Raw genomic sequence first — 288358 nt, forward strand, 5'->3', positions numbered from 1 at the left:
TCATAAATCAGACATATGTAGAATAACATAACGATGTCCAGCAATCGATTTAAATAGTACACTGGGTTTACTTAGACATTTAAAGAGATCTACTCCACTATATGTTTTTTTTTTTCACGTGAATAAATACATAGATCGACTGTTTCACGTATGTACTTTAATGGTCCAGTGGCAGAACTTTTGCCAAGCGTGTCATAGGTTCTGAGATCTAATCCGCACTCATATATTTTTTTCTTTTTCATCAAAAACGATTATGTTTATCAGTGGTTGTATATCAAGCAGGGACAGATTTGTGTGAATTTTGTGTTGTGATTTCACCGGAACGAATAGAGTAGAGTCTCCTCAACGGATTGAAGCGCGCGTCCGAGTGAAGAATGTGCGGCCGCTGCGGCGTGTTCCACAAGAGAACACGGTATCAGCGCCAACGAGCACTTTGATCTCTTGATAAAAAAAAAAAACACATTTCAGCGCTAGATTGCTTCTTATTTAACAAACGAACGAAACGAATACTTTGCTAGTTAACTGGAGATGTTTTATTTATTTGTATATTGGTACATCCGTGCTGCGAGATAGTATCGACCCGGCAAAAAGTGGTGGGAACATGTCCCACCCGCAAATTACGCCTATGATGACGAGACACGAGGAGAAATTGACAAAGAACTGTCCAACACAGCCCACGTAGCTCTCACTACAGATGGATGGACCTCCAGGGCCACTGAAAGTTTTCTCACAGTAACCGCTCACTCACTCACTATATTACTTCGGAATGGGAAATGAGAAGCTGCGTTTTGCAAACACGCCCCATTTATGAAATACATTAATTAATAATCAGATAATTAAGCTATATCATATGCTTAAGTAAATCTTTGGAGTGTTAAAGATTAAAAGAAAAAATAACAACAAAAACCGTACAGAACTGAAAACCGTGACCCTAAAACCGTGATACGAACCCAACCGTGGGTTTTGTGAACCGTGCCACCCCTAATTAATATGGGTTATTTATATCAATTCTATAAGCTGCAAACCCATATGTAGATTGAGATGGAGGGAGAGAGAAAAGGAGGAGAAGGAAAAGAAGGAAATGGCATGAGAGATTTCAATGTCATGCTTGCTTTGGAAGACTAGGATGCAAAGTCCATTTTGGTGCCCTTGTAAGAATCCATTCCAATGTGCTCGTGGAGCACTTCCAGAAACTTTCTTTGATGTAACTGTCCCACTCTTATTTTGCCACACCAGAGTCTTCCAGAACAGGGCTTTTCTGAAATCATTTTCTAGCACTGAAAAATTAACTGCCAATTAACAGTGAGTTGAAGTCAGTTCATTACACTTTAGGTTTAAATCACCCCTTTGGATGCACTTAGTGTCACCAGCTAGGCTGTTACTTCCCTCCAGTACAAACAATGGCCGTTACCTAACAAAAGCGAAGAGCTGCTCCAACAACAAAAGATCCATTAAATCTGCCATGTACTACTACTGTCTCCAATCACTAGACTTCTATGCTCCAGCTTGTAGCGCCAGGCTTCTGTTGCTGCCCACTGGGCATAAAAACAATTATTTTACATAATATGAGGCCTCCATTCAATTTCTGTGTATCAGTTTTTATGCACCACACTTGTTTATGCACGCTGTGGAGTGCGGCTCATGTTCAGTTTATGGGTTCAGATTTGAAGCCCAATGTTTATCATTCTAATTCTATTTTAGTGACGTTATTATGCTATTATTTGCTATTATTTTTGGGGTTAGCGGTTTGTTCCAGAGTCCTGCACGGGCCCTGTTTGGTAAACCTTCACCCGCCCCGAACCCACAGTACTTAACAGAACACCTGACCCATTATCTGACAGCAGCACTAATTTAATCATTTATATGTAACACAAGCAATAAAACCAACATGGCATTCTGAGTTGATGCATTTAAGGTAAATAGACATGTGGCAGCACATGGTGATAATTAACAGAAAAAAAGATGAGAAAGTGCATCCTTCGTGTAAACAAAACTTCGTGTAAACAAAACTTCCTGTATGTGAGCAATATGCCCATGCAGGCTATTTTGAACAAATGTGCAGAAATAGGCCATATACTGATGCTCAGAACTCTCCATAAATTAGAAGATTATGGCCAAATGAGCCTATATTGTCATAATAGGTATTAGATCAGGGATATTTTACCGGATTCACTCTGCATTTAAATGCGGTTGTCTCTCCTGAAACTCTGCAGTGTATAAGCGGACATTGGTCCTCTTAGCAGCATAAAAAATAAAACTTTTATTCAAATTGAGAATAGATTGTAGGCTATACAGAAAGCGGACAAAGAGCGCTCTCTTAATGACTGAAGCTGTCAATCACTTAAGTTGCAGGCAGCGCGCAAACGTTGCTGTGCTCAACGCTAATCCACGTTGAAACATTTTAACATTTGGCGGCCTTCAGACTATAAAGCGCAAACACAAATAAGCAGCTGCCTATCTGTGGTTACCAAATTCAGTCAAAATAGTCTCTTGGCTATTGGACCCGGAGTCCGCCCGTGCCTATTGATTCCCGACTCGCACTCGCAACCTTACATCAAAATTAGCTGTTCACCCGTCCGCGTGCAGGACTTTGGTTTGTTCTATATCATAATCACTCTTGAGAACTGCATAGCAACATTCAAAAGCACGTTACTGTACTCAAATTTTCTTAATTTTCAAATTTGACAGTAATTCCACAATTCCACACTTCTTATTTCAGATATTATTTGTTGAAATTTGAATTCATGGGAAATTCGCATTTGTTAACCCCTGTATTGTTTTACAGCGTTGTTCAACCTCATTCCTGTGGGCCTTCGGGTCGTTGCTATTCAGTCTGTGAAGACGGGCTTGTACATTGCCATGAATGGAGAAGGCCATCTGTACACATCAGTGAGTACACAGTGTTTGTGAAGAATTCAGGTCTTACAGATGGCAGTTTGTTCAAGATTCTGTTGCCCTGTACCAGAATCTCCTTCTAATTAGGTATTCTAGCTGAAACAACTGATTGACTGTACATGGGAGAAGTGATACACAACTGATTCCAATGAAGTTTTTCTGTTAGCATATTTGCTAAGTCATAAATGCTAATCTTTAATAGCCACAAAATACTTAGCACATACAAATAATGGGTAATATTTTCCATTGTAATTAGATGAGTATGTTTCAAGGAAGCTCCCTTGGTTCTGGAACAGGGTTTGGTTGGATAGTTTAACTATGAAATGTCATGTTTTTGTGGCCTTGGACACATAAAAAATCTGCACATACAAAATTGCCCACTCTCACTCTCAGTATCAGTCATTTGCCCTCTCTCAGATGTCGGCATGGCCATTTCATTTACAATGACACATCAGCTCAGGCTCAAAGCTGATTCCCTATTTGCTACTCCTTTATACCTCTAGAGCACAAACTCATATGAAAAAATATTCTCACTGCAGGTAAAAGATGAGTCATTGCGACTACTGCAAAATTTTAGACGGGACATCTTGTAATCTATTATTTAATTCTGTAAAAACAAATATTGCACTAATAAACAGATATGGGACAATATATGTGCAGATAGGTACACAGGTAGCTGACAGAAGTTACATATAAATGTCTTTTACACAGCAGAAATCATTATGGAGCTATAATACATAATAGCTCATAATGTCTCTATTATGGTTTTAGTTTTAAATGCACACCACAGTTATGCACACCCACATAATCATTAGTAGTTTTATCAAGAAGATCTGTTGCTGAAACACTGCTACTGTTACCATTCCTCTCTGGGGGTAATGAATTGGTTGTTGTATTTGTAAGTCAGTGTGGGTAAAAGTGTCTACTGAACTAATCAATCTAAATTTAAATCTAACGTGTCACATCATACAAATAACTTTGCATACTGAAACAGGCAGATGTGAGACATCCCCCCAAAAGTATTTAGACAGTTTTGGACACTTAAGCCACACTTAAAATTAATGGATTTAATTGCATTCAATAACAAAATGTCAAACCAAGTGAGATCTGCAAACGTATGATTCTAGACCTTTTCTCTGAACAAACTTGTTTTTACAATGACCAGATGGTCTAAAGATTTTCATTCATCAATTGTTTCATAATTTGAACGGTTTTGTGATTTTTGTTTTCTTTTTTTGCTTGAAAAGTATCTTTAATATAAATTAAACTTGCTTTGATATATATTTTTTATTGTTGTCATATATTTTTGGTGTTTAAATGTTTTTTTTATTTGGCATTTCAACAGAAGATCATTTGTAACTACACTTTTTGTATGCAAACAAATAAAACTTACATCCTAACAAATATGCATAAAAAAAAACTCCACAAAGTCTCTAATTTGAGGGTACCTAAAGAAATTATTTCTTACACAGCTGTTGAAATTTTCCATTCATATATAAATCCCCTCTTCGTAACCCTAAAATGCGTCTTTAACTGTTTCCAAATACTAATAGAATTATGAATAACAGGGTTGTGATTATAAAGTGAACTAGCTATACCTGTGGGTGATAGAAGTATTGGGTTAATGGAATATGGGAGGCATTCCTCCTGTTCCAGCATCAGCCAGCTCTCCCCTATCATAGTAGAATCTATCCATGAAGTCAGAACCCTCAGGTTTGCTGCCCAATAGTAATAAAGGAAATAAGGTAGGGCGAGCCCACCCTGTATTTTGGGTTTACATAGGTGCTGCTTAGAAATCCTATGGGCTTTATAGTCCCAGATAAAAGGAACCAGAATAGAGTGCAATTTTTTGAAAAAAGATTTGGGCAGAAATACGGGAATGTTCTGCACCATGTACAAAAATTGTGGGATAAATATCATCTTAATTGCATTTACCCTACCGAGAAGAGAAATAGGAAACATTCTCCAGAACTTGATCATGGATTTAAGTTCAAACATCAGTAGTTGAAAATTAGCCGTAACTAAATTGGAAAACTTTTTTGTCACCTCTATTCCTAGATATGTGAATTGTTCTGAAGCAACCTTAAAGGGCAAGTGATGAAGCCAAGAAGAATCTTTGATGGTGACTGGCATCAACACACTTTTGTCCCAATTAATTTTATATCAATGTACCATATAAATTAATCAAATTAAGGATATTTGGAATAAAATTATATAACGCTAATTTATTATCAGTATTTCTGGTTTTATAGGCTTTAATACCAGAATGGACTCTAATGGCGTCCGCTAAGGGCTCAATCGCTAAAGCAAACTATGTAAATTAAAACGAGAGGATATTGTTTTATTTGTGAGAATTCTTGCACACGGACTAGAGTGCAAAAATGTAATCCTTGAAATTAAATTTTCTCCAAGATGAAACTTCTTCAATAGCACAAATAGACAAGGCCATTCAATTTGATTGAATGCCTTCTCCGCATCCAATGACAAAATGGCTAAATCTTGTGCCAGGCCTCTGGAAGAGTACATTATGTTTAAGAGACGCCTAAGATTAGAAGAAGAGTTAAGTTTTGGTATGAAGCCGGTTTGATCTGGGTGCACCAAGTTTCTAATTACTGTGTTTAATCTATGTGCCAAAGTTTTTGCCAGATTTTTTTTTATCTGTATTTAGTAGTGAGATTGGCCTATAAGAACCCAGTTCCTCTGGGTTCCTTGCTTTTTTTGGGACGACAATAATAATTGCCTCATCTAGGGAGGGCGGTAGGGGGTGATCTATAAATGCCTGTTTGTAAACCCTATATACTGTAAATAAGGTGATAGTAGTTTGTTAAACGCTTTATAGAGTTCATCACAAAATCCATCTGGACCAGGAGTTTTACAGCCTTTTAGAGATTTTATAGTATCTGATATTTCTTTAATAGTAATTTCTGCATCTAACTCGTCAACTTGTTCTTGATTTAATTAGGGAAGATTCTGTTGGTCTAGAAACTGAGCCATAACTGTAGGATCTATACTTCCTTTAGACGAGTATAGTGCCTCATAAAATGTCTGGAACCTACTATTTCTATCCCTAGAGGAAGTGAGAATTTCTCCTTTGTCTGAGCTAATTTTGTATATTGTACGTTCAGATATTATTTTACGGAGTTGTCGAGCTAAAAGTTTCTGAGGTTTATCACCGAATTCAAAGTATTTTTGCTTTACATACAGAAAGGATTTAGACATTTTAGAAGAGAGAATTTGATTCAATTTGTATTTAAGTGCACAAATTTCTTTATATTTTTCAATACATGGCTGTTTAGCATTTTCAATATCTAATTCTCACATTTTAATTTCCGATACCTCTAATTCAACCCTACTTCTTTTTTTTTAGATGCTTGATAGGAGATAATACAACCCCTAATGTATGCTTTAAATGTGTCCCATATCACCCCTAGAGACATGTGACAGGGTTTTATCTCCTGTTTTATGTCATTGATAAAGACTTTATTTATAAGTAAATAAGAATTAAGCCTCCAATTTCTTTGTGATTTCTCCATATTACTATTTTAATAGAAAAAGTCACTGGACTATGATCGGAGATAACAATATTATTATTATATATTTAGCCGTACAGACCTGGGGCAAAAGTTTACCATCCAGAATAAAATAATCTATTCGGGTGTAGAAATTATGGACTTGAGAATGAAAAGAGTATTCACTATCCATCGGATAGAGAATTCTTCACACATCAAACATATTAGAATTGCTTATGCATTTAAAAATTTACTGGAATTGGAACTAACTATTTTCTAGGACACAGTTAAAATCTAGGACACAGTTAAAATCGCCCCCAATTGTGGTGTTTGTATCTGAAATATCAGGAATTAGGTCAAACAATTAAAAAAAAAAACACAATTTGGTCCGTATACATTGACTAATGTCAATGGCACAGAAAATACTTCTCCAACAACTATCACATGTCTCCCTTCTTTATCTGAAATAGTCTGATTATTTTTAAATGGAACTCCTTTACGGATAAGGATAGCTGTGCCTCTAGATTTGGCAGAGAAATTTGAATTATATATTTGTCCAATCCACTTGCACCTCAGTCTAACGTGGGCAGTGCGTTTCAAATGAGTCTCTTGCAGGAACATAATATCCGAAGACAGTGATCTTAAATGAGATGGTATTTTCCCCCTCTTAACTGGTTCATTCAGCCATTTAACATTCCAAGTTGAAAAATTATTGTTCAACATCTACTTTACTGCCCCAAACTGTTCGACTGCAAATTTCCATGCTTCATTTGCATCGGTGAAAAGTTTCTCTCCCTTGATGTACGTCACCCGCAGCTTCGCAGGATACAGAGTGCCAAACTTCACACTGGGTTTATCCCGAAGGATCTGTAGTACTCTGGCAAAGGCTGCTCCGTTTGACCAAAGCTGAAGGGTAGTCTCTGAAGATCTGGATTGAGTGACCGTTAAAGGTTAGCTTTCTTTGTGATGACACTTTGCGCATGATGTTTTCCATGACATGGCCATGATGCACTCGAGCGATGAACTGGCGCAGCGGATCACTGTCCTCAGGCCTGGGAGTGAAGAGATCGGTGCGCTCTGTCCAGAACAGGAAGTTCATCTAGTCCAAGCACCTCCATGAGCAGCTTAGCTACAAATTCTCTGGCACCTTGACCGCTTTCCAACGGCCTTCCAGATCGATGCATTTCTCCGTTAGTTCTGACACCTCCTCGGACAGACCTTTAACTTTGGCTTGTAGTTTTGTTAGCGGTCAGTTCAAGGTGTTCGAGAGTTGTACGGTGGTCATTTATGATTAACTGCATTGCATCAAACTTTGCATAAATTTTCCTCTCCAGCATCGCCATATCTCCTTTCAAGCTCTCTGTAATATCAGTTTTAACCTTGCCCAAATCCACTCAGAGTGATTCAATTGCAAGTAGCACCGGGTCGTTACTTGCGGTTGAGCAGGCCTCTTCCAGCAAGCCCGCGGTCTCGGCCAAACATTCTCCCACAGCAGCATCTTTCTTCCCTTGTTTCTTCGACGGCATTTTAAAAAGCAAGTTGCAAATGATACTGAACGTATGCAACACTATAAAGGCTTCGAGATCAATAGCAAACTTTATGTTTTCTTGTTTTAATGAAATTTGAGTCAGCAGAGCTCCAAAAAACACGTCTTACTCCATCCTTAACCCGGAAGTCTCTCTTGTCATATACAGCGGGGAAATAAGTATTGAACACGTCATCATTTTTCTCAGTAAATATATTTCCACAGGTGCTATTGACATGGAATTTTCACCAGATGTTGGTAACAACCCAAGTAAGCCATAAATGCAAAGAAACAAACAAAAATAAGTTCAGAAATTAAGTTATGTGTAATAATGTGAAATGACACAGGGAAAAAGTATTGAACACATGAAGAAAGGGAGGCTCAAAAAGGCATGGAAAGCCAAGACAACTGCTGAAAACTTACAGTAATTAAAAAGCAATCCAGCCCCCTGTCAGTGGAAATTAATAACAGCTGGTTCAGTCCCAAATGATGGCCTACAAAAAGGTCTCATTGCCAAGGTGTCACACAAGACACATCTCATGATGGGTAAAAGCAAAGAGCTGTCTCAAGACCTTCGCAACCTAATTGTTGCAAAACATAATGATGGCATTGGTTATAGGCGCCATTCTAAGCTTCTGAATGGTCCAGTGAGCACTTTTGGGGCCATAATACGGAAGTGGAAAGACAATAATTTCACCATAAATTTGCCTCGACCAGTGCTCCTCGCAAGATTTCTGATAGAGGAGTGACAAGAATAATCAGAAGAGTTGTCCAAGAGCCAAGGATCACTTGTGGAGAGCTTCAAAAAGACCTGCAGATAGCAGGTACTGTTGTCTCAAAGAAAACAGTAAGTAATGTACTCCACCGCCATGGCCTGTATGCACGCTCACCACGCAAGACTCCATTACTGAAAAAAAGCATGTTGAAGCTCATTTAAAGTTTGCTGCACAACATTTGGAAAAGCCAGTGAAATACTGGGGAGAATATAGTGTGGTCACATGAGAGCAAAATTGAACTGTTTGGATGCCATAATACACACCATATTTGGAGGAGAAATGGCAGTGCACATTACCCTAAAAACACCATACAACTTGGTTTTGGCTCTTTGTTCAACCTCAGTGTAAATCCCTCCCCCTAAATGTCTATAAATTTGCAAGGCAACTGTCTTGAGTTAGACTTGGAAGAACACTACAGACGACACACAGCGAAGATCCCAATAAATCACTTCTGCTTATCCCAACGTCTCCTGGTCTTGCTTCGATGAAAGAAAACTTTCCAACACTCTTGGACAACTCTTCTGATTATTCTTTTCATTCCTCTATCAGAAATCTTGCGAGGAGCACTGGTCGAGGCAAATTTATGGTGAAATTATTGTCTTTCCACTTCCGTATTATGGCCCCAAAAGTGCTCACTGGACCATTCAGAAGCTTAGAATGGCGCCTATAACCAATGCCATCATTATGTTTTGCAACAATTAGGTTGCGAAGGTCTTGAGACAGCTCTTTGCTTTTACCCATCATGAGATGTGTCTTGTGTGACACCTTGGCAATGAGACCTTTTTGTAGGCCATCATTTGGGACTGAACCAGCTGTTATTAATTTCCACTGACGGGGGGCTGGATTGCTTTTTAATTACTGTAAGTTTTCAGCAGTTGTCTTGGCTTTCAATGCCTTTTTGCGCCTCCCTTTCTTAATGTGTTCAATACTTTTTCCCTGTGTCATTTCACATTATTACACATAACTTAATTTCTGAACTTATTTTTGTTTGTTTCTATGTATGTATGGCTTACTTGGGTTGTTACCAACATCTGGTGAAAATTCCATGTCAATAGCACCTTTGGAAATATATTTACTGAGAATTATAAATTTATTTCCCCCGCTGTATTTTTAAGAGTGTCTAAAGTGCCTCTGTATATGCCCCATACATGTTTCCAATAATACAGGTATTTTTAGTGCTAGACATTAGTTTTAGAATAATGGTTTTATGGATTAAACATGTTGAAATGCAGAAGCTATTTTTCCCAGGTAACAAAGCTTAAACTTCCAATATTCAGCCACAGCTGACCCCGCATACTTCACTGTGGAGTCCTACACAATGAACATCTTTCTTGCTCCTAATGGGCTTACTAATCAACTCTATGGATGCGCCCACGCTCTCTCTCAGCTTTCTATCACTGCTTCTTTTCTCCTCTCTCTGTTCCTGTTTGAATGATTCAGGTAATGGCAGAGAAAGCTCCTCTCCTTTTCTCCGGTTTGTAGATTCATTTGTCATTATTCCTCTTTCTGTGATAGCGTGCAGTTATTACCTGACCCTCCATCCATTAAAGCAGCACTCAGTAGCTTCGGGATTTCTTCGCTGTATTCTCGCTTTTTGCTCGCAGGTTTCTCTCTAGAGCTCCCCCCACAGCTTCGGAATAGATATTTGACAACACTGTTGTAAAAACTCGTTGGTGATTCTCAGACACCAGAGGCTAGTAGATCAACAACATCAAAGCAGATGGGACATTCTTTAAAACGTCTTCTTCATTCGGGTTCGGACAGCGTGAGGGAGCGCAATAATGACAGCATTTTAGCAGATTCCTTTGGCCGTAAAGCAATTGTTTACATCGCGAGACCTGATATCACGCGAGTCTTCCTGACGCGGCGGCCGGCGGCCCGCCGGCTCAAAGTTGCAAGTGCGTATTTTCCGCTCACGGGCACCAGGGGGGTGCGAAACGACCACCATTCAACCCGAAATAAGTAATATAACCATTCCAATGACTCCGAAGCTGTTCAGTTAAGGTAAAAAAAGTTACTTAGTTCACCTTTAAGGGCCATTTTTATTATTATTTTTTATTAGAAAATACATTTTAATCCTAGCACTACGGCAAACTTGACTTTAACGATTTTCAAAGAGCTTCATACTTTATATACTCAAGAGTTTTTGCTAAATTAAATGAATAAAAATGATGGAATTAATAGTATACCGCATTTTGGCATAAACCGCTAAGCAGGAAAATAGACCAGAATGAGATTTATTACTATTCTAACGAAAGCCACAGACAACTAAAACTGGTCTGCCCTGGCTAAAATGAGTTTTGAAATTATTTTGTGTCCGTTTCTATCATTCCAACATTTTATTGTATTTCAGATTAATGACATTTTATAGTGTACGATCAATCGTTACTCATTTACCTTCATCAGTCAAACACAAATGAAGGCACGCTGACAGCCCACTTTGATTAGTTGTTCTCTATTCTATCTTGGAGTCAGGCTGAAAGAATACAATAGTCCTGTTGAATAGAGCAGAATTCCATTAAGAAGCTCTAGCACTGCATCCTGGTCTTTTGTCTGTCAGGCCTTTTTTTGTACTGTGCAGGAGTACAAGTGACCTGATAGTATCAAAATGTCTTGGAGTCTCGGCACAATGGACTCATGCCTGGGAGAAAAGAAAGACTTCAATAATCTTCCATTTTTCAATCCCTCTCTTTTATTCAAAGAGTTCAAACTCTGTTTTCCTCTCTGCTTCTGATGTTCATAGGCTGATTCATCCTTTGGAATAATAATCAAGCTCCTTTTCTAGGTGGCTGCAGGTGTGACAGTTATGCAGTTATATAAATACAAAACAGAGCATTGGTCTGAAAAGCAAACATACTTGTCTGCTTGAGTGAATGAGAAATGTGTATGTAACTATTAAAACAAATGGCAAAGAACATTAAAAAAATAATCGTATATTCATTCAAGTCACTGTTATATGGCTGACTGATTTGGCCTTTTGTGGCTCTCTGGGTCTTTTCAAAGCCATTTGTTCTTCTCTATGCATTGAAGAGAGACAGGTCTATAGCTTTATCGCCCTGCCACAGTTGTTAGAGCTACCTTTCATGAGTGTTAGATTGACTCTTCACATCAGTAGACTGGCCCCTGTAGACTTACATCCCTTTGGTGCTTGTGTTTGAACTATTGCTACCAGAGGTTGCTTACAAAGCTCTTTTCACTGTATAGAGCCAGTTTTCACTTGTTAAGTATTTGATTTACTTTCTGAACACTTACTGAACAATGCAGCCACAACACATTGCAGTAATGGATAAATCTTTTTATGGATCTTTTTGGCATATTTCTGAGTGATAGAGATTTTATCTCCATGAATTAAAGTAATCACATCTGTCATCTTCTGACGTAATGACAGCATTTCCACTCACTTGATGTTTTTCTACAGTACTTGTAATCTCATTCAATGGGGGTGTACAATTGGGGTTATAAAAACAATCAAATCTTTCCATAATTTCCTGCAATGAGTTGGCTGGTTGCCAGGATTTCTTGTAGGGTAGACATATATGTTGGTTAAAGATAAGCATATTTTTGAACAGTAATCTCATATCTAACCAGAGATTTCACATAACCTATCCAGTCAGAGATAAGCACCATCCTATCCCTGCCCTCCCGCTGATGGTCACCGCCTGACGTTTGGAAGATTATCTGTTCTGGTAAAACAAATAAAATACCTTCCTTCACCTTTTTAGACATATTTATTCCTGTTATAAGGGGCATGCTTCTCCATTGGGCAAGAAACCGCAGCCCAAAAACAACCTGAGGATATAAGCTATAATAGATAAGATATGAGCGAGTTCATCCCATGGCATTTCTCACTGATGGCAGATGGCTCAGTCTGATTATATTCTCAAGTGTTTATTATTCTCACCCTCACGTCTAAATCTTCCTACACATTTTTTTGTTTGTTTGTTTTGTTTGAGCAAGCAACCGGAATCACAGAGCATAACATTTTTTGATGAAACACCTTATTAAATGGAATATGCTAAAATGCTTTAGCTTTTATTATTTGTGTTAAATTGGCATCTTGAATGCAAATCATCATGAGGACCTGTTTTTTTTTTTTTTTTTAATAAGCTTCACCAACCTGTGCTACCTGAATACAGCGACAGCAGAGGGAGGAACCAGGGACTGGTGAGAAGCCATCTTCATGCATTAATGAACAATAAGGTCAAAGCTACAAGCTGGCTTGGAAAATAGAATCAGGGGACAAGTCGTTTATAAATAGGCCATGTTTTTCATTCTGCTTAGCTGAATAATACCACACTTACTTTTATGTCTTTTTCAATTATTGTCATTTGGCCTATATATAGTTATAACTATAGTCAAAACTGTATCTAACCCAAGTACTATGTCCGTTGCACGGACAATTCAATTTTGAATAGCTTAAGCACTTTTGCAACACATAGCCCAAGGGTCACTACTTGACAGAATGTCCATGCTTTTTCATTGATTTTACTGGCATTGGTATAGAGAGCAGGCTCACTCACTTAGAATTCAATGCAGTCATTTAAAGGAGGATGGAGGATTAGGAGGAAGGTGCCGTGTGAAAGCCCAGTCGCAGAGTTAATGGAAGCCCTACCACTGAGATGGAGCTTGGCGTGCTGATAAAGTTTCCCTGTGCCAGCTTGTGTGGCAGAAAGCAGGTATTATTTGGAAATACATAGGCAAAACCAGGTCAGGTGACTAATGGAGGCGAAAGCAATTTCACTGTCAGACTATATCTAAATAGAATACTTTGCTTGCTCCCTGACATTGGCCTTACAGCCATGCCAGTTTGGTCTCTTTTTGTCTGCCCATATCTTCAGGCAAGTTTGGCCATGTTTTCAACATGATTTTTTTGTCATCTGTTTTCAGCCATGTAATGACTTTATGAGCTTTGGAATACAAGCTGTGAACCAAAAAATGGCTTTATGGACTGAAGCATACGGTTATCTGCTTGTGCAATATTTATAACTCTCTGTTTATAACGTACCTTGGTTCTCATTAAGTTTTACTGTGGGCCTGAAACATCCCACTGGAAAAAGTCATAAATGTTCCTTTAAGATGCTTTCCTTTGGTTATGGTTGTCCTATACGTCCTTCTTTATATATTCACCTGTACTGCTCAGTCAAGAATACAGTCAGCATCCTTGTGTTATACACTACCTTTCAAAAGTTTGGGGTTGGTAAGATTTATTATTGTTTTTGAAAGAAGTCTCTTATGCTTACCAAGGCTGCATTTCTTTGATAAAAAATACAGTAAGATAGTAATGTTGTGAATATTGTAATATTAGCCACTACTTTCAGCAGCCATTACTTCAGCAGCCATTACTAATAAAATCCTTCAAAAATCATTCTGATATGCTTATTTGGTGCTCAAGAATTTCTTATTATCAATTTTGGAAACAGTTAGCATAACATTTTTGTTGGAAATGTGATAATTTTTTGGGGGGGAATATTTGATAAGTAGAAAGTTCAAAAGAGCAGCTTTTATTTAAAATAGAAAACTAATATGAATAGAATAATAATCTGAAAGCTGAATAAAAAAGCTTTCCATTGATGTATGGTTTGTTAGGATAGGACAATATTTGGCCGAGATGCAACTATTTGAAAATCTGGAATCTGAGGGTGCAAAAAATCGAAACATTGAGAAAATCGCTTTTAAAGTTGTTCATTTATGTTCACGATTTTGCGGCATCCACTCATAAAAATATATTTTTTTATATATATTTACGGTAGGAAATGTACAAAATATTTTCATGGAACATGATCTTTACTTAATATCCTAATGATTTTGACATAAAAGAAAAATCGATCATTTTGACCCATACAATGTATTGTTGGTTAATGCCACAAATATACCCGTGCGACTTGTGACTGGTTTTGTGATCCAGGGTCACATATTATAAATGTCTTTACAGTCACTTTTGATCAATTCAATTAGACACCATTCACAAATCAGTGAAAGGCCATCATCTACAAAAGACGACCAGTATCACTAGTTATTTGGTGGGTACAACTGGCCTTGTATTTATCGACATGAAGGTGTAGTAAGTTTACTGTCATTTTAACCATAAAGCTTTGGAGTTGTCTTCTCAAAACAGAAGCAGAACAATTTATTCTCCAGTTTTCCTCCTCGGAAGGGCCGTACAACCATGATGATTTACATTGATCCTCAAATGAAAGGGTGGGGAGGTTGTTTCAGGTAAAATGACTTTGTAAAATCTGCCTATGTCTTCATGAAAAAGGATGCTGCAAAAAAAGAGATGACCTACTTTTGGAGCTGTGCATTATGTGTATCTGACAGATAATCTGAGCACAACAGAGTGGAAAGTACGCAGTATCGATTAGAGAGCAGGAGACAGTCTGAAAGGTGGAGGATCTTCTTGATGGCACAGGAGAAAAAAGCTTTTGGTATGTCGGAGGATTTTTATATTGTTACGAGCAGTCAGAGAGCTTCACTTAAGACAATGTCTACTGTAGCCCTTGTGGATTATGCATTCGTACAAAACATTTTCTGTTTTCCTGACTGAGGTTGTTTGAGTCATAGACTGGCTGTTTGAGACTGAAAAATTTAGTCATGATAGATTATGAATAGAATCATTGTATTGGATAGAGCTGTCCATGTAGGAAGAAAGACAGTGTGTTTTAATTTTATGGAATCAAAATCTTTACCAACTGCTAAGTGAAGTGTCTATAATGGAATAAGTGATAATAAGTGATACCTAATGGAATAAGTGATATTTATTTGATCAATAGAGAGGCGAGAGAGGCGCCTTTTTTAAATTTTTCTATTGGCAGTGAGCGTTTTGCGCTCCGGGCACCTCACGCTGTAACTGCATGCTGCGCCTCGTTTTTTTGTAGGATCGTTCTGAGGGCCTGAAGTTGAAAAAAAATCAACTCAGCAAAAAAAGCACCCGATGTTATTGCGTTTTCCCCCCACTGTCCAATCGAATGAATGGAGAGGCGGGCCTTCCGTTGTAGTGCCGAACGTTTACCGTTGCTTTGAACGTCCGGAGAGGGAGGAGAAACTTGTGGTGGCTGTCGCAGGTTACCCCGTGCTGTATGACTTCACGAACCACAACCCACAAGTCAAGTCAAGTCAAGTCACATTTATTTATATAGCGCTTTTTACAATACAGATTGTTTCAAAGCAGCTTTACAGAGATAACAGGAAAATAATGCAAAAAAGTTTGTTTCCAGAAGAAAATAGCGTCACAGTCCAGCTTAAGTAAGTTCAGTGATGTTTCTTTTTTGTTTAAAAAAAAGTTATTAATTTAGTTAATATATATATATATATATGTATGTATATGTATTATACATATTATTGTTGAATATTAAATTAAATGTTAAATTTAATGTCCCCAACTAAGCATGCCAAGCCAATGGCAACAAAGGTGGAAAAAGGCGACAGTGGCAAGTTGCCAAAACTCCATCAGGTGGCAGAATGGAGAAAAAAACCTTGGAAGAACCCAGGCTCAGTCAGGGGCCAGTTCTCCTCTGGCAGTGTATGATTATGATTCAGGCGCACAGTGTTAATGATTATTATTCAGATACCACAATGTTAACAAAAAGTAAATAAAGTTAAAGGGATACTTCAGGATTTAGCATTAAGCTTTGTATTAGTAGAAAACCTGTAGTATTTTGAATTACCGTGCTTTCCACCCTCATATCCCCCTGAGAGGAGAGATTTATGTATTTTTTGTCTGGAAAAAATCCTCCGAGATCGTTCAAAATGTCCGGGATTCAGCTTTTGCTTTCTGCGGTCGCCATTCATTGTTTACATGCACACCTCTTGTTTCAATCTAACTGAATTCATTCCGATTGGTGAATCTGAATGTAGTGTTTACATGAACGCTAAACAAGTGATCGGTTGATGTGCGTTTTAACATTGCTAAGAAAATTCCCGCTCCTCCGTGAGAGATACGAGACCGGCGCGTCTCAGTAATGAAGCCACCGGCCTCGCGCCGTTCTCCCGTGGCCGTCAGCCTCGTCCTGCTCGCCACAGTAAACATGATGAATGGCGACTGTAGAACGCAAAAGCCGAATCCCGGACATTTTGGGCGATCTCGAAATCCCTGGCAAACTCATCACGGAGACTCACTGGTAGCCTAACCTTGTTGTTTTCAACTGCGCTCTCTAACCGGTAGGCGTGGCCTCCTAGGCCAGCGAAGCAAGTGCATTCTGGGAGTTGTTGTCTTTCATCCACATAAGCCAAAAATACATTTTCTGGCTTTTCTCAGTCTAGAAAGCTCCAAATTAAAAAAAAATCTTCACATTTCTTCTACATAAATGACCTATTTTAAATTCACATTCATCTTTCCAGAGGTGAAGTATCCCTTTAATAAAAAGTTAATATGACAATTTACTTGACAGCAAACCAAAGATTCTAGAGCGCTTGCACTATAATCCTTGATCAGACTGACAGGACAGCTGTTTCGGTGGTTGCTTAGCAACATGCAGCGTACTGCTCTTTTCTAAATGAAAAAAAGTCAAAAAAAAAAGGCAGTGCGGTGCGTCTTGCGTTTTCAAACCTAAAAAAAACGCATTCTGTGTGATCGGGCCTTATCCTGTCAGTCTTCTTGCCTTACTCTCGTTACGTAATAAGTTAAATCTGACTCCTGCTGAACTGTGCTGCGAACCTGCAGCTCGTGCTGTATGGAGCAGAGCAGACGGTTTCAGTTTATAATTGTAGCGTCCATTGTCATGCTAAACTAAATGGTTTTTGTTTCTATAAAAAAGCAAAATGACAGTGGGTGCGGTGCGGTGCCATATTGGCCTAGTAATCTGTGTACGGCCAAACACTGTGTAACACAGCACTACCGCAGGAAGCCTAATTTGCAGGTCGCACACGTGTGACTAGTTGTGAAAGGTGCTCGCACTCTCTCACAAACAAAAAAGTTGCAAAATGTGAGCATTTGGTCGCAGTCTGGAGCCCTTCACACTGATAAAAGGACACTCCCTATGACTGAATCATTGGATGAATCAGAAAAATGTACTGTTTTTTTGTTTGTTTTTTGTTTCAAGCATTCTCTTTAATTTTTTCTCCGTGCACACACAAGAGGAGCTCTGTGTTCCCTGTTCATTGGGGGACAGCTGAAGAGCCCGCAGTATTTGCTGGCAAGTGAACACTAGTATAAACCATAACTATTTGCATGCACTCTGTTAGAACTGATTCATTAGTTAAATGGCATTGACTTATAATCAATGTCAATATTGTAATCCGCATCCGTTGTGATTACACTTTCAATTTCCATAAGGTGCCCACTTTGCCCATTAAATGCCATTAACTATTTGGGGCATACCATGCAATGAAAAAATCAAGCTTGAAGAAAAAAAAAATTAAATCAAATATAGAGTCTTAACAAAGCTGATTCAAATGAAAGCTTTATGCATACATTGCTCATTTAGCTATCAAACAATTTGGTCAAAACAATCATTTTTCATCTGGAGCTGCGATATGATAAACATTTATCATCTCATGTTTCTGCTGCTAAGTGTGAGCCCCACATGCACTAGAGCAATGCTGCTCCACTCTGAAAGAAGCAGTGAAAGCAAACTTTATTGTAAATCACAGCATTTAGTGGTTTAGTTATTGTGCAAGATTGTATCGTGCCCTTAATTACATTACTTGCACAGTCTAAATGGATAGCTTAACAATGCCTCAGACTTGCCACATTCAGAACTGTCAGGTCTGTACAACAGTGTTTTTCCCCTAATTTCCTATTTTCTGATTTTGAAGATAAAAATGTAGTTTTCTGCTATTCTTTTTGAATTGTGCATTCTTTTTAGTTCCTACAAAGTTTACTGCATTCTATATCCATTTTTTTTTCTTGTCTGTAACATAAGAGCATTTCCCGATCTAAAATGGAAAAAGAAAAGAAAAGAACAAAAAAAACTTGTCTAGATTACATATTGCTGATGGACTCAGCAGGGGTTTGGGATTATACATACAAATGGTTTAATATAGCCTACTGGTACTTAACACTTTTTCTGAGGAGTTACGTTAAATTTTTTTCACAGAAAATTGCTCTTTGATTATATGCCTCAGAAATAACTTGTGAGTGCAACGCAAACATTTCAGCAGAAACTATTTCTGATTTTTGTTAGCTCACTTGTACTTTATGAGAAAATGACATTGAAGTCGATTTACAGTAGATAATGAAGGTTTCCATGCATTCTTACCTCTACATTTGTAATGGTAATGCTTTAAACAACCTAAAAAGCGAGTCTTTTTAGCTGCTCCACATTGAATGCAGCATTACCTTGATGTATATTCATTAGATTTTGGTATCAGAAGGATCCTGATGTTACTGGGTCCTCCATGAATCTTCTTCACACATGATAAATTGAGTTCACAAGACAAGAGATCCAGTAGTACCCACAGGACAAGCTTCATAGAGTGGCCATTGTCTCTACTTTTACTTTACATATATTGCTCAATAATGCAAGCCAAAGCCATAAAACATGTTCACATGTGAAAATACTTATGACCCTTGAAGAAATAGTTCCTTTAATTTGTCTTTCTAATTGCGGAAAATGTCAAAGCATAGTGCAGCCTGTTGCTTTCCGAACATGAAACATGCAAATGAGCCCACGGAAGGATAAAAGAGGTGCTAGAATGGCAAAATTGACCAGGACATTAAGTGAAAAGATGTAATTAGTTGTGTCTTAGCTGAACAGCCTGATAACACTGATTTGCGTATAGTCGTAGCAACTGTCAGAGTGCACTTGGAGGACCTGTAATTAGCTTAGCATCTTATTTATTTTCAGAGTAGATTTGATGGTGATCGTGGGTGGTGTGTTCTGTGGATTGAATCCCAGCCTTGTCCACCCTCAGTTTTACAGGCGTGCTTTGGATGAATGTTTCATAAAAGCATCACAAACTCTTGCCTTTGCTTTATGCTGTGGTAGATAGCAATGTTAGAGCCATCAAGCTGGCAACTCTACAGACAAACACATTCAGCGATTAACAGAGTTTGAAACTGCAGCTTGCCAAGCTCCAAGCTACTCAAATAGCATCAGCCTTAGGCTACCCTTTTGAAAAAGTTGCTAGCAACACTATAATCTGATAACAAAACTTCATTTTGGGGAATGGTTTTCTTAATTTTATAACTATTATGTTATTATACAATACATTCTGTATATATATGGGGTCAGTAAGATTTTTTTAAGTCGCCTAATACGCTTTCTAGCGTGGGTGGAGAAGAAGAAGATTTTCGCTGGACCACCACAATCAAATGGCAAATGTAATGAAAGCGGAATGAAACTGCGCTACTCATTTGTGCTGCTTCATGGACCGTTTATCAGTTTGGATCAATGTCAGTGCAGCGCGAGCCGATCTTACTGTTCGATCACTGTTACTACACAGCTCTAAGAAATCCAGTAAAGAAAGCATTTAAATTCACCACAGATGTAATAACATCGCTGCGAGATCTAGTGAGAAGCGTTCAAATTTCTCTGTTATTAACGGTAGATCTCTGTTAGATCAAACAATGCTGACGGGGAAACCAGGAGAAACATTTTACCATGAATGAACTAGTTATAGGCTTTAAGTCCACATATCAGAAACATTCACTATGGATTTAATGTAGAAACACTAACTGTAACCATGGAAGTTTGACAGGAATAGTAAAATACTTTCAAGTACGTCACACATCTTATTCCAGCACTTCAAAACTCAAATATTATCATATTTAAATGTTATTTTAATGTGATGACCAAAAGATTGTTTTTCATCCTTCAAAGATTACTCCCATTTATAAAACTAAAAGTTTCAAGATATAGGAAAACTCACACTTATTTAAAAATAAATTACATTAAATAAATTACCATTGTAACCAGTAGGGGGCTGCCATTTCCACTACCAAATATTTTTTTTTAATCATTTTGCTTTTGAATTATTATTTCGACATTATGAATAAAAATGCTGCCCTCAAATGGTAATTTCTTTGTATTTGTTTATAACTATTACAATATTACATTTCATTTTTTTTTTACAAGGAGCTGTTTTTGTTTTATATGCTGCTAAGAAGACACCCCAGAAGATGGGTCAAGTATAGCTCCAACATTGTTCAAAGTAAAAAAAGATCATACTTTATGATGTTAGTTTTAATAAAAAAAAATAAAAAAAAATCATGGAAATTTCTCTGGTATTTCTTTTTGCAGTATCAAAAACGTACCGAACCGAACCGTGAAATTTGTGAACCGTTACACCCCTAATATATAGATATAGATGTAATAGAAATCTTTTGTAACATTATGAATGTCTTTACGGTCACATAGTATTAATTGTTTTTGAAAAAAATAACCCCAAACTTTTGAACGATAGTACAATTTATTAGAAAAATCAGAGCAGTATTCATCATCTGTATATAAGGTAAACATTAAGAGCTTAATTAAAATGACAGACTTTAATGCAAAAATTAACATATAAATATGATAAATAAAGAAAACAAAAATGTTTTATGTTTTCTTAAAAAAATATGAGTGATGTCTAAAAAAAAAAAAAAAAAAGTGAGGGTGTTCTGGGTGGTGATCTGTTGCTATGCAGTTGTGTTAAGATGGTTGCCAGGGTGGTAGTTTACTGGACCACTCTTAAAGGGATACTCCACCGAAAAATGAAAATTCTGTCATCATATACTCACCCTCATGTTGTTTCAAACCTGTATGAATTTCTTTCTTCTACTGAACAGAAAGGAAGATATTTAGAAGAATGTCAGTAACCAAATAGTTTTAGATACCATTGACTTCCATAGTATATTTTCTTCCTACTATGGAAGTCAATGGTATCTAAAACTGCCTGGTTACTGACATTCTTCTAAATATCTTCCTTTCTGTTCAGTAGAAGAAAGAAATTCATACAGTTTTGAAACAACATGAGGGTGAGTATATGATGACAGAATTTTCATTTTTCGGTGGAGTATCCCTTTAAGTTTCTATGGCATTCTGACTTAGGTATTCTGTAAGTCGATGATATTTTTCCAACAGTCTGTTTTATTTATTGCTTGGAAGAACAATAATAGGTATGAGCAATAGTTAAAAAAAACCTTAATATTTAAGGGACTTCAGTGAACACTTTTCAGGGATGATGACTGGTAAATTGTTTAGCCAACTGAACCAATTGGCTGAAATGAATCCCATTTCCCAGCAGTACTTGAGAAAGGGAGGACATTCTAGTGAAGTGTGTTTGATTTTTCCATCAGCTTGCTTGGTTGTAAGGCTGTCATACAATCTCACTATACAGACCTTGAATAATCACCTCTCTAGAGATGTCCCCGTCATGGTTTCCTTCATCTTTTTATCTCACTCTTTTCCACCGTTCACACTTGTCTACAGAACAAAGTGCAGCCTATTTTTCATTACGCAGTGTTTTTGGGCTGCTTGTGAAAGTGTAATGAGCACCATTGCAAGCTCAATAGCTGTTTCCATGCCAGCCCCTCGGGCCACAAGAGTACAGACAGCTTCCCACAGATCTGTTCTATAAGTCTGTCGTTGCACCAGGCAGTCACAGAGATGAAACTGTGCTCAGAAAATGTAAAGAACACAGCACTCCTTCACCCCTTGCAGCAAACGGTACACTCACACAGACCCTAGAGCTCTAGAGTGTCTTTTATTTCCTCTCAAAATGAAAGCATTTCGTATAAAGCGTTATACAGAAATCAATAGGGAAAGCTAGTACCGAAAGGCTTCGAATCATTCAGATTAATTTTACATCACAAACCACACAAGAAAGCCATGGCAGAAAATGTACCAATATTGACTTCTGTTGCTTGATTTCATAACTACATGTTGTCATTTTTTTTTTATGTTGTGAATTCATGTTAGTAATTTTTGTTATTGTTGCAGAAAACTAAATCAAGGGGGTTTAAAAGCCATGAAGTGAAAGAACTTTCTGAGATGCAATGACACAATATTCATCTGTTCCATTCCAAGCTGTCTGTAGGAATATTCCGGCTATCATACTGTCATACTATCATAGTGTCGATTAACATAGAAAATAATTTGAATCCTCTCTCACTGGTCAAAAATTTCATTTACAATAATGCACTTGCAATGAAAGTCACAGGTCAAGACAAACATTTAATTATTCCTTACAAAATGTTGTTGTGTTTGAGCTGCAAAGCTCTTTAAATTGTCTAAACGTGCTAGGCCAGGTCTCAATTTTCGGCGTGGGTTTGCGGGTATTGCACATAATTCGAATCATTCCCACAGGTCTCCCACTTATAATGCGGGAAATTCCCGCAATCATTGATTCACTTTAGCATGTAGGTTGTATTAGTAAATTAATCCACACAGATTATAAAATCAAATCAGTCTTTTAAAAACTAGATGCAATTTCACAAACATCGTGAGTGATTCAACAGTGCTGCCGCGTCTTCTATCTCTCTGTCTCTCAAAATGGGTTGCACAAGTCAAGCGCGTTGCATGCGGCAATATTAGACTCTCGCGTTTCGGGAGTCGGGACATGACGGAATATTCACTTGCACAATCGGGCCAGCAGTGCATCGTGACTGACGAAATCTTGTATTCTAATGTTTATTTAAGGTTACAGACTTTCATTGTAAGCGCATTGTCGAAAATAATTTTGTTGACAGCATGCTGTAGATTTGTAACTTGTACCTATTATGCCGCTTTATACAATATGTAATATAAGTCTTAGCTGTCCCCAGAATGTGTATGTGAAGTTTCAGCTCAAAATACCCTACAAATCATTTATTAAACTATGCTGTAAATGCCCTTTTTGACTGTAAGCAAAAACATGCTGTTTTCGTGTATCTCTTTAAATTCAAATGAGCTGACAACATGCTCTCTGCCGGCTTTCCAAAAGAGGGCGGAGCCTGTACAGCTTGTGCTTCGGATACTACGGCAACAACAAATCTGGTGAATCAATATCAGACAGTCCTTCCTGTCGACCCAGGATGAGGTATAGGATTGTGAAAGCTTTGAGGGTGTTGATGGACTCGATCTACTCCATCTGTGTTTTGATCATCGTTCTGAATCTGATCTGGATGTAGTCTTTGACAAAAACATGTTTTTCTCAGCTTTTTGCCCAAAATGTTGCTTTTTTTTTATTAAACTTACTGACATTATGGTGTTGATAAAAAATAATGCATTAAGTTAGAATAAAGCTAGAAATAAGCTTGTTTTGATTAAAAGAAGAGGGTCTGTACTTTCCTTCGATATTGCATGGTCAGATATTCTGATGCTGGGGGCCATGAAAATTTAGTGTGGCTGGCAACTTAAAAAACAAAACAAAATGCTGGTGTGGAAAGAGTTACGTATTCCGGCCATAATTTGAGACTAATGCTTGTATGTGAACTTTGACAGGGGTAGGTCATAAATAACAAACACACACTAAAGAAAAAGAAATCGTGTAAACAACAGCTGCTGTTGTATCAGGGTGAGGTACACAGAGGATGAAATGGCACGGCAGTTACAGTGTTTCCCACAGATTAGAAAGCAATTTGTGGTGGTGGCGGGGGGTGTGTGTGTGTGTAGGTGGTGGGGGGGGGGTGGTGTTGTTCCATGGCAGGAGGGGGGATTGGGGGTTGGGGAGGTTCCTTCGTTAATAATTCGTTACTCACACCTTCACAAAATCCAAACATTAAGTGTAAGAGTAAAAAAATTACATAATATTATTTATAGTAAGTTTATTTGATTCACAGCTTATTTAGAGTTTTGACCTCGACAACCTAACTGCATTTACCGTGAACAGTCTATACTAAAAGATTGTTTTGGTAATTGTTCTACACATTGTCATATAGATAACCTGAAAATACAGTAGTTTATTAAGGTTTATCTTGCGAACCACTCTTACTAAAAAAATGGGGTAAGCACACTTACATTCTCATTTTAAGAGGTGTTAAAAATTATTTGTTTAGATTAATGTATTAGGCTAACTAACATGAACCACGAACAATACATTTGTTACTGTATTTATTAATCTTAGTTGAACAAACAATGAACAGCTGTATTTTTATTATGTTACTTCACACAGTGCATTAGGCTAACTAATGTTAACAAATACAACTTGATTTAAATAATGTAGGCTACTAGTAAATACTGAAATTAACATTAATAAAGATTAATAAACGCTGTAGAAGTGGTTTATTAATAGTTAATGTTAACTGATCTAGTTAACTATAATAAAGGGAACCTTATTGTAAAGTGTTACCGATTTGTTATACACCGATTCATACGTGTCGTGAGTTCAGTGTTGGACAGATCAGTTGCTTTAACCATTCATTAAATGGAATCGGTTCAAAGGAGTCATTAGTTCGCTAATCGGACGTGTCATTAGTGGACTTGTGCGCGTTGTGTGATTATCCCGGCAGTTAGGACATTGCACAAGATTTGTCAACACAGAAAACATTTCATCATAGGATAGGTTTTGTTTAGTTTATTGAAAGTGTTTTTTATGTCAGCTGAATGGGCAGAACGCTTTTCAGAGAAGATAAGGCAACGTAAAAAAAGTTTTTTTTTTTAGTTTTTTTTTTAGCACAATTCACACCCAGCGGTAATTCAGGAAAAAATCTCAGAATGCTCCACGTGAAAATTTGGTCTTCCGATCTTTTACCATCGTGTCAATTCTCAATTGATTTTGATTAATATGCGCGAGGGAGCGAGAGAGAGCAAAACAGTTTGAAGACACACGCGCGCGACCGGCTCTCTCTCTCTGCTCGTTCTTTCAGTAATATGCACCCTGTCGCAAGCGCAGCAGTCATCTACATCACTCACCAATCAAATAAGGCTTTGGCGAGACAAAAAATCGCTTGTGAGAGAGACGCGTGAGTGACAGAGAGACGGAGGGAGAGCAGGGAAAGGAAATTAAGCTGAATGAATACGCTGCGTGTTTTAAATAGTGTAAAAAACATTTTTTTATAGCGAAACGCAATATGTGGCGGCCGGTGTTGATTCTGTGGCGCACCGCCACGAATTAATCTATGTGTGGGAAACACTGAGTTAGTGATTTTAAAAGACAAGGTCACGTTTTCATTGGAGAGCCCATATAAAAGTAGATGACAGCTTAATCTCACTACATTTTAAGAGGTTATTATTAGCTAATGTAAAATATCCACTCCACTTCATCAGAAGCACTAATACATGATCACAGATACCAGACAAATGTCTAGCATTTCATAAGCATGTGTACATCTTTTGCCATAAATGTGTATTATGTCCTGCATGCTTGCATTTATACTTTATTAATTTATCTAGAGTGACTTACGAATGCTACAATATGCTAACTTAGCTGCGGAAACAAAATTTCTTAAAATCAAAACCAGTTGGCCTTTTTAATCTGTTATGGTCTATATATGTCACAGCTATAACGGTGGATTGGAGTGTCTGAATGTGTTTCTTAGCTCTCAGCACAAGCCGTGGCATTTCTGCATGCACCCGCTATGAGATGAAAAGCGAGATACGGCGTCTCCAGTTGTTTCTCAGAAGATATCTCTGAGGCCCAGATGGTTTTGTTCAGTAACGCTCCGCACAGCACAGACTCTCAACCCACACGCTACCTTTAACAGCGCGCCTCATCCCCGCTGCCAGGCGGAGAGATATTTTCAACCATTCGGGATCCCTCCACAGTCTTGTTTAATAAACATACACGAACACCCACTCTCTTTCCCACATACACGTCTGCTCTGACAGCTCTGGCAGCTTCACTCTTCTGAGCTTTAGATGGTTTGTGTGTGCGCGATGGGGGGTGGCAGCTCTCAGTTCTCTATAAACAAATATAGACCCCCAACATAATCACTTCTCTCTTCTACCACACAGTACATTTGGACTGTGCTGCATGCCTGGCTTATATCTGCTCAAATTTGGCTCCACGGGATCTGCAAAACTATTGAACAGATGAGTGTAGGGATGAAAGAACGCAGGCATGGTTTGCAAACCATGTTCGAGAGCAGAGATCCAACCTTAGTCCTCCCTTTTGAAGTACTCCTCCATCAACTTGTATTCGTGAGCAGGATCTGTTTGAATTACGTTTGGAGTATTGACATATCTATAGCCTTTTCAATACAATGCATGCCAAAACATTGTGTTGACAACATTACTGTAATTTTGTGGCAGTGTTATTTGGCAGAATGCACTGAGATTTTTTTCTCAGTTTAATGGGTGTCCTATTAAATGATCACATCATAATAAACTCTGCAAACAAGCGCACATGCAAACGTGTGTCAGTAAACAAAATCCAAATGCTCTGCCGGTAGTCGTAACTCCTGCATGACAGCCAGGGTTGTTGACCGTAGATCTCAATTACTTTTTTATAATGTGTAATGATGCTGCTGTTGTGCGAAGTGAGCCCCTCCTTTAGCAGACGTCTCCCATTTCATTTAATGGGTTACATCATTAATCGAAGCACCTGAAACATCTAGGGATGCAGCTAGTGAGGAGCACAGGGGCAATTTAAACCTTTCCAATTGGCTAAGAAGTTCCCAATCCTCACTGTTCTGATTGGACACTTGTTTATAATGCAGTAGTGACTAAATCCATCAATCAAACATTAGTAGCAAATGTTTCACTTTGATTTGTCTAATATATATATTTTTTTTAGCGTAAACCCCAATGCTGCTAATCTCATAGCTTCCTGTGAGGGCACTATGTCTGATTAATTTAAACAGTGGCATTGAATTTCCTTAATGTAGGCTATGGGTTAGTTTAGGATTAAATTATATTCCAGAGATGATACTGATGCATTATTGCTTAGGAGGTCATGGAATAAAGCCCTATTTAAGATTAATTCATGCTTATAATTACTTGGATTCACATAAGTATAACCTGTCTTTAATCAAAGGACAAAGCATGTCACTGTATGTAAGCTGCATTTTACAGAGATCTCTTAATGGAAAGCCCCATACAAACACAAGGACATTGTGTATTTATACATATGTTTGCTTTCCATTTAATTTTACTGCTATAGGAGAAGCAGCTGTGATTTTAAAGATATCTAATTTTTCTTTCTTTGGGGATACTAATTATTACTCATTTACTCATCATTACCTCATGTTGTTTTAAACCTGTTTGACTGAGGCTACTCTGTGGATCACAAAAGAGTAAAAATATTTAAGATATTTTTCAAAATATCTTTGTTTGGGTTCCACCAGAAAAAAAAAAAAAAAAAAAGATATGAGGGTAAGTAAATGAAGTCAAAATGTTCATTTTTGGGTGAACTATCCCTTTAGTTTTCGCCTTGTCACAATTTTAATGTGAAGACTGAACAGCAAAAGAATATCTATTATCTTTGTACCTGTAGCATGACTTCAGTAAATTTACATTTAAATTTACAAGTTTTCCTCAGGGATTCAGAGATGTCACCCCGATGGGGCTTCTTTAGAGAATGTTATTCCCATGCTTGTGGAGATGGATGGTTTAAATATGCCCCATGGTGCAGTTCATATTCCTCTGTGTAGAGGGTTTGACAGATTTCTGTGAGCAATGCTCTGGACCAGTGAAAGGCAAAGTCTGCCTCCCTGGGTGTGTGTAAGAGCCCAATTTGAAACAACAAAGAGAAACGATATATCCTATTGGAGTCTCTAACTGAAGATCAGCTATATCACTCAGATTCCATCTGTGTTATCTGGGGATAACAAAAGGTTTCAACAGATTTGTTATATTGTGGAATAAAGCTTGATCTTTTCCTTGATCAAGATGTGCTATTTGTCTCCTCATTAGGAATATGTGGAATTAAAGTGTTTCTTTATTTACTTAGCATTAAAGTGGGAGACCTTCATATCCTTCCTGTGAATGAAATGTAGATCTTCAAAGAGTACGGCCCTGCAAATGTCATCCTAGATTTTCATCTGTGATAAAGTACATATCTCCAACCAGACTGCACTTACCAAATCCGCCAAACAGGCATATCAAGGGATTAGAGGAAACAGCAAATACTTCAATGAATATTCTGGCTAGCAGTTCAAAACAGATATTGGAAGGAAGAGAGGAAATAATAATTTCCACTTTTCTCACACATACACACACAGACAAATTCTCCCACACTGACACAAGCTGTGAATGTGAGGTGGAAGGTGACTCACTATGCTCGCTGGCAGACAGGAATTCCTGCTGGAGGAAAATCCTGTCTACGAGGGAGACACATGTATGCATACATAAGTTTAAACCAACCCTGCTCTACCGATATTTTTAGCTGGAAGCTGTAGCCCACCAGAGTTTTTCGGAGGACTCTTAAAAGCGTGAAATGAACTTTCCCCTGTTTACTGCCTTTGACATCACAGCTCATGCTCTGGCAGCATAGTCACTTGATGGGCTGTGTGTCCAAGCCAAACAACTGCCTGAAATGCTAACAGACAGATATCTCCAGGTATTACAGATCTTCTTGAGTCACATATTTATTATATATTAGGCATGTTACACTCTTATTGTGGCCACCACTTTAAAATTGAGTCTAGGGCTGTCACTAATTATTCTGGTTATCAAGTAATTGGTCGAATCTGATATGTTTTGTGGTAATAAAAATAGACCTAAGCAAACAATAGCCTTTAAAATGACTTAAAATACATACAGTATATAATAATGAGGCAATAATTTTTGGTTCAAATAAAGTATCAAAAGCAAGTAATGGTTTTATAGAATAACACTATAATATATATATATATATATATATATAATTAATCACACATTTTTCTATGATTAATGACGATTAATCGCGATTAAAACATTTTTTATTCAGGATTTTTATATTTTTATATTGTCATCTTTTTATCACTGATGCTAATACTGATGGATCTATGATTTTTTCTTTTTATGTTAATTATAGACATTCAACATTACAGTATAATTGAAAGCCATCAATTCCAACATTTATTAGGCTTTTAAAGAAATAGGCCAACTTTTAATTTAAGTGAACTTAAAACAATCGTTATATAAACCCATTATAATAAATGTCATATTTACCATTTTACAGGTAGGGAATATACAGAAATTGAGTAAAGTTATCACTGCAAAAAAATAAAATAAATAAATTAAATATAGATTAATCATTATTAAAGCTACTATTTCTCAATTTCTGTTACATTTGTTCATTGATTAACATTAATGACAGACATCACAGCAACTGTTTTTTTAGGCTGCTGTCACTTTAAGATCTGATCTAAGAGCTGATGCGCAACTCATTTTCTCACAATTGTTTAAGTTCATTTAAAAGTTATTTAACTAATTTAGACTGCTCTTATGAGAATACTCAACAAAACAGGCATTTTAGCTTTATTATGTGTGTTATTGTTTGTTCAAGCGCGAAAAAGAACTTGATTCTGGCGCGCTGTCTGTCCGCACGATACTGGCGCTCATCTTTCTGTGCGTCGTGTATGACATATCTGATGAAAAGGCACACATTGCATTCTCAGATGAACGTTATAAGCAACCCAAGATCGCAGCATATGTAGAGATGGAGTTTGAGATGCACTCCATGCATGTAAATGAGTGAAACAGTTCATGTGGAGCAGCATTTACTGTGAGCAGAGCTGCTGAGACGCACGTAAATATAATTAAAGAGCTTATCGTATATATTAAACCCGCAAGCCGTATATTTATTTAGATGAATTGCAGCCTTTGTGAAATTACAATAGCTCTACTATATGCATATGCTATAGTATGTTTTTTAAATGGTTTTAATACAGTATATTGTGCAGCCTTAGGAAACGGTCTAATAATGTGGTTCTCATCCGTGGAATGCACCACATCTGGTAATTTGCCAGTTAATCGACACGGGTAAATTGTAGTCGAGGATTTTTTTAAATCGAGTACTCAAATTTAATAGAGGAATCGTGACAGCCCCATCTGAGTCATTAGACTCTTTCACACATTAAACCCGGTAAATTATCGTAAAATTACCAGATGGACTTTTTCGGTAAATACACAAATGTGCAGTTTGTACAAGCAACATCGTTCTGTCATTTTACTGGTAAGATAGCATTCACACCCAAAATACCGGTGAACTCAGTGATGTCAATCATCGGAAATTACCTTTTAAATGCTTATTTAATTTTTTAATAATCTTCTTTAATAAGCATTAAAATGCTTTTCATTTTCTTCATCCACCTAGATGAGGAGAGGCGCTTTAGTTTCACTATCTGTCTAATTTAAGGGGATGATCAGACACAGAACATGTTTTTGCTCTTAATAGAGACGTAATAGTTACTATAGTACGCAAAAGTAACTGCAGAGCTACCGCGCTTATGCCGCGAAAATTGCCAGAACTGATTTACCGGGATTTTTTAATGATTTCTAAATGGTAATTTACCGGTAATTTAATAGTAAAGACTAGGGATGTGCGCAACCGACTAGTCTAACCCTCCCCCCATGTATATGTGATCCATTTGAAATAGACTACTTAATCTATGAACTCTTAAATCCCATACTGAATGCCATTAAAAATAGATCAGATACATGCGATGTGCTTGCCTTCCATTATGATCATTGTATATTAAACTTAAGTGTTCTCTTAAGCAGAATCAAGAGGCAGCACAGGACCAATAAGTTCAAACCTAATAGCCTTTTATAAACAGATTTCCTCAAATAAAAGTAAGTCCACATAAGTCAGCACATTAAGGTATTGTTCATTACCATGGCAACCACTTGCATGTCTCGGTTCGAATGCGATTCTCGTGTATGAAAAGTATCTGTACACATGACGGGCTGCAAAATCACAAGAAAAGCTTGATATGTACTGACAACTATACTTTATATAATATTTAGTATGTTGACATAACAACTGTTCAAGTGTCAAGTAAATTTCATTCATAATGCTGCTCCTTTAATACGATATAAAATTTCATACCATATTATCCCTCATAACCCGGTAGTATAGCAAGCCAAAAGCAAGCTTAATTGTTATCTACCTATAGTTTGACATGACATGACGACATGTTTTCTGCACCAGATATGCACTTTTCAAAATAATATATTAATTTTAAAATGTTACATTAACATGATGGTAATTTACATGTTTTCTTTGTAACAATATAAAGCAAAACATTAAATGTGCAAAAAAAAAGTAACTTGTATTTCCAAGTGGAGTAGCAGCAGAAGCAGGCCTATCGTTTAATCGACTTGTCGACTAGTCTCACACCTCCCTATTAAAGACTGTGTGTGTGAAAGGGGCTATTGAGAGTTTACAGGCAAACACTTTAATATGCATCCATGACAATAACAACAAAGCCCAAGATCAGTCATATTGGTTGTTTAGGAATAATACTGTATTTTTTATGTTTTATGGAGAACATGTGAGTGGCTGGCTGTGCAAACCTTGCTGCCACAATATTTTCAATGATTTTCAATATTTAATGCTGGGGTATTTTAAGTGATTGTTATGCAAATACTATGGTGTTCTTAATAGGTTGTTACTAGGTTGTTTTAGCAGGTTTCTATGTTGTTGCTAGACTGTTCTAGAAGGTTGCTATGTGGTTGCTGAGAGGCTGCTAACTGACCAAATCAAAGATTTCCACCCCCAAGTTGATAAAACTCAGGTCACCCTCCTTCAATGTGAGTCTATGGATTTGTTTGTGCCTGTTTCCTTAGGATCACTTAGGAGAGTATAGTATGCGTCTCGACATCAAGCTGCAGAATTTGAAGTATTATTTATGTGCATGGAATAAGTTATGCAGGAAAAGTTGCAGACTGCATAATATTTAGGGTTTTCTCAAGATGACAAAATGCCGTTGTTTACCGCACAGATATTTGATGCATTTTTCGAATCAATCCCATGATGCAGCTGAAAGCCTAAAGGCAAAATCCATGTTTCTTTCTTAGGGCATTGGACTGTGTGTCATCTACATCTCTGTCAGGCTGACAGCTAGGGAATTGTGCGCCGTGTGACTCCGCCACAGCCCCGAGTACTGCCTTCTTGCAGTCTGTCAGCTTGTTAGAGAGACCTCACATCTCCTGGCTAGTCAATAATGACTGCTGGATTACTCCTTTAAGACCAGACTGGCCTCAATTTAAAGATCAACAGCTCTTTGGTGGCAAGTGCTGGCTCGCAGGAAGTTTATCCGTTGAGATCTCCCTCAAGGTCGAGCACTGTGTGGAGTTCCTAGACTGACTTGCGGCTGGGTCATTCACAGGAAACTGTGCCATTTATGCTACAACATTTCAGGATTTGTTTTTTTCAATTGAGTCATTTGAAAAGGTTACTGTCGAACTTTAGGGAAATAATATTTTCCCACCTCAGAACTGACCGTAACCGCCATGGACATTGAGGGACCACCACAGGGCAATGTGTTTCCCCAAATAACAAAAGTAGTTTTATTTATTTATTTATTAACAGTCTGTAGTTTTGTACAATTATGCTACCATTCAAAAGTTTGAGGTCGGTAAGGTTTTTTACAAATGTTTTTGGAAGAAGTCTCTTAAGCTCACCAAGGCTGCATGTATTTCACATTTAGTTATCAAAAACAGCAAAAATAGCAATATTGTGAAATATTATTACAATTTACAATAATTGTGTTCTATTTTAATAGATTTTAAGATATATATACAGTATATATATTGGAACAATGTACAGTAAATGTCTTTACTGTCACTTTTGATCAATTGAATGCCCCATAGGCCAATATAAGTAAATAAAATGAAATAATGATAAAGACTCTAAAAGAAACATGTCTCTGTTTCAATAATTATTTTTAAATGGGGGAAAGCATTTTTGAAAAAAAGAGGTGTATATATATAAATGTAGAACATATACATTTAAAAGTATAATTTTGATAAAAGTTCTATATAATCTAGGGCCCTATGAAATCCATTTTATTTTTTCTGGATTCTGTTTTTTTTTTTTTGTATGTTTGGGTCCCTATGAAATACATTTTAATATTTTTCCTCAAAATCCGTTCTATTTTGACCAAATTCTGTGTTTTCAAGATTTCTGGATTTCAATTTAAATCATTCATGTCCTCATATAGTGAGACGGCAGAGGCTGAAAACACCACGAGCGTTATACTTGCTTCAATGTGTGTGTGTGTGCTAAATGAATTACACGTGCCTCAGTGTGTGTGTGGTAAATGAAACCGCGTCTGCGGTGCAGAACATGCAGGATTTATATTTAAATAGTATTTTTTAGGGTTTAATATTCACAGACACTAGTCTATATCGTGATTTGATTGAAGTGTACTGACCTTTTTATTTATTCATCAAAAATTTGACAAATTCTGTGAAACTCCACGTTATACAGTAAATTCCATTTTTATGACTAGATTCTGCAATTCTGTCCTTGTTTTCCACATCACGGAAATCATAGGGCCCTATATAGTCCTTTTAATTACAATGGTGATAAATGGGGACATGCAAATTGGCTGATATTCTAATGAAAAGCAAACATTAAAAATAAAATTGTTCATATGTGTAAATAGTGTAAATAATGTGAATAAGTTCAGTATCCTGTTAAATATTTCAGTAGTAAATCACAGGGACACGTGGTATTCAAATGGCACTGTTTTTAGAGAATGACCCTGCTACAGTAAGGGCGTCCTCTCCAGCCCTCGGATCCAGCCTGTGCCAGTGTGAACTGGACCACAACCAGCCATTCAGTTCAGTCTTGAGAGCTTTATGCATGATGCATCACTCAGACAAGAGTGGCATAAATACTGCAGACACTGAGATATCCTCAACTGAGAAATAATTTGTTTGTTTTTACCTATACTTTAGTTGATTTTGGATTTTTGATCCTCTCATCTGGTATGCATTTAGGATTTAGGATCTACATTACAGAATTTGCTGTAGGGGTTCACTTTTTTTTTTTTTTTTTACCCAGTTTCTGAGTAAACACTCAGGAGATGAAGCAGAGACACTTAAAAGTGCACTCAAAATCTAGGGACATTGCCTTTCATAGAGCTGGTGTTAAAAATATACCACACAGCCGAAAGGTCACTCTCTTCAGGGAGGATGAACTGAGAGTTTTAAGTGCTTGCGGTTAGACTGCTCTTCAAAAGGCAATGGGCTCTTAGCTATTCATCATGGGAAAAAATCACTCCATAATCAACAAGGAGATGAATGACAGTGAGATGGGATTAATAGTAGCACTTTAAAAAAAAAGTGTTTGAATTGGTAATCTATGGCATGTTCAGCAGTGCAAGTCACTGGATATCCAGATTGGCTTCCACAGGCTTGATATTATGCCAAAGAGCTGGCAAAAGTAGAATAATATGCAAAAATGAATATTATTAAGGCAGAAATTAATGGTGTGAATGCAGATGTCAGCCACTGTAGAGAGTGAACCGTAACTGGGTTTTAGACAGATTACATGTGCACAAAACCGCCATTAAGCATCACGCGGCCCTATCCTATCATTCCTCATATCAAGATGCACACGTTGCCAAGAGGCTCATCAGAGCCTGCCGATACAATACATATTTATGTACCATTCATATTTAACAGCATCCTTTCTATAGTGTTTGGCTGGTTGAGGAAATTCAGTGAAGCTCACATTATATGATTCTCTTTTGATGATTTAACATGAAGAGAGATGTAAGGGGAGCTCAGTCTCTTCAATATTCATTTTCAATAGACTTAATTCAAACATTAACCTTAAACAATTTCAAATTTTTCTCCGTTAAGTTAGAAATCTTTGGCAGCCCAGCACGTTTTTTGCAAGTCTCACTCGCTTTCTCGTGCTCTGTCTCCCCTGGTATATTTGTTATTTTTTTGTATAGTTCAGCCCAGACTCCCTTAACCTTTCTTTTCTCTCACTTCTATATTTTCACTTCTTCGCTCTCCCTCTCTTTCCCCCATCCCCCCGTCTCTGTCTGCTCTCAGAGAGGGATGAGGTTGATTATCTGTGTCTAAAGTAAACTGCCCTTTCTGGCACCAGCCAAGGTCAATTACGGCCACACATTCAAAGCAGAATGAACGTAAGTGGTGAAACACAGGTGCAGTAGATGGGCTGTTTCTTCCAAGCAGCTTTTCTTCCCCTATCCATTATTCTCTCTTCCAAGATCTCTTCCATATCTCTTCAACTTACATTTTTCTGTCATTTCATTGGTTTGGAATATTAAAATAGTAAATACACTGTCCAGCCAAAAGAAATAAATAATAATAATCGCTGATTGGATTTAAATAGGCAAATGCTTAAAAGTCTATGACTGGATCATTATTGCTGTGATTATTATGTTTCTAGCATGTTATATGTTTGGCAACAGTTTTTTTAGCCCTAATTGATGGAGTGTTTGTTAAACAACCATGTAGGAAGCCATATTCCAGGATGACAATGTCAAGAAGAATCATTTTCGCACATGAATTGGCACCTCTGAGTCCAGACCTTAAATTCATTGAAAGTCTTTGGGATGTGCTGGAGTACACTTTACACAGTGCTTGACTCTTGCATTATCAATACAAGATCTTGACCAAAAATCGATGCACCTCTTGCACCAATTGATGGAAATAACATCACATGTATTTCCATGATGTGTCTTCCTACATTTAGCATTTAGGGTTGAAAGAACTGTCGCCAAACATATAACATGCTAGAAACATAAAAATCACAGCAATAATGATCCAATTATAGATTCTTAAGCATTTGCCTATTTAAATACAAACAGTGACTTTTTTTTTTTTTTTTTTTTTTTTGGCAGTGTACAAGAAGCATTTGTACATTTGTAGGAGATTGGTTGTTCTATGGTAGCCTGGTGAAATACCAAAGGAGATATATTTAAGTTACAGTCTTTAATTACTTGATAGTAATTAAGTTCTCAACATGCTTCTACTGAGATCACCAACTCTTCCATGATGCATTGTTTCACACAGTTACTCTTGAAACACGAACAAAAGACTTCATGTATATGCATATTCGAACACTAAAAATACTGATGTCTCCCTTCAAAAAAATAAAAAGGAAAGAAGGGGGAAAAAAACCTTAATTGCTAGGCAGGAGCCTTTCAAGCGTTACCATGGTTACGCGATAGAAAGGTATGTGCTGTTTTAATAGCAGGCTGTGAAATGGAAGAGCTGTCAAGAAAAGAGCATCAGGCAGAAGGCGGTTAAAAGCATGGATTGCCTATTCCTCATACTGTTTGCTGCCAGAGATCAAAGTTAGACCGTGTGGCACATATCACCTGTCTAATTTGTTGGCTAGGATGCAAAATTAGATAAAGCTTTCATTGTATAGCCCGCCAGCTCTCTTTGTTCCGACCCATGGGAGACATTTGCAGTCAGCAATCAAGTTTAGCAAGCAAGGGAGGCTCAGCTTGCTCAAAAATGTGTTCTAAATAAATACAACACTAAAACGGTACAATTGACTGTTGCTTTAATCAATTTTGTGTATAAATCGGCCTTGTTTGTCTCTGGCTAAAATGCAACAGAAATATACTGTAAATGCAGCCTTCCATATAAGATAGCCAGTCGTTATTAGTGCGAACTTTTTAAACCAATTAGCTGTCAGTATCCCTTTAGTGTGTCTATAGTCTGCTTGTGGTTAAAACAACAGGTGGAGAGAGACAAAAGCAAGAAATAAATAAAGAACAGATTTTGAGAGACTTCAAAATTCTATGAACTCAAGTCCGCATTATTAAAGGATGTCAAAACAACTGAGTTTTGCATATTAATTATTAGAATAGTTTTTTAACTATCATTAACTAAACTGGACTCATTTGTGGTTTGTTGTTGTGTTTAATTTTGTGCAAGCAGTCTGTGTGTACCTCTCTCTATCTCTTATTTATTCATACTTATTTTAAATTCATTATTAAGTTCAGTCAGTTTAGTGTAGCTTTTATCATACCCAATACTTCTAAGAGTGACATCAAAGAATGACAGGCTTTGTTTTAAGACAAGTCTGTGAATCAGAGACTTTGTAGATTCTCTACATCGCAATAATCAATTTCAAAAGGAAAGTTGCAAAGTTGCTAAGATGAAACAAAATTTGAAAGACATCTTCTAAACAGTGTAATCATCATTACAAATATATACTTACATTTGACATTTTTAGTTTATGAGCATCATTAAGAAGTGTCTAATTATATTCTGGTCTTGATGATTCTTCTCTATCTAATAAAAATGTACTTTACATCACCATTTGCATTGTTTCTTTTTGGCAATAGGAGCATGCTTAGTTTTGGCAAAATAAATGAAACATTTATAGTTGAATGCATTCGATGTTTATTTTAAGAAACTGTGAATAATTGTCAGTTATATTTATTTATTTAATAATAAAAAATTGTGATATATTGACATTCTATGAGAAAAAGAAAACCTTTAAGACTTTGAAGACATGTTGCTCCATTTGAGAAGTTATGTTAAAGGGAGTAAGGCTAAATTGGCAAATTAGTTTGCTGTTGTTGTCAGATGTGGTTAGCATTTTGTAGTTAACTAATTTAACCTTACAGTAAACTTTTATATGATTGTCTTTGGTCATTTCTGTTGAATGAAGCACATTGCACACACTTTTTAAGCCTTACTTGTGCGTTCTGAATTAAAGGCACACTCGACTAAGCTCTTTTGTGTTATAAAAGTGGCTTATAAAATGACTCATCAATTGAACTTTCACCTTTCAATATGCCTGAAAGCACATGTCTTTGGCAAGGGTTGATCACCAGTTGGTAGGATCTGGTTTGTGTTAAAGCCCTTGGTTAGCATGCAGTCAATGAAGTCAGCTGTTAGTGTTTAATCAAGGGTGCAAGAGAGCCCTCCAAAACACATCCGAGTTCAACTCCCTTACATAATGCAATTTCATCCCATTTGTTCTTCAATTGCATCTGACTAATATGTCACTTAGTTCCTGTCTCCACTTCTTTTCTAACCAAGAAAGGTAGTTGAGAAGAAACAATTTAGCACAGAAATAACAGGCAGGAATGATATCTGTGGAAATGCCTTTCTTTTAGCTGAAAAAACAAAACACACACAACACACACACAAAAACCCCAATAGTTTTCAAAAATGTAGCTGTCACATTAGGGTGGCTGCAATGAGTGCACAACATTGGAGAATAAACAGTAAGTCTTTATTTCACAATCTAATAATGAACACACAGGAGAATCACAGAAAAACACAACCACTTCCAACATCAACTGTACCGGAGAAGGAACAAACAGAACTCAGGGTTTAAATAGACAGGGAGAGATAATTAAAATAACTAGGAACAGGTGTGGGATTAATTAACAACCAAGGAAACTAACTAGGGACACAGAACACAGTGAAAACGAAACCAAAACAGAACATACGCGTTACAGTAGCACTGTGTATAATATTTTTAAGACCAATTCTATTGATGGCTATTAATATCTTTTAAAAAGAGACTAGGAGAAAGTAGTTTTAACTTTCATCATAATGTATTTTAGGGATTTCTATTTGTGATTAACTGACCTTTTAAAATATGAGATGTATAATCTCATATTCATCAGTGTTATTTTCACAAGGAAGTATTTAGGAAGTGTTTTACTGTAAAATCTTTATTTGCCTTTTAGAAGATATGCATATTTATGCATTTAGATCTTTCTTTCTTATTCAGATGTGAGGTCTTTAATGTGCAGTTTAATGATGAGTGTTAACGGAACTTGTAGGTTTACAAATGATAGTTTTGGTGCTATTTACCAATAGAGAGAAGTGCTCCTTGGATTATTGAAGTGGTGAAGATATTGAATCGACATAGCAAGCCTGGAAGCTTTTAATCAATGCAATAATTTGCAGGGTAATGCAACATACACACAGTGTTTACAGATGGCACCAAATAATGGATCATATGGAGGAGATGAATGACTTTCACTGGCTAAATAAAGTCATTTTGAAGACGACCATACTACATACATACATACAATATTTTAAAATCATTAGATTAGTCAGGATGATATATGAGTCAAAATCTGTTAAGTGTTCATTAAATGTAACAAATAATTAAAAAAAGTTTTCAGCAGCATTTTGATCCTATTTCGATAATTGCCGTAATCTTTTAAACAACTTAGAAGATAGTGATCAAACTACATTTTATGAAAAATCACTCGTCAAGTTTATAATATATATTACATCAGCATATGAGAGTCAAATTGGACAACTACAGGGACTCATCTCAAGATCAATCATTTAACAGTTCATCTATTGCCAAAATTAAGCAAAAATGATCAGTCAAGAACAGACAATTATTGAAAATATTCAAATCAAGAATGTCAGATTCAGAATGCATAGTTTGTGCATAGAAAATGTCCGTCAAAATCAACACATGATAAATTCTACCGTGTATTGTGCACGTTATTTTCTGACAGATATCGATGTTGTGATTTTCAAACGATGTGGATTCAAAAACAGATGGATTGTATGGTAATAATTATTTATTTCTTAGCCGGCAAGTATTCAGTGAAGTGAGTGATGCCCATGAGTGTGTTATGTCGATGTTTTTATTTCTAATATTCCAACCGACAGGCAAACAAATTTTTGACGGATGTTGCAATGTGCATGAGGAGTGAATTATGTTACATTTTTGAGTAATTATAAAAAGTGCTAGAGAAAGCATTCAAAATGCTTTTTGTGTAGTTCATTATGCATATTTTACGGAATTAAGTTTATTTCGTGGCCTAAATAAATGACGTTACTCAGGTGATGTAACACTAAAGATGTTACATTCAGTTGTTGCAAATCGTTGACTTGTGAAAATCTTTTTCTTTTCTTTTTTAAGGAGAGAGAGAGAGAGAGAGAGAGAGAGAGAGAGAGAGAGAGAGAGAGAGAGAGAGAGAGAGAGAGAACGTGTTCCTTTAAACTTCTCGTTTTGAGAAATTATTTTTAGATTCAATATTTACAGATAATGTTTACTGCTTCTGCTAGATTCACAGTCTGGCGTCCTAAAGTTTTCAAATGAACTACAAAATAAAATTTCGTGGAGCCAAATGAAGTGTGAGAGGACAGTATGCTCTTTAGCCATTACAAGCCATTAGAACAGTATGCCCATAATTTACTTTGTACTTTTTGTCAAATGCTCTGAGGGCTGGAATCAGTTGTAGTGAAAAGATGGTGAAGAAGAGTTTGGAATGCCATTGCTAAAGTGTAGATTGTGCAATTGGTATGGATATTTGAACAAAATAATAGACTTAGCCTGGCAGAGCATGGCACCTGGAGTGAAGGTGGAAGTAGAGATTAATTTGTCATGAGCGAATATCACATTTTGTCTTGGGGCCAATTATTTTGTCTGTATGCTCGTTCAGGTATCAGCAGACAGACCTGCAGTGTCTGCCTACAAATTAGGCCTCAGGCATATCACCATGCATACAGAGAGAGTAATAGGAAAATGTACAGGAATTTTAATGTTATTCTGGGAAGTCTGTGTTCTGATAACAAGTTTGCTATTTCTATTCTGTTGATTACAAAAAACAAAACTCCACAAACTGATTAATTGTCTGTTCAATTGTCTGTATTAACATATTCATAGATGTTATTCAGAGTGGCCGGCATATTTAATCAATGAATGGAAACAAGGATGTGAGGGACAGAAGTACAATCTGTTCTATATGTCGTATAGCTGTTGTGATTTCAATCTCTGCCCAAATAAATATGGAACTTAATGTGTCTTAAATCTGAATGTTAGAAAATAGGAATTTTTGATGGAAGTGCAGGGGGTTGCGAGATGTGATAGAAACGGCAATGCTAAAATATATATATATATATATATAATATTTTTTTATTTATTAAATATTACCAAGTCAAACTGATAAAAAAAACACTATTCAAATTATAAATGATTATTTGTGATATCAACTTGTGAGGATTTGTGTATTGGTGCGTCAGGTTCATGGGGTTCAGCAGACAAAAGACAAAATTATCTTTTCTAAATCCCACACAAAATTTCCCACAGCTCTCGTGTGACTCCGTTCTTTTTCATCTCTCTTTCTTGCAGGAACTGTTTACGCCGGAATGCAAGTTTAAAGAGTCTGTGTTTGAAAACTACTATGTGATCTACTCATCCATGCTGTATAGGCAGCAGGAGTCGGGGAGAGCATGGTTCCTTGGCTTGAATAAAGATGGCCAGGCCATGAAGGGGAACCGGGTGAAGAAAACTAAACCAGCTGCTCACTTCCTGCCCAAGCCATTAGAAGGTAAAGCATGCTCTGAAAACCTCAAGAGAACGGTTAACATCCAGGTCACTGTGACACTAGCAGAATGGTAATGAAGAGCATGAGTCCCTGAGAGATATGCTTTTGCCTGATGCCTTTTTACAGTTTTTTTCTCAACTGGTTTTTACACATTTCTTCAAACTAAGGTCAAGGTTTTCAAAACAAGGAACACAGGCATCTGAACACCTTTCCAAAAACATTTTCATTGCGTTAATACAAATGACAACATGTATCATTTTTAGCAAAAAAAAAAAAAACCCACTCACAAAATCTCAGGTTCAAGCTTTCAGAACATTTAATACAAGCAACTACAGAGATGGAGGAGGTAGAGAACAATAAGACAGAATAGAAAGAAAAGATAAAGATGAGAGAGTGAGTGAGTGGAGGAGGAAGACAGATGATGGAAGAGAAATAGGAATTCATGTAGGATGAGGAGAGGACAGGACATCGAAAGAGTTGAGGAAAGAGCAAGAGGAGACAAAGTAAGAAGAGGCGAGAAGAGAAGGAAGGGGACAGTCTCAATTGAAATGAGAGCCAGTCTAACTGACAGTGAATCAAGGATTATTGATAGAGGCCAGACTGAGTTTAGGCTAATGTGAGCAGTTCAAGAAAACCAAGGGAAGACCCAACATCACCATCTGTGCCGTGCTCTCGTGGGGCCGTATAAGATGTGCCAGGTGTGAATTGAACATCTACACCATTCTTTCCTTAAATACAAAGTTTGAATTGATGTGGAGGAAATTCTCACAAATGAGAGGCTTGATTATATATTTAGTGGCAGCAAACATTTTTGTACATTTGGTTTGCAACTATGTGCCATATATAGAAAAGCATACAGAAATATTTAAAAACTACATGAAAAGAAATAACTTGCTTATGATTAACATAACCTGAATATGAGGTGCAGTCAATAGAAAACACAACTGTTATGATATCATTTGCTTTTGTTAAATGTGTTACCTGAAAATAATGCAGCACTCACTATAAAGTGAATTAATGAATTAAATAGAACTATTTGTTTTGAAAGCACTGACTTATAAATAAGTTAAGAAACACTGTAATCAGCAAAAGAGGTCTTATCAGTGATGTTAGCTGTGTTCTGAGAACACAACACAAATATCACAACACAACACACAACAGGATATCCAGACTGCTCTTTTACATTAAAGTGAATCATAAAAAGACAAAAAATATTACAATAAAACTAGCATAAAAATGTGTTATATTGCAAGTATTCTAAAATCATATGCTAACTGTGAAATGAACACATTTTTGTTTGTAGAGCTAAAATCTTAAAATGTGTGTTAGAAAAGCATCTGTACAGAGCAAGCACAGGTCACAGGAACTGACGAATTTCATTTAGGGTATGAGGATCATGAGGATGTAAAATGAACATTTTATCTTGATAATAAGCTCTTCACCAAGGGTTCGACCAGAAACATTGGCTTTATATTTCCATTATTTAATTACGTAATGATTTATGACTCAATAAACATTATTTCAACGCACTACATATCCAAGACCCACCTTCATACCATAATGATGGACAACCTGTCCTTCCCAATATTCCTTACAGCTCCTTTATGGCCACATTGTAAAATGTGTCTGGTTAGCGTGAGATTGATGCTTTATGTACGGTTTGAGGTGTAATTTGCAATGATGTGTGACCCGTTCCTGTCTGTGCGATGCTTTATTGCCGTGTACAGATGCTCACATTTTAAACCAGTCTCTCATCCTGTTGTGTGTTCATTATATTTTCCGCTAACACCTAAACACCAGCCAGCAACCCGTAGTGTAGCGGCACTGCTAAGAATACAGTAAGTTTAAACTGACATGAAGCAGTGAACCCAGGCAAATGCATCCCAAGAGATCAGGCCATCTTCTGATGACAGCTTGCCCGCAATTTGACAAACTCACACATGTCCTGTCAGAGTTGCTCTAATGAATGTCGTCTTTTTAGCCAAGTTTCAGGTTTCGAAATGAAAATGAGTTGGGAGAAAGTTTCCTACATATAATTATTCACAGATTTCAGTCATATTCCTGGCCGGCCTCAAAACTCCTTTCCAATAAGAGAGACAGATGTGGTTACCTGACTGACTCTTTCCTTCTGTAATGTCTTTTGCAGTCGCTATGTACCGAGAACCATCATTGCATGACGTGGGGGAGACAGTGCCCAAACCTGCCGTGCCTCCCAGTAAAAGCACAGAGCCGGCCGTCATGAACGGAGGCAAACCTGTCAGCAAGGAAACCAAGCCCACCACATAGCCAGATCCCAGCTCGACCATGCTCAACCCCCGAGAGCCGTGCTCCTTTTGTCAGACTCTCCATGTTTGTGGATCAGATCCAGGCATCCTCTGCTCTCTCCTCACCATTCCCTCCATTCGCCCTTCACTCCTCTGACTGTTCCGATTTAATTCGACGATGGACTGGCTCCGGAAGAGTGGTCAGCTGTGCACTAGGAGGATGCAACTGGATAAACCAGCTAAACTTTCACCATGGAATGCCCTAACTGATAATGGAATGCCTTTTGACATACAATAAAGCCGATGTTTTTTCTGTAATCGAGACAATCCACGAGAATGAAATTGTGTACCGCAGGCGCTTGAGTGGCGGTTCTTTTGCCTGCTAACAGTCGCCCGTTATAACCCTTTTCTTGAACCCTGTCGCAGCAGAGACCGTACATTTCAGATCTATTTTCTATATACGCAGTAACACCAGCCACACTCTGGGGTACTACTGTAAAGATATACATATATGGATTGCAGTCCACAACTTTTGTGTTTTTTTTTTTTTTAAATCAAGTATGCTCCTGTGTCTTTCTTTCTAGGTGTCCCCCACTCAAAGCTCGAATTACCAAATCTTTCCCTTTTGTGGGTTACTTACGAAATTTGTTGTCGGGGCAGTGTGCGATGCGTTCTGGCGTGCACGATGATGGATTTCCGTAAACCCATCCTTAAAAGTCCTTTCACGACTTCAGTAGTCAAGAGACGTTGATCAAGTGGACGGAGCCTCCTAAACAGAATCAAACTCATTATCCAAGGTTCAGCGCTCGTGTCTTCTCATTCTCGTAATGTCTAGAAAGGGACACACGTATACTTCGACAGCAAATGCCAGCGAGGGCATTAGTCACGCCCGCTGCAGTCAAACACAAGAGCTGGAGAAGGTGTATAGAGTACATATCACTATCTAGTATGGTGCAGACAGGTTTCAACTCCAGTAACTAGGTGAATTTACACTTTTCTTTGCTCTTAATTTAGAGCGTGGGCTCTAGGAATATCTATAGGCCTTGTAGGCCTCTGGTCAAGGCCCCTCTTTGACATGCTGACTTCTCTGAACTATGGGCTAGTTCTGGCGAGCACATTACATGTGACGAGAGCGGCAGCCGTAGAAAAATACAGTCTACTTCAGACTTGTGCGGTAAAACGGCTCAATGTAAGTAAGCACCATTACTACTGGCTGCACACCCATTTTGTTCAGCAAAGGCATGGGCAAGGTTAGTATTACATTCTGTTCTTGCAACGCTGACGCAGTGCAAGAAATGGCTTCTATAACGATGTTTTCACTGTATACAAATAAAACAAAAATCTTAAAAAAAGAGAGAAGTAAATAAGTAAATAAATAGATTTTTAACTACCAGATATTATGATTCTGAAATGAGAGGGGTTTTTCCTAGCTCAGCATGCAGAGTCCAGTACTGCTCATCATGTGCCTGTGATGACCTCTAACCCAGCATGCAAAAACATGTACCCAGTCTGTGCTGGGTTAAAGGTGCCTCATGCCCCAGACACACGCACACACACACACACACACACACACACACCCACACACACACACACACACACACACACACACACACAGATTCAGTAGCAACTTAATCCACAAACACATAAAAGTTGATTGTTACCAAAGTCCGAAAACACGAGAATCCAGCCGAACAATTTCAATTACTCAGAGGACGGTGGTCCTCTTCAGTTTTTGTCCTCACTGTGACTAGAGTTCATCACAAAGAACAATCGTCTCTACTTTTTAATCGTCTCGATTCAAATTTGAAGAGATTCCAAATGATGTCCTTTACTTCAATTGTTCATTTAGCACAAGACCGGGGTACCTATTACTAATCACCTGCATGCGTTTTCTTAAGGACCAAAGTATGGGACAGCTAGAAATGTCTAAAGCTAGTTTGAGGTGTAGGGCTACACTGAATGGGCATGATTATATAAGGCTCTCTCATACTCTGGATTGAGACTATTGCACTTTGCGTTTGAAATCGTCATCTACTCACATCTACTTAGGATTTTAACGACTAGTCAATTATCAGCCAAGTTGACAAAGCCTGTCTTGCTTTAACAGTTTTCATAGTTTGAATGATGAATACCGTTTAGAATGTTATGAAGTAGACCGAGGCTATGCTGCTAAATACAAATATATTCTACACTTCATTTGAAGACCTATATTTTCATTTATTGGGATTTTGAGCTAGTTTCATATTAGGAGATGTTCAAGCACATTAGTTAGACTAAATAGATATTTGTCTGTACAAAGCCGAATTTAATGCTAGAAAGAGATGCAGTACTATACAGGAAAAGTAGCTTCATATTTGAAATCAGTTCGAGGCTGGTGTCCCACTTCCACACCAAACAAATCACTCACTCCAATGAGCTCTACATGCTGGGCTACAGCTGCCCTGCAGACCAGTGAACTGGTTTTACGAAGGTTAAATTTATTTTTGTAAGTGACTGGTGAGTACGTGTGCATTTTGTTAGTACGTTCGTTTGTTTCTTCCTCTTTCAGAAGTCCGTGTTTGTTTCGTTCCATTCAGGTCGTGCGTGACGTCGTTTATCGTAATGAGGAGCAATCGCTGAACAATTGATCATTTCTGTGTTTTCTCCGTATTTCTGATTTTCAGTGGTGAAGGAAGGTCTCCATTGTCTGTTGATTGGTTTTGAACATTGAGTTGACAGTTACTTCATCTGTTGCATGGGAAGAGGGTGGCATATATGAACTGCATGTCGTAGGCTATGTGTATCATGGACTGTTGGTATGTTCTGCTAATTTTACATACATATATGCAAAGAGTTTGTCTGCACTGTACAGTTTGTGTTTGTTGTATACACAGATACAACATATTGAATAAAATATTTATATAAAGGTACTGAAATCTCTCCAACCAATTCAATGTGATATTTCTGCAATACAAATATTATTGAACTTATTTTATCATCCTTATCCTTGTTTTCATTTTTCATTTATGGTAATAATGTCGGCATTGTTTACCTTCAACACGGGCACAATTTCTTTCAACATTTTCATTAAGTGAAAGAACAGTATGAAATGTTACAGTCATACAGGCCCCAAATATCACAGCTAATAAAACAAATCATAAAATATCATCATAATAGGAAATAATATGATTTATACAAGAGTAAAATTATTAATAGCTTACATATGCAGATTGCAAAAAAGAGCTTTTTCATTCTCATGACATCTCAGAGCAGGTTACATTTATTAGCATCAGGCTGTTTATAACTTTTGTCACATGAAACTTGCTGTAAATATAAGAGGGTCAAATCTTTTCACACAAGCAGCGCTCTGAAAAACAGCAACCTGAAAAAGAATAAAATGCTCTTATTTATCTGTTTGCCATTTCCATGGATTTTCTCCTTTTACTTGTGCTTATGTGTCAGTCAATAGTCTATGTAAGCATTATTATACACAATTTTCACATATATGGAAAACTATAGAGGATTATAGAAGTCCCACAGCTGTTTTATATGCTTATAATGGATTTGAAACCACATCGCTTTAAGAAAATGAAGGCTGATATATTGCACAGATTTCTAAAATCAATTTTCCCTTGTTTGCTGTTGATGTAGCCACTCTTTTCTTGACTGACAACAGAAAGTGTCCTTAAGTGTCCACCAGGGGTTAATACTCTTCTCCAACCCAGATTTCACAGGCGTTTCCTGTCCAGCCATCCCAGCAGTCACAATTTCCGCAGTTGCACACGCCGTTCCCTGGAACAGAAGTTGAGAGAAGAGACAGAACTGAGAAACCCAGATCACCACTCTCCAAGTCTCGACATGCTTTCTCTCTTCACACCCCCTTGGCGGAATGTGCAAAGGGAAACCAAGTTTTGGAGCCAATATCTCTGGGGTCCCATCTATTCAGTTCAAACTCAGTCCATGTGGCGGCACTGGTATGATTACATAGTGTTATTAGTCCTTTTTATTCAGCGTTTGTAAGTGAACATTGTAATCTGGTGTACACAAAAATCATTATCTGTGTGGAAGCTTACTGAGATAATTCAAGAGTGTAATTTGTATATTATACTCACATTAAGTGTATAACTCAAACTCCATATTGATCTATACCGGCGAGTGTCTAATATTTTCTACTGCTACTTAAAAAGTGTCTTGGGAATTCACATAATTTGCAGTACATATAGCTGCATAGGTCGGGTCAATGAAATCGCCTGCTACTTGTAAATCAGCTGAAGCGAGGTTTACATATGCCGTTAGAAAAGCTCTATGTGACAGCAGCTTTCTTTCAGAAGAAAGCTTGAGAGCCATTTATTGTATCAATACCAAAACAGTTGGAATTCGCATCTGCTGTGCATGAAATTAAGCCCTGGCTTTCCCTAATACATTGAATTTTCCACAGCGCTCATCAATTGTGGGTGTAATGAGAATATCTTACTGAAGAAGCCATGAAGATTATTATTTAGAAACTGGCAGGCACATTTTTGCATGATTATAATTATAAAGGCTGAGTGCATTACTGTTACCCAAGGTAAGGGAAAGAATTGGCTGATTGTTTGCATTTGCATTTCATCTAAAGAGAAAAGAAGGCTTATCCCTGAGCAACATGAGAAAATAGTTTTAATAATACTTATGAATATGGAAATTATGACATATGCCCTAATCGGTAATATGCTAATCAGTGACATTTAACAGACACATTTACGCATTCCTTTTGTCAATTGTTTTTCATCTCGTTTTGTAATGAATTTCGCATCTCTGCGGGAGGAACTGTATAATTGGTTGAATGACACGACAACTGATAACTAAGTCATTAGACCAGTAAGTAAAAAGTTTCTATACAGAGGTGTCCAAGCATCCTATTGCGCTATTGCGATAACAAATATTTATTGTGCTTTTTTATTACCACTGACTGGCCAAACTCTTCAGGGCTTTAAAAGGAAAACCTTGGCTCACTTCGGAGCATCTTTCCCATTGAAAAGCAGGACGAGAACAACACAGCAGGAGCCCACTGATTGGACGGCTCAGCCTAAGAGTCGCACAGTGCTGTCTAATCAAACAGCAGCCACATCAGAGAACCTCAATAACCGTCACAAAGAGATCTGTCAGCGTACGAGTGGGTGTTTGGAGGAGCGGTGCTGCATTTGAACACATACCTGTGCAAACCAGACCGTCATGTTTGTCGCACTCCCTGTCGTCGCACTCGCAGAATTCCCCTGAAATGTACCACTCCTGTGGTGAGCAGATACAGCGACCACAGTGACAAGAGCCTGCAAGAACAAATTAGCCTTCAGTCACACAACCATTGGAGATCCATTAGTCTTCCCTTATTCTCCTGTGCTATTTCACGTGATTATAAAACACTTAAAGCTGTGATACGGTTCCTAATTGGAATTTAAATAGGGTAAATTGTTTTTCTAAATGTGTGAAATAGCTGTTGTTTGCAAGGTCCAATTTCATGTTCCTACTGAGTCAGTAACAGACCAATATACAAGCTAGGCCAGTCGATAGGCTGATATTTGGCCATTTGGAAATAATCTGCATTGGTCGATAATACAGCTGCACCATTAATACAATTCAAGCAAATGCCGATAATCCAATAGTTAGGACAATTACAGATTATAAATTTGATTTGTGAAAAAAATAAATAAATAAATAAACTATATTTAAAATAAATGTATTAAATTTGCGGATGTGGAATTTTACTGTGCATGAAAAAAACTAATATTTAAAGAAATTTTCTCTGATATCTTTACATGTGCACAGCGACTTAATCTGATTTTTTAAATCTTACAATGGGGAAACTATTTAAATTTCTAAAATCAGATCATTAAAAAAAGAATAGAAAAAAAGCAATATTACTGGATAACAGCTGATAACCTTGTCTGATTGGCTGATTAACAGGCCAAGTGTTATCTCCCTCTCTGAGTGAATATTGTGTAAAATAAGTGCTAATTTAATTTCGTTATTTGTGTGGGCATTGCATTTGCTGTCTTCAATTTGTACTGACCACCCTTGGGTTGTGTTTCCCCAATGCATCATAAGCCTGAGTATTGTTAGACGTATGATGCTTTGGGGAGACCCTGGTCTCTAGATGTTAGTCAACATGACTGCACAAAACAAGTCTTATAAACTGGGATTCTCATATTATTACACATAGGAACCAAGATTACAAGAAATTAAGCAAGCCATAACCCAATGTGGCTTTTAACCACTATGCCACAGCTCTTATGAAGATGCAATCTCATTCCCTCTCTATCAACTAAATGTGACACAAACCCTCCCCAAATAACAATTGATAGTTGTGTGTGCTATCCACCTCATTAGAAAAGCATATGCGGGGAATCAATTTAATTGTTCAGTTTGTTTCCCAACAAACAAATGAGGGAACCCACTTTAATTTTTTAAATATTTTTTAAGGTGGCGCTCGAAGCATCGTCCCTCCTACCTTTTCCAGAGCACATGATGCCGTCGGCTGTCTCGCACAGGCTCTTGCTTTGCTCGTCCGTCATGTCACAGCTGCGGGGGAACTGGCAGTGCTTCCCAAACCATCCATCACTGCAGATACAGCGGCCACACGAGCAGAAGCCGTGGCCTGGGGGAGACACACAGCGCACATGTACGTGCGCGTGCACACACAATCACTTTCTCTCCTTACCAAAGAAAACCGCCATTTGTATCTGCCAAAACAAAGCAACGGTCTGATTGATCCAGGCAAATATAATTGGTTCAAACTGACAGGGATTCGTTTCCAGACTGGCTAATGGTGTTGCGTTAGCTGTACGGCTCTTATCACTTATGGACCCCGTGGGATAAAACATTCTTTAGCCTCTCGGATCGCTTCGGATGAGGTTGAGGTTTGGTTTCATCATTTGTAACGAGCTGTCTAAATTGTACTCAGTCAAATCCTTTGTTTCAGCTGGCGTGAAAAAAAATACTATTATCTATAGCCTAGATCTTGATTTAAGCTTGATACATAGACTTAGACTTTGATTAGAGCAGGGGTTTTCAACCTTGTAGATTCCATGGATCCCCTAAATATGATAATGATCATCCAATATTATATGAAAAATATTAAGCGTAGCGTCAGTTCTGGCAGGTCACGTTAGTCAAGTTAGTCTGGCTGTCTTGCATCCACAATAAACAAACTACAGTTAGTCCAAAATGCAGCGGCTAGATTTCTTTCCAGGTCAAGAAAATATGATCAAATAACCCCGATAATATCATCTCTAAACCGGTTGCCTATAAGTTCCATATCGATTATAAAATATTGCTACTTACTTATAAGGCCCTAAATGGTTCAGCTCATGTGTATTTAATTGATCTTCTATCCTCTACTCGCTACAATCCAACATGCTCTTTAAGGTCATAAAACTCAGAACTTTTGGTAATACCTATCTAAGTCCGCCAAAGGAGAGAAAGCGTTTTCACATTTGACTTCTAAGCTCTGGAATAGCCTTCCTGATAATGTTGGCTCAGACACACTCTCCCAGTTTAAACCTAGATTAAAGACATCTCTTTAGCCAAGCATTCACATTATACATCTCACAACCTTGTACTCCAGCTATATCAGATCAGATGCACATGATTTTGCTTGAGAAGTTATGAACAGATTGCTACTCTCCATTTAATCTCCATTTGCTTTTCTATTTCTACCCCAGGATGCCCATTTTCTAAATATTATGAAATCATTGCTTTAACATGCTCATTGTTTTTGCTTAAATTACTACATAATGTTGGCTAATTGCATGATCTGTATAGTTTAGAACTGTACATTTCTGCAATATGGACATTACTTTGACACAGTCACAAGATAGCAGATTACTCTTAATTGTAATGTAGAAACATGCATTTTCTGTAAAGCTGCTTTGAAAGGATATAGAAAGAGTTGGTCACCAACTTCCAAGGGGGTACCAGGGCACCATCTCACCTCCCTGGGTGCAACAAAGTGCGATTTTAACCGTTGTTGACAAGTTTCACACAGCATTAGTGGTAGAGATTTTCATCGATTCTTTCCACAGGTTACATTGTTATGCCTGGTGGTGGCGACAAGTGACTGTCTTTAAGAATGAGTCATTCAACCATTTATTCAACCGATTCGTTCAAAACACTGAATTGTCCAGGAACGAATCGAGTGAGCCATTGACTAAGTCACTGAAGATTTGTTCAAAACCACAGATTAATTTTGGAACTCCACTAAAGTCTGTTGCTCCACTTTGGATGTTCATTGGCTGAGAAAAATAGACAGTATGTAAGTACAATATTGTGTATATAATGTAAGTTACTCAATATAACTTTGTGTTTATTGAACTGTAAAACAGTATGCAGTCATGTTTGTATCAGCATTAAGAACAAAGGCACTCATGATAGTGTTAAAGGGATAGTTCACTTTGAAATTAAATTTTGGTATCTTTTAGCTTACCTCAAGGGCATCCAAGATGTAGGTGTCTTTTTTTCCGCAGTAGTTTCAATTTTGATATTTTTAGGTCAAACCGTTCTTGTCTGTCAGTCATTTAATGCAGGTCTGTGGTCACTGTCTCAAAGAGCATGCACAGAGTCCAAATTAAAACAATTCCCCATCGTCCAAATTAAACAATTCCCCATCGTAAGTACACATTGATGGCCTAAGACACGAAACGAGCGGTTTGTGTGAGAAAACGAACAGTATTTATATTGTTTTTACCTCTTATACACAGCCACGTCCAAGTGATCTGAGGGCGCGCGCGCATCCTGGTGTGTGACGTGTACGCAGACTGGTGTATAGATATATACACTAGATGTCGCCTTGTCTACGGCAGTTCATTGGAACGAATGTCTTTAAGGCGACATCTAGTCAATGTGTACTTACGATGGGGAATTGTTTAATTTGGACGATGAGGAATTGTTTTAATTTGGACTCTGTGCATGCTCTTTGAGACAGTGACCATAGACCTGCATTATACGACTGACAGACAAGAACGGTTTGACCTAAAAATATCAAAATTGAAACTACTGCGGAAAAAAAGACACCTACATCTTGGATGCCCTTGAGGTAAGCTAAAACATACCAACATTTAATTTCAAAGTGAACTATCCCTTTAAAATCCAAAAAACTGTAGCTTATACACAGGTGACGATAGCTAAACAAGCCTGCATGCTTTAGTACTCCAACCACTTTATGGTAGTAAGTCGTCAACATGTTTATAGCTATTTAACTATTAACACACATATCCCCGAGCTTCTCAGTGATAAATTGAACTTGAGAGGCCGTTCATGTCCAATTTTTAAAGGGAAAGTTGCTTGAAATGGGTTGAAAATCTGTAGTGTTTACATACTTACGTTTAGCTATGAACAGGTTGATAATAAAAAGTGGTTGGAGTCATAATTTATAAAGTTTATAAAGTTGTCATTTTAATTGTCCTCATCACTTATGGACCGGGTTATTTGGCATTTACAAGAGCGTCACTTCGGGAGATTTGTGCATGGGCGTTATTTGACGTAGGCTGTAAAGAAACCAAATGTTCACTGAAGCTGAACTGTGTTTTTTCCCTTAATCTTTAAAGAGCAGTTGGTGACTCACTGTGCTACACTGAGCTAAAGAAAAACTCCTAAACCCATTGACTTACTTACTTTCTGGAACAGTGCTTGGTAAAGAAAAAAAACAAGGGATTCCCCTAGCCTAGACTACATTTGGCAAGGCAGAAATGTGTTATTAAAACCAAACAAAAGAATGTGCCTAAAAATGAAAAGACAGACAATATTGAACATTCTCTTCAGTGCTCAGTATGTTTACTGAATGTCTGACGCATATTATGCTACCCTCACATGCTATTGTATTGATCGTAAATACGAATTTCCTAGTTAAAAATTGATACCCAAGATCCCGAGTTGGGTGTGCCATAAACTTTAAACATGGCAGAGGGGAGAACGATTGCTGCTGTGACTGGTATTCTTTTAAATTTTTTCCCCAATAGCTAATGCATTGTCTTGTCGTTAAAGAAATGCATATTTACATATATGAATATTCATTTAAAGCGTATTGTAAGTTTTATACACAGTGAAAAAAGACAGAAATTATCACAGTGAATTTATAAATGGTTGTCAATGAATGGGACGCTATATCATTTAGGCTTTAACAAGATTTTCCCAATAAATAGACAAGAATAAGCCTGGTGTCCTCCATGATACTTGTTCTTTCCAACAACAATGCACTTGAACGCGACAAGCTCGTAATTATGACTTAAGGTTTAGGTTAGGTTTTAAGTAGTTAAGTAGGAAATTTCCGATAACATGTGAAGGCAGCATTAGTCATGATGATATGAACAAGCTCTGCTGTATTTAATACATTTTAAAAATGCTATTCTTTATAAATGTGTGTGTGTGTGTGTGTGTGTGTGTGTGTGTGTGTTTCATTTTGTGCAAGGTGATTTTAACCAAACTGGAACACCAAATCAAAATAGGAAGGAAAGTACCCAATTTAAAAGTTTATTTTCTACAGTTGGGAGGAAATATTTTTGTTGCGGAGGATGTGCAAAGTGGGCCAAATCACAACAGAGATTCATTTGTGAAATATGCTTGTACTTTCACACTGAGTTCTTATAAAATACTTATTTAGGAGGTTATGAAATGGCAAATTGATTAAATAAACAGAACAGGCACTGTAGTGACTATTTAGAATAAATGGATTGAGTGGCAGTGTATTCCGACTGTACCTTATAATAACTGCAAGAAAATATTTTTGTGTGTGGCTCTTTTGTCTTCCTCTCTCTAACTCGTTTATTTTGTGGGTGTATGGTATACAGGCTTGAAGTTTGATGCACTCTTGGTAGAGCTACATGCTTGACTGCTTCAATCAGCCAGCCTACGAGAGCATTTAATTGCTTTGGTGAGTGGCACCCCAGTCCTTTCAATTAAAGCGCACCTGCGATTCCCCATTATCCCGCCTGTAAATGCAATTCGAGTGTGGGCATGTTTAAATTCACGGTGCTTCTCACACCTATCTTTGGAAGGATATTTTCCAAAGAATGTAGCCTAGTCCTAAACTCTGAGGCAAGTGCCTCATAAAATTATATAAATCCAATCTGAAATATTGATGATCCTGCATTTCAGTAAAACACTTTCATGTTAATACAGCTGGAATGGCTTGTCAAGAGCTAAAGATCCCATGATAGGCAAGGCGTATCTGAAGGCTGCCCTTCATTTGAACACCAATTCAGTCCTGCAGGACCATCTATGCAATTAGCTGAGATGAACGTTTCATCAGTGTGTGTGACGGCTGTCTCTCTGAGCTGAGAGCTGGAGGGACGGCGTGTTTCCACGCTTCACTTCTGTTAGCACTCTCATCTGTCTGACTGTGACTCGGGCAGTCACAGTCCCGAGCCCTATACATATTTAAACATCTCCTAGGGCTGGCCCACACAAGGGCAGCCGTGTGGCGGCTGGTCGCTTAGTGACAACACAGTAAGCATTCAGAAAGAAGCAGCATTAAATTTGTATCCCCACCAAAAGAGGAGTAATGTCGTTCTTAAAGGCCCCTTGAAATCAAAATGTTGCTTTTTTAGCTTTTAGTATGTATATGTTAGCTTTAAGTTTATGAAAAAGCTTGTGTGTTCCAAAACAATGACAAAATTCACATTTAGGAGATTCAAACTTATAGTCTCTTACTTCCGCTAAAATGGATCACGGATTTTTATGACATCACCGTGGACTTCAGCTTCTCATCACATCTTCTGTCCAATCAAATGCTCTCTAGAATCTGAAGCGTCCCGCCCTCTGTACTATAAATACCACCTGGCCAAAGCAACCGGCGCTGACACGTCACGGAGCAATATAGGTTAGAGATGTATGTTCGGTCACTCAAATGCTAGAGTTTTATTCCATTTTCCAACTGTACGTTGGTTAAGAATGAAATGGCTTGAATTTATTCACACCTCTACTATTGAATCCAACGTATCATCTGCGCTCGGATTCGCTTCCATGGTGCTGTCAAGTACGACTTGCAGTCTGTGAGGTCAGCTAAACGCTATTGGCTATTTGAAAAGGGGGAGGAGCCATTCAATATGCCCCGCCTTAGCTTCGTGTTTCAGTGGAAATGACATCAAAACAGCATACAAAGCTGCGCGTTCCAAGGCACTTCAGTGGGCCTTTAATATACAGACGTGTACCATGGTTGAAATTGCTGTGCTCATCTATCATCACATTTTCACAGGGGGGTTTCTCAAATGGCACTGCTATCCACGACTTTCCCGAACTCTGACCTTTCCCGTGATCGCTATGGCAACGTAGAACAAGCCGGTATCGAACTTCCGGTTTACGTTAGCCTGAAGATACCGCTATCAGAGAGCCTCAACAAACCCAAACAATTGACCCCTTCAATGTTTGTAAACATCGAACGCCTAGGTTGGGTGCGCGCGCAGCATGGGGTCAGAAAAATGGTGCGGCTAATAGACCGGCATATTGTGTAAAGGGTATGCACTGTCTTTGCCATCACAGGAACGGGAACAGAACCATAATAAACTTGTTTTAGCTAATGGCGATTGTCTGCCTGATTAGAGTCCTGGACGGGTGACGGTTTTGCTCAAACCTTGTGAAAAATATCCAACTGTGTCGGGTCGGACACGGGGGAAATACGGGTCTAAACCAGTAGCGTAGCCAGGAATCACAATGTGGGTGGGCCCAGAGAAAATCAGGTGGGCACAGCCTAAAATGCATCTGTTATCAAAATAGGCCAACACAACTACACCTGCTTGAATACACCACAGTTTAATCAGAGCACAAGCATGTAAGTCATCATAAGCAGTGTTAATAAAGAACAGAACGATAAGAACAGCATTTCCACTGCGCGCGGCCAGGCCACACCACACACACACGCGCATCTGACAGATGCGAAACAACATCATCAAATCAGCAGCAGGACAGTAGTGGACAGTGTGTAAAAACCAAAAACAATGCTTGGTCATAGTCTGGCTCAGCGGCCACATAAACCACGTTATATAAACAACATTGACTAGGCAACTACATAAACGTAGATTGGCTTACTTTTGATGACTAGCTTATAACAGGAGACGACGGGGCTGGGGGTCGCACACAGTTTTAAATTCGAACACATTATTCTCTGAGTGTACACACACCGGCGGTGTCTGTCCGCTGCGCCCAGCAACGGCTCAGGACCTTGTTCAAAATCTTGCCGCGTCACAGAGCGCTATTTACATAGTTTTATATTAAATTTACATTTATTTGTCTCAAATCGTAGTTAATGAATCTGACTTCACCCTGGGCTGCAATATACGTTTAGTTTTATATTCATGTACAGAAATCAGCTGCTTGAATTAAATTTGCTGACATTTTCGGATTTTCAGGTGAGAGTTGTCCTAGACGCGGCGCTGCGCGTCCAGTGTGCGACCCCCTTAAGAGTTGAACACTGCAATGATTTCGTTATAGTCCAACGATTCATTCAATTCTCCTGAACATCTGCATTATCTTCCTCCTGTGGTGGCTGGTGGCCGTGGTCTTTTTGACACAAACTTGTTGCTCTGTTTCATTTTAGTTTAACATAACGTTCCTTAGCTAAACTTCAGTGTCCCTCTGTGAAATGTGCTCGTCGTTGTGAAGGGGGGATGGGCTGTTCGCAATCATCCGAGTCTGCGCGCTACGCGGGCATTTCGTCATCACCATGACAACCAAACAAGAATCAAGAAACATTAAGATTTATTTTTATAGGTCAAAATTGTTATAATCGCAACATAATTTCCTAGGCTACCTTGTGAGGCCACTGAGTGACTAGATGGGCCTGACTGACCCGTAGCTACGCGAGTGGTCTAAACACGGGTTTAAAACAATCACATGCAAACGTAAAAATATATTCATATTTTTAGGAACACGTCTACAAAAATATGCCTGTATTTCAAGTTGATAAAATAATTTAAAATCCACATCAGTTTATTTGCCCACGCGCCACGCCCTCCCAGGATCTTTCACTTTTAAAAATGCTTCATAACCGCGCGCGCGCGACCTGCTTGCAGTTGTCGAGATGGATGCTGAGGAGTTAAAGAGAAGAATATAGTGGAGATTGTAAAGTTGTCGACATCAAAAATCAAGTCCAGTGTATGGGAGAAATTTGGAGTTATCTGAAGAAAATATTGTGAACGGCTTATTTGCTACATGCATTTTCGTGTTGGATAGCCGCAAATGTGGAACTTCATCGCCGAGGAACCACGCAGATAACTGTGGTAACAAACCAAGCAGCTCTGTCGAACAGTACTTTTTCAAATTTAACACTGTTAAGTATGTGTATTTTTTTATATAATAAACGGGCAGACAGGGACAATGCTACAATCTAGATGCTCGTGTTTGTAGTGTCATTGTGTTATATGACAGTTATTGTGACAGCAATATAGTTAAGCCCTGGTAAGTAAACAAATGTTTTCTGTAAACTGTAGACTGGTTTAATAGTTAGGTGAAGTTCGATATCTGGCATTAATTGTGAACTGTGTCATGCTACTTAGCAGATAGCAGTATCTATCTGAACCATAAGACTGTAAAAAAAAAAAAATAGATCTGAACAGATGTCGTCTATTTATTTTTTTTTTTTTTTAACGGATTAGATCCTGCAGGAATCCTGAAAAACTTGACTCCACAACTGGTGTGATTTTCACAGTCCACGACGCAACAAGTAGGCATTTTTTCTCGAAGAGAAATTCTCTGGTTAACACACAATTCAATGGGATTGAATGAACTTTCTGACCCCGACATGCGCACTGCGAACTTAGAATTTTCCTGTGACGTCAACCGTGAAGGGGTCTGCTTGGATAATGAGGAGTAGAGCTTAGATAGGGCCCAAAAAATCAAGCCCGACCCTACCTGAGCCCGTTGTGTCCGAGCCCGGCCCGACACATTAACTGTAATTATGAGCCCGAGCCCAATTTAGACCCAATCATTTTTAATACGTGGACCGTTATAACCAGGGGCGGCGCCAGATAATTTTTTAACGTGTGCTGAGGGGGTGCTATTATATATAAATACTTTTAATAAATGAGCAAAAATTGGCCACTTAATATTTAATATTCAATTATTTTAATGATCACAATTAAAGTATTAATGTTATTAAATTGAACAAGCACAACATTCGGCATTCAATCAAATATTATTAAAGATTTATTATTATTAATAATGTTATTTCAACACAATATCTCGTTATTTTGACATCATATGTGTGCCGAGTGTGCGTGCAATAAGCAAGATGTGCATTTGTAAATCCAGTGAAACGCGTGCATTGATTTTATTAATAAACTAGTGTTTTGTGTCAGTGTCTGCTGCAAAGATGAAGATGATCATGGTGTTCACTTTTCATAATCAACATAGATGGAAAAAAATTGCATTATAATATTTGAACAAATATGAAACTAAATGCTCTTATTTAATGGCTACAACAAATATAGGCCAACATACTCTCTATTTGTACAAATTGCTGCACATTCAAGTTAATTCTCGAATTAATTTTCAAATTATTGAAAACAATAAACATACCACTTAAACATATACAGTTGTACTGCAGTTTTTTCTAAGTAGCGTTACAAGAAACACCCTTTCTGCGTAGAGGGTCCGTTTATGTTGGAAACAACTCCCATTCATAAAATCCTTCAGTTTTCGCGTGTTGATTGTGCACCTGACAACGGTACACGTTGAGCCACAAGGAGCCATTGCTTAATCTGTCAGCATTACTACTTGTCAGTAATCAGTTTCACCCGTTTGTACCGCGACGCGAGTATCCCTTGTGTGCAAGCTTCATTAAGCGTTACGCTAAACCGGAACTGAGATACTATGAAGATAAAATGATGCCATAAAGTATTGCATGCGCAGGATAAGATTTGTGAAAGTGTACATAAGATTGCAAGCGTAAATTAAATTTGCATGCGCAAGAGAAGATTTGTAAAGGTGTAAATCGCCTTTCAAGTGTAAGAAAAAAATATTTGCAGCATTTCACTGTTATTCGTAAGTGTAATTCATATATTGTGAAGCTGCAGCTTCATGCTAACGCAAAATAAATATGATCTGTATTCCTCTGACTTCCATTTTTCCGCCCTTACACTTTTGGCACGGTTTTTACGCTCAAATACGGCCAAAAGTATTGCAGGCCCGTGAACAGCAATTTGCGACCGAAAACAACAGAGTTAGGAACTGCAAAACAGATTCACTGCATAAAATCAAACTTTGTGTAAAAACTAAACTGTTGCAAATGTCTAAATGTGTGCATAGGGCAACAAAGTTACCGAAATAACCCGATTTGTACAGTTACGTCTTTCTTTTACCTGCGCTTCCAGTTTTGGCACGATTCTCTCACTCATTGAGTTTTGCAAGCGCGAAGAGGAGGGCGGGACCACCTTCATCATTTAGCCAATCAGATGAGCTTCTCGCTGACTCTAGGTTTACTCGTATCTGATTGGTTCAATAAACACGCCAGTCACCAGAACACATCTTTATCTTCATTTGGCTCAGAAACCTTCTGGTTGCCGAAATGGTACTTTTAATGCACACATACATGTTAAATAAATAGATAAACAAATAAATAAACAAATAAGTCATGATTGCTTAATAAGCTGTGCACCATTAGGATGACTATATGAGTCCATACTGAATTTCGAGCTGGTGTGTTAAGAAAAAAAATGTATCTGAACTACTGCATGCATAATTTCACCTGTCTACTGATTGGGAGGATTCCACTATTATCATGTTACAATTATATTTTTTTCGTGTATTTAAGAGCATCTCTAAATTATGCACCATTTATCACCTGCAATGCCATCGTGTAACCACTAGATGGCTGTATAGCCCTATATATGAACATATCAAGATGCTGTATATTCCCTGTTGCTGGGTTTTTATTCAGACATAATTAGTTACTTTTTGTCAAAGTTGAGTTTATGTTGATTTAGTATCAGTTTTTCATTACAGTCAAATCTGGACACAGAGAAAGCATTTTGTTATTTATACTAGCTACATATACTAGCTTGATCAGTCACACGAAAGTAATCACTAAATCAGAATCAATATTGACAGTGCTACCAAGACAATATTTCAAAATATGTAATTGAGTGTTAAATGCCACGAACAGACATGATGTGAAAAACACTGCATCAGAATTGTATTATTACATAAAGAATGGGTATTAAATGTTTTGATTGTAAAGTTTAACATCTGCTCAGTGGTGTAACAGATTATATAATATATCAAATTTCAATCCAGTAATGTTAACACCAGCTTGAAATTCAGTATGAATGTTAGTCAGCTTTAATCAGCCTAATGGTGCACAGCTTATTAAGCAATCATGACTTATTTGTTTATTTATTTGTTTATCTATTTATTTAACATGTATGTGTGCATTAAAAGTACCATTTCGGCAACCAGAAGGTTTCTGAGCCAAATGAAGATAAAGATGTGTTCTGGTGACTGGCGTGTTTATTGAACCAATCAGATACGAGTAAACCTAGAGTCAGCGAGAAGCTCATCTGATTGGCTAAATGATGAAGGCGGTCCCGCCCTCCTCTTCGCGCTTGCAAAACTCAATGAGTGAGAGAATCGTGCCAAAACTGGAAGCGCAGGTAAATGAAAGACGTAACTGTACAAATCGGGTTATTTCGGTAACTTTGTTGCCCTATGCACACATTTAGACATTTGCAACAGTTTATTTTTTACACAAAGTTTGATTTTATGCAGTGAATCTGTTTTGCAGTTCCTAACTCTGTTGTTTTCGGTCGCAAATTGCTGTTCACGGGCCTGCAATACTTTTGGCCGTATTTGAGCGTAAAAACCGTGCCAAAAGTGTAAGCGCGGAAAAATGGAAGTCAGAGGAATACAGATCATATTTATTTTGGGTTAGCATGAAGCTGCAGCTTCACAATATATGAATTACACTTACGAATAACAGTGAAATGCTGCAAATATTTTTTTCTTACACTTGAAAGGCGATTTACACCTTTACAAATCTTCTCTTGCGCATGTAAATTTAATTTACGCTTGCAATCTTATGTACACTTTCACAAATCTTACCCTGCGCATGCAATACTTTATGGCATCATTTTACCTTCATAGATACCGGCAACAGGAAGTATCGAGTGTCATGGCGACGCCCATTAAGACTCGCAGGAAAGTTGTGGATAGAATACATAACAGTTTGACAGATAAACATTTATATTGGTGGCAGATATATATTATTTGCTGATAACTGGGAATATAGTAATGTGTAACTATGTCACCTTAACCAGTCCTTTGTAACAGCACATGAAAAATTAAAAACAGATGTGCACAGATAAAAGATTTATAATAAATACTGCAATATTCCATAAAAAACAAGAATTGTCAATTTTGATTTTATGGTGACTTAAACACATGTCTTTTTTTCATACAGCAGAAGTCAACAGTAACCAAAACCTTTTTTTTTTTTTTTGGTTTAACCAACTTTTATTTGGTTAAACAATTTTTCAAAATATGTTCTTTTATGTTCCACAGAAAAAACTTTTACAGGTTTGGACAGAGATGAGCCTGAGTAAATGATAGCAGATTTTTCATTTTTGGGAGAACTATCCCTTTAAGTGTACAAATACGTTGTAGTAGTTTTTTTATAATAAATTAATAAAAAAGTATTTTGTGTCAGGTATTAGCACTGTATATGGCTGAAATCCCGAAAGTAAGTATAGAGAAGAAATTGAAAGCAATAGTTTTTTTAATAAGTGAAAGTCGTGGCAACATATCTCAGCTATGTGGCCTCAGGGACAATGTTGTCTGGACAAGCACTTATGAAACAGTCGTATACATGCACAAAAACAGACGTGCTCACTGCTCAGGTATGACCGGACAACCCCAGCAGGAGGGTATGATCTTATTTAATATTGCTTTCTAGCCAATAATGTAATTACTAGAATCTGTAAAGTCTGTTTCTATGTCAGCAAATTCTAAGAATACACAAGTCTGTCAATAATTTCCAGTGTCAATATTCCCGTGGTGTCTTCATCTTAAAGTACAGTACATACTGTGATCTACATGATTCAAGCTGCCGTTCAAAAGCAAATAGTCTTAGAAAATGTCAATTAAAATGAAATGACTAAATTGGTGAGCATTTGGCCTCGGCAAAAACTTTCCCCAAGTCAACGCTCTGTGCCTAGATGCCTTCAAACAAGAGTGAAAACTTCTCAGAGAAGTAGGATTAAATTAAAATTTTTAAATAATCTAGGCAGGTTTGTAGAAGGGATATATTCTCAGAGGAGTGCATCTTCATTTAAATGAAAAAAAAAAACAATAATTAACTGTTAATAATTAACAGTTTTAGTTAACAGTAAAAAGCAATAAATGGGTCAAAGTGAAAGTTTGAGGATGGTTAACAACTCAAGCTCACATCCAAATTCAATTATAGCCTACTGAAAACATGTGACTTGAGTTTTTTATTTTATTTGTTTAACTCTGTTAAATAAAAGGTGCACCTCTGTACCTGTATTGAACCAATCTACAATGTGTATGTTCTGAGAGTGGCCATGAAAGGCAGGATAGATGCTGATTCTCTATTAATTACCTACTTGCCCTTGGCAGAACCATATGTATAACATGATTATTATAAATATCCCTAAAGTCAGATGGTGTAAGTGTATGTTACATTCCATCATAATGCATAAAAATATAGACCTAATATGTCAATGCCCTCGGTCGATTGAATGATGTGTTGATCAGTCAGCTGAGTCTTTATAGGTTAATGTTTAAACCCACAAGCTTGTACATGATTATGATTATAGAAAAACACATACGTTGTGGTGAGACGAGTTTTGCTGGAAGCCCCAGTGATGGATTGCATTACTATGGTCAATTCCCATTCAGTTTTTCATAAGATTTTCATAGACCAGCACCATAGAGATATCAAACAATGGCACCATTATGCTTATCTGTCCTGCTGGGTGTGTTTGTGTGTGTTACCTCCACAGATCTCTCCGTTCAGGTCCTCACACTGCCTGTTGTCACACTCACAGTTCTTGCCATAAACGCGTTTATCTCCGGGTGGGTGGCAAGTGCACTGGCCACACAAACACTGCCCTGAAACACACAAATACTCTGTGACTGGCCAGAAAGCAAAAAATGAGAATGAAACTCAATCCAATCTAACATATGTGGCTATTTTTGCCATTTTATCATCAAGATATTGTATGAAGGTAGTTAAAAACTCCATTTCACCTTGAATTTGGCTTATCAAGGTCAACTGAAAAGCTCATTGCATTGAAAAGCACAGAGTGCCTCAGTCTATGCTTATCATAGAGCACATTAGTCTGCTAAAGTGGCACTGTCGTTGTTTGACATTGACAGCCGTTACAACTCCAGCTCCGTGCAGGCGAGGAGAACAACAAAGCAACGCCCTGTCTGACAACCTCTCAGCCTGCCATGCAGATAAAAGCTGCGTACTGCCGTTGCCACGGTAACTGGTGATGTCAAAACACTTTTCCTTTATCGATTAGCATGAGTGACGTCATTCCCTTAAGCTTGCATGCTAAGCTGCAAGAGAGTGTTCAGAGCATGTAAATAAAAACATTTAATGACTAACCACCTGTCTTTTCAGTCTTATTCCTTTCATTTTCACTTGTCTAATAGCGTTTTCCATCACTAGTACCAAATTATGTAGAACTGTCTGCAACAAGTGGAGCTCAACGAGTTAAAATGTACAAATTATCATACAAACTAACCTAAATTGATTCTGCACATTCAATACCTTTATACAGAAAATATGAAACACATGATGCACTAAACAGAGAAAGCGTATATATTTTCCATATGCTTTCACAGTGGCTGGCAGCATTATGTGTGCGTAAATGGAGAAAGCAGCACTGGCAGCTTCAGTGTGATTAATGGCTCCCTCACTGATCATGTACTGAGCTTTGGTCCGAATCGAAACATTTAATTCCTTCACAATATTTGAGAGACAGCCATCCGGCAAGTTCAATTCTCTAGAGAGCCGTGCCTTTGCAGATGCCAAGACAAAAGCCCCGTTGCTCTAAATTGTTAAACATCATAATGGTTCAGCATCATCAATTTCCAATAATTCGACCCCTAATTCATCTCTAAGAGTTACATTATTAAAAATTTATGACCATGGTGCTTAAATCCTGGGATGATCTTTTAGAGTAAACGCTGTACAGGGAGCAGCACCAGCTGTTCTGTGTTAGACTGGGACTTCTATCATATTATCTCTGTTAAAGGGTTAGTTCACCCAAAAACAAACAAAAATAATGACTTTATTCCACTTTTCATTTCCTTCTCTCTGGGCCTCGAGTCTTTTCACGTAGTGTTTTTGCGTAGCGCGTCTGTGTTTCACGTCACCACGTATCACACACATGACCAGCGTCGCCCAATAGTGAGCCTACGTGGTGACGTGCAACACAGACGCGCTACGCAAAAACACTACGTGAAAACACTCGAGGCCCAGAGAGAAGGAAATGAAAAGTGGAATAAAGTCGTTATTTTTATTTGTTTTTGTGCACAAAAAGTATTCTCGTCGCTTTATAAACTTAAGATTGAGCCACTGGAGTCACTTGGACTATATTAACGATGTCTTTAATACATTTTCTGGGCCAGCAAGTTATAGTGTCCATAAGCCTGTGGAGGAGTGATCCAGCACTCAGATTTCATCAAAAATATCTTAATTTGTGTTCCGAAGATGAACGAAAGTCTTACGGGGTTGGAACAACATGAGGGTGAGTAATTATTGACACAATTTTCATTTTTGGGTGAACTAACCCTTTAAGCAGTTTTCAGTAGATATTGGTTATGTCACAATTTACAGACTTATTTTGCATCTAAAAGGCCAACTTCTACAAATGCATATGCAATTAGGTCAGCAGCAAAAATAACCTTGTCCACACCTTTTCAGCACCAATTTTTCACTGCATGTCTTCAGTAAATCCTGACAGTAGTTTTTTTAACGCCAAAAGAGGGTTTGCGCTGGCGCTAATCTGGCCCTAAAACTCAGGGACTCAAGGTTTTGTGCGTGATATTATAAGCCAAAAAATATTCATATACTTAAAAATAAAGGTTCCAAAAGGTGTCTTTTTTCTTCTTTTTTCCCCCCAAAAAACCTTTCAAGAAACAGTTCTTAAAATAAAATAAAAATTCTTAGTGTGAAGAACTTTTAAATAAACTTTTTAAAAAACTCTTTTCCATTATAAAGAAACTTTTGTGCAATGAAAATGTTCCATGGATGTTTACGGTTCTTCATGGAACCATAAATGCCAATAAATAACCTTTATTTTTATGAGTGTACTTACGAAATCCACCTTTGGAATGCTTATTTTCAATGTAGGACACACTAATTCTAATCACCTATAATTTTTATGACAAATGAGAATTGGGACACAGCCATTTTGAAGTTATTCTCTGCATATCTGGAAAGAATGTTGATGATGAATGCCAAGACTCTATCACTCTTGTGCCACAAACTTGACAAGGACAATCAGGCTTGTAAAGACACCAGTGTTTAGCTGCACAGACCACTGCCAGCTCTGACATTAAATGACAAGCGTGCTGGAGTCGTGCTGAGTGTATCCTGATGTGTCCTGTGAAGCATGAACCTGCCAAACACAGGTTCATGCAAATGAGACTCCGAGGGTGCTAAAGGGGGTGAAGAGGTTTTTCACTGTCTGATTTTTAAAGTGCAATTAAGAAATGTCAAAAGCCACATAGAACCAGAGGTGGACCTTTTCACAGTAGGTTTTTAGATGCAAATGCATGTAGGTTTGTAGATATGAATATAAAATGAAAGTCTGCTGAAGATGAAAGTACACTGAAGTAAGAATAAAAATATAATATAATATAATATAATATAATATAATATAAACCGATTCTTTCAAAAACACTATTCATTCAGGTGTGAAAGAGTTTTTTGGTCTTTATGAGCGAGTCAATAAATAATTTACGCAAACAATTCATTCAATTCATGATTAACTGATTTGCATACCAGATCCTTTGCTGTGATATGCATATCAGATCCTTTGTTGGCTCCATTTGGAACTATTTTTGTTTAGAAAATAAAGTAAAATACTCTACAGTCACTACATACAGCTTTCCGCATTTTAAGAGGCATTAATATTTTATGTGTTCCTAATGCACCACTTCTCATCATTTGCTGATTCTGAATATAGAGCAATCTGGGGAGAAGTACTAGCTTTACCACTTTTTCTTTTGCAATATTTCACTTCTGTCAGACAATTTTGAAACATAGCATTTGGAAGCCTTTCAATCAGAACAGGGAATGAAAGGTCAGGGAGGACAGTGTGAGTTGTGTTAAGATGTGACATTTAAAGGCATCTCGAGTCCACTTTTCAGGTGCTGCCCACTAGCAGCCATAAGGACCACCACAATGACACAGCACTCTGCATGCAACACATTCATAAACCAATAATTATAATTCACTTATATAATATATTTGTTTTGTTTTGAAAATGTCATTTCTATAGCATAAGGTATTTTTGTCATGTATTTATATGTATTTTGTCATGTATTTTTCATGTATTTTTTACTTGACTTGAAAGTTCAACCCACAATTCAACAGCATGCATATAAATATAAATAAGCATATCTATACTAATTGGACACATTCAGAAAGTACATTCTTTCTCAATGCAGAGCACCACTTGGTCCTTGTGCACCAGAGAAGGCCACCATTATTAAACTCAGAAGAAGTGATTGCAATCAGCCCTAATTCTGCTGATTTGCTTTAAAGATCGCTCATCACACCAAGCAGTTCCTACAACACACTGGATATCAGTCAACATCTGCGTGGCAAATTAGGCCTCTTTTCCCTCTCCTGTAAGATGGCTGGGAATGTTGAATGATTGCTGCTGTGCATGTTTAATCAAGATGCATTCTTTGCATACAGGCTCTGCACGGTAATCTATAGAGTGCATTAGTGAGCTAATGAATAGTGTAAAAACCAACACTTATTAACTTCCGTGCTACCAAAAAAAAGAAAAAAAAGAAGAAAGTGCAATCACTCATTTGTTGCTTCTCAAATGGCGGGATATACAACCATACAGTAAACATCTTTCAGATATCATTGAAATGCCAAATGTTAGACCTAAAGATCATATACAATGGCACTTCTGACAAATTCACAAAAGAATCAACTTCTCTACAGTTGAAATTGGTTTTCCAGCCTCAGCAGAAACACTCTCAGAACAGGTGTTTCCTGGAGGATATTCCAGGCTTAAGAGAACGTGAAATCTTCCCAATTTTCACCGCCTAAACTGGCTCTTTGTTTCCTCTCAAAACCATTTACAAGCTTTTCTACTGAATCCTGCTTTCTCTGTGTCCATTTGCTACAAGTCACTGGCAGTGATGATGACCATCATTCTTAACAAGGAAAAACTAAATGTGGCAAGCACAAGCCTGATTTAAAACATCAAGATATATATTTTTAGTCGGAGACTTCATGAATCCCAAGCAAACTGCCATGTGGCATGGGAATCCCTCATATGGGGCTTCTCCATGTCACTGTGTAAATGTTAAATTGATTCAGCCAGGATGACAGCCCTTCTTAATTGTGGGAATGGAATTCAGAACAGAGGAAACCTTGATTATTACCTGCTGTCAGGATAATGGATGCAGCAAGCAGACCTATAGCTCCAATCATGGGTGAAATTCTATGTAAACAGATGTATAAATCATCATTTGCTGGCCATGTCTCAAAGCAATTGCTCACTGTATGAAGGGACAGTGAATCTATGGATTATTGATGCTGAATTAATAAAGTAAAGTCACAGAACGGCAGTGCCACTTCAACATAAAGGCAGGACTGGGGCTGGTCTTTGGCATTAAAATCTCAGACTGAAAATGGTCCAGAAGTATACACAGTTTTAAGATTTTGAACCAAAAACCTGAGCTGTAAATGCCATGTAAATAAAAGACCATGGAGCTGCAGGAAAATAATGGCATTGCAGTGCTGATTGGCTGGTGTCACAGTTCCAAGCTCTTCATTAGCAACAATCTTGAGCTGTGTGGAAGAAAAAAAAATCCATTTCATACTTTTAAAAGCCCTTTAAAAAAAGAATCAGGCACTGGTCTATATAAAGAAATATTAATGATTTATACACTTTATTTTTATGTACACTCACCTAAAGGATTATTAGGAACACCATACTAATACTGTGTTTGACCCCCTTTCGCCTTCAGAACTGCCTTAATTCTACGTGGCATTGATTCAACAAGGTGCTGAAAGCATTCTTTAGAAATGTTGGCCCATATTGATAGGATAGCATCTTGCAGTTGATGGAGATTTCTGGGATGCATATCCAGGGCACGAAGCTCCCGTTCCACCACATCCCAAAGATGCTCTATTGGGTTGAGATCTGGTGAATGTGGGGGCCATTTTAGTACAGTGAACTCATTGTCATGTTCAAGAAACCAATTTGAAATGATTCGAGCTTTGTGACATGGTGCATTATCCTGCTGGTGGTCATAAAGGGATGGACATGGTCAGAAACAATGCTCAGGTAGGCCGTGGCATTTAAACGATGCCCAATTGGCACTAAGGGGCCTAAAGTGTGCCAAGAAAACATCCCCCACACCATTACACCACCACCACCAGCCTGCACAGTGGTAACAAGGCATGATGGATCCATGTTCTCATTCTGTTTACGCCAAATTCTGACTCTACCATCTGAATGTCTCAACAGAAATCGAGACTCATCAGACCAGGCAACATTTTTCCAGTCTTCAACTGTCCAATTTTGGTGAGCTCGTGCAAATTGTAGCCTCTTTTTCCTATTTGTAGTGGAGATGAGTGGTACTTCTGCTGTTGTAGCCCATCCGCCTCAAGGTTGTGCGTGTTGTGGCTTCACAAATGCTTTGCTGCATACCTCGGTTGTAAAGAGTGGTTATTTCAGTCAAAGTTGCTCTTCTATCAGCTTGAATCAGTCGGCCCATTCTCTTCTGACCTCTAGCATCAACAAGGCATTTTCGCCCACAGGACTGCCGCATACTGGATGTTCTTCCCTTTTCACACCATTCTTTGTAAACCCTAGAAATGGTTGTGCGTGAAAATCCCAGTAACTGAGCAGATTGTGAAATACTTAGACCGGCCCGTCTGGCACCAACAACCATGCCACGCTCAAAATTGCTTAAATCACCTTTCTTTCCCATTCTGACATTCAGTTTGGAGTTCAGGAGATTGTCTTGACCAGGACCACACCCCTAAATGCATTGAAGCAACTGCCATGTGATTGGTTGATTAGATAATTGCATTAATGAGAAATTGAACAGGTGTTCCTAATAATCCTTTAGGTGAGTGTATAATATAATACAAAAACTTGATTATTAATAATTAAATCAAGAATAATTATTTATATAATATATAAACTAGCATTTAATCCTGTAAAGCCTGACATATGAAATAATATTTAGATTTTTTATATGTGTTTTTGTTGAGAAACATATTTTATATATCAGGCTCGTTTTTGGCTATGATATAGTGACCATATGAATGATATAGTGACAGTATGGAGCTCATACTCGAAATATGCAATTTGGTTCAGTTGCTGATATTTAAAAGGCCAAAAAGTACGATGAAATTCTGATCGCATATAATGTAAATCAATGTGATCTCTATAAAATTATAACAGACTACTTATAAAAAATGCATATAAATATCAGTTGTCACTCTATAACTCCCAATAATACATCTTAGTAAGATGATGTTTGAATTATTAGTTTTTATAAACAAAGCTCTGTAGTTTTAATTGCGTGGGGTAAAACACATACAGTAATGCAATACAATTATTATTGAGAGATGTACAAATAAATGTTCCTCAAAAGCTGCAGTATCATATTTGAAAAAATGTGATTTAAGGATAAACAAGCAAACCTAAGTTGCTTCAGTCCAGTAAGTGTTTATCTAGTTTTACAAAACAATATAACAATTTTACAGTAAAAAGAACCACAACCTGAAGTTTTTGGAATTACACTAACATGCATTTTACTTACCACAAAAGCAAAAACCATAAATCAGACAACAGAAGGCATGTAGTATATTGTGTACCGTACAACAATTTTTTTCAAAAAAATTTTTCATATTGATAATTTTTAGAAGAAACCTTTTAGAAATGTAGAAATGTGGGCATCACATATAATACAGCAGGCTTTATAGGGTTAATCAGAATAGCCTACATAGTGGTATACCTTATAAAATTGACTTCAGTCAGTGCTGCAATAAATTAAATAAATAACTGGCTTCCTTCCAGGAAATCTTTCATTTTTATTTTCCTGCCAATTAATTATTGCGCTTGTGCACAATTTAACCCACCATTTGGTTGAAGCAGATTTTAGATGTTTTAAAGGTACAGCTGAAAGAATTCAAGCTAGGCTAATTAATTTTAGTGACATTGTTACAATTTAATCATTTCTTTTTTATTAGAGAGACAGAACTCACATCATACTCTCTATGTTCCTCTAAAGAACAGAACAATACAATGCTTCTGGTTCACTTAAAGACTTGTTTCTAAGTTTCACCGCAAGACTTGCTGCCAGATTCAGTGTTATTTCAGGTGCTTCAGAGAGAGAACATGCCGAGCTAAAGCCTTGAGGGATGAAGCACAAAAGCTACTATGTATCTGATTCTTTCAGACTGCATTTTTAACATTTGTATTTCTTAGGTACGCTGGATGTAATCATCATTGACATTGTCTAAAACAAGTCTAGCTTTCAGTATTTACTGTAGCACTATAAAACAAACAGCTTGTGTACTGAATTATGTGTACTCTTTCTCAACACAGCCATGACAGCAAAAGCCATTTAATTTTTTACTTTTAAAATGAGTCAAGTTATATTATCTGCTCTATGTCGCTAGAGTATAAAAAAAGAGCACAGGGGTGGAAGTCCTTTAAAAAACAAGTGCACAGAACGCAGGCTCCATTAAAGTTAAATTATCACCTCACTCAGTGAAACAGGACTATTATTATCGCCCTTCACTTTCTTATGCAGGGGGAACTATGGAAATAGCATTGTCTCAGAACAATCACACTAGTTCTGATTCATCTACTCTGACTTATTCTTTCTTTCTAAAAAGACTCATGCAAAGACAGTTTGTACAGACCAGCACTACCACCTAAAGCAAACTATAAGTTCACAATACCCATTACAAAAAGTACCATTGTAACCACATGAATTACATATTACATTACATATGAGACTGTAATTCAGATGATTGTGGCAATTTATTTTAAAAATATATATTAAATGTGTTAGAATTGTAAGGTGCCTGCCAAATGCCACTGTTACTACAAATCATGTTACTACTATAAAACCATATTAAATTAATATGGGGTCTCCAACAGTGGCAGAATCTTTTTATTATAACCCCAATTATTGTAACTGTATATAAAAAATGTTTTTTTTTCAGGTAAACTAACATTGCATTTCATGTGGTAACATCGAAATATGCTGGTCAAAAATGTATATTTAATGTGACTGAATGAACCTGACTACAGTACATTAGGCTACACTAACAAAAGTCATTTTAAGGATCAGATCCAGTACAAATAACTTTTTTTAAAGTGTGGTTTACCATAGCCAAATGTTTTGAAATGTAATAATCTGAAATAAATCAAACAATTTATCCAAAGAAGTAAAAATCAATGACTCACACAGCTCTATCAAAATCCATTGTTTGTCAGAAATCATCCTGCATCTGTTTTGAGTATTTGTATTATTTCTGAGATTAGCATTAAGATGTTTGGTTTCTTATAATCATTGCTGAAACACAGTTTCCAATTAAACTGCAGGCCTTGAAGAATGACGCATACAGCCACAACATTATGTATGTAACAACACGTTTAATTCAAAACAGTCTATTAAGACTGGCATGCTAATTGACGGTATTGCTAATTTTAGCATTGATCTTTCCGCTCAAGCTTTGCATCATGCCATGTCAGAGTGACTAATCAGGAGAGCCGAAAATTACACACTTCACCTTTAAAGGGTTACTTCAGGATTTAGCATTAAGCTTTGTATTAGTAGAAAACCTGTAGTATTTTCGAATTACCATGCTTTCCCCCCTCATATCCCCCTGAGAGGAGAGATTTATGTATTTTTTGTCTGGAAAAAATCCTCCGATGACGCAAAATTCGTCATTTTGCGTCATCGGAGGATTTTCTGTCCAGAGGCTAAAGACTACAGCCAGTAGATGGCGTTGTTCCGCATGTTTTCAACCCGCCCATACAGGGTGGGATCTCACTCACAGAATGTACACAGTATCAGCCGTCTTTCTTTGGAAGCTAAGCTAGCATGCTCTTGTTCTGTGGAGAAAGCTGAATAATAGGAGAAAGCTGAGTAAGTAGGGGTTACCATCTTCCTTTTCCCGGACTTGTCCGGCGGGCGAGACTGTTAAAAATGTCCGGGATTCGGCTTTTGCGTTCTGCGGTCGCCATTCATTGTTTACATGCACACCTCTCGTTTCAATCTAACTGAATTAATTCCGATCGGTGAATCTGACTGTAGTGTTTACATGAACGCTAAACATGTGATCGGTTGATGTGCGTTTTAACATTGCTAAGAAAATTCCCGCTCCTCCGTGAGAGATGCGAGACCCGGCGCGTCTCAGTAATGAAGCCACCGGCCTCGCGCCGCTCTCCCGCGGCCGTCAGCCTCGTCCTGCTCGCCACAGTAAACATGATGAATGGCGACTGTAGAACGCAAAAGCCGAATCCCGGACATTTTGGGTCTCTAAATCCCTGGCAAACTCATCACTTACATAGGCTAGCCTTGTTGTTTTCAACTGTGCTCTCTATCCGGTAGGCGTGGCCTTCTAAGGCAGCGAAGCAAGTGCATTCTGGGAGTTGTTGTCTTTCATCCACATAAGCCAAAAATACATTTTCTGGCTTTTCTCAGTCTAGAAAGCTCCAAATTCAAAAATTTCTCCACATTTCTTCTACTTAAATGACCTATTTTAAATACACATTCATCTTCCCAGAGGTGAAGTATCCCTTTAAGAGTCCTCCGGCCTACCATGCGGCCAACAAATTTAACACCTCGGATCTGTGAAACGCTGCTGACAGAACCCACTTTGGCACAGATGAATAGACACTAGACTTAATTACCTCTGCCAAAGCAAGGCAGGCCGGAGGTTCCCCGACACTTCTTCTGACTGGCTTCCACAGACAGCGAACAGGAGAGAGGATGATCACATTTCTTTCCAGCCCAGTCTTCCTTGCAGTCACACCTGCCACAGTTACACTGGCCGTGACCTTCAAACAGACACATAGCAGGATTTAGAGTCCTTTAATGGATGAACGATCGACTGAAGCTCTACCTGAAGCTGTCCTAGATACAGGCAAAGATTATACATCGGTGGTGTATGTGTGTCGGTTTATGGATTTGAAGTTAAAGGGCACAGCTCACAGGTCTGGCTGACCATGAATGTAAAAATGAATTGTGTACACACCCCTCTGAGGCCAACATAAGATTGAAGCGACCCTCGCATATGGCCGCAGAGTCATTCCTCAAGCATTAAAACAGATGTTTCTGAACTGCATCTGTTGTTCTTCAACTCAGGATAATCCATGTGGCCTGTGTTTATGCAAGATCACAGATAGGTGGAGTGAACGGATATCAAACAGTTCCACCCTGTCCTCTTTTTCAGCAACGTCAGTATTTTCACTGCCGGATTTTGGAATGTGAACCATTTCCTTTTGAGGGGGTTTGATGAAGCCAAAACTGAACATTTCAACCACTTTTCTTTGGAAACACACTGCCAGAGTGACATGTGGGTTACACATTTAATATATACAACACAAATGTGATAAGAACGGGAAGTTTGACAGAAATGTTTCAACTAGTGCTTCACCTGAACAGAAATCATCCGAGTATCTGTCGTACACGGCATGGCAACTTCTCTCGTCACACTCGCAGGTGTCTCCATGGATGTCACCCCAGTCTCCTGAGGGATCCACGTCATAACAGGTGCACTCACCACAGACACATGTGCCTACAAAGACAGGGTGAAATTAAAAGTACATTCTATTATATTCACATAGTCAACCATTGACAGTCATTCATGCAGTCAAACATTGACAATCATATTTACTAACAGGTGTGACTCTTGACATGTTCATATAACCGTTTATAGGAGCTCAAAAATCTCAAACAATTAAATATAAAAATCTATCACAACTAATGCAACATTTATTTCACTTTTTTAAAACTTTTTTTCTTTTTCAAATCTTTCAAACAAGCTTTTCTCAAGTCAACATTTCCAATTAAAAATTATACTTACTAAATATACTACTGTTCAAAAGTTTGGTGAGATTTTGTTTTTGAAAGAAATCTGTTATGCTCACCAAGGCTGAATTTATTTAATCAAAAATACAGTAAAAACAGTAATCTTGTGAAATATTATTATCATTTAAAATAACTATTCTATTTGAATATATTTTAAAATGTAATTTATTCATGTGATGGCAAAGCTGAATTTTCAGCAGCCAATACTCCAGTCTTCAGTGTCTCATGATCCTTCATTCTAATAATCTAGTCTTATTTTGATCAATGTTGAAAACAGTTGTGCTGTTTAATATTTTTCAGAATTGTTTGATGAATAGAAAGTTCAAAAGAACAGCATGTCTTTGCTGTCACTTTTGATAAATTTAATATGGACTTGATAATTGATTGTAACAGGTATTCTGAGATTGTGTTCTGTTTGGCTGGGTTTTGTATTATGTTTAAGGCTATGTTTACACGGAAACGATCTTAAGAGAAAACGCAAAAGTGGCGTTGCGTTATCACTTTTTATTCTGCATTTAGACGAGCGTTATGGGAGGGACATCTGCGTGCATATGGTGACGCAAAAGTGTGTGAAATTCGATGTAGTATGCACTCCAGGCGGCAATGTGAAGCACTGCCACACAACAACACCAAGTCCGCACGCCTGCGTACAACCAGAGAATGTCTAATAGGAAGAGAATTGGCACTCTCTGGTTACTTCCGGTTTCTGGACTGGCTACAGTAACACGTCTCTGTCCATGCGGGGGCGCTCGCAGGCGAGTGCAGAATGAATGGAGGTCTATGGCGCTATACGCATTAAAATCCACTTTTCTCAGGATATAATTTTTTGTCTAGTAATGTTGTATTCGAAAGGAGATGCAAAGAAATTACACATTGATGGGTGTTAGATTTTTTAGAGTCACTTATTTGCTTTAAAAAGTCTTTTAAAGTGTCAATGACGTCATACACATCGTACGACCAGAGATACTGCTTTACGGCAATCCTTCAGTCACTTTGGTGCTTTCGCGCTCTGCACTTTCTTTTCTCTCGAGGCATCGACAACACAGCTGACACAGGTAAACACACGTGCTAGACGAGTTTTTGTTTTGTTTGTTTCTGGTCCCGCTTCGGATGCCACAATGCCATCAAGCGGTATCTCTGGTCGTAATCAGTCCTTCACTGACCAGTCAGTGTTCATTAGCAGAATGCTAGCGTGTTATGGGCAACAACAACTCAACCTATAAGAAATCGAAAGAACATAAGTACTCGTTCATTCAACTTTCGACCTATAACCCAGGGGCGTCACTAGGCCCTTTTTAGGGGGGCTTCAGCCCCCCTAAACTTCTGCCCAGCCCCCCTAAAAAATATTTGATTAATACATTTTTGATCGCTTCAGTCCCCTTTAAAAAAACTCATTTGAAACGGCGGCAAACTGCTTCAAGTTCCGGCTCCTCCCCTTATCTGAGTTAGTGATGGGTCGTTCGCGAATGAGCCGGATCTAAGAGCCGGCTCTTGTAGGTGAACGACGGGAGCCGGCTCGCATATCTGAAGAGCCGACTCTTTTTAAAAAAATATAGCCTATTGAAATTAAATCATTATGTAGGCTAATAATGAAATAATGAATAATTTGAATTGCATTTAAAATAATTGACTAATTCAAAAACCAACAAAATATAATTATATAGGCCTAAAGGCACACACACATTTGTTTCGACTGTCTGATCAGCCTCGCATTCTATTCCTGTCAATCATACACGCGATGTCAACCAATTAAACTGCATGAGGGAGGGCCGAGCAAACTCACACACACACACACACACACACACACACACACACTAGAGATGCGAATAAACCGCGGATCGGAAGGACGACGTGACGAAAAATAATATTTTAATTAAATTCGGGCGGGTGGCGGTTGAACCAAATGAAAAAAGTTTGCCACTATGCAAATCTGCAAGCTAGAGCCCAGCTGTCAGTACTATTGGAGGAGGCCTAAACGTCTCTTAGATGAGACCGCCTGGGTTATTTTGTTATTTTGTTTCGATATTATATTTTAAAACAGCCAATCATAGCCTACCACTATGGAATATGCATTTAAAAGAGAGACAGATTATGGTCTGAAATGACTCAGAAATGACATCGGGCAATTGCAGTGCAAGATGTTCAGAAGAACGCAAGAGCTAAACTTCTACAAGCTCAATAATATCCACATTAAAAAGTAAAAAAAGAAGGTAAGAAAAATAGTCAGTCATAACTTTGCCAATTAATTAGATGTGCAAGGCAAGCAGGCCAGTTTTTGGGTTGTTATGGACAATTAAAAATGTGAATATTCACGTTGCACAGTTGTGTGGTGGACTTTCAGCGAGTTAAAACATATTTTTTAAAGAGCCGTTTGTGAGTCAAAAAGAGCCGGCTCTTTTCAGTGAGCCGAGTCAAACGAGCCGGCTCACGAAAAAGAGCCGAAATGCCCATCACTAATCTGAGTCTGCTTGGATTTAGCGCATTTTCAATCTGCAGGGGCGCCGAGCAGAGCGAACATCAGAGAGTACGAGGTGTGTCGTGAGTGCATTTATTGATAGATTGCTATGATATTACATCTGCATCGGTGCAGTTCTTTGTCATAAATGCATTGCAGTTTACATAATGTAATGTTACTGGAGCATTGGGAGCAACACGGGACGGTTTCTCATCCAATACCATACGTTTCGCTGCGTAGGCTACACCTTCAGCCCTTATCAGTGTGATAGTTGTTTTTTATTCCTACAAAAATGGAGCGATTAACACCCATGAAAACATACTTTAGAAAACGATCATGATTTATTTTAATTTTCTTTTTAAACTTTAAAACATATTATTTTGTATTTCGGCATTACATTATGCTGCCATGCACAGAAATGATTAAAGACACACATCATTGTCTGAAAGCACTAGATGGCCCAGAGAGAGAAACATCATGTGGAGTTATTTTGTTTTGTATTAATAAATATAGTTTTGTATTAAGTAATAATGAATCAGGAGAATTGTACCATGATACATATATTAGAGTAAGAGTAGAGTAAAGGGATTTGTGATTTTCTTTTAAGTACTTTATTTATAGAAGTGGAAAATTGATAATTCATGTTGCTATTTAGAACAGAATATAGAACAGATTAATCATATTGCCAATAGACAGTTACATTAATACATGTTTAGCTGGTTAGTTAAATGATTTGAAATTAAATAGATTTTCACGGGGTGACTTGATGAATACCGTATTGTTGATTTATAAAGGCTAAAAAGCTTAAAAAATAAAATAATTTATATTTCATTGTAGATGGACTTAGCTTTCCTGGTAGCTTTGTCTGAGAAAATGATTCATAAATCAACCTATCAGTTGACCCTATGTTTACTTTCTTCACTGACAGACAAAAATTAAAAGCCTATATCAGTCAAAGCTCAGCTTTAGGAGAGGAAAAGATAAAAACAAAGAGAAAAAGAGTGTGATGCTGATGAGGAGAGAAAAATAAACAGCTGCCCGCACATGGTTTTAAAGCTATTGTCATCCAATTTTTTTGGCCTTCAAAACATCTTAAAATGCACATATGTAGATCAGAGAAATCAAAATTTTCTCGGGGGAGCATGCCACCGAACCCCCCTAAATACCTCACATTCGGGACCTCAGCGATTTTAAAACCCTGCCATATGCATGTTACTGGATGAATGAATGAGACTAGTTAATAATGAGCATTAGACCATAAACAAATTATTATTATTTTTTTTTACATCATACCCTCATTGGGGGCTGAGCCCCCCTAAAATGAAAATCCTAGAATCGCCCCTGCTATAACCCATGTTGAACTTGCAAAACCTACAATCAAATCTGAGATTTCTCAACGCCAATCGGGTGAAAGAGACAAATTTAGCCGTCTAGCCCCACAGGCCCGGCGTCAAGGGGGGGCTTGGGGGGGCTTAGCCCCCCCTAAGATGATCTCAAGCCCCCCTTGCGGTGATCTGAATGATGATTATGTGACTGAGCGTTCGTGCAGGGTTCGCCTAAACACTTTATGAATAAGATAACAATAAACGAGAACTGCCTGAACTGTTCTTTACTTTAGGCTATTAAACGTCTTTTCACACACATGTGAGAGGAAAATCCGAAGACCGTGACACCCCAAGTACGCAATTCATGACCTTAATTGCCTATCTACTAGCCCCGAGGTTAAAATGCATTGCACACATAGAACGAGCGCCAGCACATCCAGAATTAATGTGCATATACACAATCAAACATAAGGTCTGTTACAATTATTAGGCTACTTTTATTATCAAATCAATATTAGGCTACAATTAATTAGCCCCGCAATAATCTCATAGCGCATCACTGCATAACCGACGCGCAGCGATGAAGATGTTATATTAGTCCTCATTTAAAAAACAATGTGTTTAACATGAAATAATTCTCATTTTTTTCACCATGGGCCACAAGAGAAATATTAAGAAAATAAATTAAGGTTAGGCCTATACGTTATCAGCACATGTTAAGTAGATTCAGCTCTCATCGGTCAGTTTTTAGTTTCACTTTCTATAGTGAAAAATTTAATGGGATTTGATAGTACTTCTCCACCGACATAACTCACCTTCGCTCAAAGTGCTCGCCTTAAAACGCAAATATGTCAAATGTTGCGACGTGACGTTTTTCTTTTTCAACAATTGCGCAGAATGATGGACAACAATCACATTTCGCCACGATATCCCCACGAAATATTTCCAATCACATTTCGCGCACGTCTTATTACTTATGACTTTTGGTTTTTACCAGTGGGGCAGTGTTCCGGAAAACATTGAAACTTCCCCGGGCGCCACCATTGATTAGCGGACCCCCACATGCTGTTAGCATTCCATTGACTCCCATTCATTTTGGCATCACTTTGACAGTGAATAACTTTACATCTGAGGCGTTTAAAGACTCCATTTGTCCATTATTTATTTCTAAAAAAAACCACGAAAATGTATAAAAGGGTCCATTACCTTGTATATTACGTTATGGCCCCGTAGATGCAGTTTTTGTAAAAATAGGCTAACGATTGCGTCATAACCACGTGACTCTTTTTCGCACAGTAGAGAAAATACCGTATGGACAGGAGGAGAAGCTTGCGGGCAATCGGGGGGACGTGGAGGTTTCCCTATGTTTCAGGCCCTGTTTACACGAGAACGCTTGCGGGTGAAAACGTAAAAAAAAAAAAATTCAGATGTGCCTTTCGTGTAGACGGCGTTTTTGGGGCTTAAAAACGCAAAAAAGTGAAACCACCCTCCAGAGTGGAAATCAGTTAGTTTCCTTGTTTACTAATTGTTTAAGTTGTATCAGCTGTCTCAGTTCTTTGATTGGTTCGTCTGTCTATTTAAGCCTCGTTTATTCTGTTCATTGTGTGATCTCGCCTTTACGTGACAGTTGTTCTGATCGCGTTCTCTTCAATTCCTGTGTTCCTAAGAAGTGTTGTTTTGTGTTTGTTTAAAGTTTCACGGCATGCGATTAGATCCAGCTCTTTATTTATTTTTTACGCAACCAATACTGACATTAATAGTATTACTTTCTTTCAAAGAAAAAATAACTTTTGAACTATATTTCTGTCACGGTCGGTGGCTGTAATGAAGCAAACGGCGAAGGAGATAATTTATATAATAATAACAACAACCACGAACACTCTCATACACATGCGTATTACGTATTTTGTGTATAGTGTTTCTTTGCCATCTAATGGCCTGGCAGCAGAATACAGCGTTGTTAGTCGTTTCCGCGGATACGTGTGAATGGGGATCGTTTTGACAATGGTGTCGTCTATACGCGGAACTCTGAAAAAAGGGAAAACGTCTCCGTTTTAAGCATATCGTTGTCGTGTAAATGTACCCTAAACCAGAAAACCAAGACATGAAAAAGAGGTCTGTGCCAGGTAAGGCCGTTTAGTTGGAATATGAGTTCAAACTGTTTTGTCTGTGTTAGAGGGATTAGAGCTCAGTGAAACAGTTAGCTGCACAGCACTATAATTGAAGTGATGTTGAAAAGGAAAGCCAAATTTCTCCTGGGGGCCAAATCCTCCAGAGCCCAGCTGACAATAAAGGGACCATGCATGGCAAGGATTGATGAGGATGCTTACTCCAAGTTCCAGCTAATCTATTGCTGGGGCGACAGTCATGGCAACAGAGCTGCGGGAAACACCTCAACTCTGATGAATCCTAGCCAGACCAGTTGCAGCACAACTGGAAATCCTGTTTTCTCTTATCTGTGTGGAGAAAGCACCATGGGAACCAAGCCAGCTGGCGTCCTGAGAGCAGGAGGCTAGACCACTGTTGCTGCCATCATTCGCATTCTTCTCATGAATATAGACCTTACTTTCATTGCGCTTGATTTGCTTTATGCAACCTTCGGTGAATGCTTAAATGAATGGCATGAGCTTTATTATTAGTCATGCATGTAAAAGTATGTTGCTTACTGTAAGACCCTACAATGAAATAAAGCAAATACAATGATAGTAGCCCACTCTTCCATAACCTTATCACTAACTTGGTTGGGCTTGTTTACATTTGGCTAAGAGTCAGTGGGAGTCCATTAAGAGAAGGCAGAAACTATAAAAAAAAAATCAGGGAAACATACAATATCGGTTATCAGCCAATATTAGATAGTTTTAAATCCGTAATTAAATTGACCATATTGGTCAATATAGGATATGCACTATCGTTCTGGGTCAGTCCTTTTTTTTTAATGAAAGAAATTGATTCAGCAAGAACACATTAAATTGATCAAAAGTGACGGTAAAGACATTTATAATGTTACAAAAGATTTCTGTTTGAAATAAATGCTATTCATTTGAACTGTAGCCTATATGCATCAAAGAAAAAAAAATGATTACCATTTTCACAAAAATATTAAGCAACTACAGAATGTATCTACAGCTAGGTTTCTGGAGGATCATGTGGCACAGAAGACTGGAGTAATGGCTGCTAAAAAATTATAAAAATGATAATCCATAAAAAAACAAAAACAAAACTGTTGTAATAATTTTTCACAATACTACTGTTTTTCCTATATTTTCGATCAAATAAATGCAGCCTTGGTGAGCATAAGATATTTTTTCCTTATAAAATCTTACCGACCCCACTCTTTTGAATGGTAGGCCTTTTTCTCTCTCTAGAATTTAGTGAATATAACAACTCTTCACATGCTGGTCTGCCTGCATCTGCCATTTGACCCCTTGAACTGATTTAAAATTCTGCAGAACTGTGGTTAACAAGGGAAACCTTTTTAGGCCTCTTTTTGGCATCATATACTTGCCAGAATCACATTTAAGTTTTTGCACATGTTGTCCTAAATAGGGTAATTCATGAGTCTGATTTTAAAAGTATAGCTTGCGATAGCAAAAGCATTTTGCTTCATTTATACTTTTTTTTTTTACTGATTTTTTACTGAAGGTTATTAAATGTAGCATATAACTTTGCATGGGTGTATTTCAAAGTGAAGGGCAAGCTATTTCATGCATTGAGAGGTTGAATGACTAAAAGAAGCTGTCATTTCACACAATAGCAGCGATCCACTGAGACCTGCCATTCACAGGGCAGAACGTATAATTGAAGGGTATAAACAGAATATAAAATAGGGAAAATGAGGATGGATAGCTTAAAAGTGGAATAAAATAATGGATATCTTTCACCATGTGCACTGGAACAAACAAGTGCACCTTTTTTGGAGCAAAAGTATCCTAATTCCTGTTAGAGACGAGGGCTTTTCCTTCAAACAGAACACAATACTGCTGATGAAAATACACATGTGGTCAAATTTATGGATAAGAAAGCCAATGGCATTAAGAGATTGTATTTGTTCTATTGGAAAGTGTAACTGCTGCTAAAATGCTGTTGTTTTTAGAAACAAATGCTGTGTGCCCACCTTTTGATGCAGAAAACCAGCGTGGTTGCTTATGATGAGTGGATACGGTTTGTGGGCAGATTACTTGACCACAGACAGTGGTTCAGATGTGAGGTTGAGTTTATACTGTGTACCACTTCACCCTTTTGCTGTAATCAATTTCAGAGAAGCTCCCTGGAGGTTCACCGGCAATATGAGAGCCAAAGCTTTTTTGGCAGCCTGATGTATCTTAATGGAGAATACATTGTCCCACTCTCATTTGTGCTTATCGGGTGAAATTACTTATGCTGTATACAGCAGATATGGGACAATTAGGCATATTTTGTTACAAATTCTGTGTGGAAACCAATCAAACAAAATTATAATTTGATTTAGATGCCCCAGCAGTAGCATTAAGGATAACCTTAATTCATTTATTATTAGTAAAAGGGTGATGGGAAACATTGGTTATGTCCGAGTAAGGTAAATGCTTGCACAAAGACAGACCTCTGTTGCTGCAGATCTTGCCATCTGGAGATGTGCATCTCCGCTTACTCTCCCATGGGCTGATGTCACACTGGAATTCACATTTATCTCCATGCCAACCAGCCGAGCAGTAACAGTTTCCACAGTAACACTTTCCATGGCCTGCAACCACGAACAGGGAGAGGGAAGAGAGAAATTCCGTTTCAGAGTTTTTAGATTTTTCATTAAAACCATGCTATTGATCATCTTCAATTTAACTACAACATACTTCTGTAAGTTACAGGAAAAGGACACAAGTCTTGCTTTTAGAGAAATCTAACTAATATTTTAACTTTAACTTTAATTTTAATATTTTAAATATTTTCATTTTCCATTAGACCATTAGCGACTAATCGGGATTACCTTAAAAAAGAATCACGGCAACGGTGATATATATGTGTTTGAAATTGGGTCAAATCATTTTGAAACACCCTTTTATAAATACATTATTTTTTACAGACTAGCCATCTAATGTGCATGAATGTTCCTAATGCCACCATTTTGAGTGTTTCAGCAAAAATGAGTAAGGAAAACAAAGCAGGTGCCACTTGATTTAATACAGTGTTATCTAATACAATAAAATGAATACAAATGTGTCCAAATGTTTTTTTTGGGACTGGTCACACTGTGGTCATACCTCCACACACTTCTCCAGAGTCTTCATCCAAACACTCGCTGTCATCACACTCGCAGTAGCGTCCGCTGATCAGGCCCTTCCCATCGCGATTATGGCACATGCAGCTGCCGCATTTACAGGTGCCTGTCCGCCAGAAGATACATCGATGTCAAAATCCACAGATTTCATGCTGTCACTCATCAACCACACGTCTACACATGAAGACACTCACAGACTCACACAACAACACCCGACCTAAGGCTATAAACACCATAGAATTGCATGCTATTCAGAATTAAACTGAGAATTCTGTACGGTTATTTTTAATTATTCTTTTTCTTATTTTTCAGTACCCATAAACACGTTATCATAAACACAGCATAGCTATATAAAATTCAATAATAATAATAATTATTATTATTATTTCAATAATACATTTTATGTTGATCAGTTGAGAAAAATACAAATTCTATGTATCTCGGAATAAATAAACGTATTACATTTTGAAAATCAATCCTGATGCACAGCACTTTCATGTACACACGCCCTGACATGGTGACAAATATCTGCAAACCAGCTGGGTCCCCAGTTAACAACATACAGACACATCAACAAAAGTTAATGTTCAGGTCAGTGTAAGGGTTAAGTACAGGGTTTGGGGCAAGGTGTGAAATACAAGCAGGCTGTTATTTTCTAGGCCACCCAGAAAGAATGTTTGGACAACTGCACGCCATATATCTTCACCTTTAGTTCTATTATCTGTATGCCCTCATGCAATACAAAATATCAAATATCTTACCTGCATTGGAGCAAACTACACCCTGGGCATTGCGGCAGAGGTCTTTACTGGTTTTGCTGGAGAGGGAACATTGCTCCTCGTACTGACAGGATTCCCCAAACCAGCTTTCATCACAGAAACACTTCCCACATTTGCATATCCCGTGATCTGTAGTGGACACATATGCAGATTACAATTATTGATTGTTTTGAGTAACATACAGTCATGATACAAAACCACAGAGTAAAAGTAAATGGGTTGATAACAAATGATATTATGTCGGAGGAGCCAAAGAGCTCCCTATAAGATTGATTTTGTGATTAGTAACACATTTGTAAGGTGTTTGGAGAGAGGTGAAGGGCAGGGTGATGTGCAAGACATTAACACTTTCCACGCATGCATGCTTAGGAAACCCTGAGAGAGGAGGACAGGAGTTGTGTGTTTCACATATGTGTGCTTTTCACAGCTAAATAGGTGTTGAAGATTTCTTATGGTCTTCTTCCACACTAATATAAAATTGCACAGCCATATACACTAGAGGTCTGCTACCTGAACAGTGTAAAAGTATTTAATTTTAACAACTCATTAAAATAAAAAATTGCTCAGGTCAGGTCAGGGTCTCGCTAGAACAGGTCAAGCTCAGGCTTTAATGCCTGTGAAGACCTCTACTATACACTTTTTTACACTATTTCCTGAATGATGCGGTAGCTATTTAATTGCATATTGTTTAAGCAAAACGTTTCCCCATTTGTTTTGTTGCTGACTTCAACGACTGTGTTCAAATTCTATTGTATTTTGGCACAACTTCATGTGTGATATGGTAGAAGCTAGCCAAATGAGATAGATGCCAAGTTTGCCAATATGAATAGGCTGCTTGACATCCTCTTGAAACTATGAAAACATCTGAAATTAAAATACAAAATGAAAGGCCAAAAATCTTAAAGGAAAGCTTAGGTCAGGGCTATTCAATTCCATTCCTAGAGGGCCATGTTGCCTTTGGCTTGCTCAGTTGGGGATATTTAATTTAATTTTATCAATCAATAAATTCCACAAGAAACAAACCTTGTTGTATTATTTTAATTTAATACTGTGAAGCTGCTTTGGTACAATCTGTATTTTGAAAAGCGCTATACAAATATACTTGACTTGACTTGACTTGCGGAGTTTAGTTCCAAGCCTAATCACACCTGCAAGTAATGCTGAAGACGATGACTACTTCCGAAATCGCATACTGTCCTGAGTAATTACTTATTTTGAATAAGTATTACTTCACAATCACTAAAAGAGTATGTTCTATATAGTATAAATGTAATCGGGACATACTACATTCGCCATGTTGTCATTATCATGTGACCTACCAGCGTCAGTTCCATTGTTTCACTGACATTCACAAATCCTCTCCCGCAGCCTCATGGGATAGTAAATTGTCCATCGTATACACACTAAAGAATTTCGCCGGAAGTAGTAGGTCGTATGGTAATTTCTGCCTTTTATGAGTACAGTAAATTCAGACATAATTCTTATGTCACATACTGTATTGTTTTTTGCCTACTAGGCCTATATAGTAGGGAATTGTGCGCTTTTGGATGCAGCCCTTGATTAGCTGGTTCTGATGTGTTAAATTAGGTTTGGAACTTAACTCTCTGAGTTGTGGCCCTCCAGCAATGGAATTGAATATAGACCTGGCTTAGGTTAGTCATGACGTTCTGCAGGTGCTGTGCAACCACAATATACACATCAGTATACTTAACTTAAATTATTCTCACACCATCGATTTCTTGTTGGACAGAAATGGATTTAATACCATGTAATCAAAGTCTGTCCTGCAGTCTCAAAGCTCAAAGCACTCATTTCTACAGCATTTTGCATTCCACACATTACAAATACTGAAATGGCATTTTTTCATTCATTTTTCACCACTCTCTTTCTCGTCTCTTCTTTCAATCTTCCTCTTCAATCTGCATGCAAGAGTACCAGGGTGATACATGAAAAAAAATCTATATCAGACCATTGTTATGATCATTATTCTTGACTCCATGGATGAAAGTGCATTTGTGCACAAAAAAGGCAGACACAACATGCTATAAATACATCCTGTTATTGTAAATTCAGCTCCTTTAGCCACATCCTGAAGTGTCATTCTCAATCACTCCCTGCACTAATCCATCATGTAAATTTGATGTCGTCTTCAAGGGCCATCCATCAGTCTTTAACAATAGCCTTGTTCTGCTCCTGTACTCATTACCAGAGAGTCTTGGTTGCTTGTCACAAACATTCAGTGTTTTGTAGCCAATCTGGGAAGGAAAGGCAAGATTTATGCTAATACCAAATGGAGGATACATCTATCTTGTGCCCTATAGTTTAAAAGCAAATTGGTATTGGAAATGTTAAGCTATGAACCGAACAATGCTCATAAAAATAATATGCGGTGAAAGTGAAACGGTTAGAGTGCTGATACTGGGGGAATATCGCACGGCTTTCAGCAAATCAGACTGGAGAACCAGAAAGAACTGTTGTTTGTATGTATAAATAAATAAATATATACACATATATACATACATACACATATACATTATTTGTATGTGGTCTTTTAAAAAGGCATTCCTACTGAATCAGGTTGTTAGCAGTGGGGCAACAATATTTTGTACAGTGTGAGCAGACTGTACAAATGTTATTAGAATAACATGTTTGCACTTTAAAAAGCGTCTTCTTCCTCTGAACTTTTTCAGAGGATCCAGCTTTGACATTTAATGTATTTTCAAATAACTTGTTTTGAACATTGAGAACACCAATGAATGACATTAAGTAAAGGGACAAATGTTAAACCTAGCAATAATGTTTAACCTGGGGAAAGAAATAAAAAATAATATGGATATGGTGCCCTTTTATGGGGATACTTTTTAATGTTTTCCCCCCATAATTTGAGAATCACCTAGCAACTGAATATAAAATAAAATAAAAACATTATTAACCACCTCAAGCTGACTAACTTAGCTAAGGCTCTCTAAGTTCCACCCAGAGAGGTCATTTGAACAATCACCTAAACCAGCTTGTTGTAAACCAGCAGTACAGATGATTCTAAAAACATGAACAAAGTAAAAGTACAATTTTATTCTTTCAATTCCATTTAATATGTTCTTAAAGGGGTACTTCACTGCTGGTAAAATGGGCTTTCAATAAAACTTGGCTGCCTTATAGTAGAAAAGGGTTTTTTTTTTTTTTAACCAGTGCTACCTGACTAGAGAAAACAGAGAAAAAAGGCTATGGTCTTCCCGTGATGTTATACTTAGAGCGGTTCACGTCCTCAGACTCAAATTTATGAGTTTCTATGCCAACACTATCAACATAGAAATGAATCTGCAGCAGTCAGGTGATACAAGTCAGCGATCTTTAAGTTGTTTATGTTCATCATTATTGCAATGTTATGTGCTTTGAGACATGATGTAATTTGACACTGTCTCTCGTGACGCTTTGCAGACTCTGCTCTGGCTGTGCGAGTTCATGTGTTTTGGAGGAGGTGTGGCTTTGTAGAGCGCTCTGAAGGGAGGGATCTATGCTTTTAAAGCTAGCTTGCTATTGCTAGTCTCTCCGTAACTGCCTACCCTACCTTTAATTACCCTCTGTCAATCAAACTGTCTGTGGCAAGTGATACAACAATATGGAAGTATAATCTGTAGTTTTCACAAAAGCCCTGAAGTTGTCAAATATACGTGAATTTCTTGGTCCAGATAACACCGGTAATCAGTATACATTGTTCCACATTAAAATGACTAGTCATGTTTGTTTTGAAAGACGTTTGATGCCAGAGTTTAATCCGATATGCAGACATAAATACTTTGACATTAACTACCACCCACCCATATGTGGGAGGAAAAGTTTGGTCCTTGCTGTCCACTGTGTCCCTGCTTCTGTGCCACCAGGGGGATAATTTACCCCCTCCCATCTGATGGGCCAAGACGGTCATGTAGCCACCCTGTATGACTCAGTCAAAACAGCTGTGAACAGTATTAATAGATGGTGTGTCCTCATCAGATAAATTGTAGACGGTGAGCAGATTAATGAGTCATCAGATCCATGAAATCAGTGCCTGATAGTGCCTTCAAAGACAGCAATTACCCCTATGATTGGACAGTGAGTATAATAGCTTGTTCCAATTAGTACACAAAAATTAAAGACACTAAATCATCCAAGCGAACATAAATGAAAGCATTATATTCTATACATTCTAGAACAAAGGTTGCTCCTCTGTTTTGCTCTGTTTTTATTTTCATTTCAGTCAATGCTTGCCTCCTTAAATCGCTAAAGATAAGGAAACTAACAAACGGATGGCTCACAACAATAAAATGTTGAACCTAAATGCAGCTCTTTTAAACAATACAATCAGCACCATTTGGACGTACCATGAAATTAATCTAACAAGTTTAACACAAGTGCAAAGACAGGGAAATGTCAAAAGAAAATTCAGTTAACAGTTAATGCATTAACTAACATGAAATAACAATAAACAGTATATTGCAGCATTTATTTGTTTTAGTTAATACAAATGTTCATGTTCATGTTATTTCACATTAACTAACATATACAGCGTTTGATCTTACAAATGTATTAGTAAATGCTGCATTAACATTAGCTATAATTATATATGTTGTAGAAGTATTGTTCATTGTTAGTTCATGTTAACTAATGTTAAAGTCCGCGTGAACCGGAAGTTGCAAACGACTTTTCTCCAGTGTTGTGACGTATTTCCCAATGAAAAGGAATATTGAACAGAGGGCAGGGTTTTACTCTAGCGCTCCTCCTCTCCATCTCTCACTCATAGCAGACTAACGGTCTGAGGGGAGTGGTTAAGCGTTTCCCAAACCAAGCCGTCAAACCTACATCATCAGCCATTCCAGACCGGAAGTAACTTTTCAGACTTTGATTAAAGATTACGACAGCAAACAATTTTTTTCTGTGTATTAACTTGCACGGATTAATTTTTCACCACAAGACTAGTAATATGCGCTGACAAAGTAAATAGGGTCAATTTTGATTTCAGTTGGACTTTAACAAATTAATCCTTATTGTAAAATTTTACCGAAAATTTATTAAGGAACAACCACAAAAACTGACAAGATTTTTTATGCATTTCAAAAGGCGCAGTCCCCAGCAGACTCTTTGTTAATCAGTGTGCTATGAAGTTTGCACATGTTTTTTTATCCACACAAACCTTTAGTAAACCATGGCCTTTATGTGGTAGCTTGATCTTGAAGATTTTTTTTCCACTTAGCCTGTTAAACAGCGGCTTTGTATAAAACAAGACAGTGAGGTAATTATTTCCCCTAGTTGTTCTCCTGCTTTGCGTTGTAGAGCGTGAAATGATTATGTGCTAGGCTGGTTTGGGTGTGAGGGAGACATCTGTCCTGGCTAATAATGCTGCATACCTACAGCAGACCCGCAGCGATGAAGACAGGCCAAATCATCTAAAGAATGAGGGTCACTGTGTGTAATAAGTTTATAGACAATCTATGATTTATGGCACTTGTCAGAGCTGCAGTCTAGCATTTCAAGCTGTAGTGCTCATATGGGAGATGTGTGTTCATGTCCGGCCCATGCCATGTTCATCTTTTGCCTATTTCCTCTCACCTGACATTTGATTGTGTGTTACTAATTGGATGAAAGACCATAGAGGAAATTAAAGTGTCATTTTGGCCTCATCATTCATATTTGCAGTGAAATGACACAGTGGACACAATTTCCTCTTCCACTGTATACTCAAGCACACTGACCTGGAAGGCATGTGACCTTTTCGTAATTTGAAGTATAGACCTGCTGCCAGAGCTAGAACCCACACCATATGTTGACAGAAGCTGGATAGAATGCATATGTTAGTTCACTTAAACCATAAACGCTGCTGTCATGCTCATCATATATGTAGCAAACTATCATCACATTTCACTTAAGCATTTGAAAACCATTATTGGTAACTCATAGGGCCCTATTTTAACAATCTGAAATGCAAGTATCAAACGTGAAATGCAAGTAACTTTGTAGGCGGATCTCGACGCAAATCTAAAATGGGTTGGTCTGAAGTAGCTACATTACTCATAGGTGTGGTTTGGGCTTAACGTGCAATAAACCAATCAGAGCGTCATCTCACATTCCCTTTAAAAGCAGGCGCACTTGTTCCATGGCGGATTGCTATTATAATGGCGGATTTGCCAGGCGCACGCCAGGAGCGGTTCACAGCAGAGGAGACCGACGTTATCGCCAGGGCTGTAAAATACACTTTGTCATGTCCTTAAATACCTATGTGTCTAGCCACTATTGGTCAAACAGGTTTGATCCATCATTACTACAATTAGCCTGAATAATTTGGGTAAATGTGTAAGCTAGATTTATGCCTATTATTTCACATCTTCATGGACACATGGACAATGATTTCCCTCGTGTGGTAATATTTTTCCTTGTAATTATGTATGGTTGGCAAAAATAAGAACTGCTGCGTCTGTGTAGATGAGAGAACCAAAGTGTATGCGCGTTGTGCGCACGCTACATTATGGCCAAGCATGCGCCCTTAAAATAGCATCTGAGTAACGCGCCACTGACTTTAGACTAGGTTTTTCCTGGTCTGTGGCAGAATTGTTTTCTGAAACTGCAAAATAGTACCAGGGAACGTCTGCACTGGAACATGCCTCCTCTTTTTGCTGAAACACCCCAGAGAGCGCAAGTTCATTCCCTAATTTACCGACGTGCGTCTGTGGAGGGAAAAGTCCGCAGTGCGTCGGGTGCAAAATAGGAATGATACATGCGCCGGTGTACAAAGTCAATTGCGCTGGGTGCAAGATAGGGCCCTTAATGTGTACTATATATATCGTAGTGTGCAAAAGTCTTGCCAATAGGAAATATCAGTTTTAGATTTCAAAACAATCCAAATATTGTAATAATCCAGTGATATTTGTGTATGAACAAGCAGCCCAGATCAAGTCAGTATGGAATAGACATTGAGACTGTTCTAAGCGTCTTGGAGAAGCTGCCACAGTTTTTCTAGAGATTTAAACTGTCTCAGTTGCTTCTGTCGCTTCATATAATCCCAGACTGAATCGATGAAGTTAAGATCAGATCTCTGTTGTAGTAGGACTCCTTGTTCATAAAACAATCTCACTGGATTTTTACAATATTTGTAAAAAATGGAAACCTAAACCTGATATTTCATCAGCAATTATAATTTTAAAGTAACTTTCCAAAGCAAACGCTTCAGACCAGAAGAAGCATCCAGGTTATATAATATTCCTTCTTTTGAACACTCATTTCCCCATCAGGGTGTTCTAATGAAGAACAGAAGTCAAACAACAAAAAGATTGTGGATTGTGGAAAAGCTCTTGGACAGAGTTCCACTGGGACCTGAAAACATGAAATCTCACTCTTCTGACACGCTCACTCAAGCACATCAAAAAAAGGAACTCGAGGGTATCATAAATCACAGGCATCTCAACTGATGTGTGTATATATATATATGGAGAGGAAGGGTCTCTGGATGGCAACACTTGTTTGCTAAAAGGGGCCAAAAATTAAGGTCGTACCAAGTAGCAGTCACAAGTGCCTGTATATAGTATGTAGTATATAGTAACAGAGAAGTGAGGGCGGTGGTTTCGGAGGAGGACGAGGAACAGGAATGGGGCGAAAACAGTCAGGGGCAGGAAAAACAGTCCATGGGGAAGTGGAAGGAGGGAGGAGCCAGGAGCAGAGGGAGCCAGGCCACAGCCAGCGAGATGTTCCAAGGCTGAGTCACAGGAGGGGCGAGCCATGGTGGAGACCTCGGATGAGGGACCAGGGATGCGATCTCCTGCAATAGAGCAGGCCGTGGTGAAAACCCAGACAGAGTCGAGGAGACACAGAGTCAGGGTGACATTGCAGGTGTGAAGAACCAAGGTGGAGCTGATGGCTCATGGGACCGAGACGGTGGCTGGGATCCGGAATACCGCTGTGGAGCCGCTGCAACAGAGGTGTAGCCGGAAGCCAGGAATCCCTTGGTGGCACCAGGGTGACGCCTTACCAAGGTGGATATAAGGGGACGAGGGAGTCCGGCAGAACTGTTGGGATGACGGGCCACAGTGGATATGTGGGAGCATGGAGCCAAGGTGAAGCTGATGGGTCGGAGAACCGAGGTGGAGTTCGGTGCTCATGGTTGGAGGCGGATCCTCATGCCTAAGCAGAGCTGGGTACTGGAAAAGCCGAGTTTGGTAGAGGAGGTGGGAGAGGGAGGCTGGGAGAGATCTCTGTAGATTTTGAGCTGGGCGGAACCTGCGGGGACGCAGTGAAATGTGAGCTGGGCGGAACCAGCGGGGATACTGGAAACGCTGAATACAGGAAACTTTGAGCTGGGCAAACCAGCAGGGATACAGGAAACTCTGAGCTGGGCGGGACCAGTGGGAAAACAGGAACCTCTGAGCTGGGCAGAACCAGTGGGGAAACAGGAGACTCAGGGCTGGGTGGAACCAGCGGGAAAGGGAGAATCATGGGCATAATCCCCAAAACTCGCTTGGGGGCGGGCACCTTGTTGCCAGCTTGCGCACCTAGTCAGACATGTCCTTGGGCTCAGGCTCCAGGTGGGTTACATTACATTTACATTTGGCAGACGCTTTTATCCAAAGCGACTTACACCGCATTTCAAGGTACACATTTTAAATCCTTATCAGTTCTTGCTTTCCCTGGGAATCAAACCCATGACCTTGGCGTTGACCAAGCCCAAGCACCAACGCTCTACTGTTTGAGCTACAGGACGAGGGAGATCTGGGTTACGACTCAGATGGTTCCTCTGCCTCGTTGTACTCAGAAGAAAGCAGGTTTTAATATAATATTTCAACTCAGGAGAAAATACAACCAACTAAAGAAATTGCAGAACAAACAACAGAATGAACCGAAGGCTTATACATACAGAAATAATTAACATAGAAACAGGACAGGTTTGATGAACTAATTAACTACATTAATGCCGAGATCAGACTGCACGATTTTAGCCCCGATTTTGGCTCGCCGACAGGTTTTGAGAAATCACAGACAAATGCCCGAAATCACAGGCAAATCAGTGCTCGTTCATGCGAGTGACAATCACGCAGTGTGAATGAGAAAAGACGCGATCTGAGAGAATCACCGACGAGTTGCCGACGCCCGTGAGATATTTGGCATGCTAAATATCTGGACCTGTAGGCGATTCAAAATCCTGCTGTGTGAAAAGTGTTCTGACTGAAAACTACATCGGCGATGACCGACAGCCAATGAGAGAGCAAGATACAGAGCAGCAGGGAGTTCGGGCAGTAGTTATAGGCCACAATATCAGTATTTTAATAGATATATTTACAATTATATCAAACAGAAACAAAGCACAAACATTTGCTTGACCAGCAGCAACAGCAGCACATTGCAAAATTATTAATTTACCCCCAACTCTCTTTGCAGAACACACAGTCCTTGCTCCCCTTGTCTTCCCAGCCATTTCCTCATGCATAATATGTTTTTCTTTTTCTCCTTTCCGCTGCAAATCAGTGCACAGACAATTTGGATTGCAAGCTTCTTGCAGGCTATCATTTTTAATAACAATTTCAGTCTCGCGCGAGAACTGCGGTCTTACTCACGCGGGATTTTGCGCTATTTCCTTATCACTTCTCGCATGTGTTTGGTTGCGAAACGTAGTTTGCGGACCAGACAGAAGTTGTCGGCGATTCTTCCTCCTGAAAGTCATGCAGTGTGAAACCTCCTGTCGCTGATGCATCGTGCAGTGTGAACACACCAGCAACTGAATGTTACCCCAGATAGTCACGCAGTGTGAAAAGAACAGTGACCGGACTACTTTGAAAATCGTGCAGTCTGAACTCGGCTTAAAGGTAGGGTAGGCAATTTTTGGAGAGACTAGCAATAGCGAGTTAGCTTTAAAAGCATAAGATCCCACCCTCCTTTCATAGCGCTCTCCAAAGCCACGCCTCCTCCAAAACACATGAGCACGTACAGCAGGGAGCAAACAAAAGTGTCATGAGAGACGCCGTTAAACTACCTCATGTCTCAAAGCACATAACACTACAATAATAATGAACAAAAAACAACTTAAAGAGCACTGATCTGTACCATCTGACTGCTGCAGATTAATTTCCGCTTTGATAGTGTTGCCATTGTGAGTTACAAACCACTCAGAGTATAACATCACGGGTTTCCATATCTTCCAAATTACAGTAGTTATGGTTTGGATCAGGAGGAATTGTAAAGCTGAGGTCTGTCTAACTCTGCATAGCATGAAACACGCTGATGACGTGTGATGTCTGTGTGAGCAGGGTGCGCGGAGGCAGTGGTGGATAAAGTACCTGAAAGCCACACTTGGACTTTGGTAGAAATTAAAGTCACTGTTTAGAATATTACTTGAGTCAAATTTATGTATGTGATATTTATTGTACTTAAGTATGAAAAGTATTTTTTAAATATTAAATACATACATTGACAGGCAGGTAGGACATCGTATCATTGCATTCAGACCGAATTCAATGATTGGATAAATATTTTATAGTCCTACGCCTTCCACAGACAATATATATATACACAGTACATATAACAGAAGCATGACCCTGACAGTAGTAGAAAACTAATAATTTCTACAGATGGAAAAAAGCTACAGAGGGAAAAGTTGAGCCACCACTGTGCCAAATCTTTCACGTGGCTCCTTGAAAACCCAATTAACTTGTTTTGGGAGAGGGAAACATGAGTAAGAAAAGTGGAAAGGAACTGCCACGTTGAGATCTGTCCCCATAAACTAGAAGAAAAAAGCAAAACCAAGTCACATAAAAAGGGAATAAAACTGTAATTGTGCTCCATTTTTCCCAGTCTGTATAAACAATTAAAATCCCATGGCAATTCTTGTACATTTGGATTTCCGTAGTATTTGCTGACAACAAATGAAAAGGAAATATTCACATATGTTAGACATGTAGCCTGTTGAAACACCAGAGATGCGAGTGAACAAAAAAAATTGAATCACACACAGATGGTGACCAGCTGTCAGGTAAAACATTTTGTAGTTATATGCACCCCAATTTTTACTGAGTCCTGGTTTGCAGTCCTATTGCTGGGTCAAGCCGTGTTGTCGTGTATCTGCTTGTCAGTGAACAAAAACAGGTGTTTCAAAGGAAAATGATTTATGGAGTCTCCCTGAACAAATACAAATCTCCAGAGACCAAGACAGGTTTTTCTTCTTAAGTCAGAAATTTCTCATTAAATGCTCCACTTATCATGCAGATCTTGTAATAAGAAATTAAATTATTAAAAAAGGAAAGAAAGAAAAAAAGGAAGGCTGACAATAAGAAATTCTGCTTACTGTCAGGGAATACTATGAGTTTTTCAAAAGAACTGGTTATGGTTATAAAACTGGAGCACGTAAACAAGACCTTAAATGCCCTGTGTGCTAATTGAAATGACGAGACAAAGTTTCAAAATAATATACAAATAATCCTGCTCAGCTTGCACATCTATCCTTGTGTAATGGTCAAAATGACTGAACAGGAGTCAAAAGGAAAGCACAGCCTTTCTCACTATATTTGTGGTTTAAATTCCACCTGATGCTGTTCTAAAACTTCAATTACAGTGAAGTGAAGGGATGTGAACAATGGCACAACATCAGAATCCTTTTACAGATCTAGAATATCCCAAACTGCCAAGAACAAGCTCTGAAAACCAGCTTATAGTTAAAGAGATGTGGGGTATTTTGACAGAGATGCACAGTAAATAGCCTTGATGTTAGTAAGAAAAAACTGTTGGTCCATATTTGACCTCCATTTTCAGAATACATAGCCTTGAGAGAAACCCTATTATCAGCTATATGGCCCAAAGCTAATGAGCTCTTCACTGGCTCGCAACATGCCCTCACAAATATAATTTTCTTTCTTTCCAGCTTCACATATGTCCATTAGTGGTCCTCAACATCTCATGTCTACAGATCAAAACAGAATGTGGAACCGAAATAGATTAGTGTTTTTGTTCAAAGTCTGTCGGGTGGATTACCGTTTTCAAGAGTATAAAAATCAGTGCAGAAAATCAACACACTAAAGCTATAGAGAGCAACTGCAGAAAAGTAAATAAAAAGTCCATTCATGTTATTCATGGAAAATTAGATTGTAATGTAAAAAACATTTCAAGAGAGACATATGATTATCTCTGAGGTTATTAAGTGATGATATATGATTAGAAGTCAAAGCGAGTTCAACTTCCTTTACAACAATGTGTTGATTTTCGAATTACTCAGAAAAACTACACTACCCATAAAACTAATATTATATAATATTTCAAATTAAAAATATATAAATACATATAAAAACAATTATTTATAATTTTGACTCATCCGTTTTATTTAAAAAATGGTTTAAAGTGTGACATGTAAGTTTTATTTGATAAAAGTTTAATTAAATTAAAGTTTCTGTCAATACCTGTATTATTTGAACTGCTTTAGTTCATGGCTTTGACCTCTTTATTAAAAAAATTATATTGAAGTCAATGGAGTAAATTAATGAGGATGATATTTCCAGCACCAAGGCAGTTTGAAAAGTGGACACAATTGTGTCCTTATAATTATATAAGATGTATAAGATGTTTCAAAGCCATCAGCAGGTCATGGAGCTGTCAGTTGAGGGTTTGGATGTCAGGTTATTCAAGAGTCTTTGCTAATGGATTTCTGTGGGCTTACAACAATTTTTGCACACACTCACCATCCAGTGGAAACTACTGAAATGACATTTGACACAGTAAAGGAAGTGTCTGTGAAAATTATCCTTTGAAGTAGTGTCTGAAAAATATATAAAAATAAAAAAGAGGGTTGCTACAGAACAACATGGCACCTAAAAAGGCTCCTTTGAAACTGCCTGTGTTTGTCTGAATAGAAGCACTGTGAAATTCAAATGAGACCTTGAAGCTAATGACACAATATTGGATGGAACATCAAAGGCCTTCACAAGCTGGATGTGTGTCTTGCACACGTCTACAAAGCCTATTTTTTTATTTATTATTATTTAAACACGACACCAGATATTGAAACCTGTTCACAAGTAACTAGTAACTGAAGCACTTAGTGGGAATGGTGTTTTGAGAGAGTCTGAGACATCTCTTACCTCCACAGGTCTTCCCATCATATGTCGGACAGACCCAGTCATGGCATTCACATCGCGGTCCATAGAATGTTCCAGGTTCCGTGACCTGGCATATGCAAATCCCGCAATCGCACTCGCCTCTTCCGCTACAGATCAACCCGTCGGAGGTCCGACAGCGCCTCAGTGATGATTCAGAGGAGATCTTACACTCTCCACCCACCTGCCTGCAAGACACAAGAGCTTTCAGTCACACCTGTGACCTTTGCCTTCAACATCAAACCTCTGTTCTTCCCATGTAGGTGAACATATGCCAGATGTTGGATGGGTGGGTGGTGGTGGTTTGCAATCCTCCTTTTTACCAGTAATGACAACCAGACTCCCTCTCGCTTTCTGAAGGAAAAAACCTTTCTGAGGATAGGTAGTGCAATGTATCAGATTTTGACAGATTTCCTGTCTGTATCTTCTTATAAGCTTGCAAGCTAATATTTAAAGATTACAAATAGCCCTAGGAGATAAATAATACAATAACTATAAAGGTTATGTGGAAATTACTGCTTTAATGCTAGTGGAGCCATAAGTCATAAGATATGATTCTGCTAGAGGATTCAGTCTACATTCAGAGAACAACAAACTCATGTCTAGACACTGTGAATGCAAATGTTTCTGCTAGAAGATCTGAATTTGTAAGCAATAAAAAATAATAAAAATAAAAAACTTACTAATAAAAAATAAAAAGGTGACTCATGTTTCTGTACAATTGAGGACACCAATATAATATAATATAATATAATATAATATAATATAATATAATATAATATAATATAATATAATATAATATAATATAATATAATATAATATAATATAATATAATATAATCAAAGAGTCCACAGTCGGTAAAGGGTCTCAAGAATTTCATTACAAACCTACTGAAAACAAACGGCAGACTGTATTCCACTGTTTATTATTTTCCAACCCAAGTTTCCCTGTGAAAAATATTTCATTTGGTTGTGTTCTTACATAGCCTACCTCTCCTGCTTCTCGTCTCTGGAGTTGGCCTTTCTCACATTACAGGGTAATAAAAATACTTTTTTTTTTTTTTTTTAAAGCAAACACTATTCAGGGGCTTGGTATAATATGGCTGCACTTACATGGAACAAGTCTGTCAGCCACAACAGCACATTCACTCTCTGATTCCAGAATCTGTCTCTGATTAAGTGCAATGCAGCGAGAGCATACAGTAAACATGCAATGTGGTACAGAACTGATAGTATTGTGGTGAATGTGCACCTGCTATGTTTAAACCACTTAAGTAATTTGCAAAATTACAATCACGCAATTGTGGACTTTTACCAAAACCATAGGAAAAGATCAAAAAGGTGCATATGTTGCTGATTTTAAGGAAATACTTCATGCTCTATTAGGTGAAAGCTGGCTTGAAGGAGAACCAAGTAAAACAAATAATCATTGCTGGCACCTTCTTATAGCTGAGAATCAAAAAAGAAAGAAAAGTAAATAGCTTAAGATATACAACTACAAGCCATGGACTAGTTCTGTAGCTGTGACTACACAACAGAAACTTTTCCGTCTGTAAAAATCTAGTCTGTCAGCAAACTGTGGTTGCACAGTGGAAAAGTCAAACTGATTGGAAAAACAACACAGCTAAACTCACCTTAGTGACTGCTGTAAACTTCCTTGAACGGCAGAGAGCAAAATTAGAAGCAAAGAAACAAAGACGGAGTTCACCAAAGTCTCTGCATGCATGTTTAGATCCCCACCAGAAACCTGAAGTGAAGTGCCTTCAGGAATTTCCACTTTCCAAAACAGAGGGAGAACGGGCTGGCCAAATCTAGCTTGAACGCTTCAGAGGCCAACAGCGCTCTCCATATGAATGCCTTTGATTAGTTGTGACTCTGGGTGCAAAGGCAGGAGAAAGAGATAAAATGGCAAAAAAGAAAACTTGGTCACCATAATTCAAAACATTCATACAGATTATTCAGAATTTTACTTTCCATATCCCTGCAATGCTGCCCTTTTCTCCAATACCTCATAACTGAAATGTTATCTTTAGTTGCTTGCATGTATTGTAAAAGCTGATTTGCTATAACCTCAATTATATAGATGCAGAGCGGGATATGAAATGGAGAAAGATGGTCATTAAATTAAGAATCTCTTTCAAGTCTATTTTAATGAGTTGGGTTCTCTTTCACTATAATGATTTAAATTATTCTATCTATTTATATAATGCCTATTTAACAACAAACCTGTTGTGCTTAAAATATACTGTAGTTGTATGTCTGCAATCCACTTTCCATACATGAATAATTACATTAAATAAATGTAAATATGAAACAAAATACAAATATATAGTAGCTACAGACACCAAGAAAGCAATATGGCCCACACTGTATAACACATATTGTCTTCAAGCATAATTTGAAGAATCAAGGGACAGTAGGTTATTAAGATTACTACTGAACTTATGATTATGCTATATATTATTTATAAAATATTTTTTTATCGATTTCATAAAGAACATTAGAGCAAAGATAAGTACACAGGTTCATTTTAGATTACACAGGTTCATATAAAATACAAATATATAGTAGCTACAGACACCAAGAAAGCAATATGGCCCACACTGTATAACACATATTGTCTTCAAGCATAATTTGAAGAATCAAGGGACAGTAGGTTATTAAGATTACTACTGAACTTATGATTATGCTATATATTATTTATAAAATATTTTTTTATCGATTTCATAAAGAACATTAGAGCAAAGATAAGTACACAGGTTCATTTTAATTGACAAAATGACTGAAAAAATACAAAAATTAAAACGCTGTCATTAATTACTCACCCTCATCTTTTTCCAATTCCGCAAGACTTCTGTTCATCTTCGGAACACAAATGAAGATCTTTTTGATACAATTTGAGAGCTTTCTGTCCCTCCATTGACAGCTATGCAACTACCACTTTGACACTTCAAAGAGTTTATAAAGAGATTGTACAACTAGCCTAATCCATATGAATTGAGCGGTTAAGTGCAAATTTTCTGAAGAGACTCGATCGCTACATATGATAAACCGATTTAATTTAGGCTTTTATTCACATATAAACATTGATCAATGAATATAAACAGAAGCTCAAACGAGAATGAACCTCATTGGTTCTTGCACTTCAAGCGAACATGCTTGAGCTTCCTTATAAAATGGATAGTTCCTGTCCTTGATTCTGATTGGTTGAGCCGCGTTCGAAGCCGATGTTGTAAATTACTCAACAAACATACACATAGGACCGCATTACATTAGTATTATTGCGCAACTGCTGCTTGTGATTCTTTGTTGCTGCATGTGTTGATTGGCAACCTCTTTGGAAATACATTGCTTGGCGGAGGAATACATGTGTTATAACGTTATATTTTTTGTTGGTAGTCTTTATTTTATAAATAAAATAAATATTAAATTAAATATTAAATATTAAATATTTTTATGGAGTAACCGTTTTATAAAAGCAATAAGCCCCTTGAAGGCTCCGCGTCGTGCCTTACAACGCCCCTTAGCTGCTCTAAATTCACTGTAAAACACGGCTTCGCGGGGATTATTGCTTTAATTTACCACAACTGATGTGCGAGTTGATGAATATTATGTGAATGAATGCCTAAACCCAATCTGTTCATCATATTAAAGGGGTCATGAACTGGATTGTTTTATTATTTTATAATGTTGCCTGGGGTGCCCTTATAATGTTAGTATGATTTTTATATCAAAAATTGTCATAATTTATAAATAAAAGCCATTTTTCCAAGCCTGATTTCAGCCTCAGGTTTGAACGCTCCGTTTTAAGGGGCGTGTCTGCTGTGAGACTGCAGTGCAAACGCCGACTGCTGTGATTGGCTGACATGCTTGCATATGAAATAGCTAGTATTACATGAACTCTCTCGAAAACTTTTACTACGTTTTTACTATTACAGCTATCGAGATTAACAAATCGTGAAAAGAATCGTTTAAAGCATTATATGTAAATCTATTCCATCACATGAAAGGTTGCAGCATGATGAGCACTGAGCGGATGACAGACAGTCTGTTGATCGCGTGAATAAAGATCTTATCATTGCAATGCAATTTTTGCACTCTCACAAATGCTTACACCAAATCACAATGCAAACACGATGTGAATACACAGTAAGAGCTTCGTTGTGTAGTGTAACAGTGTCATTATTTCATCACGAGTCTGGTAAGTGTCCAGATAAGCCCTCGCGGCTCGCGCTGTGCTGTTTGATTGACAGCTTGGGCGATTGGAAAGGGATCGTTCTTTGATCGCTTTCTGTATATAATTTAATAACAGTTTAAAAAAGATTATTTTCATAATACTACGAGAAATTATGTGAAGTTGATCGTTTAGTCACTGATGCATTAATAGTATTGAACGATTTTAAGAGAAAGATATCTGAACTTGAATAATTACACATCAGAAATCACTGATCGCAGATCAGGCATTAGAATACACATGGTTTACTTACATGTTGCTGGCAGATCCGTCGGGAAATTGTGATTGACTGATTTAATAAAGTTTAACCATGCTGGAGTCCGAAGGAAGCTTATGCAGACTGTCTTCTTCCACAAACAGGCACGCACAATATTTAGTAAACAGCATGTTTATTGCTTGGAAGTAGCTCGATCCGGTTTAGCAATCATCATGTCATCCTATGTTATTTAGCATGTTTGGGTGAATCGGTGGGCGGGGCTAAACAGGCCGTGTTGAAGTAGGCGTTGATCTTCTTTTGTGGAGGCGGTGTTTTATCCTCTTTGACGTCATAGATCCCCACTTTGAAAAAGGAGTCGTTTGCTGAGCCTGATGTCTATAAAAGCTTTTATTGGACTAACAAGGTAGTTTTCAGTTCTGAAACTTACAGGATATTATTATAGTATGATGATCTCTTATATGTCAAAAGCTCAAGGAAAATTTGATTTCTCAGTTCATCACCCCTTTAAGCAACCGAGTCTCTTTAGAAAATTTGCACTAAACCGCTCAATTCATATGGAACTTTTTGAAGAGTCAAATTCAACAATCAAAAAGTTTGTGTTCTGAAGATGAACGAAAGTCTTACATGTTTGGAACGACATGAGGGTGAGTAATTAATGAAAGAATTTCCCTTTTTGGGTGAACTATACCGTTTAGCCTACAGCTAAATACAATTTATCATGCCTCGGCTGAGTGCTCCCTCGATCTCGGTTGGAAGACACGAAACGATCAACATTCTACAACCGAATCTCCTTCCACAAATTAGAAAATCACAAAGATAGCCTGCGTGCTTTCACGTGTTCACATCCTGTTGATTTAGCGAACAACGTTCTCTTTCCTTGACAGCAACAGTTTAATGAGCATACACAAAACAAACATTCCGCCCGCCCCTGTAGAGTGCAGTTCAGATTATACATCTACAATCTGATGTTACATCGACCAAAAACAGCTTTGGCATCTATGTTTAAATCAAGGTAACTTAAACGGGCTAAACAGTCGTAGGCTAATCCATGTTTACAGCTGTGGGAGACCACATTGTCAGTCATCATCGCCATTTCAGGACTCACGCGGAAAAAGGATAATTTAGTGGATTTATTAATTAACAGATTTAATTGAGGTTACAAAATGTTACGCTGTCTGTGCGGGCATAGTTTCAGTATGGGTAAATTCAAAGCCTTTTAGATGTAGCTATGTTGAATGCGGAACTAATTCGTGGCTTTTAAATAACATTTAAAGAATCAAATAATTATTGAGACGCATTAGCTAATTTGCTAAAAGTATACAGAAATATCAAACACTTGTTTTTGCCATCATTTCGAAAAAATCTGAAAATCTTATAAAAGTCTAAATTTAATACACGTGACAACGTGCCAAGATAGAAATGTCACAATCTGCCCGTCACATTTATGAAAAATAACCATAAATAAGTCAAATAGTAGTTTAAGCAGGGGCGCAACTGCACATTTGCTAAGAGGTATGCAAGATCATTGCCCCCACTAATTACAGCTGCATTAGAGCAGTGAGTGATTTTCCCTTTGTCTTAGTTGTTTGATTAAAATTTTGCTGTCACTTTGAGGCCTCATGCACGAATTGACCAAATCCGATTTCTCAGCTTTTCATAAATCTGCATATTTGTGATAATTACCCCAGGGCGTTATTTACCTTTTATAAAGGCCGCTTTTTTAAACTTATTAAATATGCATCATCTTTTCATGTCAAATTCTTACAATTGATCAATAAATTCAGTTATAATAAGACATCAATTTAAATAATTTACAATTTGCAATAAATAGCCTAATGTTATGAGATTAATGTTTTAAATGTTTGAATTGACAAGTAAGAAAAATATGCAATGAGACTTTTAAACACGAACTGTCTTAATAAGCGAGTCATTGAGTCGTTCATTCAAACGATTCGTTCAAAATGCTGAATCATTTCAGTAACAGAACAGTGATGTGTTGCTTTCCTTTAGAACTATTTTCGTCGGTGAAGTAAAACAAAAAGAGTCAATAATGTGTCTACAAAGTAAGTAGTAGGCTAAACGTAATAACTAGGCTACTTGTTTATTGAGCTAAAATTAATGCAACATTTGGAATCATAATATTCAGCAAAGCAGCCCTTGGTCGTATGCTGTAGCCTATCTTTATATATATAAAGTGTGGCTTATATATATATATATATATATATATATATATATATATATATATATATATATATATATATATATATATATATATATATAATGTGTGTGTGTGTGTGTGTGTGTGTGTGTGTGTGTGTGTGTGTGTGTGTGTGTGTGTGTGTGTGTTTCTTATGTGAGTTTTGTGTGATTTATCCTCGGAAGTCTCTCACAAAGAGACAGTAGCGCGAGCTTCAACAGCGCCACCTTACCAGAAATATACACTATCCGTTTACAATCGCTGTTTACACTGAATGTAGCTAATAAAATCAGAATCATTCTCCCGTTTCGATGCCTCCTTCAAGTGATATTTTTAATCACTTATGTTGTAAGCTATTGCATTCTCTTTCATTTGCCCCTTCAAAAAACACGTGTCCTGGACAAGCATTCCCTTGTGAAAAAGAAGTGTGCTTAATTGTATTGAAAGCGTACTTTTTGTGTGCTTAAAATAATCAAAGTATACTTTTTGAAAAGTGCACTTGCAGATAATATAATAAAATTAAAATTAAAGACCACTTAAGTGTACTTAAAGGGAATACACTTTAATGACAATATTTATTAACACACTTAAGTGCACTTTTTACAAATGCACTTTGTAATAATATCTAATTAAGTTTAACTTAAAGTAAGTACACTTTCATCACAATATTTATAAACACACTTAAGTGCATTTAAAAAAATGCACTTTGTAATAATGTCTAATTAAGCTTAACTTGAAGAAAGTACACTTTCATCACAATATTTATAAACACACTTAAGTACAATTTTTACAAATGCACTTTGTAATAATATCTAATTAAGTCTAATTTAAAGTAAGTACACTTTCATCACAATATTTCTTAACACACTTAAATACACTTTTTAAAAATGCACTTTGTAATAATGTCTAATTAAGTTTTACTTAAAGAAAGTACACTTTTATCATAATATTTATAAACACACTTAAGTGCACTTTTTACGAATGCACTTTGTAATAATATCTAAATAAGTTTAACTTAAAGTAAGTACTCTTTCATCACAATATTTATAAACACACTTAAGTGCATTTTTAAAAATGCACTTTGTAATAATGTCTAATTAAGCTTAACTTAAAGAAAGTACACTTTCATCACAATATTTATAAACACACTTAAGTGCACTTTTTACAAATGCACTTTGTAATAATATCTAATTAAGTTTAATGTAAAGTAAGTACACTTTCATCACAATATTTATTAACACACTTAAGTACACTTTTTAAAAATGCACTTTGTAATAATGTCTAATTAAGCTTAACTTAAAGAAAGAACACTTTCATGACAATATTTATAAACACACTTAAGTGCATATTTAAAAAAAATGCACTTTGCAATGTCTACTAAGTTTTGCTTAAACATACATTTTAAATAATTATGATTTATAGTGTTTTAAATTTATTAAAGTTAAAGTTATAAGTTATTAAAGGGAATTTATTTTGATGTATTGACTAATATATAAAATAACAGTTTTAATGGAAAACATGGAAAATAATTGATTTTAATTCCAACTCAAGTGTGTTGTCCAAAATTAATTGGTTAATGTATTTTAAATGTGTTTTGTCTATAATATATACTGTGTGCATTATGCAGTTGAAATGTATTTTTCCAATACATCTGCTTATACAGTATAATCCAGTACAACTTATTGTTGACATTTTTATCACCAGCCCTTGCTCTATGAACTCAACTAGTGTCAGCTTTCCACATTATATTTGAAAATAAAATGTAATATATGAGAGGAGTCTAATAGTAATGTGTTGTAGCTACTTTACATCTGTGAACATAATACAAGTTTTCAATATCATTATGTTGTTCTAAGTCAATTAAACACACATTTAAAATTGTATTAATTGCGAGCAAAAGTTAAACAAATGTAAACAAAATGAATTTGCATTTAAATTCAGTTAAAATACATTTAATTTTAATCACACTAGACTACATTGAAAAAAAAGATTGACTTTTAGTTAGGTTAATGAGTAAAGTTTTGTGAACTTACAGAGTTAAACAACACAATGAGTTAGAACAACTTTAACTTAAACAGAAAAGCTGAAATAACATTTAACCATGCATGGTTTATGAATATGTTGTTTAATGCGCATGCGCGAAAAATACTACGTCATTATGACGCTCTACTTCACTAGAGTTTGAAAAATGCGCTATGTTTTGCGATCCGTTTGCGATGCGTGATGATACTGAAGCTAGCCAGACAAGAGAACAAAAGGAGCACCACGTTTGGATGTTTGTTTGCAGATGAGACGTTATGCTGATGCTTTCTTTGGTTAATTTTTTTTTCACCGTAACATGTCAGTTGCTGAGTGCATTTTAATCGCAGATATTATAAACTCAATAGACTCGGGAGGTGAATTAATCATGTTTTCAATAATTTATATATGATTGCATTCTAATAATGTCTTACATTGTAATGTGAGGAAGGCGTGTGTGGTCGTGTTCGAGGAATTTGGTTGCTGATTTTTTTTTAAACCAAACCGACTTTTTTAATTATTTTAAACAAGCTACTAAACATTTGCTGAATGCTGATCCAATATTGTAACACTCGAAGATGTTTATATACATTTAATACAAATAATCAATCTTATAACCACCATAAATATTTAATACATTAACGTTACCCACCTCTAGAAAAAATGCTTGTAATGTGTTCAATTTCATTTTGTATTTAAAGAGTTGTTCAATTACTATTTGTTTTGGAATATGTAATATTTTTGTGTTTACCTGGATTTAAACATTCATTTTGCAGGTTCAGTTCATATTTGTTATTGGAGATACAGTACAAGCGGTGTGGAATCACAGACCTGTATTGATGAGGTGATGTTACAAGATTTATCATGACAGCACATCCTGATCAAGCTAAAACACTACTTTCAAGTCACTAACTAACGTTATCCCTATAGCTTTTAAATGCTTTGAATCTTTTGCATGTGCAAGTAATAAATTCCCACCTGTGCATTTACACCTGCCCTATAATCATCATATATTTTATAGGTAACAAACCAAAGGAAGAAGGCTTGCAGCATTGCTGTGTCAACTGTGGTAAACAGGAACAGGAACATCCTTCATGAAGATAGCTATGTGGGGCAAGCTTAAAATGTAAGAATACCTTTCTTAATTTGCATTGGTCCTGGGTTTGCATGGGTCATATACTGTATGTTTGTGTAATTGATAAAGTTATGCTTAATTCGCTGTAAAGTAGCAATAAAAAGGTTCTCTATTTTTAATCACTTTAAGCCCAGTGTCATTAAAGATGGTGTAGTCAGTGGAATCCTGGTGTTTGTGGGAAATAGAAGGAACCTTGCCCAGCTTTCTACTACGATGTGGCCCTGATGACTGAGGTAATCAATCACATCACACAATTTATCAACAGTTAACAGTCAAAAGTTTACATACACCTTGCAGAATAAACTGCTTCATCAGGGTAGTACTAAATAAAGATAAAACGTACATTTTTGTGATCCCTATTATTGATAAAATTGTTAACATTTTGCAGATACGGCAAGGTGTATTTCAACTTTGAAGTGCAGCTGTATATCTATCTATTTCATTTAAATGAGCCAAATATAATAATGGACTGGATCTGTATTATAAACAAATTTTTTGTTTTTTTCCTCAAGGCATTTTTTCTGACTTTCCTGCATCTTTGAAACATTTCCATTCACATATACTCTGGAGAGCATCTGGGACATTGACATAAACAGCACTTTCCAACAACTTAAAAAATTGGGTGACAAATCATTTTGATTTTTGTGCTTTTGGAGTTCTTCAGTGTTTTTTTTTTTTTTTTAGTGTTTTTTTTTTTAGACAAACTTAGATTCACTGTAATGCAAGCATTTGGTCCTGTTTAATGTTGGTGCTGGTAAAGGTTTAAAGGGATACTCCACTTTAAAATGAAAATTCTGTCATCATATACTCACCCTCATGTTGTTTCAAACCTGTATGAATTTCTTTCTTCTGCTGAACATCCCTTTAAGAGCTAAATAACAAGGTTCTGTAACTTTTAATTAGGTCTCATTTGTTAATATTAGTTTATTTTATAGCCAACATGATATAACCAAGACTAATATTATCTTACTTAGACTAATAAATGCTTAAAGTATTATTCATTCTTAGTTCATGTTAACTGAAGTAGGTAACTAGTATATTTTTGTAAAGCATTACCCAAAGGTCTCTTTCCAAAACTGTTTGTGTTTATGCATAGTGTTTCTTGGGGTTTTCTTGTGCATCAACAGAAAGGTTTTTATGTACTTCTTTTAGAGATTATTTTGTCAGTAAATTTAGAGGGTTTTACATTTAGTTTTGTTGATTGTAACATTGCATTTAATTCACACTTAAGTGTATTGTTAACTGACATTAAAGTATATTTTAAATCACATTAATTGCGTGTCATTATATTGTGTAGTGCACTTTAACTATATTTTGAAGATATTAGAAGCAATTATGAAAGTAGATATAAAGTTGTATTAAAGTACCAATTAAGTTGTTCCAAAAAATTACTCTTAATGGCAACTTATTGCATTTTATTTCAACTTAATATGTGATATATTTGAAATTAATTGCAATTAATGTGCATTCAGTGTGTCGAAAACATTGCATTTAATTCACACTTAAGTGTATTGTTAACTGACATTAAAGTATATTTTAAATCACATTAATTGCGTGTCATTATATTGTGTAGTGCACTTTAAGTATATTTTAAAAACACTAGAAGCAATTATGAAAGTAGATATAAAGTTGTAATAAAGTACCAATTAAGTTGTTCCAAAAAATCACTCTTAATGGCAACTTATTACATTTTATTTCAACTTAATATATGATATATTTGAAATTAATTACACTTAATGTGCATTAAGTGCGCCGAAAAGATGGCATTTAATTCACACTTAAGTGTATATATTTAAAGTATATTATTTATGTAATAAGTACACTTTATAAAAGTACACTTAAGTGCACTTTTTTTTCACAAGGGTTAGACTTGTCTTGTCAAGACTTGATTCAAATAATAATAGGTTAAGCTATATCATTTCCCCTTTTTTGGGGAAAAAAAGTGGGCTTCCCATTCCCAAATCTATCCATTTTTGGTCATGGTCACAGACAGATTAAAGTAGGGTGATCGGTTGATATTGATATAGTTTAAAAAATATCATTTAAAATGTTAAACAAAATTTTAAATAAAAACCTTTCTTTTCATAATTAATAAAGTTTTTTTAAAACAAATAATATTTTTATTTTTTAAAAATAAAGTTTTTATTAACAGAGGTTTTCAAAGAATGGGGCACAATGGCACCTCCATCCCGTCCGGCGCCCCATATGAACTGCATACCCCATTTTTGTGCCACTGATTTCAACCCATGACTCCAGTCATTTCAAATGATGATAAATGTGAATTAATATTTGGCCTATTTGTAATATTATTTGTTGTTTTGCTATTATTATCCTTATTGATTTTGTTTGTTGTTTAGCAAAAAAAGTATTTGGGTAATTGGTCTTTTTACTCAAACACTTTCCATTCAGCCTAGTAGATAGTCCTTGTGACAATTATCCCCGGGGTTATCTACATAATTATTATTATTTATTATTTCCAATGATAATTTTATGATAGGTTGTTGTATTGAATTTTAATCAATATTTGTTCTTCCTGTTATTTAGTATTCAAAACTACTGTCTATTCAATAACGTTTAACAGTGACTAAAAATTCGATTTCAAATTCTTTTTTCTTTTTTTTCAATTCACCAGCATTTCATCTGCATTCAACATTAATAATAAAAAAAAAGCCAAACTTTTTTTTATATCAATACTTATATTATACATGTCAAGGCCTGCGGGATCTCATCCTGCGAGCTGTGCTGTAGTGGGTCACGCGCGTCTGATGCGCATCTGTCGCGCGGCTGCTGTGACTGTGAAGCTCGAGCTCAGTACGAGACATGGACTATACATCGCATTAACGGCCAAACTTCAATAACCAGTAAGTCAAAGAGCGTTTTTCTGTCGTTTCGGCGTGTGACTTCGATTAGAGTGTCGCATAAGAGATGTATTTTGTTTTATTCGGCTTGTATGCATGTCTAACGTTACCAGGAAGTGTGTGGACCGACTGCGCAGCCAAAAGGCCTTTGTTAAAAAAACAGCACTGCCAAAGATTAAAAACCTTTTTTGGATACGCTTATGACAAATTTAGACAATAGTTCAAGCAATGTCCTAATCGACATGCCTTTATATTTTGTGTAATTCGTGTGGTTTTGCTTAAGAGCTTATTTAGCTAGAGCTATAGCGGCAGCAGCCCTGCTCTCATCTGTTGCTATGGTAACCGTGTGGCAGCAGGAGGAATCTCCCTGCATAATAGCTGATGTCACTGTGTTCTGGTGTGCCACAAGTATAGACCTCATTCAGAGCAGGGCCATGACAGTTATGAAAGCGAGGCTGTGAGGGATAGACTTAGTGTTTTCAATGGCGTCCGCTTTAAAAAGCTGCATGAAGCTCCTAGATCACATCCAATTTTCCACAGCTCCACATGTTGTCTTAAGTTTTTTGTCTACTGAAATTTCTTGGAAAGATATTTTGCATTGTTTCGTCTGCAGAACAATCCAAAAACACATTAAATAACAAAACAACCCACTGAAGAGATGTATGTCCATTCACAGCCTCGCTTTCACTCCCGTTAAAAATCAATGATAGCGCTACCATGAATAAGGTATATACTGGCATGATCTCGAGTCAGTCTGATTTGCATGTTTTGTGCATGTGATAAATCTTTGAAGACAGGTGGCTTTTGGCACTGGCCTGTAAAAATGGAGGTCTTGCATTAAATAGGCCTATCTCTGTGGGTCAAACAGATGCTGGGTGTTTAATAATCATACAGTGTTATTTGGATCAACCTAAGATTAATGATTCGGATTCTGTGGATTTTTGAAAATGTCTGGGTGACTGTTTGTAAAAACACAGGGCTGAGAGGCTAAACATGGAGAGAGACAGATAGAGAAAGATAAATACTTTTTTGAATCAATTTTAGGGAGTCCCCACCAGGAATTATGTTGCACCAGTGTCATAAATAACATTTGCCCCCTGGGAATGTTTTTGAAATTACAAAAGTAACTTTAAACAATAAGATATCTCAACACAAAACAGATGCTTTGCTAGAAAGAATTAATTAAAAAAAAATGTCACGCTCTCTACATTTCATTGTATTCTGAACTGTCACAGTATTGTTGGATGTAATTGCTGTTACAGAGTTGGTTGGGAGTGTGTAATTTCATGATCAGTGTTTTAACCCTTTGATGCGCACACTATGGATACCCCTTCTAATGCACAACATGGGTCTAAAAAGACCCGTATTCATTTCCTATGTTATTTCATGCATGGCTTGGCATTTTTTTTTGTTTCACCTTTTGAAATCACTTTATTTGAGCATTTACTATTTCATGATCTATTAATTTCATGATTTATGAATATAATTTTTATTTTATTTTATGATCACAAATTCATATTTTAATATTTTTTTATAAGTTTTGTGTTAAAACATCGTTTACACATATGGGTCTAAAATGACCCATCTATGCAAGCGTGATAAAACAAAAGAATAAAGAAAACTTTTTGTTAAAATAACCAATGTCACAGTTGTTTAGATCAACACATTTACTGTAACACTTGAAATATGTTTATTGGCCACTTTGTCACACATAACACGCATATATGCCTAACCGATAACACTGAAATTGAACTGTAGTGTAGTGCAACTGTAGGGGGATCTCCTCAACCACCACCAATGTGCAGTATCCACCTGGATGATGCGACAGCAGCCATAGTGCACCAGAACGCCACCACACACCGGCTTATGTGACCGATAGCATTGATTTATGACCACAAATAAAAATGAATAACGGTACAAGGTTTCTGCCCAACAGCGACAATATATACTTTTATATATAACTTTCTATTGCAAATTTTATTTTATTGACCTAGCTAACATTAGATAAAATAGAATGTCGACGCAAGCTAGCTAATGGTATTGGACATGTTTCTCTTTCACACTAGTAATGGTTTTCAAGGTCAAGGTAACCTTAGCCTACAAGGCTATATCTATATTTTTCTGTAACAAAAAAGTGTTTTAAATAAAACTTACATGCATGAAAAATACAAAAGCAGCCGTGTTGAATTGTGAAATGTGTGGCAGATGAATAGTTTTCTGCAGTAAATATATTTATACATATCAAAGGTTCCTATACGGGTCATTTTTGACCCATGTGTGTAAAATGGATGTAGAAATACAAAAATCGTGTTTGTTTATAAAGTAAGAAAGGAAAAATAAACATAATGATTTTTGAAAATCAAAAACAAGATATTTAATGAACACCTGGATTAATAAATTATAAAATACATTTATTTCAAAGATTCAGCAAAGAAACATGAATACGGGTCTTTTTAGACCCATGTTGCGCATTAGAGGGGTAGTGACACAAAAACCATTTTTATTCGAAAAGTAAGAAAGGAAAAATTTAAATATTGATTTGTAATGATCTAAAACAAGTTAATTGAGGAATACCTGGAATACTGAATGATTAAATAAATTTCTTGCAAAGATATAGAAAATGAAAACTCAGTCGGGTCTTTTTAGACCCATGTTGTGCATCAAAGGGTTAAGAGCTTAATATATATTTTTTCTTTCTCTCCATGAAAAAAAAAAAAGCATATTAGCTTCAAATACAGACAGTTACAGTATTATTTTGGTTATTAGGCCTATTGCTGTACACATTAATAAAATGGATACATTTGATGCATATTGCTGTTTTTGCATACAGTCATAGCCAGAATTATTGGCACCCTTGGTAAATAAATATGATCACAGATGGCTGTAAAAATAAATCTGCATTGTTTATCCTTAAAATGTCTATACCTTTCATATCTAACTAAATATCTAACCTTTCACTGAAGTAAAATAATTTAAAGTGGGGTGAAAATCTTTTTATGATTTTTTTTTCTCCAATACACGTTGGCCACAATTATTGGCTCCTTTTTATAAAATACTTTTTGCAACCTTATTTTGCCAAGATAACAGCTCAGAGTCTTCTCCTATAATGCCCGATGAGTTTGGAGAACACCTGTCAAGAGATCGGAAACCATTCCTCCATACAGAAGTTCTCCTTTAGATTCCCAGGTCCATGTTGGTGCGTCTTCTCTTCAGTTCACTCCACTCATTTTCTACAGGGTTCTGGTCAGGGGGCTGGGATGGTCATGGCAGAAGCTTCATTTTGTGCTCATTGACACATTTTTGTGGTTATTTTGATTTTTGTTTTGGATCACTGATGGAATATCTGACCACGCGGCCCATTATAAGATTTCTAGCAGAGGCCGTCAGGTTTAGACTTTTTTTTTTATTCTTTGGTATTTGATAGGGATGTGTGCATCGACTAATTTGACAATCGGAAGTTTTGTAACTGACTAGTCTAAAAGTAAGAAACCCTCTAAAAACTTGTATGATCTATTTGAGCAAATAATATATGAATCAAACAGTCAAATCCCATAATAAATTCCCCTAAACACCACAGACTTGGCAAATAAAGCTCATTCTGATTCTAATTCTGAAGCTCAGTTATTTTTGTCAGAGTTGAAGTGATTATGCGATGGGCATTTGCTTGCTTTGGCTATCACACCTACGTGCATGTCCTGAATATGGTTAATGCATGGCTCTAGTGGAATTATGCCAGTTAGAAATGGCACAGCTTACTTAAAACTTTTCTGTTTTATTTCTAATTCAAAATACCCGCATCTCGTTTGTCTTTTGAGCGGTTGTTTCTGTGCACTCCGTGACTGACATGAAGAAAACACATCTGAGGTCAAATAAAAAGATATGGCCCTACCTCTTAGGGTAACTAAACCCTAAAACAACTTCTTTTTAGTTAATGATCTGTACGACTGGGGCTTTATTCATGCTGTTCATTGATTCAAGTAATTTTTTTGACATTTGGGTTTAAAGTGTTTTAATTCTACAATATATGGTGTAAAAACGTTTGAGTGCTGCCCTCTTCAGGTTGAACGGTGGCTACTGCAGTTGAATTTTCCTATTGGAAGTTGTGGTACTCTCTGACGTCAGAGGGTACCAGCTAACCATGCCCTTGCCTACAGAGAGACACGTCTCAGATGCACTCCCTCCGTCCGCTGTGCTCTGCCCACTTTTCCAGCATTTTTCAAACATTGCCAGTGGGTGGAGTCAGGCTCTGACCAGGGGTTTATGCCGCGTTCCAGGCAACCTGTAACCCGTGTTTTTCCAACTCGTAACTGGGAGTACATCGATCTAGTACGAGTTCACGGGTGGGAAGTTACGGGTTTTACTGCCGTTCCAGTGCACTTTCACGGGTATAAGGTTGGAAAAACACGGGTTACAGGTTGCCTGGAACGATGTACTCCCAGTTACGAGTTGGAAAAACACGGGTTACAGGTTGCCTGGAACGCGGCATTAGTTACCCTTTAAGGTATTATTTTCCCAAGTGTTTTATTTTAATGTGCTATTTAAAATGCTTTTAAATGTCTCAAAGTTCAAGGCACAGGGAAGAAGGGGGAATTGGTGGATGGTAAACCGAAGTTTTAAAATAAATAAAACAAAAGTAAACGGCTGGTGCTTAGTGTTGTCAAAAGTACCGACTTCGGTACCAAGTCAGTATTGAAATTTTAAAAATGTGACGATACCAGGATTTCCCTCTAGCATTTTGAGAGCTGTTGAACGGATTCTTAAACACCTCTGATTGGCCATTGTGTTCACACGCTTAACATATATAGACCTTATGCACCAGAGAAACAAGGGCGCCGCCATCTTTGGAAAATTGTCTTTTAACTTCCGTTTTGCGGTCGCTCTGTATATTTATATGGCATTTCTGTCCAGGAGTAATTAGCTTTTTAAGTGGATTTACTTAATGTAAAGTTAACGAAAGTTATCATGAGGACTGTAATGTTTAAAGCAGATGACTTAACAAATGTAAATCGACCGGGAAGATTTTAAAACGAGCCGTTCATTAATAAACACGCAAAACGCTGTGAAAATACAGACCGGAAGTCAAAAGACAATGAGCGCAGCGCTGAAAAGGGGCGGAGCTACATAAGGTCTATATGTCTGTGATTAATTTGCTTTCAAACGCTCCCGTGTGTATCTGTGTAAGCGCTCGGTGAAGACAACATGTTTTTGAAGCGTTGATCATTGTAGTCAATCAATCACAGACATATATTTTGAACGCGTGAACACAATGGCCAATCAGATATGTTGAGCTTGTGAACACAGTTACCAATCATAGGTGTTTAAGAAATTCCTTCAAAAGTGCTCAAAATGCTAGAGGGAAATGAAAGGCAAGATTTTTGAATGAAAGATCAAAAGGATAAACAATGCAGATTTATTTTTCAGCCATCTTTGATCATATTTATCAAGGGTGCCAACAATTCTGGCCAAGATTTGTTATTTTAATGGTGATAGCTGTTTTGCATAATTTTAATGGTGAAAAATGTGTTAATATTATTCATTCATTTGGAGTTGCTTCATTCCTATACATAACTTGGATCAATCATAGTATGAAGTGGGAACTGGATAATAAATCTAGAGCAGTATATAGTTGCATATCTGACTATATTCTGTAGAAAATTTTTAAAAACAAAAAAAGCCTTTGGGGGAATTATAGTTATCCTTTCTCATTGCTTTTACAATCTAATCTAAAACACAAAACATTTATGTAACAATCCAGCCTAAAAAAAACGGCACCAGCCACCATTAAAATGTTTAGTGATTGCATCCTGCCTTTAGGCAAATAGTCCTTTCTGGAGAAGTGAGAGTAATTGTAGTCTTCTGCAACTTACTCCTACATTAATGCACTTACACCCTATAATTTAGTTTTCACTTGTCTTCAAACCTCTATCTATCAACATATGCTAACTGTAGCAATTACTTCTCAAATTGCTTGTGACTGCGTGGAAGCTGTTCTTAGCAGACCACTATGTTCTTGACATAAATGTAAGAACTTTTAAGTTTCAACTTTCCTTTGTAGACTTCACATTTTTTATCAGACGCACACTTTTTGTGCATCTTGCCATTGATCCAAATTGACATTCGAACGACCTTGACCATGTATTTTGTGTTACATCTGACTTCATCATGTTAGCCTATACGATTTTTTACGCACAAAACCTGCCTGACCTTACTGGGCATGTCAGTTGCTTGGAGTTGTTTGTTGCTTTTGTGTTGATATCACATGTAAAGGTCAAGCTTTCAGCTGTAATGTGATGCAGCATGAGCATTCATTGACTGGGCACCTTTATAAATAAGAAAAAAAGGCTAATGATGTTTTTGCAGGACAGGCCTCAACTCCACCGATCAGCTGTCTATCGTACTGAATTCAATTCCTCTCTATGCCGGGGATGAATGCACCAATGAGGAGCCTGACCGTGAGTAACCTGGTCCCACAATCCCATCCGTCCATAACTCCGCCACTCAGTGTTGCATATATTCCTTGTCTGATGTGGTGGACATTATTTGTCGATATAATTGTACCCATTTGGTACACCATATGCCATGTTGACTAACTGTTGTGTGTTATTTACAGGGTATGCCTGATCGCATGTTATGTGCAGTGCTGGAGCAATTTCAGCTTTACTTTTCCCGTTGGTATGTGCGCTTTGTTTCAGTGAGTGTGTGATATCCATGTTTTATTATTGGCCTCGGTAAGAATAGCTCTAGTGCCAATATTATGCAGTCTCATTATCGGTCGCCTGTCGTTTGTGTTACTCTGAAGATCCAGTGTGATCTTTGCAGAAGGTAAGTCAGCATTTCTTTGTAAAGTCAACAGTCTGTGTTTTATGTACATCATGTGCTTGATTGTGTTTAACGGTGACTGTGCAACACTACGATACATACTGTCTAGTATCATACTGAGCTGTGTCCTCATGTCCTACTGTACAGTCACAATGAATACATTGCTCAAATCTGTTTGCATGCCACTGTAGTTACTTTGCTTAGGACTTTTGATATGACACTTCCTCTCTGTGCTTTTTATACCACATAATTATAGTAATAAGCATTTAGCCTATTGCTAAATTGCAAAAACTGTTACTAAATTTTGCTAAACTAAATAGATTGACATTTTCCAATATTTCATTTTATAATATAATTGCTTAGAACACATATACAATCGAGTTAGCATCCAATAAAGAATAAATCTCATGGCTACAAACAGAATTTGAGCTTTGCCTGATGTGTCGTTTAAGTTAGCATTTGTGGTCGATGTGCTTTTGTCTTTCAGATCCACTCTCTCTATAGCACAGCGAGCCCAAGCATGCTGAAGAGGAAGCAGAGCTCGCGGGTCGAGGCCCAGCCCATGACTGACTTTGGGCCAGATGAAACTCTGACAGACAGTGCTGACATTCTTTGGATCAACAAACCAGTATGTGAAGAAATCTCTGATATCTGATCAATAATGTTTGACCCACATACCCCCAAAAAGAGATACCTGATAAGCTCAAACTTTTTCCCAACTAGGTGCAATGTCATACGCAATTTCCTGTGAATGTGTAAGATTTCCGATTCATTAGCCGCTATAGATAGATAACTAGAAGAAAAAGATTTTACAGTAAATGGTAAATCTGTTTGCACCACAAACCAAAGTGTTTATGACAAATGAAAAATACGTGACAAATACCAGTTTTCAATATCAAGCAGCATAACATGCTTTTTTGTACAGCTAAGATAGCTGTAAGTGGCTGAACACAAAAGGAGATTCAGAATAATGTTCATGCTGCTCTTTTTTTTACACTGTAATAAAAGTGACCAAGGACTTTCAAACTTCAAAAAGGACAAATAAAGATTTAGCCTATCTTGTGTGCTACAGTATATTCCAAGTCTTCTAAAACCATTCAATAGCTTTTTGTGAGGAGCAGCTTGAAATTTAACTTGCTATTCATTGAAAATCCTCTACTGTACAACAGAGACCAATATTTTCAGTGAATAATTGTTTGACATAAGAAAACCTATCAACTTAACAAATTATAGTGCACAAATCCTTTTTTGTTTTTTGTCACTTTGGATGGTGAATAGTGAATTTTCCTTTTCAGGTAAACTATTTCTTTAAACTAATTCCTTTTGCTTAGTGTATAGTGGACAGACACAGCCCCTGTCAGGACAGGGTGCAAAACTGAAACCCTGAGTATGTGCCACATTCTAAAACAGATTGTGTTCTTTGTCTTCAGTGGGTTCATTCTCTCCTGCGGGCTTGCGCTATAATCAGTGTCATTTCGGTCTGTATGAATACACCTAAGACCTTTGAGCACTACCCGCCCCTGCAGTATGTCACCTTCACCCTGGACACACTACTGATGTTCCTCTACACTGCAGAGATGATCGCCAAAATGCATATCAGGGGCATTATCAAGGTAACACAATCAATCAGCATTGTCATGATTTATAGCGGAAATAGAATGAGGAAAATGTCCTTTGGAAGTGAATAAAAAAGGCAGGTGGCTGAATAACGTGTGGTCAGTTTAATTGGTGAATCAGGAATAACAACCCCATAGAGAGATATTGAATAGTGAGTCATTTACCTTCTGAACCAGCCACAAGATGCGTTCATGATTTTCTTTATCTTTCCTCTGGCATGGAAAGCAGGAAGGTTTATGTAGAAGATAGAGTAATTAATTTGTTTGTTTTTTAGCCCTGAGATCGTATGAGGACAGGGTGATTAACCTTGCAGCAATTATATGCTAAGTTAACACATGCATTTTAATTTTATTGAAGGAGAGGAACTCACATCATTATAATACAGTGACCTCAACTCAGTTAATTAGGCCAGTATATTTGTTTTGTATTTTAATCTTTGGAGTGATTATGATCTGTGAAAATCAGACTTGTGTTTTTCTTTATCACTGTTAGCAGGTATATTTTTGGTCATTAGGTATATTCTGTACTCGGACACAGCATTATGAAATAGTTACTAATGCAGTAGTCTAGTCATTGATTTAATGTAAATAATTAATTATCTGTTGTGAATTAGGCCATTTTCGTTTTATTAAGTAACTCATTATTAAGCATTAACTATTTCAAATTCACTCTCTCCTAGTGGCCATCAATAAAGTCAGTCAGACCTTCACACGAATTTTAAGCCATCCATTAAATAAATCATGTTTGTGGCCTACTAATACAGTGTGAGATCTGAGCACTGGAGCTAATCAGAGGCTCTGAAATCCCAGGGGATTTCTGGGCAGATGTCTTGGGAGAACAAGTGTTTCATCCACTGAAGTATCTGTCTCTCAATCAAAGAAAAGCCACTGCAGAGTCAAGGCAGTCTGCACTCAAACAAACAAACCTGAGCACGTCACACCTCTGATGTAATTTCCTGTGCACCAGCTCCATGTGTGAATAGGTAGTTGACATGATAAACCCTGTGGTGTCACATGCTGTGTGACATGCTGCACTCTACTTGAAACAAACCCTTTCTGGCCTCATTTTTATTGAAAGACTATATGGAATATTATGTACTTTAAAAAAATATGTATTGTATGCTACTGGGGTCAGTAAGATTTTTAAAATGTTTTCTAAAGAAGTTTTTAATGCTCACCTCTGCTGCATTTATTTTATCAAATATACAGTTAACCTAATACTGTGAAAATAAACTCTTTTACTTTTTTATATATTTTAAAATGTAATTTATTCCTGTGAATTTTCAGCAGCTATTACTCCAGTCATCAGTCATACGATCCTTCAAAAATAATTCTAATAAGATAACTTACTTCTCAAGAAACAATTCTAATTAATACCAATTTTGAAAAGTTTTTTCTGCTTAATATTTTTTATATTAATTCACATTATTAATTAACATTTATGTATGCATTTATCTATTCATGTCTGTCTTTACTGTTATTTCTTCAACCAGAAATGTTCAGTCTCAACAGGACTATTTAAAATAAACTAGTCAACGCTTAAAAATAAATGCTTAAAAGAAAACCAGTTACATGAACGAAAATATACAGTTAACTATTTATATAGTTATTTTTATAGGCATGTTATGCTTCTACCTGAATATTTACTCTACAACTACAGTAGAGACATAGTTTGATTGTTCTCATTAACAATATATTTTTTGTGCCATGTTTACTTTTTCTAGGTACTTGTTAGGCAATGTCTGGCAGGATTAATACTCTGCTCACATTGCAGAATTTGGCTGGCTCTGTTGTTAACAGCTGCCACAATCTTTCATTAGACCGGTAGACCAGCTGCCACTCACCTGTGGACTTTCATTTACAGCCTGTGTCTTATCACCTGCCTCTGTTTCCAGGGAGAGAACTCCTATGTTAAAGACCGCTGGTGCATGTTTGATGGCTTCATGGTGGTCTTCCTCTGGGTCTCTCTTGTGCTTCAGGTATTAAAATTGTGTTTAGTGTTATTTCCAAATTGAATTGTTTCTTTCAAGTTAAAAAGGAGTGAGCTTCATAGGTAACTCCACTCATCCGCTTGTTCATCTGAATGGTCTCAAGGTGTTTGAAATAGCAGAGATAGTGGACCAAATGTCACCCTGGGGAATGTTACGAATACCGAGGGCCCTCATTATGATCCGAGCCTTCCGAATCTACTTCCGATTTGAACTGCCGCGCACCCGGATAACCAACATTCTCAAGTAAGAGCCCCACAAGTGCAAAAAATGTGAGAAATGTAATCTTGTTAACATATCCACCACTTAAAATTCACTTCCTTTCAGGCGGTCGGGGGAACAGATCTGGAGTGTGACCATATTTTTGCTGTTTTTCCTGCTCCTGTATGGAATCCTGGGGGTTCAGATGTTTGGCACCTTCAATTTTCACTGTGTCATCAATGGTACTCAGAGAGAGTAAGAAAGTTTCATCATCATTATTCTCTCAACTGTTCTCTTTAAATCCAATAAAATAATTTAACCTAATAGCCCAAGAAATCAAGAACTTCTCTTTGTATGGTGAGTTTTATCATACTCCTTGTGGTTTATTATCCCTGGGATGAATCAAGGGGATTTAACATAATGCTGAAGTTTTTCCTGGCATCAGAGCAAGATAAGAAGTATGCGTCTGTTGCTGTAGACCTCCCACACACATCTGTTCTTTGGAATACAAATCCCATTAGCAGCTGTAAATGGAATTAATAACAGATCATAACTTTCATCATGTGATGTCACAGCCTCATAAACACTCAAGTACGAACAGCCACATTTTATGATATGTTTGTCTGAATTTCTCATTCATATCTAATCACATGGAGGCGCTTGAAAAGCCAACAGAAATTCTGGTCTAAAAATGAACAGTAAATCTTGCTGGAACACTCGCACGCATCCCAACTTGAGGGCGTGACGAAAGCAGGGTTGAGTGCAGTCTTAATGCAGCGCGTGTATGGAGCTGTGGAGGTGGTTCTCTTTTAAAACCCAGGCCTATTTAAAATTCCGTTGCAGATGTGTGGCGTGTCAGAGCCGGCACTAAAACAAAGAACCTAAACCATCAGCAACAGAAGAGTGTGCTGAGCTCTAATCACAATAATTAATGTTTCCTTTGTTGCCTGGGCATCATGCACATGCTCGCCTCTTTTTGGCTGCCTGGCATCAATCCGTCTATATGTGCATGAGAGAAAAGAGCTCTTATATTGTGAGATATCTCACTGCACTGACATTCAACATATTATTATTCAAAAGGTGTTAGTCATAGGTTAAAAAATATTGTCTGCCATGTAATATATGTAGACAGGCAGTATTTTTATGCGTCATGGAAGTGTATTTCAGAAAAACTCAGTGTTGATCATCGTGCAGAACTACAATACTTGTCCTTGGCTAGTCGCTATCTGAATTACACATGGATTTAATTGGATAAATGTGCTAGGGAGTTTGCCAGACTTGTGTCTATTGGGGATATTTTTAGATTTGATGTCACAACGTTTTATATTTTGGGTGCTTAAAATATGAATGAGCACAGGCCTTGCGACCTTGCCAGTCATAAACTATCACCTTGTTTAGAAAATGTCCCACACATTTCTCTCAATTACAGGTATCAATTTAAGACAGGTGATCAATATGATGCAATCTCTGTTTCCGTCTGTATTTTCTAGCATTTTATATCCATTTAAGTGTACAATACTTAAATTAAATGGATAATTTTATGATGTTATCAGTATCTTTTGACTAGTGTTTGTTATCAGTTTCTTCAAAGGAATGATCTCTTTGGCGGATTATTTATCACTGAATAATTAAAGCTATTTTGATTCGCCGCTGTGCCTCTGATTGGCCTTTGTGATACTGCAATCAATGATCCCTGCTCATTTCAGAGTCTTTAATAAACAATTTGAAAGTATGTCTGGCAAGGCAATTTAAAGCATTAATTTTCATTAGAGACATCAAGTGCCTCCTGAAGTAACACCTGTGGTCCAATCTAAAGCTGTCTGCATATGCATGTGTGTTAGAATAGGTATCTTTTATCATCTTTCGGGGACATTAAGGTCGTAAGTTGTATTTAGAGCGCTAAATACAGTTTAGTTATGCAATAGAGCAGATACAGTCTATACGCTAAGCAACATCTAAACATGAAAATCTGAGAGAATGAAAGTAGCAGGTGTGTGTGTGTGTGTGTGTGTGTGTGTGTGTGTATGTGTAAAGAAAAACAGGAAAACACAGATTGTGTGATTTACACAACAAAATTGTGTTTTCCTTCTTGATTGCTTTTGATTAATGTAATTGTCTAATATATGCAATATAATAGATTCAATTATGTAGGTTGAATGTAGTAAGTACTCGAAAATGATTTTTGCTGTTGACATTACTGAAACTTGACTCCTAGCATGCTTTTCATGGGACTTACTGTAATGTGAAGAGTAAAAATGACATTATTTTATATGTTTTTGAGCAAGATGAGAAAAGGAAAAAACGTGATAGTGTTTAATGTTCAATAATGTTGGTATTTAGAACCATTTCAATTACACTGGGTTACCATTGTGGTCAAGTGCTTTTGCTTAGCCTGATGATGAATACATATGAAGACAGATGTGTATATAATGTATGCATTTATTCTCCTTTAAAACTCCTATCTTGTGTACAGGGCAATTAGAGTCACACCTGTTAGTAAATATGGTTGTCAGTCCCAAATGCTGACTTTATTGCCAAAGAGCACCAGGATAACACTGCTAGTCTGTGAAAACACCAGATGGCCTGTTACAATATAGTGGTTGATTTGATAAGATATAACATTTGATAATAATTCTTTGAAAACTCACTCTGGTCTTTTTCCAGTAATGTGACATGGAACAGCCTTGCGATTCCTGATACACACTGCTCTCCAAACGGGGAGGGTTATCAGTGTCCAGCGGGGTTTGAGTGCATGGATCTGGAAGAATTGGGACTTAGCAGACAGGAACTCGGATATAGTGGCTTCAATGAGCTTGGTGAGTCATTTCATCCACTCTGTTCTCTGAAGAATATATGAGTAGTGTTTGCCAATGCAAAAATTCAGCTCACATCTTCTTTCAAACATAAAACCCCTAACCTAACTAACTGTAGTAATTACTGTAGTAATAATTTATATCAGTTAATAATAGTTACCAAGCATATAATAATATGACATAGAATGTGCATTAATGTAAAATAGTTCTGAACACAGCTCATCCAATCAGAACTATCTGCCAAATATTTCACTTTTTTTTTGGTATGTCTCCAATTTGCTCTTGGTCAATTTGTCCTGCTGTTGCTAAAAATATTAATTATATTATGAATATTATTTTTCTTTTACTTCAATAAAACATTGACTCTTGCCTTTTTTACCAGGAAATATAAGCCTGATTGGTCTAGTTTTAATTGTCTGTGGAAAATTATTCCATCTCTGCCCTTTGTAATTATGTACAGTGGTTATGAACAATTATGTCTTTTTTAAAAAAGTGTGATTAATTGGAGCATTTTTAGCTGAAGCGTTTTGAGTTGATCTATGCATTATGTGCAAGCAAACATTTACAGATAAATGCCCTCTCTCTCTCTGCATTTTGGAAATGTAATTTTTTCAGCAAAGATTATATTTCAAAGCATTGTGAAGGCAGCATCACAAATAGACCAGTTTATTTAAGCACCTTGATCTGTACGGAGCAGCATGCCATATTTTTATCGCTTTCATTTGAGATAAATCCACTAGAAAGGTGCACAGAGCAGTGCCACTAATCTCCAAATAGCCATGAAGGGAGGCTTTTCCCTAGAAAAACAGTTGTGTCTTTGAACCGTTGACTTACAGAACATAGAGATCTGCGAAAGGGCCCTTCTCAGTCTTCTTTATAGAGTTCAGTACACCGATAAGTCATGTGTAAGTCAACCAGAACCGCTCCTGCATCAGTGATCTGTCGTCCATTCATCCGTGTTCACAGTGCGGATTGCAGCCTCAACAACAATGGCTTATTTTGGCTTCCAAGATTCAGGGAGGCAGAAACATAAAGTATGATTGGAAAAAGGTCCCATATCAGGGTTAATATATGTTTTTTGCAGATCCAGTTGGACTGCCAACGTTTTCACTGACCCCACCACAATGTTTTTAAAAAAACACTTTTATCATAGATCCCTTTTTTAGATCAAGTTAGTGAAGTTATAATTGTATTCATTATTTTAATGTATTTGTTTTATTTAAATTAAATCTCTATTTTTTTTTTTTTTTTTTTTTTTTAAACTTTAATAAGAGAGTTGTAGGAACACAGTCAAGGCTTTTGGAATAATATTGTCTTTTTTTAGTCTTGATACCCCTTGGTCTTTAGTCTTGATACCCCTTCTTGGGCCATCCAGTAAGAAATGCGAAAAGGGTTTCCTTTGCTAGGCATCTCTGGAGACAATGATTTATCCCTAAGTGATTTTTAATGGAAGTCTTTAGTTTGCCAAGTGCATTTCCCTCTAATTCATCCAGGGAAAGACTCTGTTGCTGTTTATACTAAAGCATGTACTTTATCTAATGCGAATTACATATTGATTTAACACAGTTTTTTGAAAAAGCCAAGTGAAATAGTGTATTTCATCAACATGGTCCCTGTAAAGGATATGTGTATGGTTGGTGATGAAGCTAACCTTTACAGGGCCCTGCCAGTGTCCTTGGCCCATTCTGCCCTTGGACCTGGTGGGAAATGGCAGGAAGCAGAACTGAGTGGCTTGCTTCCTGCTGGCCTTTGGCAGCCATATCGCAGCACGGCATCATGGGTCACTGTGAGTGCAGAGATAACATCATTGAGGGCTTGGAACTAGAGAGCTCATCATACACCATCTTTATGAAATAAGTCATTTGTTTATCATGTATTTTAATATTACTTATATACTATTGAAGTATTTATTTATATTTTGAATCTTTTTTTTTTTGGTGTATATTTTCTGTTTTCTTTTAAATTTCATGCTGCGTCCCAGTTAACCTACTTATACTATGCCCTTAAAGTATGATTTGTTTTTGTGAAGAAAAAGTACATACTTTGCGTTTTGAGCAGGAGATTAGGCAAGCTTTGGGACATACTACTTTGTCATAATTGTGTCTTTTACAGACCGCTTTGCCGCTTAGTTACGTGCATGTCACTGTCACCATTTAAACTGCCTTGTCAATCATCTTGTCACATTTAAAATCTTCTACATTCAATTTATTTTACTTTCCTATCGTATCATAGAGAAATGGGTCTTTCATGGGTTTTTCATGCGGATACTCTCCTTATGTCTTTGAAATTTGCATAATGATGCATTGCAAAAATAATGACCAAACGTATCTTTATAAAAGTTCACAATGCTGTTTTTAATCTGTGTTTGTAGTTCTAATCGCATGCTCGTCCAACGCACAATGGGTTGTGAGCAATATTAGCTGTTAGAGTGTGCATGGATCTGCACTTTGAATTCTAACTGGAAATAGTAGACCATCCAGGCATATTTGGATTACTCATTTCAACATACTATGATTTGGGACACACCAATACTAATTATGAATACTAGCCTATTTAGGATGAATAGCATGCGAATTGGGACCCAGTCCCAATGGTTTTAGTAACAAACTAAACTCTTTAGTTTGTTTAAGTCATTTTGTTATGTGCTTGTTTTATTTGCATTTTTTTTTTAAAGTTGTCAAGGCCAAAACCATTACATTCTATTTTGAATTTTGATTGGCAAAGAATAGATCTTTGATCAGAAACATTTACTCTACAGTACTTCTGGTGAAGGAGGTAATTCCTTGAAAGCACTGTCTGCTTTGGCATTCCCAGAAAAAATGCTTTGTGCCATGATGGTGCCATAATGACGTTAATCCCCATTAATTTTTTTATTGTATGGAAAATGCAATGAAATACTCTGCTATACAGCTCCATTTGTGTAAAACAGGGTGTGGAACAGTGTGAGGGTGGCTAAATAACAGAATTAATACTGAAAATAACAAGACTATTCATATAAGTTCCTTGAGGATTTGTCCTCTTTCCTTTCATCTTTTATGTAATCACACTTGTATGATCAAAAAGACATAAAATACATAATCATAAGCAAAAAGACATAATAGCCATGAATGCAATCCGTCCTTGAGTATGTAGTTCTTCATAGCCTAGCACTAGTTCCTTTGATGTACTGATACTTTTAAACTCCGGCACAACATGGAACCAAAGAGTACTTCAGAAGTGCGGATAACCATCTCATTCAGCTGTTTGGAGACAGAAACACATAGCTGGGTAATAGGAAGCACCTGACAAGGTTCACTAATGCCAAGGCTGTGTTTATGTCTGAATTTTTGTCTCAGTGCCCAGTCAGACCACTCTGGGGGCACAGGAACATCTCAAACATGAGCTTCTCCCCCTCCTCTGTCCTCTCTTGTCCCCGTCATGACCCTTCTTGTCATCTCCTCTTGCAGGCACCAGTATTTTCACAGTATATGAGGCTGCGTCTCAGGAGGGATGGGTCTTCATCATGTATCGAGCCATCGACAGCTTCCCACGCTGGCGCTCATATTTCTACTTCATCACGCTCATCTTCTTCCTCGCCTGGCTGGTCAAGGTGGAAAAAGCCTTTTCTTCTCACACCAGTGATCTGCAAAAACATAGTGATAACCGGCACATGGGTCCTCCTTCATTTCTAGTCATAGAAAAGTCAGGGTTATTCGGGATCTCTGTTATGCTTTCTCTTATGCATTTAATTGATCAGAAATACAGTAAAAACAGTAATAATATAATACATATTATTATAATATTAAAATAACTTTTCTACTTTGATATATTTTAAAATGTAATTTATTTCTGTGATGGCATTGCTGAATTTTCTGCATCATTTGATATATCATTTCTATATAATTGATCTCATCAATTATGGACATTCATTCACATTGTTTGCTTGTTTTCCCAGAATGTGTTCATCGCTGTGATTATAGAAACTTTTGCTGAGATCAGAGTGCAGTTTCAGCAAATGTGGGGATCCCGGAGCAGCACCACGTCAACAGCTACTACACAGGTAAATGCAAACACACTTACACACATCTGCACAGAAAGCAAGCAAGCTTTGGTGTGTGATTAATTTTCCACATTTGTTAATCTCTTTGATCATCCCTCTTTTCAAAATATATATGGGCAGATGTAATTAAACCAACCAAAGCAAAAATATCAAAATCAGCATGTATGATTATTAAGCACAGACTGATGCACACCAACACAGACATCTGAAGGAATTCTTCCCATAATTCCCTGGAGGCTGTGAGTCTGGCTTCCCTGGCGTTCAGCAGGCAGGACACACCCAACAGCAAGCTGTTTTTTAAATAAATTTGGCTGCTTGTCAAGTGGGGGCCCCAAACGGCACAGAGAGATCTGATTGGGCGGCTGGCAGACTCAAGGTTGAGTCATAGAGGAACGTGGCTGAATGCGCAACAGGCCAAAAGAAAGGAAAAGACAGAAAATGTGTCATTCAGCTTGGATTTGATGTTACTGATTGAGATGATCAATTAACCCTAAATGCTCTTGCTTTCCTGCCTGCAAAGCTCTCCTGTGGGGAAACCTGTCCTGTTGATTTTATACAACCATCACCTACCTAATGTTTAGTGAGAAATTCACACTAACCAAGCTAATGGTGCAAATGCACAGAAAATCTGGAGCGGGGGTGTGGTGTGAAAAGTTGTGTGTGTAATTGTGTGAACTGAGGCATAGTGTATCCCTGACTGCGCCAGTCACAGTGCCAGAGCCAGTCCTGGAGCAAAGCCTTGGAGGTTGGCATGAGTGGAGCTGGCAGCTTTTTTTTTTGGCAGCACAGGAGTGACCTGACCACCGTTATTCAAGTCTTATGGTTGTAGAAGTGCACTCTGGAAAAATAACGCCTATAGCACACAACATTTATTCCAGCACTGCTTTAGTGGGGTAAATCTCATGAGGAAATGTCTGATGCATATGTCATCTCAAAATGAAACAAACAAAAATAACAAATCATGAAGAAAACCAAGAACTCTTGAAATTCTCATTACTATAATCCAAAACAAATTTTATTCTTGTTACTGGAATACATGAATGAGAATGGTCATGTCTTATACAACCCTAAATCCATAAAAGTTGGGACATTTTGTAATATCCAATAAAATCAAGAATCTGTGATTTGTTAATTCTCTTGAACCTTTATATAACTGACAAAAGTACAAAGAAAAGATTTTCACTGGTTTTCACTGACCAAGTGTATTTTGTAAAGGCAAATTTTGACTTTGATGACTGCAACACAGGCACGGCGCCAGGATTCCAGTTTTGGATGGGCCAGACCAATTGTGGGTGGGCCTTAAATTAAAAACCTTATCCAATCACTGTTTAACCTAATAAAAATTATTGACTAATATACTGTTATATTATCTGTGAGTATACATAATATAGATTTTAATAGCTTGATGCTCTTTGAATATTTTGTTGCATTGTAAAAAGCTTCGGTGCATAAGACGGAACTATTCGCGATCGCTCTCCATGGTTCTGACCAAAGAAGAGCGCTTTGGAATCTCCATTACGCATCATACCTGGCTTTGTCTCTTAGTGCGCTACGAAGACTCTTAAGGTATAACTTAACTAAAGGTATACTACCACTAAAGGTATACCATTGCTAGGCGTCTTCAGGGCTATCATCCACTCGCGAGGCAGAGGCGCTGGCGCCCTCCGAGCAACGGCGCTGGTCGCCGAGAAAGATATGACATGGAGTGGGTAAGACATGATTTTATGGAAGCTTATTTCCGCAACAAAATAATAATAACAAAAAAGATAATTGCGACTTTTTATCTCACAATTGCGAGTTTACATCTCGCAATTCTGACTTTATTTCTCAGAATTGCGATACAGTCAGAATTGCGTGAAATAAAGTCGCAATTACGTCTTATAAAGTCAGAATTCTGACTTTTTTTCTCGCAATTGCAACTTTATATCACGCAATTCTGACTTTATAATACGCAATTGGGAGATATAAAGTCAGAATTGCATGATGTAAAGTCGCAATTGCGTGTTATAAAGTCAGAATTGTGAGATATAAACTATTCTGAGGTAAAAAAAAAAAAGTCCGTCTTTTTTTTCAACTGGACTTTATATCTCACAATTGTGAGTTTATATCTCACAATTCTGAGAAAAGATGTCAGAATTGCGAGATATAAACTCGCAATAAAGTGTTATAAAGTCAGAATTGCGTGATAAGTCAGAATTCTGACTTTATATCTCGCAATTCTGAGAAATAAAGTCAGAATTGCGTGATATAAACTCGCAATTGTGAGATAAAAAGTCGCAATTATCTTTTAAAATGTTTTATTCAGTGGCGGAAAACAAGCTTCCATATGATTTTGACCACTTCATTGAGTGTTTTTTTTGTAGAAAGACTCTTTTTAAAAGGTTTTCGTTTTTTTATAAATTGTATCTTAATTTTGATCAATGTTTTATCAACCAATTACCTGTATTTAATAAATGAGAAGGAAATATATAGCAGACAATGTAATAAGGCACCAACACGATCACTTGCATTGCACGTTAACTGGAGGGCGCCGAAACTCAGCTTGTGCCTCACAGATTTTAGAAATATAGGCTATTATAGAAATATATATATTATATCTATTATAGAAAGCTTGAAATGTCTACTTTTAAACGAAAATATTCAAAACCAAAAGAAATAGGCTACTCTCTGATTATGTAATCCATATCTCCATCCATCTCTGGCGTTCATGGCGAGTCCGCATCGTCAACTTCATCTTTGCAGCGACACAGAAAACACCAGTTTATTAATAAACAATTAAATGTCTCCTTGCTATTTTAGACACATTCATAATCATTACTTTTACCGGTTCTTTGTGGCAAGCTTTATGTGTGCGGTCGTGCGCTTGAGTGCGGCTATATTACGTAAACGCTCATATCCTGTTTAAGTAATTAAAATAATATACGATTTGTCCACGAATGGCTTTATATGAAAAACTACTAGTCGACTAGAAAAAAAAATTAGTCGGAGGCAGCCCATATTTCGCATATTTTCAAGCCAGGCAGCAGGCAATTCTGGGTTGAGCAAGCGACCCTGCAGAATGAGCGAGCGGTGCGGAATATTCAGAAATGCGCTCTGATCGAAACAAACCCGAACCACTGTCTGCTGAACTTGCGCAGAAACATCAAAATAGATAACAGCTTTTTAAAATTGTTTTTAAAACTAAACATTTAGACTATTTTAGCACAAATGATGAGCTTATTGCTATTTTTTTTATAATTCTTGACAAACTTAGAATATTAAGTTTTTTTCTTTTTGAAGAAAAGTTTTGGGTGGGCCTGTTAAAAAGTGGGTGGGCCTAGGCCCGTCAGGCCCACCCATAACGCCGTGCCTGCTGCAACACACTCCAAAAATGTTGGAACAGAGGCATGTTTACCACTGTGTCACATCACTTTTCCTTTTAATTACACTTTTTAAATGTTTGGGAATTTAGGATTCTAATTGTGGAATTTTTGTCCAATCTTGCTTGATAAGCTGCTCAACAGTCTGTGGTCATCGTTGTCTGATTCTCCTTTTCATGATGTGCCATACATTTTCAATAAGAGACACATCCCTTCACATAATAAGACACAAGCACTTCAATAAGACACAAGCACATCCCTTCTATGATGTACAGTGTCTAGAAACCACTCTGTTTTAGCATGTGCAAAATGAAGCCTGGCCATTGCCTCGCTCCCCAGGAAAGATGTCATCTTGATGGCAGTAAATGTCTCTGTACAATACCAATATATGCCTCCACATCAGTGGTACCTTCACACACATGCAAGTGCACTGATGCACCCCATACCATGGCAGATGTTTGCTTTTATACCTGCGTAACAGACAAGTGGCAATTTCTTTATGCAGCAGCAGACTGTTAAGTTCTTTTCCAAAGAAACTGAGCCCATATGGCTGTATTTAAGAGTAGCATGACGGTTTCTCATGCAATGCCTTCTGAGGGCTCAAAGGTCACGCATATTCAACAGAGGTTTCCTGCCTTGCCTTACATGTGCTGAGATTCCCTGAATTTTTCACAACATTATGTATGGTAGAAGGTGAAAGACTTGCATTTAGAAATGTGATTTTTGAATTGTTTGACAATTCTCTCATGATATTTGGCACAAAGTGATGAACCATGACCCATCTTTGCTTGCAAAGACTGAGATGCTCCTTTTACACTCAATCACAATACCCTCATCTATGACCAATTCACCACTTATGTTTTTAAAGAGTTTAACTTGGATATTCTATTAGCTTTTCACTTTTATTTGGCCTCTGTCCGAACTTTTTTGGAGTGTGTTGCAGCCATCAAAATCGATTTTTTTTTTTTTTACAAAATACACGAAAGTTGGTCAGTGAAAAAACTTTGAAAATCTTTTCTTTGTACTTTTGTCAGTTAAATAAAGGTTAAAAAGAATTATCAAATCAAAGACTCTTGATTTATTGCATTTTACAAAATGTCCCAACTTTTCTGGATTTGGGTTTGTTTTTTTCAGATATTTAAATATATATTTTAATAATAATAATATATATTTATTGTTTTTGTTAAAAAATAGAAGCTTTATATACACTACTGTTCAAAAGTTGAGTTCAGCTTGTTTTTTGAAAAAAGTCTCAAGTAAAAACAGCAATATTGTGAAAAATGTTTTGCTGCTTAATATTTTTGTGGAAACCATGATAAACTTTTATTTTAGGACTATTTTATGAATATAAAGTTTGTATATAAAGTAAAGGTCTTCACTGTCATTTTTTTTTTATCAATTTAATGCATCCATGCTGAAAAAAAATCTTTCTGACCCTAAACTTTTGAATGGTAGTGAACTGTACATGTTCTTGACAGATTTCACAAGACTCTACTATACCAAAGAATAGCATACTACCATGAAATAAATGATTAAGAAATGAGAAAAGAATGGCCACAGGTTTAAAAATGGAATACAGTTTTGTTGCAATCTGCAGTAAAGCCTTCCTAAAGCAATAAGGCAAATCTCATTCTGAGGAACACAAGGTTGAATTGTCTTCAGTAAAATATAGTTTTGTAAGTCCATTTCCATTTACAAAACTTTGAATTGATTCCTTATCTTTAATGTCTGCAGCGAAAACAGTATAATGTAGTCTTTTGCTCTTGGTCTAGGTAAGGCTATTTTGGGTGTCTAAAACTTCACAGGTAGAAATAGCTTAGGAATGTGTGAGAATCTTGGTTGGCTATTTCCTGTCATGAAATATTGGGCAAGAAACATCAGCTTTCTTATACTGTTTTGAAAGTTAATTCACGTTGTCTTTTTTATCCATTTGTAATAAGAAAGCAGATTCACACAATCAATTTTATTTACATTGGTACTGTGATTGTAACGTTTGTATACAATTTTGGACATGCGTTTATTAAAGCAGGTCACAATGTTATTGTGACCTCATAAAAATGCAAATTAGAATGATAACCCAGGGTTTATAAATGTAAAGTGTGAAAACGCTAACCCCTGACTAACCAGAATTAAAAAAATGACCCTGAGTTAACAAATTTAAGTGTTGTGACCTTGAAAACAAATAGCCTTTCTATTTTAATTACGCTGAAATGTCTTATTGAAGAAAAATCTCTTAGGGTACACAAAACCTTGGTTTATTGAGTGTTAGACAATACGACTCGGAATGATGCCTTTAATCTGAAAGAAATAAAAAAGAATAAGGTTCTCCTGAGGCCTGATGATACTCTTTTGGCAAGATTTGCACCATCCCTTTTGTGACTGTCTTATAAAAAGTAATATAATTCAATAAGGTCCCTTAAGAAGATTACCACATGAATTGCAAAGTTATAATTACAAGACTGTGAGGGGAAACTTTTTAAATATCTATTTATGTAGTAACCTTTTTAATCTGTCAGAGCTGAAGGGGCATTGTGAGCTTAATGACTGCCATTTCTCGTGGGTTTAATTGGTTATCTATTCTTCTGAACTGATAAAAGACAGACATAAGTGGAACAGCAGCAGTGCACATTAGGAACAGCCATAGGCAGATTTTCACTTTTGTGCTTAGGATGGGAATGCAAACAGTTGGAGGGGGCACAAAGTGTCTGAAGCTCAATATATATTCGTAAAATGTACGGCAACATTTAATGTGGCACATAGACGAGCATCTAATCCCACACCTTTTGTGTTATGGAAATTAATAATATCACATGATGTAGTTTGTTGAACAGTGGTGGGCTATTAGTTTTCTAAACAATCCATTTTATTTAGATTTTCACTAGGCAGATGATAAAAAGGCTTCAAGTACAGAGCCGTCTGATAGTTCTGGGCTGTGTACATATGGATATGAGTAGCCTCTGTTGTTTGCCAGATTCAAGGTGCCTGCTGTAGCATCGCCTCCCTACTCTAGTCCTTGCTGTCTCCGCCGCTGTCTCCTCGTATCTGTCATAGTGAAGTCATGGTGCATTTAGATTCTGAAATGTGAATAGATGCTCGCTGGATCATGAAGTCAATTTCTTGTGACCTTGCCTGTGTTTATAAAATGGTTATGATGTTGGTGAAGAATTATAATATAATTGCCAATTGTTTTTGAGATTGCCAGTTGTCTTTGTAGCCAACTTTTTTTCTTATTTTCCCCCCAATTTATTTGCTACATTTGTGTTATGTCACAAGGTAAAGATCCGCACACCGGAGAGCTCCCATTCACAAAATTTATTAAAAAATTAGATTGAGGAAGGGCCGTAAAGGCCCGAAACGTCACATTTTTAATAAATTTTGTGAATGGGAGCTCTCCGGTGTGCGGAACTTTACTTTGTGACTTTGCATTCTATATGAGATTCAGCACCCGTACTTGACTGGGATGTGCGTGATTATACTTATCCTTATGCTACATTTGTGTTATCAAAAATGCATTTTCATGGCATTTAAAATTATTTTTTATTTATTTAACTTTGCATGTTAACTGACAAACTGCCAGTCATTTACACTTGTTAACAATTGGCTCTCCCTTTCTTCTTCATTCTTTCCCCCTCTCTCCATCTCTCCTCCTGGTGGCAGATGTTTCACGAGGACGCGTCTGGAGGATGGCAGCTCGTGGCGGTGGACGTGAATAAACCACATGGCCGGGCGCCTGCTTGCCTCCAGGTACCAGACATGCGATTTAATGGCACTGACGCCCCCGACCGTCAGCACACCCTCAGTATTGCCTGACTGCCACATTTAATGCCACACTGCTGTGTGGGAGTGCAAGAAATGTGCTGCAGGCGGCATGAACGCAATAGCCACATTTAGATTTCGCTCAAACTAGCTGGTATGAATTTGACAGAGAATGAATAGACCGTGGAATGAACCCAGCAAAGTTTGCCTTCCCCCCTTTTGTGAGCCCAATTTAGCACATGCACAATATATACATCAGTATGCTTTCTACATAACTCACCTACCCACACACTCAGGTAATATACTTAATATCTTTGCATAAGCCCAAGATTTTTACACTTTCATCCTATTTAACTTTAAATCAGTGAATATTAGTTTTGACGTCAAAATGAAATCAATACTGACCACATTTACCTTCAATTTACCATGTTCATTCTGCTTGATTTATCAGTACATGTTTTTTAAAAGAAAAATGGCATATTATTGTAGTACTGTACTGCAGAGAAATTATGAATTGGGTTTGAATGGTTATAGAATAGATTCGGCTTTTGATGGTTGATAATACGATAATAACAGAAAAAACAGCATTTGGAGAGAGTCTAATGGCACTTACCTTTAAAAAACAGTCCTGACTTTTACATCTGCTTACACAGAGGGACAGAGATCATCAGTTAAAATAGGCCCTCAGCAGAGTCGCATAGAATTTAATATCCAAAAATACATTTTAATGCATCACACTATTTGGGTTAAGATTCGACAGTCTAATCCTGGTGAAAAGCTTTTCAGTTGTTCCCATGGTAGAGAGCATTTTAGTGCAAAAAATATTCAGTGCAAAAAAAAAAAAAAAGAAAGAAACAAGACCAAAGACTGGCATTTAATGACATTTCTGGGGCCAGGTTTCCATGATGCGATCCCATCAGGTAAAGGAAGGCTTTTGTATTTCCTCAGAGAGGGGCAAAGTTTACAGGGGGTAGGATGGGGTGAACGAAAGAGAGAGAACTCAGCAAATACTGTAGGTGGAGGTGTAGTTCATCATAGACTTCAATCACAATTGCTTTCTGTTCAGTATTGTGAACTGTTATTGAAGTGTCGTGCCACAAATGGCAGACAAATTAACACTAACCTTGACAGAAATTAAAGGAAAAGTTCCTGAGTGAACCTCACAAAAAAATGTCTGTCATGTTTCACTCCAAAATAAAACAAAAAAGAGAGAAAGAAAATTATTTTTCATAAACAAAATGAAGCAAAATTTTTGGACCATTACCTTACTATTTTCATGATGTTGCAAATTAGCTCTAAAGAAATATTAATAATCAATCATAACTTGTTATAATTGATTATGAATATTTGGATCAGTTAATAGAATTAATTTAATGTAGTAAAATTAATATTACAATTAATCCACCTGTTCATCCCATGAACACTTAGTGTTAATTGTTTATTAATTCAAGAAATGTTCATTTCCGGGTGAGGGAAATGTCTTTCTTACTGTACAGTAGGGCTGGGTATTGACACAAATTTCACAATTCGATTCGATTTTGATTCACAAGCTTGCAATTCGATTACGATTCGATTCAGTATTGATTATTTTGGATATCAGGTACAATACATTGCAAATTTTCTCAAGGAAAACAAATCTCTTAACTATTATTGTAAACTATGGGAGTCAGTTGTAGCCTATAGGCTTCATTAGCCTACTATAATATTGAAGGTAAAAATGAACTGATTTGTATACACACACTTAAAATACACTTTTATTTATTTTTATAATAATAAAGTTGTATGAAATTATATACAAATTTAAATTGTGGCTGTCATAAAAAACTTTCCAGATTTATTCAAACATGCATTAAATATTGAAGAACATTAAAAATGATAATGAATATGTAATAGGGTGCATATATTTAACAAAATGCTCCTCTCTAGAGTTCATTTTTCTAGCTGACTAACGAGTTGGATATGGTTTTTCTGAGGTAAATGTGACATTACATGACATTGTTTACTAATGTCTTTCCACAGTTGAAACACTGATTGAGCGATTCCATGTGACATGATACGGACTTCGATAAGTTGTACTCTATCTTTTAACACACTTTCAGATGCTCATTCATGTTTATTTTGTGCTGTAACTGGTATTATTAAGGCGGAAGAGAAGGTCATGTGTGCTCCGCGCTGCTGCTTCTCTTAAGCTGAGCTGCGCCAGAGCGATCTCACGCCACAGCGCCAAAACGGTAATTATGTTTTTGAATTTCGTAAGAAAATTGACGTAATTTGAAATCTGAGACTTTGTTTCATATCAATAATAACAAAGCACAAAGATTATTGTGATTTATTGGATGGGATGCGCGCAACAATGTTCCATTCATTCATCAACTGAAAACAGGATGACTAATCGATTCTTGGGATTTAAGAATCGATATCGTTTCGTAAAAATGAGAATCGATTAAAATCGAGAAATCGATATTTTTTTACCCAGCCCTACTGTACAGCACTACTAAGAGCCTGTAGTCAAAATCTAAATCGTAAAATAAACTTTGTTGCAAGCAGAGAATCAGAACCAAGTACGTGTTGTGCTCAAGTTTTATTAACTAAATCACAAACAAAACTAAACTAAACACACACACATACATACATGCATAGGTAAAATGGTGAGTGACAGAATGAAATCGGAAGCAGGAAATGGAACAAAGGATAAGATCCATTTAACCCTCTGGGGTCTGAGGTGTTTTCTGGCCCTGAAAGTGTTCTGACATGCTCTGACATTTGTGCTTATTTCTGTTACTTGTGACATTTTCATGGCCAAAGTCTGATTACACTGTATTTAGCACAATCTCTGCTACAATAATGTCAGCAGCATGTATGTAAAAGTTTGTAGTTTTGAGATAATGACATTTATGCGTGGTTTGTGAAAATTGAAAAATTGTCACTGAAATAAGGCCATGAAACCCATACTGATTATTTCTTCACAAGACTTTTGAAAATTGTATCACGTAACCTAGAATATTTGCTCCAAAACTATGTGAAAATCACCCTGACTGCTCATTCAAATAAGACAATATATTGATTTAAAATTCGTAAGACTTGTTTTGTGTAAGAAAGCTTTATGCGAGTAGGCGTAAACACATCATTAATATGTATGGCTATTCACACCTGAGAAAGACAAAGACCTCCCCTAATCGCCCTATTAGGAGCTATCAGGCCCTGTCATTCTGAGCAACCTTGCACAAAGAATGAGGAGATTTAAATAAGAATGGATTTTTGATTGTTTGGATTTATTTACAACACAACATAATCCAACGATACAAAACAAATGACAAAAAATCACATTATTGAAAACAATGATCCAAAGACGGAGACCTTTCTGCCATTCCTAAAAACATTGTACATACCTTTCATTTCCAAGGTGTTTGATTTTCACTTTACCATGTTCATGTACAGAGACTCATGTGAATGTTGAAGACAGCAGGACTCAGTTGCATCTGGGTCCTGTAAAAAAAAAAAAAAAAAAAAAAAAAAAAAAAAAAAAAAAAAATTGAACATACTGATATCAAGAGAAACTATAGGGCTGCACGATTTTGGGAATAGATTTTAGATTTTTCTGGTTAAAATTTATTTTCAAAATTCACAGAATACACACACACACACACACACACACACACACACACACACACACACACACACACACACACACACACACACACACACACACAAATGTTTCCAACAATAATGAACACCAGGTTTGTTGTGCCTTGTAGGCATAGGCTACGCGCAGTGCTGCATAAAATAATAATAACAATAAATTAAGTCTTCCAAAAGATTTCAGTAACAACTACGCTAGAGAAAAATATATTGATTACGATATAAAAACATGAAGCCTATTGTTTGGTGCGTTTTGCTTTTCAAACGCACAGCGCGCTCCAAAATATGAAACATTCAAACACAGAGCGCACTCCAAAATATGATACATTCAAACGCAGAGCGCGCTCCAAAATATGAAACATTCAAACGCAGAGCGCGCTCCAAAATATGAAACAATCAAATGCAGAGCGCGCTCCAAAATATGATACATTATGGTTACCATATTATACATATCTACGTTTGAGCAGATATCCACAAACACAGTAACGGTTCAACTGCAATTTGAAGTTTATGCAACAATAACATTAACTAATAATTAAGAATTTCTTACCTTACATCTTTCTTGTCTTCAAATCGCGTTCTTCTTCTTCTGAGGTAAATCCAATGTAAGCTCACGGTGTGTCTTCCAAACTCGACGAAAAGCAGAGACTTTGGTGAAGTTTGGTGCTTTGTTTTTGAGGTAACGAGCGCGTTCGTGTGAGGCATGGACGATTTGCATGTCAATCTCTTTTTGCGCGTGTGGGCGTGGTCAAATTAAAAATAATGAGCAAGCGCTTGAGAAACTGGACATCTTGTTGGTTTTATACAAATTACTTAAACAGAGAATATTTGTTTTCAGTTTGAATCCGATGATTTAAAAGTACACACTTAAATGTTTATAAAGGTATATGGCTCATAAAGGTGTGACAAGTATTCGCTGAGTTTTGTTTCCGTTTATAGACGTGCTCAAGAAAAAAAGTTCAGCGAGACGGAGAGGCAGAAAACACACCCTGTTTATTTTCTTTATTTTACAAAAGCACAATGTTTTGATTTGATTGTAAGTGGACACATACAAAAGTAGAAATATCACAGATTCTTTTTTTATATTTTTTTTTTCTGTATGACCATAAATGACGGAGTAATTTAAGTTTATTGTGCTACAATGTGAAGAAAATCCAGCAAAACACGCAGGCGCGTTTGCCGACCCCAGAGGGTTAACTATGAAAAGAAACATCAGCTTATCATTTTCAGTGCACCTCATTAAATGTATACTTTCATGGCCTTTGCAGTGAAACATATCGTGAAGTTCCTGAAGAAGGATTTTGATGGTCCCATGAGTCTCAATCGAATTCTTCGGCGTTGACTGAAGAATTGGTGAATTCTGTTCTGGTTGAGAGAGTCCTCTCTCTCCTGAATGAGCGCACAGCTGGTCGTGGGTAAAGGCCTGCTGCCCTGGGGCCTAGTGTGGCCACGCAGGACAGTTATGTGAAAGTACCGAGAAGGCCAAGAGAGGGAGGGGCTTGTGTAGAGGCCATTTAAAGTCTGAGAAAGGTCCCACCTCTCAGGATAGACTCAACCAATAAGAAAGGGGGAATTTTCAAGCGGGAAATTCCGCTGTTGGGAGGATTTATGGCTCTGTCTCAAGTGTGGTTAGACATAGGCCTTGCTGTTTGTGTCCATTTATACACAGATAGATATAACAAACACACACTGTGTTCTATGAGAAGGTGATGTACACTAAAGTGTGAGTCATTAAATGAGGATTAATTAGATAGGAGACACGATACAGTTGGGGTTACATTGACCATTGGTTCTATCATAAAATGCATAGTATCAAAGATAATAGTATCAAAAGACACTACACAAGACAGTAAATCATTCACAGTGTCTTATCAGTTTGTCCATAAATTAATCTTGTAAAGTTTGTTTTAAGCTTTCCTATGGCCTCTGCTTTTTCCACGTGACCACATTTTTAACAGCAATAAAACCAACTTATCTGATCGTAGTCATGGTAACCAAGACCCTTTTTGCCCTTGTTGGGGGGATGGGACCATAGATTCCAGAGTGAGTTTTAAAGATTATTTGTTACATATAACAAATAATTGTGTCTAATTTGTCTCAGTTGTTACAATGAGAAGTGTGTCCCTTCTAATTGTAATATAATTATATAAGGGGGATTATATATCTCTATTCTAAATATATAAAATAATAAGTCTAATAAAATAAATTATGCATTGCCAGCATCTAAAATGAAGTGGATTTCAACACAAAATAGTTTTTATAAAAATGAATGGGAAACAGTACAGTAATACACTTTGAAAACAAAAAGCTAATAAAAATAATAAAATCTGCAGCAGATACATTTTCAGCTGTCATTATGTGCAATCAGTCTTGATGTCATAACTCAGCATAGACTAACATTTGTATGTTTCTGTTGTGGGCAGACACAAGCTTCTTCTTTCTAATATATATTAAAACTGGAAGCAGTGGCTATTCTGTATTTGGTTGTGTTTTATTATATGGTTAAGGTTAATGAGGTCTGCTTGATCTCTTCTCCAAAGGCCAGATTGATGTTAATTAGGCCTTTGCATTCCCCTATATGTTATAATTGCACTACAGCTATTCTAATGGATTTTTTAAGCAAGTTTCTCAAGTAAAAGATTTTTTGTCTAGAGTTTTGCAAAAACTTTTTATTAGTTTCAATTCAGACTCTAGATATAAATCTCTCAAAAATAATGTTTCATTCACAGTTTAAATCCTGACCTTTACAATAGTGGATTTGCAATTTTACTTTAATAGCATAAAAATCAGTTGAGTCTGCTTATTACTTTACAGATTTTATATATTTTTTTGTTTCAGACTGTGACTTCTTAGTAGGACCATTTTCTGTTGTACTTTGAGATCAAGGGCCCTATCTTGCACCCAGCGCAATTGACTTTGTACACCAACGCATGTATCATTCCTATTTTGCACCCGACACACAGCGGACTTTTCCCTCTACAGACGCACGTCGGTAAATTAGGGAATGAACTTGTGCTCCCGGGGGCGGTTCAGCGAAAAGAGGAGGCCTGTTCTGGCGCAAACGTTGGTGCAATTTTGCATTTCCAGAAAACAATTCCGCCACAGACCAGGAAAAACCTAGTCTAAAGTCAGTGGAGCATTATTCAGATGCTATTTTAAGGGCGCATGCTTGGCCATAATGTAGCGTGTGGACAACGTGCATACACTTTGCTTCTCTAATCTACACAGATGCAGCAGTTGCCATTTTTGCAAACCATACATAATTACAAGGAAAAATATTACCACACGAGGGAAATCATTGTGGTGTTCATGAAGATGTGAAAAAATAGGAATAAATCTAGCTTACACATACGCCTGTTTAACCAAAGCTAATTTTGGTGAGTTTCTCCCATCCCCATACAATGTCACTTCTCTTTTACGGCCCTGACGAGAACGTTGGTCTCCTCGGCTGTGAACCACTCCTGGTGTGCGCCTGGCAAATCTGGCGAATCTGGAACAAGCGCGCCTGCTTTTAAAGGGAATGTGAGATGACGCTCTGATTGGTTTATTTCACGTTACACCCAAACCACACCTATGAGTAATGTAGCTACTTCAGACCAACCCATTTTAGATTTGCGCAAGAGTCATTTATCCCGCCGGCATAATAGCTACAGCACTCGAGATCTGCCCACTAAGTTACTTGCGTTTCGCGTTTGATACTTGCGTTTCAGATTGTTAAAATAGGGCCCCAAATGTATTGGGACTATGTTTATGAGATAATGTGTTGTTGCATGTTGCTTGTGACGTTCATTACTGGTTAAGACAAAAACAAAAATTAACACAAAAATAATGTATCTCTTAACATTGTACCATGTTGTGCCTGTTCAAAACAGTGTAAATTTGCCTCTTTTATGCTATACAGTTGGTATTTGTTAATGATTAATGTGTGAGATGTTATTTATGAGTAAGACTTGTGTAATTATATTGTACTGAGTAATACTATTTACCTACATGTACTTACTATAGGCTTACTATAGGTTAGGATTAGGGTTTGGTTTAGGGTTAGTTGCATGAAATTATGCATAGTTTATAGTTATTACTATAGTAACTACATGTAACAAGGACACTAAAATAAAAATATAGTGTTACCCAGAATTTTATTTTTGGGTGAATTGTCCTTTTAATGTGACAGCAAAATGTAGTTGGCCATTAACATCTTGGACTAAACTTAGATAAAGCTCAACACAGTTGGTTAGTCATTTAGAATTACAATACAGTTCAATGAAGAGCAGTTCCCTGATCGTTCAGTATCTTTCCCGCTCAGCCTCTCTGTGTTGTAAACCCTGGACGTCATGATTAATAACCCTGTTAAACTGATGGTGCTGCCCATAGAGGGAACACCTTGGCCCCACTCCCAAACCAAGGTTATTTATATAAAGGAAACCCTCCATTACTCCAACTCTGACCTTACAACACTTTCTCCCAAGGGACCTATTTCTCCCAGCCATCAGTGTGCCTAATCAACAACCGCAAACAAGATACTCACGACCCAGCCCGTCTGCATTCCTAACCTGGTCTTGAATGGTGGCTGGAGAATTCTAGAGGACAGTCAGCTTTAATTAACCAGCAGGTCCCAGACAGAGCATGAATCACCTCACTGCAATAATAACTTTGATAAGCAGTGGGATTTGAACACTTCAGGTCTCCCATCAGCTATTTTTGTTCCTGTTTTCTAATTAAACAATGGAGCGAATGTGGCGGGGTATGCCTATGGAGTTCACAAAAAGTGCATTTATAGCACTCAGTTTGCTGATGACTTAAATTTGGTGTGTTAGAAGTACAGTACTATAAGATGCTTCATTGGTCTTTGCTGATGCTTGTTAGAACTCTCAAACAGTCAGTGTGCAGTTGTCCTGAAAAAAAATAAGTTTTTTTTTAAAGAATAACCTACTACTTTATCTACTTCATCTTTCTGTTCTTCGTTCTCCTCCATTTAATTGGAATAACATAAAATCTGGACTTTTTGCATTAAATTCATTTAAGCTTAAATGGATAGTATACCTCAAAAATTAAATTTTCTCATAATTTACTCAACATTGCATAGTTCAGAACCTGCATAGTTCAGAACCTGCATGTTGTCCCCCTCTGTGAAACATATAAGGAGATGTTTAGCAGAATGTTAATACTGCTTATTTTCATTCCATGAAAATGTATGTAAAAGAGCAATATGAAAGTGGTGCAAATGAAATTCTGAAGACAAACACAAGTTGTTTATTTTTCATGCAATGACAACAAATACTGAACTAGCGTTCAAACTTCAAAAAGGAAAAAAAAGGAAAAAGTGTAAAAAAAGATTTTTTTTCTTTTTTTTTAAATTAAACAAAACGTCTCAGGTTACGACTGTAACCTATGTTCCCTGAGAACAGGGAACGAGACACTACGTCAGAATGACGCTATGGGGAACGCCTCAGGCGTGACAGGTGTCTGAAATCAATATCAAATCACGGCAATCACATTGACCGGCGACAGCCCGTGAATCATTAACGTGAATGATTAACATGCGACCTGCAAGTATAAAAGGGCGCCTTGCAAACATGACAACATCCTATCGTCTGAAGGGACTGTTGCAGGCAGGCCCCGAGGCATGGCAGGAAGACGTAGTGTCTCGTTCCCTGTTCTCAGGGAACATAGGTTACAGTCGTAACCTGAGACGTTCCCTTTCGAAAGGGAACTCTACACTACGTCAGAATGACGCTATGGGGAACGATATACCAACGCCACCATGCTAAGGGGAGTGCATGCCAAAGGCAGTGACAACTGTCAGAACCGGCAATTCAAATGAACGCTAGTACCACTCACCCCCAGGTCACACTGAGCTGTCAGTGACAGCACTCCCTACGGTCATAGCCCAAGCTAAATGACACCACAGAAAACCTCCATAAACATAGTTTAGTGAAAGGTCTACCTGGGCCTGCTCAAGGGCCTAGGACCACAACTTCAACTTCTTAGAAGGGGTCCCTTCTAGGGAATGTGGCTAGGGAACCTGAGGGAACCCCAGCCAGTCACTATTCAGGGGAACGTGCCACCTGAAATGCCACCAGGCAGGCCTGACCTGGTGTCACCATATAAGACACTACAGTCTGGCCACTTCCTGTCTGTCCGAAGACAGAGCCTCTGGACACTTGCCTTTAGGAAGGCATCCAACCCGAGGGACTGCGAAGCAGGCAGTAAACCACTCGGACCGGATCTCAGAGACGGGATATCCTGGAGAGTATGACTCAGCATAGTGCTTTACAACCCTTGCCAGCGAGGGGAGTTTCTCTACTCGATCCACGGATCAACCCAGTGTTTGTGTTTCAAAACACTAAGGAGGCCTGTGAGGGCCTAAGGACTGATCTAACTGGGAGGCCTCATGAGAGGCCTACGACCGACTGATCAGACTCAGGAGACCACATACTCATACTGACCCTCAGTGAGGGGAGCATTAGATCTACCTGGTAGGCAACCAGGCTGTAGCAGGATAAAGAGGTTCCAGGAGGGAACCCGTAGCAGAGAATACAAACTTGAGTCGAGCCAGTGCGCAAGCTCACCTTCGGTAGCTGCCTGATAAGGTCTGCTAAACTGAAAGTAAGCGGCCACTAGCTTACAAAACCCAGCACCACAGTGAAACTACTCAGGGAGACCTGGAGAGGCCTACTACCTGACAACCACAGTATGTGGGAGCTCACCTTCAGAGAGGCCTGGTGAAGCCTACTATCTGATAACCACAAAACGTGGGAGCTCACTTTCAGAGAGGCCTGGAGAGGCCTACTACCTGACAACCACAGTATGTGGGAGCTCACCTTCAGAGAGGCCTGGTGAAGCCTACTATCTGATAACCACAAAACGTGGGAGCTCACTTTCAGAGAGGCCTGGAGAGGCCTACTACCTGAAAAACCATGCTCAGTGGAACACACAGTAAGTGGGAGCTAACCCTTCAAGGAGGCCTGGAGAGGCCTACTACATGACAACCACAGTATGTGGGAGCTCAACTTCAGGGAGGCCTAGTGAGGCCTACTACCTGATAACCACAGCGCATGGGAGTTCACTTACAGAGAGGCCTGGAGAGGCCTACTACATGACAACCACAGTATGCGGGGGCTCAACTTCAGGGAGGCCTAGTGAGGCCTACTACCTGATAACCACAGTGCATGGGAGTTCACTTACAGAGAGGCCTGGAGAGGCCTGCTACATGACAACCACAAAACGTGGGAGCTCAACTTAAGGGAGGCCTACTGAAGCCTACCACAGTACATGGGAGTTCGCTTACAGAGAGGCCTAGAGAGGCCTACTACCCATTACCAGAAAAACCACATTAAGTGGAAACTCAAAGTATGTTGGAACTCAACTCCAGGGAGGCCTGGTGAGGCCTACTACCAGAGAACCATGACATGAAGGAGCTTACTTTCAGGGAGGCCTGGAGAGGCCTACTACCTGAAAACCACAGCTGACATTGGGCCAGACTGGCATTCCAGTTGACTGTCTATGGGGCTTTGCCTTCAGGGAGGCCTTATGAGGCCTACTAACTGATAGTTCAACCTCAGGGCCACTTAGTACCACAGTATGAGGGATTTAGCCCTCAGGGAGGCCTAGTAAAGCCTACTACCTGACCCCCACAAAAAATGTGGGAGCCCATCTCCAGGGAGGCCTGAAGAGGCCTACTTCCTGAAACAGTCTAATCAGCTGGATGTGACTGCTGCTGGGGACTCGCCTAACAGGGAGGCCCGGTCGAGCCTACTAGCTGATAGCGAGTCTTTCTGCTACTTTAATGAACACTGCTGGAACCATACTAATAAAAAACTTTCCTAAAGTTTTGACCTAGTGTATGCTCCACAATGTTGTGACCCACCTCCGAGGAGGCCTGTTAAGACCTACTACTCGGTAGTGAGTCTTCTGCCCGAACTACCAGGGCCAACCAACGAAGGTGAGCTGGCCTAGGAGCCCTATCTTAGGGGCTACCCGGTCAAGGAGGCCTGCTGGGGCCTACTACCTAACTGTGCAGCCTTCAAGGCAGAAAAACTGTTACTACAGCACTTACAGCATCCTGGCACCTAATCACATTGCCAAAGGCAGTGTACTCAGCAAAAAGCAATACCCTCATAGCAGGGGAGTACAACATACGCCACTCTGCCTAGTGGAGGCCCCATTTTAAGGGCCTACCTACTAAATGCATGGGCATCAGCTCATGGCAATGCTCTGGCTTCAAGGGAGCGGAGTTCAAATACCGGAATGAAATGTAGTTAGAACTCCCTACTCACCCGGAGCCATCGTGGTGTGAGGTAGATAATACAGAGCTGAGAATGGATTACTCAAAACTACCCCGCGTTTAGTGGGGGAGAAACACCATATGCCCCTGAAATGTTAGACAGGGAGCGGGCCTGCAAGTGGCTCCAAAGGGTGACAGGGATTTGTCCTGTGCCCAGCCTGGGGAAGCGGAGCTTGCTTGCAAGCCAACCAACCTTCACCCATCGTTCGAGTGGTTCAGCTCAACGGGCTGAGTGGAGCCAGCTCTAGAGGCCTAAAAACAAGTAGCTCTGTTCGACAGGGTCTGGCAAACTATCACATCGCAGAGCGAAAGACAGCCTGACCCGCCTGAAGGATCATACCTCAACTACCACCCTGCATTACTCTATCACCCCTGAATGCAGTGAAAGGGGCGGGCCTTGGCCAACAACTCCCATTTTAAGGGAGGAGGCTGAAATCTAGGGGAGGAAGCCTAACACATAATGAATGCGGCAGCTATACTTAGCAGAACGCCTCCAACATCCCAAACATAGCCTAGGCCAGCTACAGAGGCGGCCCGGGTTAGGGCCGACCCATAAGCATAGATCTACCTGAGGGCTCAGAGGAGCCAAAGCCAACTTGATTGAGAGGCTGTGAAACACTCAACCTACTGACACCTTACAGAGCTCAGGGGAGCGAAGTACTCAGGATACAAATGTCACAAACTGATAGGTAAGACATAAGATCTATCTGAAGCGCCAGCGTCAGTCTAAACCTAAACAAAAAAGCTTTTTTTTTTTTTTTTTTTAGGAAGACCAACTACTCTACCCCTGGGTGGCTAATAGCCCTGAGGCTAAACAGAAATGAGCGGCGGCCCACCACGCATAAAAAATGTTATGACCGGAAGGCCATCACACACTCAGCACGGAAGCCAAATCTTCTTTGAGCTTCTCCCTAATTCGTTCCAGCCACCAACTGAGGGGAGGCTTCAGGGCCCTGAAGTCCAAAACTTACTTTACCTTATTCCTCCTTGCCAGTACGACTCCCTAGGTCTATACAGGGAACGAGGTCTGTAGAGAAATAAATGTCAGTGTTATTTGTACACACAGATATTCTTCATTTTCTAATTGCCGTTAATGCTTGACATTAAGACCAGACAAAACAGTCCCTGAAGACGAAAAGATGTTGTCATGTTTGCAAGGCGCCCTTTTATACTTGCAGGTCGCATGTTAATCATTCACGTTAATGATTCACGGGCTGTCGCCGGTCAATGTGATTGCCGTGATTTGATATTGATTTCAGACACCTGTCACGCCTGAGGCGTTCCCCATAGCGTCATTCTGACGTAGTGTAGAGTTCCCTTTCGAAAGGGAACAAATATTTGGTCAGTCCAGTTCATGAACAGTCATTCAGACTGGTTTTGTGTACTGAATTGACCAAATCTCTGTAAAGAAAAAAATTATCTAAACTGTTCTCATGAACGGTTCAAGGAAAGCGAAGGCGGATGTCAAGTTTTTGGTGAATAACAACTTAGATATTGTGACTTCAGAAGGAAAATAGGGCACAACATTCTTAAAAATAAAGGTTCTAAAAGTTTTTTTTTTTTTTGCAGCATTGCCATAGAAGAACAAATTTTGGTTCTCCAGAGAACCTTTCAGTGAACAGTTTTTCTTGGTGTGAAGAACATTTTAATAATCTAAAGAACCATTTTCTGCTTTAAAGAACCTTTTTGGAAATGGAAAGGTTCATGGATGTTAAAGATTCTTCATGGAAACATCAATGCCAGTAAAGAAGCTTCTTTATTAAGAGTGAAGTATGGACCAATTTGGTAATACTTTTATGTTTTGGCATCCTTTTGAAACTTGAAAGCGTCAGTAGTCCCCATTTATTGTAATGGTATGTAAAAGAGTGACCAGCATAGTCTTTAGACTTTCTTCTTCACAGAAAAAATAAATTCATATATATAGAATGACGTTTGTGAGTAAAAATTTTGGGGGCAACTATTCCATTAGGAATCAGTAAATGTTTGGTCAAATGCCACTGACGTACACTGAATGATAAAGAAATGTTCTTCCCTTTGAGTTGTTGCTGTCTTTGATTCTGGCACATAACTGATGGAGCATGACAGACACCTTACTGTAAAGAACACTAATTGTGTGTCAGCTGACAGGTGTAAAACCTGAAGTTTCAAACATACAAGGAGGAGCAGTAACAAGATGCTCTGAATTGTCTGTTTGGAGGAAGATTTGGAGCATACAAATTGGGCTGCATCAAATGCAATGAAATGGAGAGAGCGAGAGAGGTGCATCCCGCCCTCACAAAGGTTGCTTTTTATTTGATTGCGACAGCTCGGCTAGGTATTCATGTGGCACCAGCAACATCAGAAGAAGTAGGCCACCACACCTTCAGTGCATTGACAGTGCTGTTTTTATGTTCTCCATACAAGAGAAATAGGCATCACATCACAGACAAGTCTTAAAGTAGACAATGGATGAATTGCACAAGCAAGCTTTCAAACCCTGCTATAAAAGCAAGTCTTTCAGAAAGCCAGGAACATTTTTAGGTGAAGTCAAGGGCCCTGAGAAAATGGAGTCACCTGTTAGTCCCCCTTCAGCCGAAACACCCGAGGGAAAACCAACATCGAGAAGCTGAAAATGTCAGACTGCTTTTTCATGTCCCATATTAGTCATAGAGGCTTCTCAGTGAATTCTGAGCTGTGATCCCAGACCAGCAGACAGACCAGACTGCCACTGTCCTTCTTTCACCTTTCTCCCTTGAGATATACTGTAAGACACTAAGGACATTTCCTGGAGCTCTACAAGTCCTGTATGGCTACAGACTTTCCATTTACAGATTTGACAGACAATTTTCAATTCATTAGCATCTTGAAGGTGTGTATAGTTGAATCGGTAAAAGGAATATTCTGGGTTATTTTGTGTATAAACAGCAAGATGCTGTTTTTTACAATTTTTAATCAGTAATGGGAAATGCATTCTTTTTTTAAGAAATTAGTACTTTTATTCTGCAAGGTTGCATTAAATTGATGTGTTAAATGGGCAGGAAATACTTTTACATAGTTTACATAAATGCTGTTTTTTTTTACTTTCTATTCAAAGAATCTTGGGGGGAAAGTAATCACGTTTTCCTCAAAAATATTAAGCAGCACAACCGTTTTCAAAACTGATTATAATAAGAAATATTTCTTGAGCACCAAATCAGCATATTAAAATTATTTCTGAAGGATCACGTGACACTGAAGACTGGAGTAATGATGCTGAAAATTCAGCTTTGCCATCGCAGGAATATATTACATTTGAAAAAGTTTAAAATTAAAATAGAAAAGTTAAAAGTTTCACTTTATTTTGATGGTCAATTTAACACATTCTGTTGACTATTAGTAATGTTGCATTTACATGTCTACTAACTCTCAGAGCGTTAGCAGATTATTAGTAGACTGTTCGGGTTAAGGTTAGAATAATTTGACATGTTGCAAAGTTACTTCAGTAGAATGTCTGTTGGAGAAGCATCACAATAAAGAGTTAGCAGACAGTCTACTAGTACTCTAATGATAGTTAGTTGACATGTAGTTAAAAGTTACTTTTAGTCAATAGAATGTTCTAAAGGGACCATCAAAATAAAGTGTTACCAACTTAAATGTTATCTTAAATTATAAAAATATTTCACTATATTAGTGTTTTAACTGTATTTTTGATCAAATAAATACAGACTTGGTAAGCATGAGAGACTTCTCTTTAAAACAGTAAGAAACAACCCCCCAACCTTTTGAATGGTAGTGTACAATGAAAGCCTCACAGTCAAGGAAGACAGCAAAAACGTCTCGGTTACATATGTAACCCTCGTTCCCTGAAGGAGGGAACGGAGACGTTGCGTCAGAGACTGACGAATGGGGGTTTCGCTAGAGAGCCTTATCACCTTCGCGAACTCCACCCCACCGCATGGGTTTAAAAGGAGCCGTGAGTGCAATCTCGCATTATCATATTATGGCAGTGGCATGGGGACGTAACGTTTCCGTTCTCTCCTTCGGGGAACAAGGGTTACATACCTAACTGAGACGTTCCCCATCAAGCTCCAGCTCCTTGTCGTGAGAATAGAGTGAAGGGCCAGCCTAATGCAAGAATACTAAGGTACACTGTGTAACATATCCCAGATGGAATATGTGACACAGCGCCTACCCGCAGGGAGGACTTAAAATACACATATTACCTGAGTACGGGATGCATATGGAAAGCTTATAGGTATCCAGCCTGCAGGGTGGAATTGCCCAACCGGGGAACCATGCACATGGAGGCACCTAACCGATCACGAGGGCTGACCAACCAGGCATGTATTCTGGTGATGGCATCAACAGTGCAGGAGGAACTCAGGGTCTATGGAGAGCTCATCTGAGTAAAATAGCACACGTATCCAGTCCATGGAGTGGAATGGCGCAACAAGCAATGACACAGAGCAGGTCCTACTTACTGGCTACTGGGAGTGCGTACACGAGAGGACACTGGCTCTACAGGGAGATTGTAGAATCTCATGAAAGTGTTAGGTGTCGCCCAGCCTGCAGCTCTACAGATATCTGTTAGCGAGGCGCCATGCGCTAGAGCCCAGGAGGAAGCCACACTCCTGGTGGGAGTGTGCCTTCACCCCTAGGGGGCATGGCAGGTCCTGTGCCTGGTAAGCCAAGACAATGGCATCCACTATCCAGTGAGACAACCTCTGCTTGGAGAAGGTTCACCACCTGATCCCTGAAAGGAGTGGTGGGAACCTTGGGCACACATCCAGGCCGGGGTCTCAAGATGATGTGAGAGTTAGCCGGCCCGATTTCCAGGCACGCTTCATCAACCGAAAATGCCTGCAGGTCCCTTACCCTCTTGATGGAGGCCAAAGCAACCGGGAGCGCCGTCCCCGCGGCCAGCTGTGTGCTAGTGCATCCGAGCCGAGGGTCCCCTCAGTCAGGGAGTAAAACAAGCGGCAGTGGGAAGTGTCTGGGGAGGCAAATAGATCTACCTGTGTGTCGCCAAACTGTTCCCAAATAAGCTGAACCTTCTGGGGATGGAGTCTCCATTCCCCAGGATAAAGCCGTAGTCGTGAGAGCTCGTCGGCTGCACGATTCAGGTCTCCCGGGATTTGAATGGCTCAAAGCGACCTTAGATGCTTCTGACTCCATAGGAGGTGTAAGAAAAAATTATGTGGACATCGAAGATCTCAAAAATTAAGTTTATTACAGCATAGCAGGCAAGGTACACAAAGCACCTTGGGTTCACCGGCGTCAGAATGAACCCAGATCATCCAAATCTTAAACCTTTTATCCTGTTCTTAATGTAAATGAAGTTGCTCTTGTTGCAACAGCTGTGGTCTGTATGTTAATGAAGTTGTGACACCCCATTGTCTGAGAAGGTTCTCTGTGTTCCACACCCAGTCCCATTCTACAATTGACTACCATTTGTTCAGGAGGTGATCAACCCAAATGGTGAAGAAACAATATAACTTGACTTTCTTTAATCTCTATGATAATTAAGCCATTTTGGGGATGAGCTCATTCTAAAATATATTTTGGAGTGGAATCTGGGACGAGGCAGACTACAATTTCTTACAGAGGAGATGGTGTGCAAGTTGCGACATACGGCGGGAGCGCAGACCACCTTGATGATTGATGTACGCTACTGTCACCATGTTGTCTGAACGGACCAGTACATGCTTGCCCTCCAGCAACGTCCGAAAACGGTGCAGAACTAGACGTACGGCCAGCAACTGGAGGCAATTGACATGCCATAGGCGCTGGGATCCTGTCCAGGAGCCAGCGACAGCATTCCCATTGCACATGGCACCCCAACCCGTGGTGGAGGCATCTGTTAACACAACAACATGCTTGGAAACTCGGTCAAAGGGAACTCCGGCCCGTAGAAAAGAGAGGTTCGACCACGGGGTGAAAGTTTGACGGCAGGCCCGAGTGACTAGCACCCGGAACTTGCCCTGTTGCCATGCCCATCTCAGGACTCGATCGCGAAGCCAGTGCTGAAGACGTCTCATATGAAACAGTCCGAGCGGCGTGACTGCCTCTGCGGATACCATGTGCCCCACGACCCTCTGAAATAACTTTAGTGGAAGTTACTCTTGCCCTTGAATTGACTCAGGCAATTCAGCAGTTACTGTACGCGCTCGCTCATAAGCTGCGCATACATGGCGACCGAGGCGATTTCCATACCAAGAAAAGAGATCCTCTGCACAGGGGAGAATTTGTTCTTTTCCCAGTTGACCCGAAGGCCCAGACGGACGAGGTCCAGGTCCGTGTTTGCAAACCTGCTCTCGAGAGTGAGCTAGAATCAGCCAGTCGTCGCGATGTTTCAGGATGCGAACCCAGTGTTGTCTGAGTGGCACAAGGGCTGCCTCGACGATCTTCGTGAAGACGCGAGGAGACAGGGCTAACCCGAATGGGAGTACCGTGTACTGATATGCCTGCCCCTCGAAAGCAAACCGAAGAAACGGTCTATGTCGAGGAAGAATGGAGACATGAAACTACGCATCCTTCTGGTCGATCGCTGTAAACTAATCCAATGGACGAACGCATTCGAAAATGCGTTTGGCTGTCAACATCTTGAATGGAAGCCTGTGAAGGGTTCGGTTCAAGACGCGCAGGTCCAGGATAGGTCGTAACCCACCCTTCTTCTTGGGTACAATGAAGTAGGGGCTGCAGAAGCCAGACTTCATCTCGGCTGGAGGGACAGTCTCAATCGCACCCTTCGCCAGTAGGGCGGCGACCTCCGCACGCATGACAGGGGCATTGCCACCCACCATGGTATAGCGGACTCCCTGAAAGCGGGGAGGAGACTGTGCGAACTGAATCGCATAGCCGAGCCCCCAGCGGGACGGATTGGGAAGCTCTAGCCAGGCTCCCAAAAACTGAACCAGTGGGGGCATTGGAACTACAGGCATACCCACGATAGGGCAGCGATGCCGAATGACCGGGCCAGACATGGGAGGCGTAGCGTCCCGGTGTGGGGGCATGGTCAAGTTCCTCGTCCTGACAGAGGAGGCCAGGGAAGGACGAGCGTTCCGCAGCGGCCTATTCTGACAGGGGTCTGGTGACAGAGGAGGACGAGAGTGGCGAGGCATAGCATCGCACACTGCCATCCGCGGCCTCTTGGGGCTCGGAGGAAGGGGAGTAAGTTCTTTCTTTAACAGTTTTAGGGTGCCGCCCACCGTGAGGCCAGCAGCTGGGTAAGGAGAACAAAGGATTCTCCCCCGGCCCTCCAGTGGTCCTGCTACCAGCATGGCCATGGCATGCAGGACGGAGGCGGCCTGTCACGCATAGGCTTTGGCCATGAGAGTGGACGAAAACCTACAGGCCTTGGAGGGGTGTTTTGGGTCACCGTGCTCTGGGGACACAATTGCATTGCCACAGCGCGCTCCACCAGGGGGGGACCCCAGTGTACCTGTTGGCCGCCGTGCCATCGAGGGAAGAGAAGGCGGAGGACACCGCCGGGCTATGGGAAGTCACTGGGGACTTCCATGACCTGGTGACCTCCTGATGCACTTCCAAGAAGAAAGGTACTGGTGGCGGATGCTAGCGGGTGCCAATACGCATCATCCACCGGAGCCCCGAATGAAACACTGGGTCCCCGAGAGGAACCAGGCTCCTCCGGAAGCTCCACGGCTTGCGATGTGCAGTGGGGTGTGGCCCGAGGAAGATTCGTCGGGTTGTTTCACATCGTAGCCCTCAGATCACCCTGGCCACCAGCCAAAGTATCCCCTATCGAGGAGGAGATAAATTGGGGTGTGGCATTGAGTCATTGAGTCTCGATCTTAACACCACGATGGTCATGTTCCTGCAATGAGAACACGAGTCATCCACGAGCGCTGTCTGAGCGTCATTAAAGCCCAAACACGCTAGACATCGCTCGTGACCGTCAGGCGGATGGACCATGCGCCCACATCCAGAAACACACTGGCGAGACATCTTTAAATGTCTCTTTTAGAGACATCTTTTAAATCTGCGGTGCAAATTCCGCAGACCCATGGTATTTTCATACCATTGGCTCGTTTTCTAATAACTCGAATGTGATAGGGCTCTCTAGTGAAACCCCTATTCGTCAGTCTCTGACTTAACTTGTAGTGACTAACTGAAAGGGAACTGAAAATACAGTAGAGGGGATTTTTACGAATAAAGACTTAAATCATGAATTTCTTGAAAACGACTTTGTTTACTTTTCATATTAGTGTTCCTCCTTTTAATAAAAAAAAAATATAAATATAAATTAATGTATTGAACAGCATTAGTGATAAAGTGATTTATTAGTCGCTTGGTATTGTCAATGGGTGGTTAACCATTTTTGCTTTCAGTCTGTTTTGTGTGTGTGTGTGTGTGTGTGTGTGTGTGTGTGTGTGTGTGTGTGTGTGTGTGTGTGTGTGTGTGTATACCTAATTCACCATATTTTGTGGACAAATTTGGACCAAGTGACCTGACAAAATCTCCCATAACCTCATTTTGGGGACATACTCATTTGTAAAAATGCTATAAAATTAATGTAAAGAAAGTTTTTTTTTTTTTTAAGCATAAAATGCAGAAAGTTTTGCTGGGTTTCATGTGGCCGGTTAGTTGAGAAATCTATGGTATAATGGGGATTTAATAGTGTACAAGCCATTTGCTTTTTTAAATGACTTTACTGCAATCCAAACAGAGCCCTAGCAGGGTTAAGGATGGTTTTATTGCCAATTACAAAAACTGTTACCTTCTATTTACAACATACACAAGTCTAAGGAACCGTTGTCGATATATATCTCTCTGGGCAGATGAACAGCCTCTGGACACACAGAAAAAGAGAAAATCTGTTCTCCGATAATCTCTTCTTGTATGCCCTTTTTGCCATTGTCTTTCCAAAGGCAAGCTTTATTTTGAAGATTGTATGTGGCACGGGGCCACATTGTTCCACATGTGGCCGTCTGGCTGTCAAACCCGGAGGGAGAGTGTCTCTTTTTTATGTCTCTGCTCATGAACCTTGCCACATAATCTTTCAGTCTTTCACCTCTCTACTTAATAGACCATTTCCTATTTTATTTCTTCTTACTCTCTTTTGCTTTCAGCGATATGACTAGTTGACTAGTGTGAAAAACATGGTCTGCAAGTAAGGCAAAAAACAGATTTTGTAACAAGGGGATATTCTTGGCCTACCCTAAATGCTTTAGCTGTATATAATGTAATAAAATATTACTACATTTGACTTTTATTAGATACATGTATCAGATATATCAGTTTAATGCTGTTGTAGACTGGTTCCGCTCCCTCTAACTTTATTAAAGAGGAGTTTAATCGCTTTTACATAATTGTTATTGACTATTCTGGCTGCTCCAAAAGATGTGGGATTCTTTCTGTTGGTCTTCCAAAAGGTCCTTCCTCTGTTCTCATTTTCTCTCCCCTCTTCCTAATTTTTTCCTCTCATTTCCATTTCCTCTCTCTCCAGATTTTTTTCCAGTTTGAGATTTTCCACCCACCCACAAGCTGTGTTCATGTATTTGGACTGTCGACTGCACGTTGCATTTTATCTACATCTCTTTGGTGTGTCTTCTCATTGTTTTATAACACATAAATGCACCCAAGCAGTGAGTGCTTATACAAGTTTTGACACTGCAATGAAAGAGAAATTGGCCCTCTGTCATTAGTCAAGTTGGGTATTTCATCTGTGTGTATATTGCTAATGAATTAGAGTTAAAGGTGCAGCGTGTACTTTTTGTGGCATTAGGAGCATCAAATTTAATAAAAAAAAAATATATATATTTCTTCCAAATATGTTTCCCTAAACACTGACTCCACCCTGCCCTGTGTCTTCCACTACTCTCACTGCTTTTCCACTACAGTCTTATTAATGTATATTTGATGTTTATTGCAAACTATTCAGATGTATATAAATATAGGTTGTTTCAGAGTGTACAGAGACTATACTCAGTTACATCATTTGCAATGCTTCATGGGAGTGGGTGGTCACTGTTGAGCACTATTCCCATGATTCCTGTTTCCATGGTAACAGTTACTTCTCTGGTTCGTGGATCTCCTTCAGGATTGTGGGTAGCGTAGTTTTACCAGGAATTCCACAATAATACGTATTTATTTATTTAGTTGACCTAAAGCGTGCCATCACACAACCTCACTTGAACTTCCCCTTGTTTTCTGCAGAGTAATTGATTGGGTTTTCTTTTTCTTTTAAATTATAGAACAAAAATATGGGTAAAAAACGGGTGTGGACCCATCTTATAATACAAATGTAATGTATTAAAACAGCAGATAACTCAATAGGCAATACATATTTCACTCATCTTAATAAAAAATGCAGGTTATTATACAAATTTCACTTGCTTTTATTCGCTTTTAGTGAAAGGGTGATTTGAGAAAATAGTGTATTGACAATAATATAAATTTATTGTAGCAAAGCTGTTTCTAATAAAATCATGCTAGGCAGGTGTAGTATAAATATATATTAATAAACACATTCTCATTTTGTCAGTGAGTTATTTTCATACTCTGTTTGCTTGCTTATTTGTTACTGCTATGGCTTTAATATGTTGTATTCCAATGTCCAATGATATCAGCTCCACTGACAACTGTTTATCTAGAATGCTGGCTTCCCGACAAATGACCCAAAAGATTATGTCTTATTATTAGTCAGTGTTTCACTGGAAGAAACTTAGCTGTGTCGGATCAAGAGGAAAGAGGCTTTTGAAACCTTTCAGTGCTATTTATCAGTAATATGATTTAATTTGATCTTTAAAATAAAAGAAAAAAAAATACAATTACAGTATTCCAGATATCATGCTTTTTGGTACGAAAACTTCTTTATAATGCAATTTGGATTTAATGAGGTTGTTCGTCATATGTAATACCTACATTATAATTCATCCAGTGTTGCAGCTTTATAAGAAAAAAACACCTACCACAGTCTATATAGACAGATTTCAAGGGCAGCAGGCAGGTGTCTCAATCTGGGTTTAAATTAAGTGTTTTTTCCTGCCTCATGTTCCTGGGTCTGTAATGGGCCTGAGATGTGTTAATTTGGCCTGTTGAGGGCTCAGGGAGTGAGGGTCCATTTTTGGCTCAGTCCTTACTGTGATTAAAAGCTTCCATCATACAAAAGTGGAGAATCAAGTGGAAAATAATGTTCTTCCAGCAACTACACTCAGTATGAGGATGTGGTCAGCCTGCTTGTTCATAATGGAGGATATACATCCAGAGATATTAAAAGGGAGAGGAGATGGACCACACATATAAAAATGAATGGCAGAAATTGTAATGCTCAGCATGGCGACTCTAGGAATGGAAGTTGTGCACAGTTGAAATATATACGCACAGCTGACAAAAAAGTTGACTGCACTGACTGAAAGTCTCATATGGACTTTGTTTGCATGTGGCTAAGCTAACTACAACACTGTTTGCTCTGTCGCACTAAATGCATCTGATCTTTTCCCTCATCTCTGCAGAAACTGATGCGATCTTCAGTTTTCCACATGTTCATCCTCAGTATGGTGGCCGTTGACGTGATTGTAGCTGCTAGCAATTACCACAAGGGCGAGGACCATAAACTCACCAATGACGAGTTCTACCTGGCTGAGGTGAGACCTGTCAAAACTGGCACTTAGAAATGGCTCTGGAGCTTATTTTCTTTTATGTTTTTATTTTTTATTTTATTTTATGTGTTGTGTACAGCAATGAGATTGCACTGAAAAGTAATTATTGTTAATGATTATTAAATATTTTAATAATATATGGAATAAAAATAAATGTATTTTTCACTAGGGAGTATTTATCTGATTCCTAAAATGGATGCCCCAGATGTTACTAGTCACACCCTGATCACTTTTCATGCTAGGTGCTACGAATGCTGCATAATTTGAATCCCACTGTGAAAGTCTTCACGGCTTTTACAGATATTCATTGGAGTGTCAAGATGCTACTTGATAATGAACATTTGAAAATGATACATTTCTTGTCATATTCTTGCATTCTAGGGTGGGCTTTCTGCTCTTTCTTTGTCTTGGCAATGTGTATTAGTTTTAAAAGACACAATTTTACTCTGTTATGTCATCTGTTGTGAGATGAGCAAAATAACCATATTTTTATTGCACTCAAATGCGTCAGCAGATAAGACTTTTGCTGAAAGCTCATATAAACATATCCTCATCATTTTCTGTCGCCTTAAAAACCCTGAGATTAAATCAACTGAGTGACAACGTAGGCGCAAACAGCTTGTGGGCAACACTCCATTTTAACTAGTGCCGGGTAGGTACGTGTGTGTGTGTGTGTGTGTGTGTGTATGTGTCCTGTTTGCCACGCACTGCCTCTGCAATTAGTATGCAGGTGGCACAGTGGCCACCCGCCCACTCCAAGCTGAAAGACGGAGATAAGGAGAAAAAGGCACCCCACATATTCACAGGCCGATCCATCTCATCATTAATCCAAACTGCTCTTTATTTGGATCAGACCAAATGGGGGAAAACTGGGGAACACTAGTTTTGTGTTCTGTCTTCTGTTGACATTCCTGTGCCTAAATGCATCTCACTATGATTGCATTCCTACAGTATATACTGTGTCTTCTAAATGTAAAGCAAAGTTATTGTGAATGGAAATTATTCTTCAGCCTTCTTTGTTTGAATGTTCATGTATTCACATACCGTACATATTCCCTTTGCAAAAACCAAGGACTCTAGGGACACTTAAAATGCAATCACTAAGAAATGGGGCACACAAGGAACAGCTCTCCATTATCATACTTCCTGCCTCTTTCTGCTGTTTTCAGGTCGCCTTCACTGTGCTGTTTGATTTGGAGGCTCTTCTGAAAATCTGGTGTTTGGGCTTCAATGGCTACATCAGTTCCTCTCTACACAAGTTTGAGTCACTGCTTGTAGTGGGAACCACCCTGCACATCTATCCTGATCTTTACCACTCACAGTTCACCTACTTCCAGGTTAGAGACAGTTACTGATCCAAAGATCATATGGAAGTAGTCATTGCTGAAATTTATCATGCAAGTATTCAAGCAAACCTGCATACATGTTCCCTAATACTGCCTAAATGAATCTATGGTGTAGCGTTGAAAGCTTAGGATGTGAGACCAATAAAAACATTGGTCATTTGAGAGAAGAAACTCATGTTGACTTGATTTAGTTACATTTTTCATCAGTACTGTCATCTACCAACATGTCAACATGCTGAATTAAGACAAAATTGCAGTGTTTGTAAATCAATAAGCTCTCTATCATCTTTCGATAGCACCCTATCTTTTACGTCTCATGTTAATAATGTTACCTGGTCTGCTTACTACCATCTTCGAAACATCAACCGTCTGCGTCCTTTCCTCACAGCTCTGGAACAGCTCTCCGTAATATTGATTCCTTCTCACATTTTAAATCCAAACTCAAAACCCATCTGTTTAGAATAGCTTACTCCCTCTGATTACAACAGCATTGTCTTTTTTAATTGTATTGCATTTCATTGTTTTTACTTAAATATTGTTATTGTCTTGTTGATGATGTATGGTGACCTTGAGTGTCAAGAAAGGCGCCTATAAATAAAATGCATAATGATAATAATAATAATCTTTCAAACTGCTCAGATTAGTTTTCAGATATAATTAACTCTGATAGCAGTGTTTTGAGAAATTACGCACAGAAAAGTTTATTTTTATTTTAGTGAGACCATGACATGTGTAGCCAGAGCATTTGTAAAAGGCTCCTTGCATGAGTGCAGCACCTGCTAGATTCTGAGATGCTAATCATGCACTAATGCAGGGTAATAATAATGCATACTGGTGGCCATGGCGGAGCTGTTTTCATACATCTCCAGGCAGCTGCAGGGAATGGGAATGGATGAGACCCGCTCATGTTGACAAGCCTCATTAATGACACAACCTGCGCTCTCCCTCCAGTTTTCTCTCGGCAGGAGGGGTGGAGCTCCAACTGTGAATATTCATATCTGGGCTGATTATGAAGCTGCCATGAAAAAAAAAACCCCACATGATTCACCATGAGCAGTCACCATGTTAAATTTGATTTGGAAATGGCATTCTATATTTTTCCATCATTAGTGAAATTAATCATTGTCACAAATAGAAATGTCTGTCTTCAAACTCCTATTCTAAAACTTTTTGAACATAATTACTTCTTTGTATTATTGAATATTCTGTAATCTGTTTTTACATCTTATATTTACATTTTCATTTATGTAATTTATATATATTGTAGACATTCATTTCCCGAAGAAATTGTATTAGCTCCATTGTATTAGCGGCAAATAACTGCATTGAGCTGAGGTCATAAGTTTACATACACCTTGCAAAATATGCAGTTAATAATTTAATAAGCATTTTTAAAGACTGTGCAAGCTCCTTACTAGAAAGACCAGTCATGTAGTCATCCCTTAAGTTTAAAGGTCAAACTAAGCCTTTGAGTTTTGGTTTGCCATATACAATAAGTCTTACATTTATGTTTCTAGAGTGCCTAATTAGTACTTGATTTCCATTGGTTCTTAAACTACACAGTAAGAAATCTCTTGTACATTAAACAAAGTGTCCCTGAATAAAGTTCATCACCTTCCTTGGGAGAATTTTGTGTATTCCCTGGGAATCAAACTTACTAGCACAATACTTAAAAAATTCTGTGATTTGAAATAATTCAGAAAAAAAATCAAGATTATAACTGTCACTCAACACCATTAGATATTCACTGTGGCTTTAAGTCTCTCAAGTAACAAAACCCAAAAGAAGCACATTTGTTGATATGTTTATACGAGCGTATGGGACGCTCAAGGTGTTCAGGAGTAATGCAGTCAAGATGGTGGTGTGTGTAACAGGTGTTGTGTCGAATTCCGACCCCCTGCCAAATTATTACCCCCTTATTTGAAGTCAGTACCTGATTGCCTAATCCTAACCCCGCCCCTAATCCTAACCCCTCCCCCACAACTAATCCTAAACCTACCAATGCTAGGTGGGTAATAATTTGGCGGGGGTCGAAATTCGGCACAACACCTGTTAGAGAAACACGAGAGGGAATCCCAGTTTAACTTGTTTATTCAAAGGAGTTTTGTATATGTTACTTCACAAATGTGTGGTCTATAATATCAGTAAATGATAGAAACATTCAGTTATTAAGTAATATATAAATGTACATACATGGGTTAACTGCGTGCTGATTATATTAATAAAATAATAAAGTAAACAATGATACGCAGATTGCACGATCGTTGCGTATGCTCAATATTACAGCAGCAAACATACAATGTCATCAAACATTTTCAAACAATATTGAACAAACCGGGTGATCTATAACTAGGAAGTGACTATAATATCTTATAATCTAATACAACTACAATCAGATTTTGAGCTCAAATGATATGAAAACGGTTTGGTTTCACTTTGTGACGCAGTTTAAAATGTGTTCATTTTATGAGCAAATCTCGACATTCAGAACAATAATATCAATTACAAAGGCGAAATATATATGAAAACTCACCTGTAATCATTTACGCACTGAGAAAAAACATATACATTGTTGAATAACAGACCAGCCGGCCTGATTTGTAACTCAGCTGCCGATTTTGCATGGCCGCACCTGGCTGAGCGCCGTATAATACAAATCACTCAGGGGGCATGGTTAGGGCTTTTTCACAATGTTTGTTGTGCAGAAAGACCTCCTGAGGAATACTGGATGAGTTTTCTTCTTGTGATAGTTTTCATGATGGTATTTGTGCCAAAATTGTGTAATGAGATGCTTCGGTGGATATATTGGTTAGTTAGTGCTTTGAAAAATGTATTTATCATTCCTTAAGTAGGAAATACCTAAAATTAAATCCTTCCTTCTTTCCTGCAGGTTTTACGAGTGGTCCGTCTAATAAAGATCTCCCCAGCACTAGAGGATTTTGTGTATAAAATCTTCGGTCCAGGGAAGAAACTCGGCAGTCTAGTGGTGTTCACTGCCAGTCTGCTCATAGTGATGTCTGCCATCAGTCTGCAGATGTTCTGCTTTGTAGAGGACTTGGATCGTTTCACAACATTTCCACGGGTAAAGCTCCCTCTTTCTTGATACACTGAATGTAGTTGTGGATCAAAAGATGAAATGCTAAAACAATTTGGTCATGGAGGAACAAAATTAAGTCCTTGAAATCTGTGACATTTGATTGGAGATTTTGGTATTCTAACAATCTTTTGTGTGATTTAAATAGCCTAGATGTTAAAATACTTACAATTATCACGTCAGAAAAACACGGGTTAAATCTAGAGATTTCAGAAACCAGTGTGGACCAAAATATCTCTAAATATATTATAATACCTAATTTGTCAGTAGATGCAAGACTCTCTTCCAAGTTTTTTGATACTATGTGCTCATGAGAGGGGTTCTCATTAGTGGTGTCTTTTTATCCTCCGTTATTAGTGGGACTCCACTGATCCCAATGCGTACTGGGATTTGGAGGGGCTCACATAAACAGATGCTGCTCATTTCCAAGGCGGGTGGCACGATAACCATTGAAGATAATGATGTTTACCCAGCTCCCTTGTCAATAGACCTGTTGTAAAATTATCTTCATCTGCAGTCACTCAGAGACAGTGTGACTGTAACCAGGCTTGAGACCAGCTGAGTTTAGACCTTCATCTGACTTCCATGGAAAAACGACCATGAAAATGTGGTCTCAATACTCCGTAGGAGTCTGAGACCTGGTGCGCACTGTTTTTTTTGTTTTGCATCCATTTCAGTGAATGTTGTGCTCTGCCTTGTCTTATTTTTGTTGCTGCATTGTTAGTCAAGAATCCTTGTATATACATGAGAATATATTTAGGAAAAGCAACAAATGCAAAATTGTTACTCTGCTTTGTTAGTTTTCAAATTTCCATTTTGTTTGGGTGACACTTTTCAGAGACAGGACAATTAACGTCACCTGTCAAATTCACGAGTGTCATCTGTTATGCCTATTAACTATTAAAAGTCTAGTTCAACTAGAAATAAAGTTTTTTTTTCTCCTTCATGTTGTTCTAACGGCATACGACTTTCAGAATATCCAGACTGACTGGGGCTGCTATAAGTTATCTGACTCGTATGAAGCCATAGCATATTTAAATTTAACTGAGTATTTATAAGGAAGGACGTATTGTTGTTTTCTGATAAAAGAGAAATAATAAAAGAATACAGGCTGATCATTTCTGTTTCTATCCTGTAGGCATTTATGTCCATGTTCCAGATTCTTACTCAGGAGGGTTGGGTGGATGTCATGGACCAAACGCTGGTGGCAGTGGGACGGATGTGGGCTCCAATTGTGGCTATATACTTCATTCTCTACCACCTCTTTGCCACACTGGTAAATATGATTTGTTGTGCTTTTTCTGTAAGATAAAACAAAAGGGCTTCGATAGAGTGCTACAATGATGGCGTATTTTTGTTGGCCAACCTGGAAGTTAGCATCACCCTTGTTCTCTTGACAAAATACCCCAATATGATTTTTCCATTGGCTTTTTGAATATTGACAAAAACTTATGATACTTACACATTTTATTCATCATTATAATCTTCTCAAATTAACTTTTATATATTTTGAAGCCTAAATACAATTGCCATCTAACGTAATGTATCTATAAACGACTATAAACTAACTGCACTACAGTGACATTACTTGATCTCCACCATTAAGCTTCCAACAACTCGTTTGAATTAGAATAGTTTGCAAGAGCACGATTATAAACAATGAGGCTGTGAAAGTGGACTAGGGAGTTCGCTGTTATGATGTTTGATGTGCCTGAAACCTCTGTAGTCCAATTTAGCCACTTGTTAGCAACACCTTTTCAAGACAAGTAAAGACTTTAAAAAATCACTGATGTATTTTATGTTGTAGAATAAAATGTGAGAATATCTTGAGCTTGTGTTTACCACAGACCTTATTTCAGCCATTTAACCAAAAACCCATTGGCATCAGGACAAAAGTAATACTAACTTGTTTCCAGGTTTTGGCCTACAAAAATATGTCACCCCTTCAGTACTCTATTACACTGTGTTATCAAAATATAATTTTATTTGAATTTTTATCTACTTTGGAGCAACTGCACTGACACATACTATATAATGGTGGTGCAGACATACTGTATGATGTAATGGTGATGTGCAATGGAGTCTGAGACCACAATGAAAATCTGGGTTTTAAAATGTAATTCTGGAAACTAATCTAAAATCAAAATAAAAAAATGACAGGTGACGTATCAGCTCACAATTGTTGCTCTGGCATCTAATTCTGGAAACTAATCTAAAATGAAATAAAATAAAATGACAGGTGACATATCAGCTCACAGTTGTTTCTCTGTCATCTTTGGTGAGAGCATGTGGTCATGGGATTTACACAGGGTTTACACTTACAAGATAGCTAGCAGTGTGTGATGGAACATGTCTGAAGCCTGTTCTTCCTCATCACTTTTGCCATTCATTTTTGGCTTCTTGTAAAGGTCCCCAGTTCCATGTGTTACACATGCTCTATGTTTTCAGGGACACAGTAGCAAAGCAAATGCATCTAAAATGAAGACAGCTTGTGTTTGTGCCGGTGGGAGCCAACCAGACTATTAGAAAATGAATCATCCTTCATCCTCCTTTCCTTCTCTTGATCTTCTGGCTTACCTAGACTTCAAGAGAACATATTCAGAGATCCTTCAGCAGGTTGGATGTTAGTGAGAGCAGTTTTCCAGCCTCTAATGGCCAGTTTTGTGTGGTTTGAAAAGATGCTGCACTCTAGCTGCTGTCTAAAGTACTCAGGTACTTAGTGAGTGTGAATAAAGGTGATCAGTCTGTGTGTAGGACTTTCTGTAGAACAGAAATTGAGAACTGCTTGCTATGTTAAGCAGAGACTATAAGGACCTCAGTGGGGAAATCCTGGTTTGTTTTGTGACTATCAGACTGCTTGTAGCCTGAAAAACTGCCTGATTCAAGTAGTGTATGGAGTGGACATGGTTAAATTCCTATGCTGCCTACCAGCCATCAACAGAAAGAAGAGGAACAATACTTGCTTAGAAAGTGTCTCTGAAAACATCCTAACACACATGTATTTTCCAGTTGTCACACCTGACATCACACACACCCTTCACCCATATTTTTATCTTTAAAAAACACGTCTTTGGGGCTTTTCACAGCCACATCACGGCCCCTGTCACTCCCCATTACAGATATTACAGGCAAACATTTAGCCATTGGTGACTTGTTGTTGATGTTTTTTTGTTGTTGTTGTTTATTGAACCAACCATTGGAGCAGTTTATTGACATGATAAAGCTTCACAATGTAATGCACATGTACTCTGCGAAGATAATGAAATATTTGCACATGAAGTACTATAGATCCGTGTTTACCATTTCTTGGAAATGTCCTCTGTGGAGAACAAAATGTACTCTGGTCTTTTGACAAGTTTGAGTGAGTGAGTGAGGAGCAGCCATTTAAATTTGACGTTTGAATGAGAGCGCTCACTAATGACAGAACAGATCGAGCATGTAATCAAGACACGGCTGAATCATTTATTCATTTCCTGTCATGAAAAAAAAGAAAATATGATGAAAAGAAAAGAAGCAACGCCTAATGCATTTGAGGACAGCTTTAATTTGTCATTTAATATCAAAGCACTGATGACATCTAAGTCACAGTCAGCTGTGAATCCTTTATTGATCTACTACTGTAAATCATTATTTCGTTGTTGTCCTGAGCATACGTATACCTCTTGTATAGTATGCTGTTCATGGTGACACCTTTTTTTTCTCTCTCGGACATGGCATGGCCACTACAACATATTCTTTCATCAAACATTATTTTTATTGTTGGATTCAAAACTACATCTTGGACAGAACTCACGTTTGCACGACAGTTTATTTGTCAACATCACCCTGTCAGCACAATACACCTATAGACAATGTGTGACTGAGAATATTGAAGCCACATCACCATGTTTATGTCTTAAAATTGCTGGGACCTTCAAATGTTCAATTAAAATGCGTGTCTGATAAAAAAAGAATGGTCTTAAATGTCTTCAAATGGTTTATTTGCTTTGTCCCACCAGCAATCTAAATTCAATATGCTCTTGTGTTTTAGATCCTTCTGAGCCTTTTTGTGGCCGTTATTTTGGACAATCTTGAGTTGGATGAAGACCTGAAAAAGTTAAAACAGGTAAGACATTGTTCTATTTATTTTGCTTATATTATTAAGTTTGGGGTCGGTAAGATTTTGTAATGTTTTTGAAAGAAGGCTGCCTTTATTTGATCAAAAATACAGTAAAAGCAGTGTAATATTGTGAAATATTACTCCAGTCTTCAGTGTTACATGATCCTTCAGAAATGATTCTAATATGGTGATTTGGTAACATAAACACTTAACATTTCTCATTATAAATGCTTAATATTGCTTATTATGTGCTGCATAATATTTTTCAGGATTCAGGAGGATGAATATAAATTTCAAAAGAACAGCATTTATTTGGAAAAATATGTTGTAACAATGTAAAAGTCTTTACTGGCACTTTTGATCAATTTAATACACCCGTGCTGAATAAAAGTATATATATTTTTTTCTTTTTTCTTTTTTTTATATTACTGATCCTTTTGAATGGTAGTGCCTGTATTTTTATTTTATTTCGTAGCAGTTGGTAACATTTAAACCTGGCCTCCTTTTCTGGGGGAATGACTCTGGGACAGGACAATTAGCAAAGCTGAATTAAAACAACTTGTTAAATCCCTCCATTTGCTGTCAGACCTACCCTAACTAATAAGATCAAGTTCAAAACTAAATTAGCTTATAATGCTTTGACAATGTCCTTTCTAGAGTTGCTGAACCATGGAATCAAAATATATCCAAAAACATTCGTCAACAAGCAAAAATAATAGCCTTAAAAAAGTTTGGTGTGTCTTTTCATTTTTTGAGGAAAATTAGCAAACAGGGTGAGCCTGCCATGTTAATTAGTACAGTTCTCCATCTTGTTCTCTGTCTATTTTTACTTTTATTTTATTTTTTATGGTGTCATGATGCGCAGGTAATGATGACTCATAAGATAATTGGTGTGAGAAAGCGTGACCTGTTTGGCAAGCGCACTGCAAATGAACTTCTGCTACGGCCAAGTATCATAGGAAATGGCTTTTGAAAGCAATTAGAGGTTGCATGTCTCTGTGGATAACAGCATGTCACCTCTCCTTGAGCGCATCAGCAACATAGTTCAGCAATTGTTGAAAATGTTGAGAGAGGGAAAGAGAAAAACATAAAAAAAAACAAATCACAATTTGCATGATTACTTTTGCAATTTGTCGTAACAGTCTGCTGTGTTACAAAATATGCTAGGACAAATTGTTAAAGTAAAAGTGTAAATTGAAAGGCAAAAGCCACTGGTTTCCTGTGATTTCTATTTTTCTCAGTGTTTTTTTTTTCATTCCGAGTAAATGACATGAGCTGTGTGGTCCTTCAATCCACCCGGCTGTCAAGCTCCAGGCATCTTCACATGCCCAGATCGGTTATCCCTCAGACACAGACACAGCTGACTGATTCACGGTTCCACCTGTAAAATTGCCTATTTTATAGGTGCTTCAAGCACAGATGGGGGCAATCCAAAAATAGACTAGATTGTGATTGCTCTCCAAGTATACAGGTGGCTTTTATAAAGCACAATTCAACAGCTGACCTTAATTGAAGGAAAATCATTTCTAGCTGATGTGGAAAAAATAACAACTGGACGTGTTTTTGTCCTTTCCCTCACAGTGGCTTTATGACAGCTCTCCTACAGTATAGGTTGTTTTTTTTTTTCGTAGGATTTTCCGTTGGTGCCTCAGAACCTCTGTCACCTTGTAATAAAGTCATCTGTAACTGTCTCCTAAAAAGTTGGCCGACTGCTAGATTGAAAGATTTCTGAAAATGGAACATTAATCAAGACAGCATATTTAACCTTCAATCTTTTACATCCTCACAGACAATTTTTTTTATTGCAAAGCTTGGCAGGAAATTGTTTGTCTGTTTGGTTAGGCTTAGCTTTGTGTCATTTTAGCACATCCATACTGAAATCATCATATTAGAAGGATTTTTGAAAGATTATGTGACGTACTGAAGTAAAAATAGAAAATAGTTATTTTAAATTGTAATAATATTTATCAGTGTGTGTGTGAGTGAGAGAGAGAGAGAGAGAGAGAGAGAGAGAGAGTGTGTGTGTGTGCGTGTGTGTGTGTGTGTGTGTGTGTGTGTGTGTGTGTGTGTGTGTGTGTGTGTGTGTGTGTGTGCGCGCTTGTTTATATGATTTATGAGGAAATTTGTATAATGACATGGGGTAATTACACTGGTATTACAATGTAAACTTGGTATATGATGACATTTCCTGAGTCCTCGTAATTAAAATGGCTTTAAATCATACGAAACATTGTTTTATAAAAAATGTGAAAATACACAACGTTTTCTGTGATGAGTAGGTTTAGTATGGAATTAATTTTGTTCCAATAATAATGAACGTAACTTTTCAAGAAACTAATTAAAATATAAATTGAAACTGAATAAAACATCTTTGAAACTGAAAAAGAATAAATTGCAGGCAAATTTTTTGACTTCGTTTTTAATACACTGCATGTTTTGCTAACTATTTCTCATATTTCGTTCGCTGATCTGAACTTACAAATGCGCTTCCAGAGTTTTCGCTTAAGCTTCTGAAGTTTTCGTTTACGCTCCCAGAGTTTTCGTTTGCTGTTCTGACACATTTCTCTCGTGGGGGCGGGGCTAGTAGCAGTGTGCTCTTATTGGCTACTGAGTGTTTGATTGACAGCTTCTTCACCTGGAAGTGAAGACGTCAGTGCTGTGTTTATGTGTGGATGTGAGCGTCTGTAAGCACAGCTTTCTATTTAATTTTAATGATATTAAGTTTATATCTGTATTTTTTTTGCTGCTACACTATATTGTTGAGATGATTTCTTATAGAAGGAATAGTAGCCTACAGACGAATCGTTATCATTAGCGATCGTCGCTATCAGGATACTGGATAGCCTACTCGTGGTAAGTCAAATTTATTTATTTTTAATCAATACTATACTAATACTATTTATAATACAGTACTGGCTTTTTTCAGGTGGAGAGGCATTTTAGAGCTCAGTGAGAGCCCATAACATTATACAGCTGAGCTGTGTTGTCTTGATTTAACTGTTAGCCCAATCATTACATGACTTATCTACATTCGGTTACAGTCTTCGATTAGATCATATTTCCCCCCAGCCACCCCAAACAACATTGGGCTAGAGTAATGTACAGTATCTGTACTGTAGCCTACAGTACAAAAAGTACTGTATCAGTCAATGACCGATTCCATAGGACCAGAGCGCTGTCAATCACTGCCTGATTCAACTTTGGCAATGTAAAGCCTTTTTTTTACCATGCCAATAAAGCTATTTAAACCTGAATTTCTCAATTGCTGATTAATTTGCGATGCAGAGTTTTTGAAAGAGGAGAGACACGTCTTGACCACAGAACACGTCTCTGTTCATAACATGTAAACACTCAATTATTTTGAATCTTGAAAATTATTTAATTATTTAGAAATTATTTATTCTGATTACTTTTGTGTGATAAAGATGACTGATAGATAAAGCTATTATATGTAGCTAGTATGAGTAAATACTTTTTCTGTCCATATTTGACTAATAATAATGCCAAAAATTGCACTTCAAATGAACATTTCTGAGAAAAATGCTTAATCTTTAATAGTCTTTAATAATAAATATATGTCCAAATTAAAACCTTAATACATGCAAGTAATTATGACTGAAAACATCTAGCAACTGGGGAATACACAGCCATGGATATATGTTTATATATAGGGCTATACAGCCATCTACTGGTTACACGACAGTATTACAAATGATAAATGCTTCATGACTCCCGAGGTAAATATTTAAGCTAGTACTGTAAAATCCCTTAAAACATTTATATAATTTGTTTGGAAAAAATATTTTAAATCTGCAACTTATTACTGTATGTGGGAGTTCAAAGTAGTTTGTATTGTTAGATTATAATACATTTCCTATCTCATTTTCCAGGGAGTGGAGCAACTTTTCCATAAACAAAATTCTGATGCTGACACAGAGGATGGAGTGATAGTACCAGAGATCCACTGTCCCTGTCAGAAAATAATCTTACTTTGTTCAGACACATCACCTTTGAATGACTGGGATCTTGATCTTCAGACACCTGATTTATTTTATTTTAATATAAACTAGCAAATATTTTAATTTCCTCTAGATTAAAACAAACACAGTTCACAAGAGGTTGCACTTTATTCTTATTAGTCTATGCTGATCTTGGATTAGCATACCAACAGCAAATGTATGTTAAGGGGATAGTTCACCCAAAAATAAAATTCTCTCTTATTTTACTCACCCTCATGCTGTCCCAGATGCATTTTACTTTCTTTCTACAGATAAACACAAATCAAGATTGTAAGGAAAGTAATCCATCTCTGCGAGTCCTAAAGACGCTTTAAAAACCACACACAGTGAGCGTGATGGTAATCCATGCGAAAAATCACTTCCGACCAACTGTCTTACGTACATGGGTTACAATCCACTTGTTTTATGGACTCACAGAGATGGATTATTTCCTTTAAAATCTTTGTCTATGTTATAGTATGTTTATGTGAAGAAGAAATTCATATACATCTGGGATGGCATGAAGGAGAGTAAATGATGAGAGAATCCTCATGTTTTGGGTGGACTATCCTTGTACTGCTTGTGTCCAGTTACTGCTTTGTTACTTGTACTGCAACAGGAACTGCTCAAAGAATCATTGCAACATTTAAAATGTATATGAATTTTTAAAATGTATTCTGTATTTGTAATTTTTCATTTTGTATAGTAATGTATCATGAGAATACTGTGCATTACATGTATATTATGCAGTTAATGTTTTGTGAATTCTGGTCTTTCCTGTCACACCATAATTGCATCTCAAGACCTTCACTCTGATACTTGTGTGTATGCTTTAGTGACAATAAAGAATGTACATTTATTTGAATTCATATTTTCAATTACATTAATTTAACTGGTTGTATAAGTCACAATTGAAATGGTAGATGATTGTTAAAATATATTTACAATTTTAAATCTTAGAAGATAGTATTAATTAAATGAAATAACTAAATACAATTATCAATTAAAAAAAATGGCAACAAGAACATTCTTTCTGTGACATATGTAAAGAAATGCCCTTTGAGGTCTGTATCTGACAGCAGGCCACGATTGTAATTTTCATATTGTTTAAATTCCTCTTATTTAAGTGATCATTAATTTTGATGGTGTAAATGTATATCATGCTAACAGTTAGTAGTGTGCTGGCCATGGCTGCCAACCTTGAGGTTGAAGTTTGACTTTCTTGACAGCTGAATATATCACACACGTTTGCTAGCATTCTCTTTAAATTGTAACAGCTCAACCTAATCAGAGCCTAACATGCAAAAGAATCATCAGGAATAAACAAATATTATCCGAAAACATTGGACACTATACAACATTTTAAGTATTATGTACAGTACTTTAATGTACAATTACACATGAATAGACTGAATAGATCTCTTGTGCTCCTAAAAGCTTCTGTCGACAAAGTAGTAGCAGCAGGTAAATACAGATAAAATTAAAAAACAAACCTAACTTAATATCATTAAAATGAAATAGAATGCTGTGCTTACAGACGCTCAAATCCACACATAAACACAGCACTGACGTCTTCACTTCCTGGTCAAGAAGCTGTCAATAAAAACCTCAGTAGCCAATGAGAACGCACTGCTACTAGCCCCGCCCCCACGAGAGAAATGTGTCAGAACAGCAAACGAAAACTCTGGGAGCTTAAACGAAAACTTCAGAAGCCTAAGCGAAAACTTCAAAAGCGTAAATGAAAACTCTGGAAGCGCATTTGTAAGTTCAGATCAGCGAACGCAATATGAGAAATAGTTAGCAAAACATGCAGTGTATTAAAAACGAAGTAAAAAAATTTGCCTGCGATTTATTCTTTTTCAGTTTCAAAGATATTTTATTCAGTTTTAATTTATATTTTAATTAGTTTCTTGATAAGTTACGTTAATTATTATTGGAACAAAATTAATTCCATAGTTTAGGGGTAGGGTTAGTTTAGGGCAGAGAAGGGGTGTCCAATCCTGTTCCTGGAGGGCCACTGTCCTGCAGAGTTCAGCTCCAAGCCCAATTAAACGCATCTGAACCAGCTAATCAAGGTCTTACTAGGCATACTAGAAACTTCCAGGCAGGTGTGTTGAGGCAAGTTGGAGCTAAACTCTGCAGGACATTGGCCCTCCAGGATCGAGTTTGGACACCCCTGGTGTAGGGGGGTAGAATATACAGTTTGTACAGTATAAAAAGTGTGTGTGTGTATTTCTGTGTGTGTGTGTGTGTATACTATATTGTATTGTATAGAAATTAATTTTTTTATGTAAACCAAAGTAGACATGAGGTTGAGGGCTTTATGCATGTATAGTATGTATAGCTAGTTTGTGGTCAGGATGTTTTTTTTTTTTTTCATCTTGTTTCATCAAGATGTTTCATCTCATTTCATGCTATAAATGTCAGACATGACATCTCTAGGGACAGTAACAGCATCTCACTTTGATTGATGGTAAATCCCTGGACAAACCTAGAGAATTCTAATCTAGAGAATGTATCAGCTGGGTGGTTTTAAGGGTGTTTTTTTTTGTTGTTGTTTTTTTGGAATAGTTTATTTAGATTCCACAAATAGACCTGGTGGTTCCATTTCACTCTCACTGCAGGACAGGGTAAGTGTTGAAATGAGTCTGACCCTGATCTATCCTCCCACACTAATACTTTTGCCAGCTACAAAAATAACAGAACAAATATTTGTCAAGTAATTTTACCTTTCTATTTTTCCAATTTATTTTAGTTTATGATCGTGTGTAGCAAATTTACAAACTTGGAAATGTTTGAGTCAAGAGGAAGGACTGTTAGACTGTGTCCTATCAAAGCTTGACATGTTTCCTGTGAGGAAATTGCTGTACAACAGCCCAATCAAAGCCAATTAAAACATATTTGGTGTACAATATATGGGTATATATGGTTTTGTTGTTGTTGGAGATTTCACAGTTGGCAGAGCTACTCAGCACAGAACACCACAGAAAAAGTTTGTATCCACATAATAAAAAAATAGATCAGTTTAGTGTGATTGTCCAGTTCTTTAAAATGCTTTCCGAGATCCCATACAACGAGCAATGGTGGCATATTTATTTTCCATAAGAAAACTGAACAGCCTGTTACTGTATCCCTCTTTCATTCTCTCAGAGAATAGAACTGTTTCACTGTGAAACAGTTCACATGTATTCAGTCAGAAGGACCTAGTGTGGCACTCCATGATGTTATTTGTTACTGTGGTTGCTGAAGGCTGCGTGAGAGCTATTCATGACTCAGGATATGCTTGTAGTGTTGCTTGTTGGACTCATTTATTCAGAGCTTTGAATGAGCCATATCTGTTTTCATTGATATTGACTTTGGTAACTGATATTTTTGGCATACAGTAGCTGGCAGCTAAGAATGCAAATGTTCAAACCTAAAGTTTGCACATATATTATTAGAGAACTTGCTCTGAGGAGTTGGAGGACTGAGATGATGACTCATAACTTGTTGGAACATCATATATATTAATTTTGGTAGCACTCCAGATGAGGGTAGTCAGTATTCCTGCTTCTGTGTACCCTTCAAAGGACAAGACTGGCCGGTAAAAGCAGGCATTTAAGGTGAATATGCATTTTAGAAATGCATTAGTGTAGAACATTAGGTTTAAATAGCTGCCATATCTTTTATAAACTAAATGATTAATTTAAAAAAGAAAAGAAAACACAGAATTTGGCTAAAATTGACCTGCTTTCACCTCACAAAAGTTCTTCAAACAGAAAACAATGCCATTTTCATCAAATTTCTTCTCACATGTGCATTAAGTCTGACTCAAAAATATATTTTTTTAGATTTGCTCAGAATAATTTCAACAAGGTTTGCTCTCTGTGCCATTAAAGGTGTTGAAAAACACTCCAACAGAAATGGTATTTACCAAACAACGAGATAATTAATCCCTTTTTCCCATGGTGACATTCGTCATCATTTGCTGATTGCAATAAATGGGATTCATGAAAATGGCTTGCATCTGTCAATACTGGCAGATGATTTGTCTTTATTTGAAGTACATTTCAAAGCCACAGACACAAATGGCTTGGACATTTGTGGATTTGCAGGCATTGATGGATAGACACGGGTTAGTTCTTGCTTTATGGCCCCAGGAGGGCCATTTTGACTCTGTCCACAATCTCGACTCACTTCAGCACAATTTCGTCAGACACTGGTTCCCTCATCAACAGTACAGGTCACATATGCTTAGTGTTTTAGTCATAACTCCACATCATATCCTCATCTGTGGTTTGCAATAGGGATGCTCCGATCAGCATTTTTTGCCTCCGATACTGATTCCGATCACCGATTCAATACTAAAATAAAAACAGTGCTGAATTACCTAATAAACAGTATGCCTCACTGTGTGGAAGAGACTGGGATCATTCTTTTGTGAAAGGCATCAGGCAGGCTTGACTTAAACATTACTTTCTTAACTTAGTAAAACAAATTAAGAAACAGAGACAAATGTAGTGAATTATTTAATAAAATAGCTAATTGTGCTACAAATGCAAGTAAACCAATAGCTTCATTAGCTTGGTGCACATTCAAAGTAAACAGGAGTCAGTAGGTCTTTGTAATGGTTTACTGAAAATGTGAATTTAACATCCAATACAAAATCAGTAGAATAAACCAACAGCTTCACAAGCTTTACATGTAAAACATGTTAAAAATAAAACAGAAACAAAAACTTTATAATAGTTTTGTTAGTGCATACATTTTAAATCCAATGTACAGTACAATAAACAAAGGAGCTGAAACTGACAAAAAAGATTCACAGCTTAGTACACATTCAAAATAAACATGAGCCAGCTGTCTTTGTAATGCTCTTTAGAATGACATCTCTGGAGATGTCTGATTAAGTTGGATGTGTTATAATTCGAAGCTTTATCACCACCCCTTGGAACATTGACATTGCATATATTGCAAACTGCTGTCGAACTTTTTGGCATAGCTAGCGTGAAATAACTCCAAATATGTGATTGCGCCATGCTGTTAACTGCTCTGTGCACGTTAGCTTGTTTGAATTGGAAAATGTTTACCTGCCGCCTGCGTGCTGCGCATGTTGCTAGCGTGTGATGTCACACACTTGCGCACAGCATAGAATTACCGCGAGAGCATTTAGAGAGCTGGCTGCTTTGTAAGCTTTCGAATCGCTCTCGCTGTAATTTGATGCCGATACACATTGTTACCGATACCCGATCTACAATTTTATTCCATATCAGAGCCGATACCCGATACAAATCAGTGTTTCCTCTAGGATTTTTTCCAGGTGTGGTGGCAGGCCCATTTCCCCAGGGGGAGGGGGCGTCACCCATGAGTGATATTCCCATGGGCCACGCCCCCTTGCCCCACATGTTTAAACCTCCCTAAGTATTATAATATGAAAGGCTCCAATTTAGAGCGGCAAAGTGATTATGCGCATCCCGTGTGCAGAATGATGCACTTGAAGCAACGCAAAGTCACAGCATGCAGCGCTTTGCATCGAAAAATGTTCAAAGCACAAAGCGAAGAGATATTTAATGCTTGTATTATATCTATGCAACAGTTTATTGAGCCTTTTCTTTTAACAGTTTTAAATTTCAGTTACAGTGCGCATGAAGATCAATTCATAGTGCTCTCTACTCCAGTGCTGTAATCTAACAGACACCCGGGAGAAAGGAATATGATTTAGAAAGCGCAATGAACTCCAGCAAGATAAAGTCATTTTATGCAAACCATAGACCTGGCCTACAAATAAAGTATAATAATGGGAACATTGATCTTGGAGAGAGTGTCATCGTGTTACTGTCGTTTGAATGCTGAATGGAGAATGACTGAGGAGAGATGAGTTTAACTTTTAACTTTAACTTAACAACTTAAATATTCATTTTTACCTCACATTATGCTATCGAATGACTTTAGAAGTCTTGGAATATAGTGCATGAAAACTTAATGGTGATTTACAGTGTTTTTATGCCTTTAGTGGGGCTTAACAATAACTAAATAGTATGCACAATAACTTCTCCCAAAAATGTTAAAAAAAATTAAATAAATGTGTGAGAGCGTGTTATAGGCTATATGTCATGTTATAGCCAGATATGTCGATGCTACTGCAGCACGCATCACCGCAGATGAGCAGCTGAGCATCTATACATTAAGCCAACGTGCAAACTATCGCAAATCAAAGTGAAAGTAAGTCGCAGACGCTTAACACACAATCATCATCATTAAAAGTAAAGAAACAAAATGATCTTACCAGGGCTGTTGCCGCTCTCTCTTATTGCGGTCTTTTATTTTGAAATTTTAGCTGATGATCAATAAAATGCAGCTCTGTTGCTTTCAGTGACGTGCACTCCATTTAAATATGCATATGGTACCATATCATCTCGTATAGATCGTATTTACGAGTTGAACGAACTTGAACGCCACCACAATGTCGTAAATACCAGTCGGGATTTTCTCTAAGCCCCGATCTTTACGAGTTGGGGGTGTGTCACTGAGAAACATGGCGGAATACCACAATACTTAAAGGTATTTAGCAGTGATATTGTCAGGCTTTTCTATTTACAACGCAGTAAGCTAATTGCCGGCACAGAATATGAAGGCATTATAATATAACAATGCAACATGTAACGATAAAGATGGCAGTGGCTTCATAAATTAATTAAAAACATAAAAACACAAAGTACACCTGGTGCACATTTCTTTGTTGTTCAATTTATAGAACAAGAGTTTAAGAACATTACTGTATTTTTGTGTAATTAATTAAGAGAAAGTACTCTGTCATTTTACTCTGACGAAAGTGACTTGAACGCACATGCTGTCGTAAACACGACTTCCCACCTCGTATGTACAAACTTCTCAGGAGGACTTGAACGCACCAATAGCGCAGGAATTGAAGATCGGATGTAGCGGAAACCCTGCAAATATCGGATTGTAGCATCCCTAGTTTGCAACAAACAGGTACAGGATCAGGAAGGGGATACTATAAGCAACCACCACTGGGGTTAAGTAAAGACCTCGGAAATTGTACACACCCCTCTACAGAAGTCTCCTTTTTGTGAGCGTATTAAATTTGTCAGGCATCGTGGCACCTGCAAAAGCACAAAGAAAGGATCATTAGTAATTAAACCCGACAGGATAAGAGGAGGGAGTGCTAATGAATATCCAGTGTGTTCCACACGTTGCAGATCAGCCAGTGATAAGAGGAAGTGTATAATGAGCTTCCCTCTTCCCTGTCAGAACTTGTCCATACCTGCTCATGCTGCACTCTTCTCCCATTAGCACGGATTGAAATCATGCATTTATTCCATCAAACTTTTTTAGAATTTAATGAATTGTTCAAACAGCTTTGCATATGAGGTAGGGCTGGGTAAAAAATATCAATTTCTCGATTTTAATCGATTCTTATTTTTACGAACCGATATTGATTCTTAAATCCGCACATGATCTTCTCTTCCACATTAATAATACCAGTTACAGTGCGAAATAAACATGAATGAGCATCTGAAAGTGTGTTAAAAGATAGAGTACAACTTATCGAAGTCCGTATCATGTCACATGGAATTGCTCAATCAGTGTTTCAACCGTGGAAAGACGTCAGTAAAACAGCTTGTAAACAATGTCATGTAACGTCACATTTACCTCAGAAAAACCATATCCAGACCATAAACTCGTTAGTCATCTAGAAAAATTAACTCTAGAGAGGAGCATTTTGCTAAATATATGCAACATATTACATATTCATTATAATTTGTAATGTTCTTCAATATTTAATGCATGTAATCTGGCAAGTTTTTATGACAGCCACCATTTAAATGTTTATATTTCATTAACTTTATTATTATAAAAATAAATAAAAGTGTAATTTAAGTGTTTGTATACAAATCAGTTTTTCATCATTTTTACCTTCAATATTATAGTAGGCTAACGAAGCCTATAGGCTACAACTGACTCCTAGAGTTTACAGCATTATTTGCCAAAATTAGCCATGTATTGTACCTGATATCCAAAATAATCAATACTGAATCGAATCGGAATCGAAATTGAATCGAATTGCAAGCTTGTGAATCGAAATCGAATCGAATTGTGAAATTTGTGTCAATACCCAGCCCTAATATGAGGTGATTTGTGATGATTGAGAAGGAGATGCCCAGAGAGTTGTTTTATATCAAGGGTTTTCAAACGTTTTGATGCCAAGGACCACTAAATATGATTTTATACACTAAGATTATTAAGGTAATTTTTTAATGTCTTTTCTGCTCACTAACTCTTTTCTATTCAAACCTTTCTATTTTAATATAGTTTAAAATGTAATTTATACATTAAATTTGGCAAAGCTGAATTTATAGCAAGCTTTATTTCAGTCTTCGGTGTCTCATCACATCCTTTAGAAATCATTCTAATATGCTGATTTGGTGCTTAAGAAACATTTCTTATTATTATTATGTTAAAATCAGTTGTGCAGTTGCACAACCACAGACACCACCACGATTGGTCATCTTTAGTCTAGGACAGCCCAAAATCGTGCAATATGTACCGGGCATTAAATACACAGGGGAACTATAATGAGTTAATTAATTGAAGGACAGGTCAACGGAATCATTTAATGATTAATCAAACACACTAGGAAACTAGGTCAAATGACAGGGCATACAGGCAAACAGGAACAGAACCAAAACACAATGAAACTAAGCCAAAACAGAGCATACATGTAACAGAGAGATTAACACTTAGTTTTAGTTTTATTTGCACAAAACTATATACACAGTTGTTTTTATAGCTGCCAGTAGAAAAATAATTGCAATTAATCGCATGATTTATGACCAGTCATTAAAGCACAATGAAAAAGTAATACTTGTAAATACTTTTTTCAGCCTAATTTATACTTGTCACGGCAAACTAAGAACAAAAATGTGAGGACTCAAACGCTGGAGAAAAAGAAGTATTTAATAACAAAAATGCAAAACAAAACCCACGAGGGGGAAAAATAGAACCAAGTAAATACAAAAACAATAAACAAACTCAGAACACTCTGGCAGGTCTCGGGGAACAGGAAACAAAAGACAATGTACCGACACAGACTGCAAACAAGAGGGAACTAATAAAGGGAAACTAATCAGGAGGGAACAGGTGGATGAACTCAAACAATAATCAGATAACAAGGGGGAGGGATCAGACAATAACAAGAGCACATGGCCCAAAATAACAAAACACCCATGTGCAGCACAAGACAGGACAGGCATGTGACATTACCCCCTCCCTACGGAGCGGCTACCAGACGCTCCATAAGACCCAGACGGGACGGGAGGGACAGACCAGGGCGGGACGGGAGGGACAGACCAGGGCGGGACGGGAGGGACAGACCAGGGCGGGACGGGACGGACAGACCAGGGCGGGACGGACAGACCAGGGCGGGACGGGATGGGACGGGAGGGACAGACCAGGGCGGGACGGGAGGGACAGACCAGGGTGGGACGGGAGAAACAAAATGATTGTGACACCAGAGTGGCCCACAGGGTTCGAGAGACCAGGACGGCAATGTCAGTCCATCTGGCGGCCAGGGCGGAGACTTTCCCTCAGGTGGCCAGGGCGGAGACGACCCTTCAGGTGGCCACGGCAGAGATTCTCCCTCGGGCGACCAGGGCGGAGAAGATCGTGTAGGCAGCCAGGGCTGAGACGATCTGTCAGGCGGCCATGGCGGAGACGACCCCTCGGGCGGCCATGGCGGAGACGACCCCTCGGGCGGCCATGGCGGAGACGACCCCTCGGGCGGCCATGGCGGAGACGACCCCTCGGGCGGCCATGGCACAGGAACCGACACCGACTCAGGAACAGGAACCGACACCGACTCATGAACAGGAACCGACACCGGCTCAGGAACTGACTCAGGAACTGGCACCGACAGCACCGGCTCAGGAACTGGCACCGACAGCACCGGCTCAGGAACTGGCACCAACGGCTCAGGCACTGGAACTGGCACTGGAACTGGCACCACCGGCTCAGGCACTGGAACTGGCACCACCGGCTCAGGCACTGGAACTGGCACCACCGGCTCAGGCACTGGAACTGGCACCAACGGCTCAAGCACTGGAACTGGCACTGGAACTGGCACCACCGGCTCAGGCACTGGAACTGGCACCACCGGCTCAGGCACTGGAACTGGCACCACCGGCTCAGGCACTGGAACTGGCACCAATGGCTCAGGCACTGGAACTGGCATTGGAACTGGCACCACCGGCTCAGGCACTGGAACTGGCACCACCGGCTCAGGCACTGGAACTGGCACTGGAACTGGCACCAACGGCTCAGGCACTGGAACTGGCACCACCGGCTCAGGCACTGGAACTGGCACTGGAACTGGCACCACCGGCTCAGGCACTGGAACTGGCACCACCGGCTCAGGCACTGGAACTGGAAATGGCACCACCGGCTCAGGCACTGGAACTGGCACCAATGGCTCAGGCACTGGAACTGGCATTGGAACTGGCACCACCGGCTCAGGCACTGGAACTGGCGGCTCCGGCTCAGGCACTGGAACTGGCTCCGGCTCAGGAACAGACACTGGCTCCGGCTCAGGAACAGACACTGGCTCCGGCTCAGGAACAGACACTGGCTCCGGCTCAGGAACAGACACTGGCTCCGGCTCAGGAACAGACACTGGCTCCGGCTCAGGAACAGACACTGGCTCCGGCTCAGGAACAGACACTGGCTCCGGCTCAGGAACAGACACTGGCTCCGGCTCAGGAACAGACACTGGCTCCGGCTCAGGAACAGACACTGGCTCCGGCTCAGGAACAGACACTGGCTCGGCGGTGTCCATCTTGTCCGAAGACACAGGTTTGGCGATGGCCATTATGTCCGAAGACACAGGCTCGGCAGATGTGACGTGAATAGTCTCTGTGGCGGCCATCTTGTCCGAAGACCCAGGCTCTGCAGACGTGACTGGTCGCTGGGGTGGTGCCGGCAGGACGAGCAGCTTGGGCGGGACCGGCAGGGCGAGCAGTTTGGGCGGGGCTGGCAGGGCGAGCAGCTTGGGCGGGGCCGGTAGGGCGAGCAGCTTGGGCGGGGCCGGCAAGGCAAGGTACCAGGGCGACGCGTCAGGGATGGCAGTCACCTCCGGGATGGCCTCCGGGTTAGGAGCCATCGGAAAGGTCATTGAGGAGGCCTTTCTCTTTCTCCTCCGTCCCCGGACCACCGGAACTGGGACCACCGGAACTGGGACCACCGGACTCGGGTCGACCGGAACTGGGTCCACCGGAACTGGGTCTACCGGACTCGGGTCGACCGGAACTGGGTCCACCGGAACTGGGTCCACCGGAATAGCCACGGAGGGGTTCTTCCTTCTCCTCCTCCGTTTCGGAACCACCGGAACTGGGTCCACTGGAACTTGGATCACCGGAACAGAGACCACTCCCCTGGCGATCCTCTCCCGATGGCGAATGAAACCCTCCACCATCGCCTCAAAGCTGACATGGTCAAAAGCCCTACAGATCAGCCAGTCCATCGGTTCATCCAGCGCATAATTAAACAGATCCCTGCAAGCCTCCTCGCCCAGGTTCAGCCCTTCAGCAGCGCGACGGAACCTCTGACCAAACTCCCTCACCTCCATCCCCTGCTGACGGAGGGAGACCAACTCCTGAAAACGGAGAATCCGCTCCCATTGCGGACAGGAGACTGGTGGCGCCTCTCTTCTCCGCTGAGTCCTCATAATGGTCGGTACATTCTGTCACGGCAAACTAAGAACAAAAATGTGAGGACTCAAACGCTGGAGAAAAAGAAGTATTTAATAACAAAAATGCAAAACAAAACCCACGAGGGGGAAAAATAGAACCAAGTAAATACAAAAACAATAAACAAACTCAGAACACTCTGGCAGGTCTCGGGGAACAGGAAACAAAAGACAATGTACCGACACAGACTGCAAACAAGAGGGAACTAATAAAGGGAAACTAATCAGGAGGGAACAGGTGGATGAACTCAAACAATAATCAGATAACAAGGGGGAGGGATCAGACAATAACAAGAGCACATGGCCCAAAATAACAAAACACCCATGTGCAGCACAAGACAGGACAGGCATGTGACAATACTGTGCACAGTTGAGTCAAATGTGCAAAAGTGGTTAGTGGAATTTCAAATGTTGAAAGAAAAGTCTAGTGGTACAAATCATGACCTGAATAAGCTGGTCTCCCTCGTGACACCTGGCCACCATTTGTTACACATCACCTTTTGTGCCTGATGCAGTCCTGATGCAGTCTGTTCATTTGGCCGGTCACAAGCTATTTCCCTCTCTGATGGCAGAGATTGATGGTTGTTAGCGGCTCAAGAAATCATTACTTTCCTCCGGTTAAATGGCAATGAGTAGTGTCTAGAGCTGATAGGGGAAATGTTTATCTTTTTATTGACAGAAATCAAAGGGAGGACTTTCCCTAAGGGAAGGAGAGGGAGGGTTTGGTGTTGGGACCATGGTTGGTTTGTTAACTGAGGTCCTGTACTCTTTCAAGAAGTGCATACTATATGCTTCAAATCACAACCTTCTAGCCTGTCAAAGTTCAAACAGTTTAGTACTTGTTGACAATTATAAAAGGCCACTATTTTTTTTTTTTTTTTTACATTGCCTTAAGACAATGTGAGTAGTGCTTATCTCTTCAAAACCACCACAATTTTTCCAAAACCCCTAACCCTAAGTATGAGCAATATTATACTTTAACAAGAAACACTAGTTAATAGATACACTCCTTGCGAGTCATATTGCGGAGTAGAAGCATCCATTCATGAATACGTTTTCTTCAAAGGAATGGTGCTGTTACCTGAAGGCAGTAAGGTTGTTTAACAGTCTTATTTCCTAGCTGGTTGAATGGAATGTTTTCTATGACATTAAAGAACCATCTAAAGATTGAACTTAAGAAAAGGTCACAGTGTCAACTACTGTATACGTGCTTGGTGTCAAATGTTCTTTTGGGTCTTACCACACTGCCATCTTGTGCCTACAGCTCCCACTCCTTATGGAATACGTTCTCTAGGTTAATCTCACAAAAAAATCATATCAATCAATTTATTTTTTTAATATAAATATTTATTTATTTATTTGCATTGGGAAATAAATACAGTTCAGAAAATAACAGAATGATTTATACTACTTTTTTATAATATATATTTAAATCATTATTTTTATGCACAAAATAACTGGATTGTGTGGTTATCTTTAAAGGTGGTATCAGTAATTTCAGGCCCAAAATATTTTTATCACATTCATCTAATCTTTCCTAACGATCCGCTAGCTGCCCACCCCATAAGCATGCCGTCAAAAAAACGCGTCTCTGTAGGCAGCCTAGGCTCTGAGATCTGCACACAAAAACAAATGGTTCAGCCAAACACTCAAAACCAAAACAAATAGTGTTCCAACCAATCACCGACAGGGGGAGGGTGTTGTGAGGTTTTGTGCTCGTGCACGGCTGCATGCGAAGTCAGAGCTGAAGAAAAAGCTGGCTCAAAACCTCACAACACCCTCTCCCTTGTCGGTGATTGGTTGGAACACTATATTATTGGGTGAGATTTCGGTCACAATTCTGCGCGCGCAAGATCACATTTTGAGCGTGCAAAAGGGCATTTCGCACACGCGTGAACTGAGTTTTGCGGAGAAATGAATTTTCTGCCAACTTTACTCAACTGCACTAGTTCTCTTCCGCAGTCGGTGAGTCAGGGAGTCTTGTGATTGGTTTTCAAGCCAGCCAATCAGAATTTAGCAGTCTCATCTCTGATTGGCTGGAATTATGGCATATTGTAACGCTGGGTTGTGTTGAGCAAGCGGGCCGTCTGCGCTTAGAGAGCGCTCACGGCTGGTATGAAAGGAGCAAGAAAGTGAAACTTTGCACACGCGAAAGAGAACGTCCGCGGACATCCAAATACTTATTTTAAATGCAAAATTGATTTTCGTTCGCTCGCAATATTTTCTTATCTGCGAGACGAACATTTCTCCGCAAAACTCAGTTCACGCGCGTGCGAAATGCCCTTTTGCACGCTCAAAATGTGATCTTGCGCGCGCAGAATTGTGACCGAAATCTCACCCCATACTATTTGTTTTGGTTTTGATTGTTTGGCTAAACCATTTGTTTTTGTGTGCAGATCTCAGAGCCTAGGCTGCCTACAGAGATGTGTTTTTTTGACGGCATGCTTATGGGGCGGGCAGCTAGCGGATCGTTAGGAAAGATTAGATGAATGTGATAAAAATATTTTTCGGCCTGAAATCACTGATACCACCTTTAATTACCATGAAAATAATGTAACAAATCTCAATGGTCCTAAAAATAGATTTAATATGACCTAGATATATTCTTAACAGTTTTCTTCACCCTTCTAACAGAAGTGTGTGCCTGTGCGACTGATATTTTAACTTGACTGCCTGGCTTCTTGGAGTCAATTTACAGTAAATGTCACAATGAGTCCAAAATTCGCGTCCGAAATTTTCGCACGTTAAAAAATAAATACGACCTCACGTTTTGTCAATCACGCTTACACACTGCCTCCGAAACTTTCGTCCATCATAATAAAATCGGGTTTGATTTTCTGCGTTTTTCGCATCCGTAGCAAGCATGAATGGTGTTTTGAGCCACCGAATGACGAATACGAAAAAGTGCATGCGAAAATTTCGGACTTAGTGTGGGCCAAACTCAGTTTGGTGGTATACAAAAATTCTGAGGGTATTAAATTGCTTCCAGCAGCTGAAGCACACAATGGGCCCTATTTTAACGATCTGAAACGCAAGTGTCAAAGCGCAAAGCGCAAGTAACTTTGTGGGCGGGTCTTGGCGCTGTTGCTATTTTCCCGGCGGGATAAATGACTCTTGCGCCAGGCGCAAATCTAAAATGGGTTGGTCTGAAGTAGCTTCATTATTCATTATTCATCTATCTATCTATCTATCTATCTATCTATCTATCTATCTATCTATCTATCTATCTATCTATCTATCTATCTATCTATCTATCTATCTATCTATCTATCTATCTATCTATCGTAATAATGTATGATTTGCAAAAATGAAAACTGCTGCTTCTGTGTAGATGAGAGAATCAAAGTGTATGCGCGTTGTGCACACGCTACATTGATTATGGCCAAGCATGCGCCCTTAAAATAGCGTATGAATAACATGCGCAATGCGCCACTGACTTTAAACTATTTTTTCCTGGTTAGTGGCACAATTGTTTTCTAAACCTGCAAAATAGCATGAAGGAACGTTTGCGCCGGAACACGCCTCCTTTTTTGCGCTGAACCGCCCAGGGAGCGCAAGTTCATTCCCTAGTTTAGCGACGTGCTTCTGTGGAGGGAAAAGCGCGCTTTGCGCGGGTGCAAAATAGGAATGATACATGCGTCGGTGTACAAAGTCAATTGCGCTGGGTGCAAGATAGGGCCCAATGTGTTCTTTTCACATGAGACAAAATCATCTCCGGCATTTTATTTCTTTCGTTTTTTGTTTTGTTTTCTGTTAATTTTCCATCTCTTGCACTCATCTGCACAAAGCACATCTGGTCCTGCTCAGAAATTCCTAACAAAAATTGCAACGGGACTCAGATGTACTAACACACATACAGTGTATACACACACACACACATTTTGTATATCATCACACCCAGACTAAAAAGTGTGGCGTCAACAATTTGTCACACAGGCACACAAACACACATGCTGGTTCCCTCTGGCTGCGATAGACAGAAAGGACCCTCAGTCACAGCCCTGTCCATAAAATGCCTTCCAGTGCATCAGTTCCACACCTACCCTCACTGCTGCACCTGATCCAGATGTCTGCTGCCCCAGACACTGTGTTTGTGTGTGTTCCATCTTCAACATAGACCCGTTTTCATCCTTTCAGCAGCCCACTTTTTTATGATGGGGTTTCAACATAAAATCAAAATTGACCTTATTTACCTTGAGACTTTGCTGGTCTTATAATGCATGATTCATCAGTTTGCGTTATTCCAAAGAAATGTAATTGTTACATTTCTTTGTAATTGTAATTGTGTCAACTAGGTTACACCGACCAATATTTGGTCATATCTATCTATCTATCTATCTATCTATCTATCTATCTATCTATCTATCTATCTATCTATCTATCTATCTATCTATCTATCTATCTATCTATCTATCTATCTATCTATCTATCTATTGTAATAATGTATGATTTGCAAAAATGGAAACTGCTGCTTCTGTGTAGATGAGAGAATCAAAGTGCATGTGCATTGTACACATGCTACATTGATTATGGCCAAGCATGCGCCCTTAAAATAGCTTTTGAATAACATGCGCAACGCGCCACTGACTTTAGACTAGGTTTTTCCTTATCTGTGGCGGAATTGTTTTCTAAACCTGCAAAATAGCATCAGGGAACGTTTGCGCCAGAACACGCCGCCTCTTTGCGCTGAACCGGCCCGGGGAGCGCAAATGTATTTCCTAGTTTACCGACGTGCGTCTGTGGAGGGAAAAGTCCGCTGTGAGCGGGTGCAAAATAGGAATGATAAATGCTTCGGTGTCAATTGCGCTGGGTGCAAGATAGGCCCTACAAGCCCTACATGTTACCGCACGAGCTGGAGGTGAGTCTTCCGTCAGCTCGTTTTCTGATTGGGTATTGTTTTGTTTCACGTGATAATCTCCAGATCATGCTCCCGTTTGTCTCCGGGATTGTTTGAAGGGGAGAAATCAGTCCGAAATCACCCCGAATATCTTGTAGTGTCTGCCCAGTATTACACCCCACTAAATGTTAGATTTTTGCATGTAAACTTGGCAAACATATATGGCCAAATATCTTTCTAAATTGCTGTGATTTTACTGATGGTTAAAGGTTATGGCAATAATAGCAAACAAAAAAAAAATGCAATTTCCGGGAAGTAAAATGGTTTGTCAATGCCTTTAAATGTTTTCTTTATAGGACCATGACTTTGTCATATTTATTTGCAGACATTTCTGTTAGTCCTTGAATGCCATAATTAGTTACACTGGAGGGAGCAAAGATCAAATCCAGCTGTGTTCATCATGAATGAAACTGCAGTGGGGGATATGTCTGGTCATGAGAACTGCCCAAATATACACACAGGAGTTTTTTGAGGAAAAAACAGAACATCAGACAGTTTGCCTTGCCATGCTGCACTACTCTCGCCATGCTAAGTATTCAGCCAGTCAGTCTCTCTGGTGGCAAAGGTGTGCCTCTAAGAGGTCTGGGAGTTTATAGCCTATGCAGCACCATGCCTCATTAGATACTAAATGAGAAGGAGAGAATGACCCCTTTACCCCTGAGCTGCTTATGGAAGTTCACCAAGTCTGGAGCAGAGTAGAGCGGCATGCGTAATGTATGTTTATCATGCATGCTAGAACTAAATCAGCAGCCTAACTGAAATGGAACCTGAAAAGTCAACCTGAGAACCTTGCTCTCTACTCAGGGGTAATTTACACAGGATGTGTTCTACTGGTCTGGAGCATTTTAAAAACTTTACCTCCTTCTTAGCTTGTTTTAACTTTAACACAGCATGTTAAAAATGCAGAACTAAATGGCACATGATGTGTCTCGTGCATGTTTACATAGACCCACAATTTATTTTCCTGCACTAGACCATTTACTCATCTTCGTGTCATTCTAAACTTTTTCTTTTTTAATGAAAAATATGTGTTTTTGCTCATACAGTTAAAGTCAATGGGGTCCAATGTTGTTTTAGGCCCCATTGATTATGAATGGACAAAAACAGTTTCATTCTTCAAAATATCTTCTATTTTGCTCCACAGAAAGAAAGTAATGCAAGTTTAAAAATTACATGAGTTTTCATTTGTGTGAACTATATCACTTTTATTGCTGCTATAGTCTTGCCATTTTCACACCGAAGACTTTTGAGCCTAAAAAATATTCTTGTTTTATTCAAATATTCTTAGTTGTACAAGTACACACAGACACACACACACACACCATTAGACATTATTACCTGTGTCTACATTAATTCTCCACTGTATTATGGTGACCTAACTGGAGCATAAATGTGCCTAATGGCCTGTAGAGTAAATTTGTTGGATGGTGACATACAGATTTGTAGACCGACCAATCACTCATGATGCTGGGAGCACAACACACTGTTATAAGCTCCTTTGTAAATGTGCCACAGACCAAGCAGCAATTGGTCAATAACCGAGACCCTTGTCTTCTAGAAAGGCAGGGGACTTGGAGAATAGTCTAGTATGGTTCACCTGAGCCTGAAATTGGAAAGAATGTGTGAATAGGAGTGAATGGATCACCCTAATGTGTCCCAAGGCCAACACACTTATTTTAGATGCATGGCTCTCACTGCTATGATTTATGTAAAATGCTATAATTCATTATTATGAAGGGCTGCGGCCATACGCCATTCTTACAGAAAAATATGCACTACATGCAGACTTTTCACTAGCCATCGGGAATATAAGAAATGCAGCTACTGTAGCAGTCATGTAAAGATGCAAATCGGCCTATTTTATATTGATCTGTTTATTGATCTGTGGATTTCACTTTCTAGCTGTGCTGATTTGATGTGTCTTTACCTTCCTCTTCAGCACTCCATCACATGTACTTACCACATCTTGAAAATGTCATAATTTACTCACCCTTATGTGGATCCAAAACAGATACATATATATATAGTATTTATTAATGTTTTTGATTTTTCTTGAATTTATTTTATTGTTAGTTTATGAAGGTGTGTGTGTATATATATATATATATATATATATATATATATATATATAATATATATATATGTATATACATGTGTGTGTATGTATATATATATATGTATATGTATGTATGTATGTATGTATATATGTATATGTGTATATATATACAGTATATATATATGTATGTATATGTGTGTGTGTGTGTGTGTGTGTGTGTGTGTGTGTGTGTGTGTGTGTGTGTGTGTGTGTGTGTGTGTGTGTGTGTGTGTGTATATATGTATGTATATATATATATATATATATTAGGGGTGGAACGGTACACAGATGTGGAACGGTACTGGAGCTGTGAGTGTATGTTCACGTACAAGTACGAATATTTATTGTACAGTTCTCAAATTCACATCTACGTGCTCTCGAGTTTTGCTACTCTTTTACCTTCATATTAGTTCCCTTTCAAATGGGAACATGCAATGTGTCCTAGGACACTAATGGAGAATGCCTCCGACATGACCGGTGTCTGAAGGACGTGTCAAAACACAACAATGACATTGGCCAACGACAGCCTATGATGTCACTACTGGTGCGACCAGAGTATAAATTGGGCGCCTGTAGTACACGTCATCCTCTTTCTTGTCTTCAGGAGTCTTTTGTTTGTGATATGTTGAAGGCAGTTATGGCAGTGAAATTTAGGAAGTGAGTGTGCAGTGCTGTCAGACATCTGATGATACACACAATCTGTGCGTGATATGCTTGGTCGAGGAGTTTCTCTATGAAGAAACTCCGCTCTCGTTTGTCTCTTTTCTCGAGGTAATTGGGACAATCATCTATGCCCCGCGAATCGGGACCTGATGCAGCTGAGGCGAGGATTAAACTGAGATCGTGGGGCTCTCAGATGGAGCTTGCCTAGGACTTCGAGAACGGTATGGCAATTTCTCATTCTTCGGTAGCTGACGAGGGCGAGCTGCTAGATGAGGATGTGTTATTGCTCACATCCTCTGATCTGGCAGTGAGTGCACCCCTGGCTTCAAGCCAAGAAGAGCAGGATGTGGCTGTTGAGGACGATGTAGTTTCTGAATTCTCACAGCCTGCCTGCCACTCGTACGACGAGTTGCTTGGATGTTGTTTCTTGCGCCACAGAGAGATTAGATCTGCCATAGCGCAGCCGGTTAGATGAGCGATATATTTCCGGCTATAATTGCCCAGCTCTCGTGAGCCTTCCGTTTCCACCCAATCATAGCTCCACTAGGATAGCAATATCGGTTGTAGAGCTCCCTTGGAGCCTCCTTTGTAAGCAGTATTGTCATAGAACGTAGTTAGACTTGAACTCGTTTTAGAGAGTTGTTATGTTGAAGCCTCCGCTCTTAGGAGCTGGGAATGAGCAGTGGAGCTATGTCGTATGGCTCTCTGTGTGCCTCCTCGGCTATCTGTTCTTATATGGTTGTTCATATGTGACTTTGCCACATTCTTCATAACAACCATCAGCGGCCAATTTTCCACTCCACAAATCGACACGCACATCTTAACTGCTAACACATACATTCTCCCTTCCTTCTCTCCACTCTCAGAGACAGAAGTCTCCAAACTCAACCATTCCAATCACCCTACTACCTGTTCACTTGATCCTATACCCACTCATCTCCTTCAAGCCATTTCTTCTTCAGATGTACCCACACTCACTCACATCATCAACACCTCTCTTCACACTGGTACATTTCCCACAGCATTTAAGCAGGCTCAGATAACCCCTCCACTTAAGAAACCCACTCTAAGTCCAGCACTTCTAGGAAATTACAGACCGGTATCCCTTCTTCCATTCGCTGCTAAAACACTTGAACAAGTCGTGTTCAACCAAGTCTCTACCTTTCTTGCACAAAACAACCTCCTGGACAACTACCAGTCTGGTTTCGAAAGCGGACACTCAACTGAGACTGCCCTGCTCTTGGTTATTGAGGCTCTGAGACTGGCAAAAGCAGCTTCCAAATCCTCAGTACTCATCTTGCTGGATTTGTCAGCTGCTTTTGACACAGTTAACCACCAGATCCTCCTGTCAACCCTCAAGATGAAAGACATCTCTGGAACAGCACTCCAATGGTTCAAGTCTTACCTCTCAGGTAGGTCCTTCAGGGTGTCATTTAGGGGTGAGGTGTCTACGACGCAATGTCTAACTACTGGGGTGCCTCAAGGCTCGGGGGTTGGATCACTTCTCTTCTCCATCTACATGTCATCACTTGGATCTATCATTCAGAAACATGTTTTTTCCTATCACTGCTATGCTGATAAAACAACTCTACCTCTCATTCCAACCTGACGATCCGATGGTAGATGCTCACATTTCGGCTTGCCTGACAGACATTTCTTGCTGGATGAAGGACCACCAACTCATCCTTACAAAGACAGAGCTGCTTTTGGTCTCGACCAACCCAGCACTTCATCACAACTTCTCCATACAGCTGGGTTCGTCAACCATAACTCCATCCAGGACAGCCAGGAACCTTGGAGTTGCGATTGGTGATCAGTTAAACTTCACAGATCACATTGCTAGAACTGCCCGGTCCTGCAGATTTGTCTTATACAACTTTAGGAGGATCAGGCCCTTCCTATCGGAGTATGCTACACAACTCCTTGTCCAAGCTCTTGTTCTATCCAGACTGGACTATTGTAATGCTCTCTTGGCAGGCCTTCCAGCATCAACTGTCAAACCTCTACAACTGATCCAGAATGCTGCTGCAAGAGTGGTCTTTAAATAGCCAAAAAGAGCACTTGTCATATCTCTACTCATAAAATTTCACGGGTCGTCAATTGCCGCTCGCATTACATTCAAGGAACTGTTGTTTGCCTACAGAACAACCACTGGCCCTTCACCCCTATATCTTAAAGGGATATTTCACCCAAAAATGAAAATTAGCCCATGATAATCACCCTGAAGCCATCCTAGGTGTATATGACATTCTTCTTTCTGACGAATACAATCAGTGTTATATTAAAAAATGTCCTGGCTCTTCCAAGCTTGATAATGAGAGTGAATGGCTGTTTGACTTTGGAAGTCCATTAAAGCCCATTTATTCATGATTAGAGTGCTCGACATGGATCTGCAGGGGTAAATAAAGGTATTCTGAAGTGAAGTGAAGCAATGCGTTCGTGTAAGAAAAATATGCATATTTAAAACTTTATCGACTAAAATTACTAGCTTCCGACAGACAGCCGTATGCACCAATTTATGCCAAAAGAGTAACCCTTGAACTTGACGCACAACATAATGACGGCAATTGATGCCTCTCGAGGTTCAAACAAACAGGACTGGGCAACCGCATTCGTCATTACGTTGTACGTCAAGTTCAAGTGCCTATAAAGTGCGTAAATCGATGCGTACGACCGTCTGCGGGAAGCTAGTTGTTTTAGTCGATAAAGTTTTAAATATGGATATTTTTCTTATACGAACATCGCTTCACTTCAGAATACCTTTATTAACCCCCGCAGATCAGTGTCGAGCACTCTAATCATGAATAGATGTGCTTTAATGTACTTCCAAAGTCAAACAACCATTCACTCTCATTATTATGCTTGGAAGAGCCAGGACATTTTTTAATATAACTCCAATTGTATTTGTCTGAAAGAAGAATGTCATATACACCAAGATGGCTTCAGGGTGAGTAAATCATGGGCTAATTTTAATTTTGGGGTGAACTATCCCTTTAACTCATCACTTCAGACATACGTACCATCCAGAAACTTGCATGTTGCAAGTGAATGGCACCTTGTGGTACCATTGGTGGTGGTTGTGGAGACACCCCCCCACCCCCACCCACCCCCCACCGGCCTATGTAAAGCACTTTGAGTGCAGAGAAAAGCGCTATATAAATGTAATGAATTATTATTAAATGATCCCAAAGAGACACAAAATCACTTTCACAGATCTTTACCTTGACTGTTCCAAGCTGGTGGAATGACCTGCCTATCTCAACCCAAGCTGATGATTCTTTAGCCATCTTCAAGAATCTACTAAAGACGCATCTCTTTCACCAAAATTTGACTCAAAAATACTAACACTTACTATTCTATATCTATTATATAAAAAAATCCTTACTACATGTGCTGCGCTGTTCTAGCTGAGACTAGTCACGCCATTTGCATATTGTTTCCCTATTGTTGATTTGACTGCTTCTATTGCTCTCTTAATTTGTAAGTTTCTTTGGATAAAAGTGTCTGCTAAATGATCAAATGTAAATGTAAAGTGGAGTGTGATTAGGTCTCCTCCCCGTTTTAGAGAGTTGTCTTGCTGAGGCATCCACAGCCTAGGGCTCCGCCTGGATAACAGTGTTGAATTGTTAAGCTCTCTTTTCAAGCCTCTTTGGCAAGTGGTCTTTAGCGTAGAATGTAGCTAGGCTTCCTTTCATTTTAGAGTCGTTTTGCTGAGGCCTCTATTAATAGAGCCCAGCCGGGGTGGTCGCGCCGGGTTGTATGGCTCTCAGTGAGCCTCCTTGGTGGAACCACCCTTAGGGGATCGTTGCTAGGTTTCTACTCTTTTTTTTTTTAATATAAAGAGTCGTCATGCTGAAAGCTCCGCGCCCCAGAGCTTGACATTAGATAACATATCCAAGTGGTCTTTTAGCATAAAGTGTAGTAAGGTTTCCTCTCTCTTTAGAGGTTCGTTATGCTGAAGCTTTCGCTCTGAGAGCTCCATGGAGGCACTAGACTGGGTCAACGGCTCTTTCTCGAGACTCCCTGGTTATCTGTCTTCAAAGTGGGCATTGCTAGGCTTCTTCTCAATTAGAGAGTTGTCTTGCTGAGGCCTCCATTCTTAGAGCTCAGTTGGGGTGGCTACACTGGGCTGAATGGCTCTCTGTAAGCCTCCCTGGTGTAACCACCCTAGGAAAACATTGCTAGGCTTCCTCTCAATTTAGAGCGCTCCCCAGAGCTCCGCATTAGATAACCAGTCCAAGTTGTGTTGCTCTCTGTTAATCTCCTTAGTGAGATGGTCTTTTAGCCTAGAGCATATCGCTATAGAGGGTCATTATGCTGAAGCCTCCCTGGTTAACTGTCTTCAAGGTGGCGTTGCTAGGTTTCCTCTCGCTTTAGAGAGTCGTCCTGCTGAGGCATCCGCCACCAGAGCTCCGCCTGGATAGCAGTATTGAGTGTTTAGCCTCCTTTTAGTATTTAGCCTCCTTGATAAGCAGTCCTTTGCATAGAACTTAGCTAGCCTCCTCTTGCTTTAGAGCGTCATCTTGATGAGGCCTCCACTTTTAGAGCTCCCCTGAGTATTGCTAGGTCTCCCCTCGTGGGACCTCCACGCTGTCACCAGCCAATGTAATTGTTGTGTTTTAACACATGCTTTAGACACCTGTCATGTTGGAGGCATTCACCATTAGCGTCCTAGGACGCAGTATCTTGCACCCTTAGTTAATGTTGAAATAATGTTGAGATTTCAACCAAAATCAACTTAATAGTATTGATTCAGCATTACAAAGTGATATTTTATCAACATCACTTTTGCACCCTCAGTTAATGTTGAAACTATGCTGAACAAAAAATTGGTATGCTATTGAATCAACATTACACTATGATTGATTCTACATCACTGATGCTGAATCAATATTGAAATTAACGAAAATAATCAATGGTAATATTGTTGAATCAACGTTACACTATGATGTTGAATCTACATCACTGCTGTTGAATCAACTCTGAAATTAACAAAAAATAATCAATGATAATATTGTTGAATCAACGTTACACTATGATGTTGAATCTACATCACTGCTGTTGAATTAACTCTGAAATTAACAAAAATAATCTTTGGTAATGTGGTTTGATCAATGTAATGTGATGTTGATTCTAAATACATTTTGTTGAAACACTGAAAATACAACTGAAAAGGAATGTCAAACAATGTTGCCATCTGATGTACAAGTTAATGTTGAAACAATATTAATATTTCAAATAAACTTCAATGGTGCGTCAACAAATTCCTGACCATTTCAAAATTTGGCGAAAACCTTTACAAATATAAATGACACCTTTCCAGCAATTTATTTTATTCAATCAATCAATGACAAAAATATATTAAAAGATCATTATTTAAAAAAGAAAGGGGGAGAAATAGGACAAAAGCATTTCAACCTTTAAAAATAAAATTGGCTTCAGAAGTCTGATGTCATAACTACAGGTGGTCCAACAGTCTTACATTCAGTTGTCATACATACAGTCACTTTCAAGAATGTTTATGTACTAACCACAATATGATTCACTTTTAAAAAAAAAAAATTCCTGAACACAAAATATTCTAACTACGATTATAGTATCGTTAAATTCTGTTTATTTAATTTATTTTATTAAAATCTATTAATGCTTCAATATAAAAAAAGCAGGTGTGTTGGAGCTAGTGATGGGAAGTTCGGATCATTTTACTGACTCTCATAAATAATTACTTTACCTTCCGAGTCTTTCGTTCATTTGTCACGTGACATACGCAATGAACGGATCGTTCATGAATGACCCACCACTAGTTGGAGCTAAACTCTTCATAAAGATGAACAAACACCTCTGAGCTATAGCCATTGACTATCTCTCAGTTCATTTTCTGTGAAACTATACATAGCATTCAAGTAACAAGTTTATCTTGTAGAATAAAAGAGCTTAGGTTTTTTCAATGAAAATTTCTTTAAAGGAAAACAAAATAAGATATTTTAAATAATGTTGGCAACCAGAAAGTTGATGGTGGCCATTGATTTCCATAGTAGGAAATAAATACCATGGAAGTCAATGGCTACCATCAACTCTCTGGTTACCAACATTCCTCACTCTATCTTCTTTTGTGTGCAGCAGAAGAAAGAAATTCATACAGGTTTGGAACAACTTGAGGGTGAATAAATGATGACATCATTTTCATTTCGGGCTGAACTATCCCTTTGAAGCTGCAGATTCACTTTATGTAGACCTCAATCTCTTTAAATATCACAACATGTCAGTCACTTTCTTAATAAGCACAATATGTTTTTTGTTATTGTTTCAGTGGAAACAAGCTAAACTGAATGGAAATCAGATACATTTCTCAAATTTAATGCAGATTCAGGAATATGAATGATTACCTGATTAAGCAGTGATAACCCAGCAAACACTTTTACGTTGTGGCAACGTCTCTGGCACGTTGCATTTCTGCTATGGCAACGTCGCTGTCTACGTGCTCACAACATTGTAACAACATAGAATTGTAAGACGTGACAGGGCTGTAGCAACGTTGTTGCGCGACATTCAGCAACTGAGAGACTACGTTCTGACAATATTTTTATATGTATTTTGTTAGATAATTATATACTTTTTATCGTTTATTATCTATATTATTATTTAATGGGGCTATCAACACCTGCAAGTGTAGCCTACACTTTGAAGAGTAAAAATGACAGAAGGTTTCGTTAATTCAACTTTATTAAAACTGCATATAATCAAATTGCACTTCCAAAAGTCATACATTTGTGAAAAAAAGGAAGAAAAAAAAAGAAATAAACGAATATACAAATTTATTTTAAGTATAAAAAATAAAACATAAAAAGCAAAGGCAGATCAGAACATTTAATGAACAAAACCGGGTCTGTATGGCAGACAGTAGCCAAAACAGGTGTCACCGGGGAAACATCCACAAATCCAGAGGAGCAAAGAAACGAATGAGACTAAATAGCGGAAAAATCAAACGAAAAACTAAACAGTGCGAGCGATGCTACATTAATCACATTAGAAATTAAAGTTGTAGGTTGTGTTTGATAGCTGAGGTAGGCTAAATTAAACGCAATACTCACGTATCCTTACTCGATGATGAATGAGAACACAATGAGCCCAACAACAGGTGGTTGGAATTTAAAAGGCTGATTTTCCAGCTTCAGGGCAGTGACGAGTACATATGTAGTCCAGTGGTTGTCAAGACACCGTTGGCACAACCTTAAGCAATGGCCCTGAACGGTGGTTTAATGCCAACATTGTGACAACGCTGTAACAACCTTCACTACACAACGTAGTTATAGCAACCTTTTGGTCATGTTGTTAAAACGTTGTTAGAAGGTTGGCTACGTTGTGCCGACGTTCTGTGTTTGCTGGGAAGGCACAGGATATCATCAAGTCCCAGGTCAGGTTATTATGCTGTCGGCAACAACTCAGTGTTTAATCAATGTCAGCATTATCAGTGCTTCTCTTTTTTTTTTTATTTGTCCATCTTCATCTGCCTTCACTCCTTCTAAAGGAGCAATGTGCTCTGCATGCAAGCACTGGCGGATGCAAGACATGGGCTATGTTTGCAGTGTAACTTTCTTGCTCATGTTCATGTCTCCTGCACTTCAAGAAATCTGTTAAATGACATTAGAACTTTATTCAGGAAATTCCTAATAAAATTTACTAAAGCAAGGTGCGTTTTTTAAGATGGAGAAAAATAGATGCTTAATTCAGACACTTTAACAACTTTTTAATCTATCTAATTACAGTGAGTACTGTGAGTAACAACACAAATCAAACGCAAATAAGCACGCAAAACAAAGGAACAGAGATGCACCATTGTTTGAAACTGTGCTAGAGAATTCATGTAAGTATGTCAGGTGCTTCAACAAACAAGACTTCTGTATAGGATGCACCTATGTTTTTTTCTCTAATGAGGAAGCACGCGACGCGACACCGCGACACGCGATAAAAGGTATCTTTTCCATGTTAATCAGAGTTTTTGTCCTAACCAGGCGCGACGCCGACATGCGACGTTTCTAATTTAGAAACGGTTTCTATAACAAACAAGTGTATTATTTGACAAAGATTGTTTTAGTAACTCAGTAGCCTATGTATTTTTTAAATGATGTAATATTTGTGAATTTTATTATGTAGCTACTTATCCATTTTCTTGCGAGTGCTGTCAAGATTACTCTCTAGTGCTGTGCACTCGCCGCGAGACTCCGCCAACACGCTGTTCTGATTAGCTGTGATTTTTGATTGACATTGTGGCGTCTCACAGTCGTATGGCATCTAGTGTGGACAGACACACTGCCTGTCGCTGGAATTTTATTGCGTCACGTGTAGTTAGGACACGGTGTTAGACTACTGAGAAATGCACATGCAAAAACAAAATGGGTGTTTACCAATCAGTGGCCAATTTCAAACTATAAATGTTTTTCAACCATTTTTCAACAGACTTGCTAAAATCTTGAAGGCCCACCCCTAAACCAGGCCCCCAGTGGATTAGAGCAAATCAGGTAAAGCGGTTGAAAATGCCCATTGTGGTTTGAACGCCCCACTGATTGAGAAACACTCACTAGTGTTCTGCAGAGATACATGCCTGAATGATCTTGTGCTCATCAACTACAAATCACTGTTAGTTCAATGTCACTGTCTCCACCCATGTGTGCTGTTGGCTTTCTGATCCAACACACTTTAAACATTGAAATGTCAATCTCAACCAAAATGATGGTTTGGATCAAAACTCAACATTGTATCAATGTCACCATGCTATCTGGGTACTTATACTTGAGGGATGTCAATTGTGTTGGTATTACTTAGAAGCGCCTGTTCTCTCCGCAGTGCTCCGTGTCGTGTGTCTTTGTGTGAGAGCTAATCAGAGGCTGTTGCCGAGTAAAACGCAGAGTTGAAGCCACCCTGTAGAGTGCAGAGCTATTGATTGGAGCCTTTGGGACTTGTGAGATTTCAAACACACACTCTTACAATAAAGTTGCCCGGAAACAGATATAGACTTTGTTTTGGATAGGAGACAGGGAAATCCAAATTTGCTCTTGTGCAGACTAAACCGGTTTTTATGTTTTCCACCAAGCAGCCAAGAATATGAAAGCACAGCAAGCGGTCGGTTTCCCAATGCATTCTTCCTCCCTTAAGTACTATTCATACCAAGTCTGAATATTTGTTGTGAATGTTTGTTGCATATAAACAATGGATCCATTTCACAATGGCCACAAACATTCGTTCTGACCTATTCAATGAGCTTTTGGTTTCATTGCACAACCCGGCATGCTGGTGGCGCTAAAGCTATTTTTTCTTAACACCGGCATGCCACATTTGGTTTGAGTAGGCGATTACTCTTATCTGAAAACATTGAAAACATCAAGATCCGTGTTGAGCACATTTCCTCTTGGCTCAAGCATCCCATGGCATCGTCCTCACCATAGGCGTAATTCTATGGGGGGACAGGGGGACACGTCCCCCCCAATATTCAAAGAAGGACAATTTGTCCCCCCCAATATTTGATCATACTGTATGATTATGCGGGCAATATCGATGTGATTGCAAATACGTCTTTCTTTCCAGCTCCGAAAATATAAAATCCCGGCCGGTCCATTTCCCAAATCCATTTGACTGGCCTTACACTATACATTAACAAAACCTATTTCTCCTGAAATCCATGTCATGTTTTCCCTATACCTTTAGTAGCTCGTGCACCGTCAGTGAGTTAGGAAAAAACAAACAGAAGAAGAGTTAGGAGCGCGAAATCTGACAGACATTTGGCCATACCTGTCAACACTCCCGTTTTTCCCGGGTTTCTCCCGTTTTTTAGCCCTATCTCCCGGACCCCTCCCGGTTTGTTATTTCTCCCGGGAAACTCCCATAATTTGCATGGCCCAAACTGAGTAAAGCCTCTGTTTAGGCTATTAAGGAAATATAATTTTGGCAAAAGAAGAACTTTTATTTTAAATAAATGTTCATTTTAAATCAGCCTATGTCAGTGTGATATGTTACCATATTATCATGCTTAACACTAAGAATTTGAATAATTGTAATGTGATGATCAGATGCAGATATCTAAATCAGAGAATATCATAGGTTCGGGCGGTTTGCGGGTGGATTATTTATTTTTAACAGTGGATTCGGGTGACTCAAAGTGCACCAGATTAATGAACTTACCTTTAAAATGTACAAAATTTTCTTCCGGGGGAGTCCCCGGACCCCCCTAGAGGTACCAAGTACACTTAACAGCATGACTGTTTTATGCTGTTAAGTGTTCGGACTCTGACTTTTATTTTATTTTGATTAAAAAAATTTGTGCATGCGCCAACACAAAAAGTCCCACAGCCGTCCCCCCCAATGTGTGATTGACAATTTCGCCCTTGGTCCTCACTGTAGGCTTTCAGCAACATTAGCACAACCTCTTCAAAGTAGTGCTTCCCTTCCAGCCCAGAACACGACCTGCTGTCTGTAACTCTATGAAAAAACAACATGTGTGGTGCACTGCTAATGTCTGAATGTACGAACAATTCAAGTGATGAATGAAAAAAATCATGAGTCATAATACAATAATATAATGCAATGACATTTTTAGCTTATCACTCTTTTTGTTGGTTCCTCTTGGTTCCTCTTGCCAAATTCTTGTAATTTTCTGAAGGGTCCAGGTCACCTGCTTATTTCTAAAGATAAGCAGTCATCAGAGAACCCAATTTTGGTGTTTCTCACTCTTAATCAGAAATGCATCCTATTTATCTACAGGCGCTCAGACGCTTTCAGTTAAAGAATTTCAATGTTTCCTTTCATATGTAATTAAATTAAATTAATTGCTCTCCGTTATTCATGACATTTTTGTTTGTTTGACCAGTTTTAGCCTGGTTGTGTGAATGTGTCATCATTTTGGTTTTGTTTTGCTTCCCTAATAGGCACTATGTTTGTAGATAGTGAACCAAAAATGGTTTGTGGGTCTATTTTGAGGGTCCTAGTGAGAAAATAAAATAAAACTAACCATAAAATCATGCCTAGATAACTAAATAAATTGGCATATCTAACTCTATGGTATTTTGGCACAAATGTATGTCACAAGGTAGAAGCTAGACAAATTAGAAAGATGCCGGCATAGACAGGTTGCATCATCAATACCATATAAACAAACCTACACAATATACTGTAAAAAAAAAAAAAAATAGTTTCATTTGCTAGGAGGATAAACATAGTTTGTGCCAATCACTGTTTTGTGCCTTTTTGGCTTAAAAAAAAAAAACATTTAAACATTAGGTTATAATGACATATTTGTTTGATTTATTTTTGCATGGTAAACTGTGTTGGAGCTGTATTGGGTTTCCTCTTGATGTCTATGTAAAATCTGGGTCCTGAAGCAAAACTAGTTGACAGCCATTGTTGTAATGGATGGATAACTGCGTTGAGGCTGTGCGCTGCTGCCATCTTTGGACAGCCTAGCAGAACAGCACTCTGTTAACATAATATTTTGCTTTTAAATCCTGGCAAAGGAACATCTTATTCTCTAAAAAAAAAAAAAAAAAAAAAAAATTAACAAATGTTGTTATGGTTAGGGCTTTGTTAGCATGAGTGTTACTGTTTTAGTGAATAATGTTTTTTGTTTGTTTGTTTTTTTATATCAATAGAGCATTCTGTAGATGTTTTTAATGTGCATTCATATGTTTGTTTAGAAAATATGAAGCAATCTGTCATCTTGGTTTTATCTTATTCACTTTAATTTATGCATCTCTTCTGACAGGAGAATGAGAAGTGGTCCTCTAGTGTGCTCCGGCCTAATCATCCGAGGCCTTTATGTTGCTTGATAGACATGGGGAAAGATAAAAGGTTGTGGCACACGAAGTCAGTTAAGCCTCAGAGGAACACATTAATTCAGAGCGTTGCACCATACAGGCTAACCCTTTCCTCTCTCACCAGCAGAAGTGAGGAACTGAATTTAAAATACACTCTTTGCATTCTACTTGAAGACTAGCTGAGTTTTCAAAAGGGGTAATCAGGAGTAGAGATGGATAACTTATGTCAATTTTGGACTGTCTACCAAATGTTTTGAGGGCTATGCGTGAAAACACAATGTGGCCTAACAGTGTCTTTCGGTTGAGTCAAAGAATGTAACATTTGTTTCAAGTGAGTCTCCTGGCTTCTCTCCACAGCTGAAACAGAGCGAAGCCAATGCTGATACGAAAGAGAAACTTCCTCTGCGATTACGGATCTTTGAGAAGTTCCCCAATCGACCACAGATGGTGAAAATCTCCAAGCTGCCTTCAGACTTCACTGTGCCCAGAATCAGGTACTATGTGCACTGAATGATACCTCATATCTAGTGAATTGTTGAAGATAGGTGTGCTATTACTTTTCAAAGTGATTAGACTTTTTCATTTGATGGATGATAAAACATGCAAAAAAATCTTACATTACATGAGGCTCCCAATTTATATATATATATATATGAGCCAGAGTATCATTTGGTTTTCTTGGTGGTGTCTTCGATTAGTAAGCAACTAGATCTGGATTTTCAACCGGCTACTGTGGCTATATGCTAAAAGCCTTTTTAGAATGCCTTGTCAACTGCATAGCAATACCATGGGAGCCATCAATCAGATCTTTGTCAGAAAATGAAAAACAAATTTAAACAAGATTTTTCATGAAAGATTCATTCTTCTAAAAACAAACCTGTATGCTTGCAAATATACTTATTCCTTTACACTGAATGCCTACTTCGTCCTCAAGAATCCTCTGAAAACATGAAGTCCCTTGTGTGTTTGCGTGTGTCTGATTTGCTATGCGTGTGCCCGTGGGCGTGTGCCACAGGGAAAGCTTCATGAAGCAGTTCATCGACCGACAGCAGCAGGACCCCAGCTGTCTATTCCGTCGCCTTCCCTCAGCGTCGTCCTCATCCTGCGACCATTCCAAGAGGTCTGCCATTGAGGATAATAAATACATAGATCAGAAGGTACCACACTCCATAACTCCCACAGTCTGCCCCCTCAGTACACACAGGGACTAAACAATAAGGTTATGAATGCTCTGAAAGGAACAGATCTATTTCCCACGCAACAAGACCTAAATAACCAGCAGTTATATAACAATATTTTGTTGATTTTATTGGGATGCTTTTATTTGCTGATATAAAATTGAGCTTTACCCACATAATAATACAGTAGTTGTTTGTGAATGTATATGTCTGAATTATATTGCGTATTGATCTGTGTGCATCTTACTGTGTAAACCTCTTTTTCTTCCTAGCTCCGAAAGTCAGTATTTAGCATCCGTGCCCGTAACCTCATAGAGAAGGAAACCACTGTCAATAAAATTCTGCGGTGAGATTTCTGATTTTCAGCAAATTGATGTTTATCACTTTATTTTATTTTATTTTGTTTTATAATATTATTTTATTTTTTTATTTTACTATTTCAGTGGCTGAGATTGATATTATGATATTATGCTTAGCATTATCCTGGCAGGGCTAGAAAATGAATACCATATATTCATTTAAAAAAGTCCAAATTAATCTTTCTGTAATAAGGGCAATATTATTTACAGTATGAAGTAATGATTTTTGTCATTTTAATGTGTAGATATGTGCATGTAGATATATGCATACAGACAGTTAGTGAATGAGACCCAGTGTTTTTTCCATCAAGCAGAAATATTGAAATGAATTTGGGTTAGAATATTTATTCATATTATAGTTATGAAATTCTCTGTGATTTGAAATTAACAGCATTGCTTTTCTCTGGCTGCCATAGGCAACAACAATTAATTCCTATACAGGGTAAATGTGTTTTCATTTCAACCCTCCATTTCCGTGATTTTGACTCCATGTTTGTCATCCAGCCAGCCCAGCAGTCAAAGCAGATAATGCCGTCTCCATATCAATGTAGCTGTTAGTGGGTCACCTGTGAGCGTGAATAAACATATTCATATTTAAAAATCTGGCAGCGATGCAGCCAGATATTCCCACACTTTCTTTCAACCGTTCTCGTCTCTATCGTTAAGTTTCAGGTCACGTCGATGCCGTCCCCCCCACCTCCCTTGTGTTACACACACTCATGCACCTCACCTTGTCCACCCCTCCTCCTGCTGCTAAGCAGACAGACGGCACATCAGTAGCCATCCCACGTCGTCTGTGCCGTCTGGGGCATTCGGTCTGTCTGCATACACACATGCACACACACACTCTTCATCAGCCAGGCACTCATCACTCTGAGTGGCCATAAATAAGGGCGACATGTTCTCTTGAAGCTGAAATTGTCATTAGCTGTGTTCTGGTACATGACTCTGCAATTAATGGACAATAGAGAGGCGGTGGTGAGCAGCAAGCTTTTTAAAGCATACATAGATCAGCACTGATTCAGAGCATAAACAGCCAATGGGATCTCAGCGGCGGAACAATCTCCCAATACCAATTATAGCAATAGCCTCACCAGTTACATTTAATTTCAACATATCTTTAAAAGATTTGCTTTTAATAAACCATCAGAAAACACCACAAGGTACTGCAGTACAGAGGGTTTTTTCTTTTGTTTATTCAAAGACTTATTCTGCATGTTTTGTTACCTGTTTAAGCAGTTGTCACAAACACAAAATATGGGTCTTCAAAAAATGGTGTAGTCTGTGTGAGAAAAATGTGAGAATTTTTTCTTCTTCAGAAAATGCATAAATAATTTTAGAAAAACAACTAGCTACATAGTATTTTAAATAAAAAAAAAAAGTAAAAATTTGGTTAGTTATTTTTTATTTCATGAAACCAGTGTTGCCAATGAGTTGATTTAGCAACTTTTCAGACCCCTCTAGCGACTTTTTTCCCAAAAAAAACGCTTAGCAACAGATCTTGGACAAGCCTTATCTAGATTCCGAGACTCGCTGGTACTGCCGCACGAGCGCAAGGTTTTGATTTCCCACTGCGCACCTCTCTCTGTGTCCACTCTGTTCAGAGAGTGGCTGAGCCTGAGAGGAACAGCGCATTCAGTTAAAATAGATATTCTGTTGCTTCTAACCTAACCATAGCCGAAATCACAGCACAAACATTGTCTTTATCTTAGGTGTATGGTGAATTTGTCAGACGATGTCTCATTTATAAATCAGGATTTTAGTGCAGATTAACGGTTTGGAAGGGAGAGCTAGTTAACATGTAGTCTTTATGGGCTGCGTTTCAGTCACTATTTCATATTCATTCCGTTGTCTGACAACCGTGTAAGGGTGGATATCCTGCAGGGGTTCAGGCTGCAAGACTGCCGAATGACTAAAGAAACGTTGTCAGCAAGATGGTAGAAAACTGTACATTTCTTGTCTATTACCACCCACTGCTACTTATACCAACGATGGAAATAAGCGCAGTTACAATAGCTTAATATGTGGGAGAGCGTTGCTAGAGTGACGACATTGTATTGCAATAAGTAGCACTTCAAAGTCAATAGCAAATCAAAACTAGTAAGCACATTATTTGTAATTGAAAGGGATAATGACAATATATGGTTATGGTTACACTTATCTATTTAGTTACAAAATAGAAGTAGGAGATTATAATAACTTATACCATTAATTGTACCCAGCATATATGTAAAATGTTACCTGAGAGAGAGAGTGAGAGACAAAGAAAAGAGGAGGCAAAGGGAGAGAGCCCCAAGAAAGGGACCCAGAGAATAAGAATAGAGCCAGAGCATAAAAGAGACAGAGCAACAGTTACAATCTTCTTCTATCCTTTCCCTGACCATGTGATTTTAACCCAAATGTGAGACGTTCAAACTGACCAATCAGATAATTACAACTTCCCCCATTGTACTAAAGGTGTGACAATTCATAGACCGCCGAAGTACACACATATTGGCTTACAGGCCTTGATCACTATCAGCCCCTCTGTGCCTTTAGGAACTCAGAATGGTCATTGGGGAAAGAGGGGGTGGAAAATAGTAAAGCAAATGTCTTTGTTCATTTCAAATACATTTCCTACAACCGAAACTGTATTAAAGGCAGCTACCCTGTAGGATTTTTCTAAAAAAAAAAAACATTACAAATTTGTTTAAACTGTCTTTATATACCAATACATAATTAAAATGTAAGTACTCTGAAAAAGAGAGTATAAAAATCGAGTGTCTGTAGACCTCTCACGACTGTTGTAAACACAGCTAATTATTTCCATTCACTCCACCCCCTCCCTTCTGAGCTCCTTCCAAAGCCACGCCCCCAAAACACATGAACGCACGACGCCAAACGCTCAGGCTCAGCTGGAAGACGCATTTATTTACCTGAGACGAGTGGAGAGGAAGGAGCGCAGTGCATGCAGTGACATCATGTCAGAATCACATGTAATAAAATACCTAAATTTATCACTATAAATATAAACATATAAGATTTCTTTTAGTACTCACTATCAAGCTAGCATATCGATACTGGTAAAGTTTAAAATATACTTTGTTTGATTCGGTAATAAGCTATATTTATAGGTAACGAGCTATATTTATAAGGCAAAGCTAAAAACAGGTTGCATTGATACACATTTTTCCATTACCATCAGTTACACTGTGATGAAGGTGAATTTCGTGTAAGATTCATAACATATACGGTGTTTTGCGAGTTTCCATGATGAAAACATTGTTGACTCTAATGAGGACTACACTCCGGAGACAAGTACCGCTTCGTCGGTTCGAGGACAGGTCCGGGGTCGAGGGCGAAGTAGAGGAGGTCGTTCAAGAGTGCGGGCAACCAGGGTCCGAGGAAGTAGTTTTTGCCTTGTTTGCCTTCGCTGACTGAATATGCAGGTGCTTTGAATTTTGAATGCTCTTTCTCTGCCATAATTTTACTCTTCGTAGGTGCCGCGCCTCTCAAATCAAATGGGTGCGCGCATATGGTCAGATCTAGCAACAGGGGTGGTAGCCATGGTTGCGAGAGTGAGTGACAGTCGCCCAAACCAATCAATTGTTTCGTCCCGAATGGAAATAATGAGCTGTGTTTTTTGCAGATTAAAAGGTCTACAGTCACTCGATTTTTATACTCTCTTTTTCAGAGCACTTACATTTTAATTATGTATTGGTATATAAAGACAGTTTAAACAAGTTTGAAAAAAAGTTTTTTATAAAAATCCTTCCTTCCCTACCTTTAAAATACAGTAGGCTATGTGAGCACAGAGAGAAGAGATAAGCAAACAAATTAATCTACCAAGTAATGCAAGTAATTTAGTATGCTGTTAAATTAATCAGTAATAAGTAATGGAAAATACAAATGGGGTGCTTTCCTGTGTATGACCCATATGCACACTGAATGTTATTTTATTCATTCCCTCCTACTGCTTCAACTTCTCTTCACTGTTAGCCTGAAATTTTAGTGCACCACAGGTCACATTTGACCACTCTGAAAAAAGGAATAGTTTCCTTTGTAACGATTGCACAATGATAGAGAATAGTCTTTATTTTAGATTCACAAGGAAAATCAGGAGATAAACAGAGAAAACACAACCACTAAATACAGACAAGATCAGACAAAAAGGGGCTGTTTACACAACACCACTTTCAACTAAAAACCAACGTAAAACGTTTTGGCCGTTCATTTACATGACAACAGCGTTTTGGGTGCCTGAAAACACAAACTTTTGAGGATGGGTTTCAAAGAGCAAGTTTTTGAAAACGCTCTCTGTGTATACAACAAAAACGCAAATCTCTGAAGATGATGACCTCATGCACATGCGTATTACGTGTTCAGTCTATAGGGTTTCATCGCCATCTAATGTCCTGGCATGAGAATACAGGGTCTTAGTCGTTTTCGCAGATTCGTGTGAATGGGGATCGTTTTGACATTCGTGTCATCTATACGCGGAAAAATCAAAGGAAAACCGTCTCCATTTTAAGCATATCTTTGTTGTGTAAACGTACCCTAAAAAAACAGACTAAACGAGAGAACTAATGAGGTAATTAACAACAGGTGAACAGAATGAAACAGGCACAGACATGGAAATTAGGACAACTTAAGGCGGACATACATGGTGCGAGTTCGGACACTTGGGAGGTCGTGAGATATTGCACACGTTACGAATCGTGTCAAAGCAGCTGGTACATGGCACGACTGTCCTGCACGAATTTTATCTCGAGCCGGCGGCAATCACGTGAGCTTTCGCACTAAACACAGAGACCGGAGCTTTCAATGTTTCAGGCAACTATAGCTTCAGATAGAAAAATTACAGAAATGTGTGTGCAAATGATTTGTTGAAAAGCAGAGAACAGTAGCCATTCCTTTCAACATAGAGAGAGAGAGAGAGAGAGATAATGAATGAATGAATGAATGACAGAACCAAACACAATAAACAAGAACAGAATCCTGACATCCTCTCTTTGGGCACCCCATTGCTTAGAACTGTTTCCACCTGCACAACACAGTATAAGCTAATAAGAGCCATCTGCTGTGTCGGACGTACAACAGAGTACATGATAGTCAATAGTGCCATAGCTTACAGGGTGTTCACTGATGATCATTACATAATCTTGTACATTCAAATTCAAGTCAAGTCACCTTTATTTATTTAGCGCTTTTTACAATACAGATTGTATCGAAGCAACTTCACAGTGATAACATGAAAATAATACAGAGTTTATTTCTAGAAGAAAATGGCATCATCGTCCACCTTAAGTAAGGCAGATCAATAATATTGTTGAATATTAAATGTCCCCAACTAAGCAAGCCAAAAGCCAAGGCAACAGTGGCAAGGAACCAAAACTCCATCAGGTGACAGAATGGAGAAAAAAACCTTGGGAGAACCCAGGCTCAGTCGGGGGCCAGTTCTCCTCTGGCCAACGAACGAACAGTGCATGATTATGATTCAGGCAGCATTACAGATCAGAAGTCAGATTGGATCAGAACATTCAGAATATTATCCAGTTCCATCTGGTTGGAAGTCGGAGTTATCACGCCGGTATGGAGACGAGTTTGTTGAGGATCAGTGCCAATGGCTGTTGTGTCGATGAGGCCTTCACAGGGCTGATGAGGCTGGCACCTCAGGGATGCATCATGGATGGGTCCAGGCGCAGGTCCACCATCTGATCTGGATACAGGCCGGATCCGGCTGACTTCAGTAAACCTCGGAATAAACAGAAAGACTAACATTAGCGTAGAAGCCATTCTTCTTATGATGTAACGAGTACATCAGGTGTTATGGGAAGTGTCCCCCAGTTCCGGCTAACCTAATCTATGCAGCCTAATAATCAATTAACTTATTTGAATAATAGAAATGTAATGTTCTATATGAATGCCAGGTAAAAGAGATGCATTTTTTGTCTAGATTTTAAACTGACAGAGTGTGTCTGCTTCTCGGACAATGTTATGATGTAACGAGTACATCAGGTGTTATGGGAAGTGTCCCCTGGCTCCGGCTAACCTAATCTATGCAGCCTAATAATCAATTAACTGATTTGAATAATAGAAATGTAATGTTCTATATGAATGCCAGGTAAAAGAGATGCGTTTTTAGTCTAGATTTTAAACTGACAGAGTGTGTCTGCTTCCCGGACAATGTTAGGAAGACTGTTCCAAAGTTTAGGTGCTAAATAGGAGAAAGGGTCTACCGCCAGCAGTTGATTTTGATATTCTAGGTATTGTCAACTGGCCATAATTTTGAGATTGCAGTAGACGTGAAGGACTATGATGCATTAAGAGCTTGCTCAAGTACTGGGGAGCTAAACCATTTAGTGCTTTGTAAGTAGTCAGCAATATTTAAAAATGTATATGATGTTAAATAGAGAGCCAGTGCAGTGTTGACAGAACGGGGCTAATATGGTCATACTTCCTGGTTCTAGTAAGAACTCTAGCTGCTGTGTTTTGGACCAACTGGACTTTGTTTATTTTGCGTGCAGGGCAACCACCCAGTAGAGCATTACAATAATCTAGCCTTGAGGTCATGAACGTATGAACTAACTGTTCCGCATTTTTCATTGAAAGCATATGTTGTAATTTATATATATTTTTAAGATGGAAGAATGCGGTTTTACAGATGCTAGAAACGTGGCTTTCAAATGAAAGATTGGTATCAAAGAGCACACCTAGGTTGCTAACCGACGTCGAAGACTTGACAGAGCAGCCATCAAGTGTTAGACAGTATTCTAGGTTAATACGTGCAGAGGTTTTTTGCCCAATAATTAGAAACTCAGTTTTTTTTTTCAGAATTAAGTAGTTGGAAATTACTAGTCATCTAAAAATTTTATATCAGCTATGCATTCCGTTAATTTTGTGAATTGGTGCGTTTTGTCGGGGTGCGAAGAAATATAGAGCTGAGTATCATCAGCATAACAGTGAAAACTAAAACCATGCTTCCTAATTATATCTCCTAAGGGTAGCATGTACAGATTGAACAGCAACGGTCCTAGTACTGAGCCTTGTGGTACTCCATATTGAACTTTTGATCGATATGACATCTCTTTACTGCTACAAACTGATAACGGTCAGATAAGTATTATTTAAACCATGCTAGTGCAATTCCACTAATGCCAAAATAATTTTCGAGTCTATTTAAAAGAATGTTGTGGTCGATAGTATCAAATGCAGCACTAACATCCAGTAACACTAATAGAGAGATACAACCACGATCGGATGATTAGAGCAAATAATTTGTGACTCTAATGAGAGCAGTCTCAGTTCTATGGTACGGTCTAAATCCTGACTGAAAATCCGCACAGATACCATTTCTTTCTAAAAAGGAACATAGTTGTGAGGATACTGCTTTTTCTAGTATCTTTGACAGAAAAGGTCAATTCGAGATCGGCCTGTAATTGACTAATTCTGTAGGATCAAGTTGCGTTTTTTTAATAAGAGGTTTAATAATAGCCAGCTTAAAAGTTTTCGGTACATATCCTAGTGGCAAAGATGAATTAATGATATTAAGAAGAGGATCTATTACCTCTGGAAGCATCTCTTTCAAGTTTTTTCGAGTTTAGACAGTTATTCCTCTCCGATATCAATGAATGAATGAAATTTTTCCTCAGGGAGACTACAATGCACTGTCTGATGCGATACTGTAGTAGACGGCTGCATAGTTATAATCCGGTGCTGAAGCTTTATTTTTTGTTATTTTAGCCACTGTTTCGAATAAATACCTAGGGTTGTGTTTGTTTTCTTCTAAAAGTGTTGAAAAATAAGCAGATCTAGCAGTTTTTAAGGCCTTTCTGTATGCAATCGTGCTCTCTATCGTGCGAAAAACTTCTAATTTGTAAAACTCAAAGTATGTAAAACTCTTTCAGCAGGGAGACTACTGTACCCAAACAAATGCATTAGTTTAGAAACGACATGAGCTTTTGTAATGTGACTTATTTTTGAGTGAAACAGAATAATCAGCGAAAATAATTTAGGAAGTGGAGATAGTTAATAGATTTTGATGATGAAAACTTTTTACATGTTCTAATGAATCATATGCAGTATAACTACACATTTAAATTAGAAGTTAGTTAACATTTAAAGTTATCTTAATATTGTCTGGACAGCCAGACAAGTCTCATGATTGCATTTAAAAAAAAAAAAAAGAATACCAGTCATAATTTATTAATTTGCTCTTGACCTAGTTATGGTTTGTCTGGGTTTTTCTTTCAGAGCCTGCACCAGACAACGTATGCTGAGTGGTTCCTTTGAGGGTCAGCCAACTAAAGAGAGATCCATACTTAGTGTCCAGCATCACATCCGTCAAGAGCGCCGGTTTGGAAAGCACATTAACATGCTTTCACATATTCATCTGTTTAATTTATTAAAGGAGCACTGGATGGATGCATATTAATAAAGTGCACTACAATATGCTAGTGTGCACTGCATTAACCCCCTGTTTTTGGCACAGGTCCCTCAGACATGGCTCTACCAGCCAGAGAATCAGCAGAGGGAAATCCCTGGAAACACTCACTCAGGATGTGAGTACACACACACTCAGATATCATTGAGTAATAGCTGACAGTGCTATCTGTGTCTATCTGTGATCTCTGACATGCGTGTGAACTCTGCAGCACTCCAGCACAGTCCGTTACCGTAACGCTCAGCGTGAGGACAGTGAAATCAAGATGATACAAGAGAAAAAGGAGCAGGCTGAGATGAAACGGTATTTCTGCCACTCCATACACTTGCCTTGGCATGTGATCAGTTGAACAGATTTTATCTCCTCTCCCCCTCTCCCCAAACAAAACATGCCATGTGGGAGTTATTGCACCTTATCGTTCTGTATGCTGATGGTGGCATAGTGCCATTGATATATGACATCAAGACATATTGCATAGAAGCAAAGCTTTTGTTTCTGGTTGGCTGTATTTTTTTTCCATGCACAGAGGGACTATAAATGTGAAATAATTTTAGCTGATTTACAGATACAGAATGGTTTAAGAACTAATAAGGTCCCTTCTGTGCACCCAAGATCTTTTTGATAAAATCAGTGTTTGCAGCACATGAGATTTCAAAGGGATTTATTGATATGTCTCTGATGCTTTTTTTTTTTTTCATTCACAGAAAAGTCCAAGAGGAGGAACTTCGGGAAAACCATCCATATTTTGACAAGCCACTCTTCATCGTTGGTAGAGAGCACCGCTTCCGAAACTTTTGCCGAATGATTGTGCGGGCACGTTTCAATGTGTAAGACCAAAGCTAATACAAATCCATTGCATTATATTATAGTTACAGTAGCATTTTCATCCGCATTAATGAGATCAATGACTAATCCCTTTGTACCATAATCACAGAAAATAATGCCATGTTGTTTCACAAACTGTTGTGTGTATGTGTTTTCCATTTCTTTGCTGACACTGTGTTAATGGGCTTTTTATGAATAGGTCTAAAACGGATCCCAATACAGGCGCAGTGAACAGCACAAAATACCATCAATTATAGTAAGTCTGTAAATGTTTAGGGCCTTTGCACTATGATAGCCTGATAATAAACACAACGATTTTTTTTTGTCTTCATATTTAAAGGAAAGGGTAGTGAAATTCAGAATAAAACATTATAGCAGCATACACTTACAGTACAGGTACATTTATACTTACATACACTTGCATTACTTAAATGTAATGCAAATGAAATAATACATTATATAATTGTAAAATATTAATACATTCTGGTAGAATTTATTTTGAAATAGTGAAAAATTACAAAAAAAAGTACAAAAAAACTCAAAAGTTAAACAACATATTGAAGCTTTACATTAATGAGAATATGGAGGAGAAATGTGAGTAATTGTCATGAAAATAATGTCAAAATAATGGTTGCATTTCTTTTTTCACATTTTTGGGGTCGTAAAGGTTTCCTTATGATTCCTTAATTAATATGTCTAATTTGATTCTAGAAATTCAATATGAGATTTGGCTCTGTAAAGTTTTGCCAGGGTGAGTTAGTGTGGGATTAGATGAGAACTTTTCGGCTGCATTGTCCTTGAAGGATTTCACCAGTTCCAAAGATCTGCAAAATTAAGACATTTTACACAGCAAAACAAATTAAGACAAAATTTACACAAACTCAGACTGTAGGAAAAGAGTAGGAAAAATGCAGGGTAGAAAAAACTTGTTTTGGCACATTCAACCTGCACTAAACCTTGCATGTGTGTGTGTGTGTGTCTGTGTGTTCTCCAGTGATTTGCTGGGCTTGGTAACCTATCTGGACTGGGTGATGATCGTGGTCACCATCTGCTCTTGTATTTCCATGATGTTTGAGTCCCCTTTTACTAGGGTCATGCATGTCCCTACCCTGCAGGTATTCTAAACCCAACCGGCCACCATTCTATCCCACACAAAACATCCAACTAACTTTTTTACCTGCAAATATTCCTCATCTCTTTCCTGAAGGCTGGTCATCATGTCTCATTTCTGTTGCAGTCCAGCACTTTTGATTGCCACTCCCAACTAATTTTGCGATTTTACTTTTGAGCACATTTTGTTATGATCCCCACTGATTTAGGCTACTTTGGAATTCACCTATGTTGACTTTGAATGTGAATGTTTATAGGGTGCCTCTGTTTTAAATATTTTGTGTTGTCATTTATGATACAGAAAGATTTAACTGATTGACCTGCTGCTCTTGAAAGTCTTCTTTCTTTTGTATGCCGGCCACAGTTCTGTGTCCCGACACTCCCAGTTTTAAAACCTGGCCAACAAACAAGGAAATGTTATGACCTATTACAGTATTTTTGTTATGAGGAAATATTATTGACATTGCTGGCTACAAATTGAATGTAGAGCTTGTTTGTTCCCCAAAATCATGTCAATAGTACTATTATGTGTCATTTACACTTGTCTTTCGCATAGAAACTCACTTTAATAGTCACTGATTTGTAGGTAAAAATAATCGAAATTCTGATTGGATGATTTCTGTTTATTGCCTTAGTATAATACAGATAAAAAATGTGACTGGTAACTCAATGTCTATAAAATACAGATAAACACACCTGTGATCATATGCTCTTTATTAATGCTGCTACATTGCTTAGCTTACTATATATAGCTTACTGTTAGACTGATTAACTAATATTACTTTGTAGAAGAATTGTTGATAAATTGCCAATAAATGTAACTTTAAAAGAAATAAGCCTCTCAAAGCTCTATCTTGCTGGAATTTACCACAGGCTTTTGGCATTTCGTCTTGCGTTGTGCCTAAGAACACCACATACCTGTGGTAAAATCACTGAAATGCATGAAACACCACTAATTTTCATTGTATGCTATTGTATACTAAACAACACCTTTCCCTGCAGATCGGAGAATATGTCTTCGTCATCTTCATGAGCATTGAGCTGAACCTGAAGATCATGGCAGATGGTCTGTTCTTCACTCCCACTGCAGTCATCCGAGACTTTGGTGGCGTCATGGACATCTTCATCTACTTAGTAAAACTCCAATCTCATCTGCTCTCCTGTGAAAAACCCACTTTCCGATGCATGTGAATGGCAGCCTTTGATCTGATTAATCACTTCTCTAATGAGGCTCTGAAGATCCCTTTTTAATTACCATAAACAGTACTTTACTTAAATGACCCAGTCACATCAATTTCATCCTGTTTTTAAAATTTAAAATTGAAAAAAGAAAAAAATTACATTTTAAAAGAATTCGGACAGTTTCACATAAACATTGTTTGCATTTAATAGAACAGCCTACACTGCCAATGCTGTCTATTTCATAAGGAATACTTATTGCATTTATATTAATAAAGCAATATAAATAAGCCATCGCAAAATCATCTGCAGTTAGTGATTTCACATTCAAGATCTGGAATCAGGGAAGAGCTGTGCCCTTTAAGGAGATTTTTCTGCCCACTCTGTAGGTCAGTCTGATCTTTTTATGCTGGCTACCAAACAATGTGCCCCCTGAGTCTGGTGCCCAGCTCCTCATGATGCTACGCTGCCTACGCCCACTGCGTATCTTTAAGCTGGTGCCGCAAATGAGGAAAGTGGTTCGAGAAGTCCTCAAGGGTTTCAAAGAGATATTCCTGGTGAGTAAGCAAACAGGTCCACTTCCTGCCTTTAGTCGAAGTAAAAAGAAAGCAGAGATGACTGGTTATTTGATTGTTAATTCTACTAAGATATATATTGGTTGTGCTAAGATTTTTGCATAAAGTGGTCATATTACTGTATGTTCTTTTAACATTTACTTTTTTACGTTTTACATATGTTTTGTTGTAGCATTGTTTCATTTTTGGACAAAAAGGTTTGCATTCTGAATCATAGTGTATGTTTACATAGTACATCAAACACTTTTATTTTAAATTCATCGTGATATGTCCCCTTTAATTGCAAGGCAAGAAGCTCTCTTCTTTGCAGTAGTGGTATGTAATAGATTAACTTGGCAGTATTTGTCCTGGAGATTTTTTTATGGACCTTCTTCATTAAAGCTTTGCTCCCCTCGGGTACTTTTCTGTGAGCTTATTATAGTGTTACTGTATATGAAAGTAATGCACTGACCAGATTTTGTGGGAAAGCCATTTTGCCGTAGACTGGATTATTGATTTCCCAAACAGGTCTCTATTCTTCTTTTGACACTAATGCTGGTGTTTGCAACCTTTGGGGTGCAACTCTTTGCTGGAAAACTTGCCAAATGTAATGATCCCCATATCTCCAGTAAGGTACAAGGCAATTCTTGCAACTTTTCAAATTGTGTTCAGAGTGGAGGCTCTTCTGTACTTCACTAAAATGTTGTGCATTGTGGACTTTTTAGGAAGACTGCCACGGCATCTTTAGAATCAATGTGAGCATTTCAAAAAACCTGAATTTAAAGCTCAGGCCAGGGGAGAAGAAACCAGGATTCTGGGTGCCAAGAGTTTGGTATGAAACAGAACAAGAATGTTCTCTCTCTCTCTCTCTCTCTCTCTCTCTCTCTCTCTCTCTCTCTCTCTCTCTCTCTCTCTCTCTCTCTCTCTCTCTCTCTCTCTCTCTCTCTCTCTCTCTCTCTCTCTCTCTCTCTCTCTCTCTCTCTCTCTCTCTCTCTCTCTCTCTCTCTCTCTCTCTCTCTCTCTATATATATATATATATATATATATATATATATATATATATATATATATATATATATATATATATATATACATATACATATACATATATATATATATACTGTGTATATATATATGTATATATACAGGGGGACTTTACTCCATCCTGAATACGAACATTAATGATACCTCAAACTGTGACTTGTTGAGATGTGTTATTATTTTCTAAGCAGTTTTTTTAATTGTGTCTGTCCAATGATAAAACAGGCATACAAACCAATAGAAGCACACTGAATAGGGGAGCCAAGTCATATTTAGGGACCAGAATATCATCAAGTCTAGTAAGGGCCAGTATACAACCACTTACACTCTAGAAACTCCTCAGAACAAAATAACAAATACATTGTTACACCCTTGCAACCACTCAGAATACTCTTAACTACTCGTCAGAAGAAAATAGTGACTCCACAGCAACAAAGCTACATACTTTAGCAATAACTTAGAACACGTTAGCAACTGCACAGCAATGCCCTGACAACCACTCAGAACACTTTAGCAACTCCTCAGAAAAAATAACCACATTGGAATGCTCTGGCTACCAGTGACTTTTGTATGGGCGCCATTCAAATTATCTTTAAAAAACTTTTCAAATTTAACATCCATTTAAAGCAAAATAAAAATGGTCTTTTTGATATCAACTTGACTAATGAAATTAGAACATTTAAAGAGAAAAATTGTTTGGTCATAAATTTTTTGCTTTTCACAAACAAACCAAATTCAATTTCTTTTAAAAGCACTGAATAATTCAACACAAATTGAACCTGTCACACCTTAAGTGTTGAGATGTTTTTGAGAAATCCCTGTAGTAACATCTCATCTGTGACAGCACAAACCCAGTATGATGAATGCTCTCATTGCATAAACAGCACCACATTTTCATCATCTTTCATATTCATTTTCCCCATAAGCAATAGTCAGTGTTGCAGTACAGTTGTACGGTTTGTCGTGGGCGCATAGCAGGGGGCTGATATATCTTTCCCGCAGGCATAAACACAAACAACACACAATCATACACCCACACACCAATGAGTCTGTTATTGCTCTAGAGATTTGTGGCAAAACAATGGCAAATTATTTGTAAGACATTAAATAATGAAGACCACCAAAACACACAAATGGGTCCATTGCACTTCTAGAATGGTCAAAGTTGAGAGAGAGAGAGAGAGAGAGAGAGAGAGAGAGAGATTTTGACTTAAGTTCTTTCATTTACAATAAATAATCTACTGAATCATGAACAGAAACACAACAACATTCTTCTTAAACAAACATAGATCTCACAAAGTCTTTAAATATTAAAAAAAAACACCACAATTTAAACATACAAATTTAAAAGATCATCATAAGTAACCTCACACATACAATAATTAAAAGCCCATTTGAATTGAAACCTTTCTGTATATCTCAATAAATGGATCTCTTTCTTATATATAGTCCTAAATATCAATCTAATAAAAACAACTGTAAACACTTGTCCCAGTCTATGACAAGCAAGTAATCAGGTGGATGTAATCAGTACGATTATGTATTATTAGTCAAGGCAATGGGAAATTTTGTTCATGGTGAGATAAAGGAGACTAAAGGATTGCCCTCTGGTGGAGATCATGAGCACTCCAGCTAGTGGTTGTGACACAGCCCATCTGAACATCCCCATGGCGGAGCAGAAGACCACCACAACAGAGCAGACAGGTCAGCAGACAGCAAAGAACACAGAGGTTAGGGTTGTCCTCTGGGGCCGTGTCAAAACAGTCAGGAAGTTCAGTAAATGGCCTCCGTGGCCCTAACAGGGTAGGCAGGGCGTTCCAGATTGACCTCCGTGGTCATGACATGACAGACTGAGAGTTCATAGGCGACCTCTGTGGTCGTGACAGGACAGACAGGGAGTTCAGGGATGACCTCCATGGTCATTTCTAGGCAGATAGGGAGTTCACAGACAACCACTGTGGTCATAACTGGACAGCCAGGAAGTTCTCAGACGGACAGTAAAGCAGAGAATTCATCAGTGGTCTCCTTGGCCATAGCAGGACATACCAAGAGTTCAAGAACAGTAGCTGCCACCTTAGATAAACTAGGTCAGGTGCCTCGGGTTTCTCCTCAGGAGAAACTGAAGATGCGTCCCAGATACATAGAATGACCATTGCCGTAACTGGAAGTGCAATCAAACGTGGGAGAACCTCTGAGACCCCCAGACTCGATACCACTGGACTCAAAGATGATGTCAGGTCCACTGAGATGCCAGCTGCTCGCACCAACATCAACGGCAAAAAAATGTTTTGGGGAAGTGTTTTCCTCTACCTGCCCCACAGTGAGGGGAGAACCGCTTAATGGGAAGGTGTAGTCCAGGAACTCGCTCAGCAATCCTGGAGGACCATCACGGATCATTGTGGATTGTAATGGGTTGTTGAGTCCATAGCAGGAGAAATCAGTGAGAGCAAAGTCTGGGATATCATTGAAATGATCAATGTCCAGAAAGTCCTTAATGTGGTCCTCGAGTGAGCAAGTTTCTTGGCAAAGGCAGACTAGGGTGATTGCTGGATCCATATTGTGGTCTGGATTTCAGTCGGCTGCTGGATCTATATATGGCGAAATCTTTCATTACATAGTGCTCTGAGACTTGGGTCGGAGATCCAAACGCAGCTTTATTAAGGGTAATCCACAATTGTAATACATATAACAGGCATAGGGTCAAAAACCACTGGGCAAACAATCCAGATAAGTCCAAGACACAGACAAAAAGAGAAATCCTGGGAGACAGGCAGAAGATCAAAATTATGACACGGAAAACCAAAAATAGTGCTCAGAAATGCAGTGTAACACATACAAGACTTCGCAAAGAATGAGTGAATACACAGGGCTTAAATAGGCAGGGGTAAAAGAGATAATAACACACAGGTGGAAGTAATCAGAACATGATTAGTCCAGGCAATGGGTTATGGGAAATGTAGTTCATGGTGGGATAAAGGAGATAGAAGGAGTGGATCCTCTGGTGGATATCATGGGCACTCCAGCTGGTGTCTTAAAAAGTGGGATCAGTCATTCACAATTTAAAAATAAATGAAAAAAGTTTATTATTGCCTACAAAAAGGGCACTACAATACCATGCACAACCCACCACTGTAGAATCACCAGTTCTTTTTTCAATGGGGGCTTATACAAGGTCCTCCTGCTTCCTTTCGGGAAAGGATCTGACCCAAGCACTTTATGCCATTTTGAATCTTTAAGGTTTTCAAGAGGTAAAAGTTGTAACACATTTACACACAGTTTTCTTACTGGTGTCACTGAACAATTCTAGCTGAGGTGTTTTAAAGGTAAGCAGACTTCCTTTCACTTCCTGCCATGTCCTAACTGCAGCTGAAATTTTAAACTCTGGAAAAGCCGAGATAATGTATGCTCTTCTTAAAAAAGACTTTCAGGAGAAAAAAATATAATTCTGTAGAAAAAAATCTTTAACTTTGTTTAACAGCTTTTGCCCCAATTGGACTGACTTTATATAGGTATTTAAAGCTAAGTTTTCTGCTGACAACCATCCATTTATTACATTTCCAACTTTGGTTATGCCTGCATTCCAGATGGTTATGCCTGCTTTATAGATGGTAAAAGGTCCACATCTATTGCAGGATTGCACAAAAGAGGTTATTCTCTCAGCCACAAGCCTTGAACACTACTTAGTTCTCTTTAAAAATTTGAACACTTTCCATGCATTCAATATTGATCTATAGAAAGTTGTCAATTCTGTTAGATTAAGATTCTCAATGTCCATGAGAAATAGGTGATGATCTAGTGTCATGCTGCCTGCACTTCTCAGTAGTGCACAGGCTATTTCAAACCAACACATGTCACCATACAGTAGTCTCTGGGCTGTCTGAAGTCTAAAGGCTTTTATCCTTGACTTTATTTCCACTAAACATTGATCTCCTCCTTGCCTGGGCAAAAACAATACCGGTGCTTTCACCAATATTGTCCACACCAAAAATAGTCTATTTAAGATTTTTTTTATTTTTTGTACAATATCTTATGAACTTATTTTTTGTTCAAGTGTAGTCATCTTATGTCACCAGGTTATTACAAATTAGGATCCTTCCCCCATATGACAACAGGGGAAGCAGCCAGTCTAACTCTTTACAATCCACTCTTATGTCATTTCCATACACATTGTGGAATGAGAAACATATTGTTGACAGAAACCTTTAATATGTATTTCACATTGAAACGGCAATAGCAGCTCTTATAAGCTCACTTTTCCAAACTGCAGTCACCTGTAATTAACTTGTAATCAGAAAAAGCTTTAGAAAAATTGTACTATGCAAAAGTATATTTTTCATATTATCTGATACATCTAAACGTGCAACATAGACTGCTAAATTTCACCCAAGTATATGGTTGTTTACCTAGATTTTACACTCACACTTCAGAAAAAAATCAACTCAAACACTTCAACTCCCACTTTTCCTTTTGTCTCATCCAGAAATCTATTAACTCATTAACCAGCGCTTCATTTCAGAAACACCACTACCGCTTTATTCATACGTGAAGTAGAGACAATTTTATCAAATCCTATTTGTTCTACTACCAAAAGCATATTTTCAACATTTACACCAGGTTCAGGTACACACCTGCACCCATTATGGAGCGATAATGGTGGTGTTCCCTGTACTCGAGGAGACGCCATACCAGCAAACCACACCACATGGCTGGTTTTCACCAACAAAGTCATCTTTCCTTACTTTACAATCCACTAGCTAACAGGAAGGGGAAAACAGAAAAGCCCGAAAAAAGGCACAGGCGCTCTCACACGTGCAATCTCACGCAACAACCCACTCCCGAGAGAGAGAGAGAGAAAGAAAGAACAGTTGTCGCACTTTTATCTTTGAGCACTTTGCGTGGTAACAGGAAAAGAACAAGGCCTTTGTTTCGCTAGGTATTGTGTTTGTGTTCAGCCCGTAGAGCAGCATGTCCTCTCTCTCAAACACACAGACACACACAGAGACAGGCAGACAGACATTTTGGTGCATGTTTCTTGACCTTAACCAACTCAGATGAATAGTTGACAAAAATACATTGTTTGTAAGAGACACATTTTAAAAATGCCTTTTGAACACATTGCTTGGTTTCATGTTATTGCTTTACAAGGAATATAACAAATAATTGTCTGTTTCATTTTTCACCCAAATCAAATTTTATGCTGCTGCTTTTAGGGCAAACCCTCGAAACTTCAATTTCGATAATGTGGGCAATGCCATGCTGGCACTGTTTGAGGTGCTGTCACTGAAGGGTTGGGTGGAGGTGAGAGACGTCATCATACACAGAGTGGGACCGGTAAGTTACTTTTTTAACAGTGACCTCTATACTGATTAATCTGGACTGGACTGATCATGACCTTTGATTGTCTCAGATTCATGGCATCTATATCCACGTTTTTGTGTTCCTGGGCTGTATGATTGGGCTCACCCTTTTTGTTGGTGTTGTCATAGCCAACTTTAATGAAAATAAGGTAGGGCAGTTTTCTTACTGTTAGTTGATTAGTAGATATGTTTGTTGGCTGTTCCCTAAACATATGTGTTAAATGTGTTTGTTTAGGGCACAGCTCTTTTGACTGTGGATCAGAGGAGATGGGAAGATTTGAAAAGTCGTCTGAAGATTGCTCAGCCACTCCACCTCCCCCCTCGCCCAGGTAAGTGCTCACTGGAGGTCTCCACAATTAAAATGTCTATTTGTGCATCGCCATAATGTTGCCTTTTGGACACCATCATGTGTTTGAGCAACAGGGATGTATAAGTAGCAAGAATAATACTATATTTGAATTGCATTAAAGTATAAACTACATCACACTGTTTGATATTTTGTTGAGGTATCATTGAAAACCAAAGAGACATTTCGGTGGTGCGCAGATAAACGTCACCAGTGCAGTGATTGTATTATAATTTCAGCAGCAACCTCTCAGTCTCTCATCTCTTTCTTTCCCTTTTTTCCCTCCCTTCATCTTCCCTTCTTCCGCTAATGAGCCATCCCTGCTTTGCATGTGTTTCCTGAAGCATTTAATCAGCTCTCTTCTGCCGTAGTAGAGAACAAACTAAATTTAAGCTTTCAGCGGTGGGTACACCCCCAAGGCAATCACACACTTGATGATAACCACTCCACTTCTGAGTCAGAAGTTATAGCTGCCTGTAGTATGAATGACTTTGGGCTCTGTGGGCACCTTAGAGCCAAAGAGAGAAGAGCGATTCTCCCTGTGTCTCCCGTAGATTGACTGGCTGATTGATTTGGCAGTCGCAGGCTCTGCAGTGACGGTGGTAGCTCGTTGTTTTTTTATGTTTGACTGCCGTTGACTCGTCTGGAAACAGACACTTCAAAGACATGTTTCATAACAGCAGGAAAGAATAAACACAATTATCATAGTAGGCAATTATCCAGGCATATTTAATGTGGCAATTAGACACAAAAAATGCTTCAGTCTACTGACATGTTTGATTGATATGTTTTGAACCAAACTCCAAAGGCTGCAATGGACAGATTTTCAGTACTTTTCTTTTCTAGTCATTAAGTACGTCTGACTTGTTCAATTATCATTTTAACCAATAGAAAAAATGCGGAAGTTCTTTGTAAATTACAAAAGAATTGTTCATCTATGCCGCCTTTGTAAACAATGGACTGAACCAATGGCTTTTCACTATCAGCATGGAGGCAGCATGCTCTTCCTCCAATACTGATAACTGAAATCTAATTTTGTTCAAAGAAACAAAATGCATTTTGTAAGCCACACTGCAAGTTACACAGCCTTCCCACTTAAATTAAATTTCACTCAAACCATGATCAACTGTGAATAGTTGTTTACTTCCTTTCTTTTTACTTTTTCTACCACTATCAAGCATAATTAACATCCACATATTCAGCTGGTCTTAGCAGTCTCAAAAAGCAAACATCCTTACTATTATTACTACTACTACTACTACTACTACTACTACTACTATTTAGGGGTCTAAGCATCGAAGGTGGTTCTTCTTTATTTTTCTGCCCAAAACGTGTATGGGCGTCAGAGACCTTAAATCGTGATAAATGTTATAATAGTATGTAAATAATACTAAAGTAATACTACTGCAATAATTTTCAGTGCATGCCATATAAGAACTAAAATAAGGGATAGATATAGAGAGCTGTAGACGGCATTAGGCAGAGCTTCCTTTGTGCTTCCTGCCAGGTAGTCTGCACACTGGAATAACAGAAAAATCAATACCTTAGTCAGCACTCGGTAAGAGTAACCACATCAATTCCAACTCTATTGAAACCAGCTTCAAATAATCTGTCTGCATTCTGTGGCTGTTGAAATGAACTTGTGATTACAGTGCATGATGAATGACACTCAGACTTTGTGACCAGCTAAAAGACAGCAAAACGATGATGTGGCGGATCTGTAAAAGCAAGGCCAAGGGTAAAGCTCTTACTGAGTGCATTGAATGAACAGTCGAGACGATTTTCTCTCAGTGAGTCCTTTAAATGATGATAAAAGAGAGCACAGAAATTATTCTGAAGGTCAGGGAATTTTGACCAGGTCTTTGTTTTATAACCACAGTACCGGTTCATGCTGAAAAGCCCTAATTTTCTGTTCTTTCAAAACTGAAATTCCTTCTCTTGCATTTTCTAGAAAACGGTGGATTCCGTGCAAAAATGTACGACATCACCCAGCATCCTTTTTTCAAACGAGGTATCGCAGTGCTGGTGTTAGCACAGTCTGTCCTTCTGTCTGTTAAGGTGAGGAGGGTTACAGCAACAAAACATATTTTTGTTGTATCTTAGCACTAACATAACAAATTAATTAGTGTGTATGTGTTACAGTGGGATGTACTTGACCCGGTTACTTTTCCCTTGGCCACAATGTCTGTGGTTTTCACTTTCATTTTTGTTCTGGAGGTAAATATGTTACAGTACATTTTTAAATTCCGTTTCCTGTTCTTTCATGAGTTCTTCCTCTTTTTTTACTGCCACAAAAAAAAAGTTTAAAAATTCACCAGAGGCTTTGCAGTTCTTGAGGTCTTTTGGAAGTATTGTACGGTCATGACAGAATGAATTCCTCTGCTGCAGGTGACTATGAAGCTGATAGCTATGTCACCAGCCGGATACTGGCAGAGCAGGAGAAACAGATATGACCTACTCGTCACATCCCTGGGAGTCATATGGATCATTTTGCACTTTGCTTTACTGGTACACACTAAAATGTCATGCATTTTCATCAATGGGATTTTATTTGTACCTTTTACCTTAATGATTTGAGTTCCTTTTTCTTTTTTAATTTCTTGCACAATTACTATTAGGCGATACAAAAATAAATAAAAGCACTACACATTTTTTTTTTTTTTTCAGATTAACAAAATAATTAAGGAAAACAACAGCTTATATATTTGGGTCTTCTGATGAATTACATGTCTTAAAGGAAACAATCTTCCTCTACTTTTTTAAATTTTTGTACATCTTCAATTGTTATACAAAAGGTTAAATAATTTCTAGTAAACTCCAGTACCAAAATTTAAACTTGAGGCCTATCATGCGTGTCAGACCAAAAATGCACTGCTTTTTAAAAAGTAGAAAAACCAATGATCTGATGTTGTTTCAATTCAGATTCACAAAAGCTACAATTATTATGATTTAAATGTAACATTCATGGTTTTGTTTTGTGATGTACAGTACAGCACTTTGACTCAACATGTGTTGACTTTAAATGTACGTTATATTACAAAGAAATGACTTGAATTTCTCTTTCTTTAGAATGCTTACACATACATGATGGGCACATGTGTGATAGTATTCAGGTTTTTCACCATATGTGGGAAGCATGTGAGTATGCATAAATGATTATGCTTGTAAAAATATTCAACATAACATGAAAATAATTTTTCCTTGTCCACTTCAAACCGTATAGTGCATTTCCTCCCCCACTGAGCTGTCTTGTATTTACAGGTGACGTTAAAGATGCTTTTGCTAACTGTGGTCGTCAGCATGTACAAGAGTTTCTTTATTATCGTGGGCATGTTCTTGCTGTTGCTGTGCTACGCTTTTGCTGGCGTCGTCCTTTTCGGCACTGTCAAATACGGCGAGAACATTAACAGGTGAGCCGTCTTATGAAACACAGAAGCAATGATTTGACTGTGTCAGCGTACCAGAGGCAAGATTTTTAACACACTTTACTACTACCCACAGCGCTGATATAATTGGTGTTGTCTAAACGTTTTGCTTGAAGGCCCTACTTGTATTTGGGAGAATCAGTTTTCAGGTGAAGCTGACAGCATGAGAGGAAGTGACTCTGCGTGAGCTGTTACCTTTTCCTCTCTCGCCAACAGGCACGCAAACTTCTCCACCGCGGGGAAAGCCATCACTGTACTGTTTCGAATAGTCACAGGTGAAGACTGGAATAAGATCATGCATGACTGCATGGTAAGAGATTGGATGGCAGCTCCATTTTGCCCGCAAGCAAGTGTCCTTGCTGTTAAAATCATTAAAAAAAAACTGTAAACAAATCATTTAAATGTATCAAATAGAATTGCAAATATAACTGAACAGCATCGTGTTTCATTCGACATACTTCTGAATGATTTATTTAAATCAAAACACATCAGCTGCGAGCCCCATGTGTTGATTATGTTTGTTTGTCTGCCTTGTTTCCCAGGTGCAGCCGCCATTCTGCACTCCGGACAAACATCGCTACTGGGAGACAGACTGTGGAAACTATGCTGGCGCCCTCATTTACTTTTGCTCTTTCTATGTCATCATTGCTTACATCATGCTCAACCTGCTCGTAGGTAAGCACCTCTTTCCCCTGACTGCAGGCACAATATCCTGTTCCATCTCCCAGGGTCCCATCTAATTTCCTCCCGCTTTAGACGCTAGCTAAACTAGCTCATAAAATACAATATCACTGCTCATTATTCTTCCTGACGTCCTTCCATGTTTATTATCCCTTTTTTCCCAGAACAGAGAGGTTCCTCCCTCTGAAAGTCTTTCTCTCGTACTTTTATTTAGCAAGGACAGGAGTGATTAAATTGTTCAAAAATGACAGAAAACACTTTTCTATATCAAATAAATGTTGTTCTTTTGAACTTTCTATTATTAAAGAATCCTGAAAAAAAATTTATTACAGTTTTCAAAATATTAAGCAGCACAACCATTGTGATAATACTAAGAAATTTCAATGTATTCAATGTAAAAAGTTAGTATATTAGAATGATTTTCTGAAGGATCATTTGACACTGAAGACTGTAGTAATAATGCTGAAAATTACAGGAATAAATTACATTTTAAAATACATTTATAATCAAAAGTATTCAACCCCCATTGCAAATCGCTCAAGCACAACAAATATTTCAAGTGGTTTTCCCAAATTCAACTGAAAATGACTTCTATAGTCTCAAAATGATTCAACCAATCAAGGAATTCGTTAGTTGTACCAGGTGTGCTTGAACAAGAAAACATGAAAAACCTGAACTGGTTATTTGAGTGTCACGTTTGACCTGAATGTTAGAAATATGGTTTAGTCTAAAGAATGGTCCAAAAAAGATAAAAGAAGATATCATCGCCCTTCACAAACAAGGAACAGGATACAAAAGATAGCAAAGGCACTAAATGTTCCTAGAGACACCGTTGGAAAGCATAGTTTGCAAAGTTAAATGAACAGTGGTTACACTACCTGGACAGGGCAAAATAAGGAAGCTATCGATGGCTGCAACTAGATTTCGGAGAAACCTCAGGTTCAGAAAAACTCTTGAGTGACTGCAAAAGACCTGCAGCAAGACTTGGTGGCAACAGGCACTGGGGTTTCAGCTTGCACAAAAACACATGCGGTTTCCATTCCAGAAATCCAAGATGTACACCACTACTGACACCAAAAGCTCAAGAAAAGTCGGCTCCAATTTGCTCAAAATCATATAAATAAGCCACAGAAGTTTTGGGATTCTGTTCTGTGGAGCAATGAAACAAAACTGGAACTTTTCGGCCCTGTGGATCAGCGGTATGTCTGGAGGAAGAAGAATGACTCATATGCTGAAAAAAACACTCTGCCTTAAGTTAAGCATGATGGTGGCTCGGTGATGTTTTGGGGCTGCATTGCATCCTCTGGCACTGGAAACCTGCAGCGTGTGGAAGGCAAGATTGATTCATTTTTGTATATCAAGAAATCCTAGGAGAACACGTCATGCCATCAGTGAGGAAACTGAAGGCCATTGCACATGGGGAATTGAATTTTGGGAAACCACTTGAAACATTTGTTGAGCTATTTCAGTTACTTTTGTTTGATTTGTTCATTGCAAACAACTGAAAGTCTGTAAATTATGCCCAAAATTCTGTATATGAAAAAACTGTATATTCAAATATAAAACAGTTAACCCGTTTAAATTGTAAGATTTTACAATATAATTATTTTTACTGTATTTTTTTAGAAAATAAATGCAACCTTTGTGAGAAGAGACTTAAAAAATAAAAAAATAAAAATATTACCAGCCCCAAACATTTGAACGTTATTGTAATTAAAATTTAATTTTTCCCAATCCTGCTAGCAAGATTTCCATGGTTATTGTGATCCACTTGCTAGACCAACTCCAAACCTGCAATAAATAGCTTAAACCAGTAGTAACTGAGTTATCGTCTGGCAAAGCTTCATTAATAACTCATTTCCAAAGGGGCGTCACCAACAGACGTCGCTCAAATGCCTCTGGGCGCAATTGGATAGACCCAAAACCAATCTGAGCGATCGTCATCGTGTAAAGCCATATGCTGCGTCCCAATTCGCCTGTTACACTACGCCATATGTACTCTTTTTGTGAAGAAAAGGTATTTACTTTTGAATGTGTAACAAAAAAGTAGGCAAGCTTTGGGACATACTACTTCGTCATCTTTATCGGACGGATCTGTCCGTGTGCATCCTGTCATTTAAACTGCCCTGTCAATCATCTTGTCACAGTTAAAATCCTCTATTAAATCTAATTTAATTTCCTACCGTTTCGGAGAGAAATGTAGTAGCACGTTCATCTGCCAGTGGGTCTTTCATGGAGACTGTCCTCATGTGTTTGCAATTTGAATATAATAATGCATTTAAAAGTTTGTGCGCTTCACCAACAGACGTCACTCAAATGCCTCTGGGCGCAATTGGAAAGACATAAAACCAATCAGAGCATTCGTCATCGTGTAAAGCCCACCTCAACCTTTCTGATTGGTGCCTCGATTTGGACGGATTAGAAATTGGCTTGAATGGGCTCTTTGCCAGACTACTTGCAGAGCAAATCTAAATTTGCCGGAAGTTTGTCTGGTTTTTCCAAGGCTAATAAACCAGCAAAATCATAATAGTGTCAGCTAGTCTTTTCAATAGGGTGAGGCCCGAAACACTCTCTGCACAGTGATTGTATGACTCAAATTTATGCTCTGAAATGTTACTCAGTGCATTATGCGTTGCATTCCCATCATTGCCACAAGGGGTGCTATAGTGGGCATTAGCATTAACTGTCAACAGCTTGACATTTTAATAGAGGCATTTAAAGGTACTGAAAAGCCCAAAGTATACTTTGGCCGTCTGTGTCCGCACACCATCCGTGTGATGTAATTTTCGTCATCAGGAGGGTCCACGGATGAGGTGTGCGGACAACAGCGCATTGCAGCCAAATTTTTGTGACCGCGCTGACGGAGCTGATTGCGTAAAATGAAGTATACCCAGGCATTTACTCTATCACCCCCTTGAGGTTTATTACCACCACAGAAATGCAAGAACACAAAGTGTGTACAACAGGACCATGTCCTTGCAATGCATCAGCCAAGTATGCATTTGCACACTTATTTAGAGTGTTTTCAACCTTATACTCAAGCACTGAGAGCCTAGCTGAAAGCTAACCCAACCCTAATCACTTTATCTCCCCCTCAGCTATCATTGTGGAGAATTTCTCTTTGTTCTACTCTACCGAGGAGGACCAGTTGCTAAGCTACAACGACCTGCGTCACTTCCAGATCATTTGGAACATGGTGGATGACAAGCGGGAGGTGAGGAGGAGGGGACGTGCCTGTGATCAGCGGCTGTCAGTGGGGATGATTTTGAGTTAATACCCATGTGTGCTCTCCGCACTGGCTCTGAAGCTGCAAATGAATGAATCACACGCATCGACATTCTCACCTCCAGAATAATTGGAGGTTATTACTGCCTGTCACAGATAGTGAGAGGTGTTGAGCTGTCATCTTCATTAGGTGGAAACAGCCTTATTAAGAGCAGCAGAGAGAAGTGCGTGCAGACTTGACCTCCCCCCGTAGGATTAGTAATATCTGCTCGTGTATATGAGTTAAATGAGGCACACCAGTCATTTTCTGGCCTTAATGAGTCAAGCTGGGATCAGCTAGAAACACTTGAAACCATAAGACTGTAACAGCTGAGCACAGGAAGGACTAGGTCCATAATTAGAGACATGAGCTCTGATCCAAAATCCAGTGATCTGCTTCGGAATCATCCTGACTGTGATGGAACCTCACAAAGCTGATTTGTAACTCTGCATAGGCAAACTGAAACCAAAAATAATGTCTTGTTCTCTTGTGATAAACTGAACCATTGTAAAGTTCTTCGACAATAAGCTGCCCGCCTCTCGAGATTTTACATTATTGCTACTCTAGCATCCTTTTTGGTCATGGTCAAATCTCTGACATGTTTACCTGCTGTAGCACACTGACACTGAAACAGTCAAAACGCATCAGCAGAGAAGTGCTAATTAAATGTCACTGTTTCGGTCAGTGATTTTGGTCCTCCAAAACTATTTTGGACGAAACCAAAAGACTTTAATTTATAATGAATATTGCTATTTCTATTTCACCATTCAGAATTTATCACAAAGCATTCTGGGATTGCCTACTCTAAGGATACATATGATGCTTCCTTAGAATTTAATAAAAGGAACGTGCCTTTGATCCCTTAAAATGCTGTCTAGATAGACAGCCCACTAGGAACAGAGCGATAGTCTTTTTTTTTTCGCTGTTTGAGCAGGTATTTACTGTTATGATGATATATGAAGTTTTCTGAAACCAACGTCAACAATAGGTCTGGATGATTTTTATACAGGGAGTGATTCCAACCTCTCGGGTGAAGTTTCTGCTCCGTCTGCTGAGAGGTCGTCTGGAAGTTGACCTGGACAAAGATAAGCTTCTCTTCAAACACATGTGCTACGAGATGGAGCGTCTGCACAATGGAGGAGATGTCACCTTCCATGATGTACTGAGGTTAGAAAGAACTGTGGTATTTATTAGAGCACATTTTCATATTATGATAAATCAAAATGTCCTATTTTGTAATAGAGTTACTATCAAAACTCTAATCTTCCTCCCCAGCCCAAAGAGAACAAAACCTGAAAGGGTCAATCAATTGCTATTATGTTGTTCATATTGGTCCCTAAGCTTGTTCTGTAGTCTGTTTAAAATCGTTGAGCGTGTATGTTTCAGCATGTTGTCATACCGCTCGGTTGATATCCGGAAGAGTCTTCAGCTGGAGGAGCTGTTGGCGCGAGAGCAACTTGAATACACTATAGAGGAGGAGGTGGCCAAACAAACCATCCGCATGTGGTTAAAGAAGTGCCTGAAACGCATACGAGCCGTGAGTCCACACAAACACAAACACCATGGCTCTCACACTCCTGAGAGTCATGACATTTACCTGACTTAACTGAAAACAGTTCAGCGGTTTGACAATGACTCCATTCACTCTACATATCAACGTGGCCCAAATCTGATTTCACATTGAATCTGACATTGCCAATTTCAATCTGGCCCACTTTAATATGTGGAAATAAATCTGATATGCAGTGGGACCAGTCAGTTTGAGAATTCATGCAATATTTATGTAAATCTAACACCACACCTTGACATTAATGTAACCTTTATCAGTAAAACTCGCCCAGACAACTTTTTCCAGCTTGTGCAGCTGTAAATATCACCAAAGACTGAATATGTACCAATACTGTTCATTCATATTACTCTGAATGGGATAAAGTGTAATTTGTAATACGGCAGAATAAGTCCCATCTTCTAAATAAAAGAGGCAATCGTGTCACTGCAAATGTTATTAGAAACAATCAGTGTCCTGAGCTTGGAACTGCACATGCACATTGGCTGGACCAACCTGAGATATTTGTTACACTATTTGAGCACAAGAAACAGCATACATTGGGACAGATTTTGTTACAAATTTAAAATGTTATTAAAATTCGAGTTTGTTGAGCAGTTTTTTGAGATTAATACAAAGTCCTTTACTCAATCTGGTTGCAGTCACGTCATTCTCTATAGAGCACAGCTGATTGGTTCCTGCTGTATCAGTAGCCAATGAGCTCGCTGCTCAACCTTCAAATATTCAGACAGCATTTGATGTAGCAGTGCAGCACTCTTTCAGAAACCCTCCACCTTCCCCAACTCCACCGGTATAGATCTGCTATGGGTTATACATGTATGCTATATGGTATGTTAGCAGCATGTGTTCTATGCTTACAGCTGCGTGTCGTGTATGTTTTGGCAGTAGAAAGTCCCATAAATGCAGAAGCAGTGTAGCAGATCTTTTCCGCCAAGACCAAACATATCAACGTATCCATTACCATGTCAAACACTCACTGTTGTAAGAATTGCATGCCCAAAATAGCTGCCTGGAGGCATTGCATATATAGCCACAGAGTGAACTGACTTTTCTTGAAAAGAACTTTGATATCTCTTCTCGAAAAGAAATCTGATTTGAGTAGGAAATGAACATGGCCAGAGTCAAAGCTATAAAACTCACACAGATCCACTGATAGGATCACTGATGGCATATTCAGCTCAATTTCCTTTATTGTCATTGTGCAATAGAATTAGTCCCATATCGGCATACTGGCACTGCGATAGATCCTGATATTAGACATGCAGGATGAACTGAATGAAAACACTGACATCACCTTCCTTCTTCAGAAACAGCAGCAGTCATGTAGCATCATTCTCAGTCTGAGAGAGAGCCAACAGCAGGATCTCCGCCGCCTGCTCAACCCTCCCAGCATTGAGACCACCGTCCCCAGTGAGGACACCAACGCACATAACCATGACAATCCCACTCAGCCAGAGGTAACCTTACCAGTGTCTATTCTTGAAAGATTTTGTGTGTCGTTGAGTCTTCATTCTAATGAAATGATTTAAAATGATTTTCCTGGTCCTGACCCAGCAGAACAGTGGCCTTCAAACCTTACTGAGCCCCACCCTGTCAGACCGCAGCGGCTACCGACAGGACTCCGCCGACCGACCCCAGAGGAAGCTGGGACAGTGGCGACTGCCTGCAGGTCTATACCAAACTTTATATACTTTTACTATTACACATGCTTGTTACATTTACAAAATGATTGATTTTATCCTAAGCAGCTTACAAATGAGAAAAAATAACATGATGATAAAAAAAAACAATTGCAGAAATTATGGCAACACAGTTAATGTTACCATAGTATATGTCTATATGACAGAGACTTTTCCAGATGTTTAGGTATTATAAAAAAATATGCATAAGTTATAAGACTATAGAGTTAATGAAACGTCGTCAATCGCTGGTAACATTTTTATGAATACTAACGATGCAATGTTGTGAGAACATGAACAAACGTGAGCAACACTCGGGACAGAAGAAAGTGCGAGAAGACACGAAAGGGAACTCAATTTGTTTCTCTGTGTGTTCAGACAGTACATGAATACTGAATTGAGCTCTCTTTTACGTGTTCAAACAAAATGCCCATCTTGGCAAGAATCCTTGTAAACAGTCAGTTATGTCTTAAGTGAACATAAACAGTTGAGAGAGAAAACGTGAATCAGCATATTGGATCCGTGCATTCGCTCTTAAAGTAAGAGAAGCCTAATATTCCTGCTGCTGTCTGTGTTTTTAATTTGATTCAAAGAAAATAATCAAATAAAACTTTGATTCTAATACAAATTAATTCGATTTCATGGTATGTAAAAAACATTTATTTCTGGTAATTTTTTTTAAGTCAGTGGCAGGTTTGGCAAAAAGTTTGTTTTAGGCCCTGCTTCCCATGTTTCTTTGAAAGGGGTTGGTAAACAAAGACTTGTTTATGGTTTAATATTCCATGTAATTAGTATTCTGCAAATTGCCGTGTGTGTGTGTGTGGCTGGTTAACCCGTGACTCACATCACAGTCCTGTGTTTCTCCCGCAGGCCGCACAAGTGTGAAGTCCATGGTGTGTAAGATGAACCCTGTGAGTGACGAGGCCTCCTCGGGGTCTGAAGTCAAAAAGTGGTGGACTCGTCAACTGACAGTGGAAAGTGATGAAAGCGGTGATGACCTCATTGATATTTAAAGCAAAACTGCTGACTAATTTTCCAGATTTTCCGCTTAAGAAAGGATCATTCGGCTAAATCTTTTGTATTCACTTAGCGTAAGCCGCGATCCTTTGTATTGGCTTCACGTAGGTGTTTCTATGCCGCTTAAAGCGCCACCTGCACCCGTTCGAGACACCTTTTGCTCATTCAAATACATAAATATCGGTTTAAACCATGTTAATGATCACTCTACTGTGTGGAAATTTTTCAATGAGCAGTATTTTGTCAATGGGAAATATGTATGATGAAAGAGCAGCTGAAATGTGTCCTCAGGAAGTTTATGTAATGTAATATAAGAGGCTAATAATCTAGATGTAATGGTTAGGCAAATGCACATGCTTAATGTGATGCACCTAACCAAAGCCATAGCGTTCTCTTTGTTAGTCTTTGTGCCACCATAATTCATCTTCATGACATAGTTTGTAAGGTCCACAATTATCTTGTGTTGTAAATCTGTGGGTTTACGGATTACAAAATGCAAACATTGTTGCAAGACATTTAATGTTACCATATTATATGTGTCTATGTGACTGTGACTCAGTTTAAGTATTATAATAAAGATAGGTATGTAAGTTATAAGAATAATTTAAATAATATATTGAAATAATGTACTTAATATATTTTGTAAAAATGAGAATTTCAGCAAGTTTTTGCGTGCTTTTAAATTTAAAGTCACTGTGATATTACCTGAAGTGGTCGTGTTGTTATTTGAAGCATTTTTGCTTGCATTTTCAGGAACAAATGAAAAGAACTATGCACTCATAAAGAAATAATCTGGAAGAACAAAGTTAATTATTTACAACAGCTGCAGTGTCCATGTATATTTCATTAAAAGAGTTCAGTTATAAACCTGCAGGGACAAAGGACAAATATACAGCAGAAGAATGAAAGTTTATGTACACTAAGACTGTCTGAGACTTCACAGCAACATGTAAAGCTAGCGTCTATGGATAGCTCGGAGGTAGTTTCCGCTCTGCAAATGTATGCATGCTACTGACAGCACATATAGCATCATTAGATGACAAGCGTCAAAAGAGAGGGCAGCCATTACAGTTTCAAAGAGTCTATGTCCACAGCTCGATGGGCATCATTCCCTCTTTAGAGTTGAAGGAAGGGAAAAGGTTCTCCTCAGACAGGAAATACAAGGGAAATTGGACCAGAAAGCCTCGTATCTTCTTCAGTTCAGTGCAGGCCTGTGCAGGGTCCTCGGCAGCCATGCATGGGCGTGACACGTAGTCCTTCAGAATCTTATAGTTTAGGACTGCATCAGTGGGCAAACATCTGAAGACCTGCACAGAGAGGCAGTGATGGTGATACACCTACTGTATATTACATCTTAAGCATATTTATCTAATATTGGATTGTTGAAGCATTTCAATGACAAGGGAAAAAGGCAGAATCAGACCACGTAAACATCCGGCTCTATTGACTGAGCCGGTTAATCAAATATCTAAGATCAGTCTTTTCTAAAAATAAATGGAGGGCTATTTAGAGCGTTCGGTGAGGAAGGTCACCTTTTCTGAGTGACTTATTTACCTTGTCATACACGCTGGCGTTCTTGGCTGCTGTCACCATCCAGATTTCCTTGTAGAATCGGTCACTGATGGGATCACTGATGTCTATGTTGTCTCCCAGCAAGCCAAGAACAAGCCTAAAACGAGAGATTGTTTTCAGACTCCGAATTAAACCTTTCGTAATGTAATGGGGCATAAAATATTAATACATTTAAATTGGTTGAATTAGGCTGTATTTAATCTTTCACCTTAAAAAAAAACTTTTATTTAACCCGATTTTAGGACAAATATTTACGATTTGAAAATGTTTATATCTGTATTATTTTCATTAGAATTGAGAACATTTCTCCCATGCACAAAATTGTAAAAAATGCAAAAATATAATAAATGTTTTCACACTGGAGTGTTTAGTAATTTAAACATAGTGCTGATTTAGTGTGTAAATTTGCTAATTTAATTTAATGTCTATATATGTTAGTACATATTTCTTTCTTTGTGAGATTCATCCAATAAATATCAACAGTGTATGTCACAGGACTGTAAAACCTCCCACTGCAAATAAAAATCCTGTTGCCATGTTGCTCACGTGTAACAGAAAAGCAGACCTGAAGCATTCCTCCCGTAGAGACAGGGCGAACCTGCCAGCCTGATAACTCCCTCCATCCATGACAGAGGGCTGGAATTCTGTGTCTTCAACAACCACAGCCATTTCACTGTCTCTCTTTCCCAGCATGCTCCTGTCATTGATGTTTGCTGAGCCTAAGCAGATCACAGATACCTATCAGACACTTTTCCTTTTCCTACTATCATAGTTAATGCCTATGGGGAGTGTAGGATGCGTGTTCTGGATCTGTATTTGGCTGTGACCTCTACTGAGAGCCTCAAGGACATATCAGTGAAAAACAGTGGTTTCTTGTTTTTCTTCTTCAAAGCCTATTCATAAGGATAAGAGGATAATTGGAATTGATAAAGACAGACAGGATTTGAGCGACGTTAATGGGATTTTAATAATGCATTTGTGTGGATTGAGGAGACAGGCGTGACTTCGCTTTTCATAAACATCTGTTGGTGTTTGTTATTCTGCTCATGTCCACACGAGATGTATTTGTATGAATGCAGTGCCCCCTAGTGGCGTAAAATAGTTTTACAGTTTAAAGATTTTGAACAACATGACCAGGTGCTTATATATATATATATATATATATATATATATATATATATATATATATATATATATATATATATATATATATATATATATATGCTGTCTTTCCAAATATACCTTAGTAGTCAGTATCAGCCAGTAAAAAAAAACTCATATGTGTCAACCACTAATCTGAATATCAAGCAAGTCACCTCCACCTATGTTTCAATTATAGCATTGCTTCATTGAGCCTAAAACGTGGAAAAATATTGTGTCTTAAATTGTGTCTGAAATGAATTCATGAAATTTTCTGGCACAAATTATACCATTTCCTGAGAACGACCCAATTTTATTTTTCTATATGTGAGAGAGGGGAGATTGGCTGACCAATAATGACAGTGCAATCATCCACGATCATGAGCTTGCTGTGCACGTAAATGAGTTCAGTGACCAGACGCCCATCCAGGTCAGCGTGAGTGCGCAAACCGCAGAATGAGATGTACTTGATCCAGCAATCTGCCACTGCACAGACAAATACATACACACACACACACTTTCTTCATCCTGATCCTGTTATAATACATTAAAATGATGCAATCCACATTTGATGGGCATGATTTTTGCAAATGTGACAGCTATAGTCTAAATTTATATTTCTGCATACTAGTCTACTTACTCACACATTTGAGCCTCTCAATAATGGAGCGCTCCCCTCTGCACATTGTCCTGTAATGGAGAAAGAAAGGTTTCATTTCATCCACTGTCTGTCTTGACTTGCACCAATCGTGTGTCTTAATTCTCCTTCACCCGACCAATCACATCGCTCGCTGAACCCCAGTTACCACAGCATCCTCTCTACTCCCCTTATCTAGCCTAGCGTTGAGCCTCCAAGCTGGGGCTGTAATCGTCTTTTGCTTCTCTCTCGTGAGTTGCGGGGACCGTTGTTTCCACATTACACACGTGTAATTTGCTACATTTTTGCCCTTAATTGTGGCAATTTGGTGATTACAGAAGACGCATGTTTGGAGGGTTATTACCTGTAATTAAAGTACATGATTGCTTTGATGGCTTGCCCCCCCCCTGAGGAGATGTCACCTTCAAAGCCGGGCAGCAGGGGCATCACCACATAGACCCGAAATTTTTTCCTCTCCCTGTGGCCAAGTCATAAACGGAAATGAAAAGGAGTTAGGTTTGCCCATTGATGTTTTTGTGTTCAGATTCATATACAAGTGTATCTATTGTCATGATGCACCTGTATGCCCGCAGGATTCTCTCCGTGAGCGCATCTCCAATGCTGTTGTGGATGGATTTGTCAGCACAACTGATGAAGAACTGGTTCTGAGAGATAAAGAGACAAAAGGGAGAAGAGAAAGATGAAAAACTGAAAATACGGCACAGGAACTGCATCTGAAGCGTTATGCAAGAATCACAATCTCATAAAACGGGGTTCCGGATCAGTTGTTTATAATTTTTTTGTTTTTTTTTTGTAGTTTCTTTTTAATACATAATATGCATGATATATTTATAAGGTATATCATGTTCAGAGTCGGTAAGATTGTTCTTATGGTCACCAAGGCTGCATCTATTTGATCAAAAATGCAGTAAAATTTGTAATATTGTGAAATATTATTAAAATGTAAAATATCTGTTTTCTATTTAAATATGTTTTATAGAATAGAAAGTTCAAAAGAATTTGAAATATAATTATTTTGTAAAAACATACATGTCTTTGCTTGTTTAACATTTTTGGAGGGCTTTTTATTTAATTTGTATTTTTTTTTTTTACATATGAAATAAAAATTATTTACTTTAAATGAATAACTGGGTAAATAAATTACTGTGCCCATAAAAATAAAATAAAAACCTTTTATTCTGCACTCATGACCAGGCATTGTGCAGCTGATGTATACTTGTTTCAGTGTTACTATATTGTGTTACTCCCTTAAAAAAGTAACTAATTACGTTACTTAGATACTTTTTCTGAAAATGAATGTAAAGACCCTTTAACACCAACAGTGAAATGAATAAGCCTAGGCTGAAGGAATTGCAAATTCACACCGGTACAGTAGTGTATTTAGTATTTGTTTATTGTATTTTATGTGTATTGTATTTTTTTTCCATACTCCGGAAGTCAATGGGGTACATCAACTGTTTGGTTACCTATATTCTTCAAAATATCTTCTTTTGTGTTCAGCAGAAGAAATAAATTAATATAGATTTGGAGCAACTTGAGGGCGAGTAAATGATGGCAGAATAGTTTTTGGTTGAACTATCCTAACTAAAAGTCATTTTTGCTTTAGGTCTGCAGCAAAGACATTGGTTAATAAAGTGAGATAATAATAATCATAATACAAACATAAAGTATATTTGTATTATTTCACATATTTAATAATTGCAGGTTTGCGTAATATTCTGAGTTTGCATTGAACTGTTTTTATTCAATTTGAGGAATTGTGAATCTGGTTTTGTGCAAGTGAGATGAGTAAATGCATTCCCACATTCAATCTAGAACTACAATGTTTACACAGCGCACATACAGTAACGCCTCTGCATCTCACTCCTGATTTTTATTTCAACATGGGGACAGGAGAGGTGTGAATGAATAAATGTAAAAGTAACTGTAGTAAGTTTAGTAAAGTTACTTGAAAGATGTAATCTGATTACACAACACTGCTTGTGGTTATGTATTTTACCTCTATATATATGAAATGTTTGCTGTTCTGGATGGCTGACACGTAGGCCAAATGAATGGACTCCTCGTGGACCTTTGACCCAATAGACCACTGGCACACAGATCTCAAAACCTTGTTTTAGTTTGTTTGGGGGGAAAAGAAATAGAATCGCAAAGAATGACTTATCACAAAACACACATTTCTCTAAAATATGATGGATAACTTAATATTGCCAGTACAAAGCAGGAACTCGGTGTTGAAATCTCACCTGAACGTTAGCTTGTGTGGATTTGCCGTGGTACTCAGCTGGCACCATGGGTGCGGAGAGAGACTTGGGCATGAGGCAGGGGTAGCACGTCACCCCCGACCGCTTCTTCACCAGCTAGCAAATAAAAGAAGAGTTGATTGGGATCAGACAGAATGCCCGACGCAGACTCCAAATCACACCCCTAAAGAGCGCTAATTACTGTGCCACATCCAGATAGCCTGTTGGGCTGACCATCAACCCCTGCCTGCTACCTCCACTCCCCAGAGATAGAGAGCACTTGTTTGAGGCTGAATAAAAGTCTCTTCTGTTTAGTCTTAGACAGTGCCGCTGATTACAGTAAATTGATGGCCGTGTGTGTGAAGGGTTTCCGAAACTAGGTTTTTAATGGCTATTGTCCTAACTAGACTACACTCAGACTGTTTTCAACTGGGCCCGGCACATGGTTCAAAGGTTGTTTGAACATGAGACAAGCTTTGTTTCCTGGGAAACAAAGGAAAACGATGTTGCCACTTCCTACCAATTATCTACATATGGGAGAAACAATAGCAGTTTCAGTGCTTTCCATGATATTTGGTCACATTAAAGACGAATGTGTTCTTCATTCATCTAGACTTTCTGTTCTGTTCTGTTCTGTAAAACAGTGTTATTAAAACAAAGCGAGAAAAAAGGGATTTGTTCGCTTAAGTTTGAGTTTCTTTGGAAGTTTTATTTTACTTGACGTTTTCACCCCTCTTGAAAGGAAGTGCTCGTGGTGCAAATTAGCGAGCTGTACGCCATGTCAGCTTACACTGTGGGCAAGCGGTAATCTGGGCCGTGTGGTTATAAACAGATGGTTCTCAGGCAATTAACAACTGGCATAATGTGTTGATTAAAATCCATTGAGCCCTGATGAGGGAGAACTAACATTAACTCTGCTCACGGGCTGTTGGCAGCTGCCCAAGCGATACTTATAACTCCAGTGACCTTGATAGTGAATCACATGTCTGAATCACCACACTTCTAAAAAAAGCTCGACTTAAACTAATTCAATTTTTTTTTTTTTTCGTATTACAGGTGCAGATCATAAAACACTGATCATATGGTTGGAGATGAAAAGTTCTGTGATAACATAGCACAGGTGTACAAATGCATTATTCATAAATAAAGGGCAAATAAAACTCTTTTTATGTTATGTTATATTTAATAAAAGTTCAGATGATAAGATACTGCAGGATAATATTTTACAATGTAAATTGAATTGTTTATACAAGTTTAATTCAGAGCTCATGCAAATATTGTTATTATTACAGTATACTGTATAATACCGTAAGTTTTTGGTCAGTAAGCTTAATACTTTTTAATTCATAATACTTTTATTCAGCAAGGACGCATTAAATAGATCAAAATATCAAAAGTGACAGTAAAGACACTTATGCTTCAAAAGATTTCTATTTCAAATAAATAAACAGTTTTCAACATTCGTAACAATATGATTTTTTTCTATAGCAGCAAATCGTTATATACGAATGATTTCTGAAGGATCATGTGACGCTAAAGACTGGAGTAATGATGCTGAAAATTCAGCTAGATTTACATCACATTACGTACTACATTACATTTTTAAATACATTCAAATAAGATAATAGTTACTTGCTTAAGAGACATTAAAATAACTTACCAACCCCAAACTTTTGATATATACACTATCTATGTTTGAAAATCTCATAATGCCATCCACACAAATCACTGACAGGATTGTTTCCACTTTGAAATACTTTCTTTGTTGTGAATGTGACAAGTGGTGTTCCCTAATCAACAGCAAAAGATATAAATGAGACTGGTCTGTCTTTGAGCCGTAAATTCTCATTTCCACTAAACACCTCATCAGAGGCATTCAACTTTCTTTTGTTTGTCCTCGTCTGCCGCACACACACCTGGCTTCCTCTCCTTTAATTATTCACCAGCAGAGTGTCTGATCGGTAGCCAAGCCTGAAATATGACTGGCATAATCCAAAGGAAATCATACAGGCCTCAAACCAATTCAATTACTGAACAATCAAAGTAAAAAGGCCTCTAATTGCTCTAAAAGGGGGCTGAGAGTACGGGCGGCCATTGAATGCTGACTGCATTCAGAACAGGACACAATGAGCAACTGCAGGGGGTGCTAAGCTCAAGCTAATAAAGATGGTTATTCAAACACACTTGAGAGAGGGTGGAAACCTCGGCTTCATGCATGCGCTGTGATCTTTAGTTCTTACAATTAGTTTTCTGAATGGAGGTGGTATTTGTGCACCTTCTAACCATTTAAGAAAGTGATTTTTCTGGACATTCAAGTGGATATGCTTTATAGTCATACTGTATAGCAAACGATACAATATGTGGCCAATACACTCTGCAACACTCTTATAATAGATATGCTTTCAAATCTAAAACTCCCCCAGATGAAAATTATGTTGGATATAGGTTGTTCTTTCAGCTCAGCAGGTTCTCATTTCTGATGTTTTACTCAGAGGTTGCTTCCAAAGTTGTTTAAAAAGAGTAATTTAGGTAGAGTAAGAGTAGAGTTATGAAATAAACTTAGATCTTACAGGTCAGAACATCTGATCTTGAATTAATCTGATGCAAATATCTTGACATTTGATATCTTGACAATTCTGAGCACAATTTGGGACACAATTTTCTGAAACTCAATCTTTGACTGAAAAGAGACTGAAATTGAATCTTATTGAGAAGGACTAACGCTGCGTCCGAAATCGAATACGTCCCTACTATACAGCATGTGAAAAACAGTGTACCAACAGAGTAGTATGTCTGAATACACAGTATTTAAACACAGGCGAAAAGTCCCCGGATGACCTACTTCCGGCGAGATTCTCAAGTGCGCATTCAATGGACACTTTACTATCCCATGAGGCCACAGGAGAGGATTTATGAATGGAAGTGAAGCAACGCAACTAACGCTGGTAGGTCACATGATAATGACAACATGGTGGATGTAGTTTGGGCGGATTACATTCATACTACACACACTCATACTATATAAAATGTACTTTTTTAATGGTCGTGAAGTAAGTTCAAATTGAAATGTAGTGCCTACTCAGACCGTACGCGATTTCGGACGCACCGTAAGATAGCCAAGAACATATCTAATAACTCCTACCTTTGTAAAGTTCCACCTCTGAATGAAATGTCGTGCAATATCTCTTGCAGCCTTCCCATGAACCACCACCCCAATATCATGCCAGGGCATCCGAGGTGTCTTATACCTGTCAATGAAGTCTTAACCAGAAAAATAAACAACAAACAGCCACTATAATGCATAATAACATTAACCAAACCATTATATATCTTTTTTTTTTTTTTTTTACCTTTATTTAACCAGGAGAGAACCTCACTGAGATTAAAATCTCTTTTACAGGAGTGTCCTGGCCAATATATACATCTCAGGTTATACAGAGATGACAGACAGGCCTTTTGAAGGCATCCCAGTGTGGTCTTTCTCTTTCACCGTCTTTGACAATGCACAACCATCTTAGAGTATTTCACTACATTCATCTATCAGACTCCTCCATTCTCCTGCTGTGTCCTACCCAGTTGGCACTATGTGCAAAACCAGGACTTCACATTTACAAAGCAGAGATGCAAAAATAAAGTTATCTCCCTCTGGCAAGAGAATAGAGCTGGGAAAATAACCCCATACTGACTACAGAATGGGATTGTTGGAAACGACTTCTGTGTCTTCTTTCCCTCATTCCTGTGTTGGAGAGATTGCTTCATTTGATGAATTTGACTTAAGATATCAAAGAATGTGTAGTGTCGTTGTCATTTTTGTCTCTTCTGCTAGTTTTTTGTCTTAAGGCCTAAAGATTCACTGTTTCAGGAAACAGAAATATGAATGTGTCCTGATATTTTTTGTAATGCAAAATAAATCAGCTGAGGTCTACATTTAATTTTTTTGGCTGTGGTTGTGATATTACAGATGTGCACCAGTCGTGTTTAATTCAGCTGTTCCGTACCATCAAAAGGCTTGTTGAGTTTGACCCAGTCTTTGAGGATGAAGTTGCAGTAGTCTTTGCCGTGCCAGAAGCGAGTCTCTCCACAGAGTTCAGTACTGCCTATGTAACTTCTCAGGGAACTGGTCTCTAAAACAGGTCGACATTACATAGATGTAGCAAATCATATATTTATAAACTTAAAGATTGATTAGTTCTCATAGCTGTGTCATTCAACGTCAGCTTCGGTGAATGAATAATAAGGTTTAGTTGTGTATGAATACTGGATTTATGTGTCAATATATGCATGTCATACAGATGTGTTTGGTTTTAATGCTTGTGTTCTAACCATAAGGCAAAGGGAGAGAGTGATGAAGGCCGAGATAGTATGAATCGCTGGAATGCAGAGACAAGCTCTTGGTGTAACATTCCCGAGTGAGAGGGGTCCTGGAATTAAGACTGTTCCTACAGTGATGTTCTACACACAGAACACAAACACAGTCTCTGTTATGTAATTAATTGCACCACTATCAGCACCAAACAGAATAGCAAAATAAACTAGAAAAAAAATAAGCTTTATAAATTTATAGATAAAATAAAATAAAATAAATAGAGAGTATTTCAAATAAAATCATATCTATATAACCATTTATTTAGTTGAATTTCTCTTACTGGCCTCTGTTCCATCAGAGCTGTGGCGACTTTTCTCTGATGGCATTCTTAGCAGTCTTCCTTTGTTGCTTTCTCCCTGTTCCTCCTCTATGGGCAAAGCGAAGCTCACACAGATCTCACCTGGATCCTCCACTGAGCCTGAATCTCCTCCTTCTCCAGTCTGAATTTCTTCAACTATCAAATTAATCTTCATCTCCTCGCCCCCCTCCTCCACCGTGGCAACTGACTGCTACAGAACAAAAATGAACATGTATAAAACAGATAAGACAGAAAAGCTATGTAGTAAGCTCATTCCTGCATCCCAATAAATCTTGTATGCACCAAAAATATGTACATGGCTGGTGATCAAAAATGTATTAGTAAAAATGATACTATTAGGTTCATATATTTTATAACTGCTGAGAAAAAAGTAGACATGAAATTGACACAAAGTGCTCCTGTTCTGCGGTGCAAAGTGTTCTGGGCAATATTAGCCCCCCAAAAATGCATGGATCAGGGATCCCACACCTTTTGACAAATGAATTTGCATGAATAAAAATATAAATATAATTAATATGATAATGATAAAATTAATTAAATTTAAAGCTGCAGTCCGTAACTTTTTAAAAATGTACAAACTGTACGTATTAAGCAAGTACATCATGAATCCATTTTCCAACCCGTGTGTATGTCTTATCCTGAATCCCAACGGTACACCTATAATAAGTGTTTATATTCTGACTATTTTAGACTGGTTCGGGTCGCGGCGCTGCGGAGTAGCCCAGTACCTGCGTGACTCATCATAGACATTAACAAAGAGAAGTAGCTCCGGCTACAATGTTCTTCCGCAAGACAAATGCAGTTCTGTTTATTAACCGCTATAGCGCCAAAAGTTGCAGACGAAAGCTTTAAATTTCAATTTAAAGGTGCATTGCGCAAGTCTCTGAGTTTTTGCAGAACTATGCCCCCTCTGGCGACAAGCGAAACTGCAACACTGCAACTGAACGCGCATGACGTCACGCCCAGTCTCAAATTCCGACCCGAATCCCTCTTATTTATTTTACTGTACAGGATTATAGAGGCAATCGCAGTGATCAGAGAAGGGCTCATTCAGCCCATCAGGCAATTGTTTAAGCATGTATGGGTTAGAAAAACGGGTATTTTTAACATGAAATGTTGCGCAATGCACCTTTAAAAAGCGAACATTTTAAATGTATAGAAATTGCACTCACACAAGAGTAATTACAATCCATTAAATTATTAAGCATAAAAGGATAGCTCACTCTAAAATAAACATTCTGTTATCATTTACTAACCCTCATGCGGTTCCAAATCTGAATGACAGGAGATATTTTGAGAAATGTGTTTTTTGTTCATACAATGGAAGTCAATGGTCACCAAAACTATTTTGTTAGCATCATTCTTCAAAATAACTTCATTTGTGATTCACAGAGGAAAGAAAGTCAGATGAGGGAGAGTAAATTATGACAGAATTAAAATTTTGAGGTAAACTATCCCTTTAACTTAAAGGAAAGAAGATTAAAAGAAGATATTTTAAAGAAGGTTGGTAATTAAACAGTTGCTGGTCCCCATTGACATCCATAGTATTTTTTTTTTCCTACTATGGAAGTCAATGGGGTCCATCAGTCGTTTGGTTACCGTTACCGACTTTCTTCAAAATATCTTCTTTTGTGTTCAGCAGAAGAAAGAAAGTCATACAGGTTTGGAACAACTTGAGGGAGAGTAAATGATGACAGAATTTTCATTTTTGGGTGAACTATTCCTTTCACTAGAACATTTCATTTCATTATGGAAATATATTACTTTTTTTCCATGACTTCTCCATTCCTTACACATTAAAAAATGTTTAGTTTTTCGATTATTGTGAGAACACTTATGCTCCACCACAAACATTATACCATCTGGGCACTTTTAGTGTACTATTTTCAATATCTCACATGTATGCAATGTCTGGGCTGTCTGCCTGACTTGATTCTATCAACACTGTTTAGTATTATTAAAAAAATAAAAAAAATGGATAGAGACATAAGTCTCTCACTGGTGCACAACAGAGGGCCAAAGAACCAAGACCATCTTTTTCTTCACACGTTCTGAAAAATTTAACAGTGAAAACGTCCATGTTATCTATATGTGGCTGATATATCGGGCTAGCTGTCAGCCTGCAGTACGTAGAGAGTGGTAATGGCCACCCGTGCGGCATCAGCCCAGGGAAGCTATGACTTAAACGATAGTGTAAGTGACTCCAGTCTGCTGAGCGGAGTCTGAACGAGGGTAAAATGCCCTCTGATGTGTGCGAGTTAATGGCTCATGGGGGATCATAGTGCCCTCGACTTGACAAATGGCAAATGTCAGAGCACTATTCTCCTGGTGGGCATAATTTTATTAAGTGCAAATATCACTGTGCTCCTTAGGAGACGTTTTGAAAGGTTAGACCAACAGCTGTAACAGTTTCATGTATATTAGCAAAGATTTTACAGTTGAGGAGCCCCGCATTGATAGATACAGTCACTCAAGCATGCAAAGAGAAGCCCCTTAGTAAATGCAATAAGTGCCTTCATCTGAAGGGTTTAAATCATGTTTATTTAAAAGCTCAGACCCATATTTAATGACACAACGGCAGGCAGGTAGGCAGCCGGCCGGGAGAGGTGGCATAAAGACGAAAATCAAGATCCCATTTAGTGGCCCCAGTCATTTGTTGACTCACTCATCCATGTAGGGCCTTTATGTTTAATGCAGCTCTCTGGGGGGAAGGAAAGGCCCAGCGAGAAGGACTGGAATTATCAACCGCAGGCCCTTCAAGGGTGCCCCAGATGCTCCGTAATTGCAATTTTACGTTTGCTCGTTGGGAAAAGAAAAGAATAAGAAGGCAGAGGCCCTGAATCACCAGCCGCAAAATCAATCCCAGTAAGCATACAACTGAAATGCAGTCTGGACCAGTCCTTTATGATCACCATTGTTAGAACAGCTATACAAAATAGAAATCCCTACAATTGTAATTCAGGTTAGCTGTCAATGCTTTCAAGTATAAATCACAAATCAATATATAACATAAAGATAAATATGTAATGGTCCTACAAATAATTTTACATGACATTTTGTTAATGAGCAGTTTTAAATTGAGTATTTTCATGTATTGCACTATATACAAATAAAATTGAATTGAATTGGCACATTAGTCCACAAGTTTAGAGGAGGCTTTAGCAGACGTCTGTCAGGTGTGTGTCGACTTCCCCCATTGAGTTCTTTGACAGATATCAGAAACACCCAGCTGGCAATAGCATGGCATGTTGACAAACACTGCAAAGCCACAGTGGGCTAACACTCGCAATGGGTCACATTTACTAGTTTATTCCTGTCCAATTCACTTTTGCCTCTGAGAAAAAGTGATATCATCTATTTCTGATATAGCCTACCCTCTCTATGTATATAAATCCATATAGGGAATAGCAATGATTATGTTTTTAGTTTTATTATTTGAATCCAACAAATATTAATCTCAAGGGACTCATCAAAGCTTCATAGCTCACACTTTAAGTTTGTTTAATCCATTATTGATAAGAGGAATAATAACTACATTTATACATGTTCTGATCAAAATGCGAGTTGTGTTTGCCCTGTGGTAGTTCATTCAGAGTAGTTGCTATTGGATAAAATTCTACAAGATTCAATAGGTCACAGAATGTAGTGTAACACTGCTAATCACTCCCTGTACTGTAAAAAAAATCAAAACATAGTTGCCACACTGCCTACACAAACACTGGGACGCACAATGTTTATATTTACACTGGTTACGCAGGTAAACAACGTGTAGCAGCAGTACGTCACCGTCCGTTTCTAAAACCTGTGGAAACATGCAGACAGTTTGCAACAGTCTTCAGTTTGCCTGGCTAAGAACTGGCCAAGAATGGGCTCTGGCTCCAGAACGTTAACCGTTCTGGTATAAAAGAGGTATTACTGGCCTCAAAATGCTATTTATTTATTATCCACCAGATGAAAATATCAAGTGATAATAGTCAGGTAAAAGTCCAGTCCTACAAAGTCAAGTCCTTCAAAGGTTTGGGGTCAGTAATAATATAATAATGTTTCTTGAGCACCAAATCAGCATATTAGAATCATTTCTGAAGGATAACTGGAGTAATGATGCTGAAAATTCAGCTTTGCCATCACATAAATAAATATTTTAAAACGGAAAACATTTATTTTACATTGTAATAATATTTCACAAAATTACTATTTTACTATATTTGTGATCAAATAAATGCTTTTGTGGGCATAGTTAATTTTTTTTTCTTACTGACCACAAACTTCTGAACTCTAGTGTATTACAGGAGAATAATGGGATATGAGATATATAACTGTATTTAGAATAGTAATAGTGATTTTTGCCTCAGAAAGTACCACTAATAATAGTGGTGGTCTTACATGAGTGAGGCTGGGGGAGAGAGCAGGACTGTGCTGGGGGCTTCTTCTCACACTCCCCACATCAGTCAGTCGGTGTTGGGAATCATCCCATCTTCCGTAGGCCAGGTCAATCCCTCCCAGGAAGGCCAGTGACTGGTCAATCACCACCGACTTCTCATGGTGAGCCCAGAGCAAAACAGTGGAGGGCATGTGATCAGGGTGTCGGATGACCTGTCAATCAGTAGAGATGGACAGCTTGTCAGGTTCATTTTCTCAAATCCACAAGGCATTGGGAAATTCTTTATTAAAGAAGAAAAAAGACTGAGGGTGTGTTCAGAATACTACAATTCTGCTCAGTCATTTCTTGTATGTTTGTTATGCACAACACTAAAATACTATTTACACATTCACAAATGTTCAAAAGTTTAGGGTCAGTACATTTTTTCAACAAGGAACATTTAATTGATCAAACGTGACAGTAAAAAAATTATAATGTTACAAAATATTTCTATTTCAAATAAATGCTGTTCTTTTGAACTTTCTATTCATTAAAGAATCATGACAAAAAAATGATTACGGTTATATTTAGCAGCACAAGTGTTTTCAGTGTTAATAATAATAAGTGTTTCTTGAGCACCAAATCAGCAAATGATTTCTGAAGGATAATGTGACATTTAAGACTGGAGGAATGGCTGATGAAAATTCAGCTATACCGTCACAGAAATAAATTACACTTTAAAATATATTAAACTAGAAAACATTTTAAATTGTAATAATATTTCACAATGTTAATGTTTTCACTGTATTTTTGTCAAATAATTGCAACCTTGGTGAAAAAAATAAAAAAATTCTTACCAACCCCAAACTTTTGAACGGTACATGAAATACAAGTACTTCTGAATATGTGCCAAAATATACAATATTCAATCAGAACATATATGAATGTGTGGATTGCCAGAAAGTTCTTTGAATCAATCAATCATTCAGTCATATAGATTTTACAAGACACAAACTCTAAAAAGTAATTCAGGGGACCTTTTACCACAACTTAAATAAATGCATGGTTTCAAGTTAAAAATTCAAATTTATTGATTTAATTAAACAATTTTGTTGGCATAATAATGTTGATCATTACATTAACTTAATATTGTGTGTAATATAAATACTCTTTTTTTTGCTTTAATTGCTTTTTTTATTATTAAGTTGGAGTAACTTAATGAAATTGTCTTTGAAACTTGGGTAGTGGATTTCTAGTTCCCAGCATGCTTTGCATTATACTGTATAAGGAGAATAAATGTTGAAATGAAGTGTTTTTTAGTGAATGGAAAGACCTGTTAGTGTTTAATGCTGTTATGTTTGACATTTAATAGAGTTTCTGTAATGCTGAAATTTTTGTGGTTACCATTTGATAGAAGAGTTTACGAAATGAAGTAAACACTACATTGACTCTATAAGCAATGACTGCGCTAATGCCAGTGACAAGACATTTATTACATTATATTACATTACATTACATTACACTACACATTAACTTTATAAATAAGTTACATTTAGTATTTGCTATAATAGCGTGGATTTAACTGAAATAGATAAGATAAATTGGTTCCAGGGCTATAAATCAAGTAGTTGGAGTGACTACATTTTTTGAGTTTAAAAAGATTTGCGTACATGTTACAAGTTCCTCTAACTCAGTATAGTTTGTTGGTTTAACATAATTTCATTCAAGTTGCCATAACAACAAAACATTTTTTTTTTAGAGTTTAACTTTTGTCGATTGACCAAATTTCCTAAATATGAGCAAAAGAAATACAGCGGGCTCTCAGCCAAAAATAACACCACAATGTAGATGGTGTCAACTTTTGTGCGAAGCAGCTGCGTCTCCACCAGCTTTGGCAGAGCCTCCAGAGGACGCCGCCCCTGGCAGGTGTTTCTACACCAGCAGGGCCCAGGAATACCTCCATCCAGCTGCTTTGCCGCACACGTCCTTGGGGTGTGGATCCCAAGCCACTTCCCAGTGTCACTCCTCTGCCCAGACTCAACCAGCGCTCCAATAAGATAATGTGACGGCATGTCAATCACACACCGGCCTGGGGTGCTACGGTGATGAATACCACAGCACTATGGTGCCATAGAAGCTCTGTGGCACCAGGGGAGGAAGCAGACTTGCAGCCCCAGGCTCTTATAAAGACAATCGGCAAGGGAGAACCTGACCATCTTCAGACACAATCCGTAGGGTTCCCAACAGAGTGATCCCCGTCATTCTACTAGAGAGTATTTTGGCAATGTCCAAACACGATCTAAGTAACATGCTACTCCTGTGTCTGGAGGGGAAGTAGTGGGCACACTAGGTGTTCTCCAGCTCTCTATGATTTGATTTGATCTAGCCTTAGTTCTTGGAGAGATATGGGTAAACATAAGAGTGGGAAGCTGATTCGGAGGGACGGGTCTCCTCTGTAATACTGTCATTTCTGGGCATAATTCTGCTTTTGACAATGTTTGACATACTGATCGACTCACCCTGATGTTAGAGTGAAGTCCCATCAGGGTCTTCTTTGTATACTCGCTGTTGAGACCCATCACTACCTCGACTTCTTTGTAGAGCAGGACAAAGATCTTCACTCCTTGTTCCTGAGTTGACAAAAGACAAAATGTTGTTAAAACAACGTTCAGACTGGGAAAACCAAAGAGAACTGGGTGAACTGTGAGGTGCAACACAATATATGGATGTGTGAGAAGAAAAATTAAACTGGCTGAAGTCCAGATTTGAGCAGGTGTTCAGACTCACTGCTTTTCGCTTGAGGACATGGTCTAATCTCCACATGTTCCCATCTACTACAGGTCGTTTGAGGAAGATTTCTGGGCTTAACCTGAGGACCATATCAAAACCAATTTAAAAACCTTTAACAATTTCCACACAACTTTCATTCTTTATTTCTGTCACATTTAAGCCATAATTCCCCCCAAAATAATTTTTTTGTTAGCACCTATTCAGCCTCACATTGTCCCAAACATTCATGGGTTTCTTTAATCTATCAAAGACAATAGGTGAATTTGTTTAAGAACATCCTGGCCAAGAATGTGTTTTGGTTTGAACATTGGGGAGGTTGAAGTGTGAACCATTTTAGCGGGGTCCCAGGGCATGCTCCCTTTGTTTGTTTGTTCATTTATTTATTTATTTATTTTTGCAAAATGGTCTTTTGTGGTATCTTACACTCATGCAAAGTTGGTTGATAACATAACTGCAATAAAGTAATAGCCTAGTTAACAGTTACTTGTTTACTTAAATATTATTTAAGCATTTTCTTCTTTAAAATACCATGGGAAGTCATACTATTTTTACTTAACATTTTCTTATATTGAATTTGTTTATTTCCTTCTCCTTAACAGTTCCTCAGGCTCTTAATGATTTTGGCTCTTGGAGTATCTGAAGGCCAGGTTTTTCCTAATATTAGTCATCATTACACATTTTACACATGAGGGAAACTGATTGTTTAGTCAATAATTCAAGAAGCTCCAGACTTTAAAGCTTTGATTCTACCTAGTACTTGCCTTTATGAAAATGCACCAAAGTTCTTGTAATTATTTTACAGTAACATTTGTAATATAAAGTTATAATAACAGGTGAGACCATTAATGGATCCCCATTAGGCCAATGTTGACATATTAGGACAATAAAACATGATCAATCTTAAAGCTTTCTAATTTATGTTGGTGCAAGATGGTTTTCTCCTCTTTTCATCACTCTTTTTGGTAACACTTCATTTTGATGGTCATTTTTTAACATTCTGTTGACTAGAAGTAAATTTGCAACTACACGTCAACTAACTCTCATTAGAGTATTACAGTAGTAGTCTGTCTGCTTAATATCTGCTAACTCTTTACTGTGATGCTCCTCCAACAGACATTCTACTGAAGTAACTTTGCAACTTCAACTTATTCTAACCATAACCCTACCAGTCTACTAATACTCTACTAACACTCTAATGAGAGTTAGTAGACAAGTAGGTGCGACGTTACTAATAGTCAACAGAATGTGTTATAAAGGGACCATCAAAATAAAGTGAAACCATCTTTTTTTAGTTTATGTGGCTATTTCACATCATGTTTGACTGTCTGGGTTTCACATTTTATCATCGCCGTAGCATCAAAATTGTGCTGATAATTGGTCCATTCAGTTAGGGCGGGAACTTAGCGCGCATAAAAGCTCTGAACGCACGATGTATATAAATAATTAATAGCTTAATTAATTTTAATTAACCATGGTATAAACATTGGAAGGGTTGTACTTGCCAGTTTTGGTTAGCTACTGGTTATTGGCTACCACTGGCCTACATTAGGCAGTGCGACATTGCTCATTTAATTGTAAAAGCTAGGACCATGGGAAGTAATTGATGCTTATTCTAATCTGTACCACCAGGCTGTGATGAAGATCTCCTCCTTTGCTCCTTCCAGGGCATCAGCTAGGGCATCAAAGTATCCAGCTGCGTTGACAAACCTTCAAAAGGAGCACAGGGTGCCTCATTTAAGAACTGTGTCAGGGCACTTCACAGAGATTTGAGAGAAAATGTTCTGGTAAGTGTTGCTCACATGTTGACATAAAAAGAACAAAGAATAAGGGACTAGTTGAACTTCTGAGATTAATGTAATATTTTAAATTAAATGAAATACTGCACATTCAAATTTATTTAGAAAGAATGCACTGTGTCCTCTATAGTTTTAATTGGAGTATTATATTTAAGTAATTATTGTGCATGCATAATTCATCACCATTTTGAAGTAGTGTTTTCTCTAACAGGTGTGAAAGACCCATGGCGGTTTTCTCTCAGGAAGTCCTGTCCAAACATTTGAGAAAACTCGTCTATGGAGTGCCCCCACCAACGAGCCTGCCTATATGTGGAGCATTTGATAGTAAGTGCCCTGTCAATAAAAAACAAAACAAAAAACAACCTTTTACACAAGACAAATGTATTAAACTTACAATTATCTTACCATTTTATTAAGATAAGACTTGTTTATAGAGAATACTGAAAATGCTGAAATAAGCTTTACCCCACTGGAAAAATGATTTTTCATTGTTTTAAAGCAAAATCCCCCCAAAATATGATACACACACACACACACACACACACACACACACACACACACACACACACACACACATATATATATTATGCTAGGCACGTGCATACTTACATTATTACAATTAATGGCAAAAGGAATGTTTGGAAATGTAAACAGACAATTTTGAAAGCATGTTATCTACCAATTACTGCATGATGAATTATCTGCAGTATAAAACACATTTATCTCAACCTGCCTGCAAAGATTCTCAATAGTGACTCCGTGCCTGACTCCGGTCTCCCGGGTCCCAATTTTGATGTGAAATCCCTTATCGTATAGAATCACGGTGCCTACTTGGCCATCCTCTGGCCTCATGTAGAGAACAAAGGAGTCTTTTACCACCAGCCATCTGAAACATGAAGCAGTCACCACATGAGAGCTAAAACAAGGGGGAGAGCCATTCTATCAGCTGTGGGAAAACATCATAATAACCTAAATAAGTAAACAACCGCAACAGAAGACATGCCACGACCCAAAGGCTCAGCAAGGCCGCAATCCGAGGAGCAAAATTCAATTGGAGCAGAGTCTTCTAGTGTTTGCTTTTAAGAGCTATGTGAATTATGTAAGTGTAATGTTACTGTAGTTGCTTGTCAAAGAAAAAACAATAACAACCCCGTCTGCACAGATGAAGTTCAACATCAGCATCTGTTATTCACCAGTATTCATTTCAGGGCTTGGTGTTCTTACTTATGAAACCAAGAGACGGAGATCACACACTACTGATTGAAGTGTTTTTCTCAGAAAGATAGTATGTTCTGTCCTCACGATGTGAACAAAGGTGAAAAACAATCAGTATTATGATTTCCTAAAAAACATGATTTCCTGAGTAAATGAATGTAGAAGAGCTCTCACCTTTTGGACCACCGGTAACAAACGCTGTTGGACCCGCACCAGTAACATACAGGGAATGTGTTTCCTCCTGATTTCTTTAAGATCAGACCTTCACTTTTGTCAAGGCAAATAAACATATGAATGAACAAACACTAATCAAGCCAAGGATTGTTTTATTGTATTTTATGTTACTATGTACATTCTTACATTCCTTTTGGTCCCAGATCCTGAATAAATGAGATTTGACTCACTTCCAAAAATTCAAGCTGAAATAAAATGCAGTTAGCATTATTAGCATCAATAAGCCTCAAAGCAGCTTTATGGTAAATGTGTATAAGTCACACACCAGTCACTTTAAAATTTTCTTATCATTATTTCAGTTAAGCATGGTTCTTTGAATCATTTCAGTTATGGTGACTAAAATGAACCACAAATTGGCTTCTGCTTTGTACAGTCCAGTTCTACCTTAATAATTAGTCAGGGAAGTGTGAGGTGAAAATTGAAGCAGAGGAAAATGTTTCTGGGTACAGGTACTCTTTAATTAGCCCTGCAAACTATTGCTAATTATGTGACTGTCAGAAAATTAGCCCGTGAAGCACTGAGCAAAGTGTGGAATCACCTCTCAGAGGCATCCTCGAAAAAATAGCCTGTTTTAATGAGTGGGGACACAGCAGGTAGAGTTCCTTCCAGAACTTTCATTCCGCCATAATATGACACAATGGTAACGGAACCATTATTTTTTTATGCTAGGGCTATTGGCAGACAATGGTACTGCACATAGATGATATGAGTAAAGTTTTATTCATTCTTTGATCATTCAGTATCATTTTATATCATGACAATGACATTATATTACCATCAAATGGTGCTGCCACAATACTTTTTCGTAAGGGCAAATACAAGGAAAAAAGCTTGAGCTGTGACGTACCGTTGTAGGATGTGTCCTGTATAAAGGCCTTTTCAATATATTCCTCAGGTACTCCTCTAGTTGCAACTGTAGGAACAAAACGAAGACTCAAACACCAGAAAGAAAGCTAAAATATAGAAGTGTTTAATTATAAATATGAATATTCCCAGCATTAATTATGCCTTTTAACTTTTTACTCCATATATATTGTGAATATATACTTTTTTTTTAATTTTGGGCAGTTTGTATAAAGGGTTGATTGATATTCTATGGCACACTTATGCTAGCCTGGTTCTACCAGACTCTCGTACATTTCATTTGTACAGAGAGTCTGGCCTCGCTCCATTGAAAAACGTTTACTTCCTTGAAGGCGGGTTCTCTGTTAAAGTTCAAAACTATTGGATCTGCCCAGAGTCACTCAGGATCTGCCATAGCCAATCGCTAACGTGTGGTCGTCCGAATGATCAGAGGATTATGTTTAGAATAAGATGTCTGTCTTTTATAAAGTTTATAAAGCGACGAGAATACTTTTTGTGCACAAAAACAAACAAAAAAAACGACTTTATTCCACTATTCATTTCCTTCTCTCTGTTCCTCGAGTCTTGATAAAGCAGCGCGTCTGTGTGTTGTACGTCACACGTAGGCTCACTATTAGCCGACGCTAGTCATGTGTGTGATCACATCAACGTCATCGTTCTCAGCCACTCCCTCTATTCGCTGATTGGTCCTACAAAAAATTTGTTTCTGGAAACCTAAGAATATACAGCAGTCCCAGACGTAGTACTGAAGGAAAATGAAATTGAGCGGAAGTACGTAGGAGGGCGGAGCCAGGCTACACTTATGCATGCCAAGGACAATTTAAGTTGTTCAAACAATAGTTAAAATAAATAATTTTACTTTTCTACTGATGAGCTGTTCCTCTTTGACAAGAGCATCAGGTCTTCGTGGTAATGTTGGTATGTGTCCTCCGTGAAACCGTTTGCCGCCTTTGAATGACCTCCTTTTGACTGAGTGTCTGTCAAAAACAGGAAATCTGACTGTCAATATTTGACAAGATTTGGGTTGCGTGTCCGTGAAAGCACCTCTGATTTGATTAACTGAGAGGTAACAGTGCAGTGAGGCTGAGAAAAGGGTTTTTCGTAGGGTTTTTCGTAATACATCTGGGACAAATTGAGTACACCCAACTGAAAAATGAAAACACTTAGCAGCTCAAAAAGCAATGAAGCGAGTTTGTTTTTTAAGACTTGTGGTTTGTTTGTGAGAGAGCGTACTGTATGCATACAAAGATGAAATGAATACAGTGCATCTTACATTCTGGTTGGCAGGGGGATTTTTAAGAGGGCCTTGAATTTGAGCAGTTCCTGATGAAGTGCCTGGAAGTGCTTGAAACGACGCTTGATTTTCCACTTGAAGTTTCCGTGGCTCAGCTCTATAGTATACAGGTTGGGATTCAGCACCTTTGAGTGGATAATTTCGAGAAACAAGAACTAACTAATTATGTTTTTGTACTAATCTAATCATGATACATGGTACAAATGTATAGATATTTTTTTTTTAAATACTACATAGTATTATTTTACTTTTGTTCTTTAGCAAATTATCCTGTTATAAAAAATAGCATCATAGTTCAAAAAAATGTTCATAACGTTTTTAGTGTTGAAGAAATGTGTAAGTGATTCACTTGTAGTGTTTTAATTTGTATTACCCTTGTAGATGTGAATCGCTCCACCTCTGTCACCTGCACCAGGATTGGCACTTCTTCAAGAAATATAACACCATCCAGGGACTTGAATGGAAGAAAGTTGTATATTGCTTGAAATGATATGTTCCTTGATTCTGAAAGTAATCATAATATTGAAATGAGTCATTGTAGTGATTTTTAGCTATTGAGATCAATAAGAAAACATTGACACACACCTATGTTGTGGTAATCATTCTGATTCATGTTGGCCTTGTATTTTAAACTGGCTGATAACATCTTAACAATCAAAAAGTACAGCTACTTTAGAAATAGTTTGTTTGGCTTTTTATCTTTTGAAGTTGTGCAGTAATGGCATGTAGAGGCTCCATTTGATTGTCAGCAGGATAGCGATTGAAGACTCCGGCTGGAGGTGTATAGTATGCTGTGTGCTCTGAAGTTTCTCAAGGCTAAATCTGCTCTGTATCAGATAATGATTTTCGTAAGCTTTTACCTGCTGAAATATTGTTCCTGGAAATATTAATGAACATGCACTGATTTAGAAGTGAGCATAAACAGCACTTTATACGGTAAAAAACAGTGCCAAAAAACGTTTTCAACTAATGGTCTAGTGCTTAATATTCAGGAAAAAAATTGATCGTCATCCTCAGGAGATCAAAATAAATATTATATGAGCTGGATTTTCTATTTATTTTATATGAGGTTTGCAATTGTTGCAACACTGTTACCAAAATATGTGACATGTCTAAATAAATACAGTATACAAAACTTGGATTTGTCTAGTAACAAACGTTAAATAAATATTGAAATTCAATAAACTAAATTTATCAACCTTGTGATTTCACCTAGTGCAACATGTTCCTGGATCAACAACTTTGTTGATCCTGCACAACATTCCAATCAACCAATTTTGAGATTTGAGGGACAAGTTTCCAGTTTCTGTCAAGTTTAGGCTTACAACCAGTTAGGTGCTTCTACATCAGTGTACATCATTTCCTGATTTTAGGGATGTTATGGGTAGAGTTAGGTTATATGGTTAGGACTAAATTTTCATGATCAACAAAATATGTTGATCCAGGAACATGTCTTGCTCAGCAAAATCATGGTAACCAATTGGTTACACGGTTGCAAGTAATTGCATATTTAGTCTAAATTCACTCAGTAGAGGACAGCTGGTTTGTGGCCAAATTTTAATTTACTGTTATTGATTAACTTTACATTGATTAAATTTACATTTACTTTGAAAATTGATGTTATTATATTATATTAAATTATATATTATTATACATATATAAAAAACATTATTATACAGTTTTTTTAACAATAACTTGTATAACAGAGTTGAATGTCTTTTGGGTGTCACAATTTAAAATATATATATTTTGATATGGGGGGGAAAGTAAAAAATGTTGGTAATTAAATTCAGATAATAATTAAAAGTAGCATTTAATTGAGTATTTGAGAGCAAAAATATGTGAACAGTTTTTCCAAGCTTGCTGCATTGTGCTGCATTCTGCTGTCGGGAGTATATTTGGTTCATAGTGTTCTGGTTTGGTTCTGTTCTGTTCCCGTTTGCCTGTGTTCCCTTTGCTTGTTTCACGATTTCGTTTGCCCATACAATCTTTAATCTATTAAGATGTAACTTATTTGGCTTGCTGTCCACAGTGGAAGGGCTCGAGGAAGCAGCCTCAACTTGAGCTTAGATATACCCCCAGTGGGACTAATAATGGTTGGAATTTGAGTCTGGTAGCAAGATGCCTAAATTATGTTGGTGGAGTTCACTCCAACCAAATTTAGGAACTTCACTTGTTTCTGATTAGTTACGCACCTGTTTCTGTTCCATTTATTTAGCTCACTCTGTTCTCTGTTCATCCCTGTCTGTTCTCATTTCAGTTTTTTAAGTTGGTTGTCTATATCTTGTTCTCCTGCATTTATCCAGTGCTCCTGCATTTCTGTTATTTCATTTTAATTGTTAAATAAAGGGACTGCTGAATTAGATTCTGCTTTTTAACTCTCCTCACTGCAACCAGCGTGACACCTGCATTTATGCTTGCATTACATAAATCATATTCCTTACATTAGATTCAGTATCAGCTGTGCAGAAACCATGTTTCTATTGCATTATACAGTATGCTGCTCCAAAAAGTCAAATTTAGAATCGTACAACTCACTCTCCTTCTGACATAATGAAAGCAGTATGCTGAGAGATCAACAGTCATTAGGTCACCGATAGACGCAAAGACACACTGAAGCAGCAGTTTACCGCCACAGAGGTCAGTATGGACACTTGAGTCAATCTCTTCTGGGTCGTCTTGTAGATCATCTTGGTCCAAGCTGCCAGAGAACCGGCTCATGACCGACTCCAGTCGCTCCAGTTTAGGAGGTCTCTGACGGCCCCTCAGAGACATTTTCTCTTAACGGCTTTTGTCTACAAAAACAAAGACTTTTTTTTTTCTTCAACAAAGGATATACAAATACAAGACCAATGTATGAAGAATTATATAGTGTTTTTGCGATGATGCAATACTTTATGCAATATTTTTTGAAGAAAAATTTTTTAAGTTGTTTTTTTTATTTCATAAGTGAAAGATATTTGCTCAGTTTTGAAACAGCAGTACTATATTGCAGTTGTGTTTTGTATGTAAAAAAATAAAAATAATCAAACAATTAGTATTTGTTCCTATTACCATCTACTTAATGCAGACACCCCCTTCAAATCATTTAGCTGCATTTCTGTGTTTTTGTCTGCTTAAATACCTCATGTTCAGATTTTTTTTCGGTCACTGATAATTGCCCCCATGCGAAATGCATGAAATATGGATTTAATATCAGTTGGCTGGTTGCAGCACTTTGATATTTATATGAGGGGGAAATCTGTTAATGAGGGGCTCCTCCCCTCTCTCCTGACCGGCTCCAGAGCCAATGGCCCAAATGCAAAGTGACAGACAAGTCATCAAAGAACATGGGGATGTAATGTCTTGTGATCCCAGAAAGGGTGACAGACATTGATTTTTTTGCAATCTGACGGTACATGTAATGATAAAAGAAAGGAAAGGTCAGGGTCAAATGGCATGAAAGTGAGGAAATGGCAGGATATCACGCAATGTCACGGGCCACGAACCTTTTCCGCAACTAAACAGTGCAAGAAACGCATTTTATTAACTTTATGATGCGAAAACTGCATTATGTGAGGGTATGTTCATTTATATTAAAAACCTAGTTAATAAATAATATTGCCTGTACTAATTTAAAATTATTTGAATATGCATACTGCAACAAATGTGTTACTTTTGTTGCATGTTTATAGCTTTTAATTTATCCATTCAATTTCTCTCTCAAATAAAAAATAAATAAATCCAAGGTGAGATGTTAAAAAGTATAACAAGCCAGTGATAATAAGAGAATATTTTGTCTTTTCACTGGACTTATTTTATGCCTGTTTCACATTTTTACTTATGAATATTTATACTTTTCATTCCAATTTGTGTCAAAGCGAGAGAGAAAGCAAAAAAGAAACACAGAGAATATTTTGTGCTTCATTTCACCTGTCATTGCTCCAGTAAGACTGAGAATCTTCCTAATGGCCACGGCAAGGGGCCAACGGCTGCAAGGAGGGGGCAGAGTCAAACACACTTGTGATTTCCTCTCCCAACAGGACTGTGGGCAGCGGGCAAAGGTGTTACTCCTTTAGCTAGAACAGGTAGAACAGACAAATCACTAAACTTTTCTTGACATGAGCCTTATGAGCCTATAAATATGCTAATACATTTTAAATAAATATTTATTAATAAAAAAAATCCAATACAATTATTGTTATTTTCCAAATTATCATAATATATTTTGTAATAAAAATGTTGTATTAAGAAGAAAAAGATTGTAGCTGTATATATATAAAATGCTCCACAAACATAGTTGACCTTTAGTTATTTGTTATACTTCTATCACTGATTTAAACATTATTTAGTCTGATAAATCCTCAGTAACAACAGCTAAAAATTATTTTGTTAAAATTTGTTATTGTCTGCTCAAATGCCAAGTTAAAAGAAAGTATTTCCATTACATCAACTTTATCTGTATAATTGTGGTCATTCAGGTAATATAACAGATTGACTGCATATGCAATACTCTCGATATGAGAAACACGCAGGACAAAGAGTTTACTGGATTAGATTGGATCTGTGGGGGATCCAAATTCATACATTTATTTAGGCCACAAATTGTTCATGATAATAATCGCATGTGTGACAACCGCAATGTAAATAAGGTTATTAGTTTGTGGTGTAATTAGACAGGATGTGAGTCTTCATTCTATGACAGTACAAACGGGACAGAGGCAATTCATTAAGCAGGTAATAGAGCACATTATTGTGCAAATGTTCTGCTTCAGACTAAATCAATCACCACTATAACTGCACATTCTTTCATTAAAGTGAATTACAATGCTGAAAGAGGGGAGAAGACCAGAGCTTGGAACAGCAGAAGGGAAACTAAAGAAAATATCTAAGTTCTTACCTCATTCTGAAGCCAGTGGAGGAGGAACACTTCTTCTGATTCTCGAGATTACAACAGGTTGTAACTACTCTGCTTACTCAGTCTTGATCTCTGTGGTAATTCAAATAACTGGTTTCTGTTAACTTGAGGAATTTCAGTGCTGTTACCCTCTTTGAATTATGTTAGCAGTATGACTGGACAGTTCCATTCACAGCTCTTACAATGTATCATTGCACCATAGGGGAACAAGGGAATGGTTTCACTGCATGCTCAAAGCCTCTATTGATAGTGAAAGCTCTGCCACTGGTGTGAGTGTTTGTGTTTGAAATGTTTGTACCAGGAATCAGAGAGTTACAGCTAATCTCTGTGATGTCATCCCTCATGAGATGGGGACTGGCGTGGCGGAGCTTACTGGCCGCAGTGGTATTTGTGTTGCTGACTGATTAGTGATGTGTCAGCGGTTCAAGAGGATAGTAGGACAATCATTATTACAACATGTTGGCACCATTCTGAAATCTTAAATACTGTATCTCACAAGGTAAACACTAGCCTTCACAATGATCCATAAGAATGGGTTTATTTAAAATTGCAAGTCTAGATTAATGCTCATTTTTTCTGGCCTTTATCCAATTATAAAGCCAAACAGGGAAATACAAATTACACTGTGACAGAACATGTTTAGATATAGGCTACAAAAACACAATTTTAATAGGTTTGAATTTTGATTAGTCACAAGTTGTGGCCCAAATAATGCACCACACACATATACTATTACGGTGACCGGGAGGGAACATGTTCGATTCACTTAGTTTTGTCGTGGCCACAACATATAAACTCGTGGGAACGTCAAAATATCTCATGGGGACGAGATCGTATGTTGAGCGAACAACATCCGTTTCTCGTGGCCAAGACTTAATATGTTGAGGGAACGACATCCGTTTCTCGTAGCCACGACTTAATATGTTGAGGGAACAACATCCGTTTCTCGTGGCTATCCGTTTTATAACATGTGGGAACCGTATCTTAAGTTTATCATAATTTGTTTTTGTTTATTGCCTAAAACAGGACTTCATTCGTGACCCGAGTATTTCATTCAAGCCAGCAAATTTCAGACGAAAAAGCCCATTCAACTTAAGAATGTTCAGTCGTCTTTCATTACGTACCCATATGTCTTAATGCCAAAGACTGCATTATATCTATATATGACATTCCTAATTCAAAGTAAAATGTTATTTCATCAGTCATCTCCATCTCCGACTGCTATGGTTACAGTATTGACCAGTGTGGTACCCGGCCTCAACATAATTCGTGGCCTTCATTCAAAATTTCATTCAAAATATGAAGTCGTGGTCACAAGAAAAATATATCGTTCCCTCAACATATGATCTCGAGGCCACGACTTTACGACTTTCATAATGATCTCGAGATCTGAGATTTATTATCACGTTCCCACGAGTTTATATGTTGTGGCCACGACAAACTAAGTGAACCGAACATGTCACCTCCCGGTCACCGTATACTATGTGTAAATGTTGTAATGTTATTTTCTCACTAAACATCGGAGTCTGATCCAATCACTCTTGATGTTGTTGACTCAGGCTCCATTGTTAAGTTGTGTCTTTAGTATAGGCTACATTGCGTTTGTTTTTATATTGTTAAGTACTTTTATGTTATGCTTTGAAAAATATCTATATATACTGTAAAACATATAATTAGCATTATTATTATTATTCATTGTAGCCTCTAGTGATAATTTCAAAATGGCGGCGCCAGGGGGAATAGACAGACAGTAAAAGAAATGGACACAGCGACCCCATTGGATTCAACGGAGAAAAGTGAAGTCAGTTAGAAGCACTCACTTCCTGATGGCTGACCGTAAACTGAGCTTGACGACGTAGATGTGACGTGAGCAACCTGTCTGTCTTCCAGTAGCTGTGCCAAGAGAAATCTGAATCATTCCCTTCCGAAACTTGCAGAGACGGAGAGTGTGAGTAGGAGGTGTCCATGAGTTAGGAGCAGGAGAAACTTTTGCTAAGTATTCTGATTAATTATTTTGTCATTTTGCCTCCACGTCCCCCCGATTGCCCGCAAGCTTCTCCTCCTGTCCATACGGTAATTTCTCTACTGTGCGACAGAGAGTCGCCTGGTTATGACGCAATCGTTAGCCTACTTTTACAAAAACTGCTTCTACGGGGCCATAATGTAAGATACAAGGTAATGGAGCCTTTTATAAATTTTCGTGTTTCTTTAGAAATAAATAATGGACAAATGGAGTCTTTAAACGCATCAGATGTAAAGTTATTCGCTGTCAAAGTGACGCCGAAATGAATGGGAGTCAATGGAATGCTAACAGCAGGTGATGGTCTGCTAATCAATGGCAGCTCCCGGAGAAGCTTCAGTTTCTGGCTGAAAGATTACCCCCTTGGGAATAGACTTTAAAAAGGGGGCACTTTATACAATAAAGCATCCTTTTATAGAAAACTAATTTGATATTAATATAATATGTCTAAATATATTCTAATGATATTTGTAAAAAATGGCAACAATGCTGGCATCATATCGGAAATGTCCTAACGTTACTTCCCACTTCTGAATGCGTGAGCTTATCGCGTTCACATTTTGACTTGAGAGGACATTCATGTCCAATTTTTAAACCAGAAAACTAGCATAATTCAAATTCCGATAGCACGTGAAGGCATGCAGGCAGGCAGCATTAATCCATAGTTCATTTAGGACATGTTGTTTAAAAAGTTTAGATAAAGTATACCACATCGCACTGCTGCCGCTTAACATTTCATGTGATGTAGCCATTTGCTGTGAATTATTTGTCATTTGTTTGTATGAGTCCTCACATTATTTCCACTTGGCTGGCTCAGGTCACGTGACGTCACAGTCTATTCTTCTCCGCGCGCTAGCAGGAAGTACAGCGAGAGAGGCTCATTCAGGGATCAGCCATCGTCTAGCCACGTATTAAGCATTTATTTTCACATTCGTGGGGTTTCGCGATATGTGCATCGTATTTATGTGACACAGGTGATTTAAAGTCTGTATTGCTCGTCTCCTACAGATTGCACATCGTCTTCTTCGGCGGGCAGACAGTTATTGACGTCAGTGCACGTTTATGCTATTAATATTTGTGAATCATGTTTTGACGATTGACATTCGCGCGCGAGCAGAATATATGTGTAGAAAACGTAGAAAGTGTGAATGGTTTAGTATCCTTTGCTCGCCGTGACAGCCGGTTGCTATGCATTGCATGCATCTGTGTGTATACAACCATGCAGCAGCATAGCATGCAACTGTGCTGAGATGTCACACTGCCTTTTCTAACAGATCTCTTTAGTGCATACAGTAGGTATGTTTCCAGTCTGTTCACCCTTCTTGTAAAATGTTTTGATTTTTGAAGTCTTTTTTGGGGTGTTAGTTGGCTATTTTAACCTCCAACCTGCTTTCTTTGTTCTGCAAGACAGTGGTGGGTCAGAATGAACAGAGATCTCATGAAAGATGGTGCTTTCTGAGCCTTACTGGGATCATCACATCCCCCTGCCAAAACTGGGACCCTTGCACTCCAGGCTGGTCACTGCCTTTGTTGCCCTGATCTGTTTCATAAACAGCCATGATGGGGACTTTGTCTTTGATGATTCAGAAGCCATCATCAATAACAAGGTATTAACCCCTCCCTAAACCCTGATTACTTAAATATCTATTCAGATGTTTATTATGAAAGGAATAGTTTACCTAAAAATCTAAATTCTGATATTGTTTATTTGCCCTCATGTTGTTCCAAACTCAATTCATTGGAGTTGACTATGGATGGTGACCAAGTATTGGCCATTCATTTTAATTGTATGAAAAAAAAAAAAAACAGTTTTGACATTCTGTTTTGAGTAATTTAATTTTTACATTTTGTTCAATTGTGATCTCAACATACATATATTTGCAGACTTTTACATGACATTTTCAACCGATTTCTCCTGTATAGTGTTAAGTGTTGTTGATTGGCTGTTATCTCAAGTCTATTGGATTGCAATATTTTGGGTGTATACATCTAATAATTTTGTAATATTTGCATAATATTTATGCAAAATATTTAAAAGAAATAATTATATTTTCTGCTATATGATAATAAATAAATGTAAGTATTTTTGTTTGGCAAGCCATTGTGATTTCTACACTTTGTAGGATTTGAATCCTGGCACTCCTCTGAGTAACATCTGGAAAAATGACTTTTGGGGAAGTAACTTAAGTAGCAACTCCAGTCACAAATCCTACCGGCCGCTGACTGTCCTGACCTTCAGGTACGTTACCACAAAGACAAAAGTGTCTTTCAATTACTGCTGTGTGACTGATGATTAACACAAGGTAATAGGCCAATTTGCTTATAGTGAATATTGTCAAACCTCTTTGCATGCATTAGATGTGTGGACTTGTAATTTTATTCTCAGTGGGAAATCAAAAGAGGTCCCTCAAGTGCTTCCTCACCAAACGCCACAATAATTGACATTAAAATTGGATGCATATATTGCTTTTTTTTTCAAACTCATTTCAGAATTGTCTTTGGCATTTGACTGCTTACTGTGAGGAAACTATATAGGGGGCGTAATTCATGTCCTGCATGCTGCTAATGAGAATGACATCGTTTTGCATTAGTAATGGCCCGTTATCCCAACTCAACCATAAAAGTTACTCTATAATGCTGCTATGTCTGTATGCCATCATATCTCTGCTTGTTTGTGTTTCAGAAATACAAAACTTTTGTGATCACTGTATTCAAAGTTGGTTTTAATTATTATGGATGTTATTTATTTTCCCAGGATCAACTACCTCTTGGCCGGTGGATTGCATCCAATCGGCTTCCACACTCTCAACGTTGCCCTCCACTGTGTTATTTCTATGTTAATGATCGATGTGTTTGCAATATTAATTGGCGGCCTGGTTCACGATGGAAGAGGGGCGAAACTCAATCTCTCTCCGAAAGCTTCCTTCCTGGCTGCGCTCTTCTTTGCTGCACATCCAGTTCACACGGAAAGTGTAAGTAGAGTGGGAAGACGTGATTCAGCAGGCTGTCTCTGCCCGGTAAACAATCTTTGTCTACAATGCTCCACATCACAATGTTCATTGATGTTGCATGAAATATACATTACAAGGCCTATGGAGAAGAAAGCTTCACGCAGCTGGTGTGCATCACATAGGTGGGCTCTACAGTCAGCCGTGGCTATTAACAGTTACGAACGCTCGCTCTGACCTGCCATGGATGCGTCCGAGCACGGCAGAGACTGGCAATGCTCCAGTATCTGCTCTTTAATCAGGTTCAGAAAGACCGGCCCTGGACCTGGAGGGGGTGAGGTTCAGAAAGACCACTGACTTAGGGCCTACGGGATGTATCAAAGAAGGTGGCCCCAGGACTCCAGCCAGGGCCGACTGCAGTTGTGTAATGAGTGCTGCCTCCTGCCTCCACCGTTAATTTGGCACTGCCAGAAATACAGGCAATTTCACAGACGAAAGGATGGCGAAGGATGTTTTTATGCTGCCCATTTTTGTCTTTAATGTACAAGCAGGATTTCATTAGTTTAGGTGTAGATGTAGAATGCGTAGATGCTATTAAAACAAATGCCCTCGGGGTGGATTTCACAGCCGTGACCTGCTTGATGACGGATGATGCTTGATGTAACAATGTCCTTTAGCTCTCTAAAGTATATAGTTGATCTTATGAATAATCTTTTTTGTTGGCTCTTTGTCTTGTAGGTGGCTGGCATTGTTGGCAGAGCAGATTTGTTGTGTGCCCTCTTTTTTCAACTCTCTTTTCTGGTTTACTGCAGAGCGTTTCAAGGTCAGTTGATAAACTAAAGCACTAGTCTTTGTTACAGTTATTGCAATTTTATATGTTAAATTACAGCAATAAAATTTGAAAGGAATAGTTTTTTTTTTTTTTTTTTTTTTTTTTTTTGGTCATCATTTACTCTGCTGTTCTAAACTTTATTGCATCTGTGGAACATCGTCCTTCGGATGAGGCGTTAAACCGAGGTCCTGACTCTCTGTGGTCATTAAAAATCCCAGGATGTCCTTCGAAAAAACAGTAGGGGTTTAACCCCGTCATCCTGGCCAAATTTGCCCTTTGGCCTCTGTCCATCATCATGGCCTCCTATTCATCCCCATATATACTGATTGGCTTCATCACTCTGTCTCCTCTCCACCAATAAGGTGGTGTTTGTGGCTGTTCTGGTGCACCATGGCTGCCGTCGCATCATCCAGGTGGATGATGCACATTGGTGGTGGTTAAGGAGATTTCCCCATTACATGTAATGCACTTTGAGTGCTGAGAAAAGCGCTATATAAATGTAACGAATAAAAGGAGAAATTTCTAAAAATTGCACTGGTTGCTCTTTTCCTTGAAGTTGGTTTCTGATTTTGACTTCAGGTTTTCAGGATTCAAAAAAGACACAAGCAGCATAAAAGCATCACTAAAGTAGTCCATTTAACTTGTGTACTGAATTGTAAGTCTTCTGATGTCTTACGTTTTATTTTTGTGGACTAAAATTAAGTCATTTTTCAATGACAATTTAACCTCTTTAAAAAGATCATTGGATTCATACAGGTTTTGTGAACTTGATCCACTGAGAATAGATCAGAGTTATTTGTTCATGAACTCTATATACCTCTTTAAAGGGGTCATATAATGTCATTTTTTTGTACAAGCTTAAATGATTCTTTAGGGTCTAAATTAAAAGTTTGTAATATACTTTAATTAAAAATTCTCATTAGTATTGTAAGAAAACACTCATTTTACCTGGTCAAGAACAGCTGTTTTCAGCACGCCGTTTAAGTGCATGTGTCTTTAAATGATAATGAGTTTTGCTCACCCCGCCCCTCTGTTCTGTGCGTACACCGTTTGTAACACAATAACCATAACGTAATATAAAGATAACCATAATATAAAGATTAATATAAAGGTTAATAAAACGTTACACTCACTTCAGTTCTTCTGGAGGTGCAGCAGGAACACGAATAGTTGGTACTGATCCTTTTTTCAAGAGCAGCTTCTTAGCAAAACCAGCTTTATACTGACCCTCGTTTGTAAAGCAGTCTGGTGAAATGATTCGCGCAAACATGAAAGCATTGACGTTGATCGTGGGGAATATTCCCTTCGAAAACAAACTCAGCCACTGCGTCTTCAGCTGTACGGATTTAGGAACATCAATATGACTGCTGTGTTCTTTATTACACCCAAGAACAGAACACCACACCACAATCTCTTAAGAGAAAGAGATCACTCTTGATTTGAGATAGGAGGAAACATTAGAAGATTAAAAAAAACTACTGGATGGATTTTTATCATTTTATGATGGTTGTGTACAGGCACTGCCAACACACATTTCAGTACAATCAACTTGTAAAAGTGCATGTACCATTATATGACCCCTTTAAAGATACTTTTATAGTGCTTTTATGTGCTATTTTAAGATTTAAAGAGTAATTTAATTGTCTAAAAAAGAAAGCAAGTCATACAAGTTTGAACAGTGGAGAAATAATGACTGCATTTACATTTTTGGGTGAATTAATCCTTTAATTTACAGTCACTGCATGTTGGAATATTGCTGAAAATATCTTTTTCTTTGTACCAAGCATACTGTTTCATTTAGTTGCTCTTGAATTTTTCTCTGTAGGTGGTGATAGAAAGTTCTCTGTGTTGTGGATATTTGGCAGCATTCTTCTTTGTGCAGTAGCCATGCTGTGCAAGGAGCAAGGCATTACGGTTTTGGTGAGTGAAAATGTATACTGTACATTTGAGATCTGCAGATCAAATACAGCATATAAATGTTAGATAATCCCATCTATTTTTACAATACATATCCTTGATCATCTATAAAATATTCTTGTTCTTTTCTTCCGTGTCGGAAGGGAGTGAATGCTGCTTTTGATATTCTCATGGTCTGTAATCTGAACATTTATGAACTCGCTCACCGGCTGCTGTCCAGGAGAAAATCAGCTGATGTAAGTGTCTTACTCACAGTCGCTCTTTAGACCCAAACAAACTTTGCATTGATATATACTTTCTCTTTTACACCCAGGTTGGTGGGTTAGTGCAGAGCGGTTTGCTTATGAGGTTGGCTCTTCTCTTTCTTGGTGGTTCCTTTCTTTTGTATGCAAGATGGAGGATCATGGGAACTGGGCCTCCATCTTTCACTGAAGTGGATAACCCAGCATCCTTTGCTGAAAATGTTATCTTAAGGGTAAGCAGTCCTTTCAGTTTGGGTTTTTGAACAGCACTTTTGATTGGGCTGCACAATATTGAAGAAAAATTCAATAACTCTTTAAATAATGCGATTCAATATGCGATAATGTTATTAAACAACAGAAACTGAATAATCAAATGTAAAAATAAAACACTGCTTAGTCTTCACTGAATTAAAGGGTTAGTTCACCCAAAAATGAAAATTCTGTCAGTAATTACTCACCCTCATGTTGTTCCAACTGCATAAGACCTTCGTTCATCTTCGGAACACAAATGAAGATATTTTTGATGAAATCTGAGCCATAGGCTGCTATGTGACCGAAACTTGCTGGCCCAGAAAAGTTATTAAAGAGATCGTTAATATAGTCCAAGTGACTCCAGTAGCTCAATATTAAGTATATCAAGCGACGAGAATACTTTTTGTGCGCAAAAACAAACAAAAATAACGACTTTATTCCACTATTCATTTCCTTCTCTCTGGACCTCTAGTTGGTTCGCGTAGTGTTTTTGCGCAGCGCGTCTGTGTTACACGTCACCACGTAGGCTCACTATTGGCCGACGCCGGTCATGTGTGTGATGCGTGATGACGTGCAACACAGACGCGCTGCGCAAAAACACTACGAGGCCCAGAGCGAAGGAAATGAAAAGTGGAATAAAGTCATTTTTTTTTTTTGTTAGCAGCCTATGGAGGATTCAGACATGGCTCAGATTTCATCAAAAATATCTTAATTTGTGTTCCGAAGATGAACGAAGGTCTTACGCGGTTGGAACAACATGAGGGTGAGTAATTACTGAAAGAATTTTCATTTTTGGGTGAACTAACCCTTTAAATACAGTATATACTGATTCCTATTAAAGCTGCTGTCACTTTAAGAGCTGCATGGATCCAGATATTGTTATGTGTGCTTTCTTTCTCAACTTTTTACTCCACTTAAGACATAAATGACTTGTTAACATGAATACTCACAAAGTTTGGCAATTTGCATAATTTGTGTGTTTTTGGTCATATAAGCTGCGGAAGAGAACTGAAATCGCGATTATGTGCTGTCCTAGTGACTACTTCCCGTGCACATGAGTACATCGCTTTATTGCGCCTAATAACATTAAGCATGTCGTATATATATATATATATATATATATATATATATATATATATATATATATATATATATATATGTATATATAAATAGACATATATATATATATATATATATATATATGTATATATATATATATATATGTATATATATATATATATATATATATATATATATGTATATATATATATATATATATATATATATATATATATATGTATATATATATGTCTATTTGCTGCTGTCTGTGTCAACCTAAAACTTAGACTTCTTAAAAACTTAAAAACGTATTAAAATATCATGAGCCATTTGCAATATTCCAATAATTTCTATACATTATGCAGCCCTATCTTTTGAAGTTGTTTTTGATAATATGCTTGTGATACTGTTAATATGTATTTTTACTATACATTTTATATCAATGTATTTTTGTAGTTAAAAATTGTATTTAGAAGAAAAAAAGACTTGTTTACATGACACTGTATATGTATATAAATAATTATAAAAATAATTAGTAATATAATAATCATTTTAAAATGTATTCATAAACTGTCCTCTTTAATATAACTTCTTGGTCATTTTTCCCCATGCAGACTGTGTTTTCACATGTTCCTCTTCTCTGCTCTCCTTCTCTCTTCAGATTGTGAACTATAATTACTACTACTCCTTGAATGCCTGGCTGCTGCTGTGTCCCTGGTGGTTGTGTTTTGATTGGTCAATGGGCTGTGTGCCTCTGATTAAATCAGCCACTGATTGGAGGATTGTCTGGCCTCTTGTGCTATGGTGCTGTCTGATGGGCTTGGTAAGCCAAGCTCTGTGCTCACAGGACAGCAATAAAAGAAGGTAAGCACTGTATCAAAACAAGACATGCTTTGTGTAGTGATGATTTGAAGAAGACAGCCTAGTTGTTGTTACGTGAACATTTATTTCTATACAGTTGTCATACTGTAATAGTACTTTAAGACTTCTTTAAATGGATAGATCACATATATTACTTGTATCATTTAAATCCAATCCTGTTTTCTTTGTTTCAAGCTGATGCTCTGAAGCTTGATCTTCAGAGCTCAAAAAATGCCCAATTCCACCTTCAGAACTCAAACATATCATAAACACTTATATCCGCAAGAAATGGAGAGCTGAATGGCATCAGTGTATAACAAACAAACTTTACAAAATCAATTCTGTTGTTGGTGTAAAACATTGTGTCCAATTAGAAAATTGCTGGGATTATATTACCTACACCTGCTGTCGAATAGGGCACTCCAGACTAACTCATGTTTCTGTTAATGGGTGAAGATCCAAATGAACAACATTTATTTGAAAACTTCTTTACTGTCACTCTTGATCAATTTAATGTGTCCTGTTTAGGACTCTGACGTTTGGCTTGGTACTGCTGGTCATTCCATTCTTGCCAGCCAGTAATCTGTTCTTCAGGGTGGGGTTTGTGATAGCAGAGCGGGTGCTGTACCTCTCCTCAGCGGGCTACTGCCTCATTCTTGCCTACGCTGTGGGCTACTGTTGCTGCCACTGGAGGAAACACAAGGTATGTGACCTGTTCTACTTCCTGTTCAACCTGTTCAATTTCCCACTTATCACCTCCTAATATTCACCATCAGACCATAATTCACTGTAACTAATGTTCCGTTGAGTTTGTGTTCACGTCTCGTGTCTGTGGGATGACCGCAGAGGCTGCTGAGAGCGGCCACGTTGACGCTGCTGTGTGTGAACGTGGCTCGCTCTGCACAGCGCAGTCAGCAGTGGAGGTCTGAACAGAGTCTCTTCACCAGCGCCCTGTCTGTCTGCCCGCTCAACGCCAAGGTGAGACTGCACACCTTCCCCTTCATACTGCAGTTTAACTCCACTCCATTGGTGAAATCCATTATGGTAACTTCAGCTTACCCATCAACACCCAAAATGCCTTGAGGAAGAGACTGAACTGAACCTGTAATAAGTGTTCTGTGAGTCAGTCTGGATTTGAAGCATCAGCTAAAAAAATAAAAATAAAATAAATAAATAAAATATTTGTTCTCAATTGTATTCAGTCCAGTTTTGCACACCAGTGAGTTCATTAGCTTGATGAGCTCTCTAACTTTCTCCTTCCTTGCACAGGTGCATTATAATGTTGGCAAAAGCCTTGCTGACAGAGGCAACCAGAGTGCTGCTGTCAAGTACTACAGGGAGGCAGTGAGGTAAAAAAAAAAGAAAGAAAAAAAAAGTCATGATTGCATCATATTCGGTTTGGCAAACACTCAAATCTTTCCACTTTCAACAGTGCAGTGTAGTGTCTATTATGCGACATAAATTAGTTCACCTTATTTCCATACATGCCTTTTCTGTTTGTTGTTGGTACAGATTACACCCCAAGTACGTTCATGCTATGAATAATCTTGGCAATATATTAAAGGAAAGAAACGAGTTAAGGGAAGCCGAAGAGCTCCTGTCAGCTGCGGTTTATATCCAGTGAGTAAAGATTTTGAGTTCAAATATATCAGTGCTGTTGTCATGAAGCCTTAATTCATCCTTGTAAATCATTCTGCTGTGTTTCTTTGATTTGGTTTAGGCCTGATTTTGCTGCAGCTTGGATGAATTTGGGTATTGTTCAGAACAGTCTGAAAAAGTTTGACAAGGCTGAACAGAGCTATCGGAATGCCATTCGATTCAGGAAAAAGTACCCAGACTGTTATTATAATTTGGGACGTCTGGTAAGCGATTTGTTTTCTCTGTAATTTACATACAGCCTTCAATGCATTTAAAGCATGTTTTCTTTCTTATGATAGACATTTCCCCATATTCCCCATAAACATCAATTTCATTAATCTGAACAGCATGGATTTTTATTATGTCTAGTGTGCTTTTGGTCCTTAGCTATTATATTCACTCTTCCTGTATCAGTACAAACCAACATGGTGCAATTTATTATCAATTATGGCAAGAAATTGGCTATTCCGCTCTAAATATTGCCAATTTGATGTGTAATGACATGCTATTTTTGTGTTAATGAAGATTTGATTCCTGTACTCTATGAATTATCAACTTCAGAGCAGTTTTATCTAGGGGTGTAACGATACACTCATGTCACGATTCGATACAAATTGCGATACTGAGCTCACAATACAATACTATTGTGATATTTCAAGCCAAAATAAAGGAGAGGTTTTTATTATTATATTTACTTTATTATTATTATTATTATTATTATTAAAATAATAATATTATTATTATTTTATAATTATCAGGACCCAAATATTCCCCCCATTGCATTATTATACATTAAATACAACATTATATATAGTAGTTTAATGGAGTAATGTCAAAGAAATGCCATAAACTTGTACGCAGTAATCGCACTTCCAATGCAGGCATTTGTTGGATCTCTTGCACAGAATGTCCCGGAGCTTGCTATGTCCCGCTTCTCCTGCTATTAATGCACAATACATATAAGAATAAACCATCAAAAACGTTTTGAATAATCATAATACTAAAACTAAATGTGAGATGGTGATTTAAAATTATGTTTGTGCTTTCACTTTGAGGAGTGTTGTTTAGTGCCTTCAAATGATCGATGCAATCAATCACAGTTCTAATCGCAAGAAAGCTTGTCAAAATGACTATTCCCAAACTGTCAATGGCTAGTACATACAAAAATTTTAATTCTGGTTTTATTCTTTCTCATGTTGTTTTTGCTTGTCACGCAAGCATTTGAACGTCCGTGTTTACCGTTTACTTTAGTATGCGCATTGTTGTAAATCTGTTCGTCATATAAAGCCATCGTGTCTCTTCAAAATACTTGCACTGCGTCCGAAATCAAATACTTCCATATTATATATCAACACCAACAGAATACATAAGTTGCGTCCCAAATGACGCAGTATACACTATGTACTTACTTTATGCACTATGTACTCATCCGTGTATGGTTTTTATTAGGTTATTTTGTCATTCAACATCGGAGTCTGATGCCCCTCCCTCTCTGCTATGTAATAAAAGTTGCAACAGTCACAGCTGAGTGCATGAAGTGTCCAACATTCCACACTTTTCCGTTAATTTAGTGCATTATCCAGGTATTTAAATGTTTTTTGGGGGGATATTTCAGTGTGAATTCACTATTTGCGCTATTTATACTTAAAAACGTCATAGAATAGTGCATAAGTACGTGAATTGGGTTGCACTTATAGTAAAGTCCCCGGATGACCTACTACTTCTGGCGAGATTTTGAAGTGCGCATTAAATGGACACTTTACTATCCCATGAAACCACTAGAGGGGATTTATGAATTGAAGTTAAGCGTAGGGCGCATGATGACATGGATGTAGTTTGTCCGGATTACATTCATACTATATAGAACATACTTTTTTAATGGTTGTGAAGTAAGTTCAAATTCTAATGTAGTACCTACTCAGATTGTATGCGATTTCGGATGCACCGTTGGATTTGGATTAGACCACTCGATTGATTATTTTTACGATGCCATTATGATTTTTTTTGTAGATCTTTTAAGTTTTAGAGGAATGGACTTCAAATAGAGGGACAGAAATATCTCAGGTTTCATAAAAAATATCTTCATTTGTACTTGGAAGTTAAACGAAAATTTTATAGGTTTGAAACAACATGGGGGAGTACATGATGACAGAATCTACATTTTTGGGTGGATTACTTTATAAATACAGTAAGCTGAGACTCTATCACGAATCATATCATTTACATCAACAATAAATGTCGTCGCGTTTTCACATCTCGATATAACAATGTATTGTTACACCCTTAGTTTTATCAAAGATGTGGACTAGTGGTTAATAAACACGCTTCAGAGTCGTGTTGAGCTTTGTTGCTTATGCAGGAAATGCTAGTTTGAATCCCACCTAAATCATTTCATTGCCCTTTCCCTCCTTGTTTCCTCCTAGAATAAAATTATTTAACAAATGACAGTGTAAAGCATAAGACTTTTTTGGGTGCTTGTTTGTTTTATCTCTAGTATGCAGACCTGAACCGCAGCATTGACGCACTAAATGCCTGGAGGAACGCCACCATGCTGAAGCCTGACCACAGCCTGGCCTGGAACAACATGGTCATACTGTTGGACAACACTGGTAAGGTGGAGTTGGAATTTATTTGGTTTGATTAAAAGGTCAGTTCATCCTGTCACAAAAAGGGAAAATTAGTATACTTGTTGCTGATGTACTACATGTAGTCTGGAATACTTGATTCTGATTGGTCTGTTGCTTCATTCCATGGTCAATTATTTTATATAATGACTGCTAATTATTTAATTATACATCGTCTGGACGAAACTGGACAAGTGTAAATGCATCTGGTTGTTGAAACCACATGTGTAAATTTTACTCCTCCCAAAAATGCTAAAAAATAAATGTGTGAGAGCGTGTTATAGGCTATATGTCATGTTATAGCCAGATATGACGATGCTACTGCAGCACACATCACCGCAGATGAGCAGCTGAGCATCTATTCATTAAGCCAACGTGCAAACTATCGCAAATCAAAGTGAAAGTAAGTTGCAGACTCTTAACACACAATCATCATCTTTAAAAGTAAAGAAACAAAATGATCTTACCAAGGCTGTTGCCGCTCTCTTTGATTTTGAAATTTTAGCTGATGATCAATAAAATGCAGCTCATATCTGTTGCTTTCGGTGACGTGCACTCCATTAAATCTGCATATAGCGCGGGAATTGAAGATCGGATTTATATCCGTTTTGCAAAAACACATTTATGTGACCAGGTGTAAATTTAAACGTTTTGATAAATCAGATAGCTATCCGATCTGAGAAAACGCATGAAGTGGCCAAGTGTAAACAGCCCCTAAAATAATTTTAACTTCTTTCAGTTTTTCATGTTTATTTGTTTGTTTAATTGGTGTATATATGTGCGCTAGTGAGCCTTACATTGGGGTCCTTATCGGAGTTCAGTTTGTGGACTGTACGTAGTCTTTTGCATGTATCACAGTTTAACAATGCAGTATAGATTCGTATTGTTAAGTACAGACAGGGCCAGTCATGTATGTATAAGCTGAGTGAATGTTCTCATTAAACGTGACCTTGACCCTGCCCTTGGGGGTAAACAGATGATCTTGGCTTCCTCCCAATTCTTCCCGCCTTGTCGTTTTCGTCTGGTGTGTCCCAAGTATAGCCGTGGCTCATAGCTGTGTGTGTGATAGAAGGAGAGAGAGAGGTGTGAACTTCCATTCTGCAGATGCTGAGCGTCAGGTGCACGCTGCCACATGGGGCCATGCTGCATAATTAGTTCACCCTTTACAACAATTAACTCCTGCACCCCATCTTCACCCCCTCTTCTCGTCACAGACCCTACACGGATACCTTAGCAACTTAGTTTCTATTAGAATTGTCCGGTAACCTTTATAAGGTTTTGTCTTTGTTTGATATAATTAGCACATTGAGTAATATAGTTGGGCAAGTTTAACATACTTTGGGATGTGTTACAATTTACAGTCAGAACCATAACTTCAAACAAAAGTAGAATTCAGAATAATAAATGTTTAACTCAAACAGTAGAAATGTAGTTAAAAATAATCACGTCAACGGTTCAGAAGAACTGATTCAGAGAAAAGAATCAAACTTACCACTTTTGGCATTTTTCGATTCATGAAAGTTTTGAAACTAGTCTAATGACAGCCTTTGGAAAAAGTAATTGTCAATTAAGAAACATGAAAATGTTATTTACTGTGTTTCTTGAATTTGTATCACCAGCAAAAATGATTGCAGATATATTTAGAATTTTGTTTATTGACCAGCCCTACTAAAAAATAAAAAATAAAAATACATCAATATGGTTAAATTAACTATATATATATATATATATATATATATATATATATATATATATATTAGTTAATTTAACCATATTTATATGCATATATTTCTGTGCCTGTGTTTTTATTATTATGAAGGAACAATTTCCCCAAAAATTGCCGTTTTGACGAGATATTACAGGATTAACAGAGGATGTCTTTTCCGGGAAATGCCGGCATAAGAACCCAACATGATTAGACCGGAAGAGCAAGAATCAACAATGCTTGAAATTTATGTATTAAAAGCCTTGTGTGTTGTTTTAAAGCCACTCTTCCCTGCCGTGTGGAGAATGGCGCGATTCCCTGACAGAAGCCGTTTATTCAAACGCGTCTCCCAGGCAGGTTGGCCCTCCCTGGAGAGTCTTGGCACGGCCCATTTTCCTTGCCAAAAAAACAACAACAAAAAAACATCCTGGCACCAGCATCTTCACCCTCTGCATTTTCCAGTCCCAATTGATCCCCAAACCCCTCCCAAATATAAGTCAATTATTGCAACCAGGAAATTGGAGTTTTCTCCTGCTATTGTTTCCTTGTAAAGGTATCAAGAAAGTGTGCGAACATAAACCATGAGTCATATTTAGGTTTCAACAGTGAGGAATAATCCTCAGCAGCTCATGAATTTGTTAAGGGCCAGCCAGTGAGAGAAGATCTATCTGAGCCTGTGGTCAGAGGGAGTTTTGACATCCAGATCAATAAGTCAGTAGCCCTTGTGTTGCCCTCTAATTAGGAAGCTAAAAGAATCAGCCATGTGTGGAGTGGAAAAACTCTCTTCTGGAAGCTGCTGACACACCAGAGCAATCCGCTCTGCAAAGTCAACAGAAATTACAGAAGGACGGTATACAATTCTCTGTTTGTGACATTTTGAACTATATATAAAAATGTAATCAATTTTCTCCTTCATAATTCCTAGGCCAATTTTATTGCTGTAAATGGTTTAAAACACAACAGACACTTTTTTTCTGTTCAAAAGTCTGGCACTAAACACTAATTATAATGTTCTTTATTTTAAATGGCTAGATTTTTACATTTTATAAAGAAAATGTGAATGGTTTACCTGTGCAAAAATCCATACTAGGCTGTTCCAAATGATAGCCAGAGCATGATGTGCAACCGCTAAGGCGTTCTATGTGATCTTAGCACGTTGCTAGGGTTCTGAGTGGTTGCTAGGTGGTTACTTACACTATGTAAGTTAGTAGTCACTGAAATTCTAGTCCCTAGATATTGCTTGGGTTCGTCCTTCAGTGTAACAGACGCTATGCATGATTCTGCCTTTAGCCTTGGTGGCCGCAGCAACTTCTGGTGCGGCACAGTTTATGAAAATTAAGATTACATTTTCTCGCAAAAAACTGTCCCAAAACAGGTCGAAGCAATATTTATATTATCTACCTTCATGCTAAAGGTATTTAAAGCTTCTGAAGTTCATTACTAAGAAGTTATATACTAAAAATGCTATATATAATATGATTGTTAGTTATTAGAAATATGGGAGAATACTATACAAGAAGCTCATGTAGCACTGAGGTTTAAGCAAAATACGTAAGCATTTTGTATGTAAGTTATTTTGTTTGTTTTTTTTCTCCCCCATTTTATCACCAACCAAAAATCATTATGCCTAATCTTTTGGAAAAGTAAATGCCCAGTGGGTTAAGCAAGGTAACTATCTAATGTTTTGTCTTTTCATGAAAGGCAATCTGGCTCAGGCTGAGCTGATTGGAAAGGAAGCATTAAAGATATTGCCAAAAGATCACACCATCATGTTCTCCCTCGCCAATGTCCTTGGGAAACAGGAAAAATACAAGGTTAATACAAACTTTTTTCAGTGTAGTGTTGCTTCCTCTGTGAAAATGTTACTCAAACAATTTCTTTGACACAGAAGGAACTTTATAATAACCAATGTTCCTTTTACTCCCAGGAGTCGGAAGGATTCTTTCTTAACGCTCTGAAGATCAACCCAAACGTTGCCAGTTGCCATGGTAATCTTGGTAAGTCCCCCAGGATCCCGCTGGCACTTCAGTATTGTCACAAAAACAGTTGTGCAAGTTTTGACTCCTGCAATGTTACACGATACAGGGATAAATCGGTGCGATTGAATCAATAAACAAAGCGAAGTGGCTATGATTCGTCTCCCATTCACTGGGGACCGATGCTGAGTTACTGTACAGTCCCTTGATTTAAGTGACAGGTCTTTTTTGTGTTCCTGCAGCTGTTCTTTATCACCGTTGGGGAAAACTAGACTTGGCAAAGCGGCACTATGAACTGTCTCTTCGACTGGATCCCAGCGCCCCAGGGACCAAGGAAAACTACAACATGCTGAAACGCAAAATAGAACAGAGGCAAAGGACTATTGGATAACACTGTTTTTGATAACTGCATGCCACAGAAGTCTTTGTATGGTCTCTACATAACTGAATAAATGAATTCAAATCTAATTAATGTTCACTTTTGTCTATTATGAATATTCCCACCTCACATGGTTGCTTCAATTCTGGCCAGATTATAGTCTTTTTAAGGTCAAGACTACGGTTTCTTAAGCGGCTCAAATGAGTTTGTCACGTGTAACTGTAGTCTCAAGACATATGGAACATATCCACTATCTTGACTTTCATCTTTGACCTCATGTTATGTCAGCTGGGCCTCTATTTATTAGTCTGTTACACTTTGTAATTGCAAAGTATGTTACTCTTGGCTATTCACCAAGAACGTACCCCACTGTGGACATTGCAACAAATTGCGTTTTAAAATGTCGAGTTACCATGAGTCGCACACACCGCTATAGGCCAATGGTTTTTGTTAGCATGTTTGTTTACACGCCTTCCGTGGTATCTGACATACGTGTCTCGAGGACTGGATCATGGCCTATTGTTCCTCCGAGTCCTCTGTAGTTAATGTCGGAAAGGTGTTTTGCGAGTCGCTGTTCTGATGTGCCGAGGCCGGGGCCGTAGGGTCACCCGAAGTAGGAAGCCGGCAGCCATGACAGCAAAGAAAACAGCGAAGCTCAGAATGGGGGCTTCAAAGGAGATGGAACGCAGTCCCTAGGGGCATCTCACACATGCTGGCTGCTCTTGAAAGTTAGTGAGCTGAGCGAGGGCTGACCTCGAGACAACTTCAGTCAACAAGTCTCCTTCTTAGTTTAAAGTGCATCGTGCTTTTATTTTTTCACCTGCTTCCTCGAGCCAACGGGACACTTTTGAAGACCAAGGATCGCAAAGATGATGCTGCTAAGATGACAGGGTTGTTGGTTCTAACGATACCATCCTTAGATCTGAAATATCAGCCTGCAGATATAATATATAGACAAAGGTATTACTAGAATCACTCTTTTGAACAACAAAAAAAGCTTTGAATTATAGTGGTAACCACTGTCTGTCTGAATTTTCATGCTATTCTTCTACTTCCCTTCACACTGCTGAAATTGAACCAACAAGGGTGGACCGGTGTCTTTCCACCTTTGCTTGAATTTCACACATGTTGTACCCGCAATATTTTCATAGTGTTGCATAGAAGGATTACTGTGTCCAGTTCTGTTTTTACACATTACTGAGTTTAAAAGTGTGGAATCCATTGGATCTCTGCCTAGCCTCAGAGAAAGTGAACAGTTGTACTAAAATGCATGGATAGGAGGTCCATTGGTTCTTGAAAAATACAGCAAGTTAACAACAACAACAAAAAACACAGTGCTATACAGTATGTGAAAAACTGAATGCATTTGAACATTTTTGGATCATGGAGGTTCGATAAAGGATGATCAAAGTGCAGGTATTCTGGGGACAAAGGAACCAGTACAGTGTTATATCAAGTGTAATTACATAATTCACAAGCTGGAGAGACAAATTAATGTGGCAGAGAACATCTACCTGTCGAGTTTACCTTGAAGGTCAGGGCCACTTTAATGTAAAGTCACCAAGGCTGCATTTATTTGATCACAAATTCTATAAAAACTGTAATACTGTTTTATAAGTGTTTTCTATTTGAATGTGTTTTAAAATTTCAGCGTCATTACTCCAGTCTTCAGTGTCACATGATCTTTCAGAAATCATTCTAATATGCTGATTTGGTGCTCAAGAAACATTTGCTGCTTGATTTTTTTTTTTTATAACCTTTAAAACAAAACTCAGGTGAAAAATCTAAAGCAGAACAGTATCTTTGATTCTCTCTAGCAATGAACTTATGAAGCGTGCTAATTTTAACCTAAACTCAAAAGTATGTGGACTATGTTGCTATAGGAATATCACAGCATGACAATTCATTCATTAATTGCTGATCTGAGGTGCTTTATAAAATGGTTCTAGTATGATTTAAGTGGACTAAATTAGATAGAAAACATGTGAAAACTTAAATATTTTCCATGTTAAAATCAAACCATTATGAACCAATTTCAGTTGAGACCCCCTCTCCAGTTCAAACCAGTAACAATCAGGCTAAGCTTCGTCGTTTCCACATCAGCAGTTCTAGGAGTTGTCTGTGATCCTTTGAATCCAAGAGTCTGTAGAGAGAAAACAAGTCTTTTTTTTTTTTTTTTTTTTTTTTTTTTACAGTCAGTGACCTGAGGTTTATTTAAGCTTCAGCACTTTGGCTAGCTCGTAGTAGTGTAACACTTGACACGTGCCGCTTTGTGAACGCCGCTTGGCCCCACTGCATGTTTAGATGAACAAGCCCTGAATCACATTTTACAGCTCAGAGCTCCTCTGACAGACTGCTAATCAATCTGACAGGATGTTGTCAATGTTGCTCTTCTAACATGCTCCCTGGCCCACCCTGCAGTCCTTTAAACAAAACTAATGGGTTGTGATGTCGGCTCTCCGACTTCCAGTCTAATTGATGTACATTTTGCAGATCTTCCCAGAACGGTAGCCGCCATCCGGCACGGTACATCCGCTCCTCTGACACCGGGTCAGGATTCACGCATACGTGTGATTATTAGGATGGCACTCATTAGGGAGCATCTTGCCTGACACTGTCGTTGCCCCGCTCTAAGGAGCATTCCACGAATTACTGCGATACACTGCCCAGCATTTTAAAAAGGACTGATTGTCACACGCGATGCCGCCGCCACTACCACCACCACCACCACCAGTCCCTGCGTCCACCTCTGCCCTACTGTGATTAATTGTTCGCGATGGGGAAGTAGAGGCCATTGATGCCAGCTGCTGGTCTGTGTTTGTTGAATTAATATCATGGACATTTTCTGCCAACACTGCCCTGTCATTCACAAGTCCTTGAGACATGAAACAAGTTTAGACGCATGCTTGGGTGTATTTTTTATATTTTCTGATTCATTATGTATTTATTTGATTCAGTTAAAACCAATTATATGTTGAAAAAAGAAATATTTTAAAGCAAATAAATAGAAAAATTTGTTTAAAATATGTGCCAAGTACTTTTTCAACCAGAACTAGTAATGCCTTGTCATAAAAAGGTTAAAATAACTGATATTTTAAGAGATTTCTTGACCTTGACATGCAGGGCCCTTTAGTTTCCTTTTTTTTTTTATGTTCAACATAAAACAAATAGCCCCCAAACTATCTAAATGGATAAAAAAAAAAACCAGACTGAAATATATTTTCTAGAAAAACAAACTTTTGACTTGTATTGATAAGCATTTTTTCTAAAAATATTTTTTTTTCTAAGAAATAATAATCAAAGTTTGTAATTTAAATCAAAGAAATCATTCTTTTTCTATATTTTTTGGGAGCATAAGCCCCCAAATATCTAAATCAATTTTAATACAGAATTTAGATATATTCAAGTAACTATGTATGATTGCATTTGATGTATTTCTAGATAAATACACTGAGAAAAAAAAAAGGATCAGATATTGTTAGTAAATTTCATACTTTTCTTACAACTTTTTTACAGTGAGATAGAACAAAAAAAAATGAGGGTCGTGATCTAGTTGACAACTTAATACCATAAAACAAAAAAAAAAAAAAAACGCCAGTATAAAAGCCAGTCTGGTTGTTTTCCTCGGGGAGGCGAATGGAGAGAATATTTTTAAGGGAGCCCTCTCAGCTGTTTTGCACAACAAAATGAGATGCTCTGGATCTTACTGAAAAAAAAAAAAAAAAATGGTGCACTGAGATAGAAATTTATTAACTGGCACCAGTTAATGTGTGCATTATTCATTTCTGGTAAGCATGAAAAATGATTTAAAGAGGTTTGAAATTGCAGCTGCAAAGGCTGACTGCACCGAGCCAAACTTGTTCATTTGATCCTTTAGAGGTGCAGAGGGGTGTGATCTGCTCTCTGGACAGGGTTTACAGTAACAGCTGTGCTCCTCTCACAAGGGGGCGGCCACTCGGCCGGGCGGTGGGCCGCTCTGAACAGATGGAAAAATACATCAGAGCTCTCTCACTGTTATTAAAAACACACTATCCTCTGCTTTTTAGGCTTTAAGGCGGGCGGGGGTGAATAGGGCGGGACGGGATCGAATGGAATGGCTGTTGGGTAATTTCTTATCATCTTGTTTTCCAGAAATCAGAGAAAGGTATTTGTCTCATGTCAGTCGCGGAGGGCTTCTTGCGTTCTTTGTGTCTGTGTGTTTTTCTTGGTCTCTCTCTCAGCACCACCCCTCTTTAGCTCAGCGAGGGCAGCGAGGAGGAAACGGTGCCAGTGGCATATGGCTTGCCACTGCGCTAAACATCCATACTACAGACAGGTCCATCAGTCACAGCTCTGGCCGTGTGAGAGGAGAGTATGGGTGCCTGATAGATGGTGTTTAGAGCTTACCTGCTGTTACGACATCACCACTGAAACACTGGGCTCCCCCCAAAAGCCCACGCCGACACTGGAATCCGCAAAGCGTGAAATACCACGTCTGGAAGTGCCTACCGAGTCGGCCGAGTTACAACAAATAATAGATAAGCTATTTAAACCCACAGTTAGGGACCCTGGGTCAGAGCCACGCACATGCCAATTAATACGCAACATCTGCCATATAGACGGAATGTATATGAGGAGCCTCGGTTCGATTCTGGTAATTTCAGGCCAAATGTTTTCGTTGCAAGAGAGGGCACCAAATTGGTTGGAAGATTGGGTCAAATTGGACCATTCTTCTCAAAGCCTTTCCCTATTCTATGTGGAAAGGTTTGTCTTTGTTCCTGCTTGGGCCCGGTGTTTTTCTGCCAAATTTAACAGAAGGCTATGAGGGTAAAGGGGGTCCACCCCACTATTACCTTCTGCTGCTGAGCAACTACCCAGCAAAGACAATCGCTCAGAACCCTGCTGCCTGCACCACAAAGTGAAAATCCTTTAATTGGACCTTTATTTTCTTCCATCTTATAGATTCTGGGTCAGAGTTGCTGTATTATGAATAAGCATTTAGACTTTCAAGTTTAAAGTAGAATTCTTTTTCTCCATATATAACATTACTGTATGTAAAAATTGAGCTAATGCAAATGTTTCATTTATTTATTATTCAGAACTCACTTTTAATAGTAAAACATAACATTTCTTTAATGTTTTAAGGAATGTATTCATTACGACACTTTTTAATGAATGAAATACTAGATCTATATTAATGAAACTATGCTTGATTTGTATAAAAAAGAGAAAATGAGAGAAAAAAAATGATAAAATCAGGCTACAGAGAATTAATAAAGGCCAACAAAATACTACAACTACTTTCTACTAACCAAGTCTGCAATTCCAGAACTGAACACTGGGGGCAGTGCTGTCCAAGAAACTACTTGCACAATCTCTTCAAAAAAAAAAAAAAAAAGGCAAAACCTCTCTCACAAAAAATATCTCTTCTGTGAAACAAGATGTCTTGCTACTTAATAAAACAAGCCAGCAAACAAATATCTACAAAAATATAAAAATTAGACAAATTTCTGAAATGCTTTTTAAAATGTCTTTGTCTAAAAAATTTAAATAAAATAAAAAAGCCTTTCAGAATAAGTATTTATTTAAAATAACTGGTTAGGCGAGGACGAAAAAAAAAATTCTGTCTGTCAAAAAAAATAAGAATGACCACCCACACTGCGAAACTCAATCAAAAAATTTGACGATATTATTTTATAAAAAATTTAATGACATGAAATAATAATAATACAAATAATGCTACTACTACTAATAATAATAATAAAACAATCACAATCTTGTAATCTGTTCAAAATCATTAACAAACGACACTGACTGAAAACTTTCATGAGCATATATCGAAAAGGAAGAGTACAAGGGGAGGAAGTGCTAAATAATTAACACATATCTAAACAAATAAACAGTCAAACTGGAGCCAAGGAGGCCCTGTTTTCTGTGTTAATGCACTATTTGATTCCCAAACATTTAAATGGGTCTAATTAATGTCTCACTCACTGTGTTCTTATTACTAAAAAGGCTAATTATGCAGATGGATAACATCAGAGCCAGAGCATTTACATGTAAAATCAGAAAGCCATTTACTAAATGAGCATTCTTTCCATCTGTTGGTGGAATATTATAATTCTGTGCCTCTGCATGTTTGAAGATATAACATGAAGTGATGTTTCTGGAATGAGCTCTGAATTCTAAAGTATTCCAATTTGAATTCATAATGTTAGATAATATAACATAGTAAAATTAGTGCTCACATTACCTTACATCCAACACTATATATCACACTTTATACACATATTTCATACATAAACATCACTAAATATTTTTTTTTTACAAAAATAAAATAAGTAAAAGCCTACCATTTCAATCCAGTCTTAATTGCTTTGCTTTATTTGCTTAAATGTGTTCAGTCATTTGTTCTTCATAACCCTGTGAAAGAGTTACATGTTTATTTCTCTGTTCACTTCACTGGCTAATCTCTTCATTAATAAGTCATAATTGCAGGCATTAGATAACCACAACAGATTCCCCTCCGACTGAATGCTAAGCATTGCTAGCCAAGCGCTTAACTACTTCATATCTGCCCCTGTTCCACCCGGTGGAATCCATAGATTGTAAATTAGGTCTGATGATATACTCCACACGGCCTGGGCCCCTGCGTCAGGGCAGGGAGAGGCCACGGGCCACATTGTCCTCTTGACTCTCCGTGCACCCTTTGTTTTTTTCTTTTCTCTCAACAAAGCAATCAAGTGGCATATCGCACATGACAGGATGTAAAATACATTCATTTGCATGAATTTAGAGACTGCTTTGACTTTGCTTTATGTGTGTGACTGACCGACGACTCCATAAAATTCACTTTAGCAGCGGGGGTTCCGAGACCTCGCTAAATACTACGGCAATACTTCTGTCAACAGCCTGTCAATCATCAGAGGGCAAATGAGGCTGATACGAGCCGCAGTCATATAGAAACGGAAAGGCATTTTAATAACAATGATTAAAAGCTGAACCAATCTAAATAAGAAAATAAGTTGTGAATAAACATTCAAAACGCATTACAATGTTCACATTACATGAAAGAGTATAAAAGAGTTAATGATGGGTGGTCTCAGGGATAAGTCATGGACCAGATAAATTACTCAATCTTTCCAAAAAGACAAGAAAAAAGAAGAAGTGTAACCTGTCTTACAATACAAAAACGGATCAGTGTCACTCCTCCTCACTTGTCTTGGTTTCACAGACCATTAAATGATTAACAACAGAGGGCAAACACAAAGGTTCACAGAAAAGGAAGGAATAAACAGCAATCAAATCAAGGCTTTCTGAAAGACTTTGAGGGGCCCGACGGACTTCAGTGCGACAGCTGAATTTTCTGCTTAAAAAGCAGATCTGATGAGATGCAGCATTCATCGAACAATAATTCAGCCCGCATGTGCATGCTACTGTTACCTACTAAATACAAGGGATTTTGTCAGACAATTGGGATTCAAATCTAAAGCTTCT

The 288358-nt window shown here is 38.2% G+C and overlaps 5 protein-coding genes across 11 annotated transcripts in view; 3 read left to right on the plus strand and 2 right to left on the minus strand.

Moving 5' to 3' along the window:
- Positions 1-46962, plus strand: part of fgf14 (fibroblast growth factor 14) — a gene marked incomplete at its 5' end in the record, with an annotated part of 151611 nt that extends 104649 nt beyond the window's left edge. For all 5 annotated transcript variants that reach the window (XM_081367951.1, XM_081367949.1, XM_081367948.1 and 2 more), the window contains 3 exons: positions 2786-2889; positions 41535-41733; positions 43877-46962. In XM_081367951.1, the coding sequence (XP_081224077.1) occupies positions 2786-2889; positions 41535-41733; positions 43877-44016 (443 nt within the window). In that variant the 3' untranslated portion in view covers positions 44017-46962. The remainder of the gene's footprint in view (positions 1-2785; positions 2890-41534; positions 41734-43876) is intronic.
- Positions 46963-47232: 270 nt separating this feature from the next.
- itgbl1 (integrin, beta-like 1) lies at positions 47233-100036 on the minus strand (the record flags this gene model as incomplete). Its single annotated transcript, XM_081367946.1, is given in 12 exon segments — positions 47233-47765; positions 49166-49279; positions 50458-50604; positions 63945-64061; positions 74102-74248; positions 74848-74988; positions 83641-83781; positions 84296-84418; positions 85074-85220; positions 98174-98376; positions 99822-100012; positions 100016-100036. Coding segments are annotated over 12 exon segments (1581 nt in total). The 3' UTR covers positions 47233-47676.
- A 10721-nt stretch (positions 100037-110757) lies between these two features.
- On the plus strand, positions 110758-234677 carry nalcn (sodium leak channel, non-selective; the record flags this gene model as incomplete). The annotated part of the gene is made up of 46 exons (XM_081367917.1): positions 110758-110850; positions 117208-117299; positions 117458-117519; positions 118154-118294; positions 119097-119279; positions 121178-121261; positions 121377-121516; positions 121598-121726; positions 124136-124287; positions 127731-127873; positions 128219-128323; positions 135340-135426; positions 158794-158925; positions 160110-160277; positions 163177-163368; positions 164519-164656; positions 167411-167485; positions 203034-203170; positions 203692-203833; positions 204127-204200; positions 212446-212547; positions 212684-212753; positions 212847-212938; positions 213340-213462; positions 213660-213716; positions 214455-214575; positions 215573-215704; positions 216139-216306; positions 216832-216936; positions 217029-217135; positions 222555-222675; positions 222752-222850; positions 222937-223030; positions 224999-225105; positions 225190-225264; positions 225436-225555; positions 226117-226185; positions 226309-226457; positions 226689-226782; positions 227015-227147; positions 230252-230367; positions 231428-231585; positions 231805-231955; positions 233293-233442; positions 233543-233654; positions 234535-234677. The coding sequence occupies exons 3-46, from the start codon at positions 117478-117480 to the stop codon at positions 234675-234677; spliced, it is 5232 nt and encodes a 1743-aa protein (XP_081224043.1). The 5' UTR covers positions 110758-110850; positions 117208-117299; positions 117458-117477.
- A 1086-nt stretch (positions 234678-235763) lies between these two features.
- Positions 235764-260307, minus strand: LOC308692118 (phospholipase D1; the record flags this gene model as incomplete). The annotated part of the gene is given in 26 exon segments (XM_081367868.1): positions 235764-235988; positions 236236-236350; positions 236819-236972; positions 237745-237879; positions 238034-238083; positions 238395-238508; positions 238610-238695; positions 240051-240161; positions 240298-240411; positions 243437-243555; positions 244293-244418; positions 244618-244746; positions 244941-245169; positions 249363-249572; positions 251859-251969; positions 252127-252208; positions 253753-253836; positions 254109-254258; positions 254659-254811; positions 255315-255407; positions 255501-255559; positions 256222-256287; positions 257098-257215; positions 257512-257657; positions 257906-258034; positions 260146-260307. Coding segments are annotated over 26 exon segments (3270 nt in total).
- A 4273-nt stretch (positions 260308-264580) lies between these two features.
- tmtc4 (transmembrane O-mannosyltransferase targeting cadherins 4) lies at positions 264581-280970 on the plus strand. 3 transcript variants are annotated; one of them, XM_081367548.1, is made up of 18 exons: positions 264581-264604; positions 265857-266056; positions 266573-266688; positions 267205-267421; positions 268136-268220; positions 270055-270149; positions 270290-270382; positions 270460-270621; positions 272361-272563; positions 273089-273263; positions 273407-273538; positions 273830-273909; positions 274073-274180; positions 274281-274422; positions 276693-276807; positions 280229-280341; positions 280455-280524; positions 280746-280970. In XM_081367548.1, the coding sequence occupies exons 2-18, from the start codon at positions 265895-265897 to the stop codon at positions 280892-280894; spliced, it is 2217 nt and encodes a 738-aa protein (XP_081223674.1). In that variant the 5' UTR covers positions 264581-264604; positions 265857-265894; the 3' UTR covers positions 280895-280970. The 3 variants fall into 3 exon arrangements, with proteins under 3 accessions (XP_081223674.1, XP_081223672.1, XP_081223673.1); XM_081367546.1 differs by lacking the exon at positions 264581-264604 and adding an exon at positions 265292-265745; XM_081367547.1 differs by lacking the exon at positions 264581-264604 and adding an exon at positions 265314-265497 and having other exon boundaries at positions 265861-266056.
- Positions 280971-288358: the final 7388 nt, after the last annotated feature.

Source organism: Scardinius erythrophthalmus (assembly GCF_964197995.2).
Source record: "Scardinius erythrophthalmus genome assembly, chromosome: 6".
NCBI classification, from domain to species: Eukaryota; Metazoa; Chordata; class Actinopteri; order Cypriniformes; family Leuciscidae; genus Scardinius; species Scardinius erythrophthalmus.

What these genes read in the sequence shown, in the direction of transcription:
- tmtc4 (XM_081367548.1), top strand. Translation starts at nt 265,895, where the DNA reads ATGGTGCTTTCTGAGCCTTACTGGGATCATCACATCCCCCTGCCAAAA. An exon ending in TTACTGCAGAGCGTTTCAAG is followed by an intron (nt 268,221 to 270,054) that starts GTCAGTTGATAA and finishes TTTTCTCTGTAG; the next exon opens with GTGGTGATAGAAAGTTCTCT. An exon ending in TCAGCTGCGGTTTATATCCA is followed by an intron (nt 274,181 to 274,280) that starts GTGAGTAAAGAT and finishes GATTTGGTTTAG; the next exon opens with GCCTGATTTTGCTGCAGCTT.